Source organism: Symphalangus syndactylus, chromosome 13 (assembly GCF_028878055.3).
Source record: "Symphalangus syndactylus isolate Jambi chromosome 13, NHGRI_mSymSyn1-v2.1_pri, whole genome shotgun sequence".
Lineage (NCBI taxonomy): Eukaryota > Metazoa > Chordata > Mammalia > Primates > Hylobatidae > Symphalangus > Symphalangus syndactylus.
The window spans coordinates 99,706,111-99,982,223 of record NC_072435.2 but is presented as its reverse complement, the minus strand read 5'-3'; the positions used below and the strand labels follow the sequence as shown (position 1 = coordinate 99,982,223).

Genomic DNA, 276,113 nt, shown 5'->3' with positions numbered 1-276,113 from the left:
ATGCTCACTCTCACTTATCAAGAACAACTCACAACAAAGAAATGTCCCTTGAACACCAGAAAAGCCTTGTGAATCCAGGGCAGAGTTTCTGAAAACACGGTCTGAACATCATCCCATCATTGTCCTATGTCACAGTCATTTGCAGTGGAAAACTCCACATCCTCCTCAGCCAAGCCCTAGACTGACTGAAGTGGCATCTGTGGCAGCATAGCCCAGGAATCTGCAGCTTAACAAGTCACAGGTGGTTTTTAGAATGAACCTGAGAGCAGGAGAAAAGGCAGGAGGGGGTGACAGGGTGCAGGCACCAAATGCTTCTGAGGTAGGGGTGCAAAGGCGAATGTGAGTCCACACCCCTGAGCCACAGAAGCCCCCAACTCTGCTCTAGGCATAACGGAGATGGGTCTGGCTGGGCTCAGAAGAGTCTGGCTATTGGCTGCAGGACTAGAGAGGGAGGCAGAGGCTCACTTTTTCCTCTTCACTTGTGGGAACAAAGTGCCCAAAGACCAGAAAAGGGCAGATGTCACTCTACAATCAGGTTACTTTCATTATCCTGGGAACTTCTGACAGGGGTTGAATGTTAGATTGCTCAGTTATCTGTCGCTGGATAACCAACCATTCCAAAATGTAATGGCTAAAATGACAACCACTGTATTACATCTCACAATTCTGTGGGTTGACCAGCTGGCTCATTTCTGCTGCTTTTACCCAAAGCGTTTTGTATGGCTTCAGTGAGGTGGCAGCTGGGGCTGGAACATTCAGCATGGCTTTGCTCATATGTCTGGCACCATGGTGGGGATGGTTGGAAGGCTCTCTCCACGTGACCTCTCCACACAGCTGACCTGGGCTTGGCTCTCTCCACGTGACCTCTCCACACAGCTAACTTGGGCTTTGCATGGCAGCTGGGTCTCAAGAGTGAGCATTCCACAAGAAGTCCTACTTCCTCACCCCAGACACAAAAGGATACAGTCATGGGTCACTCAATGACAGGGATACATTCTAAGAAGTGCATAGTTAGGCAATTTCATTATTGTATGAACATCATAGAGTGTACTTACACAAACCAAGATGGTCTAGCCTGGGAACAATAGGCTGTATCACACAGCCTAGGTGTAGACCTAGGCTACATGATACAGCCTACTGCTCCCAGTCTACAAAACTGTACAGCACATGACTGTACTGAATACAGTAAGCAATGTTAACACAATGGTAAGTATTTGTGTATCTAAACATATCTAAACATACAAAAGGCACAGGAAAAATACAGTATTAAAATCTTATGGAACCACTGTCATATATATGCAGTCTATCATTGATCGAAATGTCATTATGTGATGCATGACTACACATACGATTGCATTATATTAAATTCTAGAAAATGCAAACTAATCTATAGTAGCAGAAAGCAGATCAACAACTGGGGACAAGGGTGGGGAGTAGAGAGAAATGGATTATACATACAAGGGCATGAGGAAGCTTTTGGAGGTGATAAGTATGTTCATTATCTTGACTGTGGTGATGGTTTTGCAGATGTACAATCATATCAAAACTCATCAAATTATGTAGTTTATTGTATATCAGTTATACTTCAATAAAGCTTTAATAGAAAAATAATAATATGCAAAAAATAGAAAATATATACTGAAAATATGTTTATGTTTTCTGCTGCAAAGAGCTGCCCAAAACAAGTATATATATATTTGTTTTGGGCAGCTCTTTGCAGCAGAAAACATATTCTTGAGTTTCATCATTTATAAGCCTTACAAATACTAAGACATGTATTGGCAAAATCTGTTGACACATCAACCTAGACAGAGAAGATACTGCTTTTCAGTTTACTGCACGAACCTCTTCAGCATCATGTGACATCCCATCAATACATTGATTGATATTGTATTCCCTGAGAGTGAAACCTTTCCAATCCCTCATACTGCATCTTGTCCTGGCAGTTTACTCACTGAAATTTTACAGGCATTATTAGGTTCTCACCACCTGTGTGGCCTTCCCTTTTCTGGCCAGTAAGTTCTGCTACTAGATCTTGCTTCCTGTGCCTGAGGGTGGATTTTTAACAAAAGCTTTCCACTCTTTGAGATTCCAATTGCCATTTAAAATAGCCTCTTACCTTACCAATAGCAGTGGCCTGTAGGTCAGTGTGTTTTCAGTGGGCCAGGCCACTGTTGCACTTGTGAGTCGTTTGCCACAGAGACACATGGTGGGGCGGGCAGAGGGCGGGTAGGACCACATGGATCAGCAGCCTGCACAAAGCTCATTGAAGAGTGGCTTTCATCACAAGGAGCAGCTTCTCTGTGTCCTGAAGATTGTCGTCTTAGTCACTTCTGGCTGCTATAACAAAAATACCATAGATCGGGTGGCTTAAACAGCATTTATTCCTCAAAGTTCTTGAGGCTGGAAGTCTGAGATCAGGATGCCAGCATGGATGGTAAGAACTCTTTTCCGAGTTTGCAAATGGCTGCCTTCTTGCTGTATTCGCATGTAACAGAGGGAGAGAGGTTATCTCTCTCAGTGTCTGTTTTTATAAGGGCACCAGTCTCATTCATGAGGGGTCCACCCTCATGACCTAATCACCTCCCAAAGCCCCCACCTCCAGATACTATTACACTGGGGTTAGGTAGGGCTTCATATGTGAATTTTGGCCAGAGATATAGGCATTCAGTCCATAGAAACTGTAATTCCTCATTGAGGACTTCAGTTTCAGGTCCTATGTGTGATTTTCCATCACTGATTTTACCAAGACTGTCTGTAGGTCTAGACCTGGAACTTTCCTCCATTACATCATACATCATCTTCACAACTCACCACGTGACCCTCAAAAGAAATTGTAAACACAAATGTTAATAAAATACAAAATAAAAAGCACAAGAAGTCCGAGTGCCATGGCTCACGCCTGTAATCGCAGCAGTTTGGGAGGCCAAGGTGGGTGGAACACCTGAGGCTGGGAGTTCGAGACCAGCCTGGCCAACATGGTGAAATCCCATCTCTACTAAAAATACAAAAATTAGCCGGGCATGGTGGCACACGCCTGTAATCCCAGCTACTCTCCTGGAGGCTGAGGCAAGAAAATCGCTTGAACCTGGGAGGCAGAGGTTGCAGTGAGTGAGCCAAGATCATGCCACTGCACTCCAGCCTGGGCAACAGAGCAAGACTCCATCTCAAAAAAAAAAAAAAAGAAAAGAAAAGAAAAGAAAAGAAAAGAAAAAAAGCACAAGAAAATGAAATACAAAACACAAAACTTCACAATACAAGTCTCTTATCCACTCAGTCTATTTTGCAGTGTTTTCAATGATAGCAAAGAGGCAAAGTGAGGCAGCTGGGTCACAGTGGGTGAAAATTTCAGTCTTAAAATTTCTGAGTTTCTATTATACCAGTAGAGCTAGTTTGCTCCTATAAGCCAGTCAGCAGCAAGTAAGGGGAGGCTGTGGGAGGTCATGTGGGAGGGAGAAGCTCATGCCATCATCCTACTCTCCTCACTTCTGGGCAATTCAGAATTCGCTTGTTATCCACAGCCGCCTTGTCTTGACTCAATGGACTCATCTGAGAATGGACTCAACAGAGTGGACATAGCTCTCCAGCACACTGTCACAGGGGCTGTGACGGCGAGTTTTAGGTGCCAGCTTGGCTAGGCTGTAGTCTTTAGCTACTCAATCAAACACTAACTACTTGTTGCTGTGAAGGTATTTTACAGATGTGGTTAAAGTCTATGTATTAGTCCTTTTTCACACAACTACAAAGATACTACAAAGACTGGGTAAATTTATAAAGGAAAGAGGTTTAATGGACTCACAGTTCCACATGGCTAGGGAGGCCTCAGATAACTTACAATCATGGCAGAAGGTAAAGGGGAAGCAAGGCACGTCTTACATGGCAGCAGGAGGGAGAGAGAGAAGGGGAAAGTGCCACTTATCAAATAACCAGATCTTATAAGAATTTACTGATCAACATAAGAAGAGCATGAGGGAAACCACCCCCATGATCCAATAACCTCCCACCAGGTCCCTCCCTCAACCCATGGGGATTACCATTTGGATTACAATTGAAGATGAGATTTTGGTGGGGATGCAGCCAAACCATATTAGTCTATATAATCAGTTTATTTTAAAGAAGGAAGATTGTATTACATCATCTGGATGGGTCTGATTTAATCAGTTGAAAGGCTTTAAGAGCAGAACTGAGGCTTCCCCAAGGAAGAGGAAATTCTGACTATAGGACTATAGTTCATCTCCTGCACCTGGGGTTCCAGGCTTCCTTCCTCATGGCCTGCCCTACAGATATCAAACTTGTCTAGGCAGTCCCCACAATGGCTTAAGCCAATTCCTTGCAATACATCTCTTAATATATAAAACTTACTTATTCTGTTTCCCTAGTGGAACCCTGATTGCCTGATTGATTCTGGGGCTAAAAGACCTTTAACAAAATTGCAAACAGAGTTGCTGTGTTGAAGTCCTTTACTGTAGACACAAGCATAACATGGCACACAAATTTAAGTTATGATGTGAGCTCCTTTTGCAATAACAAGTTTTCATGGAACTGGGTTCTGTGGAACTCTAGTCTAGAAACACTGGTTCAAAGTTGCAGTTCTGGGCCACTCATTGGCCCTCCTTCTCCATTCAGATTCAGTATTCTTTCTGACTTGGCTCATCCTCTGGTGTTTAGTTTATTATCTGAGCCCTGCTTTACAGGATATTTTAAATAAGCAACGCTCCCTGTTCTTCATAGTCCAGGGACTCTCTCCTACCCTATTACCCTGCTCCTCCCACCCCTGAAAACCAATCCCCAAAAAACTATCATTGGACCCAGATAGAAAATCCAGCTCTCCTTTCCTCATTTGGAAAACAAACATAATGATTCTTTTCCTGTCCAGCTTCTTAGGACTGCCATGAATCAAACGTGATAAAGGATTATTTTGAAAATGTAAAGTCATGAAGATAGATAGATCATCATCTTTATAATTATCATAATTATTATTATGGTACTAAACCTACCGATTATTCTCTTCCTGCCCACATCTCCTTTTTTTTTTTTTTTTGGAGACAGAGTCTCACTGTCTTACCCAAGCTGTAGTGCAGTGGCGTGATCTCGGCTCACTGCAAGCTCCGCCTCCCGGGTTGACTCCATTCTCCTGCCTCAGCCTCCCGAGTAGCTGGGACTACAGGCACCTGCCACCACGCCCAGCTAATTTTTTTGTATTTTTAGTAGAGATGGGGTTTCACTGTGGTCTCGATCTCCTGACCTCGTGATCTGTCCGCCTCGGCCTCCCAAAGTGCTGGGATTACATGCGTGAGCCACCGCGCCCGGCCTTCCACACCTCCTTTCTAAGAGAATTTGCCTTCATCAAAAACCAAGGTGGTGTTAAGCCACTACATTTATACCAGGTAGTGTAGAGAAGATAGATTACTAAAAACGTTGGGTTTCTTCAAGAATTGGCTATAGTTCTGCACTCAGGATCCATTGGTTAGGGCTCTTGAGTTGTAAATTTCAGACACCTCAACCACACTGACTAAAGAAAAATAACTTATCAATCCCATAAACTGAAAATTCATAGTTGACTCTCACCACTAATGATCACATGATACTAGAGGCCATAGCCAATGAGAGAGGGAGAGAATGTAAAAATTGGAAGGGAAGAGATAAAGGTATCATCATTTACCTAGGATAATCAACAGGATTAACAGGAAAATTATTAGAACTTAGAAATAGCATTGCCAGATACAAGATTAGCCCATAAAAATCAATAGTATTTCTTTACACTAGCAATAAATCAATAGAAAAAATAAGACACATTTTTTTAACATTTTAATGTTTCTAAAATTGAGATGCATCTTACATTGATAACATCTTAGATTTGAATAAATGCAGAATAGAAAATAAGACACCATTCACAACAGCCACAGACGTTTTAGCGTTTTGGAAATAATAAAGGCCCTCTATGGAGAAAACTTTAAAATTCTAGTAAAGGAAACAGAAGATGATCCCAATGAGTGAAGTGACTTTCTACGTTCTTGACAGGATGATTTAATATTATAAAGATGTTGATTCTCTCTAAATTAACCTATAAATTCAATGCAATCTCAATAAAAATTCCATACAAATTTTTTAGAGGAACTCAGTAAACTAAAATTCTATATAACTTAAAGACCTCAATATGAAAGATAGACTATAAAGTTAATAACACAAAATGTAGGCTATGTGCAGTGCCTCATGCCTGTAATCCCAGCACTTGAGAGGTTGAGGCAGGAGGATTGCCGGTGTCCAGGTGTTTGAGGCCAGCCTGGGCAACATAGTGAGACCCCATCTCTACAAAAAATCAAAAATTAGCTAGGCACAGTGGTGCATGCCTGTAGTTCCAGCTACTCAGGAGACTGAGGTAGGAGCATCACTTGAGCCTGAGAGTTCAAGGCTTCGATAAGCCGTGATTGTGCCACTGCACTCCAGCCTGGGCAACAGAGTAAGGTCCTCTCTCTAAATAAATAAATAAAATGTAGAAGAATGTCATCGTGAAATGGGGCCAGTGTTTTGCAACCTTCTTTTGATTATCACCTAAAACTCATAAAAACTCCTAAGAAGTTTTTTTTAAGACTTTTTTTCCTAAATGTAACCCTCCAGAGGGGATGTTAATGCCAGTTATGTTGGTTTCCTATTTATATATATATATATTGCACATATATAGATATAGATATATAGATATAGATATCTGTGCTTTAAACATAAAAGTTGGGTTTTTTTCACCTCCCAAGAACCAATTTTCACCCTCATGGCGGGGGCAATAACACCCTACAAGGCTGAAAATTCATGCATGCACAGGGGTAAGAAAAAACTTGAAAAAATATCCAAACACATAAACCATAAGGCAAAAGATTGACAAGTGTGATTTCTCTATTAGTTTCTTCTTGCTGCCATACAAATTACCACAAATTGATTGACTCTCATGTATTATCTCACAGTTTTGCAGGTCAAACCCAGTGAGCTCAGCTGGGCACTTAGTCTCTCACCAGGCTAATATCAAGGTGCCAGCTGGTATAGGCTCTTATCTGGAAGCTCTGGAAGAGAATCTGCTTCCGGGCTCCTTCCGGTTGTTGGCCAAATTCAGTTCCCGGCAACTGTGGGACTCAGGCCCCTGTTTCCTTGCTGGCTGCCAGCCCAGGAGCCCTTCCCAGCTTCTAGAGGCCATAGCCAATGCTTGGTTTGCGGCCTCCTTCCTCAGTCTTTCAAGCCAGCAACATTCAGGCAAGCCCTTCTCATGATTCACACCTCTGTTTGCTCCTTCTCAATCTGTCCTCCTACATCTCTCAGATGCCAGCTGGAGACATTTCACTGCTTTTAAGGACTCAAGTGATGAGATTGGGTTTACCCAAATTGTCCAGGATAATCTCCCTGTTTTAAAGTCCATAACCTTATATACATCAGCAAAGTTTCTTCTGTGCAGTACCTAGGTTAGTGTTTGGTTAGATAATCAGAGAAACAGAATATTGAGATGGCATCTTTAGAATTCTGCAGACCAAAAGAAAAAAAATAGAATTCTGCAGGCCAGAATGCCATTAAAATTAAGGATCTCTGATCCACAAAGGACACTGTGGACAAAGCTAATGGGTAGATGAAAGAAAAGGAGAAATATCTTCAATTTCTAAAACCAACAAGGAGTTCAATACCATACTACATATGGAACACTTGTGAACCAACAAGAAAGCAGCCCCAGTAGAAAAATGGGTGAGGAATATGAACAGGCAGTTTATAGAAGGGGTAACCCCAAATACTTTCAGGTATATGGAGAGATGTTGCAAGTTATTGGTAATTAATGAAATGCCAATTAAAAAAATATGAGACTAGGTGCAGTGGCCCACACCTCTAATCCCAGTACTTTGGGAGGCCTAGGCAGGAGGACTGCCTGAGTCCAGGAGCCTGGAGACCTGCCTGGGCAACATGTTGAGACCCCCATCTCTACCAAAATTTTAAAACTGAGCTGAATGTGGTGGTGCACAGGTGTGGTCCCAGCTACTGGGGAGGCTGTGGTGGGAGAATCACTTGAGCCCTGGGGGTCAAGGCTACAGTGAGCCATATTCATACTACTGTAGTCCGGAGTGTGACCCTGTCTCAAAAAAATGAAATAAATAAAAACATGACATATTACTTTGTTAAAATTTGACCAGCAAAAATTAGAAACCTGAATAATGCTAAGTGCTAGTGGCAAATAGAGATACAAGAACCCTTGGGTGGCAAATACAGATACAAGAACCCTCGCCATTGGAAATGTAGACTGACATCCATTACCCAGAGAAATTAGCCATTACTTAGTCAAATCAAGTGCCTCCTCGGACCCAGCAATCCCACTGCTAATGTTATGACCCAAGGAAATTGTTACATAGCTCCATAGGAGACACATACAGCATATTGATTGCTGTCACGGGATTTTGTGGTGGTGGTTGCGGGGTATGGATATGGAAAAACACAGTGAATACACACCATGGAGAAGTATGCAGTAATGAGAAGCAGCTGGAAAGCTGTTAACCACAGTAGCATCATGGAAAGACCTCAGAGACATGGTGCTCAGTGACAAAAGTAAAAGAAAGAAGATGTGATAAAATTATTTGAATAAATTAGAAATGCTTATAACCACTGCAGACAAAGTTCCATATTAACCATATTAGAGTGATTGCCCATAGGAAGAAATGGGGAAAGGGGAGAGGGGTAAGAGTTAATCAGAGATGAAGAGATTTTGCATACAGTGCCATGATCTAGGATGATGATGAACTCAGCCTTCTGCACAGATGTCTAGTTCTTTAAAAAGGTAGTAGGCAGAGATGGGTTCAGGCACAGCTTCACCCAGGCCTCGGGCAATGCCACCAGGCTCTGTCTCTCTGCTCTATGTCATCTGGAATTGGTTCTACCCTCAGTTTGGCTTGGACAGAAGTGGAATTTGATTAACTACAATTTTCAAGGCAAATATGTGCTCTGCTTAATTGAGTATTCCTACTCACTAGGCCATACCTAGACTTGTGGTTGAAGATATAACATTTATTAGTGGTCTTTCCTGCCTTAGTAATTTTAGCCAATTTGCATGTGACTAACTAAGGTGTCTGGCATGTCCTTTTGAATAGTTGTGGTCATCTTCTCAAAACTAACAGTACAAACATTAAACTGTGGGTAAAAACATCTATGCTGATAAGAGATCTCCCTTGCATGTGGTTATGTTCTAATTAAGGACTTGAGATAAGCTCATTTACCTATTTTCCAACAAGTGAGAAGAGAGGTATGAGTGAATGTTCATCCCATAGGGACTCTAGCTTAGTTAGAATTAAAGCTTTCATGAAAGCTTTCCTCTTCCAGTGTGATTTTTATTAGTGATAATATTGGGGGAAGGCCTGCTTCAAGTCTCCCCCTCAATGAGCTCCATGAAATTCCCACCCCAATCCCCTTCAAGAGTAATTTATCTTCCTGGTGAGTTTAGAGTGGACCAGGGCATCCCTGGCTCTGTCCTTCCCTTTATTTTTCAGTCTGTAGCCCCCAGCATCATCATTGTCCTTGACTGTTGCATTAGTGTCCTAGGATTGCCAAAACAAGTTACCACAAACTGGATGGCCTAAAACAAAGAAATGCATTCTCTCACAGTCCTGGAGGCTGTAAGTCCGAAATCAAGGTTGTCAGCAGAGTTGATTCCTTCTGGAAGATTCTGGGAGAATCTGTTCCATGCCTCTCCCCTGGCTTCTGGGGGCTCCCGGCAAGCTTTGGCCTTCCTTGGCTCATAGCTGCAACCTTCCAATCTTGTCTCATCTTGGCATGGCTTCTTCTCCATGAATGTCTCTCTGTGATCTCTTAAAGACACTAATCATTGAATCTGAGGCTCACCCTGATCCATAATGGCCCCATCTTAACTAATCACATCTACAAAGACCCTATTTCCAAATAAAGTCACATTCTGAGGCCCAGGTTGATGCGAATTTGGGGGGATACTATAATCCAAAACAATGGTCTAGACCTGCATTCACCCAGGCCTGGGTGGGTGAATTGGCCTAATGCAGAGTGAAGACAGGCATGTATGGATTAGTAAGCAGAGTGGGCACATATGGATTAGTAAGCTGTTGGGTCAGACGTAGGCCACCCATCTGCTATCGCTTCATCAATAATAAAGGTCAGAAGGGAGTTCTGACAAATCTCTGCCTTCTGCAGGCAGCAAAACACCTTGTGCTCCAGTGAGAAGTGAGAAAGAACAGTAGCTTGCTTTGAGTCCCCTTTAAGACCCTGCGGTCCTCCAGGTGCCCCCCAGGCATCCATCTGGGAGCAATCAACATTCTCCAGCTTCCCTGGGTGGTTCTGTGCCGTTCAATTATGCAGCTACCAACCCCAGCATGTGAGCAGAATTTCTAACCAAAACCCCTACCCTGCAACAGAGAGGCGTATCCAAGGAGACTGGCAGGTAAATGCGAACGTGATAAATCAGGATCATGATGCTGCATTCTTACTCCCTTTTTCCTCTGAAGGGACTTCTGTGCTCTCCTCTCGGCAGACTTGTTACAGATGTCATCAAACCTTGGGTGGCATCTGAATGAGAAATGTCACCCCATGTAGTTCCAGAACTGTTGGGATATAATCTTCTTATTCTGGAAACCCAATTCCAGCTCCCTGCTGAAGATTTGGCTTGGTTGGGAGGGAGGGGGGAATCAATACTACCGCAGAATGATCTCTCGAATCTTCCTTTCTGTGCAGCTTCAAAAAGACTATTTTAAAGATATTTGCATATGCCTTCATTTTCGGGTCACTGAAAAGATTCCACCTAACCAAGCATAAGAACTTAGTCTACTTATAAGCCCAGAAAACAAAGATGGTGGCAATATTTTTACAATGGTTAATATCAGAAAATTGGAGTTGAGTGTCTGGAGTTGAGCAGAGGAAATTCACAACTGAACTAACAGTAAAAGAAATAATAAATATCCTTGGCCCTCAGCTCATATTGTAAGTGTTGGATCATCCCTTCTCTGACTCTAACATCAAGTTTACAAGGGTTTTTCCTTATTTTAATTCCCCACCTGGCCGTGGTACTGAAGCTTTTAGTCTGGTGCAGGGAGTGTCTTCACCACCATATGTCACTGCTTTGTCATTGATAGTTTCTTCTACTGAATTTGGGTAAATGAAGAAGCAACTGGGAACTTCCAGTGTGTGTTCTGACCCTGCAAGTGGGCCACTAGTGGTGTCCTGAGCCCTGAAAACCTGTAACCTGGCAATATTGCTAGTTCTGGTGGAACATGTTACTGTATACTGTTGCTTAAATTAAAGCCACCCTCACTGGTATCTCATCAAAACCAGTCAGCCTACTGTGCATTCTAGAGGATTTCTTCTACAGAAAAAATGCAAGAGCATTGTCTCAGGGATATGACCCATCCTCACTCAATACAATTAACAGTCTCATTGGGAAAAATTTCAAAATGCAGGTGAACACATTGACAAGCCCTTGAACTGCATGGGAGTGGGAGCAGGTTGGCTCTGAAGTCTAAGCAAAGATGTGCAACATCTAAATTACCTGAGAAAATCCTTTAAATGCTCATCAGGTACACAGTCTTCCTCCTGCATCTCTACAAAGGGCTAGCATGATTAGTTTTCCCTCCAATATTGGGGCAGATTTCTGTTTCTTTGGTTGACCCCAAAGATGAAACAGCAGGCTTGTACTTGGAAGATATTTCATATAATGATGTATCTTTTAGGCACTTTAAGTGCAGAGGCAGGATGCTCACACCACACAAGGTGCATGGAAAGTAAGACTGGGGGAACAGTTGAATCTCTTCTCTCCCTCTGGGATGTAGACTCTGGCATTTTACTTGTCCTCCATAAACATGTGCAACCGCTGCTCTTTTTACCCTGCACACACCATGGTTTTCCACTTGCTAACTTGATCAAGAATGCCTTTCTCCACCTTCTCCACTGTCTCTCTCCTATTCAGCTCATGTGTCACCTCCTCCACGAAGCCTTTCGAATCAGCCTCCCTTGCAAAGCTGGGTTATATGACCCTCCTCTGTATCCCACAGGATCCTGTTCGTCTCTCTATCATTATGCACTATTTCATTAGAGAGTTTCTGTTTCTGCCTCATTACACGGTGAGTTCCTGAGGACTGTAGCTGTGTCTCACTCAACTCAATATTGCCACATATATTGGCATCTAGAAAGTGCTGGGTAAATGTTGAATAAGTAAACAAATGGTTGGCTTTAAAGGATGGTAGGGTTGAAATAGATTGATAGGGTATTCTGGGCAGGAACAAAACTGTGTGCCTGGCACAGAGTAAATTTTCAAAAAAAGGTAACTGCTACTATTGTTTGTAGTGCTTTCTGGAGAAATGGATAAGGCCCCACAGCACTTCTTGAGTAGAAAAATCAGATCCAGGCAGGGTTTTTTTTTTTGGGGGGGGGGCGGGGGAAGATCTGCTCGCTGTCATGATAGTGACATGGGGTCAGCTCTCTCAGTGAGGTTACTGAAGTCCTTGAAGGCTCACAGACGTGTATGTCAACAGAAGGTAGGCAGAACCAACTTGTAGGGACTCAGTTGCATTTCCCTAAGTCAGTGTACAAACAGAAATGCTGATTGGTTTTCCTATTCACCAAAGGAATCATAGCTCCTTTCTGCAAAGGAGACCCATTCGTTTCTCCCAGGCAGGCCTTCAAAGGAGGCTCTAAACTTGAGAGAAGTTCACTCAGTCATCAAATGATTGAAGTGGCAGGGATCTGTGGTTCTTGAGAAACATTCCTATTCTAAGGCCAGGTGCAGCGACTCACGCCTGTAAATCCCAGCACTTCGGGAAGCTGAGGTGGGAGGATCATTTGACCCCAGGAGTTCAAGACCAGCCTGGGCAACATAGTGAGACCCTCACCTCTACAAAAAAAAAATTAAACAATTAGCCATGTGTTTGTGGTGCACACTTACTGCAATCCCAGCTACTTGGAGGGCTGAGGTGGGAGGATCGCTTGAGCCCAGAAGTTCAACCAGCCTGGACAATGTAGTGAAACCTCATCTCTACGAATTAAAAAAGTAATAAGGTAGCTTGAGGTAGTCAGAAAGAACCTCTCCTCATCTGAGAGGGCCAACATTTTTTTGTGTGTTTTCTCTGTCTCTGCTTTCTGTGAATATCTATGCCCCTTATACCCTTTCCGGACTCTTCCTTTAGGCATATTAATGAGTTAGTCTTGTCTTAATTGTGCCTGGGAGCCATTTCCAGGTTAAAAGAAAAAAGACCATGTCTTTCAGGAGTTTACCCTTGTAGGAAACACAGACTTGTAAAAATAATTTCAAAATAAGGAAAGTGCTGTCTTTGGAACCAGAAAGAGGGGGAAAAGGGAAAAAGAGTAAAATCAAAAGAGCTGGGTGTGACTAATACTAACATAAACCAAAAATAAAATTCTAAGTCCACAACTGGCCAATGGACCCCACCCTCTTGGCCAAGGGCATTCCAAAGTTAACCTGAAAAGCTAGTTCAAGTCATGATGGGAAGTGAGGTTCAGACATGCCTCATTATACCCTCCTCCCATTGGAATTTAGGCACAGCTGACTAGCATTAATATAAAAAGAGAGACCTTAATACAGATAGAATAGACTTTTTTACATCTGATAAGAAATATTCCCTTCTGTTGATTTCATCTGCATAATGGGAAACTTGGTCACCACAATCCCTTAACCCAGACATTCCCTTCCATTGATTCTAGGTCTTTAGATAATAACACTTTCAACCAATTGCCAACTAGAAAATTCTTGAATCTGTCTATGACCTGGAAGCCCCACTCCCCTCAGAGTTGCCCCCCTTTTCCAGACTGATCTTATGCGTATTGATTGATTGATGTCTTATGTCTCTGTAAAATGCATAAAACCAAGCTGTAGACCGACCACCTTGGACACATGTTCTCAAGATCCCCTGGGACTGTGTGATGAGCCATTGGTCACTCATATTTGGCTCAGAATAAATCTCTTCAAATATTTTACAGAGTTTGACTTTTTTCATCGACACCAACTAGGCAGACTTGGGGGCCTTGGAAACCTGAAGCCTAATTAGGCAGATAAGAGTTCAAAGGAGAAGACAGATTCCAGGACATATTTTTGGACATAGAGTATGAACTGAGTGATAGACCAAATTGTGGATGGAGAAGAAATTGGAGAAAGACGATGATAATCCTTGGGCTGCCCCTGATAAATCCTGCTGCCTCCCAGGTGTGGAAGAATTGGTGATGAAGGTAGAATTTCCAGAAGATATATTTGGCTAAGGCTTCTGGGTACTAGAAATGCTTGAATCTAAAGCAACTATCTCATTCATGCTTCTATCATGGCCCATGAAATTATTTTCCCTGGTGACAATTGGGAGAGTAAACAAATACGTTGCCAGAAGCAGAGATGTAACAACTATTGGATCAGAATCAGACAAAGCCGGGCTTGAGTCCTCACCTAATGGCTTAGAGGCCATCATTTCTCTGAGCCTTAGGGGACAATAATAATATCCTAAAGGCTGGTGAAGATAAAATTAATAGTAGTTAACATTTGAGCACTTACCAGGCACATGCACCATCTCGAGTGGTTTACATGGACCAACTCATTTAATCCTCACAACCCCCTATGGTAAGTGCTGTTGTGATCACCCTTGCACTGATAAGGAAACTGAAGCACAGAGATGTTAAGTGAGTTCCCCAGGGTCACACAGCTGTGAATCTAACCTCTATCCTATAAACTGTAGATAACTTACAGAAACCAAAAAGTGACTGAGGCAGCTGTCTTAATCAATTAGAAGTTTATTTAGCCAAGGTTGAGGACACACCAGGGAAAAACACACAAGTCACCAAGGTACGTGTGACCTATGCTTTTCCCAAAAGAAGCTTTGGGAACTACAGTGTTTACAGGGGAGAGAACAAGCAGGAGGGGAAAAAAGGGAGGGAGGGTAGGCAGTGAGGCAGACGGCTACATTTTTGTAAGGCTCTGGTTAGCCTCCATAAATCTACATTTTACATGCTAAAAGAGAATAGAGGAAAAAATCAATTATGCATTGTCTTGTGCTCAGTAAATCTATATTTTACCTAAAGTAAAGTAAACATGTGAAAAGCGAGAGGACAGGAAATGTGGCTATGACAGGGGTTGTGAAATTACAGCTATCTGTTTGAGAGCAAAAGGAAGACAGCGTTGGTGACTCAGTTCCTAGGCTTAACTTTCCCTTTGACATGGTGAGTTTAGGGTCCTGAGAGTCTATTTTTCTTTCACATTTACAAATGTTAGTTAATGGTAATTATTTATCAAGGCCTGTTACACTGCAGGAAGTTTTTTTATTATTGTATTTATTTATTTATTTTATTTTTTGAGACAGTCTCACTCTGTCACCCAGGCTGGAGTGCAATGGCGTGATCTCAGCTCACTACAACCTCCACCTCCCAGGTTCAAGCAATTCTCCTTCCTCAGCCTCCTGAGTAGCTGGGATTACAGGCACGTGCCACCATGCCCAGCTAATTTTTGTATTTTTAGTAGAGATGGGGTTTCACCATTTTGGCTGATCTCGAACTCCTGACCTCATGATCCACCCACCTCGGCCTCTCAAAGTGCTGGGATTACAGGCCAGGAGGTTTATTTGTATTATTTCTAATTCTTAATACAATGCCAAGAGGTAGAAATCAAATCACTCCTTTTTACAGATGAGAGAACTGACTTCTAGAGAGCTAGGAGCTAGGTACAGAGCTTGGAGGCAACTGAAAAATTCAAGCCCAGTTCTGTCGCATCCCATACCTCTCCATTCCAAACAGGCCTTTCTGAGGAAAGATCCAGAAGCTGAATTGAAGACCTTAGATTCTGGATAAGAATTTACCTTCCATTGTTTAATGAGTATAGAGTTTCAGTTTTACGGGATGAAAATAGTTATGGAGCTAGATGGTGGTGATATTTTTACAACATTATGAATGTATTTAATACCACTGAAATGCACATTTAAAAATGGTTAAGATGGTAAACTTTATGTAACATGTATTTTAACACAATAAAAATAGAAAAAAATTACTTTCCATAATTCCCTCTACTACTCTGAGAGAAAAAAGAATTTTGGCTCCTTCTAAAATCTTGAAGAAAAGAGAGAAAAAGCACATATAAGTAATGAGAGAAATAGCTTGGCATTTTCAATATCCCCAAACCTTGGGTATGTCTATTCATGATAATGACGATAATAATTTTTAAGTAGCAAAACCCCTTCCATGGGATAAAACAATCAGTGTCCCAATAAGGTAGATGGATGTAGCCAGCTGCTCAATTATTTGACCTTTGTCTTCTTGGACAAAGAATTTGGCTGATGGCATTTTGCCCAACGCTTCTTGTCCAGCATTGAGCTCCCTCTAACCCAGGCCCTGCTGGTCACTTAGGGCAGCAGGTATCACACTCCAGCATGCACAAGTCTCTTGGAGATGCTGATTAAACACAGATTTCTGGAAATCATGTGTCCTTACCAAGACTTGTACATGAACATTTATAGTAGCTTTATTCATAATAGTCATAAACTGGAAACACCCATATGTCTAATAAATAGACCAACTGTGGTACATGCTAGAGTACTCCTGAGCGATAGAAAGAACTTGGAATCTACACAACAGTATGGATAAATCACAACATTAGGCCATGTCGAAAAACCCAGATACGAAAAGATGCATCCTATGTGATATCACTTATGTGAAATTCTACAACAGGTGAACTAATCTATGGTGATAGCAAGCAGATTAGTGTGTATCTTGGTCTGGGGTGGGGAGGTTAGAAGAGAGACTGACTGCAAAAGGATACAAGGGGATCTTGCGGGGTGATGCAAAAGTTTTATGTTTTGATTAGTGTAGTAATTACATGGTTGTATACATTTGTCAAAACTCACAGAACTGTAAGCTTAAAAAGGACACCTTTTATTGCATGTAAATTATACATGAATAAAATTGATTTTTAAAGCAAAAAAAGCTTTTAAAAAAACAGATCCTGGGCTGCATTTCCAAAGATCCTAATTCAATGGACCTGGGTGAGGCCCAGGAATCTTTATTTATTTATTTATTTTTGAGATGGAGTCTCGCACTGTTGCCTGGGCTAGAGTGCAGTGGTGCAATCTCGGCTCACTGCAACCCCTGCCTCCCAGGTTCATGTGATTCTCCTGCCTCAGCCTCCCGAGTAGCTGGGACTACAGGCACCCGCCACCACGCCTGGCTAATTTTTCGTATTTTTAGTAGAGACGGGGTTTCACCGTGTTAGTCAGGATGGTCCCGATCTCCCGACCTCATGATCCGCCTGCCTTGGCCTCCCAAAGTGCTTGGATTACAGGCATGAGCCACCATGCCCAGCCCAGGACTCTTTATTTTTAATAAAATACCTCATGTGATTCTAATGCAGGTAGTCAAAGGCCACACTTAGAGAATCATTACCCTGGAGGGTTTAAGGAAGACCAAATTCAGGGTCCCTGGAAAGGGTTATATCTAATTGTTAACCTTTCCCTTCTTGTACCTGCAAACCTCTGCCTTGTCAGTCAATAAATATTTATTGAACTGTTGAGGACTATGAACAACACTTGGCTTTGTGGTAGAAAGGCAACATACTATTTATTTCAGCAAACTAGATGAAGAGGTAGGACTGCTTCACTAAAAGAGGAATGAGTAGTCCAGTTACCTTCCTATTCCTTTTTGTCATTGTTGTTCTTAACCACAAGGGCACAGAGTCCTTGGTTTATGACACCTTCCCATCATTGATCCATGAAAGGCTCTCTTTTACTTAAATAATTTATTTTAGTATTAAGAATTTAAATGTAAGGCAAGGCGCAGTGGCTCATGCCTGTAATCCCCACACTTTGGGAGGCTGAGGTGGGTGGATCACGAGGTCAGGAGATGGAGACCATCCTGGCCAACATGGTAAAACCCTGTCTCTACTAAGAATACAAAAATTAGCTGGGCGTGGTGACGCGTGCCTGTAGTCCTAGCTACTCGGGAGGCTGAGGCAGGAGAATCGCTTGCACCTGGGAGGTGGAGGTTGCAGTGAGCCGAGACCTGGGCAACAAGAGCAAAACTCCATCTCAAAAAAAAAAAAAAAAAAAAAAAAAAAAAGAATTTAAATATAAAAAAACCAAACTTGGCCGGGTGCTGTGGCTCACACCTGTAACCCTAGCACTTTGGGAGGCTGAGGCAGGCAGATCACCTTAGGTCAGGAGTTTGAGACCAGCCTGGCCAACGTGATGAAACCCCATCTCTACTAAAAATACAAAAATCAGCCAGGCATAGTGGCACACACCTGTAGCCCCAGTTACTCTGGAGGCCGAGTCAGGAGAATAACTTGAACCCAGGGGGTGGAGCTTGCAGCGAGCCGAGATCACGCCACTGCACTCCAGCCTGGGCAACAGAGTGGGACTCTGTCCCAAAAAAGCAAAACAAACAAAACTTGAAAACTTTTAAGAAAAAAATAGGTTAACAACTTTTTAATTTCAAGGTAAGGAAAGATTTTTCTTAAACAAGACACATAAAGCATCAACTATAAATGAAAGGTTGATAAATATGATTACATTAAAATTGAGCTTCTATTAATTAAAGAACACCTTAAAGAAAATGAAAACACCATTTACAAACCAAGAGGAGAAATTTGCAACACATGTATCTGACAGGATTAGTATTAAGAATACATGAAGAACTCCTGTATATGGATGTTCAGTTTGTGTATCCAACTGTGTATTTGACATCTTCATATGACATATTCAAATTATAAAACTAAGCTATGAATACCAACCCACCCAAAACCTGTTCTCTCACCATCGTTCTCATTAGTTAACAGCAATCCCATCATTTTATTTGGACAGGCAAAAAACCTTGGCATCATCCTTGAGTCTTTTCTTGCTCTCACACTTCACATTTATCAGCAAGCCCTGTTGGTTCTGTCTTCAAAATATATTCAAGTCCTTCTCACCACCTCCACAGATACCACCCTGACTCAACCAACTATCATCCTTCCCCCAGATTATTGCAATAGATTCCCTGATGGCCTTCTGTGTTTGCCTTGTCCCTTCATAATCTGTTCTCAATGTAGCAGCCAAAATGGTTCTTTTAAAATGTAAGTCATATCTTACCTCTCCTCTGAACAAAACTCTCTGCAGCTTCCCAAGTTGCTCTACAGGAAACCCAGTCTTGCCACTGGTCAACAAGGTCTCCACGATCAGGCCCTCTCACCTCACTGACCTCACTTCTAACTATTCACTCTGTGTACCCTGCGCCAACCACACTGACCTTCTTGCTGTCTTGGACACTCTGGACATGTTCCCACCTTGGGGTCTTTGCACTTGCTGTTCCCAAATATCTGCATGCCTCTCTCCCTTACTCCTTCAGGTCTTTGCTCCAAGGTCCACTTCTCAGTGAGTCTTCCCTGACCATTCAGATATCAAATTGCAAGCCCTTCATACATGGCTGCACTTCTCTCCCCATTTCCAACTTTATTTATCTCAATAGAACTTCACTGCCACTTAGAATGCACATATTACGCTTTTGAAAAATCATGTTTATTGACTCTCTCCCCTGAATAGAATATAAGTTTTATGTGGTTAGCAAATTTTGTCTTTTTACTGTTGTGTTCCCAGTGCCTAGCATTCTCCAATTTGTTGGGTTGATGAATTAACTAATGAATACAATCTCCTGCAACCTTCCTCTGTCTCCCCTCATTTCTGGATATTTTCTGTACCATCCCCTAGGCTCCATTCACTCTGACTGCTACCCTGGCCTTCACATACGCTTTTCTCTCTTTCTTTTGGCTTAATAAACTCCTGTGCAATTGCTCAGACCCAGATCAAATACCACCTCCTCTCGGCAGACTTCCCTCACTCCTCCAGGCAGTATCAGCCACTTTGTTCTCTGAAGCTTCCCAGCTCCGTGGTAGATCTCTCTACCATGCTGTGCCTCACCCAGGTGCACAGTGATCTCTCACTTGATCATGAGCCTCAAAGACAGTGGCTGTGTCTAATTCATAGCTGTATTCTCAGCACAATCCCTGGCTCTTCTCCCGCCTGTCTGCCTTTATGACCCACGCTAGTCCTACTGCCTTCTTTCTACTTCTGAACTTGGCCAAACCATCCAACCTGAAGGCATTTGCATTAGCTCTACACAGAATGCTCTTCACACACACGCACACCATTCACCTGCTCAACGCCGTGTCTTTTTTTTGTTTTTTGTTTTTTTGAGATGGAGTCTCGCTCTGTTGCCCAGGCTGGAGTGCAGTGGCATGATCTTGGCTTACTGCAAACTTCACCTCCCAGGTTCAAGCGATTCTTGTGCCTCAGCCTCCTGAGTAGCTGGGATTACAGACGTGTGCCACCACGCCAGGCTGATTTTTGTATTTTTAGTAGAGATGAGGTTTCACCACATTGGCCAAGCTGATCTCAAACTCATGACCTCAAAGTAATCTGCCCGCCTCGGCCTCCCGAAGTGCTGGGATTACAGACGTGAGCTACCGCACCCAGCCACCATGCCTGTTAGATTCAATCTTCAGGCCTCAGCTTAATGTCACCTCCTCAGGGAGTTCTTCCCTAATCTCCCAGGCTAGGTTAGATACCATCCCTCCCCCCGTTTTATATTCTCAGGCTGTCCTCCATTTTCCTCCTTAACACTTATCACAATTAGAATTATATAATCATTTGTAGAATTATGTATTTGATGTCCATCTCTCCCACCAGTCTACGATCCAAGAGACCTTCATTCTCCTGTACTTTACTATCCCCCAGCACCTAGCACAGTGACTGACACACAGTAGGTGGTTGAAAATCATGTGTTGAATGAATGAGTGAGCAGATGCATGGATAGATAAACAGTTTGTCCTTCACTTACATTTTGGATAAATAAAGTATTTATCAGGATGGTGTGGGCTGGGTTCCTGCTCACCTCTCCCCACTTCCTTTCCTATAACTTGATGAATACATCAGAGTATTATTTTCTTTCACCCCAGTCTTATGATTGCTACTTGATTTTATATAAAAGGATTACCGGTAAAAAGGATTAGTTTGGACTATGATCCATTCCCGATAATACCCTACAGGGAACATTTTCTTGAGGATTAGAAAACAAAATTTCAGAGGCAAGATCCTGTTAAGCATAGGGTTGATATTAGGCAACCAGAGATCCTCCAGCCCCATGATTAGACACAGGGCAGATAGGAATTAAGACTCAGGCACTGTCCCTGTGGAAGAAGGACAAGCGTGTTGGATTCTTATACCCCAATCGTCCCAGCATGCGGTGTCCCAAAAATATTTCAGCCAATTCCCTAATTTTGAACACCACTAATTTTATGAACAAGAGCCCATTTCTTACATCTAGTAGGTTGTTAGCCACAAGTTTTACCAATAAAAACCTACTTCTGCTATTCTGTGCTAATTAGTAAGACACCTGGTGTTGGTCAGTGATTTGGAAAACAGAAGAGCTGGCAGCAGGTGTCCTGAGGTGTGACCCTTCTGAGTGAATGTTAATTAATCACCCCTGGTGTGTAGATTCCTAACTGGCTTAGTCAGTTGAGCTGCTGTAACAGATTACCATTCACTTGGTGGCTTAAACAACAAACATTGATCTCTCACAGTTCTGGAAGCTGGGAAGCCCAAGATCAAGGCGCTGGCAGATCTGAACACCTGGTAGGGACCAGCTTTCTGGCATGCAGATGGCTACCTTCTTGTTGTATCCTCACATGCCAGAAAGAGAGCGAGCTACCTCTCTGACTGACCTCTTCTCATCAGGGCACCAATTCCACTCATGAAGCCTCCACTTTCATGACCTAATCACCTCCCAAAGGCCCCACCTCCTGATATCACACTGGGGATTAAGCTTCAACACAGGAATTTTAGGGGGACATATATATTTAATTCACAGCACAAACACACACAGGTATATCACCCCACCCAGAACTATGTATCTTACAGTAGATTGCAGACCTTATAACACTAAGGTTTTTTGTTGTTGTTATTGTTTTGCTTTTGTTTTTTTATAACCTGAGGTCCACAGACTCCCAGGCAGTCCTTGTATATAATTCAAGGAATCCAGATTTTGGGTGGGGAAAAATTACTTCTTTATTTTCATTGACCTCAGTATTTGCAAAACCTGTGATTTTGTCATCAACGGAAGTCAGATATTTTCATATCCCAGTATAACTGCTGTGTATATCTTGAGATATCATTAATATTCATTACCTCTTCTAGATGATTCGTCCCACTGATGGATCTTTCATTAACTATATTACTGTATCATAGTAATTTCTATATTGCTGTCATATATTAATATGTAATAAATCTATTTCATAATGGTTTGATAACTATATTGCAATAGAGTGGGTTTCCTTTACAATCCTATGTCTTTTATTTTAGGCATTTATAAACATTAACTTAAAAAGGGGTCCATAATACAAAAAAAGAATTTCGGACACGTCTGAGAACACGTTTGCCTCACAGGCTAGTCCTCCAACACATTGCTTTCCTTCTCAGCTTCTGGACTGAAAATTTGCAGTACAGTCTTTAAGATTCTGGCCAACCAGAAATATCTGATATTCCAGTGGCTTAGAATCATTCTGCCAAGATACTACTATCCGCTGGGTTCACAGGAAAGTGGACTCTGAGATTGAGATTTGCATGCAGGACATTTATTGGGGACTACACAAAACCCGTCCTGTAAGGGGAGTCAAGGATACAGGATTGGAAAGAGGGAGAGGCGGGATGATGGTGCAATCACAGCAGAGGGCCTAGCCCATCCAAAGTGGCTGACCCCAGGGAAGGAGATGTCCTGGGGTGAGGCAAGGCCATGTGGGGATGCAGCTATTAGCCATCAGCTACCAACAAGCCCAACAACTGGGACAATAAGTGATTTGGTCCTGGAGGGGCCTGGGCAGCCCAACATGACATCCAGGACACCTACCCCACACCGCATCCTGCTATGAGTCACCCACCTGCACAATCTCTCTCTACTGCACAACCGTTCTACAAGGCCCACTTATCACCCCATTTTACATCTGAGAAACTGAAGTTCAGAGCCAGTAGGTGATGCCTCAGTGAAGCGCAGCTGGGAGGGGCTCACCTGGGCAGCTCCGAGGTCTGCGGGGCTTCCAGGTCCCCTCTGCGTATGGGGGGGGTCAGTGTCGCCAGCTGACCCTTCTCTTAAATCTGAGACTGCAGGTGATACAACTCGACCAGTTCTCCAAATGAGAATCAGTGAGCTGAAGAACTCTTCTGTTTTCACTCAAGTTTCCCCTCAGAACTTGCGTCTCCCTTACACCTCCTGTTTCTGGTCTGAAACCTCCCTATTTAAGTCCACAGCCCTGGTCTCTTCCCCACTCCACCACCAAATCGTGCCCCCACCCTTCGCATGCATTCCATCCTTCCATTTCCATGGCCACACCCACTTTCACCTCAGGAGCCTGAAGAGCTGTCTGGTGGCTACTGGCGCCCTGTTCCCAGCTGTATTAGCCTGTTCTGTTCTCGTGCTGCTGATAAAGACATACCCCAGGCTGGGTAATTTATAAAGGAAAGAGGTTTAATTGACTCATAGTTTCACAGGGCTGGGAAGGCCCCAGGAAACTTACAATCATGGCAGAAGGGGGAAGCAAACATGTTCTCCTTCACACGGTGACAGCAAGCAGAAAGGCAGAGCGAAGGTGGGAAAAGCCCCTTATAAAATCATCAGATCTCGTGAGAACTCACTCAGTGTCACGAGAACAGCACGGAGGTAACCGCCCCCATGGCTCAATTACCTCACACCCAATCCCTCCCACAACACGTGGGATTATGGGAACTACTATTCAAGATGAGATTTGGGTGGGGACACGGCCAAACCATATGACTGGCCTACTTTCTCCCTCTCCCTATCTCCACCAGCCAGACGGACACGCCTCAGTAGCCCTGATCACATCTGGTCATAGCTCCCCATCACCTCCCAGATTAAGCATCGGGTCTTCATCACTGCCTTCCTCACTGCCTATCACCTCCTACACATGCTGTGCTCAGGCTGCAGCTGATCTGTGTGACTCACTCCATTCCCCACTTTTGCTCATGATCTTCCTTTTGCTAGAAATTCACAGGAGGAGTGTCTGTTGAGTGCCTGCCATGCCAGACACCACTGACGAGAGAGCAATGGAACGGGGTTGTGTGTTACAGGGCTTTATTCTTTACTGGAAAAGGCAGGCAGTTAACAAGTCAATCAACACCATCATCACAGATCCCAGCAATTGCTATGAAAGCGGTAAAACAGGTTCAGCTGACCTTCCTGATCATGCACCGTGGGTGGATTACAGATGTGCAAAATGGGGAGCCCCTGGAAGTTTCCGCTACCACCTCTGGCTTATCCATTCAGTCCAGCAAGCCACACAGAGTACTGTTTCTGCCTCTGCCATAATGTGAAAAAGGCTTGAAAAGCATGAGTGCTGGGGAAGGCCCATGTGAAATGGGCGCTGCCAGTGGCCTGGCTGCTGCCTTGGCATTTGAGCTGAGATGGAAGAGAAGCTCCAGGTAAGAAGGTTCAGGGAAGAGCAATCCAGGCATGGAGGCCAGCAGGTGTGCAGAGCTGCAGGTGCTGCGAGAGCAGAAAGGAGTCCCTGGGGCTGAGCAGAAGGTGGGAGATGATGCAGGAGGAGCGAGGAAGGGCCAGATCCTCCCATTCATAGTGCAGCCTACAGACCCACCTCACCTGGGAACTTGCTAGAAATGCAGAATTTTGGCACCACCAGAGGACTACTGAATCAGAATTTGCATTTTATTTTATTTTATTTCATTATTATTATTATTTTTAGACAGAGTCTTGCTCTATCGCCCAGGCTGGAATGCACTGGTGCCATCTCGGCTCACTGCAACCTCCACCTCCCAGGTTCAAGCAATTCTTCTGCCTCAGCCTCCCGAGTAGCTGGGATTGCAGGCACCCGACACCAGACCCTGCTAATTTTTTATATTTTTAGTAGAGACGGGGTTTCACCATGTTGGCCAGGCTGGTTTTGAACTCCCGACCTCAAGTGATCCTCCCGCCTTGGCCTCCCAGAGTGCTAGGATTACAAGCGTGAGCCACCACACCCAGAATTTGCATTTTAGTAAGATCCCAGGCAATACATATGCACATTAAAACTGTGGCCAGGACAAGGCCACATAGGGCGTTACAGGCCATGAAAAGGAATTTTAAATGATCTCTCCCTCTTTTTGAGGTCAATGCCTAGTGCTTATTCCTCTAGGAAGCCTGTCTTGATCCTTATAAGCTGTTTAAATTTATAGTCTTTTAGGTGACTAAAATGTACTTGGCCCCAGTTACTGAGTCAAACTATTTGAGGTCCAAGAGTATGTCTTAGTCATCTTTACTTAGTTTTTTATTTTTTGTTTGTTTTGTTTTATTTGAGACAGGGTCTCACTCTGTGGCACAGGCTAGAGTATGGTGGCACGATCACAGCTCACTGTAGCCTTGACTTTGTGGGCTCAAGCAATCCTCCCACCTCAGCCTCCTAAGTAGCTGGGACTACAAGTGCATGCCTCCACAGCCAGCTAGTTTTTCTATTTTTTGTAGAGACAGGGTCTCACTATGTTGCCCAGGCTGGTCTCAAACTACTGGGCTCAAACAATCCTCCTGCCTCAGCCTCCCAAATTGTTGGGATTACAGGCATGAGCCACTATGCCTGGCCTCTTAGTCATTTTTATAATCTCCAAATCCCCTTGTAACATCTTGCTTGTAGTGGGTAAATTGCCAGGAAGAAAAAAACAAAAACAAAAAATAATACAGTCATGTACTGAGATATGTCAGGTAGAGTGATACCATATTCAAATAAGACTCTGAACTCTTTGCAGGGAAAGTGACAGAATCCAACTCTACTGGCTTAAGCAAAGAAAGGGAGAACTTATCTCCCATAATGGAAAAGTATAGGAGAACAGCTTCAGGCATGGCGGGACCCAAGTGTTCAAACTATAATATGTAATCAGGAATCTGTTTCTCTCCAGTTCTCTAATTTGCTTTCCTCCATTCTGGCTTCATCTTTAGGACCAAGTCCACGTATTGAGAAAAACGGCCTCCAGTAGTTCCAGACCTAGAGTGAACCAGCCTAACAACCTGGAAAAAAGAACTCTCTTTCTCAATTTTTTTTTTTTTTTGAGACAATCTTGCTCTGTCGCCCAGGCTGGAGTGCAGTGGCGTGATCTCGGCTCACCACAACCTCCGCCTCTCAGGTTCAAGTGATACTTGTGCCTCAGCCTCCTGAGTAGCTGGGATTACAGGCATGCGCCACCACGCCAGGCTGATTTTTGTGTTTTTAGTAGAGATGGGGTTTCACCACGTTGGTCAGGCTGGTCTCAAACTCCTGACCTCAGGTGATCCACCCACCTCAGCCTCCCAAAGTGCTGGGATTACAGGTGTAAGCCACTGTGCCCGGCCCTCTTTCTCAATATTGATGACTTTGGTCCTAGGCCAAAGAGCGGTCAGGAGGTAGGATTCAGCCCCACCTGAACCACATGGCCTGGGAGTTGGGGCAGGGGAGATCCCTAAAAGAAAATCTGATGCTGTTACCAGAAAAAGGAGGAAGGATGTTGAGCAGGGAGCAAAGCCATTCACTGCAGCTGGCATCAGACAGATGCTGTGATAGCATTAAAAATCAGGATGTGGAATAACATTTGTTAACCTGGGGAGAAATTCATAGAGTCTTTCTAGTGAAAAAAGTAAGCTACAAAACACTACTGTGAAATGATACCATTCCGAGGTATGAAAATATTATAGTTTAAGTATGCCTAGAATTAATTCTTAAGGCAATATCCCAATGCACCCTGGTGAAGTGGAAAGTTTTCTTTTTTATATTTGTTTGCAATTTTAAAATTTCTATACTGAATATCTATTGCATTTACTATTATTTAAAACACATTTTAAAATTAAGGTGTGTGTGAGGATTGATTTTATTTATCAACATGGCTGGGCTATGGTGCCCAAATATTTGGTCAATCATTCTGGATGTGTCTGTGAAGGTGGGTATTTTTTTTTATGAGATTAACATTAAAATTGGTGGACTTTGAGTAAAGCAGATTGCCACCTATAATGTGAGTGGCCCTCATCCAATCAGTTGAAGGCCTGAATAAAACAAAGACCAACCTTCAGAGCAAGAAGGAATTCTTCCAGCCGGCTGACCTTGGACTTGAACTGCAACTTTTCACGGAGTCTCCAGCCTGCTGGCCTATCCCATCAGATTTTGGACTCATCAAGCCTCCACAATTGTGAAAGCCAATTTCTTAGAGTCTCTCTCTACACACACACACACACACACACACACACACACACACACTCCCTGTTGGTTCTGTCTCTCTGGAGAACACTGACTAACACAATCCAGCTCCTGCCTTCTATCAACTCCCCGAAGAAGATAACAGCAGTCGGGAAGCTTGTGTCCCAGCCCGGGGCTGTCTCTTACCAGAAAGTTGGTCCCAGGCAACTCCATTCTTCCCTGAGCCTAGCTTCCTTATCTCTAACCCCGAGGGTTACTCACTATTCCAGCCTCGACTGACTGCCGAATGGCCCAGACAGGGCCAATGATATTCCCACAGTGCCCGTCCTTAGTACAATTTCTCAACACTGAGCTGCCAGTCACTTATTTCTGAAGATTAGGTGCTGACATGAGTTTCTTTACACGAGAAGTCAGTGTGGAAAAAAGTAGAATAAAACAACAAAATCTCCCAAGCCAAGAGACTTTTCTAGTCACTGATGAATAGATAAAAAGAAATGTCTGTTTCATCTTCACGCTTAAAACACCTGCAATATCAATACACTTCCCGATCTCATCATTAGCACTGAGCAGACTGATCCATGCTTAAACCCAACAAGACTTAGCTCCCAAAGTAAAGGGCCTTTGCTTCTTGGCTCACCTCTCCGGCTTTGTACTTTCTTTGTGCACTGAAGATCAAATGTGGCATGAAGTGAGAAACTCACTTCAAACCCCCACTCCGAATCATTGAACAGGTTCTAAAAGCACTGGAGCTGAAAGGCCCCTCTCCTGATTCCAGCCCGTGTGCACTGGACATGCCCAGAAAGGAAGCCCTGCCATTGTCCGGGATGTGTCTCATTGACGTCACCAGCAGTCTTCCTTGAGTTTCCCAATGTCCCCAATGCTTCCCTTGGTGGTCAACTACCCAAGTAGTTCTCTTGTGGCTTCAGGAAGGCTCAAGGTGACCCCCAGGGCCTGTTGAAACAGTCCATTAATGAAAATCATTCTGTCCAGCCTATCATTCTTATGCATCTCAGATATGGCAGCCCCTTTAGAGAACAAAAGATTTCCATGCTTCCTTCACTATGTGGAAATGAAATTTACAGATAATTTTACCTCCCTGCAAATACAATTTAAAAAAATCAATAGAACGTCCTATCTATACTATGAAGAAGGAATAAAAGTAATTTAGGATAAAAACAGACGTAATGTAGAATAAAACAATATCCAGGCTGTCAATCATTCCACAGTGTTTATGAGTGTCTCCCTCCAGGCAAGGGTGTCAGTGCAGAACAGCAAAGAAAACTGTCAGGAAGGGGGATACAGCATTGAGGGCGTGGGCTCCTAGCTCAGGCAAGACCTTACTGGAAGTCCTAATGAAATAATTAGATGCTTGCATCTCCTGTGTTAAAGAATTCAATGAATATTTACCAAGTATTGACTGTGGGGCAGGCACTGTTCTAGGGGACGGAAAGCCAGGAGTGAACAAACCCTTTCCCTCCCGGGTTGCCATTCCAGGCAGGGGCACAAGTTTCACTGTAAGAGGAATGAGGAGATCAGGAGCCCCTGTCTACAAAGAAATCAAATGAGCTGCAGGTATGCAAGGACATGAGAAGAAATGTGAGAATATTATATCCTGCAGGAAATGGAGGGAGGGAGAGTCATGTGTCACCCCCAGGTCTCAAGCCCTGCTGAAATTTAGAGCAAGAATGCTTCACTGGAGCAGGGTGAGAAAAGAAATATATCTGTGTCATCTTAGAAGATACCCCAGACTTCCCAGATCTTGAGACCTTCAGAAACAGAGATTAAAAGCAACCCCCAGGCATCCTTCTGCCTCCCACCTCATAGAATTGATGTTGGTTTTTCCTTCTCCCTAGAATGCTCTTTGCCCAGGAATCCTCACAAACTCTCTCCTTCACTTCATTCAAATTTATGCTCATGACACCCTTTAGGGAGGACATTCGTGTCCACTATATGCAAAAGAGCTCCCACCCTCACCCCACCCCAGCCTGCCCTCCTACTCCACTCCAATTGTCACTCACCACTCCTCAACATTGTGTTACGTATTTACCAGTTCCTTTGGTGGTTGTCTTGTCTCTCTTACTCAATCTAAATTTCATTAGAGCAGGGGCCACCTGTTTCATTCATTGCTGTCACATCAGCAATTAGGACACTGCCTGACACACAAGAGGCCCTCAATAAATATGTGTATGGACTGGGTACTGTGGCTCACATCTGTAATCCCAACACTTTGGGAGGCTGAGGTGGGCAGATTGCTTGAGGTCAGGAGTTCAAGACCAGCCTGGGCAACATGGTGAAACCCTATCTCTACAAAAATATAAACATGAGCCTGGTGTGGTGGTGTGCACTTATAATCTCAGCTACTCAGGAGGCTGAGATGGGAGGATCACTTGAGCCCAGGAGGTGGAAGTTACACTGAGCCAAGATCACGCCACTGCACTTCAGCCTGGGCAACAGAGCCAGACCCTGTCTCAAATAAATAAATAAATAAATAAATAAATAAATAAATAAATGTACCAAAGAATTAATATCCAGTGATGTGCTAGAGCTGGCTGACTCTAGCTTGAGAGAGTCAATTGCATGCCTCTGGTCCCAAATGTGTATTTCATGATGCAGGGTTGGTATCTTAAAATCTGCCATGATGGGAGTATTTACACCATGGTAATTGGCCAATGCTACATGTCAGAGCTCCTTCCCCCACTGGAAAGCTGGTTGTTATACATTTATCAGTACATTATTGGACATAAATAAACATATGCTACTGGACTATATCACCTTTGTTAAGAGACATGGTTCCCCTACAGCTCTGAAGACTAACCATTTCAACCCCAAGTTGCTGCTTCTGTCATAGGCCTAACAAACAGGTTGAATGGCAAGAAACCCAAACACCTTATATTTATTCTCTGCACACAACGTTACTGATATTAGTGTGCAAGTGCATTCTTCGTGACACTAGAGCCATCTCAGCTAAGAGGCAACCATTTTTTTGCCCTAGTAATTAAAAAATGGCAATTGCTAGTTATTAAAATAGAAAAGTAGATAAATAGCGATGATAATTACTGCATTTTTCTTTTCAGAGAAAACAGCAATACTGTATGTAGTCATTTTCGATAAATATAGAAAATAAGTAATTATTGCTGGAGCTATTCATTATGAATCTCTATTCGCAATCTCACTTCTGCAAACACCATTCATTGTTTAAAATAATGGTTCTAAAGGGCAAGGCAAACTTCTCATTACCGGCTGGCAGGCACCCGTGGATGGAGAGGTGGCAGGCACACGGGGCAGCTTGGCTAGTTGGTCATCTCAGCGCTGATTGTGAAAATAAGTTTGAAAAGATAATCTTATCCAACAGAAAAAAGCAAAAAGAGCAGAAAAGACTAGCACATCTGTCTGTGGGCCAGCCAAAGGCGGCTGCAGGTCAAGAGCTCTAATTAAGCAATGTGCAGTGGGTGGAGAGGAACTCAGTGTCCACTCAGCTACAGTGCTGTTTTCATGTCTAACCTTGATTGAACCAAGCTTCTCAGAAAGCCCAACCCTAATGGAAAATAAATTCTGCTGAATTCGAATGGAGCCATTAACGTCTCCCTTCTCAGGTGTTGAAACATTTATTTGCTTTGAAATACACGCACTCCTCTCAGTTCTATTGGGAGTCAGAGCCAGCTTTTGCCTGGGAGCAGATTTATCTCTGCCCACACCCTCCCACTCCCATTGCTGCTCTCCTCCCCAGGCAGGGCTGAGCCGCAGGGGAGAAGGGACAGGGACAGAGGGCAGAGCATCCCAGGGACTTCCCTCCTCATCAGCTCGTGGGAGTTGCCTTAGTACCACCCTGAGGTGCTGAGTCCTGATAAGCCTCAAGCCCCTGTCCCTCCAGCAGCTTCCTTTATGACCTGAACAAGTCCTACTTTCAATGATTGGAGAAAAAGTCTTTTTTTTCTTTATTTTTTATTTGAGACAAGGTCTCACTCTGTCGCCTAGGCTGGAGTCCAGTGGCCTGATCGTGACCTCCCTGGCTCAAGTGATCCTCCCACCTCAGCCTCCCAAGTGACTGGGACTACAGGCATATGCCACCATGTCTGGCTAATTTTTAAATTTTTTATAGAGACAGGGTCTTGCTCTATTGCCCAGGCTGGTCTTGAACTCCTAAGCTCAAGCGATCCTCCCAGCTCAGCCTCCCAAGATGCTGGGATTATAGGTATGAGCCACCTGCCTGGCCCTAGAGAAAGATTCTTAATCCAGTCTCAGGAATTTATTCCAAATGCTGGCTCCATCATTTGAGGAAGCCTGTCTTCCTCCATGGGTCTTAGTTTCTTCATCCATTTGGAAGGACAGGCTGGATCTGCAGTTCCCAGAGGGGTACTGTCCCTGTGAGGTGTTTTGGAGATCTTCCAGAGCATCTCTGATTATCACAATGATTAGAGACACCATTGGCTTTCACGGGCATTGGCAGGCAATGCCTGGGACAGTCTTCCACAGGAAAGAACTGCTTCACATCCCATGTGACTTTCAAAAACCCCACTGCACATTCCCATACCTGTGTGACCTTGTGAAGTCACTTTGCTTCTTTATGCTTTTACTTTCCTCTTTTTTTTTTTTTTTTGAGATGGAGTTTCGCTCTTGTTGCCCAGGCTGGAATGCAATGGCATGAACTCGTCTCACTCCAACGTCCGCCTCCCGAGTTCAAGCGATTTTCTTGCCTCAGCCTCCCAAGTAGCTGAGATTACAGGCATGCACCACCACGCCTGGCTAATTTTGTATTTTTAGTAGAGATAGGGTTTCTCCATGTTGGTCAGGCTGGTCTCGAACTCCCGACCTCAGGTGATCTGCCCGCCTTGGCCTCCCAAAGTCCTGGGATGAGCCACCACGCCCAGACTACTTTCCTCTTCTTTAGCTAAGAAGTATTGTTCTCAAGGCTCAGGCCAGGTTGGACAATGTAGGAGTCTATGAGAGGAATTCAAATAAGTACGTTCATTCATAACAAATATTTCTTGAGCACCAACTATGCACTGGGTTCTGGGTTGGATGCTGGGGATACAGCACTCAGTCAGACACATGTAGTTCTTGTCTGCACAGGGCTCATAGCCCAGTGTACTCAAATCTGTGATTCTGGAAAGGATGTTATGCCCCTTTAATAATTAACACTTGGCCGGGCGCGGTGGCTCACGCTTGTAATCCCAGCACTTTGGGAGGCCGAGGCGGGCGGATCACGAGGTCAGGAGATCGAGACTACAGTGAAACCTTGTCTCTACTAAGAATACAAAAAAAAATTAGCCGGGCGTAGTGGCGGGCGCCTGTAGTCCCAGCTACTTGGAGAGGCTGAGGCAGGAGAATGGCGTGAACCCGGGAGGCAGAGCTTGCAGTGAGCCGAGATTGCGCCACTGCACTCCAGCCTGGGCGACAGAGCGAGACTCCGTCTCAAAAAAAAAAAAAAAGAAAAGAAAAAAAAAATAATTAACACTCAGTCTCCATTTATGTGGCCCCATTAGGTGCTGGGCATGGAGCTACTATTAGAGATTCAGAGACAAAGGGCAGTAGGCAAGTAAACAGCAAACCAGAGGTGGTGGAATCCATCCTGTAATGCAGGTTGCATACTACAAGATGAGAGCTACTATTTTTCACATACTTACTATGCACCGGACCAGGAGAGGGACTTTTTTTGTTGTAGAGACAAGGTCTTACTCTATCATCCAGGCTGGAGTGCAACGGCACAATCATAGATCACTGCAGCCTCCACCTTCTGGGCTCAAGCAGTCCTCCCACCTCAGCCTCCTGGGTAGCTGGGACTACAGATGCACATCACCATGCCTGGCTAATTTTTTGTACTTTTTGTAGAGATGGGGTGTTGCCACGTTGCCAAGGCTGGTCTCAAACTCCTAGGCTCAATCGATCTGCCTGCCTTGGGCCAGCCCACAAGAGGGACTTCACATACACCATGTCATTTGAGCCTCACAATAACCACATGGAGTAAGCCAGCCTGTGTGTCACTGTCACAATTTTTGCTATTTCCACCTGCCACCTTTTGTTATTTACTTGATATTTTTCTTTAACCAACTCACATAATTAAACCAATCCTTGTCCTAAGTGATAATATCTCTGAAATCATAAGACTGATGAGGTTGTTGTGTGTGTGTATTTAATACTTTGTTGTGGTCTGAATGTGTGTGACCCCTCAAGTTCATATGTTAAAACCCTAACCCTCAATGGGATTGTATTAGGAGGTAGGGCCTTTAGGAGTTGATTAGGTCAGGACGGTGGAGCCCTCATGAATAGAATTGGCATCCTTATAAAACAAACCCCAGACACATATACATGATGGAATACTATACCATATTATACCATACTATACCAATAATATACCATACCATAAAAAAGAATGAGTTCATGTCCTTTGCAGGGACATGGGTGAAGCTGGAAGCCATCCTTCTCGGCAAACTAACACAGGAACAGAAAACCAAACACCACATCTTCTCACTCATAAGTGGGAGCTGAACAATGAGAACACGTGGACACAGGGAGGGGAACATCACACACCAGGGCCTGTTGGGGGAAGGGGACAAGGGGAGGGAGAGCATTAGGACAAATATCTAATGCATGCGGGGCTTAAAACCTAGATGACGGGTTGATAGATGCAGCAAACCACCATGGCACATGTATTCCTATGCAACAAACCTGCACGTTCTGCACATGTATCCCAGAACTTAAAGTAAAATAAAAATAAATAAACAAATAAAATTTTTTCAAAAAAAGAGACCCCAGAGAGCTCTCTAGCCATCTTTCCATCATGTGAGGATACAACAGGAAGTTGACAGTCTACAACCTGGGAGAGGGCCATCACCAGAACCCAACCCTGCTGGCACCCTGATCTTGGACTTCCAGCCTCCAGGACCGTGAGAAATAAATGTTGCTTAAGCCACCCAGTCTATGGTTCTTTGTTAATAAAGAAATACCTATAAAACAAATACGTAATACATCAAGAAAGCATACCTATAAAACAAATGTGTAAGAAGTGAACATTTTAAACTGTTTGGGTACACTTAAATCATCTTGTGTATCAGACACTGGGAAATGCTGGGTAGATGGGCCTGGGTAAGGAATGCTAGCTGCTGTAAAAGCTACATGCCCAATGTTTATTTTTCACTTGTGTCACATCCAGTGTACCTGATTAGGGGGTGGAAGTTCTCCACCAAGTCACTCAGGGACTCAGGCTCCTTCCATCTAAAAGCTCATCCTCCTGGAGCCTTAGAAGCTTCCCCCTGGATCCTCAGCTCCCAGCTGACAGGTGTAGGAAGAGAAGTCATCACATGCTATTGGTCAGAGTCCATCAATATGACCCCTCCCTAACAGCAGGGACACTGGCATATGTGGTTTGTCCATGGGCCCTGGAGGAAAGAAAAACAAGTTTTGGTGAAGATCTAGCCTGGTCTCTGCCACACACAGATAAGAATTTCTACTTTGGAAACACTAAGGCAAGAATTTCCATTTTACAAGGGAGGAAATAGAGGCTTTAAAAAGTGAAGTGCTGCTGAGTGTGGTAACTCATGCCTGTAATCCCAGCACTTTGGGAGGCCGAGGCGAGAGGATCACCTGAGGTCAGGAGTTTGAGAACAGTCTGGCCAACACGGTGAAACCCCGTCTGTACTGAAAATACAAAAATTAGCCTGGCGTGGTGGTGGGCGCCTGTAATCCCAGCTACTCAGGAGGCTGAGGCATGAGAATCACTTGAGCCCAGCAGGCAGAGGTTGCAGTGAGCCAAGATCATGCCACTGCACTCCAGCCTGGGTGACAGAGTGAGACTCTGTCTCAACAACAACAAAAACAACAACAACAAAAGTTAAAAAAAATTAAATTAGAAAAGGCTGGGCACAGTGGCTCACATGTAATCCCAGTACTTTGGGAGGCTGAGGTGGGCGGATCATCTGAGATTGGGAGTTTAAGACAAGCCTGACTATCACGGAGAAACTCTGTCTTGATTAAAAATACAAAATTAGCCGGGTGTGGTGGTGCATGCCTGTAATCCCAGCTACTCGGGAGGCTGAGGCAGGAGAATCACTTGAACCTGGGAGGCAGAGGTTGCGGTGAGCTGAGATTGTGCCATTGCACTCCAGCCTAGGCAACAAGGCGAAACTCCATCTCGGAAAAAAAAAAAAAAAAAAAGAAGTGCCTTTCCCCAGGTGAAACACGTATTAAGAAGTAAGGCTGGATCCAAGCCAAAGCCAAAGTCTATGTTTCAACCTTCCTCTCTCTGTGCAGCTCAAGGATTGCCATAGTGCTATCTCCTGTGAACTCACTCCTGACCTCCAGATCTGCACCTCAAACCTTCAGCAGATGTCCTCATCTGGTGTCCCTCCAGCACTGCTAAGCATGTCCTGAACCAAGGTCATCCTTTCTCCCCACTTCCCAAGGCATGTTGCCTTCTCCTTCTGAATGTCCTGTTATAGAAAATGGATCCACTGACAAAGCCAGAAAACTGGAGCTTCTTCTAGAATGTCCCTGTCTCAGAGTGTGTTTAGCTGCAAGTAACAGAAAACCCAACTCAAAATGACTTAAACCACTAGAAAATGCCCCACCTCCTATAAAAACAAGTCCCCACACGTGGGGCTTTCATGATTGGCACATGTGGTGGTTCAACCACACAATCTAAGGATCCAAGTCCCTCTGTCTTGCCACTTGACCACCCTCAGCCCTTGGCTTGATCTCTTCATGGAACTCCACCGTAGTCCCAAGATGGCTGCCTGGTTCCAGGCAGCACACACAGAAAGGAAAGTTTCTACTTAATAGTCTTCTGCCAGGATTGTGTCACATGCCCATTACTAAACAAGTCGTGGGCAGGGGCTTCCCGCTGAATGATCAGAATGGCTGAGATTAATAATGGTTGGACTTTGTGTGGAGACCTAGCAGCTGTTCTCCACAACAATCCTTTGGTTTTATAAAGGATGGGCACCTTTCCTGCCAAGAGAGGATGAGCACCATACAATATCTGTACACTACCCTCTTCCTTACTCCAACTTCTAGCCAATTGCCACAGCCTGCTAATTTCACCTCTTTCATTTCTCTTGGTTCCATATTTTACTTTTGATCTCCATTTAACCTATCATCATTCAAAACCTCAGGAAGTTGGGCAAACTTTTAACAGTGAATTACTTCATTAACATATAAGTCCTTAAATGCTAAAAAGCACATTCTGTTAAATGGTTTGTTCTGTCCAGTTGCTCCAGCAAATCTTCTTTTCCTCACAGATATACAAAGATAAATTTTATTCTGGTTTTTGTGCAAATGGAAAGAAAAGAATAAAGAAATTCTAAAAGTGAGACATCAGAATTCATGGGTTGGTACTGTATTTGAGGTTTTCCATTTCTAGAAATAATTATGAGTAAAATTATTATAACATCTGATTTTTTTTTTTTTTTAGACAGGGTTTCACTCCCATCACCCACACTGGAGTGCAGTGGCGTGATCACAGGTCACTGCAGCCTCAACTTCCTGGGCTCAAGTGATCCTCCCACCTCAGCCTCCCAAGTGGCTAGGACTACAGGCACACACCACCATGCACAGCTAATTTTTGTGTTTTTAATAGAGACGGGGTTTCTCTTTGTTGCCCAGGCTGGTCTTGAACTCCTGGGCTCAAGCCATCCACCTGCCTCGGCCTCTCAAAGTGCTGGGATTACAGGTGTGAGCCATCATACCCGGCCTAGAATCTGATTTTTGAAGATGCCTTTAATAACTTTGTTTTAAGGTGGCTCATGGAGAGTATTTAGATTATATATATTGGTAGCTAACTACCATTTGAAAAATTAGTGAGAAGTATTATCACAAAAATAGATACTTATGCTCACTGTACATATCCAAAACCTGCAATCAGCTGGGCGCAGTGGCTCACGCCTGTAATCTCAACACTTTGGGAGGCTGAGGCAGGCAGATCATCTGAGGTCAGGAGTTCGAGACAAGCCTGACCAACATGGTGAAACCCTGTCTCTATAAAAATTAGCCAGGCATGATGGCAGGTTCCTGTAATCTCAGCTACTCGGGAGGCTGAGGTGGGAGAATCACTTGAACCCGGGAGGTGGAGGTTGCAGTGAGCCGAGATTGCACCAATTCACTCCAGCCTGGGCAACAGAGTGAGACTCTATCACCGAAAAAAAAGAAACTCTGAAATCTCCCTGTAAAGAAACCCTCTACCTACACTCATCTTGTGATATCATAAATACTAATTTTATTCCTCCAGTTGCCAAAAACCTTGTGTATTAATTATATATTGTGGCACAACAAATTGTTCCAAAATTTAACAGTTTAAAAAGCACACATGTATTATCTCAGTTTTGTGGGTGAAAAATCTGGATATGGCTTAGCTGTCCCCTCTGCTTTTGTGTTTTTCTCAGAGGACAGTCACACTGTTGACTGGTGCTGTTCTCTCATCTCATGGCACAACTGGGAAGGATGCACTCCAAGCTCATGTGGTTCAAGATTCAGTTCATCAGGGTAGTTGGACCGACATCTTCAGTTCCTGGCTGGCTGTTGGTCAGGGGCTGCCCTCAGTTCCCTACCATGTGGGCCTCTCAACGAGGCAGATTGCTTCACTGAAGTGTACAAGCCAAGAAAGCAATGGAGAGAATCTGCCAGCAAGACAGAAGTCACAATCTTGGTGATATATCCACAGAAATGAGATCCCATCAACTTTGCCATAATCTATTCATGATTAAAAAAAAAAAAAAAGTCAGGTAGGGCACGGTGGCTCACGCCTGTAATCCCAGCATTTTGGGAGGCCAAGGCGGGTAGATCATGAGGTCAGGAGTTCAAGACCAGCCTGGCCAAGATGGTGAAACCCTGTCTCTACTAAAAATACAAAAAATTACCCGGGCATGGTGGCACACACCTGTAATCCCAGCTACTCGGGAGGCTGAGGCAGAAGAATCGCTTGAACTCAGAAGGCAGAGGTTGCAGTGAGCCAAGATTATGCCACTGCACTCCAGCCTGGGCAACAGAGTGAGACTCTGTCTCAAAAAAAAAAAAAAAGTCACTAGGTCCATCACAGACTCAAGAAGAAATAAGTTACATAAGAGCATGAATACCAGGAGGTGGGGATCACTGTGAGCTGTGTCATAAACTGCCTACCACGCATTGGAGTCATCTTCAATTTCTCACCTTCTCCCATATCCCCTATCCAATCCTTCAGGCAGCCCAGCAGGCTGCACCTTCAAAGCAACTGACTCAGCATCAGTTTGCTGATGGTTTGCTCAAATGTCACCTGTTCAGTGGCATTTAACCATCTTACTTAAAATTGCAACTCACCCACGGACACACATATTCCCACTCCTCTTCCCCCATTTTTCTTTATAGCACCAATCATCATCAGACATTCCAGATATTTAATTGTCTTTTAAATTTGCTTTCTCTCCACCTTAGCATGTAAGCTCTGTGAGGGCAGTGGTTTTTACCTGTTTTGTTTGCTGCTGTATTCCCCAGGCCTAGTGCAGCACACACAAAACAAATATTGTGGAATGAATAAATGTTAAAATACATAGAAACATGTTCTCTTTTTTAAAAAAACCTAAGGGAACACTTTATTCAAAGAATGTCAAAGATTCCATCATCTATACACACATAAGTTTAGATTCTGTTGGTTTCACTAGGCTCCTAAATGGAGACCATCACAGCTCTAGCCACCTACTACCCATTCCTAACCCCTGCTATACCAAAACCAGGTGAGATTGGCCAAAGGAACAGGCTCCATTTCAGCCTCAAAATTCTAGGGTGGTCTCTGACTTAGCCTTGAAAACCACACTCCATGGACCTCCTGGTCTAAAACTACAGGGGACATTCTGCCAAGGAAGCCCTCAACTCCAAAAGACCCTGCCTGCCAATGGGCAGACCATGGTCATGGGCAAACAGCAATGGGAGGCAGCCAAGGACAGAAGGAACCGGGTGTATTTTTCTGCTTAATGACCAATAGCCAAGAGGCTAAAGGGACTCTTTGTAACATAGAGAGCCTCAAACTTTTCCACACCAGTATCGTTTGGGACAGCAAAAATGATCACTGAATCCTGGGGGCTTGGAGGTCCAGACTGAAGCTGACCAGGAAGCTAGAAATGTATCTGCTCATCTTAGTTTTCACTTTAAGATTCACCTAGATTTCATATTTTCCCCAGTAATGTAGCTGCACTGAATTTAATGCAACAATAATGCTTTAAATTATCTACACATTTTTTCAAAAAATTCTACCTTTTTTTTTTCAGTCAATGAATGCAATGCTAAAGTACCAAGAAATTCTGGAAAATTTGTACTGAATTGAAGTGAGTGCATACTGCAAGCAGATTCAGGGCAATTTCTTTTCATGATAGCTGGAAAATTCAGATGCTCATAAACATTTGGGTGCAGCAGGCAGATGGCAGACAGCAAGGAAGTCTCGGGAGAAAGTGCTGTCAGGGAGGAAGTACCATTCCCCTCTTTGAGGCTCCTATCCATGGACATTCTGTATTAGTCCATTCTCACACTGCTAATAAAGACATATCCAAGACTGGCTTATTTATAAAGAAAAAGAGGTTTAATGGACTCACAGTTCCACATTCTTAGGGAAGCCTCACGATCATGGTGTAAGGTGAAGGAGGAGTAAAGGCACGTTTGACATGGTGGCAGGCAAGAGAGAGTGTGCAGGGGAACTCCCCTTTATAAAATCATCAGATCACGTGATACGTATTCACTATCACGAGAATAGCATGGGAAAGACCCGCTGCCATGATTCAATTACCTCCCACTGGGTCCCTCCCACAACATATAGAGATTATGGGAGCTACAATTCAAGATAAGATTGATTTGGGTGGGGACACAGCCAAACCATATTAATTCCATAAACATCCTCTTAGACAGCAAGAAGCTGGTATCAGATGGTGGAATTTCGCAGTCTCTGATCCCAGTTGCTCTTTCTCTCTTTTTTTCTGTCTCTCTCTCTTTCCCTCCTTAGAAAACAGTTTTCAAAAGACATTTCCATGAACTAAGATGAAAGTTATTTCCATGAACAAAGATGACTGATTTTTTGTGTGTTCTATTTTATCGCCAAGGCTGTAACTTTTGTCACCTGAAAATGAATTAAGCCTCAAAAGACTCAGTCTCCATAATCAATTATAGCCATTGATACCTCAAATTTCATTGTCATCCTATAAATCTTGTAAAATACAATAAAACCAAAAAATTAAATTAAATTTGCACTAAGTCAGCCTTTTTTAAAAATCTGCTAAATACAGTATTGAGAGCTAGGCTTTAGTATTAGGTCAGACACTAAATTCACAGGTTTACTCTTTGTCCTAATGTCTACTTAAAACTTGGCACACAATAATAACTCAGGCCTGAGTTCAGTCCTCGACAACTGAGATTGCTTCTTCCCTTGACAAAGGCTGCAAACATCTGTGTAGAAGTCATCAAAGCCACTCCCCATTTCAATATAAGTTAAGAGAAAAGATGAGTACCCAAACTACTTTTGTTTCTACTCTTTTCAACACTCCATTGAACACAATGAGAAACACTCTGAAGTGAGAGGCCACAGTTAAATGAAGCAGCACCTTCTGGAATGTTCTGGGTGATAAATAGCCTTGATGCAGGTTTCTTCTGCTGCTATTTTACCAATCACACAATTGGCCTCGTTTTCACAACGTATTTGCACTTTTTTTTTTCTTAATCAGTGGTATGCTTGTTAAAATACAAATCTGGTCAACAATTCACCAGTTATTATCTGACACATTGCAAAGTAGCACCTCTCTCAGTGAGATGCTATCATACAGACCCTAGGGCTGACTGCCTGGGTTGGAATCCCATCTAGCTCTACCAATCTCTGGCTGTTTGGCTGTATCTTCTAAGTACCTCAGTTTCCTTATCTATAAAATGGCTCTTGAATGAGTTAACATGAATGGAGCACTGACCCATGGCAGATCAGAAGTTCTATTATGTGTGAACTGTTACTGTATTTCATTGTATGTAATATGTTGTTAATTATAACATACACTATTATTTTATATATCACTGAGGAAGCAAACAGAAGATGCTACTAATTAAATTATGACATAATTCTTTCTTAGATCTCTTAAAAAATTTTAAGATTTATTGAGGGGGTGGAGCCAAGATGGCCTAATAGGAACAGCTCCAGTCTACAGCTCCCAGCTTGAGCGATGCAGAAGATGGGTGATTTCTGCATTTCCAACTGAGGTACTGGGTTCATCTCACTGGGGAGTGCCAGAAAGTGGGTGCAGGACAGTGGGTGCAGGACAGTGGGTGCAGCACACCGAGCGTGAGCCAAAGTAGGGCGAGGCATCCCCTCACCCAGGAAGTGCAAGGAGTCAGGGAATTCCCTTTCCTAGTCAAAGAAAGGGGTGACAGACGGCACCTGGAAAATCGGGTCACTCCCACCCTAATACTGCGCTTTTCCAACGGTCTTAGCAAACGGCACACCAGGAGATTATATCCCACGCCTGGCTTGGAGGGTCCTATGCCCACAGAGCCTTGCTCATTGCTAGTACAGCAGTCTGAGATCAAACTGCAAGGCAGCAGTGAGGCTGGGGGAGGGGCGCCTGCCATTGCCGAGGCTTAAGTAGGTAAACAAAGTGGCCAGGAAGCTCGAACTGGGTGGAGCCCACCACAGCTCAAGGAAGCCTGCCTGCCTCTGTAGACTCCACCTCTGGGGGCAGGGCATAGCCAAACAAAAGGCAGCAGAAACCTCTGCAGACTTAAATGTCCCTGTCTGACAGCTTGGAAGACAGTAGTGGTTCTTCCAGCATGCAGCTGGAGATCTGAGAAAGGACAGACTGCCTCCTCAAGTGGGTCCCTAACCCCCGAGTAGCCTAACTGGGAGGCATCCCCAGTAGGGGCAGACTGACACTTCACACGGCTGGGTACTCCTCTGGGATAAAACTTCCAGAGGAACGATCAGGCAGCAACATTTGCTGTTCACCAATATCCGCTGTTCTGCGGCCTCTGCTGCTGATACCCAGGCAAACAAGGTCTGGAGTGGACCTCCAGCAAACTCCAACAGACCTGCAGCTGAGGGTCCTGACTGTTAGAAGGGAAACTAACAAACAGAAAGGACATCCACACCAAAAACCCATCTGTACATCACCACCATCAAAGACCAAAGGTATATAAAACCACAAAGATGGGGGAAAAACAGAGCAGAAAAACTGGAAACTCTAAAAATCAGAGCGCCTCTCCTCCTTCAAAGGAACGCAGCTCCTCACCAGCAACGGAACAAAGCTGGATGGAGAATGACTTTGACAAGTTGAGAGAGGAAGGCTTCAGACGATCAAACTACTCCGAGCTAAAGGAGGAAGTTCGAACCCATGGCAAAGAAGTTAAAACCCTTGAAAAAAAATTAGACAAATGGCTAACTAGAATAACCAACGTAGAGAAGTCCTTAAAGGATCTGATGGAGCCGAAAACCATGGCATGAGAACTACGTGACGAATGCACAAGCCTCAGTAGCTGATTCGATCAACTGGAAGAAAGGGTATCAGTGATGGAAGATCAAATGAATGAAATGAAGCGAGAAGAGAAGTTTAGAGGAAAAAGAATAACAAGAAATGAATAAAGCCTCCAAGAAATATGGGACTATGTGAAAAGACCAAATCTACGTCTCATTGATGTACCTGAAAGTGATGGGGATAATGGAACCAAGTTGGAAAACACTTTGCAGGATATTATCCAGGAGAACTTCCCCAATCTAGCAAGGCAGGCCAATATTCAAATTCAGGAAATACAGAGAACGCCACAAAGATACTCCTCGAGAAGAGCAACTCCAAGACACATAATTGTCAGATTCACCAAAGTTGAAATGAAGGAAAAAATGTTAAGGGATGCCAGAGAGAAAGGTTGGGTTACCCACAAAGGGAAGCCCATCAGGCTAACAGCTGATCTCCCAGCAGAAACTCTACAAGCCAGAAGACAGTGGGGGCCAATATTCAACATTCTTAAAGAAAAGAATTTTCAACCCAGAATTTCATATCCAGCCAAACTAAGCTTCATAAGTGAAGGAGAAATAAAATCCTTTACAGACAAGCAAATGCTGAGAGATTTTGTCACCACCAGGCCTGCCCTAAAAGAGCTCCTGAAGGAAGCACTAAACATGGAAAGGAACAACTGGTACCAGCCACTGCAAAAAGATGCCAAATTGTAAAGACCATCAAGGCTAGGAAGAAACTGCATCAACTAACGAGCAAAATAACCAGCTAACATCATAATGACAGGATCAAATTCACACATAACAATATTAACCTTAAATGTAAATGGACTAAATTCTCCAATTAAAAGACACAGACTGGCAAATTGGATAAAGAGTCAAGACCCATCAGTGTGCTGTATTCAGGAAACCCATCTCACATGCAGAGACACACATAGGCTCAAAATAAAGGGATGGAGGAAGATCTACCAAGCAAATGGAAAACAAAAAAAGAAGGGGTTGCAGTCCTAGTCTCTGATAAAACAGACTTTAAACCAACAAAGATCAAAAGAGACAAAGAAGGCCATTACATAATGGTAAAGAGATCAATTCAACAAGAAGAGCTAACTATCCTAAATATATATGCACCCAATACAGGAGCACCCAGATTCATAAAGCAAGTCCTTAGAGACCTATAAAGAGTCTTAGACCCCCACACAATAATAATGGGAGATTTTAACACCCCACTGTCAACATTAGACAGATCAACGAGACAGAAAGTTAACAAGCATATCCAGGAATTGAACTCAGCTCTGCACAAAGTGGACCTAATAGACATCTACAGAACTCTCCACCCCAAATCAACAGAATATACATTGTTTTCAGCACCACATTGCACTTATTCCAAAATTGGCCACATAGTTGGAAGTAAAGCTCTCCTCAGCAAATGTAAAAGAATAGAAATTATAACAAACTCTCTCTCTGACTACAGTGCAATCAAACTAGAACACAGGATTAAGAAACTCACTCAAAACCGATCAACTACATGGAAACTGAACAACCTGCTCCTGAATGACTACTGGGTACATAACGAAATGAAGGCAGAAACAAAGATGTTCTTTGAAACCAAAGAGAACAAAGACACAACATACCAGAATCTCTGGGACACATTCAAAGCAGTGTGTAGAGGGAAATTGATAGCACTAAATGCCCACAAGAGAAAGCAGGAAAAATCTAAAACTGACACCCTAACATCACAGTTAAAAGAACTAGAGAAGCAAGAGCAAATGCATTCAAAAGCTAGCAGAAGGCAAGAAATAACTAAGATCAGAGCAGAACTGAAGGAAATAGAGACACGAAAAACCCTTCAAAAAATCAATGAATCCAGGAGCTGGTTTTTTGAAAAGATCAACAAAATTGATAGACCACTACCAAGACTAATAAAGAAGAAAAGGGAGAAGAATCAAATAGATGCAATAAAAAATGATAAAGGGGATATCAACACTGATCCCACAGAAATACACACTACCATCAGAGAATACTATAAACACCTCTGTGTAAATAAACTAGAAAATCTAGAATAAATGGATAAATTTCTCGACACATACACCCTCTCAAGACTAAACCAGGAAGAAGTTGAATCTCTGAATAGACCAATAACAGGCTCTGAAATTGAGGCAATAATTAATAGCTTACCAACCAAAAAAAGTCCAGGACCTGATGGATTCACAGTCGAATTCTACCAGAGGTACAAGGAGGAGCTGGTACCATTCCTTCTGAAACTATTCCAATCAATAGAAAAAGAGGGAATCCTCCCTAACTCATTTTATGAGGCCAGCATCATCCTGATACCAAAGCCTGGCAGAGACACAACAAAAAAAGAGAATTTTAGACCAATATCCCTGATGAACATCAATGCAAAAATCCTCAATAAAATACTGGCAAATCAAATCCAGCAGCACATCCAAAAGCTTATCCACCATGATCAAGTGGGCTTCATCCCTGGGATGCAAGGCTGGTTCAACATACGCAAATCAATAAACGTAATCCAGCATATAAACAGAACCAAAGACAAAAACCACATGATTATCTCAATAGATGCAGAAAAGGCCTTTGACAAAATTCAACAACGCTTCGTGCTAAAATCTCTCAATGAATTGGGTATTGATGGGATGTATCTCAAAATAATAGGAGCTATCTATGACAAACCCACAGCCAATATCATACTGAATGGGCAAAAACTGGAAGCATTCCCTTTGAAAACTGGCACAAAACAGGGATGCCCTCTCTCACCACTCCTATTCAACATAGTGTTGGAAGTTCTGGCCAGGGCAATCAGGCAGGAGAAGGAAATAAAGGGTATTCAATTAGGAAAAGAGGAAGTCAAATTGTCCCTGTTTGCCAATGACATGATTGTATATCTAGAAAACCTCATCGTCTCAGCCCCAAATCTCCTTAAGCTGATAGGAACTTCAGCAAAGTCTCAGGATACAAAATCAATGTGCAAAAATCACAAGCATTCTTATGCACCAATAACAGACAAACAGAGAGCCAAATCATGAGTGAACTCCCATTCACAATTGCTTCAAAGAGAATAAAATACCTAGGAATCCAACTTATAAGGGATGTGAAGGACCTCTTCAAGGAGAACTACAAAGCACTGCTCAATGAAATAAAAGAGGATACAAACAAATGGAAGAACATTCCATGCTCATGGGTAGGAAGAATCAATATCATGAAAATGGCCATACTGCCCAAGGTAATTTATAGATTCAATGCCATCCCCATCAAGCTACCAATGACTTTCTTCACAGAATTGGAAAAAATTACTTTAAAGTTCATATGGAACCAAAAAAGAGCCTGCATTGCCAAGTCAATCCTAAGCCAAAAGAACAAAGCTGGAGGCATCACGCTACCTGACTTCAAACTATATTACAAGGCCACAGTAACCAAAACAGCATGGTGCTGGTACCAAAACAGAGATATAGACCAATGGAACATAACAGAGCCCTCAGAAATAATGCCATACATCTACAACTATCTGATCTTTGACAAACCTGACAAAAGCAAGAAATGGGGAAAGGATTCCCTATTTAATAAATGGTGCTGGGAAAACTGGCTAGCCATATGTAGAAAGCTGAAACTGGACCCCTTCCTTACACCCTATACAAAAATTAATTCAAAATGGATTAAAGACTTAAATCTTGGACCTAAAACCATAAAAACCCTAGAAGAAAACCTAGGCAATACCATTCAGGACATAGGCATGGGCAAGGACTTCATATCTAAAACACCAAAAGCAATGGCAACAAAAGCCAAAATTGACAAATGGAATCTCACGAAACTAAAGAGCTTCTGCACAGCAAAAGAAACTACCATCAGAGTGAGCAGGCAACCTACAGAATGGGAGAAAATTTTTGCAATCTACTCATTTGACAAAGGGCTAATATCCAGAATCTACAACGAACTCCAACAAATTTACAAGAAAAATAAAACAACCCCATCAAAAAGTGGGCAAAGGATATGAACAGACACTGCTCAAAAGAAGACATTTATGCAGCCAAAAGACACATGCAAAAATGCTCATCATCACTGGCCATCAGAGAAATGCAAATCAAAACCACAATGAGATACCATCTCACACCAGTTAGAATGGCAATCATTAGAAAGTCAGGAAGCAACAGGTGCTGGAGAGGATGTGGAGAAGTAGGAACACTTTTACACTGTTGGTGGGACTGTAAACTAGTTCAACCATTGTGGAAGCCAGTGTGGTGATTCCTCAGGGATCTAGAACTAGAAATACCATTTGACCCAGCCATCCCATTACTTGGTATATACCCAAAGGATTATAAATCATGCTGCTATAAAGACACATGCACACGTATGTTTATTGCAGCACTATTCACAATAGCAAAGACTTGGAACCAACCCAAATGTCCAACAATGATAGACTGGATTAAGAAAATGTGGCACATATACACCATGGAATACTATGCAGCCATAAAAAATGATGAGTTCATGTCCTTTGTAGGGACATGGATGAAGCTGGAAACCATCATTCTCAGCAAACTGTAGCAAGGACAAAAAAACAAACACCGCATGTTCTCACTCACAGGTGGGAATTGAACAATGAGAACACATGGACACAGGAAGGGGAACATCACACACCGGGGACTGTTGTGGGGTGGGGGTAGCGGTGAGGGATAGCATTAGGAGATATACCTAATGTTAAATGATGAGTTAATGGGTGCAGCACACCAACATGGCACATTATACATATGTAACAAACCTGCACGTTGTGCACATGTACCCTAAAACTTAAAGTATAATAATAAAAAAAGACTTATTGAAAGTAATTTTTTAGACTTATTTAGACATCTCATGTGTCACACTCAAAATAGGAAAACAAGTGAAAAAGGTTGGTTAAGTTATTCCCAAACTTTTTCAGAGCGTCTAAATCTTGTTTGTGATTTTCAGCTCAGTCTTGTCATTGTGTGTATCTTTCAACACAAAGTCACCCTTTGCCATCAAGAGCGTTGATGAGGAAGCAGTTCTTACAAAGATGCTACGCTGAGGTCTCAGAGGTTTCTCCCAGGCTGCTGACACTCACGCATTCTGCAAATTTTGTTCCTGGGTCTTTCTGGATCTCACCAGAAGGTGTCGGCAATGACAAGCATGTTATCACCTTGTGTCAATGACTGTAAGACACTGATCTTAAGAACCATCCTAATTACACAGCTGCTAAAAATGTATGTGGGTTGGGGGTGGGGGGCGGTAGAATTGCAGCTTAGAACCAATGAAATGATACTATTATTACATTTTCATTACAAATAGAGCAAATAAAGCTTGCTAAAATGGTTGAATCATCAATGTCACCCCTTCATCAAATGGTAAGGTAAAGAACCACTAACCTGTATCAGGATCTCAACTAGTTCAAATGCAATTTCTGAACGCATTCAATTTGTCATTTCACAAGGGCATGATTTTCAGTGTGGTGCTTAATTTTGACCCAAATCAGGTTCATGCAAGTCCACCATGGTTTTTCTTGAGATGTTCAGGTCACTGTCCAAGCAGTTCTCAAAGGAAATGTCAATTTTTACTTACATACTTGATTATGCATCTGTAGGAATAAGAAACACGCACGATGTTGATTCCCTTCAATCAACTTCTTCTCTTTATCTGCACTGGGCTGCCTTGCCTGTGATTCCTGGGCACACTCTGAAATAGAGTTGCACCTGAGCAGTGGTTCTCAAATCTGGCAGCAGTACAGTGCCCTGGAGAGCTTAGTGACAAGAGCATAAGGAACGGTTGCTTCCACAGAACACCTTCTCCAAAAGTGGCTCTTTTTCAATAACTTTTGCAAGGTAATACATTGATTTTGTAGGGGTGTTAACATGTGATGAAAGAAGTGAAGGCAGCTGTGGGGAGTGTTTAGGTTACGATGCTTTCTGCCTCAATCACAAGTCCAACCCCAGCCAGACGAAATAATTTGACAGTTTGCCAGCTACCCAGGAAGAGTCCAGCAGCATGGTCAAGCAGCTCGCTGAGATCCTGAGGGAGCTGGTTCCTTTCCGTCCCTCCTCTCTGCCACACTCAGTGTTGGCTTCATCAGAAGGCTGGAACCCTCACGACTGTAGAGTGACTTCCAGGAAAATCAGAGTAATGTGCTCACTGAGGAGGCCCTAGGAAATGGAAACCAACTGATTCACCTGTTTAGAAATTACTGTGAGGGTTCTTTAGAAGAAATAAAATATAGAGACTACTGTAAAATAATTCAAATGATGTTTTTAAATATTCATAATCCCAGCAGTGTTACAAAGACATTACTTCCATTTGTTAATTATGACCTTCTCATTTTAATTCCTCAGAACATATCTATATAGTTTTGTGTATAATTTTTTCTCTTAGTATCTTTATGTAAACATTTCTTCATGTTTTATAGTCATTGTGTTATTTTAAATAACAGCATGGCATTGCTTTTTATTGAGATACCACAGCTTGCTTAATGAAACTCTATGATTTCTTCCAGTGATTCAGTGTTGCAGGCCATGCTGCAATGAAAATTTTTTGCGTATGGCACTTTTATGTACCTACTGCTTAAATAATTCTCATTTTCTTTCTTACCCTATGGAAAAGAGAGGAACTTTCTCAGGACCTCCAGCAAACAGTTCCTCAGCTGCACGGGTCACACGTCTATTCCTGAACCAATCACCAGAAGGGGGTGGGGAGTGTCCTAACACCCGCCAGTCCCACCCTAGAGCTGCCCAGAACAGTACCTGGCCCTCAGCAGTGCTCAACAAATATGTGGCGAATGAATGAATGATTTCTTAAATGGACAGTCCAGCTTTAGTGAGCAACTACATCAAAGCAGCTGAGAGTCCTAAAGTTGCCACCTGGGCTTCTAACACACTCCTTGCTTTCACTGGCTGAAACTATGACTGATAGCATGGCAGAGAAGCCAGTCTCTCTGGGAAATCATTGAACTATATTGATTATGTAGAAATTTATTTGTAAAGTCTCATTATAGGCTACCTTCCTCATTTCCCAGCTTCTCTTACTTTTCCAAGAAAGATTTCTAACTAGTCATAAGTCTATTAAGCAGTTGGAGGAGGAGGAGGATGAGAAACTTTGATGGTCTCAGAGGAAGAAACAAACGTGACAATGTGTAAGACTTTTTAAATTAATTTCTTTTCTTTTCTTTCTTTCTTTCTCTTTTTGAGACAAGATCTTGCTTTGGAGTGCAGTGGTACGATAACAGCTCACTGCAGCCTTGACCTCCTGGGAAGTTATCCTCCCACCTCAGCCTCCCAAGTAGCTGAGACTACAGAAACAGGCCACCATACTTGACTTTTTTTTGTAGAGACAGGGTCTTGTTATGTTGCCCAGGTTGGCCTCAAACTTCTGGGATGAAGCAATCCTTCCACCTTGGCCTCCCAAAGTGCTGGGATTATGAGCGTGAACCCCCAAGCCTAGCCTTAAAATTAATTTCTATTGGCTTCATTTGTTAAAGTTGACAAGGTGAGATTGCTATTACTAGCATTTATCTTTACTGAATCTCATCAAATTTATTCTCTCCTTTGCACACTGGAAGTGCGAGTAACATTTCTTCTTTCTCCTGCTCCTCCGCCTGATAACAATGGTGATGATGATGGTGATAATGATTGTGGGGATGATGGTGATGATGATGATAGTGATGATGGTGGTGATGATGATGGTGGTGATGGTGATGATGGTGGTGATGTTGGTGGTGATGATGGTGGTGGTGATGGGTGTGGTGATGGTGGTGGTGATAATGGTGGTGGTGATGGGGGGTGGTAATGATGGGGGTGGTGATGGTGATGATGATGGGGGTGGTGATGGGGGTGGTGATGGTGATGTTGAAGGTGGTGGTGATGGGGGTGGTGATGGTGATGATGATGGGGGTGGTGATGGGGGTGGTGATGGTGATGTTGATGATGGTGGTGGTGATGATGGTGGTGGTGATGGGGGGTGGTGATGGTGGTGATGGGTGTGGTGATGGTGGTGGTGGTGATGGGGGGTAGTAATGATGGTGGTGGTGATGGGGGTGGTGATTGTGATGTTGATGGTGGTGGTGGTGATGGTGGGGGTGATGATGGTGGTGGTGATGGGGGGTGGTGATGGTGGTGGTGATGGGTGTGGTGATGGTGGTGGTGATAATGGTGGTGATGATGGGGGTAGTAATGATGGTGGTGGTGATAATGGTGGTGATGATGGGGGTAGTAATGATGGTGGTGGTGATGGGGGTGGTGATGGTGATGTTGATGGTGGTGGTGATGGGAGTGGTGATGATGGTGATGTTGATGGTGGTGGTGATGATGGGGGTGATGGTGATGTTGATGATGGTGGTGGTGATGGGGGTGGTGATGGTGATGTTGATGGTGGTGGTGATGGGAGTGGTGATGATGGTGATGTTGATGGTGGTGGTGGTGATGATGAGGGTGGTGATGGTGATGTTGATGATGGTGGTGGTGATGGGGGTGGTGATGATGTTGATGATGGTGGTGGTGATGGTGGGGGTGATGATGGTGGTGGTGATGGGTTGGTGATGGTGGTGGTGATGGGGTTGGTGATGGTGGTGGTGATGGGGGGTGGTGATGGGGGGTGGTGATGATGGTGGTGGTGATGGGAGTGATGATGGGAGTGGTGATGGGGGTGGTGATGATGTAGGTGGTGATGATGGTGGTTATGATGGTGGTGATGACAATAACAAACATATATTAAGACTTACCATGGCCGGGCACGGTGGCTCATGCCTGTAATCCCAGCACTTTGGGAGGCTGAGGTGGGCAGATCACCTGAGGTCAGGAGTTCGAGGCCAGCCTGGCTAACATGGTGAAACTCTGTCTCTACTAAAAATACAAAATTAGCCGGGCTTGGTGGCAGGCGCCTGTAATCCCAGCTACTGGGGACGCTGAGGCAGGAGAATCACTTGAACCTGGGAGGCAGAGGTTGCAGTGAGCCATTGCACTTCAGTCTGGGCAACAAGGGCAAAAACTCCATCTCAAACAAACAAACAAACAACAACAACAACACATGCCAGGCACTGTTTAAAATGCTTTATATGCATTAAATCATATAATCTCTCAACAATTATCTCAAATAGGTACTATTATTCTCCTGATTTTACAGATGAGGAAATCAAAGCAGAGAGGTTATACAGTATTAGATACTGGGCAAAACATGGAAGCAGAGGGAACTGCCCACCCACCTGGGCATGCCAAAGACCACTAGTTAGGTATGTTGTGTGGCTGATTCTTCTACCTATAACATAGTTTTTATTTGGACCTTAAAGATTGGGCAGTTCCATTAACTCATTGCATTGGATAGACTCAGATAGGCTATGCTACAGTGACAAGCATTCCCCAAATTTCCTAAGTTTGTTTCTTGGTTATATAAGCAGGTAGGTGCAGGTAACAATCCAGGGTGCCTGTTCTCCATGTAGTGACATGCAATCCAGGCTGCTTCAGTCCATCTTGAGAGAAGGCCTCTATATTTATCATGGCAGGGAAGGACAGAGGCTGAAGTGTCACATGGAGGCTTCCACTGACTCAGCCTGAAAGTAACGCACTTCACTTGTGCTCACTTTCATTGGCCAAAGCTAGTCATTAGTCATGTGCCCCCACCCAAAGAAGGAGAGAAGAGCTGGGTATTGGTGAGCACCAGTAATGTTTACCATACTCACTCATTCAGTAAGTAAGTACCTTCCAGGCCAAACAGGCAATGTGCTAGACTCTGGGTGTTTTAATCCATTCAGGCTGCTATAACAAAATACCACAGACGAGGCGGCTTATACACAACAGAAATTTACTTCTCCCAGTTCTGGAGGCTGGATGTCCAAGATCAAGATGCCAACAGATTCAGGGTCTAGTGAGAGCCTACTTCCTGGCTTCTAGATGGCGCCTTCTCACTGTCCTCATGGAGTGGAAGTGGCAAAGATCTCTCTGTGGCTGCTTTTACAAGGGCACCAATCCCATCATAACAGCCCCATCCTCCTGACCTTGTCTAAACCTAATCACCTCCCAAAGGCCCCATCTCCTCATACCATCATCACCTTGGGGGTTAAGTTTTCAGCATATGAATTTCGAGGAGACACAAACATTCAAATCATAGCACTGGGGATATAAAGATAAAACCACACGAAGCCCTTTCCCAACCCTTGTTTATTTTGAACTGGATCTGTTTTCCCAGAGTGCTACACTGAATAATGGCCCCCAAAGACATCCATATCCTAATCTTTGAAACTGCGAATATGTTACTGCACATGGTAAAAGAAAATTTGCAGACAGGTTATTAAGGATCTTGAGATGAGAAAACTATCCTGGATTATCTGTATGGGTCCAAGGTACAAATCCTTAAAAGGACGCAAGAGGATCAAATTAGTAGCAGAAGATGGGGCGATGGAAGCAAGAGGTTGGAGAGATGTAAGGACGGGTCACAAGGCCAGCAGCGTGGATGGCCTCCGGAAGCTGGGTAAGGTAAGGGAATGGATTTTCCCCTGAGGTCTCCAGAGAGAACACAGCTCTGCCAACATCTTGATTATAGACTTCTGACCTCTAGAACTGTAAGAGAATAAATTTGTGCTGTTTTTAGCCATTCTATTAGCAGTAATGTGTTAGAGCAGCAATTGAAAACAAGTACACCTATGCTAGGGCTGGGATGGGAGAAGTACAAAAATTAGTGACAATAAGAATGGCAGGGCACAGTGGCTCACATCTGTAATCCCAGCACTTTGGGAGGCTGAAGTGGCGGATCACTTGAGCTTAGGAGTTTAAGACCCAGCCTGGGCAATACGGCGAAACCCTATCTCTACTAAAAATACCCCCCCCAAAAAAAAAAATTAGCCAGGTGTGGCAGTGCACACCTATAATCCCAGCTACTTAGGAAGTTGAGGTGAGAGGATCACTTGAGCCCCAGAGGCAGATGTTGCAGTGTGCTGTGATCACGCCACTGCACTCCAGCCTGGGTAACAGAGTGAGACTATGTCTCAAAAACAATAATAATAATAATGATAATAATAAGAATGGCCGGGCGCGGTGGCTCACGCCTGTAATCTCAGCACTTTGGGAGGCTGGGGCGGGTGGATCACGAGGTCAGGAGTTTGAGAGCAGCCTGGCCAATATGGTGAAACCCCGTCTCTACTAAAAGTATAAAATTAGCCAGACATGGTGGTGCGCACCTGTAGTCCCAGCTACTCAGGAGGCTGAGGCAGAAGAATCACTTGAACCCGGGAGGCGGAGTTTGCAGTGAGCCAAGATCGTGCCACTGCACTCCAGCCTGGGTGACACAATGAGACCCCGTCTCTAAATAAATAAATAAATAAATAAATAAATAAATAAATGTGATAAAATAATAACTGCCAATGTCCATCAAGCGCTTACTCAACGCTAGGGCTGGCATGGTGGCTCCCTGCCCATAATCTCAGTGCTTTGGGAGGCCAAGGTGGGAGGATCACCTGAGCCCAAAAGTTGAAGGTTACAGTGAGCTATGATCATACCACTGCACTCCAGCCTGGGCAACGAGCAAGATCCTGTCTCTAAAAAAATAAAAAATAAAACCTCACTACACGACGAGATGAGTGTCTTTATTATCTCCAGATGACAGATGTGAACCTGAGGCTCACGAAGGTTAAGTAACTTTCCTAAGAGGGCACCACAGCTGTGGGTGGTCAAGTCAGGATTTGGACTCAGTCCAGAATCTAGCAAAGATGTGTACAAGTCTTGCCCAAGGCACACTGCTAGCAGCAGAGGCAGGACAAAACCTTGAGCCTCCCAACTGACTGCAGAGGACTCTTTCCCTAAAGTATACTTACAGTGGTGGGGTAGATCAAGGTATCTGCAGGGGGCAGGATCTGGAAGGGATGTGAGCATTGAGCCAGCCTGGAAGGGACGTGGAGCCCAGAGTAGATTCTTTAGGATTCTTTCCAAGCCTGGCCGGGATGTTGACACTTCATAACCACACAGAGGCTCCGTGTGGGCATGCTTGTCTCAGCAGCTGCTGGTAGGTGCCTCTGACATCTCATAGGAGCCTCCAGCCAGCACCACCTCTCAAGCCTTCCCTCCTTTGTCAGTAGGGAAGTCAGAGAAAGTATTACCAAGCCCACCAACCCAGAGCTCGTGGGGTCCTTGAAGCTTCTAGACTCTAAAGTGCATCTCACTTAAAGAACAAATGCCCCACAGACCAAATCTTGCTAAACAGAGGTCCTTGGGTCCACTGTTGGCCTCCAAGAGCAACCGTATGTTCTGAGCGCCACCTAGTGGTACCCAGGGCCCCCAGCGTTTTTGACTTCTCAAACCTGCCCTTAAGGACGGAGCTCCTACCTCTCGCCTAGGAGGTCTCTCCAGGGAGGCTTAGGTGACTTAGAGGACCGCCAGCCCCTTCCGGTTCCAGAGCTCTTCAGAGAGGTCTAAGGCCAGCTGGTTCCTCGAAACTGTGGGTTTACATTGGGACTGCCCCATCCTGGACTCCACCTGTCAAGAATGCTGTCCTGGATTAGGGCACGTTTTGTCATTGATCTGGAGGGAGGGAAGGCATGTGGGGGAATCAGCATCTCATTTCAATGTGAGAGAAACTAATGGAGGGAAGAGAATTTTTTAAAGCTACTGAGAACACACATTCATTTGACAACTTAGTTAAAAAGGACCGATTCCTTGAAAAATACAAATGACTACAACTCACCCAATGTGAACTAGATAATTTGAATATGCCTACAACTGTTAAGGAAATTGAACTTGCAATTTTAAAACTCCCAAAAAAGAAGTCTCCAGATCCAGATGGTTTCACTGAAGAATTCTACCAAATGTTTAAAGAGGAATTCACACCATCTCTCTACATTCTCTTTCAGAAAATAGAAGAGGAGGGAACACTTTCCAATTCATTTTATGAAGATAGTATTTCCCTGATATTAAAACCAGAGATAGGACTGAGTATGGTGGCTCACACCTGTAATCCTAGCATTTTGGGAGGTCAAACTGGGAGGATGACTTGAGCCCAGGGGTTCAAGACTAGCCTGGGCAACAAAGTGAGACCCTGTCTCTATAAAAATTACAAAAATTAACCAGGCATGGTAGCATGTGCCTGTAGTTCCAGCTACTCGGGAAGCTGAGGCCAGAGGATTGCTTGAGCTTAAGAAGTTAAGGCTGCTGGCTGGGCACAGTGGCTCACGCCTGTAATTCCAGCACTTTGGGAGTCCGAGGTGGGCGGATCACTTGAGGTCAGCAGTTCGAGACCAGCCTGGCCAAGATGCCGAAATCCCATCTCTACTAAAAATACAAAAATTAGCCAGGCATGGCGGCACATGCCTGTAATCCCAGTTACTCAGGAGGCTGAGGCAGAAGCATCACTTGAACCTGGGAGGCAGAGGTTACACTGAGCCAAGATCGCGCCACTGAACTCCAGCCTGAGCAACAGAGAGAGACTCTGTCTCAAAAACAAACAAACAAACAAATAAAACCAAGGTTGTAAAAAAAAACCTACAGATCAATATCCCTCATGAATATATACATGAAAATCTTTAACAAAATATTAGCAAGTAGAATTCAGCAATATATCTCAAGGATTGTACACGATGACCAATTGGAATTTATTCCACAGATGAAAGGATAGTTGAATATTTGAAAATCAATCAATGCAATCCACCATATTAACAGGTGAAAGAAGAGAAATCATATGATCATATAAATTAATGCAGAAAAAGCATTTGACAAAATTCAGCACCCATTCATGTTAAAAAAAAAAAAAAACTTTCAGAAAAATGGGAATAGAGGCATTGCTTAACTTAATAAAGAGCATCTACCAACAAAACTATAGCTAACACACTGAATGCTTGAAAGACTAAATGCTTTCCCCCACAAAATTAGTGACAAAGCCAGGAGGTCCACTCTTTTTTTTTTTGAGACAGAGTCTCACTCTGTTACCCAGGCTGGAGTGCAGTGGCGTGATCTCGGCTCACTGCAAGCTCTGCCTCCTGAGTTCACACCGTTCTCCTGCCTCAGCCTCCAGAGTAGCTGAGACTACAGGTGCCCGCCACCACGCCCGGCTAATTTTTTTTTTTTTTGTATTTTTAGTAGAGACGGGATTTCACCATGTTAGCCAGGATGGTCTCGATTTCCTGACCTTGTGATCCACCCGCCTCTGCCTCCCAAAGTGCTGGGATTACAGGCGTGAGCCACCGTGCCCAGCCAGGAGGTCCACCATTATTCAGCATAGTGCTAGAAGTTCTAGCTAGTGAAGTCAGGCTAGAAAAAAGAAAAAGGCATACAGTTTTGCTTATGTTTGCAAATCAAGAAGATTAAGGTCACTTATGAAGCATAACGGGCTTTGTCTGCTCAGGGATTCTTCACACTGGTCTTCATTTTAATTTACTTTAACACTATAGAAATGAGGATATCACTTGGGAAATTTTGTAATGAACTAGCAAAGCCCAAGTTCCACTCCCCATGACTGGCTTCATCTGGTCCAGGGTAGGGCCTGAGCATCTGAATTTTGTAACACTCCCCAGGTGATTCTAAGGTGCACATTTAGCAAATGTGAGAACCACTTTACTAAAGGAAGAGCTTTCAAAAAACACCCAAATACAACGCCTCTCCAGGTTTGGTTCCTGACCAGTTGGCAGCCTCAGTGTCACCTGGGAGCTTGTTAGAAATGCCCAGCCCCAGGCCGGGCGCGTTGGCTCACGCCTATAACCCCAGCGCTTTGGGAAGCCGAGGTGGGAGGATCACCTGATTACAGGAGTTCAAGACCAGCCTGGTCAACATGGTGAAGCCCTGTCTCTACTAAAAATACAAAAATTAGCTGGGCATGGTGGCATGTGCCTGTAATCCCAGCTGCTTGGGAGGCTGAGGTGAGAGAATCACTTGGACCCAGGAGGTGGAAATTGCAGTGAGCCGAGATCACACCACTGCACTCCAGCCTGGGTAACAGAGTGAGACTATGTCTCGAAAAAAAAAAGAAAGAAAGAAATGCCCAACCCCAGACCCTACCCCAGACCTACTGAATCAGAAACTCTGAGGATATGACCCAGAGATCTGCTTTTTAAGAAGCCCTCCTCTGATTCTGATGCCCACTCAAGGCTGAGAACCTCTGCCTCAGCAGACGAATTCTAGGAGAAGCTGATTCACAAACTAGAAAATAAACCTGGTTAAAAAGCGTCGAGAACATTGTTCAGACTCCATGGTGATCAAAAGAAAGGCAATGTAAAAACAGCAGTGAAATCCCATGTGACACCTGTCAAATTAGTAAATTACAAAATCAGGCAAAGAAATAATAGTACTTTATGATTCCCTTTTCACACAACTAGGTTAATATAACCGTCTAGTTTGCCAAGGACTGAGGTTCCCAGAATCTGAGGCTTTCTGTGCTAAAGCCAGAAAGTCTCTGCAAGCCGGGACCAGTTGTTCCTTCCATACAAGACTCATCAGATTGGTATCACTATGGTTTACTCTCTGTTGTCCCCATCGCACTGTAATCCATAGGGACAGGACCCTGTGTGTCTTGTATTATAGCCTTGTCAAAGGCCTCAGAGTCTAGAGGGGAGGAGAATGAGTGCTGAGTTCAGTCTGTCTGGCTTCAAGTCCTAACTCCACAGATTATCAGCTGTAAGACCTTGAACAAGCTATTTCTACTTTCTGTACCTCAGTGTTCTCATCTGAAAAATGGGTATGACAAGAATGACACACGACTGATCTCGTGGGGATGTTGTGAGAATTGAACATGAGTTACTGCATGTGACCCACTTAGAATAGTGCTGGGCATATGGAAAGTGCTCGATGATGTTAGCTACAATTATGAAAGGAGGGGAGCCCGCAAACCCCATTTGAGAGATTGGAAGTAATCGCATGGTGGTTACAGAAGCTGTAGGTGGCTGGATTTTCTGGATGGTGGACAGATAGCAGTCTCTGTCTACCTCCAAAGGGTCAAGAGGGAACTTTTCAGGGTGAGGAAGATGATACAGGGGGGCTGCAGGCTGCCCCTGGCCTCCCCCTTTCTGGGTCCCCTACTCATTTTCCCTTAGACAGACTCCCCAGTGCCTGGGGTCCTCAGGGCTCCTGGCCTAAAACTACACTTTCCATTGCATTCTCACTTGAGGAGGCCCGGGGCTCTCACTGGAGAGGCCACCACAGGAGGGTGGGTGCTTCTGTTCATTGTTGAGGAACCAGGACTGAGCTTCTAGCACAGGGTAGGTACTTTGTAACTATTTGTTAAATGATTAATTTTAATGAGTCAATCTTTGTTTTCTTTGTTTTATTTATTTATTTATTTATTTTTTTTTGATAGGGTCTCTCTCTGTCACTAAGGCTGGAGTGCCGTGGCACAATCTCCACCCACTGCAACCTCAACCTCCTGGTTTCAAGCAATCCTCACACCTCAGCGTCCCAAGTAGCCAGGACTACAGGTGTGTACTACCATGTCCAGCTAATTATTGTATTTTTTTCTTTTTAGAGATGGGGTCTCGCTATGTTGCCCATGCTGGTCTTGAACTCCTTGGCTCAAGCAATCCTCCCTCCTCAGCCTCCCACAGTGCTGGAATGACAGGAGTGAACCACTGTGCCCGACCTATGTACCTTTTTAATTATCGTCATCTATCAGTGCCCAGATCTGCCTCATCTCCAGTCCTGCCCTTAAGCAAGACCCTCCCAGCTGTGTCCTTCCTGTTGGGTCATGAACCAGGAAGCAGAATGGCCATACACAAAATGGCTGCACCTGGGAATCCCCCAGGGGTCCTCTTCTCCCGATTCCCCACCTCAACTTGAGAGATAGCAAAGGGAAAGAGAACATACTGGATGCAATAGTCAGATGCCTAAATCGTCTTCTTTATCACCGTCATTAGGAACCTAACACAAGAGCCCTGTGTCCTGGCTCCTCAATGGCATTGCACATATTCTCTCGGCTCTGAGGCGCTAAATAGCCTGGTTGTTAGGCTTAATGGGAGCGTCCGTCCAGAAGAGAGTGCTTGTGAAAGCAATGAAGGCTGAATTCACTCCACTCTTCCCCTCACCCTGCCCTCTGGAATGGATTATCCTTCCTGTGTGTCCCTCCGGGACATGCCACTACCAACGCTTCAACAAACTTGCTCATCAGTTTCCCTTTCCTAGCCTGTGAGTTTTTGAAGGACAGGGACCCTGTTCATTCATCATTTGTTTAGGGAACCCCTACCTAGGAGGTGCCTGGTACTACCCTAAATAAAGCAAGCAGAGATGAATAAGACACAGCCGAGGAATTTATAACTAGCCACCTCCTGTCTTACTCATCTCTGCATCCTTGGCATTTAACACAGTGCCTGGTAAATAAGACACATGTTTGTTAAATAAGTGGATGAAAATCCCTAAATGACCCCAAATCAGGCTATAGAAGGTGCCGTAACTAAAATCCATTGTAGCACTGCTGTGGCAATCTAGGCCTCCTCCCCGCCCCTGCCCTCGAGGAGGGGCAGCGATGGGGACAGGAGGGCTCTGAGTTACGTAAGGACTGAAGGCACCCTTTATAGGGCAGATCAATAGCAGCGCAGCCAGCTACTGTTCTCAGCCCAGTCCTGCCTTTTGTGGAAGAGAGACTTGCAAAACCGAGACCTGTTTTTCAGGAGTGGAAGCGGATTCATGGTGTTACAGTGTTCTTTGTTGTCATTTTATTTTTTTCCCTTTTAACAAAAATTGGGTCACATAGTACATGCTATTTGGTAACTTTGTGTCTTCTCCTGCCCCGCAGCACTTACTAGCTATAATGAGTATTTTTTCCAGATTACTAAACTTACACATTAAGCACCTTTTTTATTTTTATTTTTTCTGAGACAGGGTCTTGTTCTCCCATCCAGGCAGGAGTACAGTGGTGCACTCACAGCTCACTGAATCCTTGCACTCCTAGGCTCAAGCAATCTTCCCACCTTGGCCTCCCAAAGCACTAGGATTATAGGCATGAGCCACCACGTCAGCCTTAAGCACCCTTTTTAATGGTTACATAATGTTCCATCTAAGGAATGTATATTACCCTTTGCTTAACTATTTCCCTGCTTTGAGATTTTAGGGCGGTACCAGATTTCTGCTATAATGAATATTATTATCCTCAAATCCTTAGGAAAAATTCCTAGAAGAGGAATTGCTGAGTCAAAGAGCAGGTGCATGCTAACCACTGCTGATAGTTATTGCCTTACAGAAAGATTTTCTATAAGGAACGCATGAGCAACCCCCCACCTGCTGTGAGCATTAGTGGACAATTTTATACAGATCCACAGCCCTTGTCTGAATCCCTTAGGACCAGATGCGTTTGAGAATTCAGGATGTCCTAGAGAAACACAATGTGATTTCTGTATACCCTGTCAGATTCCCAGCAAGGTCTAACAGACCCACAATCTAACTCATTCATATTTCTTCAGGAAATCATGTGAACGTCCACAATAAGTGAGATAAATCAAGACCACAACGAGCCTCGTGGCAGCTCAGGGCAAGTTTTCCCATGAAAAAACTTTCCATTTTCAGAGTTTTTGCAGGCAGGATTTCTGGAGGGGAACATGTGCACCAATGTCAAGTTGCTCTGCTGCTTTGCAAGGGAAATTGGCTTCGGGAAGACAGAAGAAGCTAGTTCAGGAGAAAGATTAAGTCATCTTCTTGGGAGGAAAATTAGATCTGGGTTTAAATCCTAGCTTCACCTACGATAAGCTGGGTGACCCTGGGCCAGTGACTCACCCTTTCTGGACCTCAGTTTTGTCATCTCTGAAGAATACACACACGCCAGAGCTGTGGAGATGACAAAGGATAAGGTGTATGTAGCACACACCTAAATGGCGTTGAATCGATGGCCTTCAACAATTTGCACTACTAAATGGCAGAGCTGGGAGGTGACAGCTTCTGCTTTTCCCGCAGTGCCAGGTGGGACCAGTTGAACACTAAGACCCTTCTCATATGGCAGCCCCCAAAGCCAAAGCCCAGAATTCCCACTATAACTCACCCAAGCAGAAGGTCCAAAACTTTGGGTGGAAGGAAGGCCCAACGGGAGCCGCAGTGGAATTTCTCTCAGTGGCCCCAGATAGCTCCTGCCCATCTTGGTGGCCCTGGGGCACTCTGTCTCCCTGGCGCCCTACTTGGGTGGGGCCAAGCCCAGGCCAGCCCCACCTGAACCTCCACCGGGACCTATTTTGGTGTCCCAGTGTGTGGCTGTTGCAAATGAAAGCCTGAACAGTTTGATGCTACAGTTCCAGGAGCAGGCCAGCCCACCACCACCCACCCTGCTCCCGGGGCAGGACACCAGCAGGTCCCACAAAACATCAAGCTGCCCCATTAAGGATAGGGGCTGTCCAGCGGGAGGGGGTGTGAGAATGGGCAAAGGTGTGGTGTCCTCTGTCAGACCGCAGGTGGGTGCTGGGGTGGGAGGGGAGTGTGAGGGCAGCAGGGGTGGCCGGAAGGGATACAGGTCTGCAGGGACAATGCGAGGCCTCTTTCCATCTCATCCGACCCCCCACAGACCTGGGGGAGTACAAAAACCATCCCTGGGATGTTTTTAAAACTTGGAAAAAAAAAAAAAAAAAAAGGGAGGAGAAGGAACAGAGTGGGAAATAAAGGCCTGAAAAGGCCTCTGTGGAATCCCTGCTGTTTACAAAGTTTCACTGACACAGATTCTAGCACCTCCGTTGCTAAAGGCTCTTTGCACTGAGAACTCTTTCTGAGATGAGCTTGCCTTTGCCAAGAATAATTTTGCCAGGTCTGAGTTGCTATCCACCAGGAGGTGGGGAGACGGAAATTTCCAGAAGCCCCCTATCCAATGGGGCCTTTCACAGCTCACTCAATAGACTCTGGAAAATAGCAAACCACCAGCTCATCTGTTTAGAAAATGCTGCAGGGGTTTCTTTAAAAGAGTTTAAAACATAGTCTAGAATCCACTGTAAAACATTACCAAAGGTGTTTCTTGATTGCTGCTAATTTTACACAGCAATGACTTTGTCTCTCAATGGGCCTTTCAATCTTCATCTATGTAGATACACATGTTTACATTCCTTAAGTCACAGTATTATTAAATTTCATTTGACAACATCCCATAAACCTGTTCTCCTGGTTTGATAGTCCTCTTGTTAATTCTAATAATAGCATGCCATTTCATTGCATTCATATACTAGAGATTTCTTAACCAGATTGTACAAAATAATTTTCTACCATTATAAACAATGCCACAATGAACATCTTTGTGTATATGCTCTTTTCACATATGAGCTGCTTAAATTAATTTTCAGTCATTTGCTAAGCATATGTTTATTGGGTACCTACTATGTATGTTAGGGCCTAGGGGTAAGTGAACAGAACAGATGCAGTCTCTGCCCCACAGTCTAAACGTTCTATATCTTAATAATTTTTGGATCTTCCTGTGTGGGGCTCAAATATATTTTTTTTAATTCTCTGAGTTTAAAATGGTAGCATTTGCAGCTGAGAAAGTGTACACTGAGGCCTGCCAGCTTCAGGAGCAGATGGAACACAGAGTTTCCCAACACTGTTGGAGGTGGGGCTAGTGAACCACACCCCTCTCTTGCCTACTCATGGAACCTGCCAGGGTCCCAGGGATGGACAGCAAAGTGGCAGCTCATTTTTACAAGAGGTAGGCTGGTGATGAGGCTGGGCACGGTGGCTCACGCCTGTAATCCCAGCACTTTGGGAGGCCAAGGCAGGCAGATCACGAGGTCAGGAGATCGAGACCATCCTGGCTAACACGGTGAAACCCCGTCTCTACTAAAAATACAAAAAAATTAGCCGGGCGTCGTGGCGGGTGCCTGTAGTCCCAGCTACTCGGGAGGCTGAGGCAGGAGAATGGCGTGAACCCGGGAGGCGGAGCTTGCAGTGAGCCGAGACAGCAGCTCCAGCCTGGGAGACAGAGTGAGACCCTGTCTCAAAAAAAAAAAAAAAAAAAAAAAAGAGGTAGGCTGGGGAACGGGAAGCTGGGGACAATGTGCAAGGCTGCCAAGACTGCAGTGCACAAACGAACTTGCCCACCCATCACAGGGGCTGCTGGGGGGCCTCTGCAGACCTCCATCCACCCCCAACCCCAGGGCCTGGCCCTCTTCACCCTTGGTGGGGGCTGGCTCCCACAGGGGAGGGATGAGCTGAGCACGCTCACTTTTTCTCCTGAGCTCCCTAAATCCGGTAACTCTCTCCTCTCCTGACAGAGGCCGGGATGCTGCTCTTCTCTGGGGGCCCTTCTGCATGGACACATAGATGGAGACCTAAAGCTCATGGGCAAGGTTGGCTAGTCTCTGCTGCTTACAGCTCCCTTCCCCCACCTGACATGCGCTCCTAACACTCACCTCCTCTCAAAGCCCAGCCTGGCCCTGCTGGGCTTCCAGGGCCTTGTCAGAGGTTCTTCCAGGCCAGGGAAGTCTTGGTACTGCCCGTGCAGCACCCAGGGGCTGGGAGATGGCTGGAAGTGGCTGGACTGGGGAAGGTCAGGATTCCTTCTTCAGCCAGCATCTGCTTCCACCCTGGTGCTCCTGGGACTGCCATTCAGGAAGGTGGTGGATTCCGGGGCACGTGATCAGGAGGCAAATACCCCTCCCTCAGCTGCAAGCTTATTTTCTATTGCATCATCGTGGCTTCAGCATGGCTGAATTAACTGATTGAATCCTTCCTCTGTGCCAGGCATGGCGCTGGCCTTTTGACATCTTTGTCCTATTGGATCCTCTGAGCAGCTCTAGGGTCCAGGAGCATTCGTTGTTTCTCCTTCACACATGAGGGTCGATGACTTCTCCAGGATCACTCTACTAATGGGCAGCGAGCTACTGAGTTCAACCCAAAACGTGCCTGACTCAGAGTTGTAGTTCCCAGCCTTTCTGCTTTGTTGTGTATACAGCAACTGGTAAGCCTTCCCCACCCCCTTCCCCAGTCTCTTTTGCCTTCTTTCCTGAAAATGCATGAATTGCTTTCAAAACCATTTCTTGCATTAACAAAGAGGAAAGAAAGAGGTTCTCAAGATGTCTCTGAGACAAGAAGTCCACAACCTCCGGGCTGTGGACCGGTACCCATCCAGTCTGTGGCCTGTTAGGAACTGGGCCCCACGGCAGGAAGTGGGGCGAGTCACTGCGGGCGAGTGAGCGAAGCTTCATCTGTATTTGCAGCCGCACCCTATCCCTGGCATCATCGTCTGAGCCCCGCCTCCTGTCAGATCAGTGGTGGCATTAGATTCTCATGGGACCATGAACCTTATCGTGAACTGGGCATTCGAGGGATCTAAGTTGTGTACTGCTTATGAGAATCCAACTAATGTCTGATGATCTGAGGTGGAACAGTTTCATCCCAAAACCATCCTCACCCCCCTCACCCGCCGACCGTGGAAAAAATTGTCCTCCGTGAAACTGGTCCCTGATGTCAAAAATGTTGGGGACTGCTGTCTTAGACCACACAAGATGTTGAGAGTCATCGTCAGGAAAAAAGTAGCATCCCTCAACGCCAAGACCTTCCATCTGCTGCTGGTTCATACATAAGAATCACCAACACTAACACAGCACGTTCTAGAGGCCAGCCCCTGTCCTCGGTACCTTACTCACCCAAAGTTAAGTTATTTACTAATTAACTTTCCTTACTTCCCTAAGTTAACTTACTTTGTCCTTCTGACAACCACACAAAGGAGGTGCTGCTATTGCCACCCCCATTTTCCACCTGAGGATGCTGAGGCACAGAGAGGTTAAACGATACGCCCAAGGTTACACAGTAAGTGATTCATCCAGGATGTGAACCCAGGCTAGCTGGTGTTAGAAGCTGCGGGTGTAGCCACATTCCTCTAATTCCTTGTGATAAAGGAAAACAAAGAAGCAGATCCGTTTAGGGAACCAGGATGCTGTGGTGGTTGGCAGTGGTGGTATTTCCGTCAGTCCTTTTGGCATAAACGCCTCTAGATTATTTCACAAAACAGCCCCTGGGAAGCATCCCTTATTTCCTAAAAAGGGGCGGCAAGGTGGCAGGTGGGGCTGGGTTATGGAAGCCTTATTCTCCTTCTTAACCAGTAGACTCGCCTTATTCTCAAACCCAAGTTCTTAACCCTTCTTAGCCCCTTTATTGACTCTCCCTGATTCTCACGTGTCTCCCTGCATAAAACATGCCATTTCCATAATGTGGCCTTTCTTACTTGTGGAGACGTCTCTTCCTTGCAAATATTGACAGAGCCTTTCCCTGCCGCTGAAGTAACACTCGCCCCCACCCAGGCGGCATTCTCTGCTCCCCTGTATACCTTGAAGTGTACCTACAGGGTTGTTCACTGATTTTATTTGCAGGAAGAACTGACAGGCCCCTCAGACTTGGAGCAAACAATGAACAGAACGAGGATTGAAAGAGGTGAGATTTTTAAAGTAAATGCTTTAAAAAGCAAAATGTGTGGTGGCTCATGCCTGTAATCCCAGCACTTTGGGAGGCTGAGGCAGGAGGATCACTTGAGCCCAGGAGTTCGAGACCAGCCTGGGCAACATGGTAAAACCCTGTCTCTACAAAAAAAATTACAAAAATTAGCCGGGTGTGGTGGTGTGCGCCTGCAGCCCCAGCTGCTTAGGAGACTGAGGTGAAAGGTCACTGGAGCTGAGAAGGTTGAGTCTGCAGTGAGCCTAGGTTGCACCACTGCATTTGAGCCTGGGTGGCAGAGTGAGATCCTGTCTTGATAAATAAATAAACGAACAAATAAATAAAGCAAATGCTTAGACTGTTTAATGACAATTTACTTCAAATCCACACCTTCCAAACAGGAAAAAAAAAGAAAAAGAAAAAAGAACAAGCAGGCTGCTTTAGGACAGTTCACTTTGTTTTCCCCTTTTGGCAGCTCTGATATTCTGCATGATGGCTAAATGATAATGAGCCTTTATGACAACTGCTGGGGAGAGACGGAGCCTGGAGGGGGTATGGGGGGCAGACATGAAACACACATCCATTTTGCCTGCCTCCCTTCACTGCCTAGTGGAGTCTCTGCTTTATATGCTGAGATAGACACTCTTCGTGTGCTCTATAGATTAGAAAAGCTAAAACTCACTTTCTCAGCTTCCCTTGCAGCTAGGGATGGCCCAGGACAGAGATCTGGCCAATGAGTTAAAAGCAAAAGTGTGTCAGGCAACACTGGGATGGCTGTGTAAAGGGTAGAGAGGCAGTCCTATCTTTCACCCCCTCTTCTTACTGCCTTACTAAATACAGACTTGATGGCTGGAACTACAGCAGCCATTTTGTGACCATGAGGGAAAGAATGAGAAAATTGCAAAGAAGCAGATCCAAAACCTCTGACGTTACTGAGTTGCTTCTCCAATGTACACATCCAACTGGCTGTGACTCCTTATGTCAGAAAAATGAATACATATTTGTTTAAGCCCCTGTTAGTGGGTGTTGGTTACTTAAAGCCAGGAACACACCTACTTAGGTGTTATTATCTCCATTATTCAGATGAAGAAAGTGAGGCCCAAGCCAGTGAGTGTCTTGTTGAAGTTCCCATTGTTAACCAACAAAACGTAACTGAAGTTTTTCCATGCTTTGTCCTGGCCTCTCCCCATTATTTCTCAGCTGCCTCCACCAGCCCGGCGGAAATTCCACGCAGCAGAAGAATCTATTGACCATGAATGACTGGTACTTCATTCAAGCAGTTAAGGAGTTTCCCTGGGTCAGTGGTCCAAGTGTCTGTGTGCAGTCGTATGGCTCCCTCAATGTTCAGATGTTACTCAGTTGGGCCTTTGTCATAGAAAGCGAAGAGGACATTGTCTTAGCTGTCAGAAGCTTTGGGACTGTTCTTTAAGTCTGGCTTAAGTAACATTCGGTGACCTTTCCCTTCTCAGCTTAGAGGTACGGTTGAGATCAGTCACTGGCACCCCCAGGTCCTGACCACCATCTTACTATACAATGGTAGGGAAAAGGACAACTGGACATTTACTGCGTCCAAAAGGGATGTAATGACCTTGCCCTCCTTCTGCCTGTGTAAATGCTTGTGTGGACTCATCCTTTGCAGGCCGACCCAGCAAGACTTCTCCATTAACTCCCTTCTGCATGCTGGGCAGTGTGGTTTCCTGGATTCTTATCCCCAATTCTCCAGTTCCCAACCTCCAGCCCTGGGCTATGGCGATTTTCCTGTTAAAATATTCTTAAGTCCTCTGTATTGTATGTTGCCTCACTCATCGCAATTGTAATGAAATCATGATTTATGCACCATTGTTTGTTTAAGCTTTGTTTCTCCTATTAGGCTGGAAGCTCAGGTGGGGCTTGGACATAGAAAACCTTCAGTGATGATCTTTGGATAAATAAATGCAGGGATAACTGGGTGGTTTCGGTGGCTCTTTCTTCTTCCTGCTAATCCCCCAATCTCTGCATCTCACTCCAGAAGCCGGCATGTTCTCTTGGCATCTGCCATTTTTTCCTCCTTTTCTGACTTAGCTTTTGTTTTAGGCCTTGAGATATGTATAGAGGTAAATAATAATAATAACAATTAGCATTTTCGAGTACTTAGTATGGCCAAGCACTGTACTAAGTGCTTTGTAAGTATGATCTCATCTTATCTACGTACCCACTCTCTAAAGCAGATGCTATTATTATTTTCATTTTATGGAGGATTCGGGGCACAGTGAAGCTCAGTCATTTTTTTCAAGGTCACACAGCTAGTAAGTGGCAGATCCAGGATTCAACCTGGACTCCGGGCTGCATGCTCCCCTAAATGCTCTCAGTGTCCAACAGATGTGGCCCTGATCATTTTGGATCATCCAGCCAGGTTGAGGAGAAAGTTGTTACTCAAATAATCCCACTGTATTAGGCAGGGTTCCCTGGAGAAACAGGAGATAGAGGATAGATAGATGACAGGTAGATAGATAGATAGATATAGATAGATAGATATATAATAGATAGATAGATATAGATAGATATATAATAGATAGATGATAGATAGATAGATGATAGATAGATAGATAGATAGATAGATAGATAGATAGATAGGAGATTTACTATGGGAATTGGCTCAGATGGTTATGGAAGCTGAGACGTCCCACCATCTTTCACCTGCCAGCTGGAGAGCCAGGAAAGCCGGTGGTGTAATTCAGGCCAAGTCTGAGAGCTTCAGAACCAGGGAAGCCCATGGCAAGTGGGCAGGGGAGGCCACTGGTGTAAGTCCAGAGCCTGAAGTTCTAAGAATCAGGAGCTCCAATGTCCAAGGTAGGACAAGATGATGGATATCCCAGGCCCCAAAGAGAGAGCAAATTCGCCCTTCCTCCACCTTTTTGTTCTATTCAGGCCCTCAACAGATGGGATGGTGCCTCCTGCAGTGGTGAGGGTGGATCTTCTTCACCCAGACTAATTCAAATGCTAATGTCTTGGTAAAGGAATTTAAGAGTTGAAAAAAGAAAAAATGCTAATCTCTTCCAGAAACACCCTCACAGACACACCCAGGCATCATGTTTTATCAGCTACCTCGGCATCCCTGAGCCCAGTCAGGCTGACACCTAAAATTAACCATCACACCCACCATGATCAGCACTGTGAAGAAAAATTCTGAGGGACACTGGCTTTGATCACCAAACCCTCTGTGACATGGGGAGAGCCTGCTGAGCACCAGGGTTGCTCCTTTGGTGCCCTCCTGGGGTGAAGCCACAGTGGACGCAGGGAACAGCTCTTCATGACTAGGTCCCTGGCTTAGGTTCACAATCCCTGGAACGCATGCCTGTAGGGCTGGAAGATGCTGCAATGCTCTGCCTGGCCTCCCTTCCCGGATGCTGCTTTCACCCAAGCCCTCATGCACTTGGATTCTCTGCAGGCCCTGCCCACTCGTCTTCATCCGGATTCCCAGGCTGCCTCTAGACAAGACGTAGACCAGCCAGAAGCCCTGTCCTCTGGAATGCACTTTAGAATCTTCCCACATAGTGCCGGGCACAGTGGCTCACGCCTGTAATCCCAGAACTTTGGGAGGCCGAGGCGGGTGGATCGCAAGGTCAGGAGTTTGAGACCAGCCTGGCCAACATAGTGAAACCCTATCTCTACTAAAAATACAAAAAATTAGTTGGGCATGGTGGCGAGTGCCTGTAATCTCAGCTACTTGGGAGGCTGAGGCAGGAGAATCGCTTGAACCTGGGAGGTGAAGGTTGCAGTGAGCCGAGATTGTGCCACTGCACTCCAGCCTGGGCAACAGCAGCAAAACTCTGTCTCAACAAAAAAAAAAAAAGAAGAAGAAGAAGAATCTTCCCACATAGCGAGATGTAAAGGTGACTTAGATCTAAGCTACCCTCAGGGTGGTCAGCTGTCCTAATCAGGAGCATACATTTCATCAAGGTCCACAACCTAGATGGGTGGCTACGTGCTTCAGCTGTCTTCCTCTCTGATCTACACTAGAGATTTCACTGTTTAGCAAGAATAAATGTTAGAAGTGGGTTTTGCTGATGAAACTAGTGCCTTTTTAATGACTAGGTTAGAATCTAGAAATGGGCTCTCTTTAGTAAAATTTGTGATTTTCAGGTATGCGGATAAGCTAAAATATTCTAGAGCCAGTCCCCATCCCTGTGGGAACAGGGTATAGATCTGGTGTTAAGGCTTGTGCCATATATCCGGTTCATAAAAGGGCCTGAGTCCAGCTGCCGGTTCAGAAGATGTGGGGACATTTGCCTCGGTGAGCCCTTTATCCAAGGTCCAGGTGGATCACCTAATAGGGCAAAGAATTGGGCCTCCTCTGGGTTTATCAAACAGGTTGAATGACTGCTTTGGGCCTTCTTGCTGGTATGTGTCAATCGAGTAGTGACATTTTAACCAAGTAGCAAGATGGGAGAATAACTTACCCTCACTACCTCTAACAGCTAGTAGCCTCTGCTACCTACCAAAAATCACCTAATTATTGTACACGCAACCCAATACCATAGGTGTGGGTCCTTTTAGAATTCCATGGGGGTTTTTGTGTATAGCTTTAGAAACAGCTTTGACAGATAGTCTAAGTTCTTAATACTTGACAGAGGCCAGGCGCGGTGGCTCATGCCTGTAATCCCAGCACTTTGGGAGCCCGAGGCGGGTGGATCACAAGGTCAGGAGTTTGAGACCAGCCTGACCAACATGGAGAAACCCCGTCTCTAGTAAAATTCAAAAATACGCCAGGCATGGTGGGGGACGCCTGTAATCTCAGCTACTTGGGAGGCTGAGGTAGGTAACTGCTTGAACCTGGGAGGTGGAGGTTGCAGTGAGCCGAGATCGCGCCACTACACTCCAGCCTGGGTGACAGGGCGAGACTCCGTCTCAAAAAAAAAAAACAAAAAACTTGACAGCAGCGTTTCTTAGCTTCAGCACTGCTTCTCATTTGAACTGGACAAGTCTTTTTTTGTGTTTGTTTTTGTTTTTTAGACAAGGTCTCACTCTGTCACCCAGGCTGGAGTGCAGTGGGATGATTATGGCTCACTGCAGCCTCAACCTCCTGGGCTCAAGCAATCCTCTCATCTCACCCTCCCAAGTAGCTGGGACTATTGGTGTACACCACCATGCCCAGTTAATTTTTAATTTTTTTGTAGAGACGGGGTCTCCATATGTTGCCTAGGCTCGTTGCAAACCCTTGGGCTCAAGCAATCCTCCTGCCTTGGCCGCCCAAAGTGGTGGGATCACAGGTATGAGCCACCATGCCGGGCCTGGACTGGAAAAGTCTTTGTTGCAGGAGCTGTCCTGTGCACTGCAGGATGTTTAGCAGCATCCTGGCCTCCATGCACTAGATGCTGGGAGAAACACCCAATTCCTGTGCCCAGTTGTGACAACCAAACATGCCTCCAGACATTGCTAAATGTCCCCTGCCAGGCAAAATTATCCTGGTTGAAGATCACTGCTCTGATACAGTAAGGTAAGAAATTCCAATATAGTTAATGTGTCAATTAATCAAAGAAGGGATCCTTCAACTTCCCACTTGAACTGAGGCTGTGGACAAACATGTTGGCCAAAACACAGTCCCAGATTTCCACTTTCTAGTGGAGAAACAATCTTAAAAATGATGGAGAAATTAGGTCTGGTGCACATTCTAATTTTTTTTTTTTTTTAAGATGGAGTCTTGCTCTGTTGCCCATGCTGGAGTGCAGTGGTGCGATCTTGGCTCACTGCAACCTCTGCCTCCCAGGTTCAAGCAATTATCCCACCTCAGCCTCCCAAGTAGTTGGGATTACAGATGCACATCACCATGCCTGGCTAATTTTTGTATTTTTTTAGTAGAGATGGGGTTTCACCATGTTGGCCAGGCTGGTCTCGAACTTCTGACCTTGTGATCCGCCCACCTCAGCCTCCCAAAGTGCTGGAATTACAGGCGTGAGCCACTGCACCTGGCTGAACATTCTAATCTTTAAGTCATCTGAACACTTGGGCAAGAGCACAATCCAAACACCCTCAATGGAACAGGGGCCCTGGAACATGAGCCACTATTGCCATCTTGGTTGTCCCCGAGCAGTTAGCAATGCCAGAAAGTCCCACATCCCCATGGTCAGGAGTGGGTCTTTCCACCTGAGATTGCTTTGTACAAGTGTGACATTTGATCACTGTATAAATACTGGAGCCTTAGCATCCTTGAAGTCACTTAGCTTCCCTGAGCCTCTATGCCTCCCTTTGGACATTAAGGCTGGGAAGGCTTCTCCTTTTGTGCTGGACAGAATGGGTCTTTGTGGCATCTTTCCTCCAGCTCAAAGATCCATCCTCCCCCTCATCATGAATGCACAAGTGCATCTAGAAACAATATGCTGAGCAATACCACGAGCCAGGCATCCTTGGAGATGTCACTCCTTTCTGAATCCCATAGGGACTTTTAGGCATCATGGCCCTCTTTGGAGCTCTGATAGAGACCAGCCACCATCTCCCTGGAAAATATACATGAGCACAGGATTTTGCATAAGGTTTCAGAGGCTTCACAGGGGACCCCTTTGGGAGTGAGTGAACCAGGTGAGGAATATTTGGCTGGAGGCCTCTAAGACTGCTTTCAGTTCCAACTTCTATTCCTGGAGCAGTGGTGGCCTTGTGGGGGAAACCCTGAGTCAGAGACCTGGGAGAGAGGGCGACTGAAAATGGAAAGTGAGACGGCATGAATAGCACCATCGCAGGGTGGGAAAGAATCCCTCACGAGCTGTCAGCTTTTCTGTTACCTCAACTGGATGCGAAAGCCCCTTTACCATCTCCCTCTGCTGGCGAATGCTCCGCAGCAGAGAGAAGCCTCAGGTTTAGCAACTTCAGCTGGCAACAGCGTCTGGCCAGAATCTAATGCCAATGTTTTGTTTTCACATCTTTTTTTCCCCAAATTCTTTGTTTTTATTGAATTCCAAAAGCCAAAAAAGTATAAATGGAAATATACAGGAATGTTCCTTAAAAGTGGGCCCCACCCCTGCCCCTAGCCGTGGGTTCTTCTCCCCACAGGTAATCACTATGCACCTCTTATATGTCCTTCCAGAAATACCTTATGCGTATGCAAGCTACAGAAATATGTGTTTTTGCATTTATTTTAAAAATAAATGGCAAATGAGACCGGTTTCCATTTATGGTTTCAATCTATGGGTGTCTTTTAAAATAAATCTGTTTTCATTTAAAAGAAGTAGGAATTGCTTTGATATGCAGTGTTAGTAAATACAGTGATGACAAAATGTACGACCGAGGCACACGATGACACAGACCGAGAGCTGCAAAGCCCACGGGGATCTGCTCCCAGCTCTGCTCTCCGCAGTGGGGGAGGCTGGAAGGTCTTCCGTTTAGATCCAGGCCCCCTGCTTAAGAGCAGCCCCTGACAAGTTCCCTTCTTCACCTAGGAAGGACAGAAAGACCCATTTGGGGGCACAGACCCTGACCAAAAGGCTCCTGGCCATTGAAGGCATCTGTAGATGGGACTTGGCCAGAATATCAGAAGCGTTTGGGGCCTGTCTCTATTGCTACATCCAAGGGAATGGCGGTTCAGGTCAGATCATACCTGATGTGTATTTGCATCCAGAAAGAACGTATCACCTGGATTCCGTCCCTCCCCATGCTGCATGGAGGGCTTGGGTGCAGGTGTGTACAACACACATACGTGTGTGCCTGTGAGCCCAGGGTGTGAGCCTCAGTAAAGGAGAGGAGAAGCTGCAGAAACAAAGCAGTGACTCAAAACTCCCTGTCTCAGCACAGCACTGATCTCTCCAGCAGCAGCATTTAATAGTTATGCATTAAACATGAATACTTACGCATGAATGAATTTCATTATAAATACAATTAATGATCTCATTCTCAGATACAACACCTCATGAATCTAATGAACAAAGTTTACAGAGGGTCACATGTCACTCTCCATAACTAAATTCAGATTTCAGGAGAGTGCGTGAGGCAGGACAGGCAAGCCCTGAAATTGAGGCTTAGCCCAGGAAGGTTCTTGGCTTCACTCAGGAAAGAATTCAAGAGCAAGCCAGTGGTAGAATAAAACAGCTTTATTGAGGCAGCAGTGTTACAGCTCCATGTCTGCTCCTACAGAGCAGGCTACCCCACAGGCAGTGTGCTCAGAGTAGCAGCTCAGAGGTCATTCTGCAGTCATATTTATACCCATTTTTTATTACATGCAAATTAAGAGGCAGGTTATTCAAATTTCTAGAAAAGGAATGGTAACTTCCAGGTGTTGCCATGGCAACGGTAAACTGCATGGCACTGGTGGGTGTGTCATATAGAGAGGTGCTTTTGCCCCTCCCCTGTTTCAGCCAGTCTCCAATCTGGTCCAGAGTTTGAGCCCTGCCTCTAGAATAGAGTCCCACCTCCTACCTCATATGCAGACTGTTGAAATCAGCCCACATAACTCAGAAGCACGTACAATTCTTATCAACAGCTTTAGGAGCTGTGTTGAATTCCAAAATGATGAGACATCTTTACCATGGCCCAGAACAATTCTGAGATTAATTTCAAAAGGGCAAAATAAAAACACACTCAGAAATGCATACAACTGCCATAAATAGTCACTGTATATACCACTGATAGTCACTTACATAATAACAGGTTTGATTTTCCTAAAGCCACTGGATTCCTGCTCATTCATTGGTTGGAAGGATCATGTGACTCTCCTACCCAGCTGAACTTTAGGGAAACCTACCCGAGCATCTGGCAGAGAGATGTTCACTGGGAGATAAAAGCTCCAAGTTCCAGGCACTACCTTCAAATAAATGTGTGCCTTGCTTCTCAGCAAGCCTTGAGAAGCCTGAGGCCACACCACAGAAAAATGTGAGTCTTACACCTTTGGTAGATACCTATGTAGTTTTTAAAATAGACTATTTTTTAGAGAAGTTTTAAGTCCACAGCAATACTGAGCCGAAGGTACAGAGATTTCTGTATGCTCCCTGCCCACATACATGCACAGCCTCCCCCACTATCAACTTCCCCCATCAAAGTGGTCTATTTGTTACAATTGACAAACCTGCACTGATACATCATTATCACCCAAAGTCCAGAGTTTACATTAGGGGCCACTCCTGGTGCTGCACATTCTATGGGTTTGCGCAAATGTGTAATGACATGGATCCCCCATTGGAGTATCACACAGAGTAGTTTCACTACCCTAAAAACAATCTAGTTTTTATATACCAATTTTTTTCCACTGAGGTATACGCTATAAGCTTTTTTCTCATATCATTAACTACTTTCTGAAAAACAAGATTTAAATGGCTATATTAGTTGGAATACAGACTAAGCAGCTATGTCAGAGACCCAAGATTCAGTGTCTTCAAAGAGTAGTCTACATAAGACATTTGTTCTTTCCCACCCAGCAGATGGAGGTGGGGATGGGGGATGCTACACGGTGTGGGTCATCAGGGCCCTGGTTCCTTCCAACTTGTTGCTCAGCATCTGCTTGCTTCTTGACTCATCTGCTTGCTCATGGCTGGCCTCCAGCCCTCCAGAGTGGGTGTCAGTCAGGTCATTCACAGATGCAGGGGAAAGAGAAAGTGGAGAGCAAGTGTCTTTCTTACACGGAACATAACACTTTCGCATCCATTCTATCCCAGAGCTTAGCCACAGAGCAACTTAGTATCATGGAGGCTGGGAAATTCAGTTTACAGCTGGGTACCCAAGCACATTGCTAAAATCTATGTATGTGTAGAGGTTGGGAGGGTGGGGGTAAGTTCTACTACCAAAAAGACAGGGAAGAAGGACAGAAGAACAATTAGATCTTTCCAATCATTTGGATAAACTTTCTCCCATAGTTGGATATTTCAATTATTTTTCATTTTTCACTAATACAAATAACACTGTGAACACCCTTATACACCTAGCACCCCCTTTGTGCCGGCCACACTATTCTAAGCACTTCGTGTGTGTTAACTTGATCCTCACAGCAACTCTGGGAGGTGAGCACAATTATTATCTCTATTTTATGCTAAGAAAACAGAGGTACTGGGGGCTAAGTTACCCTGCTGCAGGGGTTGGGCTTGTAACCACTGCCTGTAGGAAAGCCTGCCTGGGTCAGTGCTCTTTCTCTTCAACACCCCTGTATTTCCATTCACTTCCTATTTCCCTCTCCATAGATGGCCCCTCTGATGTGGTGCATGTGTACTATTCTGCTTGTAAAACATGTACCATGGTTTCATGGGCATGCATTTTTAGTACACAGAAGCAGTTATAGGGGGCTTGGTCTCTTTTTCTTTCCACTCGCCTCTACCCATGTCATGAGTACTCCCCAAGTACTGCTCCATCATCTTGCATCTGCTGCAGCCTACTCATCTATTCCCCAGTGAGGGTCATCAGGATGGAGTTCAATTTCCCCACCCTGCACATGGTGCCATAACGGGTGTCTTCGTGCACGTTCCCTTATGGATACACAGAATTTCTCTGGGGTTGAGAGCCAGGAGCCATATTGCTGGGTCATGGGCTACACAGTGCTTGAGGTCTAAACACTGAGCATCAAACAGTCTCTTCTCCAACCAGCAGGGCCTGACGGTCCCCTCACCTAGCTCATCATTTGGCATTAACCAGCTTTCTGATGTGTGCAAATCTGATAGCTGTAAAGCAATCTCTCATTATATTAATTTGCCTTTCTTAATGACTCACAAGTTTGTACAGCTCTCCTATCCTGGTTGACTTTCGGGTTTTATCTTTGGTGAATAAGCAGTTCAATGTCCTTTGCCCATTTTCTTTTGTGGCTCCTGTCTTCTTGTTGATTCGCCAGAGTTCCTTGAAGTCACCTGGGTCTAAATTCCTTATCAGTTTTAGACACTGAACTGTCCCCTCCCACATGGTCATCTCTCTATTAAACTTTTTCCATGATGGTCTTTGTGAATCATAACTTCTGGGCCAACTGGCACATCAGTGCTTTGCCTTTTGGTTTGTGCTTGAGACCATGGTTTAAGAAACCCTCACCCACCTGTAGGTCACAGAGGTATTTTCCTATATGTACCATATAAATTTTATGGCTGTAGCATATACATTTAGGTCTTCAATATGTTTCAAGTCTGTCTTTGTCATCCAGTATTAGGTAAGGATCCAGTTTTATAGCTACACATATAGCAAACAAGTTTTCCCAGAATTATCTGCTAAGCTGTTTGCCCATCCCCCTTGATTTGCAAGCCCTATAAAATTTTTTAGCTATGTGACCTTATTCATTCAAGCCCATAAACAAAGTGTGTTCCAGTAAAACTGAACACCAAAGTGGCAGCCTGCTGTTCACAGGGATGGACACTAGGAGGCAAACCTTCTCTTTTGCTTTGGAGTCACCCCATGCCACAGAAGCCACATAGTGTGAGCCTGGGCAAGTGACTGACTCTGAACTTCCCTTTTTTCATCTAAAAAGTGGGTGTAGGGCCGGACGCAGTGGCTCACGCCTATAATCCCAGCACTTTGGGAGGCCGAGGCGGGTGGATCACTTGAGGTCAGGAGTTCAAGACCAGCCTGACAAACATGGTGAAACCCTGTCTCTACTAAAAATACAGAATTAGCCGGGCATGATGGCATATGCCTGTGATCCCAGCTACTTGGGAGGCTGAGGCAGGAGAATCGCTTGAACCCGGGAGGCAGAGGTTGCAGTGAGCCAAGATTGTGCCATTGCTCTCCAGCCTGGGCAACAAAAGTGAAACTCCATCTCAAAAAAAAAAAAGTGAGTGTAACACTAGTTCTAAAGTTCTTACAAGATTCGTGGAGCCACTGACTGCACGGAAGGTGTTTTGGATGTGCAGTTCTTTCTCTGCCTGCAGCTCTCCTCAGTAACGCCTCTTTTCATTTATTCTCTGGGGCATTTTAAGGCCTTTATTCCTCTACACACTTGTACTTCCAGAGCCCACATCATTCCAGACATAATGAAATGCATCACTTTCCCACTTTCAATGTACTTCATTTACAGACATACAGGAATCAGATCTAATTGCATTTGATTGGCATAAGGCAAGTATGTAGGCATTTAAAGATTTGTCCATTGTAATTTTCTTCTGTTGAGTTTTTTCCTTCATATTCTGGAGCTTTTTCAAAATGGTTTCAAAGGCTTTTGTAAACACTGGGCCTTTTGCTCATGGCACTTAGTGGAGATGAAACAGCCTCGCCTTCTCTACCTTAGCAACACTAACAGATCTTGTGGTTGTCATTTGTTTTTTTGTGTGGATATTGACTCAGAGCCCTCCACCTCTCCTCCCTCCTGAGCCCCAGACCCACCTTCTTGTCTTCTCATTGGTGGACCCCACTGAGTGCCTGGCTAGGATTTCCAGTTGAGGATGAGTAGTGGCCATGAGGATTAAATGTTGCTATGTGCATAGCACTTACAACACAACCCTACTATGCAGGGAGTAAGCATTATGAGAAAAATGTGACTATTATTATTATTACACGATTTGGTCAGAATGGAGAGTGGAAAGGAAGGTTAAAGAGACAATTCAGTAGGTAATTGCAAATCAGAGCAAAAGATAAAGGAAGCCTTTAAAAAGGTGGTTGCCATGGAAAAGAAGAGACCAAAGAGAATGAAACCTGTGGGACTTCACAGTGTTCTTTCATTCCAATGATGAATGAAAGTACCGACAGTGTACTTGGAGCTGTTCTGAGAGCTGGGTTGATGGGAAAGCAAGGGAAAGTCTAGTCTTCCAAAGAAGAGTCCAGCGGGGCAAGAGGAGGTGGGAAGACGGCAGCCTCCACACAAGGTTTTGGTCTCCCCGCCCCCAAGCTCAGGACAGGCAGTTCAACAACAGAAGCCTAAAAAGTGGCTCATCTGTTGGCCTGAAGTGTACAATTACTGCTCCTATTTTACAGAAGAGGAAACTGAGGCCAAGTGAGGTTAAGCACAGATAACTTGGCAAAAACTGCGCTGCTGGGATTCAAACCTGTGTGGCTTGGGTCTGGAGTGAGTTGGGAATTCAATCTGCTCAGAGCCCAGCTGTTTGTTGGTTCTGCAGGGCCAGGCTTAGGGTGAGGGAATAGGAAACTGAACTCTCAGCGCTGTTAAAGGACCGATCTTGCTCTGGGAGAGCGTGTGCCTCCTTGGATTTTGCGGCCGGAAGCCTCAATCTCGTCCCAGCCCTGTCCCCATGTGGAACGGTGCCCAGAGTTGGCCTGCATTTGGGTGCTTCTGTCTCCATGCCCCTCCAAGCCCCGAACCTGGACTACATCCATGCTTTCACTTGCCGGGGGTCTGCCTGGAGCGTCCTTTCCTCGCCCTTGTGTTTCTTGATCTAAACCTCGCCGTCCCTCATCATGGACAGGGTCCCCAGGATCCCCAAGGAATCCTCAGGCAGCTCTGTTCCAGTGTGGGCCCCTCCTATAGCTGCAGGTTCCCAGCAGAGCTTATCTCTTTTCTATAAGCATTCATGCCCTGTGGTACTTCATCATTCTTGAGACCTTAAACACCCTTCTGGGCTGATGCTGTGACATTTGTCTAACTGTATCCTGGACTTCATTCTGGAACTCCGGACTCATGTCCAACTGCCCACTGACCATCTCTACTCAGATGTCTCATAAGCATCTCAAACTCAGTGCCCAAAACCCAAGCATCTGATAATTCCCACCCATCTTCCTATAGTTTTCCCACCTCGGTGAAGTGGCACTTCCATCTTCAATCCTTCCAATTCTTCAAGTCCAAAACTCTGGAGTCATCCTTGATGCCTCTCTCTCCCTCCACCCCACATCCAATTTAACAATAAATTCTACTCTCAAATTAGGTCAGAATGTCCATCCACTGATACTACCATGGCTTAGGCATCATCTTCTCTCCCTTAGATTACTACAGCAGCCTCCCTGCTGGGCTCCCACTGTCCACCCCTCCCTCAACCTCAGGCTGCCCTCAGCCCAGCCCCAGAGTGCTCCTGAGAACCTGTAAATTAGAAGCACACCCCTCCTCTGCTCAGAGCCCTCCAATGGCTTCCAATGGTGCCAGTGCAACAAGATCCTACACCATCTGTCCGTCTCTCCCTGTTCTGTCTCCAACCTTGACTCCTTTCCCCACTCAACTCCACCGTACTGGACATTGCTCCAACCTCCCAGGCATGTGCTGCCTCAGGGCCTTTGCACTTGCTGACCTCTGTGCCTGGAATGTGCTTTTCCCCAGATATCTCCTTGGCTTTCTCCCTCACTTCCCTTGAGTCTTCAGCCAAATGTCACCTTCTCACTGAGGTCTTCCCTGACCACCTTAATTAAAATTCCACTGACTATGCCCCATAGCCCTAACCCCGCCTCTGCTTAGATTTTTCTCCATGGCACTAACTTCTATATAGTTTACTTAGTTGTGTTAGTTTTGCCTGTTTACCTCCACTATAACATAAGCCTTTCAGGATGAGGATGTCTGATGTTTGTTCACTGCTCAGCTCTACTGCCTAGAAAGGTGCCTGGTGCATAGTATTTGTTGAAGAAACGAAGGAATAACAATTTTTTTACACTCACCCATCTTACCTGACCACACTCACCCTAGAGTGAATTGTGTTTCTTCATTTTGTGTCCACTGTGCTATGGACATAAAGGATAGTCCATAATTTTCTTCCTTGACTCTACTGATTTAGCAAACACTCACCCAGACTGTTCGCTTTTGCAATTATTAGGCAGGTTCTACGTCATTTTCCCGACATACAAGAGGGTGTCACCATCATACACAAAACGAAGCCAATGGCAAGGACTTCTGATGCCTCACTTGAGGTCAGTAGGATGTGTTTCCTGAATACCTACCATGTGTGGACTGTAGGGCCAAGGACCTGTCGGCTTTTTTTATAAGCAATGTATGCTTTCTTCACACTCTTCAATTTCACTGCAATCAAAAGTGTGCTTACATGGCTGGGTGTGTTTAAGAATGTAGGAGAATCTACAAAGATGATGATGGGCAGGATGGTGGCGTGGAAAAATAGATAACTGGAAGTTAAAACTGGCTCCTGTGTTTGGCTGTTTAACCTTGACCTTGATGTTGACTTGGTAGCTTTGCCTATTTAGCCCTCAATTTCTGCATCTGCAAACGGACTTGGAGGAGCTGACCTCCCTTTCCAATCTCAAATACTATGAAATAGTGCTGGATAGATGAACAAGTGTACTAAAGGACGTTTACTGGTAAGACTATGCTCACTTAGAGGGCCCCTTGGCAGAAGCATCCTAGTCTGCTCTGCTCAGCAGCTTGTGAGACCTTGTGGCACAAAAAAGTGCCCAGAGGCGCAGTGGCTCACGCTTGTAATCCCAGCACTTTGGGAGGCCGAGGTGGGCGGATCACGAGGTCAGGAGATCAAGACCACAGTAAAACCCTGTCTCTACTAAAAATACAAAAAATTAGCCAGGCGTGGTGGTGGGCGCCTGTAGTCCCAGCTACTCGGAGAGGCTGAGGCAGGAGAATGGCGTGAACCTGGGAGGCGGAGCTTGCAGTGAGCCGAGATTGCGCCACTGCACTCCAGCCTGGGCGACAGAGCAAGACTCCGTCTCAAAAAAAAAAAAAAGTGCCCAAAGGGCAATGTGTCAACGCATCAGTGAAGTGCATTAACAGGAAAGGTACTGCAGGGAAACCCTGCTTCCTTGCTATGGAACCTCATGTTTAAAAACTTTATGCATCCCTTTTCTTTTCCTAAATAAAATCTTGTAAAATGTTAAAAGTTGAGTGCTGTGATATAAAGGGGGTATAAGGCCTGGCCTACTTGTTCTGTAACCTCCCTCTCCAACTCCCACGTATTATCTATTGCTGTGTCAGAAATTACCCCCAAATTTAGTGCATGTTTAACCCATTCCTCGACTTCAGACTGATGTTGGAACCATGGTGGGTGATGGTCAGGAAGGGCCTTCTGCTGTAGCATCTTTCTTTCTAGTCTGGTCTATTTCTATGTATGAAAACTTGGAGATAGTCCTATTACCTAGTATTCTGCCAATACTCCAAGCTGCACCCTCCACCCCCACCTCTTCTAAGCTGCTTGTTTTAAAAAGTTTATTAAAAATATAGATATTATCCCTTAATAGTTTAAGGTAGAACCAAATAAAAAATAGATAGATAATACTGATAAACAAATGCACAAGTCCTGAGTGACCTTTCAGTCATGGTTACCCCTTGCTAATCCCATCTTCTATTGTTTGGCTGTGTCCCCACCCAAATCTCATCTTAATTGTAGCTCCCCTAATTCCCACGTGTTGCGGGAGGGACCTGGGGGTAGATAATTGAATTATGGGCAGCTTCCCTCATACTGTTCTTGTGGCAGTGAGTAAGTCTTACGAGGCCTGATGGTTTTATAAGGGTAGACCCCCTTCACTTGGTTCTCATTCTGTCTTGTCTGCTGCCACCTAAGACGTGCCTTTTGCCTTCCACCATGATTGTGAGGCCTCCTCAGCCACATGGAAATGTGAGTCCATTAAACCTTTTTTCTTTATAAATTACCCAGTCTCGGATATGTCTTTATCGGCAGCATGAAAACAGACTAATACACGACCCTCTGTTCTACCCCTTCATTGGTAACTACTAGCTTCTATTTTATAATCATCATTTTGAATTCTCTTGCTTTCTCTTAGGGTTTTACAATTTTATCTCTAAACACTGTATTTCTTAGCTTTGCCTGTCTGTGCACATAATGAAATCACATTGCACATACTCCTTTGACTTTTTCACTCAATACTATTTCTTTTTTTTTTTTTTTTTTTTTTCTGAGACGGAGTCTTGCTCTGTCGCCCAGGCTAGAGTGCAGTGGCGCGATCTCGGCTCACTGCAAGCTCCACCTCCCGAGTTCACGCCATTCTCCTGCCTCAGCCTCCCGAGTAGCTGGGACTACAGGCGCCCGCCAACACGCCCGGCTAATTTTTTTTGTATTTTTAGTAGAGACGGGGTTTCACCGTGTTAGCCAGGATGGTCTCCATCTCCTGACCTCGTGATCCGCCCGCCTCGGCCTCCCAAAGTGCTGGGATTACAGGCTTGAGCCACCGCACCCGGCCTAATACTATTTCTTAGATCTATTTTGTTACATATATTCTGCTGTTAGTTTTCTGTTACATGGACACACCACAACTCATTTGCCCATTCTCATGGTGATGGATATTTGGGCTGCTTCCAGGTTTTTGGGATTTATTTTGTTTTGCAATTAATAACAGTGTTATGAATACTCCTGTACATGTCTTTAGGTACGGAGACAGTGCATTTGTGCTGGGTATACACCTAAGCATGCAACAGCTGGGTCATGAGCTACCCACGCGTTTAATTCTACTGGGTAACGGCCAGTACCATTTTTTGGTTTGGAGGGTTTTTGCTTGCACCTAAATGATGAAAAACTTTATTTTGCATCAAGGTATCTGGAAAATGAAACTGCACTGGGGGCAAATGATAGATGAGGAACAATCCATGTGTTAAGTATAAAACTCAATTATACAATTATAGAATTACTATTACTAGTAACAGATACTCCAAATTATCAATGTTTAAGTAGAAGTAAAACATGATTTACCACACTAAAAGGCTAGACGTGACATATGACAGAATTTTAAGACAGCAGCTATAAATGTAGCATCTATGTGTATATTTTAAAAATAAAATATTGGGAAAAAAACAAATATTGAGGAAGAGCTCTGGCCTTAAACACATCTTACCTGAAATCCAACCAGAAAGCCAGTCCATGATCTTTTAGCAATTTAAATTCATTGTATGAAAAAAAATCATGAATGCTAAGTGAATCCAGTGACAAAAAGGACATCTTTTTTTTGGTTAAAACTACAAAATAAACTGGTTTTGTTAAAACATGTAAAAAAATTTCAAATCATTTTCAAAATGTTTGATATGCTGATCTTCACTGTTTTCCAAAATGATTGAATAATTTACATCCCCACCAGCAATAACAAATGTTCCAGTCGCTCCACATCTTTGCCAACACTGGATATTGGCACTCTTAAAATCTGCCATACAATGGGTGCATCAGGGCTCGCCACAGAAACAATGGATTTTATACATATGTGTGTACATAAAATACGGAAAGAGATTTTTAGGAGGGATTGGCTCATGTGATTATGGAGCCTGAAAAGTCTCACAGTTCCATCTGCAGGCTGGAGGCCCAGGAAAGTAAGTCATGGAGTTTCAGTCCAAACCTGAAGGCCTGAGGCCAGGGAGCCCAGGGTGCAAGTCCTAATCTGAGTCTAAAGTCCCAAGAACCAGAGCAGCAAGGTCTGAGGGCAGGAAAAGACGGATCTCCAAGCTCAAGGGCAAAGAGCAAATTCACCCTTCTGCCTTTTGATTTGGGCCTCAAGGATTGGACAATGCCTACCCACATTGGTGAGGGTGACCCTCTTTACTATCTCCTGATTCGAATCAATGTTAATCTCTTCCAGAAACACCCTCACAGACACACCAGCTCTCTGGGCATTCCTTAGCCCAGTCAAGTTGACACATAAAATTAACCATCCAGGCTGGGGACAGTGGCTCATGCCTGTAATCCCAGCACTTTGGGAAGCCAAGGCAGGGTGATCACTTGAGCCCAGGAGTTCAAGACCAGCCTGGGCAATAGAGCAAAAAACCCCAACTCCACAAAAACTTAAAAAATTAGCCGGGCATGGTGGTGCATGCCTGTAGTCCCAGCTACTTGGGAGGCTGAGGTAGGAGGATGGCTTGAGCCCAGGAGGTCAGAGGCTGCAGTGAGCTGTGTTCCCACCACTGCACTCCAGCCTGGGAGACAGAACAAGACCCTGTCTCAAAGAAAAAAAAAAATTAACCACTCACAGTGGGTATAAAATGGTATCTCACTTCAGCTTGATTTGCATTTCACTGCAGTTTAATTTGCATTGCACTCACTAGTGAGGCTGACCGTTTTTTCTGTTTAGGCCCTTTCTACTTTCATTAACATTTAAATCAATGGTTCCTAGGCCAGGTGCGGCTCACGCCTGTAATCCCAGCACTTTGGGAGGCTGAGGCGGGCAGATCACGAGGTCAGGAGATTGATCAGGAGATTGAGACCACGGTGAAACCCCGTCTCTACTAAAAATACAAAAAATTAGCCGGGCGCGGTGGCTGGTGCCTGTAGTCCCAGCTACTTGGGAGGCTGAGGCAGGAGAATGGCGTGAACCCGGGAGGCAGAGCTTGCAGTGAGCCGAGATCACGCCACTGCATGCCAGCCTGGGCGACAGAGTGAGACTCCGTCTCAAAAAAAAAAAAAAAGCTTCCTGACATAACAGGAAGAAATTAAAAGGCTTCCTATATGGCCATCTCTGATAGGTATGGTTCTACCTGTCAATCCAATTACACCAATGTTCTAAGTGCCTCTGCAGTGCCAGACCTTGTGCTAGAAGCTGTGGGGCACACAGCGGTAAAGAACCCTCATTATCTAGTGGCGGTGACAGATACACACACTACACTCCATGCAGAGTAATTCAAAGAGCTCTAGAGACAATACAGAGTACCCTGGGAGTACAGGTAGAGAACCAGCTGGAAGTTACCTACAGCAGGTGACCTTTGAGGGAGGCTAGTAGTTATATGGGGACACAGAGCAGGTGTAGCCAGAACAGGCAAGGGAAAGCGCAGGCTAGAGCTTAGGTAACAGGTCCAGGGTCTGGCAGGGGACTGTGGGTCTAGTTACAGGCCTTGGGAAAACCTCAAAGGCTTGAGACAGGGAAGTTCAGGCAATAAGAGCCTGGCTCTAGTGGGAAGTAAACTGGCAGTGGAAAGTCCAGTTAGGAAAGTGTTAGAACATCTCAAGACAAGGTATTTATTAAGCGTGCAGACAGCATTGCTTGATGGCATGTGAAAATGTGAAGTCCCAGAAATTGATGCAGCAGACCTAAAAGCTTCCATTTGTCAGAGATGAATGGGAGGCCGCACTGCGAGGTAACTAAGAGGTTGGGCCTTTGAAGTCACAGACCCAACTCTGGCCTCAAAAACGTGATGCATTATTAACTGGCTGTGTAATCCTAAGAAAGTGACTCACACTTCTGAGCCTGTTTCTCCATCTATAAATGGGTACAAAAGCACCTTCTCTAATAGGATTGTTGTAAGGATTACATCAGCCAGGGTGTGTCAAGCACAGTGCCTGCACGTGTTGCAGTAAACACTCATTTAGCTGTTATTAGCACCCTGCAACTACTTACCACAGAAAGGAAGTACAAACTGGGAAGGTTTTTGGGAAAGATTACATAAAAGAGGAGTTTCTGCCTAAAAAGTGATAACTAAGAATATTAAGTGCATGTGAATGTATAATCTGAACATGGTAATCAACATTTCTGTGAACATTTATTGACCATCTATGTGCCTGATACTGCCAGAAGATGGGAAATGGCAATGAACTCATCAGTCTATCTATATTTAAATCAGCATAGCATCACTGGAGACTACTCAGCAGCTAGCTTTTCAACACAATGTCACAGATCTACTCAATACTCTTGCAAAGACTCCCAAGACCATCATTCAGTAAGAAGGCACACATGTGGATATTATTAATGCTTTTTAATGTTTCATTGTTTCGTTTTTTTCAGAAGATTTGTAACAAAAATACATGGAACTTAGTATATGTTTCAATAAAATGGGTAAATACAGAATCTGAACAAGACAAGTCTATAAGATATAATCCTTCTTGTGGGGATAGAACATTCCACTCCACTAAGAAAAGAGAATCACAACATGATTAGGCCTGATTATCTCATACTACCTACTGTTCTAATTTCAGAGACTGGTGGACTTGGAGAAAAAAAACAAATTAAAGATAAATAAATAAAACTGAATATGGTCAACTGCCTCAATTGCCCTCTCCTCTTCCCATTTCTTTATACAGCCAGATGAGATGAGGACGTGAGGCAGAGCCCTGTGGGGGACGGTCAGGGGCTCTGCTGCCTAAATGCCAGGCAGATGCATGGGTTCCCTGAGGTGGCCCAGAAATGTACTTTGACCACTCAGTGCTGTAACTGAGAAATACAGGTAGAGGAGCAGGAATGAAAAAGGAACTTCAAGAACTGCTGGCAGGAGGCCTGACATCCACAAGCACGTGTTCAAAACTCAACTTACACAGTTAGAAAAGACAGCTGAGATAGAATCCTCAGCCAGTACATTGACAAACACATAACTGAGGCATTAATACCTCTTTATAATAATGCAAGTTGAAATGCTAACAAAGCATAAACACTTCTGCAAAAATTCCACAAGGCACAGGTGTTCATTCAACAGAAAAAGTCAAAACCACTTGGTTTTTAAATGAAAATCCTTCATATCCACCTGTGTTCAAAATAATAATAATAACTTATGACATTAATAACTTCCTTTAAAAAGCAATTACCACAAAACAGCTAAATCATAAGCATGAAAAGACTTATTTTCCTACTGATGCAGTCTTAGAAAGGAATAGATACCTAATGCCATTATATTTTGTGTTTTTAGCATAAAGCTAAAGCTACCAGAAAAACTTTTAAACAAGTTATGTGTTTTCCATTGCAAATAATCTCAGCTTGCTTAGACCAGCACACAATAAACTAAAGACAGAAAGATATGTACTGCTTTTCCCCCATTTCTGGTGTATGTCTGCCTCCATGACAAATAATGGTGAGAATCATAGGATACTACCAAATGCCAGGCAATGGCTGGCCAAGTAGCCATTTCCCTTCCTAAACAGACCTTAAAATAACAATCATCCGTGCTATAGCACACAGGGGCAAATTTGGCTACAGTTGATCGCAGATGTACTTGTTTTGGGAATATATGAGAGAAGAAACTGCTGAGCAGGTCAGTAAAGAACAGTCCATTTCAGCTGCAGGACAGTTCTCTTTGCTGGGACAAGCCTACATAGCCTCCAAGGGAGCCAAACTATCCCTTCCATGCAACAAGACACCTTGTATGGATACTCTAGCCATGACCTGCTTTTGGACAAAAATCAACTGCTAACGTTTTTCTTTCTTTCTTCTTTTTTTTTTTTTTTTTTTTTTTTGAGACGGGGTCTTGCTCTGTTGCCCAGGCTGGAGTGCAGTGGTGCGATCTCGGCTCACTGCAAGCTCCGCCTCCTGGGTTCACGCCATTCTCCTGCCTCAGCCTCCTGTAGCTGGGACTATAGGCGCCCGCCACCACGCCCGGCTAATTTTTTGTATTTTTTAGTAGAGACGGGGTTTCACCTTGGTCTCGATCTCCTGACCTTGTGATCCGCCCACCTCGGCCTCCCAAAGTGCTGGGATTACAAGCGTGAGCCACCGAGCCCGGCCCGTTTTTCATCTCTAATATCATTAACACCATGGAGAAAAAAGAAAAAACTTAGAAAACTTGACAACGAGAATAAGAAAATCCACAAGGAAAGGTCACGGTAAAACTAATTTGACAGTTGTTCCATCACCGCCTACCACATGGGCTTGAGACTGGTGACTTCATGGATGCATCCCATTGATGCCCTGCCAAATGTCAGCTTCAAGTCTGTCAGTGACCCCAGTGTGATGCTGCCTGCCTTCTATTCACCAACTCCTATCCAAGAGATCCAAGGGGGCGTTGGGCAATGGTAAGCACAGGACATGCAGGTGCCCAGAGCCCAAGAACCCTCTAGAAAACTTCGCCTTGGGGATTTGGGCATGGTTTGGAGTCTTGGCAACAGCATCCACACTGGGGCTTAACCTCAGCAGCCAGCCTGAAGGATGCTTGCCCCAGAGCGCTTGGTCACAGACAATGTTGTGAATACCTGCAGGGGAAAAGAAAGCACAACATCTTCAGATGCCTGAGCAAATGAGGTAACAGAGAACAGTTCAGATAATGCCATACACATTAAAACCATCTTAGGTGACTACCAAAATGAATAAAACAGAAGTAGTAAGATCAAGGATATCTTCTGTTTCTCCAGAGAATAAAAGGGGGAAGACATTTTAAAACCAAGATGAAAGAGAAAAAAAATTTAGGTTATATCTACTGAAGAATTTTGTTAGCATGAGGATGATTAAAACAAATCAGGTACCCACAGTTGCTTGTCAACCCCCTAAAAGAAATTCACCATAGCTTCCTTTCTTCCCTTCCCTTCCCTTCTTTTTCTTCTTTCCTTTCTTTCTTCTTTCTTTCCTTCCCTCTGTGGCTCCGGCTCCAATCTACTCGGCTCTCTGCTGCCCGTGCCGCGGACTACCTGGGACTGCCGGCGCACGCCACCGCTGCCTGCTTTTTCTCCTTTAGCTGCAGGCACGCGTTCGCCATCTTGGCCACGCTGGTCGCCAGCTCCTGACGCCGACTGCTCTGCCCGCCTCAGCCTCCCGAGGTACTGGGACTACAGACGGAGTCTCGCTCACCCGGTGCTCGGTGTTACCCGGGCTGGAGTGCGGTGGCGTGGTCTGGCCTCGCGGCAGCCTCCGCCTCCCAACCGCCTGCCTTGGCCTACCAGGGTGCTGGGATTGCAGCCCCTGCCCGGCCGCTGCCCCATCTGGGAGGTGGGGAGCGTCTCTGCCCGGCCACCCTGTCTGGGAAGTGAGGAACGCCTCTGCCCGGCCGCCCCGTCTGGGAAGTGAGGAGCGCCTCTGCCCGGCCACCCATCGTCTGGGAAGTGAGGAGCGCCTCTGCCCGGCCACCCCGTCCGGGAGGAAGCGAGGAGGGCCTCTGCCCGGCCGCCCCGTCCGGGAGGAAGTGAGGAGCGCCTCTGCCCGGCCGCCCCGTCCGGGAGGAAGTGAGGAGCGCCACTGCCCGGCCGCCCCGTCCGGGAGGAAGTGAGGAGCGCCTCTGCCCGGCCGCCCCGTCCGGGAGGAAGTGAGGAGCGCCTCTGCCCGGCCACCCATCGTCTGGGAAGTGAGGAGCGCCTCTGCCCGGCCACCCATCGTCTGGGAAGTGAGGAGCGCCTCGGCCCGGCCGCCCCGTCTGGGAAGTGAGGAGCCCCTCTGCCCGGCCACCCACCGTCTGGGAAGTGAGGAGCGCCTCTGCCCGACCACCCATCGTCTGGGAAGTGAGGAGCGCCTCTGCCCGGCCGCCCCGTCTGGGAAGTGAGGAGCGCCTCTGCCCGGCCGCCCCATCCGGGAAGAAGTGAGGAGCGCCTCTGCCCGGCCACCCACCGTCTGGGAGGTGAGGAGCGCCTCTGCCCGGCCACCCATCGTCTGGGAAGTGAGGAGCGCCTCTGCCCGGCCGCCCCGTCTGGGAAGTGAGGAGCGCCTCTGCCCGGCCGCCCCATCCGGGAAGAAGTGAGGAGCACCTCTGCCCGGCCACCCACCGTCTGGGAGGTGAGGAGCGCCTCTGCCCGGCCACCCATCGTCTGGGAGGTGAGGAGCGCCTCTGCCCGGCCGCCCCGTCTGGGAAGTGAGGAGCGCCTCTGCCCGGCCGCCCCGTCTGGGAAGTGAGGAGCGCCTCTGCCCGGCCACCCACCGTCTGGGAAGTGAGGAGCGCCTCTGCCCGGCCGCCCCGTCTGGGAAGTGAGGAGCGCCTCTGCCCGGCCACCCACCGTCTGGGAAGTGAGGAGCGCCTCTGCCCGGCCGCCCCGTCCGGGAAGAAGTGAGGAGCGCCTCTGCCTGGCCGCCCCGTCCGGGAAGAAGTGAGTAGCGCCTCTGCCCGGCCGCTCCGTCCGGGAGGAAGTGAGGAGCGCCTCTGCCCGGCCGCCCCGTCCGGGAGGAAGTGAGGAGCGCCTCTGCCCGGCCGCCCCGTCCGGGAGGAAGTGAGGAGCGCCTCTGCCCGGCCGCCCCATCTGGGAAGTGAGGAGCGCCTCTGCCCGGCCGCCCCGTCTGGGAAGTGAGGAGCGCCTCTGCCCGGCCACCCATCGTCTGGGAGGTGAGGAGCGCCTCTGCCCGGCCACCCATCCTCTGGGAGGTGAGGAGCGCCTCTGCCTGGCCACCCATCGTCTGGGAAGTGAGGAGCGCCTCTGCCCGGCCGCCCCGTCTGGGAAGTGAGGAGCGCCTCTGCCCGGCCGCCCCGTCTGGGAAGTGAGGAGCGCCTCTGCCCGGCCACCCACCGTCTGGGAAGTGAGGAGCGCCTCTGCCCGACCACCCACCGTCTGGGAAGTGAGGAGCGCCTCTGCCCGGCCGCCCCGTCCAGGAAGAAGTGAGGAGCACCTCTGCCCGGCTGCCCCGTCCGGGAAGAAGTGAGGAGCGCCTCTGCCCGGCCGCCCCGTCGGGGAAGAAGTGAGGAGCGCCTCTGCCCGGCCTCCCCGTCCGGGAAGAAGTGAGGAGCGCCTCTGCCTGGCTGCCCCATACGGGAAGAAGTGAGGAGCGCCTCTGCCCGGCCGCCCCGTCCGGGAAGAAGTGAGGAGCGCCTCTGCCCGGCCGCCCCATCTGGGAAGTGAGGAGCGCCTCTGCCCGGCCACCCATCGTCTGGGAAGTGAGGAGCGCCTCTGCCCGGCCACCTATCGTCTGGGAAGAAGTGAGGAGCATCTCTGCCTGGCCGCCCCGTCTGGGAGGTCTACCACGGAGACCAGAAGCAATGTGGGGGCTGGTTGTGGTGGCTCACGCCTGTGGTCCCGGCACTCTGGGGGGCGAGGTGGGTTGATCACTTCGGGCTAGGAGTTCGAGACCAGTCTGGCCAACTTGGCGAAACATGAAAAATACAACAGACAAACCAACCAACCAACTCAGTGACAACAAAACAGGTCTACCCTGGAGTCATACTCTAATTTTTTCTATTTTCCTCCCTTTCTGATCCTTTATCCCACTTTCTTTTTCTTCCTCTTCCTTCTCCCTCTTGTCAAATAGGGGATTGAGTTATTATCACTGATCCACATAAAGTCCCTCTCTCATTTATTTTAACTCCCACCCCCCATTTTTATTCCCCGACTTCCCATGTGCAACCTTCCTAATATATTTGATACGCATCAAAAAAAAAAAAATATTGCTTGTTTTGAAAAAATTAGAATACAATAAAATACGCTTGTCACAAAAAAAAAAAAAAAAAAAAAGAAATTCACCATAAAGTATTTTAGATATAAAGAAGGGTATAAAGTGCCCAGTTAGCCCCATGTGTGCCACCCTGTTGGCCCTTTCCTCCTTTCCCTCCACCAAGTTGGTCTTATCATTCCTAGGCATTTCTTCCTGCATTTCTCTTGGGTTTTTTAAAGAAGCTTTACCTGCAAATGGCAAGATGATGTAGATTCTTTTGTTACCCTGCTTTTTTGTATCCCATATGGATACAAATAGCTAATTCTTCCATTTTTTTCACTGAATGGAGTTCAAGTCAATCACTATAGTATAGAACAACACATACAGTCTAGTATATATAGTGTATATTGTAGTATTCAATTATTCAACTAGTTAATATGAATCACACATTTGGGCTCCTTCTGCTGGCCATCCAAGTTGTTGCCAATATGCTCTTTGCAATACGATGCTGTGATATTCCAGCACATATCCTTGCACACAGAGCTTAAGTACAACTGCTGAGTCAGAGGGCAGGTGAAACTTTGGCTTGACTAGATTTTCAAGGTAACTGAACCAACCTAAACTCCCATTTGCAGTGACTAACAAGTTCTCCTTGTTTTATATCCTTGCAAACATTTGATGGTTGTGGACTTGACAGTTTTAGACAATCTTTACTTGTTACTGCTCAAGATTGCCTGTACATAAAAATAAAAATACTTGTGAATAAAGGGGAAGACAGTTTTGTGTAAGGGAGGAACAATACTAAGTCTTTAGTCTGTTTTAGCCTCAGAGGGTGACAAAGCCTTTACTTCTCAAAAAAATCCAGACCAAATACGAATGGCCAGTATCTTAAAAAGTTTTAAAATATAAATGCATTAGAAAATATGGATAATTCATATCCAAAAAAACATTATAAGAAGAAAGAGGCTCATCATTGTTAGCGAAGATATGCTAAAATCCTTGAAATCATTATTTTTTATTTATTTTTTATTTTTATTATTATTATTTTTTTGAGACAGTCTCACTCTGTCACCCAGGCTGGAGTGCAGTGGCACAATCTTGGCTCACTGCAACCTCTGCCTCCTAGATTCAAGCGCTTCTCCTGCCTCAGCCTCCTGAGTAGCTGGGATTACAGGCGCCTGCCACCATGCCCGGATAATTTTTGGATTTTTAGTAGAGACAGGGTTTCACCATGTTGACCAGCCTGGTCTCAAACTCCTGACCTCAGGTGATCCACCTGCTTCGGCCTCCCAAAGAGCTGAGATTACAGGCATGAGCCACTGTGCCCGGCCAATAGTTATCCTTTTTATACTCATTATAGAAAAAACATTGACACTGAATTTTGCAACATTTTAATTAGCACTCTTATATGCAATGCTGGTGACATTGTAAACTAGTACAACTTTTTTGGAAAGGCAATAAAATTCCTTTGTTTAAAAAATGTATGAGTACAGATGAGGACGGGGAAACAATACATGATAATAAAAATAGCTGTGTTAGAAAGGGGTATTAAGGGCAATTCAAACATGCTTTCTTTTCTATTTTTATAATGAGGAAAAAAATAAAGAGCCAAAGAATACATTTAAACAAATTCCAGGCTTATTAATTTGCAAGCCTGGGTTCTACTTCTCAGAAACTGATTTAGAAATAGAACTTGTAGGAGATTTGGATACAAAACTAAATCCACCAAAATGAGCTCTTATCTGCTTTTTCTCATATTGATGTTGTTTTTATGTTAAAAAGTTGGCGGAAGCCAAACTGCCATCGTTGATCAGTCTAAATAAAAAACTGGCCAGGCACCATGGCTCAAGCTGGCAATCCCAGCACTTTGGGAGGCCAAGGTGGGAGGATTCCTTGGGCCCAGGAGTTTGAGACCAGCCTGGGCAACATAATGCGACCCTGTCTCAAATATATATATAAATATATATATTTATATATATATATATAAAAATTAGCTGGGAACAGTGGCATGTGCCTGTAGTCCCAGCTACTCAGGAGACCGAGGCAGGAACATCGCTTGAGCTTGAAAGGTCAAGGCTGCAGTGAGCTGAGATCACACCACTGCACTCCAGCCTGGGTGACAGGAACCCTATCTCAAGTAAATGAAAAAAACTGCTTGGTGGCCGGGCGCGGTGGCTCACGCTTGTAATCCCAGCACTTTGGGAGGCCGAGGTGGGTGGATCACGAGGTCAGGAGATCGAGACCACAGTGAAACCCCGTCTCTACTAAAAATACAAAAAATTAGCCGGGCGTGGTGGCGGGCGCCTGTAGTCCCAGCTACTCCGAGAGGCTGAGGCAGGAGAATGGCGTAAACCCGGGAGGCGGAGTTTGCAGTGAGCCGAGACTGCGCCACTGCACTCCAGCCTGGGTGACAGAGCAAGACTCCGACTCAAAAAAAAAAAAAAAAAAAAAAAAAAAAACTGCTTGGGTCAATTTTGACAGATTTCATTCGTACACAACTGTTTTAGAATTTTTATAAAAACATGTATTTTTAAAAAATGAGCAGAAGGGGCCGCCTCCATGCCCTTCCATCCCAACACACAGGACTCGTACAAGGGTCAGGAGCTGCTGGAGGCTTTCCACCTCACATACTCCTATCTGTCCCCACCACTTCCAGCCACAGAAGGCTCCCTCACTTTAGAGTGGGATTATATTGACTATTAAATTAAAAACAAAAAACACAAAAACTTTTAATATCTGACACTAAAATTCATTTTAAGACATTACAAAGAAGTATTTTCAAATGCTTTCCTCTTGAACTATTGTTTTTCTCTTCTACAAGTGAACTTGATTAGTTGAAATTATTATTCATAATTATGTGTAATCCGTTTCCTACTCAATGACTGTGGCTCAGGTGTTCAGAATAAATGATCACCAACCCCCATCTCACACTGAATAAGGCAAATGCACTGCTAATGCCCCAGGCGCTGAGAATCCCTCTCACACAGGACTTCAGTCAAAACAAGAGTAGCCTCTCCTCTTACAGCAATTCCAGAATTCTAGTAATTCCCTTTGGAAATTACTTTGCTAAAGAATTTGTCAACTTTTGTAAGTAATTACTCCTCAGAGTCAAAGACTGCTCTCAATTGCCCAGGATTTTTACCAAAGTGAGTCATTGTGCCAGACTACCACAGCTGGCTCTGGAGCTGCGGCTATTTTTGAGCACTCAGTTTAAAGCAGTACTCAGGACTGGTTTAAAAATTATTATTATTTCTAATTCATCCACTGGACTAACACTTGTGAAATTCACTGACAGTGCACTGAGGAAATGAAATTTTAAAAGGCATGTAAAATTAAAACACCATTGTTTATTATTAGATCAGTCACTGTCAAATTATTGTTAAAATTTCTAAACTTTCTTCTTCGTTCCTATCCTTCTTTCATTATGGACTAGTAACATTCTGTGGACCACATTTGAACAGCATTCCCCACAGGATATGTCTGGACAATAAAAACAGTGGGTCCAGTAGCAAATCCAAATACTATCCAAGTCAGAACCCAGCATTTGGCAGAGAAAAGAGTTCCCCCTATGAACCCCTAATACCAAGTTTCACTCGTCCTAGATCAAGAAGCTTTAAAAAAAAAAAAAAAAAAAGACTTCCTTGGGATAAATGTCCAGTAAGTAGTGGGATTGCTGGATCATATGGTAGCTCTATTTGTAGATTTTTGAGGAACCTCCATACTGTTGTCCACAGTGGCTGTGCTAGCTTACTCACAGAAGTAAAAAGTAGAACAGAGATTACTAGAGGCTGGTAAAGGTTGGGAGAAGGAGATAGGGAGAGATTTGTTAAAGGATATAAAATTACAGCTAGATAGGAGGAATATGTTCTCTAGCACCTTAGGATAACTACAGTTAAACAATAATGCATACTTTCAAATAGCTAGAAGGGTATGGAATGTTCTCAACACAAAGAAATGGTCAATGTTTGAGATGATTGATAGGCTAATTACCCTAATCTGATCACTATAAACTCTGTGTTTCAAAACATCACTATGCACCCCATAAATATGTACAATTACTGTTCAATTAAAAATAAATTTTTAAAATGTCCATAACTAGGAGTTTAAAGCCTTTGGTTTTTCAAAATCCAGTATCAACACAAGTAGTTCACAACCAGGGTTTAAAAAAAAAAAAAAAATCACTGGAGCTTTTTCATAATATGTATCTCTCTCCAACCCCCATTAAAACTACTGGCATGATGACCTTTCAGTCCAGCCACATCGTCTCCCCTCCCAAGCCACAGCCACATCTTCTATAATATCCTGGGAAAAAACAGCTAACAGGGACAGCTATTCAGCATCTATTAAATGCCAGGAACTCTCCTACACACTTACAGATTGCATTTTAATCAACCCTACAGTTAGATATTCTCTTACTTTATTTTACTTTTTTTTTTTGAGATAGAGTCTCGCTCCAGGCTGGACTGCAGTGTCATGATCTCGGCTCACTGAAACCTCCACCTCCCAGATTCAAGCAATTCTCATGCCTCGGCCTCCCGAGTAGCTGGGACTATAGGTACACACCACCACACCAGGCCATTTTTGTATTTTTAGTAGAGACAAGGTTTTGCCATGCTGGCCAGGCTGGTCTCGAACTGCTGACCTCAGATGATCTGCCCACCTTGGCCTCCTGAAGTGCTGGGATTACAGGCGTGAGCCACTGAGCCAGGCCATTTTGTTTCATTTTTATTTTTATTTTTGAGACAGGGTCTCGCTGTCGCCCAGGCTGGAGTGCAGTGGCGTAATCTTGGCTTAGTACAACCTCTGCCTCCTGGGTTCAAGTGATTCTTGTGCCTCGGTCTCCAACGTAGCTGGGATTACAGGCATATGCCACCATGCACAGTTAATTTTTTGTTATTTTTGGTAGAGATGGGGTTTTGCTATGTGGCCAGGCTGGTCTCAAACTCTGGGCTTCAAGTGATCCACTCGCCTTAGGCTCCCAAAGTGCTCGGATTATAGGAGTGAGCCACCACGCCTGGCCTCTTACTTTATTTAATGTGGAAACTAAGCTTCTGAAAACCTGGGTGGTATGGCCAGGTCTCACTAAGAGGAATTGGCTGAGTGAGATTACAACCCAGGTCTGTGTGTCTCCACTACATTCGTGCTGCCACCAAGAATCATTTCCATTTTTAAATTCTATGCCAAATATGGTAGGACAGTCTGTGCAGATGAAGTATCAGCTGCACAATGTGGTGCTTTGGGGTCTGGACTGCCTGGGTTTGAATCCCAGCTCGGCCATGACCAGGCTGGGTAACCATGGGCAAGTTACTCAACCTCTTCGTCCTTGGTTTCCTCATCTGTCAAATAGATATACTACCCCATCCACCGCATGGGGTGCTCACAAGGACTAAGTTACTCAACAGGCAGGGACACAGTACACAGCACACAGCAGGCCCTCATACACATCAGTGGTTTTGTCATCGCCGTCACCTCGAGTCTGCTCTTGCTATTGCTTCCTGCTGCAGGACACAAACCTGAGTGGTCTTCAGCTCTCCCTCTTCCCATTCCCAGCCAGTTGGCAAGTACTATCAACTCTGCCCTCAAATACAACCGTGTCACTCCATTTCCACTGCCACACCTCCGGCCACTATCATCTCCTCTCATCCACCTCACCAGCCACATAACTGGATCTGCCACTTCACTTGCTCACTTAGTCCAGCTTCCACAGTGCAGCTGGAGGAATGTTTCTGAACAATGTACCTGATCATATTACCCCCTGCTTTAGACCTTTTGGCTGAATCACAATGCCCCAAAGGAGGTCAAAATACCCTTCCTTAGTTTACAAGACCATCACTTACCCACCTGTTTCTCCAGCATATATATATAAAAAAATAAAAAAATATATATATTTTTTAACTCTCTAAGCTCTTTAAGCTATGGCAATATTGAGGGCCTTCTTCAGTTCCTTGAATGAGCCATCCTCTTTCCCACCCAGGCCTTTTGTACAGTGTTCTCTCACTAGCTAACACCCACACATTGTTCTAGTCTTAGGTAAGAACTCCCTCCAGAATCATCCTGCCCCAACATCCTACGATATTGTGAAATGATAAGAAATATGTATTTGGTCTTCCATCCTGTCCCTGGTTCCTGGCAAGGGAGCTTCTAAAACCCTTGGAATGTCCTGAGTGACACTAGTGAGATGAGCATCTTTTGCCACTCATAATGAGCCCCTTTCAACCACACCTGAGCTTATGCTAATGCTATGACTCTTGGTGGGGCCCTAGATAGCTTCAAGATGGCGGCTGGTTGCCAGAGGAACCAACCATGTCATCAGAGTAGAATTTTTAGCCCCAGTTCTGGTCCCCTACATCTGGGGAGGGAGCAGGAGATTGGGTAATTACCAATGGTCAATGATTAATCAATCATGCCTACATAATGAGACCTCTATAAACACCCCTAAATGAGGGGTTTGGAGAACTTCCAGGTTGGTGAGTATCAAGGTGCTGGGAAGGTGCCACACCTAGAGAGGACATGGAAGCTCTGTCGTCCCCCGCCTCCCCACAACCACCTTGCCCTGTGTATCTCTTCCATTTGGCTGTTCCTGAGTTGCAACCTTTATAACACACAAGTAAATACAAGTAAAGTTTATTCCTGAGTTCTGTGAGCCATGCTAGCAATTTTTTTTTTTTTTTTGAGACGGAGTCTCGCTCTGTCACCCAGGCTGGAGTGCAGTGGCGCAATCTCGGCTCACTGCAAGCTCCGCCTCCCGGGTTCACGCCATTCTCCTGCCTCAGCCTCTCAGAGTAGCTGGGACTACAGGCGCCCGCCACCACGCCCGGCTAATTTTTTTTTTTGTATTTTTAGTAGAGACGGGGTTTCACCGTGGTCTTGATCACCTGACCTCATGATCCACCCGCCTCAGCCTCCCAAAGTGCTGGGATTACAAGCGTGAGCCACCGCGCCCGGCCTAACCCCTTGACTTTATAGCTGGTAGGTCAGAAGTACAGGAGGCCTGGGCTTGACACTGGCCTCTGCAGTGGAGGCAGTCTTACGGGAATGAGCCCTTGTAGGATCTGATGCTAACTCCAGGCAGCTGGTATCAGAATTGAGTTACATTATAGGTCACACAGCTGGTGTCTAGAAAGCTGGAGAACTCGTTGTTCGTGTGAGCAAAACCCCCACACATCTGGGGTCAGAAGTGCTCTGTGAGTAAAAACAGATCACAAGAATCCCTGAGGCAAAAACCATAAAGGTGGCACTCCAGTGCCTCCAGCACTTTATATCTACCCTGATCCTAGGACCCATCAGACAGAATTGTTAACTGGCACATCTCCTAGGTGCCTCCTCTCCTCCTAAGCTTATCTCAAATCCCTGCTGTGTCCCCAGTGTCTAGCACAGCACTGTGCACACAGCTTGACAAGTGTGTTCACAGAGTGCGATTTCACCCAATTTTTTTTATCTTCTTAATTAGCCAACAGCTTGGGGAAAACAAAATATCAGAGTCCTATCAAAGCACCAGAACATTCAGCCTCTGAGCTTCAATATCATAAGAGGACCAACAGATGGAGATGCACAGCCTCAAATGTGCCAGGCATACCAAGGAGAATAGGCCTTTGGCTGACCTCCCCACAGCCATGGGCTTCAGGAGATGTCCTGCATCCTCACTGCATACTTCTGCTCAGCTGGCAATCACCCCGCCAGATGCTGCCGTGTATGCTGCTGCTGGATCACAGCACAATAGCCTCCTGAGGGGGTCAGAGGCCAGCACACAGCAGTCTTTCTTTCAACAAGCCCACTGAGAGCTGAATTCAGACAAAAAAATTAGACACTCATATACAAAAGACAATAAAATCGTCTTTTCCTTCGTTCCTATCAAAAATAGTTATTGAAGCTTGTGAGTATCTTGAAATGGCATCTACATTTTTAAATATACTCACTATCGTGGGTTGAATTGTGTCCCCATAACCCTAAAAGGCATGATCAAGTCCTAACCCCCAATATTTGTGAATTTGGAAATAGGGTCTTTGCAGATGTAATCAAGTGAAAATGAGATCATGTTGGATTAGAGTGGGTCCTAATCCAATGACTGGAGTTTCTTTATGAGAAAGAGGAAGGAAATTTGGACACAGACACACAAGAGATGAGGCCATGTGAAGAGGGGGGCAGAGATAAAAGTGATACATCTGCAAGCCAAGGAATGCCAAGGATTGCCATTGCTACCAGAAGACAGAAGAAGAGGCAAGGGAGGATTCTTCCCTAGTACCTTTGGAGGCAGCTTGGCCCTGCTGACATCATGAGTTTGGACTTCTTGCCTCCAGAACTGAGAGAGAGAAAATGTCTGCTATTTTTAAGCCACCCAGTTTGTGGTACTTTGTTACAGTAGCCCTGGGAAACTAACGTACTCTAGAAAGCAAAGTTAATTGGCTCCTTCCCAACACAGGCAGTTTGAGTCATTACACTGAATAAAAGATCTATCGCACATTAAAGGCATTGATCAAGACTTCAGTTTTTATATTTTTTTGAAGCTTAATTCTATTTCCATCACAAAAACAGCAGCTTTCTATAAATGAAAGAAATAAATGATGCCCTAATCTCTCAACATGTTAATATTTTAGGCTTATATCCCAGCCAGGTGCCTATTAATAGAAGAGGATTCTCGATCACAGAGAAGACAAAGCAAAAGAGAGCTAAAACGTTTTTCCAGGTCTTAAAGCTGACATTCCACATACTCAGCAATGAGTTCAGTTGTACAAAGGCAACCATGAACAGACAGAACAACCAGTCATGGGGCTGCTGGATGAAATCTGGCAAGAATGTGCATATGTGTGTGTGTGCATGTTTGTAAGTGCAATGTACACCTTGGAAGCCACTGGCTACAACAGATAATCACTGCAATTTTCAACTCCATATATAAGCTGGTATAGTATGACGTGCCTCCTCCCACACCTTCCCAAGTTCTCTAATATAAACACATTTTTGGCTTACCATTCCTATGCAGTTAGGTATTACAATATTCAACTCTTGGATGATCACTGGCAGCGAAGAAACACTGACACCCAGAGGCCTAGATTGGTCAATTTCTAGTTCTACTGTCATTTGATCTTTTGAAAGCATCATTTTCAAATCTCATTCACTGATACCATAAGCTGAAGAGGCAGACAGTATCAATTAGCCTCAAGATAGCTGTGGAATAACTAAGATTGAAGCTCTTCCATTATTAACTGATTGCCATGAAAATAATTTAGAAGATATGATAAATAAAATATTTAAGGCACAGCTCTATAAATCACTCTCATAATTTTTACCACTTGACATGACGGAAGCCTCCAGTTCATACCATAAGCAATCAATATTGAAAGACGAAAACTAATTTTTAGAGACAAGGCCCTCTTTTGAGGAATCATTATCAAACTCAGGGTCCTAGATCTGCCATGTATAAGCTGCGTGGTGTGCTTCTATGTGGTACATTTTAAACTGTAGAAGTGTAGATGACCCACCTCTGCACAGACAGGGTGGATTCCAATTGTGCTGTCCAGCTGGTTTTTGGTCAGTCCACATTTGAGTGCAGCTGCGAAGCCTTGTGTAACTTCTCCAGCATTTGGACCCAGTATGTGAAAGCCCACAACACGTTCCTAAGGTAAAAAAAAAAAAAAAAAAAAATACAATAATGCAATTAAGCTGATTTTTCTCCCCTTCTCTTCCTACACAGCTTAGAGCATTTCTCCAGTCTGTTTCTTAAAAATCCAACTCAAAAATGACCAGAGACTGGCCAGGTGCAGTGGCTCAGGCCTGTAATCCCAGCACTTTGGGAGGCCGAGGCAGGTGGATCACAAGGTCAGGAGATCGAGACCATCCCGGCTAACACGGTGAAACCCCATCTCTACTAAAAATACAAAAAGTTAGCCGGGCGTGGTGGCGGGTGCCTATAGTCCCAGCTACTTGAGAGGCTGAGGCAGGAGAATGGCGTGAACCCAGGAGGCAGAGCTTGCAGTGAGCCGAGATCATGCCACTGCACTCCAGCCTGGACGACAGAGCGAGACTCCATCTCAAAAAAAAAAGAAAATGACCAGAGACATTTTTTTTTTTTTTTGAGATGGAGTATTGCTCTTGTTGCCCAGGCTGAAGTGCAATGGCGCGATCTCTGCTCACTGCAACCTTTGCCTCCTGGATTGAAGCGATTCTCTTGCCTCAGCCTCCCGAGTAGCTGGGACTACAGGCAGGTGCTACCATGCCGGCTAATTCTTTTGTATTTTTAGTAGAGACGGGGTTTCGCCATGTTGGCCTGGCTGGTCTCGAATGCCTGATCTCAGGTGATCCATGTACCTCGGCCTCCCAAAGTGCTGGGATTACAGGTGTGAGCCACCGCACCTGGAAAACAGCCAGAGACTTTAATGACTGCTGCTAACAGCTATTTAGGCTAAAGACTCCCCAACATGAACCAAAACATAGAGTATGATGTTCACTTCAAACAGGAACAAAGAGACAAGGGACAGCTGCAAGTGTTTACTCATTTTATGAGAAAAAATACAAAAGGCAAAGATGCCTACAAGTCTTTAATCACCAAAATGTTCTGGAAAATATTATCAAAGTGCAGGGTGTCCTCACGTCCCATATTTGATTGTCTCAGCTCCACAGAGACTATCGGCAATAGCTGGGACCCTTAAGAGTAGTCATTCAAATTAAAAGGTCATTTTGACTGGGCATCATAGCTCAAGCCTGTAATCCCAGCACTTTGGGAGGCTGAGGCAGGAGAATCACCTGAGGCCAGGCATTCAAGACCAGCCTGGCAACATAGGGAGACTCTGTCTCTACAGAAAAAAAAAAAAAAAAAAGAAGAAGAATTAGCTGGGCACGGTGGCTCACGTTTGTAGTCCCAGCTACTTGGGAGGCTGAGGTGGGAGGAATGCGTGAGCCCAGGAGATCGAGGCTGCAGTGAGCTATGATCACACCACTGCACTCTATCCTGGGTGACAAAGTGTAAGACCCTGTCTCTGAAAAATAAAATAAAAATAAAATTTTAAACGTAATTTTAAATAAGGTTTTGAGGATAAATAGTGCAAGACCATTAAAGTCTGAAAACATTTTTGTTTTGTTTTGTTTTTAATAGACATGGGGTTTCGCCATGTTGCCTAGGCTGGTCCCGTTCACCCACCTCGGCCTCCCAAAGTGCTGGGATTACAGGCGTGAGCCACTGTGCCCAGCAAAGTCTGAAAACATTTTTGAAAGCAAAAGAAAAATGTCTGGCACTCTAAAATACCTGTGTAGAAATTATTTTGGATAAATTTGAAATCTCAAACTCTGGCTACCTCTGCCAAAAGCAGAGAAATCTGATGCACTCTACTGTTGAGTTGATAGATTTTCAGCGCAGACTCAGACTAGACTATCTAGTCCAATCTCGTCATAACATATGAGGCAACTTAGGCTGTGGGGTGCAGAGCTTGTCTAAGGTTCCATCGCTCCCTGGAAACAATCAGGAGGTTGTTCTGTTGACAAAGGACTGTAATATATTGCATATTGTACTCTTACACATATTCTCCCTGATGATTCCAGGTTTATGGTATGAAGAAAGTGTATCTGTAGGAGGAACTACTAAAAAGCACTTAAAATAGATTTCCATGTAATAATGTGGAAAGGGTCTCAAAAAATAATGAGATTATTAAAGAGTTGCAGAGCTCTACATAATGAGGATGCCACCTGTAATTAAACCACGAACACTGTATAATGTTTATGCATTCATAAATAGGTGGCAAACATAAGAACGTAAGTCGAAGACCCTTCGACTTCAAAGTTTTACCTTTTGAAGTGAGGGAAGATGGAAGACTGCATAGGCATAAGATAATAGTTAATAGCATGGTATCTACATTGTGTGAGAATAAATGTACAGATCTGCCCTTACCTAGGTAAATGATTTGAGCACAATTACTTAACTTCCATGTGCTTCAGTTTCCTCATCTATAAAAAGGAGTAAACAATAGCACATATACCTCACAGGACTGTGTAAGGATTAAATAAGTTAATATCTGTAGAGCTCTATAGTGCCTGGTACACAGTAGCTCAATAAATACAAGCTGTTATAAACTGCATATATGATGGTTTATCTCTTATAAGAAAAAAGCCCTGAAACAAATATAGCAAAAATGTTAACATTCCTTGACTTTGGATGGTGAGTACCTTCTTCATCTTTATTATAAATATTTTATGTAAAAAAAATAAAATAGCAGAGAACAAAAGCCAGCAGATAATAAACACCGTAAGTACAATTTAGAATCAAGGACATTTAGACACTGAAGTCAAGTGACTGACTCAAAATGAATAAAGCACGCCCCAGGGATAGTGAAGTTCTACAAGCTTTTACCTCAGATTGCTCATGACAAAAGAGAGGTAACAAATATTCATCTTCTCTATTACTATCTTTATCTATGAAAATAACCGAAAACACTGTCACCCTACATATGACCTCAACTACTGACAGGTTTATTGGTAGGAAAATTATTTTCCATATTATTCTAGCAATGCCATTTGAACAAATGTAACATTGAAAAAAGAGCAAAATACATATGGTTAAAATGGATTTGCTTGGTAGGAAGGAAACCTTCAAGGTTTCACTGACTGCTATGAGCAACTGAAGTCTCTCTCAGTGAGACAGGGGCAGTTAATATACTGCCAGTGAGAATGGCTGACATTTTCTCCTTTTGTCTCAGTAAAAGTGGTATCTAATGTATACTCATATAAACAAACTTTTGAGAAAATTTGCCTAAAAAGAAAAACTATATATACAATTGTTATTTATGTTAGCTGTGTAGCTTCATTATGGGTTATCCTAGTATATTCATTTGAATCTTTTTTTGCAGAGGATTCAGGAAAATGTTTTCTAAAACCCTTGGTTTTACCAAAAAAACCAACCTGTAACTGTCCTACTGCCTAAAGCAGTAGTTTCCAAATAGGATACATGGCTTAATTATATATAAATTTCGAGATTAAAAGATTATCAGAGTTTACTAGGCTTTTAACATACAGATTAACATCATTTATATTTTTACTGAGGTCGTTTCTTTAAAAAGTGTTCAGCTAAGTTAAAAAGATCAGTTTTCTTAAGAGTCAATACTAAATAGAGTGTGTGTATATGAATATACCCGTGTCCCGCAGTCAAAAAACTTTAAAAAATATGAATTATCCAATCCCTCATTTCATACATATGGAAAAAAACCCTGTGAGGTATAGAGTTTGCTCACAGGCTTTCATAGGTTTCTGCTAAAAAGTACTGTAATAGGCCGGGTGCGGTGGCTCACACCTGTAATCCCAGCACTTTGGGAGACCAAGGCAGATGGATCACCTGAGGTCAGGAGTTCGAGACCAGCCTGGCCAACATGGTGAAACCCCGTCTCTACTAAAAATACAGAATAGCTGGGCATGGTGGTGGGTGCCTGTAATCCCAGCTACTTGGGAGGCTGAGGCAGGAGAATCACTTGAACCTGGGAGGTGAAGGTTGCAGACAGCCAAGATCACGCCACTGCACTCCAGCCTGGGCAACAGAGCGAGACTCCGTCTCAGAAAAAAAAAAAAAAAAAAGTACTGTAATATATTGCATATTGTACTCTTACACATATTCACCTGGACAACTGGGGGTTTATGGTATGAATAAAGTATATGTGGGAGGACTACTAAAAAGCACTTAAAATACATTAGATTTACATGTAATAACACCAGGCTAGCGTTACATGTAGCATCAGGCAATGAAATCTTAGAACTCAATTAAGAGCTCTTTCTCAGTAGTGCCAGCTGCTGAGGATCAAACGTGCATTGCTCTTGTTCTTTTTTGTTATTCATTATATTTAGATAGTCGATGACTTTATTGTTCCTCTTCTATAAACACAAACACAGACAGTTCTCAAGTTGTGCCTTTGGTTCCTTCACTCAGTAAGTTTTGGCTGCCTGTTGACTAAGTGTAGGGCCCTGAGCCAGTGAAGATGAGGGGGCAGCAGGCAGTGCAGCCAAGGTCCTTGCCAGCTGTTGGTATCTATTAGCTGAGACAACTGGCAGGCGAAATACTGAAGGAATGCCATCTGCACCATGTGACCAACTAAGCTATATATTAAAAACTAAAGCCGGGTACGGTGGCTCACGCCTGTACATTCCAGCACCTTGGGAGGCCGAGACAGGCAGATTATGAGGTCAGGTGTTCAAGACCAGCCTGGCCAACATGGTGAAACCCCGTCTGCAAAAATTAGCCAGTGTGGTGGCACGAGTCTGTAATCCCAGTTAGTTGGGAGACTGAGGCAGGAGAATCACTTGAACCCGGGAGGCGGAGGCTGCAGTGAGCCGAGATAGCGTCACTGCACTCCAGCCTGGGCAACAGACCAAGACTCCATCTTAAAAAAAAAAAAAAAAAAAAAAAAAACTAAATAAAATTACTGGAAGGGATTGAGAATTGCACTTACATTGTCTTTAGTATTACAGATTATTTTTGCGTAACATTTGTTGTTATCTCTTGAAGGAATCGTCCATTCCAATGGCCAAAAGTAACTATGGTAAACCTAAGAAAATACAAAAGCAAAATTTAGACCCATTATTTTAAACAGTAAGTCTGTCAAACATATATGGTGAAAGACGGTGGAGACTCTTTAATAAGTAGACTTTCATTAAATAATAAAATTCATGGAATAAATAGGAATCTGGTCAAAAGGTAAATGACTTTAAACTCCTTGCTGTCAGGCACTTTTGCTATAAGCTCATCCCTTAATTATGTATATCTCTACCTCAAAATAGTACACCCTAACTAATAACAAAAAAGAGCAAGGGAATGAGAGAAATAAGCCATTTAATTACCTGTTGTCATACATTGAAAACATACACATACACAAACCTCAATACTATCTTGTTATCCACTGTGAATGACAACTTGGGCAAGAAACAAATAAGGTGCCAGGATCAATTAAGGTAAATATCTAGTTCTCTTGCTAAATGCTTCCAAAAGACATTTCCTCCTTTGGCATTATTCACTAAAAGCAATGAAGGAAGGAGACAGGGAAGGAATGAAGAAAGGAGGAAGGGAGGGTGGAAGGACAGCATCCTTACTAATATAATTCCTGGTTGACTAAATGTTTTTTTTTCTCCTCCAGCTGCTAGCCTCAGTTCAAAACATGATTCGCTACCTTTTATGAGCAAACTGATTATGAAGACATAAGAAGTGTTCTTCCATGTTGTGATATATAATATAATTTTAAAAATAAACATGGATTACAAAATTTAATGTATAGTATCATAGTATCACAATTATATAGGAAGAAAATTAAAGGAATCACCCCAAATTGCTAACAATTGCTGTTGCAGCTCTACTCCATAAGTAATTGTTTCCTCTTTCCCTTACATTTTTCAAAGTTTCTTGAATTCAAACACATTATACTTCTATAATAAAAAAGCAAATTTTAAAAAACTTAAATATTGTCTACCAAGAAATACGAAACATATATTAAAAATTTCAAATTTTAATTATATATATGTCATGTATATACAAACTCACACAGGAAATCTATTCAAAAAATAAACTGAGAAACAATGAATTATGAAGATGTTTGTCATTCTATTTATAATAATGAAAAACTGTAAACAACCTAATCAAAGAATGGCTTAACAGATTATAGTATAGCACCCCTTAAAAGAAGAATTACACATTTTTTTAAAATGGAGATTTTAGAGAATTAAAGACAGGAAATGTTCATGACATAACATTAATATTAAGCTTGGACCTAAAACTGTGAGTAACTTCATCAAACTTTGAAAAAAATTAAGACATACATACTCACACAAAATCACATACACATATATACATACATAAAATATAAAAATGCATCAAAATATTTATAGAAAAAGAAACTGGAAGGAAATACACAAAAATATTAATAGCAGTTATCTCTTCATGAATTAAAATTTCCTTTTTGATATTTTCCTAATTTTGAAACTTCCTATAATAAAGATATACTATTCTTCTTTTTTTTTCTTTTTTTTTTTTTTTTGAGATGGAGTTTTGCTCTTGTTGCCCAGGCTGGAGTGCAATGGCGCAATCTTGGCTCACCGCAACCTCCGCCTCCCGGGTTCAAGCGATTCTCCTGCCTCAGCTTCCCAAGTAGCTGGGATTACAGGCATGTACCATCACTCCTGGCTAATTTTGTATTTTTAGTAGAGATGGGGTTTCTCCACGTTGGTCAGGCTGGTCTCGAACTCCTGGCCTCAGGTGATCCGCCCACCTTGGCCTCCCAAAGTGCTGGGATTACAGGCATGAGCCACCATGCCCAGCCAGATATACTATTCTTATAATCAGAAAAAAAGGTTAATAATGTGTTACTAATAGACCAACATATTACATGCTACTATCAATGCATATGATAAAGAAAAAGATTATTAAGAGATTTAAAATAGGCTTTTTATTTTAAAAAATCGACTTATTCACAAATTTGGTCTTTCAAAAGGTTTTATTGGAAATTTTCCCTAAAATGATTTAAAACAGCAGTCCTTTTGGGTGGCATTATTTGTGTATACAGAAATAGTGTATTTCATGTGCATTTTCCTTAACTCCATGATAAAATGTGAGCAGAAAAGTTAGTACAAATTAGAGAGGAGTGCTAGAAACAAGTAGTACTAATGGCATGAGCAGTGAAAATGTTAATTTTTATTTTTTCTTTTCATTTTCCTATAATTAATCAAGAGAAATCAATAAATGTGATTTTAAATAGTAAAAGGAAATATGATTGGGTCAACTGACAGAATTAGAAAATGAAAATTAAATCAGATAAAAATATTACACCAATACTAAATTTCCTGAAAGTGGTAACTACACTACGGTTATATAAGAAAATGCCCTCGTTCATAGAAATACACAAGAAAGTATTTAGGGGTAAAGGAGAATTCAACTTACTCTCAAATGATTCACAGAAACACACTCACACACAGAGAATGAGAGACTACTAAAAGTGTATAAAATAAATTGGCAGAATGTTAGTAATATATGAATCTGGATAATGGGTATATGAAAATTCTCTGTACTATTTTTTAAGTCTTCTACATATTTTAAATTCTGAAGAAAAAAAGTAGTAATATAACATAGGAGAAAAGAGGAAAAGAACTTACCTCAATATTTTCTTCCCCAAACTTCTCCACAGCTTTCTCCTCAGAAAGGCCACAAGCACCATATTCCAAAGGAGTAAATACAGTGGTTGGAACATTTTCATAGTCACACTGTTTAAAAATGGAGGTAAGGAGTTATAATAGGCAAAGTTATAACTTAAAAAAACAAAGGTATTCAAAAAAGTCAAAATTGACAAAGGAAATAAGAGTAATAAATTTCTACCCAAAGTATGCAAAGTCTCAATCCCAGATATCAATTAATTAATCTACTACATTGAGAACCATTAACTTATTTGAAAAGTTTAGTAGATAGAAGTGTGAAGTCTGGTAAGACTATGAGAAAAAGATTCATGCAGCTTCTCCATCCATCAACCAACTGATGTTATCAACAATGACACACTTTTTTCCCCTTAATAAAGCAGCCAAAAATAATACTGGTGTACCCAAATCTGATAGTCTTGTATTATCAGTGATAAAAAATTAAAAGATTTCTTTAAAACATCAATTAGGTAATACATATTAACAGCCATAAAACATTTTATCCTTTTGGCCTAATAATCCCACCTTTAGAAATCTATAATAAGATTATAGATATTATAATTTAACATATAGATATATTACTATATTTTACTATAATATACAATACTAACATAGTAATAGTTTGATATACAGAAAAGGCTGCATGTATTAACTGAACATTGCTGTAGTACTCAATAGTGGCAATAATAGGGTTTATAATGCCATCTGGTAAAAGCCTAGCGGTTATATTTATACACAGAGGTGATCCAAAGTAACACTCTGTATTTAAAATAAGAGAAGTACAATTCTCACTCTCTAAACAGGGAGATAAAATCTTTAAAATATGCTCCCCTCTACAAACAATAAATACAATCCATTTTCTCTAAAAAAAAAAAAAAATACATAGACCCTTGGAATTCTAATTTAAAAGTAAAGGCAGACAACGACTTATGCCACAGTGGTGTATCAGGGACCATATTTACCCTCCTGCTTTAAACAACTAGAAAACCAGACAAGGATGAAGCAACACTTTTTAAGACATCGACCAAGAGGCAGTGCAAGTCTGTGATCCCTGCGGGAAGGGAAACAAATGAGATGAGTCCTGTGACTGCTCCAGCTTACTGCTCACAGGCAGTTTCTAAGCCTCAGTGCAGAGAAGCAGAGCTCAAACAGAGTCCAGGGTCTTTCCTGGAAGCCAAGGTGGTTTCAAGTTGCAAGGCAGAAAACAAAAGAGGATGGAATTGCATGCATAAAGAGAGTTCTTGAGGTCTGTAGAGGTCTTCTTAGATTACAGCTGAGACAGAGAAGAGTATGTCCAAAGGAAACAAAAAGATCCATGAATTTTTTTTTTTTTTTTTTTTTTTTTTGAGACGGAGTTTCGCTCTGTCGCCCAGGCTGGAGTGCAGTGGCGCAATCTCGGCTCACTGCAAGCTCCGCCTCCCTGAAATTTTTTTTTTCTTTTTTTGGAGACAGGGTCTTACTCTGATACCCAGGCTGGACTGCAGTGGTGTGATCACAGCTCACTGCAGCCTTCACCTCCCAAGTTCGGGTGATTCTTCCACCTCAGCTCTCTGTGTAGCTGGGACTAAGAGGCACACACCACCTCACCCATCTCATTTTTTGTATATTTTGTAGAGATAGGGTTTCGCCATGTTGCCCAGGCTGGTTTTGAATTCCTGGGCAAGTGATCCTCCTGCCTCAGCCTCCCAATGTGCTGGTTACAGGTGTGAGCCACTGTGCCCAGCCGTACCTTACTTTAGTGTACAACTCCATTCAATGTTTTAGCCTTTTTTTTTTTTAAGGAAACCACTGAGATATGAATTTAAGAATAAATTAAGTGCATCCAATCTCAAGCTATATTGAGGTACCAGATACTCAACAACTGCAACAATGCATACAAGATGTAATTCAAAGAGGTAGTCTTGTTAAATTTATTCTAAATAGTAATACGAACCAACTGCTATTCCCTCGATAATCAGTCAATCTGGCATTCAAAACCTTTTTTAACCCTCAATCCGTTAATTCAAAATGTGAGATTTTATTATGCTACATCCCAAATAACCCCAGGTCACAAATTTTGCTAGCATCACTCTTTGAGATTCCCATTATTGTAACCAACTGAAACCAATGTAAGGAAAATGGGTAATGCCAAAATTCTTTACAACTAATGTTTCTGGAATCCTTTTTAAAAAACAGCCATCTTTATTCTTTTCTGGCCATCTAGTCCCATGAAACATACTGAAGAGTTTTAACATCCTATACTGACTTTAAAAAAATCATTTTAAAATTTAGTATAACATTTAACATATTCAACATTCTAAAACAGGTATTTTCTTTTTTTTTTTTTTTTTTTTTCTTGAGACAGAGTCTCACTCTGTCGCCCAGGCTGGAGTGCAGTGGCACGATCTCAGCTCACTGCAAGCTCCGCCTGCCGGGTTCAGGCCATTCTCCTGCCTCAGCCTCCAGAGTAGCTGGGACTACAGGCACCCGCCGCCACCACGCCCGGCTAATTTTTTGTATTTTTAGTAGACACAGGGTTTCACCATGTTAGCCAGGATGGTCTCGATCTCCTGACCGCATGATCCACCCGCACCAGCCTCCCAAAGTGCTGGGATTACAGGCATGAGCCACCCCACCCGGCCTCTAAGACAGATATTTTCCAAGGACTAGGTAATAAGGCCTGAATAGTGGTTTAAGCTACTTTGTACACTGACACCATTACCTAAATCCTCAAGTCCTTTTATAGCCTAGATAAGTGTCATAAAAAGACTTAGAACATTTTACTTATATTGGTAATGATGAAATTGACATAAAATACAACTGTTTAGAGTATATGGATATAAAGTACACTATTCAACAATAGTGCTGAAACCTGATTAATCAAGCTCTTTTTATTCATAGTGTGAATCCAAGATGTCAATTTTTTTTTTTTTTTTTAATTTTTTTTCTTTAGACGGAGTCTCGCTCTGTAGCCATGGCAAGAGTAGAGTGGCACGATCTTGGCTCACTGCAACCTCTGCCTCCCGGTTCCCCATTCGAGCAATTCTCCTGCCTCAGCCTCCTGAGCAGCTGGGATTACAGGCGTGCGCCACCATGCCCAGCTAATTTTTACATTTTTAGTAGAGACGGGGTTTCGCCATGTTGGCCAGGCTGGTCTTGAACTCCTGACCTGGTGATCTGCCTGCCTCAGCCTCCCAAAGTGTTGAGATTACAGGCATGAGCCACTGTGCCCGGCGGAGTGTCAATCTTCATAATAAAGTCACAATGTACAGCAGCCATAATAATATCTTGTATGGAATACAACTAATAAAGGACATCTAGGATGCCATCACCAAAATAACTAAATTACTCAAGATCTGCAAAACTTCCCAACTGCCCCCTAAATAAGGAACTGGGAGTATTACTGACAACAGTATCTAATGAGCAACAAGCACAACACTCACCTTGACAGTGGAACCTGCATAGAGCCTCTGAGCCAGCAATCTTCCTGCCTGGATTGCAACTGGGGTGAGCTCTACCTTATCCTCCAGTATATCGCCAATGGCATAAATGTAAGGCACATTGGTCTGTTCTTCATCTGTGACAGGTATTTTTCCAGTCCTGCAATTTTATTCAGTTAAAAATCATCATTAATTACCATTATTAATTAAGGAGAACAAAATCTTCCGTTTTTCCAGGGAAGCCCAAAATTGTGACTCTAGCTGGGGGCAATGTTCTAATATATTAAAAATAAAACAAAACAGCTCAAAGAAACAAAAAAACTTATCATGACAATTCTGGCCACTGTTCTGAAAATCAAAGAAATAAGAAAACTCTAAGAAATCTTAGAATGGAAGAACTCCAACACAGTGGTTAAGAGTGAGGATTCTAAATTATAACTCCCCTCAAAATGGATAAAAGAAAACAAACAGGAAACACTAATGTGCCAACAGCACTGGAAGAAAAGTTTCATTTCTTCATAGTTGAAGAGCTCAACTATGGTAAAAATTAGGTTTAAAAAATCTAAAATTCGGCCAGGCACAGTGGCTCACACCTGTAATCCCAACACTTTGGGAGGCTGATGTGGGTAGATCACTAGAGGCCAAAAGATGGAGACCAGCCTGGCCAGCATGATTATAGGTGTGATGGCAGGCGCCTATAATCCAGCTACCAGGGAGGCTGAGGCACAAGAATCGCTTGAACCCAGGAAGTGGAGGTGGCAGTGACATGAGACTGCACTACTGCACTCCAGCCTGGGTGACAGAGCGAGACTCTGTCTCAAAAAAACAAACATACCAACAAAAAACTAAAATTCCATAATTGACCAATGCTGTAAATAACTGAAATAGTATTAAATATGACATAATGGGCCAGGCACAGTGGCTCACACGTGTAATCCCAGCACTTTGGGAGGCCAAAAGGTCAGGAGTTCAAAACCAGCCTGACCAACATGGCGAAACCCCATCTCTACTAAAAATACAAAAATTAGCCAGGTGTGGGGATGCACGCCTGTAATCCCAGCTACATGGGAGGCTGAGGCAGGAGAATGGCTTGATCCCAGGGACGGAGGTTGCAGTGAGCCGAGATCATACCATTGTACTCCAGCCTGGGAGATGAGAGAAACTCCGTCTCAAAAAAAACAAACAAAAAACAAACAAACAAACAAACAAAAAACAAAAAAAACCCCACAAATATGACATAATAAAGATTTTTTTCTTACTTTTCATTTATCTTCACCCCTACGGTTTCTAAGCCAATTTTTCTTGTGCAAGCATCTCTTCCTATTGCCAGCAACACCTGAAAAATTATTATTAGTGACTAATAACAAAAAGGCTTTGCATTTATTACCTAATCATATTTTTCTCTGCTTATCAAGCTAATCTGATTTCATTTTCCAAACTTGGAAATAAATATTTCAGTAAGAAAGTAATGCAAGAGTTTAAATAAAGTCTTCAGAAAAAAATCCTTTGAACATATATGATATAGTAGAAATTATTTTCCACTTCTTATTAGGAAAAAGAGAATTCATAATGTCTTAATAAACTTATCCAAGTTTAAAGACAATGACATCATAGTCTATAACTAAATTATTTTTTAAGTGGTTGCCTGGGGAGATGAAAGGAAAGAACACAGGGCAGAAATTCTGGCTCATTTAAAAATTCTGTAGACTTTGTATAGCCATTTGACTAATAATACTTTAAGTTACAGTGGAAAAAATCTGAAGCCATCCCTTTACCAAAACAATTTTTTTTTTTTTTTTTTTAGGTGGAGTCTCGCTCTGTCACCCAGGCTGGAGTGCAGTGGCACAATCTCGGCTCACTGCAACCTACGCCTCCTGGGTTCAAGCGATTCTCCTGCCTCAACCTCCCAAATAGCTGGGACTACAGGCGCACGCTACCACGCCCAGCTAATTTTTGTATTTTTAGTAGAGTCGGGGTTTCACCACATTGGCCAGGATGGTCCCGATCTCTTGACCTCGTGATCTGCCCACCTTGGCCTCCCAAAGTGCTGGGATTACAGGCGTGAGCTAACACACCCGGCCACCAAAACAAATTTTATATCGTAAGTTATTGAGATTCTAAGAATGGGCACAGAACCAGTACATTTGGAAATCACTAAGAGTCATTTTAAGTTCCTATAAGATACTCAATAAGCATGTTATTTGCTTTCTGATAAAGTATTAACCTGGGCCCATTCCTTACCGTATTATATTCTCCTTCAATGATTTCCTCACTATTGGTGGACTGAGCTACTACTCTGAGTCGGCCTGGTGTCCCCGCTTCAATTTGTTCAACCTGTAAGAGTGATAAAGTTTTACTGTGAAATAAAGACATTTATCAAGTTGGATTCTCTACCTTCCCCTTCCATCTGGTTAACCCAAAGTTAAAATATAAAATCGTGCTTGAAAGGTCTTTTATGTCCCATCTCCCTCACTTAACATTAGGATGATAAATGATTATCTCCTTTTTCGCTGCTCAATGTTGTCTGCTAGAGGGGCTTTCTTTGAAAGAGTTCTCAAACAATAAAATTCAGAGAAAAATGGGGGAAAAAAGCAAGCTACAGAAAGCACACTACCATCCCTAAAATCAAACCAATGACTTACTGCTTTTCCCAGGTTTCTATATTGTGATTCACCCAGAATCATTAATCCCATGAAGGGCAACTGTTGCCCAAATTCAGAGATTCTCTTTTGATTACAGATGCTCAGCTTTCATTGACAACAAAGGATAGATTAAATTAGAGCAGGTCCATAGTGATATAGGTAACAGTTAGAAAGTCTTTTAAAAATCGGAGTGGGCAAGGAAATGTGGGTATTTATCAGAACCAGGGGGTGTTTTCAGTTGTTAAGGATGCAGAAAGAAATGAGCAAGCACTGATACTTGAGAGATGGCAGAGGAGAATAAATATACCAACCCACTACAAATAGATGTCAACAACAACCTACGGAATAGGTATAATGACTTAGAAACCCACCTGGGGTCGGGCGTGGTGGCTCACGCCTGTAATCCCAGCACTTTGGGAGGCCGAGGCGGGAGGATCACAAGGTCAGGAGATCGAGACCAGCCTAACCAACATAGTGAAACCCCGTCTCTACTAAAAATACAAAAATTATCCGGGCGTGGTGGCGGGTGCCTGTAGTCCCAGCTACTCGGGAGGCTGAGGCAGGAGAATGGCGTGAACCCGGTAGGCGGAGTTTGCAGTGAGCCGAGATCACGCCACTGCACTCCAGCCTAGGTGACAGAGCAAGACTCCGTCTCAAAAAAAAAAAAAAAAGAAACCCACCTGGAAAACTATCCAGGGTTATTTTATTTGACATCAATGAATAATAAAAATTTCCTTCCTGAATTCCCTTTCCTTCTTATATAGTTAAATAAGCCTCTCTGAACGTACTGGAAAAGTCTTTCTTGTTTAATTTTAATTAAAATGTTCTAATCCTTGGAAAAGAGCTTAATTGGTCCATTGCTTAAGATTTGTTTGGAAATGATAAGGGCCTCATCCCACCTCCACCCTTATTCACTTTTGCACTTCAATCAGGCCTTTTTGGTATCTAGAAAAATATTTCTCCCCACAGAGGCTTTGTAAACATACTACATTCTCTGTCCAAAATGTACCCTCTCCCCACTCTCCACAGAAGGTTCCTTCCATTCGGTCACTTTATAATACAAAGAGTTTAATACCCAGCTGTGGGAATCAGATACTCTGGTAACCCTATTTTACTAGGAATAGTCCACCAGGTTTTCAAAAGGGTCCACAACACCCCAAATGTTAAAAAAAAGTATATAGGAAGATGTTACTTTCTATCAGTACAGCATATACATACAGCTGTTGTTTACAAATCATAGCTCTAATGCAAATATAGCATATATACCTCTACTCTAAAAAAACAGCTACAGGCTAGGTGCGGTGGTTCAAGCCTGTAATCTCAGCACTTTGGGACGCTGCAATGGGAGGACCACTTGAGGTCAGGAGTTCGAGTTCAAGATCAGCCTGGCCAACATGGTGAAAGCCCTCTCTACTAAAAATATAAAAATTAGCCGGGTGTGGTGGCACGCACCTGTGGCCCCAGTTACTCAGGAGGCTAAGGCACCAGAATCGCTTGAACTTGGGAGACAGAGGTTGCAGTCAGCCGAGATTGGGCTACTGCACTCCAGCCTGGGTGACAGAGCGAAACTCCGTTTCAAAAAAAAAAAAGGTAAAAATAAAAAACAGCTACAGTAATCAAGCACTGACAGTTTCCAGGAAATCTGTGCCTTAATTTTCATAACAATATTATGAGATAGATTCACTTTAGACTTACTCTCTACCAGGTACTTTATAAGTGTTGGCTAATGCAATCCTCACAAGAATTGTTAGATGCTATTTTCAACCTCATTTTACAGAAGAAACAGGTTCAGAGAGGTAACTCTTCCAAAGTCATAGAGTAAGAAATTGGCAGAATATTATTTGAATTCAGGTTGTTCTGATCCCAAAGTTCATATTCTTATCTATCAGCATTAGGAGATCCACAGTCACACACACAACTCAAGTCAACCCACTGAGAGATGAAAAAAAAAAAACAACAAACTATTAATTCCTTAACTTTAACAAAATAGTCCCACCATTTTCCCTGCACTAGAGAAAATTATCTATTAGTCTGAGACACACACTAAGTGTTCAGTTTTGTCACTCTTATGTATCAAAACATTTGTGATAATGGTAACAAATCCCAGGTGTGACTTGGCATAGTATTAGCTCTTTTCAAAAGATTAAAAGAGTGAAAAAGGTTAGCACACATAAATAAATGAGATAATCACTTTCAGGGATGCCAGAAGTATGTAGTGTTTATGTTATTATATACCAAGAGGGAAATGTCCTGTGGGGAGCCAGGGAGTGCAGGTGGGGCCTAGTGTTGAACTCTTATTTAAATCTCTGGTGCATATGAAGAAACAAAGTATTAACAGACCAAAGATGACAAAGGAATACATAAAGGAAAGCGTTAAACAGAAGAGAACAGAAGAAAACCAAAATTGAGAAAGTTGACAAAGGAAGAGATTATTAATCTATAAATAAGAATAAAGCTATATAGGTGTTTAGATGGTAGGGAGGTACAAGTTTATATACCAGTATACAACAGTAGGGGAATCAGCATTCCTGATGGTTTATAATGCTGAAAGGATGCTTCTACCACCAACTCAACTCTCTTTTTGCCTTTTACCATGAATGTAGAATCAACAAACCTACAGGCAAACCCACTTACTTTAATTGGTACAAACTGTCTTATAAACTTGATGCCATGTTCTTCCATGTGTTCACCAATTTTGTTGGCCATGTCCTGGTCAAATCCTCTAAGAAGAATGGACCTAACCATAACAGTGACGTCTAAACCAATACCAGCAAGAAATCCAGCACACTCCAAGGCGACATAGGATGCTCCAACAACCAGAGTCTTACCCGGGCAGTAAGGCAAGGAGAAAAGATCATCACTGGGAAAAAAAAAAGGAAGAAAGAAGAAAAAAAAAGTTCCTATATGAATAATTACTAAACCATGTACACATTTTTACTTTGACAAGAACATACTTTCAAGATGATAAACATTCTACTAGCTACACACATAATACATGGGAAGTTTTTATAATTCTTAGATACCCTTTCTTGCCATTCAGTTGCTGGGAGTAGCTCAAGCTACCTATAGCTAAACACAGCAAACTGTGTAACTTCTGATATTAGTCAGTTAGTCCAATTCATCTTCACACTAAATGATTTTGAACTGTTTGGCCAACTATAAGGAGTAGAACCTGACAAAAGTCTTCTAGTTGAGCTAGGGACACAGAGATCATAAAAGCACGTTAGAGAATGAGTTTTTAAAAAATATCGGAAGGGAGCCTGCTATTGTCTGAATGTTTATGTATCCCCAAAATGCACACATTAACATCCTAAACCCCAAGGCAATGATATTAGGGGTAAGGCTTTTGAGAGGTGATTAGGCCATGAGGGCAGAGCACTCATCAATGGGGCTGACGTCCTCATAAAAAAGGCCCCAGAGACCTGCCTCTCCCTCTTCCACCATGTGAGAAACGATAAAAGCATATATCAAAAAGAGCCTGAAGGAGAAGAGTAATTTATAATACAATCAGAAACTCCCGAGCAAAAAGCATCCAAGAAGACACATTTACCAACACTGTCTTAATGACTTCATAATTGAAAGCTCCTGAACAATGTCGGCAGTGTTACCATTTGACGGGCAAAAATAAACCACACCGCAAAACATCTCCTTGCTTGACTTGTTTCAGGAGGTCCTTCTACACGGACACCGCAACCATTCAAACAGTATTGAGTAGGGTTTAGATTCTGATAAATCTAAATGGCCTGACAGCCTCTAATTCTTTTAGCAGCCACTCTGCAAGTGTTAACGGGTAACACATGATCCTCATTTTACAAAATCTAAATGTATATATGTATCATACCTATTTTACAAAATGTTTGTGAATATCCATTTGGTTTTATTACATACTTTCATACTCATACATGCATAAGTAAATTTCAAATACAAATATAAATCTATACTAGTATGTTAGTGATACTAACTCTGTGTAGCAAGATGACCAATGTTTGAAGTTTTCAATATTTAAAATGTTGTCCTTTAAAATCATTTTTCCTTTTTCTCTTTCTCCCAAACCCCTGCCCCCAGAGAGGGCACAATGTGGCAAAGAAATATGTCTGAAGCCCAAGAAATTGACGCAGTGGGTTCGAAGAAAAATGCAAAAGCAATATCCACAATGGGTTTTTCTTTTCCACCCTGCTTTTTTTCTTTACCTGCTGACGCAGTATTCTTTGTCACCAGGGATGCCCAAGTAACGTGGTCTTTCACCAGTGGCAATGAGAAATCTCTCTGCTGAATAAATTTTTTCTTTGCCTTTATTATTAGTTGCCTACAAAGGAACCAATATAAAAACCTTATTAAGTAATCATTTCTCAGAATTGTAAACTTCATAGTTAACAAAGGCCATTCACTACATTGTCTCATTTCATCCTCATGAGGAGGACAATAATATAGTAAAAAGGATAAATTAAGACTGAGTAGTTAACAGACTTACTCAAAGTCACAATGCTAGTAAGTGCTGGAGCCAAGCCTCAAAACCAGGTGGTCTGGTCCAGTATGCTTACATTTTACCATACCTCCACACAAGGCCCCGTAGGATGATATGATAGCAAAATCACCAAACTGGATAGTCTGGGTCACAGTGGCTATTACTTTTATTATAAAACTTTAACATTTTCTAACTAAAGTTTTAAAAAAAGAGAAAAAAGAAAAAAAAAAAGCTAGTCAGGATGTCACACAATTACCTTAATCCTATGAGGACCAATAAATTGCCCGTAAGCATTCTCATAGACGACTTTTTTCTCCCGCAGAGCTACTCGGTAGCCCCAATTCAAAGAGCCAATGTGATTCTGTACAGCTTCTATCATTCTGTCCCAATCATGCTTAACTGTGTAAGAAAATAAGACAAAATCTTGTTTGGCTTTTCAACTTCTGGCAAAGATCATTTCTCAATAACCACTCAAGTGAAACACAGGGAGCAGAGCTCTAAAAGGCAATCTGAAAGGACAAATCCTCCATTTTGAGCACATATGCCACTTTTTCATCTTCAAATATTCTTATAAGACTAATACAATTAAATAATACAAGACAGATCTCTTGACAATTTTAAACTAAAATAACAATACACAAACTTTTTCCTTCTTTATCTAGAAACGAGCTTGAATTTTACTGATTTCTGGGATATATTAAGGCTTAGGATTCTCTGTTTGTAAGAAAATCCAAGAGATTCTGATGTAGCCAAGTATGGAGTTACTACACTAGTAACAGTGTTTATGCCAGGGGCTGGCAAACTGCACCATGGGCCAATCCAGCCCATCACCTTTTTGTAAATAAAGCTTTATTAAAATAGTCATGCTTATTTATTTCAATATTTTCTAGTGCTACTTTCACACTACATGAGCAGAGTTAAGTAGCTACTAGAGACCCTATGCCCCAAGAATCCTAAAATATTTACCATCTGGCCTTTTACGGAAAAAATTCACTGACCGTTTAGACAGAATTTTTTTTTTTTTTTTTTTTTTTTTTTTTGAGACGGAGTCTTGCTCTGTCGCCCAGGCTGGAGTGCAGTGGCGCAGTCTCGGCTCACTGCAAGCTCCGCCTCCCGGGTTCACGCCATTCTCCTGCCTCAGCCTCTCCGAGTAGCTGGGACTACAGGCGCCCGCCACCGCGCCCGGCTTATTTTTTTTTTTTATACATTTAGTAGAGACAGGGTTTCACCATGGTCTCGATCTCCTGACCTCGTGATCCGCCCGCCTCGGCCTCCCAAAGTGCTGGGATTACAAGCGTGAGCCACCGCGCCCGGCCTAGACAGAATTTTAAGAGTCTATCACATTTCCCTCCAAACTCCCATATCTTGTCAAAGAGAAAACTTTTTTATTCTTTTTGATTCTGTCATAATTAAATTAATCCTTTAAGTCAGGACACTAAAGTAATATTAAATTTCAAAGGATAAAAATCAACCCTTTGGTATTCAATAATCTCTCCTTTTTTTTTTTTTTCCAGACAGAGTCTCACCCTGTTGCCCAGACTGGAATGCAGTGGCTCAATCTGGGCTCACTGCAACCTCCGCAGCCCCCAACCCAGGGTTCAAGCTATTCTCGTGCCTCAGCCTCCCGAGTAGCTGGGACTACAAGTGTGGGCCATCATCCTGACCTCAAGTGCTCTGCCCACTTCAGCCTCCCAAAGTGCTGGGATTACAGGCATGAGTCATTGCACCCAGCCTCAGTAATCTCTTCTTTAGAGACAGGGTCTCACTCTGTTGCCCAGGCTGGAGTGCAGTGGTGCAATCAATCATAGCTTACTGCAGCCTTGAACTCCTGGGCTCAAATTATCCCCCTGCTTCAGCCTCCTGAGAAGCTGGGACTATAGGAGAGGGCTTCCATGCCTGACTAATTATTTTTTGTAGAGACAGGGCCTTGCTTTGTTGTCCAAGGTAGTCTCTAACTTCTGGTCTCAAACTGATCCTTTCCCCTTAGCCTCCTAAACTGTTGGGATTACAGGCATGATCCTGGCTGGCTATACAGTAAGTGTTGAAAATAGGCTTAGAACACTTACTGGCCAGCCTCTGGAAGTGGGAATGACAGCACAAAAAATTGATTTATAGCCTCCAAGAGAACAGATAGATCATGGATATTGAATTCATATGATCATAATGTTAGAATTAGAGCAAACCTTAAGAAATAGGTTCAACTGAAAAAAAAAAAAAAAAAGTAACTGCAGATGCCACTGTGGTTATGGTTCTAGAGGACCAGGTAGCTTGTGGGTGGAGAAGGCTGCAGGAAGCTTGGACTAACCTGCCTGCCCTGCCTCTGTCTACCACCACTACAAAAGGCTCAGGACTTGCTGTTTCTTTACTAGAAGTGGAATAGAATAGTATATAACTCACCCACATGTGCTAATCATCTAAGCTGCAGTAATTATCAATGTTTTACAAAATTTCCTCTTATATCCCTCTGTCTCAAGGGTCTGAGCAAACAATGTGACCCCAACATTACGAAACTTTAAAAGTTACTGATTTTCTAAGATTCCAGACTTGGAAAAGGTACTATTATTTTAAGTAGGAAGTAAAAGCATCAACAAAAGAAGCATAACTAGTTTGAGTGAGAGCGAAATTTTTCCAAGTATATATTTATGCCTTATCTTTACATTTAATAAACAATTAAAACCTCAAAAAAGCCATTAAAATGTTTATCCTGGTTACTGGCTGGAATATTTTCCCTCAAATGCTCCATAATGCATAGGTCTCAAACCTCAATCACAGAGGGGTTGGAGTTTCACTCTTCACAACAGAGTGACATATGTCATAAATTAGCCAGGAAGCTATGCCAGATCTCACTTTATTCTTCTACTAAATAATGCAATCTACTTTCTAAAATTAACAATTCCACCAGGCGCGGTGGCTCACGCCTGTAATCCCAGCACTTTGGGAGGCTGAGGCGGGCGGATCACGAGGTCAGGAGATTGAGACCATCCTGGCTAACATGGTAAAACCCCGTCTCTACTAAAATTACAAAAAATTAGCCGGGCGTGGTTGCAGGCGCCTGTAATCCCAGCTGCTCGGGAGGCTGAGGCAGGAGATGCTCGGGAGGCTGAGGCAGGAGAATGGCGTGAACCCGGGAGGTGGAGCTAGCAGTGAGCCGAGATCGTGCCACTGCACTCCAGCCTGGGTGACAGATCAAGACTCCGTCTCAAATAAATAAATAAATAAATAAAATTAACAATTCCAATATCTTAAACTCATCTTGGGTTTCTAGGGTACTCTAAATATTTTTAATCCAACAAAGTCTAACCACCCCCTCCTGAACAAACAACCCCCACCCCCCACAAACATCAGCTCATGAAACAGACTTTTTTGGAGGGAGAAAAATGCAACAGCTTCAAAAGAAAGCAAATGCAATTAGTACTTCCTTACAAATTATAAACATTGTATGATTTCTCACAAATACTACATGACAATATATTCAAAAGAACTCTAATTTTATATTATAGAAATACCATAGTCCAAATGCAGCATCTGTTGTTACCATAACAACTATGTAAATACTTGACAAAGGATAACGCCAGTGATTATATCCATCAAAAATGTAAACAATAAAAACAACTAGGCTATTTGCTATCTTCATGAAAATGGATGATGCATTACAAAGATTGCAGCTCAAACCCCCAAAAGCACAAACAGAAGAGCAGCTTTTCCCTCTCATACCTGTCTCCTCGACTTTCCATCCATAGTTTCGAGAGTCTTGCAGGGCTTGTCCTAACAAAGCTGCTTGATGCATCAGTTTTTTAGGTATGCAACCCACATTCACACATGTTCCTCCAAGACCTACAACAACATTGAGAAATCAGTTTATAACCTGCTTTCCAAGCCTTACAAACATTCAAAGAACAAAGTCAACAATTATTACAACTCTAAGAAATATTGCATTATATTTACTTAATGTGGCCAATAATAAAGTTTATTCCTAAATCTTACAACATTCACAAGTTCAGAGACCCTTACATACCAAATATGGTAACATCATCCTAAAACAAAACAAAGAGGGGCAGATTTCCACAATTTCCGTATACTTCAAAGATACAAAATTGACTGCTGATAAAGATGCCAGAAATTGAAATTTTACAACATACACAACCCTTTACAGATGATCCGACTTACGATTTTTCTCTTTATGTTGATACCCATACACCCATACTGTGTTTCATTTTCAGTTCAGTATTCAATAAATTATATGAGATATTCAACACTTTATTGTAAAATAGGCTTAGATGTGTTAGATGATTTTGCCCAACTGTAGGTTAATGTAAGTGTTCAGAGCATGTTTAAGGTAGACTAGGCTAAGCTATGATGTTCAGGAGGTTAGGTGTATTAAATGCATTTTCAACTTGTTTTCAACTTACAAAGGATTTTATCAGGATGTAGTCCCCCACTGTAATTCAAGCAGCATCTGCACTTGCCATTGAATCTATGCAGAGGTAACTGATAAAGGGGTTGCTATGCTGGAGATGATTAGAGTGCAGTGGGTCTTAAACTGCATATAAAATTTGGTGTATATTGGCTGGGCGTGGTGGCTCACGCCTGTAATCCCAGCACTTTGGGAGGCTGAGGCGGGTAGATCATTTGAGGTCAGGAGTTCGAGATCAGCCTGGTCAACATGGTGAAACCCTGTCTCTACTAAAAGTACAAAAAATTAGCTGAGCATGGTGTTACGTGTCTGTAATCCCAGCTACTCAGGAGGCTGAGACAGGAGAACTGCTCGTACCAGGAAGAGGAGGTTGCAGTGAGCCGAGATAGCGCCACTGCATTCCAGCCTGGGCGATACAGCGAGACTCCATCTCAAAAAAAAAAAAAAAAAAAAAAAGGAAAAAAAAAAGAAAAAAATTTTGGTGTATATGTGCATTTTTTTAAGGAGGTGGCCTACAGCATTCACTTGGTTTTTTTTTTTTTTTTTTTTTATTAATTTTTTTTGCATACAAAAACAATAATCACTTTCTAAAAATACATACAAACAAAAAGATGCGTATCAAACATATTAGGAAGGTTGCACATGGGAAGTCGGGGAATAGAAATGGGGGTGGGAGTTAAAATAAATGAGAGAGGAACTTCATATGGATCAGTGATAATAACTCAATCCTCTATTTGACAAAGAAGAGGGAGAAGGAAGAGGAAGAAAAAGAAAGTGGGATAAAGGATCAGAAAGGGAGGAAAATAGAAAAAATTAGAGTATGACTCCAGGGTAGACCTGTTTTGTTGTCATTGAGTTGGTTGCTTGGTTTGTCTGTTGTATTCTTCATGTTTCGCCAAGTTGGCCAGACTGATCTCGAACTCCTAGCCCGAAGTGATCAACCCGCCTCGCCCCCCAGAGTGCCGGGACCACAGGCGTGAGCCACCACGTCCAGCCCCCACATTGCTTCTGGCCTCCGTGGTAGACCTCCCAGACGGAGCGGCCAGGCAGAGGAGCTCCTCACTTCTACCCAGACACGGGGCGGCCGGGCAGAGGGGCTCCTCACTTCCCAGACGGGGCGGCCAGGCAGAGACGCTCCTCACTTCTTCCCAGACGATAGGTGACCGGGCAGAGGCGCTCCTCACTTCCCAGACGATGGGTGGTCGGGCAGAGGCGCTCCCCACTTCCCGGACAATGGGTGGCCAGGCAGAGGCGCTCCTCACCTCCCAGACGATGGGTGGCCGGGCAGAGGCACTCCTCACTTCCCAGATGGGGCAGCCGGGCAGAGGCGCTCCTCACTTTCCAGACGATGGGTGGCCGGGCAGAGGCGCTCCTCACCTCCCAGACGACGGGTGGCCGGGAAGAGGCGCTCCTCACCTCCCAGACGATGGGTGGCCGGGCAGAGGCGCTCCTCACCTCCCAGACGGGGCGGCCGGGCAAAGGCGCTCCTCACTTCTTCCCGGACGGGGCAGCCGGGCAGAGGCGCTCCTCACTTCTTCCCAACGGGGCGGCCGGGCAGAGGCGCTCCTCACTTCTTCCCGGACGGGGCGGCCGGGCAGAGGCGCTCCTCACTTCTTCCCGGACGGGGCGGCCGGGCAGAGGCACTCCTCACTTATTCACTTGGTTTTTTAAAGGATGCATGACTTCCCTTGCTCCCTAAAAATAGGTTTAGTATCCCTAAGCTTAAAGAATATGGTGACAGCTTGTTTCCATTAGAACAAAACACAGGCAGGTGACCAAAATGACATGAGTAAGAGCGAAAGATGGCAACAGACTTCACAGCTCAAAGTAAGTCCTCTGAGTAGAATGCTATCAGTTATCATTCTGGAGTATATGCTCCACAGGTCAGAAGGGATATACCTAGCACCAAGAGCAGTGTCTGACACAGATTGACACATTAAATATCTGCTGAATGGATGAATCAGAAATTGTGACATCGCCTTATCTGGACTTCCTGCTTCTTGGTTCCTTCTAATGCAAGCAGCCAAGTAATCTTTAAAAAAATTTATATTATCACATGGCTCCCCTGCCTTAGAGTCTTCAAAGGCTCATTTATATGCTCTGATTAGTCCAATTTAGTCCAAATTATATGCTTTGATTAGTCCAAATTCCTCATCTTGGCCTATAAAGCCCTCAACAGTGACACCTGCCTTCCTCTCTGGTCTCATCTCACACTACCACCTCCAGCTCCCATTATCCATGCCACAACCATGAAGGACTTTTAGCTACCTCAGGGCCTTTGTATGTGCTATCCTCGAAGAAAGAGAAGCTACCTGGAAGGTTCTGCGTCACCTTTTGACAGCTGGCTCATTCTCATTCTTTGGCCTCTTCTAAATGTCACCTCTTCAGATGTCTTCCTTGATAATCTTCTCGAAGTTAAACTCTCCTTTATCCACTTCTTCTCTATGCCATTATATAATTTTTTCAATACCACTTACCACAACTCCTAAAGTTCTTAGGTATCTTTTGTCTCCCCACTTAGAATATAAGCTCCACAAGGGCATGAACTTTGAATATGCCAAGTTCACTGCTATATTGTCACTGCCTTGGTTCATAATAAATGTTCAGTAAATATTATGAACATATAATTCATCAAGACTCAGAAGCAGCAAGGGCTATACAGTAAGGTATCTGATTCCAACTCTTGTTGAATGTAGGAGGTAGTTTTAAAACAAATCCACATACGAAAAGTTTAAATTTTCAGTTATTAAGCCCCTATATGTGCTAGATTACTCAAATATTTACCTTTAAATCATAGCTTGTAGACAAGGTTTTTACTTCTGGACTCTGTGCCAAAGAACCTAAATTTTTAGCATTTAACCTGATCCATTTTAACTTGGCTCAAATAAAAGATATATATGTTTTGGGGCTGGTTTTTCTTTAACTTAGTTTTTGATTTTTTAAATTAGGCTTTAGGAACCAGTTAGGTTATTGCCAGGGGAAAACTACTTCGGCAACATCAAAGTATTTTAAAAGCTTACCCCATCTAGTTCCAAGAGGGGTGGGAGTGACAAAGTCCAGGACCATCACCTTCTTGCCATATCGGGCTGCCTCCTAGAAAATAAAATTATTAAAGTGAGTTGAAAAGGTTAACATGACAGATTGGAATTGGGCTGTTAAAAATCCATGGTTTTTTTGTAAGCTATGGAGCTTAAAGCATAATGAGTAATTAATACCTGGGTACTTCATACACCATGATGATTAGTTCAACTCCAGGATAAAAATTAACAGATATTCAGATAGTTGTGAGAGTAGATTTTAAAATTATGCAGAATAGAGTAGTAAAATTGTTAGAATCGTCTGTAAACCTTAGACTTCTCTCACATAATTCCACTCAAACAATAACAGATTAAGCAATAACCTGAAAAAAGAAAGTGGCCATTTCCAAGCAAGTTGCCAAGTAGCTGAAAAACCAGGTTTACTGACAGCCTATAGCCCTTAATGCAACCTGTATCCTATAAGGTGATATTTTAAAAATCATTTTAAAGTTTAATCTAATTTGGTTTCTAAGGCAGAACACTGAAGAAGTTTTTCTTCTGTATTACAAGATTTCCTAAAATTTTCACATGAGGCACTCATGAAAAAGTTGACAATATCTATGATGTTTCCAAACATATTTTTAGGGAGGGAAACAAGACTTAGAAGTTTGTTTTGCAGAATATCTTTTATCGTTCTCAGAGAATAAGCTTTGTATACTGGCAACTAGACCTCAAAAGGTTATTTGAAAGGACTGAGTCTACACGTCTTTCAAACACACCATCACTGGAGTAAAATATATCAGGTATTATTCCTCAATTACTTTCAGCAAAGCATTGCTTCATGCTACATACTGGTCTGCAGTATTTGGGCAGCTTCTACCCATTACTGATTCAGCACAAGCTACACCTTAGGGAAGTATAACCACTCCATCTTTTAAAGGAACATGTTGGGTAAGGATGACAGGCCCAAGGGGTCCTCACATGGGAAATTTATCTTGATTCAGAACCAGGAACCAGGAGCCTCACTCCTAACCTTCTTTATTTATACATCCTCTTCCCAGTCACCCTCAGACCACAGAGTTAGTGGTTATTAGATAACCTCACATACACAAAAAGCAAATCATTTTTATTTTTTTTTATTTTTTATTTATTTATTTTTTTTTTTGAGACGGAGTCTCGCTCTGTCGCCCAGACTGGAGTGCAGTGGCGCAATCTCGGCTCACTGCAAGCTCCGCCTCCCAGGTTCACGCCATTCTCCTGCCTCAGCCTCTCCGAGTAGCTGGGACTACAGGCGCCCGCCACCACGCCCGGCTAATTTTTTTGTATTTTTAGTAGAGACGGGGTTTCACCGTGGTCTCGATCTCCTGACCTCGTGATCCGCCCGCCTCGGCCTCCCAAAGTGCTGGGATTACAAGCGTGAGCCACCACGCCCGGCCTTGCAAATCATTTTTAATAAATGAGTTTAAGAAGCCCAATTGCTCCCCATCTTTTTTTATATTGGAGAGAAGGGGTTATGAACAGGGAAATCATTCAAGTGAACAAGACAAATATTAACTAAGAAATATTAACTAAGAAATATATTTGCTTAATTTCAGACCATTTCCACACAACACCCATATATATGTATACACATATAAATATATATATATATATATATATACACTCACACACACACACATATATATATATTTTTTTAAAGACAGAGTTTTGCTCCTGTTGCCCAGGCTGGAGTGCAATGGCGCGATCTCAGCTCACTGCAAACTCGGCCTCCAAGGTTCAAGCCATTCTCCTGCCTCAGCCTCCCAAGTAACTGGGATTACAGATGCCCACCACCACGCCCAGCTAATTTTTGTATTTTTAGTAGAGATGGGGTTTCACCACACTGGCCAGGCTGGTCTTGAACTCCTGACCTCAGGTGATCTGCCCGCCTCGGACTCCCAAAGTGCTGAGATTACAGGCGTGAGCCACCACACCAGGCACAACACCCTTATTATCTCTGAAAAATCAATTAAACTTAAAGTGAATGGAAACATGTTCCAAAATACTGGGCCCTATACTTTTATATAAGGAATGTATATTTTAATCTGGAAAAATGATTTATAAAGTGGTCCCTTATGATGTCCATGTCCTGCCCAAGTCAATGTGCAAAATGTCACAGGAGTGGATCAAATAAATTCCACAGAGAGCAGAGAGAACCCTGTCAGGGATGTTAATATTCTAACTACCACCGAGACAACACACAACACAAGGAGCCTTGCCTTAGCAGCTGCCAGGCCTCCTGAGCCACCTCCAATGATGATAAGGTCATAGTCATAGGACTCGGGAAGATCTTCAGGGCCGTCCATTTTTAGTAGCTTTTGAAGTCTGCCCTCCTGATAAGCCTAAAGAAAAGTAACAGAAGAGAAAATAATTTAACTTAAAATCAGCAATGTCCAAAAAGCTTTGTAAGAAAATCTTTTCTTAAAGAAAAACAAAAGGAATTTTCAAAGGGAAGATGTTGTTTGATTTAATTACAGCATACAGATGGAAATATTCAACCTTCCTTAAAGTTGTGAGCTGCTTGCTTTATCTTAGTTTATTAACCACAAAGACTGTCACTGCTAACTACTTTGAAGTATTCGTATAGTACCTCTACATAAGTAAACCAACTTAGGTCTAAATCAGGTTTAATCATTAGCCTTTTTTTCCTAGAATTTTTAAACTAGGTTTTAAAGATAGGGGCTTGGTAAATACGGGCATAGCTTAATCTCAATATAACAATTTTAAAAGACCAGCCAAATATTTATTTAACACATTTCTATACTGTTTGGCTGGGGCATAACATCTAAAAATTCAGAACAAAACTGTCAATTAATACCGACCTGCATAAAAAGTTAAACGTGAAAGTTGCTGCTTTTGTAGGATATTTTAAATAGGCACAACTCTGCAAAGCTCATTCCTTTAATTTGCATATGCATGAAGTCTCTCATATTTAATATTTAGTTTCCATATACTTAGCCAGTAACAGACTTTTATAATTTAGGTGTTAGACTCTTAATTTTTTTTTTTTTTTTTTTTTGAGACGGAGTCTTGCTCTGTCGCCCAGGCTGGAGTGCAGTGGCGCCATCTCGGCTCACTGCAAGCTCTGCCTCCCGGGTTCACGCCATTCTCCCGCCTCAGCCCCCCAAGTAGCTGGGACTACAGGCGCCCGCCACCACGCCTGGCTAATTTTTTGTTTTTAGTAGAGACGGGGTTTCACCGTGTTCGCCAGGATGGTCTCGATCTCCTGACCTCGTGATCCGCCCACCTCGGCATCCCAAAGTGCTGGGATTACAGGCATCAGCCACCGCGCCCGGCCCGACTCTTAATTTTTAAAAAATCATTTCATTCCACTAATATAATTCTGATACACATTAATTATATTTCATATTCGTTTAATACAATATTTTGATGATATATTTAATATTATCGCTTACTAAAATAAAAATCTACGTTAACAAGAGATAATGACTGAGAAAGTTGTTAACAAGCACAATAAAATGTTCTCAAAAAATCAAGTAGGCCAGGAGCAGTGGCTCACGCCTGTAACCACAGCACTTTGGGAGGCCGAGGTGGGAGGATCACTTGAAGTCAGGAGTTTGAGATCAGCCTGGCCAACGGGGTGAAAACCTGTCTCTACTAAAAATACAAAAATTAGCCAGGGTAGTGGCGGGTGCCTGTAATCTCAGCTACTCTGGAGGCTGAGGCAGGAGAAGTGCTTGAACCCGGGAGGCAGACGTTGCAGTGAGCCAAGATTGCGCCACTGCACTCCAGCCTGGGAGTCTCACAGAGTGAGACTCCATCTCACTTAAAAAAACAAACAAAAAGTCTTAACTTTAATAATAAAAAAAGCCCCCAAACTTACCAGCCCAAACTGCACATTTCTCTCTTGCCTACCATCAGATGTAGGGGGTGAAAGGCAGAGCTTGGGGTCAGCAGAAGAACAAGGTTCTTGGGATGTGGAAGGGGGTGCGGTGGAGCAATGTGAAGGAGGAAGCACAGCACTGTGGCTACCTGTTGGCAGCATGGCCGGCATATGTAGTGGCTCAGGAACTGAAGGGAGAACACCTGGAAACCAGCAACAGTGGGGGCAAGACTGCACCACCCTGACAGTCTGCACAAAAGGTCTAGCATGAGAGGCTGGTAAACACAGCCAGTAATCATCAACTGGCATTATGGCCAAGGTTCCTCCTTCAATACAAAGCACTGTGGGGGAAAAACAATTTGGTAATAATAGCCATTCGATCAAAGGATCAATTAAGCTTCAAGTAACTAGTGTGACTCCCTACTCGGTCTCAAAGAGCATGACTTACTGGTTTAAGAGTTAACTAATAAATCCAGGTAGATGTTCTGCTGGAAAAATAACATACAATCATTTTTAATCTCAACCTGATTTTATCTGCATGAAATTAGCAAAGATGGTGACAGAACACAATAACTGGTTGTCTAAATGAAAACCATGGTTCTGGGAATCCCCCTCCTCCAACAAACCTACTAGAACAAATACCAGAAAATGTATCCTCATGCTGAAAAGCCACATACTCCCTCCACCAATGTTTACAATCTGTTCCTTACTGAAATTCTGTATCTAACCTGGCTTCTCCTGGTTGAAGCTTAAAGTCAAATTGTATCAACCAGTGCACAGATTTTACCAAAAAAGCTCTGAATGAACCTCACCATTTTTAAGCACTGTAGGTAAAATTTACCAATTGGTAAGACACAGGCAATTGAAGCATTCAGTTAACCTTAGAATGAAACATTATGAGGCTGAGTACGGTGGCTCATGCCTGTAATCCCAGCACTTTGGGAGGCCGAAGCAGGCGGGCTGCTTGAGCTCAGGAGTTCACGACCAGCTTGGGAAACACGGTGAAACCCCGTCTTCACTAAAATACAAAAAAAATTAGCCAGGCGTGGAGGTGTGCACCTGTAGTCCCAGCTATTCGGGAGGCTGAGGCAGGAGAACTGCTTGAACCCAGGAGGTGGAGATTGCAGTGAGCCAATATCATGCCACTGCACTCCAGCCTGGGCGATGGAGCGAGACTCCGTCTCAAAAAAAAAAAAATAAATAAAGAAACATTATGTTTTTAAATTTTAACCAAACTTAAAATTGAAGTGCTATCATTCAGTTCCATGTAAGTGGTACTTCACCTGAAATATAAATAAGATAGACAGTAGAAAACAGCTCCCCCAAACAGTAGAAGGTAGCACAGTGATGGGACAAGGAAAGGAGAAAAATGCCCCCATACTCCTCCAATTACAATTGCTAGAAATTATGTCCGCTGACTGTGGTGGCTGCTACAGAGGTTCTCAAACTTTCTCGTCTCAGGACTTCTTTATAATCTTAAACAGAGCTTTAAAATTGAGACTCCAAAGAGCTTGTTAATGTGGGTTTTACCTATTTACTATATTAGAAATTAAAACTAAGAAGAAACTTAAAATATTCATTAACAAATTTAAGAATAATATATTTATTAAATGTTAACATGAGTATTTTTATTTAAAATTTTTTTTAATTAGAAGAATGGCACTGTTCTGTATCTTTGCGATTCTCTTTAATGTCTGACAACAAAAGACAGCTCATATCTGTTTCTCCATTCAATCTGTTGCCACATCACCTGTCATATAATCTCTGGAAAACTTCACAGTTTACATGCAAGAGAATTAGAGTGAAAAGGGCAGCCAGGCGCGGTGGCTCATGCCTGTAATCCCAGCACTTTGGGAGGCTGAGGCGGGTGGATCACAAGGTCAGGAGATTGAGAACATCCTGGCTAACACGGTGAAACCCTGTCTCTACTAAAAATACAAAAAAAATTAGCATGCTGGTGGACGCCTGTAGTTCCAGCTACTCGAGAGGCTGAGGCAGGAGAACGGCATGAACCCGGGAGGCGGAGCTCACAGTGAGCCAAGATCATGCCACTGCACTCCAGCCTGGGCAACAGAGTGAGACTCCATCTCAAAAAAAAAAAACAAAAAAGAAAAAAAAAGGGCCTCATACACTTTGAGAACCACTGCTATAGAATATGAGATGATCTGCAGGCAAGTGTCACTTGTTGGCAAGGCTTACATATTGGATAGTCTTCCTTTTCTTCCACCTGCCTGTCATAGTAATCCCTTTCCCCAGTCCCACTCCTAGTAAAACACTGCTCCAAGCTCCCCCAAAAAGGGCACAAAATAGAAAGCAATTCAACTGTGGCAGTCTTTTAAAATCGGAATAAGCAATCCTGACTTTTCCCCAAAACATAGTTTCTATCCTTTGCCAGATTTGTACTTTTTTTCCCCCTACCATTATACATGGCTCTGGTGCAGAAATAATGTGCGTTAAAATACTTGCTCTACCACTCACAAGGCCAGGTGACTTGGACCAATCACCTAATCCTTAACGAAGCTAACAGGTTCCTGACCTCATCAAATGGCTGAGTTTAAGAAAGATAATGCATGTTAGCATAGTGGCTGGTAGGAATTAATCCCTTTAAGTTACTAATTCTCCACCTCCTGAAGAATGGAAATTGCCTGGAACTAAGTCAAGAAGTGCTGGAATGTATTTTACACCGGTGTCCTCTGCTGAGCTTCCCTGTGTCAATCTCCACTATTTTGAAATGCCCTATTCCTAACAAATCTTGATCCAGTATATAGACAGACTAGCATGATGTTATATTATTTCTATTCAGTATACAAACATATTAGCAAGAAACAAGCAGATTTGCAGTTTGATTCTTAACCTCTATAAATTTTTAATCTCCTTTTTTCTTCAAGCTAAGCAGTCACTTTAATTTCAAAATTTCAAAAATTATGAGGCAATCCATCATGCCTCATCATTTTACTGGTTGGTGTCATGCCAACCAGTAAAACTAGAAACAGAAGTGGTCAACTCTATATTTTAACAGCTATTAAGTTTAGAGAAGACCAAAAAAATTACCTCTTCTAAGCCTCCAGATTCTCTATTAATGCTTTTAAATCATCACTGTCAAATACTCCTAGTAAAGACATGAGACATTCAACAGAGTAACTGATTGTCAGTAAAGTACTGGGGCGGGATCTTTTTGCTGTCATTAAGAGTACTTTTTCTTCCAACAGCAGATCTCTGCAAAACCCAAGGAACTTGGTTGGTAGAGACATGCTGGAAATGAGGATGAGTGAGATCAAATGGTGCTTCCACGACTGCTACTATAAATCAAAGGATACTAGACACTAGCAAGGGTCAGCGCTCTTTCATATGTGAAAGGAGTAACTAATTTAGAAAATAATTTGCCAAGTTTCATGAGAAAGTTCTATTTTTGCTAAAACCTCTACTATATTATTGGTGAAGAACCTCATCCCCATACATGAAAAATCCTTCCTCTCAGCGCCTCTGCCCGGCCGCCCTGTCTGGGATGTGAGGAGTGCCTCTGCCCTGCCACCCCGTCTGGACGTGCGGAACGCCTCTGCCTGGCCGCCCTGTCTGGGAAGTGAGGAGCGCCTCTGCCAGCCACCCCATCTGGGAAGCGAGGAGCGTCTCTGCCCGGCCGCCCTGTCTGGGAAGTGAGCAGCGCCTGCCCGGCCGCCCCGTCTGGGAAGTGAGCAGCGCCTCTGCCTGGCCGCTGTGCAACCTTCCAAGTGTGAAGTGACAGCCTTCGTTGTAGAATGAATGAAGACACTGGCACTGATTATATAACACCTTGGCAGCTATCTCAAGTCGTTGATGGTGGAGGTATTAGAATTATAGAAGAAAGCAAACATACAAATTTGACTAAAGGTGATTTTGTGACTTCTATTGGCCCTGGCAAACCAAGGTTATTCTGGATTGAAATAGCCTTGAAAAGGTGATGTATATATGAACGTATCTGATTTTTTTTCCTCGTATAATTCTTGTGTATTTGATATTCAGTTGTGTTTGTAATCATGGAAAAATAAAAGCATATAAAAAAAAAAGAAAAATTCTCCCTTTCAGTCTTGGTGTCATTTGTTGAGTCTTTGGATTTCCCTTTCCTTTACCACTAGACTTACTAGGAAAGTTTGCCACTGCTATGCGTAACAGATACCTAAACATTTGCCAAAGTATTGTTTAATGGCAAAATTCCACGACTACCAAAAATTAAGCTCCTATAGCGATCAAGGGGAAGAAAGCTTATGGGCATGCTTACTGCACCTTCTCGAGTTGTTTTCTTAATGACCCAAACTTTTGGCAATAATCTCCAAATAAGGTTGTAATTTATATTCTTAAAACAACTGCAAGCAACGGAAAGAAAAAAGCCTTTACGGCTTTACACGAAGTGAAGAACATCCAGATAAACTAACATGTTTTGGTTTCAGCAGGGTCAGTTTCCTGGCATTTAAAGCCCTATTAAGAAATGCAAAATTTGGCTCATGCTTGTAATCCCAGCACTTTGGGAGGCCGAGGCGGGTGGATCACTTGAGGCCAGGTGTTCGAGACCAGCCTGGCTACCATGGCGAAACTCTGTTCCTACTAAAAATACAAGTATTTCCAAGAACCAAGAATGGACTGCCCTTGGGGAAAGAGGATCTAGGATCCAGTTGATGCAGCTTATGGCTTGTCCCTGTGTGTACAGTTGTTAAATTATTCTTTTATTTTTATTTTTAAGAAGTTATTCTTTAGATAATATAGGCATGTAGCTTAAAAGGAAACCTCAAAAGGCACAAAGGATTCGTCTCATTTTAAATTAAAAAAATACTGTATCAGCATCAAGTAATTAAACATTTGTTTGAATATCATTAAAAAATTTTAAAAAATAATAAAAAAATAAATTAAAATACAAGTATTTGCTGGGTGTGATGGCATGCACCTGTAACGCACAAGAATCGCCTGAACCCCGAAGGCAGAGGTTGCAGTGGGCCAAGATTGCACCACTGCACCCCAGCCTGGGCAACAAGAGTGATACTGTGTCTCGAGGAAAAAAAAAAGATAGAAATACAAAATTAAAGTGAGACAAATATTCAAAGTTGTTACATGATGAAAAAGCGTAGATTCTGAAGGACATTCTATGTACTAGCAAAAACCACAAAGGGACACTAGGGTCCAGAGAAGAAATTCAGTAGATAAAAACTACAACTGGATAGCAAGATTTTGTGTTCAACGTATAATAGTTTGACAAAAACATCTTCTGAGGATACTAATAGATGAAGTTATTCAATTGTTGCCCAGCTTATCAAATATAATAGTTTTTCCATAAATCTAATGGTCCTCTCGTGCCTAACTTCTAACAATTCCATGCATTTGACCTTGCTGTTCTCTTGCCTAGAATGCCTTTTCCCTCTTCGTGTTTCTACTCACCTTTCAGCCCTTGGCTGATACCTCAACTACTACAGCAAAGACATTACTTTTGCCGAGTCCAATAACAGAAATGGTTTAGAATATGGATACTCACTCATAAATCCTAAGTCTTCTTTGCAATGACTTCTTTAGTCTTAATGTTGCATATTCACTGCCTTACAGGCAGGTTTTTTTTTTTTTTTTTAACTTTTGTTTTTTACCCACTCTTTCCCCAACCTGGTTAGGAACCCTTTCTGGGATTCCCTTGGTTCCCTATGACAGAGAAAGCAATGCATCACAGAGCATCATCACTGATTTTCGTAAATTATTATATTTTGCAAATTATCAAATATCTCTTAATTTGGTATCCAAAACTTGTTTTTATTAATAGTCTTAAAGGGCATTCAATAAAACGCTCCCATAAATATGCCAGTGAATGTTTTAATAACAGAAGATCATGACCTTATAAATTACTAAGAAAAATACGCTGCACAGTAAAACAATGTCGGATGTTCTTGAAAATACTTTTTCCCTTTACAAGAGATACAACATGTGCTTCAGTTTACATTTTGCTCTACATCTGAGATAACTTCAGAAAAAAACACAAAAAGGATCCTATACTAAGAAATCTTTACTATGAGGAATATGTAATCACAGCCTCAGAAATTTCAAAAGCTGCCACAATGTTTTTCCACTCCTGTAAAGTCAAAGATATAACTCCCTGTTTCCTGCCATGGCAACTGGAATCATTTCCCTCACCCATTTGGTTAACATTCATCGGCTCTAATATTGGCAGCCTGTCTTCATCAAGCCTTATTCTTGCAAAACCATCTCTTACAATAAAAGAAACATAAAATATATTCTCCACAGTACGAGAAAAAGAGTTTGGATCAATCACAAACTCAAAATAGGACACAGGAGTATCAGGATACTTTCGAAAGTAGGTTTGCAACAATCCCAAAATCCTTTCTACGTTTTTTTCTGTCGCTTCTGGATAACTACTCAGGTCCAACTGCCGCAACTTCGTAGGCATGTTCCCATTTTCTTCTATCTTGCGAACTTTTCTCTGGTGTTCAAGTCGGGGCTTTGGTGCAGAAGGTTCTAGCTTGAATGAACAAAAAACAAAATGGAATGTCTCAGCTTTTACCATCCAGGATGTTGCTTCCTTTTCTATTGCCTTCCAGAAGGAAAGAGCTATGCTATCATCACAATCACTCAACTTGTCAGGATCGCCTTCCATCCAATTCAGACCCACGAACAGAAACAGAAAGTCACAAAATGCTAACTGATTAAAGAAGTTCATATCTGAGTTTAACTGCTTTGCCTTTTCTTTACCCAAATCAGAAGCCATAACAAGAAACTGGGCGTCGAGGGCTGCTTCTCTGGTTCGGCTCACGCCATCAAACAGGACGTTGGCTTCCTCCAGAGCCTCGGTTAAGGAGTTGTTCGCCGAGTTCACGATGTCCTCCCGGTTCTGCCGCACGCAGTACATGAGCTGCCGGTACCGCCTGCGGATGCTGCGGCACTTCTCCTCGTCAGCGGTGAGCTCCAGGAGCTTTGGGTCTATGTCGGCCTCCCCAGAGCTGAGGTCGTCAGAGCAGCCCGCGGCCCTCACTGTCACATCCATCTTCATCGGCGCTCCCTCCGCCGCCGCCTGCTTCGCCGCGTACTCGCTACCGGGGATGATCACGAGCTGCTCCTCTCCTTTCTCTTCGTCTCCCTTCCGGGAAGCTTTTTCAACCGACATGCCGGCCACGGGTATCTCTGAGGTAACGGCCCCTCCCAGCGTGTGGAAACTGGCGGCAGTTAGAGCCGAGGACGCCCGCCCATGCGCACTAGCGGCCCGGCCCGGCGCGACCCGCCCCCAGCACGTTCCGCGCGAAGACAGCCCCGCCCCGGCCCGACCCAGCCACAACCCGAGGCGCTCGCTCATAGACCAGCGCGGCGCTCCGAACACGCGCAATAATGGGCCCTGACCTCACACGCGACTAATGCCCGCTCAGGGGACAGCTATTCTTTTTCAAAGCATTTACAGACTGGATCACCTCACTTTAAAAAAAAATACTTGGACAACTTTAGACAAAACTATTGAGGAGACTAAGGATCCTGCGCTTTAAAACGCTCGCTGCCATCATGCAGTGAGGTCGACCTGGTTTTGTTTGTTAACTAAATCTGGCTGGACTGTAAACCGTCGGTAAGGCCAAGGACCGTGAAAAGCAGAAACTCCATTAAGCAGGCTGAATTCTCAATTCTTTTGCAAGGTGGTGTTTGGACTCATTATACAAATGTAAATCGGGTTAATTACTTTCACATGTCCTCTTAAAAACCAAGCCCCCGGGCCGGGCGCGGTGGCTCACGCTTGTAATCCCAGCACTTTGGGAGGCCGAGGCGGGCGGATCACGAGGTCAGGAGATCGAGACCACGGTGAAACCCCGTCTCTACTAAAAATACAAAAAAATTAGCCGGGCGTGGTGGCGGGCGCCTGTAGTCCCAGCTACTCGGAGAGGCTGAGGCAGGAGAATGGCGTGAACCCGGGAGGCGGAGCTTGCAGTGAGCCGAGATCGCGCCACTGCACTCCAGCCTGGGCGACAGAGCGAGACTCCGTCTCAAAAAAAAAAAAAAAAAAAACCAAGCCCCCTCCAATACCCCATCCCGAATATCTGTGGGGTCGGGGGAGCCTCCAATATCCGTGCTAACCCCTGCAGGAAATTGGGTGCTGGGCATGCGCATTACTCAAGTGAACTTTGGTTCTCCACCATCCAGGAGTGGAAGAATAGAATGGGTAGAGATCTCTGCAAAAGAGCTATTTACTTGGAAGCTTGCCAACAGCTAAAGGCCATCGACACTGAATGGGTAGTAACTCTGAATCCTAAAAGGTGGGCAAAGCTATGAAGATTTCAGATACAATCTAAGGATATGAAAGCTTAATCTGTAAATTGGGTGAGTAATCTTCATTGGAAAATTTACCCATTGGATTTAATGGGGTCATTGGAAACTCAAGTGCAGTTAAAGACGTGACTCGTCATCTGTCTCACCAGCAGCAAATAGCAAAGTATACTTAACAATGGGAATGGCCAGGCGCGGTGGCTCACGCCTGTATCCCAGCACTTTGGGAGGCCGAGGCGGGCGGATCACGAGGTCAGGAGATCGAGACCATCTTGGCTAACACGGTGAAACCCTGTCTCTACTAAAAATACAAAAAATTAGCCAGGCGCGGTGGCGGGCGCCTGTGGTCCCAGCTACTCGGGGGGCTGAGGCAGGAGAATGGCGTGAACCCTGGAGGCGGAGCTTGCAGTGAGTTGAGATCGCGCCACTGCACTCCAGCCTGGGCTACAGAGCAAGACTCCGTCTCAAAAAAAAAAAAAAAAAAAAGGGAATGAATACACATCTGGTTTTTAAAGAGAACATGCACACAAACAACCCATGAGCATCAACAGCTTTTCAAACCTGCAACAGGTACACCTTAAAAAAAAAAAAAGACACCCACAATTGCACGTGTCCAATTGCCAGTTTCATAGCACCAGGAAGTAAATTAGCCCTACCTTCCTTTATGCATATAGACTTGTTCGTATTTCTTTAGCATTAGCAGAAAGTTTTTTGTAAATGTATAAACAGCAAAATCTAGTGGTATTAAGTTACTCCAAAATCCTTATATTACCATTTGCTCCCAATTATTTTATTAACTAGTGGTAATTCAGGGAGATACGTGCATTTTTCAAAACACCATGCATTACGGTTAGTTGTACATATATGTGATCCTACCCTTTAGATTGTTGGCTTCTCAAAAACAAAAGCTGGGTTTTAGATCTTCCAAACATAGCTGTTTTTACATGGATGCACTTATGTACTGAATGTATAAGTTAAAATAGATTTAAAACTATCCTAGCATCTACTGCAAGTTATTTGGCAGCAAAGATTAAGTTCACAGATTCGTGGAAGTAATCCTATACACTGAAAGGAAAAGTTGACTGCTCTTCAGAAAAAGTTCTTATCCCTCTTCTGAAATAAAGGAAAAATGAAAGAAAGGTAAGTTGAGACCCAGGATCATTAAAGGATCGTATCTTTCCCAAGTCTTGCCAATTACAAACTAGTATTTAAACTTGTTTTAAATCTTAGGTGAAAATACAGTTAAGAATTCCAAGACTCAAATCCAAAAAAGTCTGCTTTTACAGTGAACGATATTCTTAGGAGCGTCTCACATCCACTTTAAATTCAACAAAAGCAGCCGGGCACGGTGGCTCACGCCTGTAATCCCAGCACTTTGGGAGGCCGAGGCGGGTGGATCACGAGGTCAGGAGTTCGAGACTGTCCTGGCTCACATGGTGAAACCCCGTCTCTACTAAAAATACAAAAAAATTTGCCAGGCGTGGTTGCAGGCACCTGTAGTCCCAGCTACTCTGGAGGCTGAGGCAGGAGAATGGCCTGAACCCGGGAGGCAGAGCTTGCAGTGAGCCGAGATCGCATCCATGTAGATCCATAAGTGCATCTATGTAAAAACTGCACTCCAGCCTGGGTGACAGAGTGAGACTCCATCTCAAAAAAAAAAATTTTTTTTTTTTAAATTTAAAAAAAAATTCAACAAAAGCTACTTACAAAAGATAAGCCAACCCTTCCCACCCTATGGTGCCTATTTTCTTCTGGCTCAGAGGAAGGAAAATAGGCTGACACCAATTTGCTACATAAAGACCCTTTCATCTAAGAATTTCAAAATGCCTTAGAAAACTATATTCTCCCAACCTGCTTATAAAGTATTACTCATACCATTTACAGGGATTTCTCAGGAGATAACAGCCCACACAACTTGCTCAGAGCCACAGAGCATATCAAGGCAAGCATTATTAAGTTGTGATTTACAGTGCTGAATGCATTCTATGCTAGATCTCCAAGAACTTTATTAACATGTAACTTAGATCATCCTAAGAAAGGCAGACTTGCATTATGTTCCACCTTTAAAAATCTGCCTTTAGGCCGCGTGCAGTGGCTCACACCTGTAATCCCAGCACTTTGGGAGGCCAAGGTGGGTGGATCACCTGAGGTCAGGAGTTTGAGACCAGCCTCATCAATATGGAGAAATCACGTCTCTACTAAAAATAGAAAATTAGCTGGGCGTAGTGGCACATGCCTGTAATCCCTGCTACTTCAACCTGGGAGGCAGAGGTTGCCGGTGAGCCAAGATTGCACCATTGCACTCCAGCCTGGGCAACAAGAGCGAAACCCCACCTCAAAAACAAACAAACAAAAAAAATTTGCCTTTAGACATTGCTACAAAGTAAAACAATCTCAAGTTCAATAATTTTCCCCAATCATATAAAGAATGGGATTTCCATGCTGGTTAATCTTTAAGTCATTAAACAGTGATTTCCTAACCTAAGGTCCAAGTGCTACTAATAATTATTTAAATGAAGCTTAAAAAGAAGAAACTGCACTACTGATAAATTTATCTGTGACTAGGAATAGAAAGCAAGAAGCGCACTGGTACTTCAAAGAAACCAGTGGAGTCTACCTTATTCCCGCAGTATAGACTAGTTCAGGCAACCATGAGACTGAGTTGCCTCAGAGATAACTTAGCTCCCCTCTTCCCCCTTTTTCCTCTTTCTTCGCTCAAGAGTTGCTACCCAGGGTTTAATACAGTCCTCCATTTCCTTTCCTCTTTTCTTCAGCCTTTTCTCCTATATTTTCAGTTCCTTTTCTAGGAGTTTAGGTTAATTCCAAGCATTCTTGAGCTCTTTCCCACAACCCATACTGCTCAACACAAACGTGATAGGGTGGATGATAAAGGTCACATGTCTCCCCATACCCAAATAAAGGAAGAAGTCACATGAGTCCACTATTTTTCTCCAGTGAGGTTTTGCTGTTAAGACTTATCTATAACAAATGGATTTTTAAGAGACTTTTTGGAGCCAAAGCCAGGAATCAGTCAGGTTTGAGTCCCACACTCTAACATATACACTTATCCTAACAGCTACCTCCCTAAACTTTTCTGTTCCTTCTTTCATAGCAGCTTTTCTCCCTTCATACCACCATGGCATCTGTTTAATAGAGTTGTGAAGAAATGTGGTAAAAGTCCTAGTTTGATTTGCCAGAATTAGCAGGACATTAGGTATAGTTTCTCTTTCATCTTAACTTTTTTTTTTTTTTGAGACAGAGTCTTGCTCTTGTCGCCCAGGCTGAAGTGCAATGGCACGATCTCGGCTCGCTGCAACCTACACCTCCCGGACTCAAATGATTCTCCTGACTCAGCCTCCCAAGTAGCTGCGACTACAGGCGCGAGCCACCACGCTTGGCTAATTTTTTTATTTTTAGTAGAGACAGGGTTTCAGCATGTTGACCAGGCTGGTCTTGAACTCCTGACCTCGTGATCCGCCCGCCTCAGCCTCCCAAAATGCTGGGATTACATGCATGAGCCACTGTGCCTGGCAGTTTCTCTTTCATCTTAATTTTCTTTAAAGTTATGTTTGTGTGTATATATTTTGTGTTTTGTTTTTTATTATTAAAGGTGAACTTTGCTATGATGACAGATATCTGTATTTTTTTTTAATGAAAATTAGTTTCTGAAAAGACCACAGACTGTGGGAGGGGACGATCTGGGTTCCAATCTTGACCTATTAGCTATTAGTATTATCTTAGCCAGCTTACTTAACCTGTCAGCCTCCAGTGTCTTTATTTATAAAGACAGGAATACTACTACAGTTGACCCTTGAAGGAAACAGCTTTGAACTGCACAGATCCACTTATACCAAAAGCGATAAAAAATACAGGTCTGCCTGCTCCTTAAAGAGGAAAAAGCTTGTGAGAAATAAAGAAATAAATACTGTATTTGTAAGATGTGATGTTTCACATCCGGTGAATACGGAGAGCTGACTTTCCATATACGCTGGTTCCACAGGGTAGACTTTGGGACCTGATTATGTATGAATTTGGGTATACACAAGGGTCCTGGAACCAATCCCCTGAAGATACCGAGGGACAACTCTATTTATACCATATATTTACTATAGTGAATGAAAATTATGTAATATATCTGACAGTGTTTTCAACTACTGAGTAGGTACTTAATAAATCAAACAATCCCAAAGATAGCAAATGTAAAAAAAAAAACTGTAATCAAACCAGTAGTTTCACTTCTGAATGTTGCTTTAGGAACAGAAAAAAATTTAATTTTTTTTTATTTTTTATTTTTATTTTAGATAAGAGTCTCACTCTGTCGCCCAAGCTAGAGTGCAATGGTGTGATCTCGGCTCACTACAACCTCCGCCTCCCGGGTTCAAGTGATTCTCCTGCCTCAGCCTCCTGAGTACCTGGGATTACAGGCACGCGCCACTGTGCCCGGCTAAGTTTTGTATTTTTAGTAGAAATGGGGTTTCTCCATGTTGGCCAGGCTAGTCTCAAACTCCTGATCTCGTGATCCACCCGCCTCAGCCTCCCAAAGTGCTGGGATTACAGGCATGAGCCACTGCGCCTGGCCCCAGAAAAATATTTTTAAAGGTTAAATCAGTAAGGAGGAACACAGGAATATATTCCACTATAACAAATACCAGTGAAAAGAAATTTGCCATATAACAAAATTTAAAAAACCTACGAAGGCTTCAACTATTCAAAGCGTGTACAGTAACACTTTGAAAGGTAATCCTCTGTACCAGATATTCTGAAGCAGATCCACAAATAGTCTGAGTTTATATACAAAATTATTTATGTGCATTTTTCTCAGGAATAGCTCCTTAGATTTCAGCAGATTCTTTTAAGTCTAGTATCCAAAAGAGGCTTTGAATAACTGCTTTATTCAAATAAGATGGCATTATTATTGGAGAAGTAAAAGAGTCTCACTAAATAATCTGGACTTACTCATTTGAAATACTTTGGAGTAGATAAAATCTCCACCCTTGCTCTGTGGTCAAATCATATACTTAATGACACTTTAAAAACCCAGTGCTGGCTGACTTGCCAAGCCTCAAGAATATAAACAAGGGCGTGAGATGAAAAGAACAACCTTTCAGGTTACAAGAGCCTCCACAACACCTCAAAAGACAGCAATGACTAGGAGTGTTATTTTGATAGACAGGGAGGGTAAGAAGCACTGGGTATGTGGCTACTAAAGGATGCAGCATTCTAGGAACTCCACTCAGGGATCAAATGAAAAATATCTGCATTATTAGTTTCCACTTACTTTCTTCAGCAATTGTAACGTAAGTCTATCAGATGTCTCAGTCTGCCATATAGAGTGGTTGTCATCATTAAAAACAAAATCAGGCCGGGCGTGGTAGCTTACACCTGTAATCTCAGCACTTTTGGAGGCTGAGGCAGGCGGATCACCTGAGGTTGGGAGTTCGAGACCAGCCTGACCAACATAGAGAAACCCTGTCTCTACTAAAAATACAAAATTAGCCAGACATGGTGGCACATGCCTGCAATCCCAGCTACTCAGGAGACTGAGGCAGGAGAATCACTTGAACCCAGGAGGCGGAGGTTGCGGTGAACTGAGATCGCACAGTGCACTCCAGCCTGGGCGACAGAGCAAGACTCCATTTCAATAAATAAATAAATAAATAAATAAATAAATAAATATAAATTTATTTGTCATCAAGTGTTTGTATATTACTTTTTTTTTTTTTTGAGATGGAGTTTCACTCTTGTTGCCCAGGCTGGAGTGCAATGGCAGGATGTCTGCTCACTGCAACCTCCACCTCCCAGGTTCAAGCGATTCTCCTGCCTCAGCCTCCTGAGTAGCTGGGATTACAGGTGCCCTCCACCACACCGGGCTAATTTTTTGTATTTTTAGTACAGAAGCGGTTTCACCATGTTGGCCAGGTTGGTCTCAAACTCTTGACCTCGAGTGATCCACCCGCCTCGGCCTCTCAAAGTGCTGGGATTACAGGCATGAGCCACCACACCCAGCCTGACAAATTAATTTTTAAATAAGTACATTGCTCTACAGACTTGCGTTAGAGATTACAAAGATAGTGCCTAGCCCGATGTCAACACAAGTGCTCAGTAAATACTAGCTAAATAGATGTGAAGTGACTTTGTTCCCAACTGACCTGGACACACCTGCATAGAGTGCTGAAGGCAGTCAATGTTGCTGTCATACAGCTTTTAATTCTGAACTGCTTTCCAATATGCTGCCTAGAATCTCTTCTGAACAACCTAGAGCTTGGTTCCTGATAGCCCATCTTCAATAAAACCAGATACCTTACAGCTAAATCCTTTAAGTGAGTCTCTTCTGGCCCTACCACCATCTATTCACTCAATACATATTTACTGAATGCACACTAGGTATTAAAAAATAAGCCTAAGCCAACAAAAAGCCTTTTGTAAAGACCTTATCTTACAAAAAATTTAAAAATTGGCCAGGTGTGGTGGTACATGCCTGTATTCCCAGATACTCAGGCGGCTGAGGCAAGAGGATTGCTTGAGCCCAGGGGTGTTGAGGCTGCAGTGAGCCGTGATAGTGCCACCGCACTCCAGCCTGGGTGAGAGCGAGACCTTGCCTCTAAAGAAATTTTTTTCAATATATGGAAGATATTAAAATGTATCATTGTTCTTTTTTTTCTGTAGAAGCCCAGCCTCATTGTTCTCTTAAAGAAGGGTACAAGTAGGCACAGAAGACTGAAGTTCCATTCAGCAAGCATGTAATGAATGAACACCTACCATATGCCAGCACTATGCTAGGAATACCAAGATTTGCATGGGCCTGACCTCGAATCATGAGCACACCACAGCATCTCATCAAGGACATAAGCATGTATCTCAATAGCAATAACATAAGGCCAAGTGCCAGAAGTATGAGCACACGAGAGTGAGCTTTGCAGGCATGCAGGCCTGGGTTCCAGTCCTGACTCTGCCACTTAACTAGCTTGTAATCTGGGCATGCTCCTTAAATTCAAGGCTTTTATTTTCTCTTCTGTAAACCTGGATAATACCACCTCCTTCACAGGACTGCTGTGGGGATTTAATCACTAAGTATTAACAACATTTAGAGTCTAGCACATAATAGGTATTCAACAAATAAATGTTATAATTATTAACAGGCATATTTGCTTAGGTATCTGCCGGGCTCTAACATATGCCTGGGACCACAGGCATAAAGAATAAGACTAGCTCTCTGACCTCGATATGTAAGCCAAAAAATTATCATTGGCAGGATTCCTCTTTTTCCAAAAATAAAGATTTATGGGATTGTCGTGGGAACAGAGGAGGAAAGGAATGGAAAACTTTGGCCTTGTATTCTGAACAGGTAGGCAGTTGGAAAAGTGGGTTAGGGTAGGAAGAGAAGACAGGTGTTGAAATAAAGAATAGAAGCGAGGAGGAAAACTGTAGGGAGAAATATTTTAGCTGCAATGATATTCCCGGGAGCCTCCAGTAAGTGAGGGAGCAGAGCAGGAGATAACCAGAAAAGCAGGTTGGGGCTAGACCCTGGAGGGCATTGAATACCAAGCTAAGGAGCTCCCACTTCATTCTGGATGCAGATCTGGGGCCAGCGAGTAGCAATCAGGAAGATGACTGGCAATAGGAGCTGGAAGAGGAGGGAGATCAGAAGCGGGAGGCCAGTTAAAGACTGATGAAATGGTCCAGGCAAAAGTAAATAGGGGCAAGAAGCTGATGCCTAGAATAGTCAGGCGCTGGTGAGTAAACAGGAGGAGTGACAGGAAATCTGAAGCCTATACCACCAGAATTTTGATGCTACTGTTAAAGAACAGATACACAGCAAAAAGAGATTTGTGTTTACACCTGGTAGAAGTAGGAGGAGCTCAACACGACTCTACAACCAGTAAATTTCTACATTTATTTGCAGTTCTAACAGTCTAAGACTCTTCTAAATCTTGGTAGTCCTCACCCCTTCCTTTTAATGTACGCCAGAGAATCTGTCACTTCCCTCATCTTCAAAGCAATCCTCCAGTCCTCCTCAGGCCTCAACTTTAATCAAGCCAAAAGCAGATACATTACTAATGCCTCCAAAAAGAAGGGATTATTTCAGAGGAAAGAAACAAAATAAATTGTGTTTTCTGTCAAGTTCTGGTAGCCTCTGCAGTTAAGAATAGTTAAGAAAGGGGATGGTTGGAGAGTTATTCAATTACCACTCATGTCCTGATGTCTATTCAGTTAAGATTCTGGTTTCTGGTAACTTTAGAAGTTAGACTTGAAAGGAGACCTGGCAGGGTGCAGTGGCTCACACCTGTAATCTCAGCACTTTGGGAGGCCAAGGTAGGCAGATGGCTTAAGCTCACGAGTTTTGAGACCAGCCTGGACAACATGGTGAAACCCCCAATACACAAAAAATACAAAAATAAGCTGGGTGAGATGGTGTGCGCCTGTAGTCCCAGCTATTCGGGAGGCTGAGGTGGGAGGATGGGTTAAGCCCAGGAGGCGGAGGTTGCAATGAGCCGATATCGCACCATTGCACTGGGCAATAGAGCCAGACCTTGTCTCAAAACATGAAAGGAGACCTGCCTTTGTCTCAGCATCTACCCCCTAAGACTGGAACATGGGGCCACCGCAACTGTCTGCAAAATTCACCTGGATATTAATCCCCCATTGCTTTGTGCCTGTCATCTCTCCTAATATTGCCCTGAATAAATTATTTAAGCCCCGAGTTGCCAGTTTTAGTCTCATCTCCCAGGATTACCTCAAACTACTAAAGTCTTAACTATGTCTGACACTCTATGTCTGACACTTGGTATTATTCCAGTAAATACTTTTTCACTCACTCTGCTTCTCCTCTCAGTACCACCAATAGGCCTTTCTACAAGTGATTTCGAAACCCTGGAATCCTGAGGGAGATGCTGACTTACATACAAAACAGGTTCCCTACAAGAATACTGGAACTTTGCTTTAAAAACCAAGTTGTTTATGAAAGCCATGTCTTTGAGCAGTAGGAACTCTATTCATAGTTCTTAACCATCTTGGAGCTCCCTAGTTCCAACTTTATACATGGACATACAAAAGCCCTGGCCACAAACAGCTTGGTTCCCTATTTTTCTATTCATTGTTAAAGTGTTCAATAAAAAGTGTTACTCCCCCATTGGGTTCCTATTTGCTGTTTTCTAACAAATATGTTTTGGGTATTAAAGACTAGTCCTTTGTTTTCCGCAATTCTAATTATCTCATCAAATGATCTTGATCAAACTACCCTATGTACAATAATATTAAAGCGTCTCAAACTTGATATTTATCCTAAAAATTATTGGAGGGAGCTTATTTAAAACAAAACAAAAACAAAAAGGCAGGCTGGGCGTGGTGGCTCACACTGTAATCCCAGCACTTTGGGAGGCCGAGGTGGGTGGGTCACCTGTGGTCAGGAGTTCGAGACCAGCCCCACCAACATGACAAACCCCATCTCTACTAAAAAAATACAAAATTAGCCGGGCGTGGTGGCGCATGCCTGTAATCCCAGCTACTTGAGAGGCTGAGGCAGGAGAACCACTTGAACCCAGGACGTGGAGGTTGCAGTGAGCTGAGATCATGCCACTGCACTCCAGCCCAGGCAAAAAGAGCAAAACTCCATCTCAAAAAAAAAATGGGGGGTAGATTCCTAGCTCTTTCCTGAGTCTACTTCAAAAGAACTCGGGTAAAGCCTGGGCATGTATGCTTAACGAGTACTCAAGGGGATTCTGAGCAGGTGGTCTGGAGACTACACTTTTTTGGAACACTCTTCTGGAAAGCTTTCATCCTTTATCAAGGGAGTCACCCAGGCTCACCAACTTCTTCCAGCAGGATTCTTTCTCCCTTGTCTTCTATAGTACACTCACTGTGAAAGCAGGGTAGGTTTTGCTGCCGTTGTTTATTCAGGGTAAAGGGGATGAGGAAGAAACAATATTAAAAGGAGTAAGGAAAAGTGGACATTTTGAAGAGCTCCCTCCATTATTTATGTTGCAATTAAAGTATGAAATCTTAACCTTCTTTTTAAAGGTGTGGACTTTAGGACTATAAGCACTCAATTCTCCACGAATAAATGCCTTTCTCCACTGAAACCCAAAGCTCCCTTAAGGGTTTCAAAACCTACCATTTAGCCCCAAATGTAGGCAATAATTGGCTGAAAAGTTCACAGATCTTTCAAACCAATAGTCCTTACCTTGCTGTTTCTCTTCTTTCATTTCTTAGCACTCATTAGAAAATAAAAATAGGGCTGGGCCAGGTGGCTCACGCCCGTAATCCCAGCACTTTGGAAGGCCGAGGTGGGTGGATCACGGCATCAAAAGTTCAAGACCAGCCTGGCCAACATGGTGAAACCTTGTCTCTAGTAAAAATACAAAAATTAGCTAGGCACGGTGGCAGGCCCATGTAATCCCAGCTACTCGGGAGGCTGAGGCAGGAGAATCACTTGAACCCGAGGGGCAGAGGTTGCAGTGAGATCGCACCACTGAACTCCAGCCTAGGCAACAGAGTGAGACTCCTTCTCAAAAAAAAAAAAAAAAAAAAAAAAAAAAAAAAAAAAAAAAAAAGGCTGGGTGTGGCGGGTCACACCTGTAATCCTTGCACTTTGGACCACGAGGTCAGGAGTTCGAGACCAGCCTGACCAACATGGTGAAACCCCATCTCTATTAAAAATACAAAAATTAGCCAGGTGTGGTGGCATGTGCCTGTAATCCCAGCTACTCGGGAGGCTGAGGCAGGAAAATCGCTTGAATCCGGGAGGTGGAGGTTTTGGTGAGCCAAGATCATGCCACTGCACTCCAGCTTGAGAAACAAGAGCGACTTTGTCTCAAAAAAAAGAAAAAAAAGACACAAAGTAGAATAAGTTTACTTAAGAAATATGCTAAATGATTTCTTTTAAGTGTTCTTGGTGGTATGGTTTTCATTCATGGCACTATACCTCACTAAATGTCGTGACCTGCAGTCCCAGCACTTTAGGAGGCCGAGGCCGGATGATCGCTTGAGTCCAGGAGTTCAAGACCAGCCTGGACAACATAATGAGACCTCCATCTCTAAAGAAAAAAAAGTTTTCAATGAAAAAAAAAAGAAAAAACATCAGAACATCAGACCAAATCAATTAAGTGAGTTCCAAAGCTTATAAAAAGAGTGACTCTTTTTACTCCCATTGCCATTAAAACCAGGAGTATCAGTAGGATTACATAGAGATCAAATTACTACATAACTTTGTAAATGTAAACTTATGACACAGGTGAAAATAATAGAATAATCACACAGGAAGAAATATACATATATATATATATTTTTTGAGACAGGGTCTCACTGTCACCTAGGCCAGGGTGCAGTGGCGCAATCTCAGCTCATTGCAACCTCCACCTCCAGGTTCAAGCAATTCTCCAGCCTCAGCCTCAGTCCCAGAGTAGCTGGGACCACAGGCATGCGCCACCAAGCCCTGGCTAATTTTTGTATTTCTAGTAGAGACGGGGTTTCACCATGTTGCCAGGCTGGTCTGGAACTCCTGAGCTCAAAGCAATCCGCCTGCCTCGGCCTCCCAAGGTGCTGGGATTACAAGTGTGAGCCACCGCGCCGGGCAGGAAGGAATATTAATATAATAGACCATTGTCTCTTTTTACCTGCAAACTAAAGGTCTGAGTAACACAATATATTTTAACTAAAGCTAAAAGCCTCTGTATTTCCATTAATTTTCCATTCATTTGCTGTTTGAAGTCTAGATCCATTCCCTATAACCATTTGTCAAAAACAAATAAAATACTTTTAGAAGAAAAGGTAATAAATAAAAATTCAAATTATTAGTATTTTTCCTAAGGCCGCAACACATCTAAATATATTTTTACATTTAACGCAGGCCTCAGGTTTACTTCTAAGAAGGCAATGTTTTCATTTCTTAAAAATTACAGAGATATAAATGGATAAGGACAAAAATCACATGGATCATGGTGATGGGACTACGGGAGGTTTTCTAACCTGGTAATCTACCACAGGTGAGATAGAACATCACCCAGGTGTCCTCTTCCCTTAAACATGCACGCAGCAGTGGATCATCTGAGGTCAGGAGTTTGAGACCAGCCTGGCCAACATGGTGAAACCCCATCTCTACTAAAAACACAAAAAATTAGCTGGGCGTAGTGGCGGGCACCTGTAATCCTCAGCTACTCAGGAGCTGAGGCAGAATTGCTTGAACCCAGGAGGTGGAGGTTGCAGTGATACAAGATCACGCCACTGCACTCCAGCCTGGGTGACAGAACAAGACTGTTTTTTTTTTTTAAATAAGTAAATAAAACATACACCCAGCCTCCAAGCATTTTTCTAACACTGTAGGCTATAAATCCCTCAGTGGCTATAACTCCTCAGTAGCATAGGTCTAAGGAAGGATTTCTACTGTGTTTGCTACCAGCCAAAGGGAAGACTTCTTCCTTTCCCTTCACCCAACTATTAACTCTGGGCTAAAAAGACACACCTGAAGGAAAACGAAGTCACCCCAAGAGCTTCCTGGTTGCTCTCCTCCAGACCCTGTGGTTTCCGGGTCCCCTACCCCTGAGAGAATTAAGAGGAAGATTACAGGGCCACCTTGATGACAAAGATAAGCATTTCCTGATCTCCTTTTCTCAGGACTTCCCTAAACAACTAACATTTAGCAGATTACATTGCTGCTAAAAAATTTTATTTACAACTAGGAGGGAAAGAGGAAGGGGAAATAGGATAAAAATGACATTTTTAAAAAGCTATTTTAAAAGATGAAAAGCGTTAGATATTTCAAGTTTCCCGGGATGTGAAGTTTGTCCAACGTCTGATCAACTTCGATTAACACATGGGCTAGCCCACGAGCGTTTTTCGTCATTTCCCAGCGCTGCGTCCCGTTTGCAGGGTCACATCCACGCTGGCTTTAAAAGGCAGGCTGTGACCACGCTGAGCTCAACGAGCTCATCCCCCGTTTAAAAAGATACGTTACTCTCTCCTACCTTCAAGGTTGGACCATGGCCGCCTATCTTTCTCTGTTTCACAAACACAACGGGCAGATCGGTTTCCGCGGCCAATTCCGAGAGCGTTCCTTCCAGAGCCCGACCGTCCTCTGTGTGGCACAAAAGCAGAGCGGAGCGTGTAAGGTGCTTCTCCCCCGCCGCCAGGAGGGAACTGCGCCGGGGGCGGGGCTTCCGTCCCGGCCCCGCAGGCACCGCGTGCTCTCGGTTGACTCCCTTGCAAGTTAGCATGACTTGCTGCATTTCTGACAAAGGCTAGAACTCACAATCAAGCTTGGAGTCTGACCCCGGCAAATCCGCACACTGGCTGAAAACATGGCCTCAAGGCTAGCTATAAACGTCAGAGTTCTAGTCAGGGTTAAATCATTGCACTGCTCCGCTAAAATTAAACGTCCTACTTTCCCGGTAAATCCCGAATTCAGAAAAGCTTCAAAAAAGAAGCTTAAACACGTTTACCTCAACTTTCACAAAACACCTCCCAATTTGATCTTGCTTTGAACTCTGCATCTATACTGAATGCCAAAATCCAACTTCCAATGTTTTCCTTGACATTTGAAACCGTGGAGCAAAATTAAGAACACTCTGCCTACCTGGTGCATTCTTAAAAAGAATCCTGAAGCAATACACAACGCTACAGGTGAAACTAGGCATTAATGGTAAAATTTCACAAAGGGGTGAACTCAGTGCAACATAGAGATTCCACAATTACACTGACATGAGGCCTATTCATGAGACGTAAATCACACCAACATTCGAAAGTATAGCTGCTTATTTGGGAGGCCGAGGCGGGTGGATCATCAGGTCAGGAGTTCAAGACCAGCCTGGCTAAGATGGTGAAACCCTGTCTCTACTAAAAATACAAAAATTAGCCAGGCGCGGTGGCAGGTGCCTGTAATCCCAGCTACTCGGGAGGCTGAGGTAGGAGAATCGCTTGATCCCGGGGGGCGAAGGTTGCAGTAAGCCAAGATCGTGCCACTGCACTCCAGCCTGGGCGACAGAATGAGACCCCGTCTCAAAACAAAACAAAAAACAAAGTATAGCTGCTTAATGGTAATAATGGTAGCTAACATGTCTACACTGCTTCACATATATTTACATTTCAACTTCACAACCACTCTGCAAGCAGGTATTACCAGGCCCAACTTACAGACAGGGAAACAGGTACAGAAAAGCTAAGAAACTTGTCCAAGCTCCAGGAGCTACTCAACAGCAGCGGCAGGATTCAAACCCAGGCAATGTGGGCGACGCGTTTAATCACTATCCTGTACTGCCTGAGAGAGTGAGGAAGCCTTGGGGTCGTCGTCGCCGCCCCATTTAATAGTCTGTGTCCAGCTGGGCACGCCACTTGATCTTTCTGAGCCTTGCTTTCCCCACTTGTAAAAACAGGGAGACCCCATGTGTTTTGCCAACGTCTCAGGATTTCTGAGGATTAAATGGTGTGAAAATTCCTAGAGAAGCATTCTTACATAGTTATACTTTCTTAATGCTCTCGATGATCTGTCAGTCCACTCAACACATTGTCATCTACATTTCAAGACCCGGACTCTGTAAGAAACGATACAATACCCATTTTCTCCGCTGTTCTGCAAACTGTCTCTACAAAGACCAAGAGGAAGGAAACCGCCAGCCTAAAGGCGCCGGTGTCAGCTACCACATGCTGACGCTTTGTGTGAAAGGGTCGAAACCGCACACGCCACGAAGCTGCCTGGGTTTGGAAAAGCCTCCCCGTCTGCTCAGACACGCCTTGAAATATATCCCCTTCCCCGAGACACACACTGCGGCACCCAGGCGCAATGGTGTCGTCCCCGCTGGCAGGCCGTCCCCCGCGTGCTCCCATCCCTGGGCTCGCGGCTTTGTCTGGTTTCACCCGACACAGAGCTTACAAGAATTCGAGAATGATGAAGACATCAGGCCCTCCTTCAGGACTCGACCAACTTTCGCTCTGCTGCAAATGCCAGACTGAAGAAAACTGAGGTAAAAGGGTTGCTGTTTCCTAATGGCTACGAGAAGCCACGCCCTGCGCCGAGCGGGCGGGCTAACTGCCAGAGTCAGAATGACAAAGCAGAAATCCACTCCTCGTGCAGCCCTGGCAACCTATGCTAATTGGCTTAGCAAGCTGAGAGCTCCTAACTGGGTGACACCACATCCTCTGCCTGCTCATAGCCACCCCCAACCTAAGAACAGAGCAAAAACAATTTAAGGCAATTCTGGAACCAAATTTGGAATAAGTGTGTTTTTACTGAAGAAATTAGACTATGCCCTAAGGCAGTAGCTACACAACTTTGCTAGCTGTTGTCATCACGTGAGGGTCTTTAGAATCCTGGTGCCTGGCTCCCACCCCTAGACATTCTGATGTCATTGGTGTGGAGTGTGACCTGGGCCTCTGCGTTTAAAAAAATAAAAAACAAACTCCAAAGGTGATTCGAGTTGGCAGCAAAGTTTGGGACCCACTGCCCTAACGTCATGGATTAGTCAGTTTGGCAATTCCCTAAAGGAAGTTATTAGGCTTTTGAAAAGAAACGTCTAGTTCATCCTGACTAATCCTGAAAAGAAATGACAAATTCTTAGGAACACACCTAACTTCCCCTGAGAGCACCTTTTCCTTATCAGACTCTGAGTTTGGTTTTTATTGTTTGTTTTAAGAAAAACTCAGAGTGTCTTTTAACTCCAGCCGCACCCAGCCACCTGCAGCTACTAAGGTGAGCCACGCTCTCTCATGCTTCCGTGCTCTTACTCATGTTCTTATTCAGCACTGCGCATTAGCAGGCTATGAATATTTGCTGAATAAATACATAATAACGGAAGGAAGGAAGGAAGGAAGGAAGGAAGGAAGGAAGGAAGGAAGGAAGGAAGGAAGGAAGGAAGGAAGGAAGGAAGGAAGCAAGCTAGGTAGGTACGTAGGTAGGTAGGTCGGTCGGTCGGTCAGTCTTTCCCACTTCTTTGGATAATGCCAGATTGAAGCACTCTCAGGTGAGAGCGCTGCGGGCTCCTAACGGCTAGCAGAAGCCACACTCCCTCTAAACAAACAGGCAACCACTGCCAGGTCCTGCCAGGCCCTTCCAAGGTGAAACTCAGAGCCTTCTCTTTGTTCTTCAGACATACTGAAGACCACCCTGTCTGCATATATGCCCCAAATTGCTATTCTTTCTTTCCAAATAAAAAATTTTAATTTAGAGACTTGTCTCTACATTTTTATTCTGGCTTCAACATACTAAAGCCCTAAGCTAGGAGTCTGCTTGACTTTTCCAAGAATCCACAAAGTAACCAGTATGTCTAAAGCCTAATGAGTGAGAAAAAACGTGGTAGGAAGTGAGGTCAGAGGAATAGCCAGGGGTCACATCCATCAACAGGCCATAGTCAGGATTTTGGATTTCTTTTTAAATGTGGTAAGATGCCAGAGTGTGAAGAGAAGAGAAGGAAATGATTGTTGTATGATAAAATAATTGCTCAGTTGTATGGAAAATAGGCTAAGGAGGGCAGGGACTTAAAAGTGGAGATATGGCCAGGCACGGTGGCTCATGTCTGTAATCCCAGCACTTTAGGAGGCTGAGGCGGGCGGATCACAAGGTCAGGAGATCGAGATGAGCCTGGCTAACACAGTGAAACCCCATCTCTACTAAAAATACAAAAAATTAACCGGGCGTGGTGGCAGGTGCCTGTAGTCCCAGCTGCTGGGGAGGCTGAGGCAGGAGAATGGCGTGAACCCAGGAAGTGAGCTTGCAGTGAGCTGAGATCCAGCCACTGCACTCCAGCCCGGGCGACAGAGTAAGACTCCATCTTAAAAAAAAAAAAAAGTGGAGATATACAGACCTGCTAGGAAGTTACTGTTCTGGTCCAAGCTAGAGATGATAAAGGCTGATTAGTAAGGTTAAAAAATACATTTGAAGGTAAAGCTAATTGCACAGATATATGTTGTACAGTTGTACAGATGGATGGAATAAGAGATGTAAGAGAAAGAGAATCAATGATAACGCTAGATTTCTGGCTTTAGCAATGGGGTAAATAATAGCACTCTTCAATGAAAAGCAGGAACACCCAGAGAGGAGGAAGAAAGACGGGAGGTGGGGGAAAACAATAGTTTGGGTCAAATCCATAGTATGGGTTAAGAGATCTATTATTATCCAAATGGAGAGGTTGACTAAGCAGTTGGATATGTAAGTATGGAGTTCAAGGGAGAAGTCAAGGCTAGAAATAAACATTTGGTGTCAAACATAAAAGATATTTAATACCATGTGTATTAGTCACAGCTCTTCAGAGAAACAGAACCAATAGGATACATGTATATATAGAGAGATTTTTTTCTTTTTTTTTTTAAAGAATTGACTCACACAGTTGTGAGGGCTGATAAGTCTGAAAACTCCAAGGCTGGCCAATAGGCTGGAAATTCAAGCAGGAGTTGATGTGGCAATCTTGAGACTAAAGGTGGTCTGGGTGCAGAATTGCTTCCTCTTTGGGAAACCTCCGTCTTTTCTCTAAGGTCTTCAACTAATTGGATGAAGCCCATCCACATTATGGAGGGTCATTAGCTTTACTCAAAGCCTACTGATTTCATTGTAAGTCACATCTAAAAAATACCTTCACAGCAACATCTATGCTTTTATCTGCCAAACAACTGATATGCTAGCCAAGTTGACACATAAAATTAACTGTCACTCCATGGGACTAGATGAAATTACCCTGGAGTTAATGTATTTAGAGAAATAAAGACAGCCCAGGACAGAGCCCAGGCATGTTCAAACTGCAAAAGGGGAAAAGAATCTAGCAATGGAGCCTAAGAAGGAGCTGGAGGGAGGTAGGAGGAAAACCAAGACTGTGGTGTCTCAGAAGCCAATGAGGAAGTGCTCCAAAAAGGAAGATCAACTATCTCAAGTGCTGCCAAGAAATCCTATAAGGTAAGGGCTGAGTCATGGAGGTCACTTATGAAAATGATGGTAGGTAAGACATCCTAATTAGAAGAAGTTCAGCAAGAAACAGAAAATAAGGAAATGGAGGGAATAAGTATAGCCAACTCTTAAAGGGGTTTTGCTATAAAAACAAAACAAAAAAACGATAGGAAAGGAGCTAAAGAGGGATGTAGGATAGAGAAATTTTTTTTTTTTTTTTTGAGACAGAGTCTCACTCTATCACCCAGGCTGGAGTGCAGAGGCACAATCTCAGCTCATAGCGACCTCTGCTTCCCGGGTTCAAGCAATTCTCCTGCCTCAGCCTCTCGAGTAGCTGGGACTACAGGTGCATGCCATGACGCCCAGCTAATTTTTGTATTTTCAGTAGAGACAGGGTTTCACCACGTTGGCCAGGCTGGTCTTGAACTCCTGACTTCGTGATCCACCCGCCTTGACCTCCCAAAGTGCTGGGATTACGGGTGTGAGCCACCGTGCCTGGCCAGACTTTTTGGTTTTTTTGGTTTGTCTAAGAAGGAAATTATTACAACATGTTTTTATGCTAGAGGAATAATCCAGTAGAGGGAACTCTGGCAATTTCCAAAGAAGGAGCAAAAAGAGATAATTGCAGAACCACAGTCGGTTGAATATACCTTTATTATGCAGTGTAGGCTTTGAAGTCAAATCCAGGTTCTATTACTAACTACACAGCCAAGTTACTCAGCCTCTCTGCTTCTTCATCTTCTTTCTACAAGGCCCTTTGTGGTCCTTCCACCCCTTCATCTCACCCAAACTTCTCCTCAATCCCCATGATCCAGTCATTAGCTTGCTTTCAGTCCCTGTAATTACTGTGCTCCCTCCCACCACAGGGCTTTGCTAACTTCCAAGCATTGAGCAAATCTAGTTTGAACAGGTTTTCCTTGGGAAAACCAACAGAGAAGTCAAATCCCCCTATGAAATGTTCTCATGTTACCATCTATTCTTTCTGCCTAGTACTTACTACAATTGCAATCATACTTTTATGAGTATTTTATCAATGTCCGCCTCCCTCACTCTAGAATAGCACAGTCCAAGAGGACTTTCTGTGGTGATGAAAATATTCTAGCCAGGCGCGGTGGCTCACGCCTGTAATCCCAGCACTTTGGGAGGCCAAGGTGGGTGGATCACGAGGTCAGGAGATCGAGACCATCCTGGCTAACACGGTGAAAACCCGTCTCTACTAAAAATACAAAAAATTAGCCGGCCGTGGTGGCGGGCGCCTGTAATCCCAGCTACTCGGGAGGCTGAGGCAGGAGAACGGTGTGAACCCGGGAGGCAGAGCTTGCAGTGAGCCGAGATTGTGCCACTGCACTCCCGCCTGGGCGACAGAGCGAAACTCCGTCTCAAAAAAAAAAAATTCTAAATCTACTCTGTCCAACCCAATAGCCACTCCCCATATGTGACTATTAAGTACATAAAAGATGGCTAGTACAGGTGTGGATGTGAAGTTCTAATGTTATTTAAGTTTAATTAATATAGATGTACATAGTAGCCACATGTGAGCAGGGACCAGGATTAGTTATGCTCACCATCATGTTCCCAGCACTTAATATAGTATGCACACATAGTAATCAATCAATAAATAATTGTTGAGAGAGTAAATCTGTAAAAATGCAGATATTACTTAGTTAATTTGTACATTCCATCTTTTTCACAGAGAAAAGGAGAAGCTTTTACATGGTAAATGTTAGGGGGTCCTCAGTTTTATAAAGGTAATTTGGCCTTTAAGAATTTGATCAGAGGCCGGGCATGGTGGCTCACACCTGTAATCCCGGCCGGGCGCGGTGGCTCACGCCTGTAATCCCAGCACTTTGGGAGGCTGTTTTTTTTTTTTTGAGACAGAGTCTGGCTCTATCGCCCAGGCTCCAGGCTGGAGTGCAGTGGCGTGATCTCAGCTCACTGCAAGCTCCGCCTCCCAAGTTCATGCCATTCTGCCCCACCCTCCCGAGTAGCTGGGACCACAGGCGCCTGCCACCACGCCCTGCTAATTTTTTTGTATTTTGTTTAGTAGAGACAGGGTTTCACCATGTTAGCCAGGCTAACATGTTAGGCCAGGTGCAGTGGCTCACGTCTATAATCCCAGCACTTTGGGAGGCTGAGGTGGGTGGATCACAAGATCAGGAGATCGAGACCATCCTGGCTAACACGGTGAAACCCCGTCTCTACTAAAAATACAAAAAATTAGCCAGGCATGGGGGTGGGCACCTGTAGTCCCAGCTACTCGGGAGGCTGAGGCAGGAGAAGGGCGTGGACCCGGGAGGTGGAGCTTGCAGTGAGCCGAGATCATGCCACTGCACTCCAGCCTGGGCTACAGAGTGAGACTCCCTCTCAAAAAAAAAAAAAAAAAAAAAGAATTTGATCGGAGGCTGGGCGTGGTGGCTCACACCTGTAATCCCAGCACTTTGGGAGGCTGAGGCGGGCAGATCACAAGGTCAGGAGATCAAGACCGTCCTGGCTAACAGGATGAAACCCCGTCTCTACTAAAAATACAAAAAAATTAGCCAGGCATGGTTGCAGGCGCCTGTAGTCCCAGCTACTCGGAAGGGCGAGGCAGGAGAATGGTGTGAACCCGGGAGGCGGAGGTTGCAGTGAGCCAAGATCATGCCACTGCACTCCAGCCTGGGTGACAGAGTGAGACTTCGTCTCAAAAAAAAAAAAAAGAATCTTGCCAAAGGTCACAAAGCAGGTAAGTGTTGGAGCTGGCATATAAATCCAACTGTGCCTATCTCCAAATCCATTGTTTGTCTTATAATTAAATAATATATAGTGAGGAACAGGCTAAAAACAGGTAAAAGCAACAAGTAAATCCGGTAAACTTGATTTGTAGGGACAAAAAAAAAAAAACCCAGTAACCTTCTGATAACAAACAAGGAAAAATCATCCATGAAACATCCACCCTGTAAACTTTGGAATCTACTCAGGGGACTATGACCTGTAGTCATTCTGTCTTTATTTCTTTTGTTTGTTTTTTGGAGACAGAATCTTGCTCTGTTATCCAGGCTAGAGTTCAGTGGCACAATCATAGCTCACCACAGCCTCAAACTCCTGGGTTTAAATGATCCTCACACCTCAGCTTCCCAAGTAGCTGGCCAGAGGCACACACTACCATGCCTGACTAATTTTTTTTTTTTTTTTTTTTTTTTTTGAGACAGAGTCTTGCTTTGTTGCCCAGGCTGGAGTGCAGTGGCGCAATCTCAGCTCACTGCAAGCTCCGCCTCCTGGCTTCACGTCATTCTCCTGCCTCAGCCTCCCTAGTAGCTGGGACTATAGGCGCCCGCCACCACACCCAGCTAATTTTTTTTTTTTTTTGGTATTTTTAATAGAAATGGGGTTTCACCGTGTTAGCCAGGATGGTCTCGATCTCCCGACCTTCTGATCCACCCGCCTTGGCCTCCCAAAGTGCTGGGATTACAGTCATGAGCCACCGTGCCTGGCCTATGCTTCATTTAAAAAAATTTTTTGTAGAGACAGGGTCTCACTTTGTTGCGCAGGCTGGTATCAAACTCCTGGGCTCAAGCAATCCTCTCGCCTCAGCCTCCCAAAGTGCTGGGATTATAGGCATGAGCCACTGTGCTCGGCTCCCATCTTTATTTTTTATATCAAGCTATATGAAAGACATCTGTTTACATGTCCTCACTCTTAGAACCATCACTTATTGAACACCTCTGTGCCAGGAACTTTACACGTTCTCATTAGTCATCTCAATAACCCTTTGGTATATATATTATTTTCTCCATTTACAGATGAGTAACCCAAGTTTAAGTGACCGTCCCAAGAGCTGACAGCTAGTCCAGGATTTACGCCTGCATGCTCTTCACTCTCCACCACAGTATTATTTACTTGAGGGGTTGGTCTTTTTTACCCTGGCATCTGGCACGGTGCCTTTCCCACAATGGGCACTCAAGGTTCGAATTCAACTGGCACTTCAGCAGGCTTTTGACTGTTAGTGAAGTGGAAAAGAGAAGAAAGGGAGTATAAGGTGTTCTGGTAAACCAGTTCTGAGTGGTGGTGGGGAGGCCCTGATTTGTAGTATTTGCTAATTTCTGGAGTTGAATACTCCTACTTCGGCTAATTTCAAGCTACCAACCTACTTGCAAAATTCCTTGATATTTAACAAGGGAGGCCGGGCGCGGTGGCTCACGCTTGTAATCCCAGCACTTTGTGAGGCCGAGGCGGGCGGATCACGAGGTCAGGTGATCAAGACCACAGTGAAACCCCGTCTCTACTAAAAATACAAAAAAAAAAAAATTAGCCGGGCGTGGTGGCGGGCGCCTGTAGTCCCAGCTACTCGGAGAGGCTGAGGCAGGAGAATGGCGTGAACCCGGGAGGCGGAGCTTGCAGTGAGCCGAGATCGCGCCACTGCACTCCAGCCTGGGTGACAGAGCGAGACTCCGTCTCAAAAAAAAAAAAAAAAAAAAAAATATTTAACAAGGGATCTCTTGAGCTGGTACGAGCCAGCTCCAGCACACTGCCCAAAAGCTCAAGTCGTCAGGTACAAGTCACTTTCACTTCTCTGTCTTCTCTTCCCAGCAGCTCTCTATACTTACAAGTCACTGCAACCTCAGAAGAATAAGGATTGTTCTACCCCCGCTAAAGCTCGCCTTTACCAGAGCACTATAACCTATAACCTATCCCAATTCCAAGTGGTCTTAGGGGACCCCACCTTTCTTCAACATCCTCTTCCTATCTTGTATTCAGGGCCGTTCAAGCCATTCTGCCTTCAAATGTGCCCAGGTCTCCTCTTTTGTAAATCTCTGGGCTAATCCCATACCATCATCTGGCTTTCTACTAACAAGCAGTATAGCTCAATAGTTATAAGAGCCTGCAATGAAATCACGTAACCTGGCTTTTCTGCTGGCAAGCTGTGTGCCCCTAGGCAAGTTCTGTTACCTCTCTGTGCCTTCGTTTACTCATCTATAAAATGGTGATAAATACAGTGTCTACACCTCATGTGGTGATTGTGGAAAATGAGATGAGTAAATAGATGTAAAGGATGTAAATAGATGTAAAAGACTCAATAGCTTAGTTATTATAATCATTATGTCCTCATGCATGATATAAATCCACGATGACCTCAGTGTGGTTAGAAGTTTGGATTTTCCCCTTTTACAAGTTAGTCATTCACAGTAACTGTCAACAAAGCATTACAGTGGACACTGATCAAAACTTAACTCAAGGCCGGGTGCTGTGGCTCATGCCTGTAATCCCAGCACTTTGGGAGGCTGAGGCAGGTGGATTACCTGAGGTCGGGAGTTCGAGACCAGCCTGACCAACACGGAGAAAACCCTTCTCTACTAAAAATACAAAATTAGCCAGGCATGGTGGTGCATGCCTGTAATCCCAGCTACTCAGGACGCTGAGGCAGGAGAATCGCTTGAACCTGGGAGGCAGAGGTTGCAGTGAGCCAAGATTCCACCATTGCACTCCAGCCTGGAGTAGCAGATTCATTTTTTCATTTTACTTTTAGTTAGCAAGCAATCTGTGGCTAAACATGCCATTTTCCACAGTGCGTATATTCTCATTACTCAGAGCTTGTCTTTTCTTGTCAGAAGAAGAAAAATATAATTTTCTTTTTTTTGAGATGGAGTTTGGCTCTTGTTGCCCAGGCTGGAGTACAATGGTGCGATCTCAGCTCACTGCAACCTCTGCCTCCCGGATTCAAGTGTTTCTCCTGCCTCAGCCACCCGAGTAGCTGGGATTACAGGCATGTGCCACCACACCCGGCTAGAAAAACATAATTTTCTTAAACAATTTGCTAAAAGGAGTGAAAGGAACATGAAAAACTTCTTTAAAAATTAGTGTCTGCATTCTGCATTACATGTACACAAATGCATAATATGCACGTGCTAGTACATGCAGAATATCCCCCTTCTGCAATCCACTTGCTTTTGGTCGCTCAGTGTCCCATTTCAATCTTAGAGGAAAGAAAAAAGTTTTCATGTAGAAAACCACTGACCAGAAGTACCTCAGGAGGTACAGGCTCCATTCCAGTCAACTCTCCGATGTTTCATCTCATAAAAGTGCATATCAACCACCCTCACCACCAGCCAAGGAGTTACATACTAATTAGTAGTGGTAAACAGCTATTAGATCCTAAGATGAAAGAAGTGCCATATAGCTTATTATTATTAACCTCTAAATTCTTAAACACTATTAGATAGTTGATCTTGAGAGGAACATCCCCCTCTAATTTCTCTGAGTGCCAAAATCCCAGAATCCCAAGACAGTTGATGGCTACCAGTCGTTAATGGAAAGCTATGGTCACTTCATGGAGCTGGGCCTGAAGGAGCCTTGGATCTTCCTAATGCTCTAGGCCCTGGTTTAAATTGAGAGTGACCTATGTTTCATTAAGAGGCATTCAGACCAATTTCTCCACCCCAAAGACAGATGAGAACCTTATAGTTCTCCACCAGTATATATCTGAATTCCTTTATCTATAGATTTTTTGTTTTTTGTTTGTTTTGTTTTGTTTTTGAGACGGAGTCTCGCTCTGTCGCCCAGGCTGGAGTGCAGTGTCACTATCTCGGCTCACTGCAACTCCACCTCCCGGAGAACTCACGCCATTCTCCTGTCTCAGCCTCTCAAGTAGCTGGGCCTACAGGCGCCTACCACCACGCCCGGCTAATTTTTTGTATTTTTAGTAGAGACAGGGTTGCATCGTGTTAGCCAGGATGGTCTGGATCTCCTGACCTCTTGATTCATGTTTTTGTTTTTGAGAATGCCAGCTGACTATTGCTTTGGGGGCAGGTTTTCTAATCCGCTTCCTCTTTCTTCACCATCACAGGCTTCTGGCTGTGCAGGATGACGCTGGCCTGCAGAAGGCTGCCACGCACAGGTTGGGGCGGTACTTGTTCTTGAGGATCCTGTGTCTGATCCTGTGTCTGAGGGTGGCAAGAGCATTCTTGGTTTTTTTTGTTTGTTTGTTTTTTTGAGATGGATTCTCACTCTGTTGCCCAGGCTGGAGTGCAGTGACGCAATCTCGGCTCACCACAACTTCTGCCTCCCGGGTTCAAGCGATTCTCCTGCCTCAGCCTCCTGAGTAGCTGGGACTATAGGTGTGCGCCACCATGCCCAGCTAATTTTTATATTTTTATTAGAGATGGGGTTTCACTATGTTGGCCAGGCTGGTCTCGAACTCCTGATGTCATAATCTGCCCGCCTCTGCCTCCCATTAGTGCTGGGATTACAGGCCTGAGCCACTGCGCCCGGCCTGAGCATTCTTGTTGATGGTGGTCTGCACGTAGGAGGTGGCAGGCTTCCGCTGGCTGGATCTCTGCTTCACAACTAGGACACTTTTGCCATGGGCTGCCGGCTCCACGCCGACAGTCTTGTGGTGAATAAGCCCAGTGTAGTGGAAGCAGTTGCAGGCCTTCAAGTTATTGCGCACGGTGCTGTAGGTCTGCTTATTCCTCTTGATCAGGAAACTAGAGCAGTGCCAACCACCCGTTGCAGATGTGCAGACATGACAGCTTCTCTCGCAGCTGCAGCCAGAGACTGAAAATTATCTACAGATTTTAAATCCTTTTTTTTTGAGATGGAGTCTCGCTCTTGTCGCCCAGGCTAGAGTGCAATGGCGTGATCTCGGCTCACTGCAACCTCTGCCTCCCAGGTTCAAGCAATTCTCCTGCCTCAGTGTTAGATATGAGTTCTAAATTTCTTTTCAAAGAATCAATATGTCAGTATGTTTAATTCTTTGCCTTCTACTTTTTTTCTTTTTCTTTTTTTTTTTTTTTTTAGGCGGAGTCTCGCTCTGTCGCCCAGGCTCGAGTGCAGTGGTGCGATCTCGGCTCACTGCAAGCTCCGCCTCCCAGGTTCGTGCCATTCTCCTGCCTCAGCCTCCCGAGTAGCTGGGACTACAGGCGCCCGCCACCACGCCCGGCTAATTTTTTTGTATTTTTAGTAGAGACTGGGTTTCACCGTAGCCAGGATGGTCTTGATCTCCTGACCTCGTGGTCTGCCCGCCTCAGCCTCCCAAAGTACTGGGATTACAGGCCTGAGCCACAGCGCAGGGACTTTTGCCTTCTACTTTTAAACTTAACTTCCTCGTAAAGCAACCTTTTCGATTACCTACTCCACTCTGACTCATTCTGATTACCTGCTCCACCCTTAAGTCATTCCGATTACCTACCCCACCCTGACTCATTCCGATTACCTGCTCTGTCATAACGATTTTTCCCGCCAAACCACTCACCCTGTCACTCTCTTTAAATTAGTGAATTGGAACGTTTAGCCTGTGCGGTCTAACCCTAGCCAACAGGGGAACGACACAGCAGCAGGGGCCATGTGTGTCAGGGATAAGAACCCCTTCCCCTCCCTTATCGAAGTGTGTGCTCACCATTGCTCCATCTGTAAGGGCACACCCTTCTATAGAAGTAACTTGCCTTGCTGAGAATTAAAAAGAAAACTTTATATTCCAGTGCTATTTCTTTTGCGGCACCGAAACTTTACTTATAACATCAGCCTCCCGAGTAGCTGGGATTACAGGCACTCGCCACCATGCCCGGCTAATTTTTGTATTTTTAGTAGAGACAGGGATTCACCATGTTGGCCGCTGGGATTACAGGCGTGAGTCACTGTGCCTGGCCCTAAATGCTTATTTGCTCTTTCTTAAAGTGAATTCAAATACATCTTTCTTTCTTCTTCTTCTTTTTTTTTTTTTTTGAGACAGATCCTGGCTCTGTTGCTCAGGCTGGAGTGCATTGATGCGATCTTGGCTTACTGCAACCTCTGCCTCCTGAGTGTCAGGCCTCTGAGCCCAAGCTAAGCCATCATATCCCCTGTGACCTGCACCTATACATCCAGATGGCCTGAAGCAACTGAAGATCCACAAAAGAAGTGAAAATAGCCTTAACTGATGACATTCCACCATTGTGATTTGTTTCTGCCCCATCCTGACTGATCAATGTACTTTGTAATCTCCCCCACCCCTAAGAAGGTTCTTTGTAATTCTCCCCACCCTTGAGAATGTACTTTGTGAGATCCACCCCCTGCCCACAAAACATTGCTCCTAACTCCACCACCTATCCCAAAACCTATAAGAACATTTAATGATATGGCCTGGCATGGTGGCTCATGCCTGTAATCCCAGCATTTTGGGAGGCCGAGGCGGGCAGATCATGAGGTCAGGAGATCGAGACCATCCTGGCTAACACGGTGAAATCCCCGTCTCTACTAAAAAAATACAAAAAAATTAGTGGTGGGTGCCTGTAGTCCCAGCTACTCAGGAGGCTGAGGCAGAAGAATGGCATGAACCTGGGAGGCGGAGCTTGCAGTGAGCCGAGATCGCACCACTACATTCCAGCCTGGGTGACAGAGCAAGACTCCATCTCAAAAAAAAAAAAAAAAAAAAGAACTAATGATAATCCCACCACACTTTGCTGACTCTCTTTTCAGACTCAGCCTGCCTGCCCCCAGGTGAAATAAACAGCCTTGTTGCTCACACAAAGCCTGTTTGGTGGTCTCTTCACGAGGATGCGCATGAAACTGAGTAGCTGAGATTACAGGCTTGCACCACCACACCCGGCTAATTTTTTTTGTATTTTTAGCAGAGACAGGGTTTCACCATGTTGGCCAGGCTGGTCTCAAACTCTTGACCTCAGGTGATCTGCCTGCCTTGGCCTCCCAAAGTGCTGGGATTATAGGCGTGAGCCACCACGCCCAGCTATTTAATCTTTCAATGATTTCAGGAATATCCTGAGGCTGTATTGCTATAAAGGAGGCTATATTACCTCCTACTCTGCTTGGCAGGATTCAGTGTTGACCATTAAGTGACTTTCCTCCTTCTCGGAGGAAAAACATACATTAGGCCAGTATCTAGTCATTGCCCTTTCTAAGATGGCAAAGTATTTTCCATCTCACTACTATCAAATAATGGCCATATTAAGGTGTTTCTATACTTACGATTTAAACAGGAAACAAATGGACTTACAATGAAAATCCTAGGGCCCTTAAGAATTATGATAAATCTACTCTGCCTTTGCTCTAGAAATGGAATAACAAAGCCTGAATGACAGCGCATCTGTTTACAACATGGTTTATTTTAAGCCCACTGTTGAGACCTATTGCTCAGAAAAAAAGACTTTTGAAAATATTACTGTTCATTGACAGTGCATGTGGTCACTCAAGAGATCTGATGGAGATGTACAAGGAGATGAATGTTGTTTTCATGACTACTAACACAAAATCCATTCTGCAGCTCAGGGATAAAGGAGTAATTTTGACTTTCGAGTCTTATTATTTAAGAAATGTATTTTATAAGGCTATAGCTGCCATAGACAGTGATTCCTCTGACAGATCTGGGCAAAGTAAGCTGAAAACCTTCTGGAAAAGATTCACTATTCTAGATGCCATTCAGAACATTCATGATTCATGGGAAGAAGTCAATATATCAACATTAACAAGAGTTTGGAAGAAGGTGATTCCAACCCTTATGAGTAACTTTGATGAATTCAAGACTTCAGTGGAGGAAGTAACTGAAGATATGGTGGAAATAACAAGAGAACTAGAATTAGAAGAGAAGGCCAGGCATGGTGGTGCACATCTATAATCCTAGCACTTTGGGAGGCCAATGTAGGAGGATCACTTGAGCTCAGGAATTCAAGACTAGCCTGGGCAACATAGTGGGACCCTGTCTCTACAAAAAAAATTAAAAATTAGCTGGGTGGGCCAGGCACAGTGGCTCACACCTGTCATCCCAGCATTTTGGGAAGATAAGGTGGGCGGATCATGAGGTCAGGAGATCGAGACCATCCTGGCCAACATGATGAAACCCTGTCTCTACTAAAAATACAAAAAAAATTAGCTGGGCATGGTGGCGCATGCCTGTAGTCCCAGCTACTCGGGAGGCTGAGGCAGGAGAATTGCTTGAACCCGGGAGGCAGAGGTTGCTATGAGCCGAGATCGCGCCACTGCACTCCAGCCTAGGGACAGAGCGAGACTCCATCTCAACAACAACAAAAAAAAATTAGCTAGGTGTGGTAGCATGTGCCTGTAGTCCCAAGTACTTGAGAGGCTGAGGCAGGAGGATCATTTGAGCCTGGGAGGTTGAGGCCACAGTGAGCCATGACTGCATCACTGCAGCTCAGCCTGGGTGACGGAAGAAACCCTGTCTTGAAAAAAAAAAAAAGAAACACAGAAAAAGAAGTAAAAAAGAACCCACAAAAAGTAGTCTGATGACATGACTGAATTAATGTAATCTCATGTAAAATTTGAATGGATGAGGAGTTGCTTTTTATGGATGAGCAAATAATGTTTTTCTAGAGATAGAATCTACTCCTGATAAAGATGCTGTGAACATTGTTGAAATGACAACAAGGGCTGGGCACAGTCATTCGCGCCTATAATCCCTGCACTTTGGGAGGCCAAGGCAGGCCAGATTACCTGAGGTCAGGAGTTTGAGACCAGCCTGGCCAACATGGAGAAACCCCATCTCTACTAAAAATACAAAAATTAGCCAGGCATGGTGGCAGGCGCCTGTAATCCCAGCTACTCAGGAGGCTGTGGCAGGAGAATCACTTTAACCCGAGAGGCAGAGGTTGCAGTGAGTCGAGATAGTGCCTGGGAAAAAAGAGTGAGACTCCGTCTCAAAAAAAAAAAAAAAAAGAAATGACAACAACGGATTTATAATATGACATAAATTTAACTCATAAGCAGTGGCAGGGTTTGAGAGGATTGGTTCCAGTTTTGACAGAAGTTCTACGGTAGGCCAGGTGCAGTGGCTCACGACTGTAATCCCAGCACTTTGAGAGGCCAAGGCGGGTGGATCACATGAGGTCAGGAGTTCGAGACCAGCCTGGCCAACATGAGGAAACTCCGTCTCTACTAAAAATACAAAATTAGGCAGGCGTGGTAGTGCAGCCTATAGTCCCAGCTACTCAGGAGGCTGAGGCAGGATAATTGCTTGAACCTAGGAGGCAGAGTTTGCAGTGAGCCAAGATCGTGCCACTGTACTCCAGCCTGGGGACAGAGTGATACTCCATTTCTTTTTTTTTTTTTTTGAGACAGAGTCTCGCTCTGTCACCCAGGCTAGAGGGCAATGGCGCGATCTCAGCTCTCTGCAAACTCTGCCTTTCAGGTTCATGCCATTCTCCTGCCTCAGCCTCCGGAGTAGCTGGGACTACAGGCGCCCGCTACCACACCCGGCTAATTTTTTTTTTTTTGTATTTTTAGTAGAGACGGGGTTTCACTGCGTTAGCCAGGATGGTCTCCAACTCCTGACCTCGTGATCCGCCCACCTCAGCCTCCCAAAGTGCTGGGATTACAGGCGTGAGCCACCGCGCCCAGCCAGTGATACTCCATTTCAAAAAATAAAAATATAAAAGAAAGAGAGAGAGAGACAGAGAGGAAGGGCCTGGGTCCAGTGGCTCATGCCTGTAATCCCAGCACTTTGGGAGGCCAAGGTAGGTAGGTGGATTACCTGAGGTCAGGAGTTTGAGACCAGCCTAGACAACATGATGAAACCCTGTCTCTACTAAAAATATAAAAAATTAGCCAGGTGTGGTGGCAGGTGCCTGTAATCCCAGCTACTCAGGAGGCTGAGGCAGGAGAATTGCTTGAACCTGGGATATGGAGGTTGCAGTGAGCCCAGATTACGCCACTGCACTCCAGCCAGGGCAACAAGAGCAAAACTCGGTCTCAAAAAAAAAAAAGAGAGAGAGGAAGGAAGGAGGGAAGGAGGGAGGGAGGGAAGGAAGGACGGAAGGAAGGGAAGAGGGAAGGAAGGGAAGAGGGAAGGAAGGGAAGAGGGAAGGAAGGGAAGGGAAGGGGAAAGAAAGAAAGAGAGAGAGAAAGAAAAAGAAAGAAAGAAAGAAAGAGAAAGAAAGAAAGGAAGAAGGAAAGGAAGGACACCATCACACCTAGGAACACCTATCATGATACCAACACCATGAACATTATACATAAGACAGGTGGGGCAGGTCATGGAAGGTTCTACGGGATAGTCTCAGAAAAAAGAAAGAAAGAAAGAGAAAAAGAAAGAAAAAGAAGAAACGAAAGAAAGAAAGAGAAAGAAAGAAAGGAAAAGAAAAGAAAGAAGGAAAGAAAGTAAGGCAGGCTGGGCATGGTGGCTCATGAGACTCCAGCTCTACAGAAAATACAAAAACTAGCTGGGTATGGTGGCACATACCTGTACTGCCATCTACTTGGGAGGCTGAGGTGGGAGGATTGCATGAGGCCAGGAGTTGAAGGCTGCAGTGAGCCAAGATCATACCACTGCACTCTAGCCTGGGCAATAGAGCAAGAAAGAAAAGAAAGCAAGAAAGAAAAAGAAAAAGAAGAAAGAAAGAAAGAAAGAGAGAGAGAGAAAGAAAGAAAGAAAGGGAAAGAAAGAAAGAGAAAGAAAAGAAAAAGAAAAGAAAGAAAGAAAGAAAGTGCTATATATAAAGGTTTCTTCCTTTTTTTTTTTTTTTTTTTTTTTTTGAGACGGAATCTTGCTCTGTCGCCCAGGCTGGAGGGCAGTGGCGCAATCTCGGCTTACTGCAAGCTCTGCCTCCCGGGTTCACGCCATTCTCCTGCCTCAGCCTCCCGAGTAGCTGGGACCATAGGCGCCCGCCAACATGCCCGGCTAATTTTTTGTGTTTTTAGTAAAGACGGGGTTTCACCCTGTTAGCCAGATGGTCTTGATCTCCCGACCTCGTGATCTGCCTGCCTCGGCCTCCCAAAGTGCTGGGATTACAGGCGTGAGCCGCAGCGCCCAGCCAACTAGGTTTTATTTTTTGAGCTGAAGCCTTGTTCTGTCACCAGACTGGAGTGCAGTGGCATGATCTCAACTCACTGCAACCTCCACCTCTCAGGTTCAAGCGATTCTCCTGCCTCAGCCTCCCGAGTAGCTAGGACTACAGGCACGCATTACCATGCCCAGCTAATTTTTGTATTCTTAGTAGAGACGGGGTTTTACCATGTTGGCCAGGATGGTCTCCATCTCCTGACCTCATGATCCACCCACCTTAGCCTCCCAAAGTGCTGGGATTACAGGCGTGAGCCACCGCACAGGGGCTCTTCCTATTATTATTACCCCATGAGGAAAATGAACAGGCAATTCAGATAATGAAATACAACACAGTGAATACAATTTAGATAGTCCCAGCTACTTGGAAGGCTGAGGTGGGAGGACCACCTGAGCCCAGCAAGGTACACATAGGAAATACAACATACACGAAAAAATATTGTGCCTCATTAATAATCAAAGTGATACAAATTAAGATAAAGAAATCTGTTTTTACCTCTCCAATAGGCAAATAATGATTTTTAAAAACCTATTATTATTTCTTTTCTTTTTTTTTTTTTTAAAGATTTTGTGTGGGACTGGCTCAGTTTGTCCAGCCAGATCACTTTTTTTTTTTTTTTTAAGACGGAGTCTGGCTCTGTCACCAGGCTGGAGTGCAGTGGTACGACCTCAGCTCACTGCAACCTCCACCTCCCGGGTTCAAGCGATTCTCCTGCCTCAGCCTCCCAAGTACTTGGGACTACAGGCACGCGCCACCATGCCCAGCTAATTTTTGTATTTTTAGTAGAGACGAGGTTTCACCATGTTGGCCAGGCTGGTCTTGATCTCTTGACCTCGTGACCTGCCTGCCTCAGCCTCCCAAAACACTGGAATTACAGGCATGAGCCACTGTACCTGGCCCAAAACCTATTATTATTTCTTACTACTAAGTACAGGGAACTCTTTGAGCTTATGAAGTTATTAATTAGCACACACCATTTAAAGGGCTCTAGAACCTTAGAATTGTTCATACTCTGACCCATAAATCCATTGCAGTAATCTATCCTAAGAAAATAATTCTAAAAACAGCAAAAACTTCACGTACAAAGAAAAATATTTCTAACCTATTATTCCACAATAGCAAAAAATTGGCAATAGACTATTTGTCCAAATATAGTAGAATGGCTAAGTAAACACATGGACTATTTTGTAGTCATTGAGAAAATTAAGAACTTATATAACATGTAAAATATTAAATAATAAAACAGAACAGAGTTTACAAAAAAGACATAAAATATTAATAGTGGCAATCTCTGGATGCAATTATATGTGATTTTTTGTATTTTATTATACTGTGGTCTCCAAATTTTAAAAAAATAAACATTTTTATAGACAAAACCAAAATGCTTAGAGAATATTTTGAGCCTCATTCATAAAATAAATAGAACAACGTCCCATATCTCCTCATTCTCTATGGGAGAAAGCCTCTTTACTTTTCAACTCTTAACCTCTCATCGTTCTCTGCCCCAGGCCTTGCCAGATTTGCTCTAAATGAACACACCATGATGTTTTCTAAGTTGTTTTTGTTTACAGCTTTAAATGTCTTACCCACTACCTTTGTCCACCCGTGATCCTACAGCCTTTAGAGATACCAGATTACACTGAAATTGGAAGTGAGGCAGAGGCAAACAAGTAAAATGATATTAAAGAATGAGGTTGTGCTTTACTCATCTTTTCTCTCCTGCCAGTGCTTGGCATATAAATAGGTGCCCAAAACAAATCTGTTGAATGAGTAAGTATCAATACCAAAGTGGTGAGAACTGAGCTAGCTAGGGTACCTCTGCTCGCGAGGGGTTTTTATTTGTTCAAGGAAAACAATGCCCAAAGAGGCAACTGGGGAAGCAGACAGGCCTGGGCTTGACACAGCAACACTGAGCAAGTTATTCAAATGCTGAGCATCTGCTTCCTCACAACAACAGAATTAATTCCAACAACCACACAAAGCTGTTGTGAGGATTAAGTAAGAGAGATATGAGACACTGCCATAAAAAGAAACTGAAATATTAGTCCCTCTCCCTCTTGCTGAAGGCATTAAAGCCATGTCCTCCATAAGCAGCCAGGAGACATGAATGATACACATCAGAACCCCCAAGCTAGTGACATATGGCATCCAGACGCACACTTTTGGCAAACTGCTGAAATCTTATGTCTGTTTTCCACATTTATAGCTACAGAATGTCAGCAGCTGCCAGACCAAATTAAGATGATTACACTGATGTTGTCTGTTCCTTAGATCAAAGCTCCTAGGAAGACACCTGAAGTATAGATACAAGTCTTTGTAAATCAGCAGGCCCTGTGAGTGGCAGCTCATCCACAGGGATAGCCAAGGTGTGTGTAGCTGGCATGGTGGCAGATTGTACAACCTCTGCCACCAAACACACCACCACATGTGTGTGCAACAGACACCATCACATCTAGGAACACCTATCATGATATCGACACCATGAACATTATACATAAGACACAGGGGGCAAGTCATGGAAGGTTCTACCAGATAGTCTCAGGAAGTAGTGGGAGGGACCACAAATTGCCAGTAGGTTCACTAGAAAGCCAGCCACCCTGTATACTAATACTTTACTATGTTTTTATTTCCTCATCATAAGAAGGTGATATCACCGCCTACCTGATTGGTGGTATTCTGAAGATTAAATAGGAGAACATGCATAAGCCTCTGACACAGGGAAGATAGCATGTATGACTACTACCACTGCCTACACACAGGACATGAATGCCAGGCCTCCCGGTTCTGAGTTTCTCTCTCCAACACCAATCTCAGTAGAACTCAGTGGACCTTGATGGTTTTCAAATAATAACCTTATGTAGACTGGCCAAAATACAGCCAAAAGAAGGAAGAAGAAAATGTTAGGGTGAAGAGAGAGGATCCCCTGGTAGCACAACTTCTCCTCTTGATTTTCTGTGAGAGGTGATACTACTGCAAACACAGGAATTCACGGGGCACTCACTCCATTACCAATCCAGTTAGGCAGTACACAGACCCTCAACTCTAAAGGAAAATAAGAGGAATTTGCTAGAAAAAAAAAAGAAAAAAACACACAAGCAAGTCTAATTCCTTTAGACAGGAAGCACACCTGCCTAGTATACTACTGTATTCCCAGTGCTTAGTATACAGAGCCTAGACCACAGCAGGCACTCAATAAATATGCTGAATGAATAAATGCACCCATGTGATTCTATGCCAAATACTCCTGTCTACCAATTGATCTTCTGACTCTTTAAATACCCACTATGATCCAGGCCCTGGGAAGATTACGTAGCCAACACTGGTGTGAAAATCATGCCTATGGAGGGTTCTTTTGGAACCCAGAAGAAACAGATAAAGGAGGTGTTTTATTCATGAAACCAGCACTTAGAAGACTGCATCAGCAGTTCCAGCTCCATGATTACAAGCTCCTCGAAGACATGAACCAGATCACATCTCTCCTGCATGGCTAAGGCCAACTGCACATGTAGAATAGTGTTCCTCCTATGCTTGGGACAAATAAATCTCACAAAATCAAAACTGTGTTAATATTCATTCTTCCTACTTGCCTTAGAACAGGGTGTCAAACTTGGTCTTTTTTTTTTTTTGATACAGAGTCTTGCTTTTGTTGCCCAGGCTGGAGTGCAATGGCGCAATCTCAGCGCACTGCAACCTCCGCCTCCTGCGTTCAAGCAATTCCCCTGCCTCAGCCTCCTGAGTCGCTGGGATAATAGGCGCCTGCCACCATGCCTGGCTAATTTCTGTATTTTTAGTAGAGACAGGATTTTGCCATGTTGGCCAAGCTGGTCTCGCGCCTGTAATCCCAAATGTCTGTGAGGCCGAGGCAGGTGGATCACCTGACATCAGGAGTTTGAGACCAGCCTGACCAACACGGTGAAACCCCATCTCTACTAAAAACACAAAATTAGCCAGGCGTGGTGGCACATGCCTGTAATCCCATCTACTTGGGAGGCTGAGGCAGGAGAATTGCTTGAACCCAGGAGGCAGAGGTTGCAATGAGCTGAGATTGCACCTTTGCTCAGTGAGCTGAGAATGCACTTTCTTAGCGAGCTCAGTGCATCTTTGCTCAGTGAGCTGAGAATGCACTTAATTCGTCTCAAAATAAATAAATAAACATAGTGAGAAGATTGGCATTGTTTCACATCTTTTAAATTTTTTTAGCATGGGTCCTAATAAAAAACAACTAGATTCCCATATTTGCTTCTGGATTAATTTGTTGCAACATATGTTTTGGTAGAAGTAAATGAAAAATCCAGTCTCACACAGAAAAGTAGTTGGAAAAGGAGAAATTTAATAGATTTTTCAGTCACCACACCTCCCTACTGGCAATACACATTTAAAAAAGATAAGAATAGTCTGAAAAATGATAGAGAAAGTAAAGAAGACATTTAAGAAAGAACAAGGGAGCCGGGCGTGGTGGCTCATGCCTGTAATCCCAGAACTTTGGGAGGCCGAGGTGGATGGATCACCTGAGGTCAGCAGTTCGAGACCAGCCTGACCAACATGGAGAAACTCTGTCTCTACTAAAAATACAAAATAAGCTGGCTGTGGTGGCGCATGCCTGTAATCCCAGCTACTCTGGGGGCTGAGGCAGGAGAATTGCTCAAACCCAAGAGGTGGAGGTTGTGGTGAGCCCAGATCGTGCCATCGCACTCCAACCTGGGCAACAAGAGCAAAACTCCATCTCAATAAAAAAAAAAAAAAAGAAAGAAAGAGCAAGGGAAGTATAACTGGGGAACCACCGGGACAAAAGTCAATTCATAATCCAGTGCTTATTTTCTGGGACTGAAAATAAAGTTCATACATGTATTAAATCACAGACTCTTAAAACTTCCTTAACCATTTACTAACAGATTTAGAAATAAAACATCAGCCATTTGTTACCAAAAAACACAAGTTTCCCAGATTCATAAAGAAAATCCTTACAAATCATGCTCCCCAAGCACTTAGTGCGTTCATCCTGCCCATCTGTTCCGATGTTATCTCCTTTACCTTTCCCATCCTTGAAGGACATGTTCATTTGCTTTACCTTATATTAGTTTAATTTGCTTGTTTGGTTATTGTTCTGTTTGGTTATTTTTCCCTAATTCACAGCAAGTTGCAAGTGACTTAAGTTTCCCAGGAAAATTTATATTTTTATAAAAGGCTACTTTTGGACCCAGAAGAAATTTTATTTATTGAGATTTCCTTTCATACTATGGAGTATTTAGGGGCAAGAGCCTTCCTTGATGAAGGAATAGAAGGGTCACTGTAGAGGAGCCAGATAACATGGTATTATGGAAATAACATAGGCTTCAGAATTACATAGGCCTGTGTCCAAATTATAGATCCAGTATTTATATGAAGTTACGGAAGTTTTCTGTTGTTGTTGTTTTTCTTGTTTGTTTGTTTGTTCGTTTTTTGAGAAGGAGTTTTGCTCTTGTTGCCGAGGCTGGAGTGCAATGGCACGATCTTGGCTCACCGCAACCTCTGCCTCCCGGGTCCAAGCGATTCTCCTGCCTCAGCCTCCCGAGTACCTGGGATTACAGGCATGCACCACCATGCCCAGCTAATTTTGTATTTTTAGTACAGATGGGGTTTCTCCATATTGGTCAGGCTGGTCTTGAACTCCCGACCTCGGGTAATCCTCCCGCCTCAGCCTCCCAAAGTGCTGGGATTACAGGCGTGAGCCACCACACTGGGTCAATGTTAAGGAAGTTAATTGACTTCTCTGGGATTCAATTTCCTCATTTATAAAATATAGAGAATATCTTCCTTGCTGAGTTCATGTGAGGATAGGTGACTATACTTAACCCAGCATAGTCCATGTAAAACAGGGACTAACACTCTATATATGGTAGTTATTATGTGATGCTCTCTGTGTTAGAGAACCTATCTTTAGAAACACCAAGTAATATGTCTTGCCACACAACTACCTCCTTCCTCCTGACCCTAGAAATGAAACTTATGGCCAGGCGCGGTGGCTCACACCTGTAATCTCAGCACTTTGGGAGGCTGAGGCGGGCGGATCACCTGAGGTCCGGAGTTCGAGACCAGCCTCAACATGGAGAAACACCATCTCTACTAAAAATACAAAATTAGCCGGGCGTAGTGGTGCATGCCTGTAATCTCAGCTACTCGGGAGGCTGAGGCAGGAGAATTGCTTGAACCTGGGAGGCAGAGGTTGCAGTGAGCTGAGATCGTGCCATTGTACTCCAGCCTGGGCAACAAGAGGGAAACTCCATCTCAAAAAAAAAAAAAAAAAAGAAATGAAACTTACATGCCAATTGTTCATATCTCCCAATTGCCATATATCTTTCTCTGTCTAGTTGAATCCTTTTTTTGTTGTTGTTGTTGTTGTTGTGGTTCTGAGACAGAGTCTCACTCTGTCACCCAGGCTGGAATGCAGTGGTGCGATCTTGGCTCAGTGTAACCTCTGCCTCCTGGGTTCCAGCGATTCTCCTGCCTCAGCCTCTCAGGTAGCTGGGACTACAGGCGCACACCACCACACCCAGCTAATTTTTTTTTATTATTTAGTAGAGACGGGGTTTCACCATATTGGCCAGGCTGGTCTCAAACTCCTGACCTCAGGGAATCCAGCCACCACAGCCTCCCCAAGTGCTGGGATTACAGAAGTGAGCCACCATGCCAGGCCCTTTCTTTGTATTCCTTTGGAGACTGAGCAGAGGCTGTCAATGCCCAGGACTCTGCTTCCTTTAAGCTACTAGGCATGAAGTTTACCTCCTCTTCCTAATCTGGAAGGGCCCACTTTTCCTAATAGAAATGACGGTGCTGGCCACTAGCAGATCCTTTTTTGTTTTTCTTTTTTTTTTTTTTGAGACGGAGTCTCGCTCTGTCGCCCAGGCTGGAGTGCAGTGGCGCGATCTCGGCTCACTGCAAGCTCTGCCTCCCAGGTTCACGCCATTCTCCTGCCTCAGCCTCTCTGAGTAGCTGGGACTGCAGGCGCCCGCCACCACGCCCAGCTAATTTTTTGTATTTTTAGTAGAGACGGAGTTTCACCACCGTCTGGATCTCCTGACCTCGTGATCCGCCCGCCTCGGCCTCCCCAAGTGCTGGGATTACAAGCGTGAGCCACCGCGCCCGGCCCCTTTTTTGTTTTTCGAAACAAGGTCTCACTCAGTAATCCAGGCTAGAATGCAATGGTGCAACCATAGCTCACTGTAACCTTGAACTCCTTGGCTCAAGCAAACCTCCTGCCTCAGCCTCCTGAGTAGTTAGAACTATGGGCTCATGCCACTGTGCCTGGCTAATTTTTTAATTCTTTATTTTTGTAGAGACAAGCTCTCACTCTGTTGCCCAGGCTGGACTCAAACTCCTGGCCTCAAGCGATCCTACTACCTTGGCCTCCCAGTGTGTTGGGATTAGAGGCGTGAGTCACCAACAGGCCTAGATTAGATTTTTAATAATGTTTGCCTGTGAGCCCTTGGGCCCTCTGACCCACAAAAAAGGAGCACCATGGTCCTAGAAAGAAGCTTTCCATTTTACTCCACCAACCTTTCTCTCCCTGGGATTTCCCAGTAGCACTTTTCATGGATCTTTCACCTTTACTGATCTTTGTATGTCCCTGCCAAAATTTCTGAATGCATCTCAATTTATATTTAATTCAAATACTATTTGTATTACTTATCAGAAAGGAGACAAATTTGCAAAAGTAAAGTTACCATAAAACCAGCAAATACTGTATCTGTAACTAGATTCATGAGTAATAAGAAGAATAATTTCAATAAGAAGAAACTCTGGGTAATACCAAGGCTATAAACTAGGTAAAGGCTAAAGGTAAATATGATTAGCTCCAGGAGAGTACCCTGTCTAAATGACCAAAAAGAGGAATCAACTAGCAAATGCTCACTAAACAATAAAAACCTCAAGGAAGACAAATTAAAGCCAGATAGAATAAATGAAACAAAATGTACAGTCAGCAGCTGTGATTTACATATTAAACAGAAACTTACCTGTTTGATCAAGTTCAAGGACAAAATAAGGAGCACACAGAGATTTAAATAACTTCTTTACCTGGAAGAAGTTGAAAAACAAGGAGGAAAATGAAAAATGAGGTTATAACCAACAGGAGAATCTCTTATCCAGCTTTGTTACTTCCTTCCTCAACCAGCCTTCACCTTTGAAAACTTTCCAATTCACTTTTATGTAACCCATAAGATTCTCCCTGTTGACAGAAATGATATTTACAAGAGTATCTGAAGTCTGTTGATTCTATTCAATTGTCAATGATTCATCTGTATCGCTTCATAAGATATATTTTATATGTTTAGTGACTCAGTCTACCTCATTATAAAATAGGTTTAATACAATGTTTAAAAAAGCATTGGAACACTTAATGTTTCCAAAGCATTATGTGGCAAACCTGGGAAAAATATATTCTACAATAGTCAAAGTATTATTTCTTTTTTTGGCTGAGTAACCCTCAACCAATAAATCAGTTACAAAAAACCTATTATGCTCTGAGACTGTTAAATAAAACAAACAAACAAAAAATCTTATGCTCATGGTTATACAAATTATACTGGTAAAAAACAAAATTTTGCCAGGCGCGGTGGCTCACGCTTGTAATCCCAGCACTTTGGGAGGCCGAGGCGGACGGATCACGAGGTCAGGAGATCGAGACCACGGTGAAACTCCGTCTCTACTAAAAATACAAAAAAATTAGCCGGGCGTGGTGGCGGGCGCCTGTAGTCCCAGCTGCTCGGAGGGGCTGAGGCGGGAGAATGGCGTGAACCCGGGAGGCGGAGCTTGCAGTGAGCCGAGATTGCGCCACTGCACTCCAGCCTGGGCCACAGAGCGAGACTCTGTCTCAAAAAAAAAAAAAAAAAAAAAAAAAAAACAAAATTTTATTTAAAAGTTACTTATACCACTAGATAACATTTAAACTACTGACACAAGAGACTTTTATGTACAAGACACAAACAGCCTGTCAATAATTTAGGAAAGTTTAGAACCATATTCCTCCAGTTATACAATAAAATTTTTTTTTTTTTTTTTTTGAGACGGAGTCTCTGTCGCCCAGGCTGGAGTGCAGTGGCGCAATCTCGGCTCACTGCAAGCTCCGCCTCCCGGGTTCACGCCATTCTCCTGCCTCAGCCTTTCCGAGTAGCTGGGACTACAGGCGCCCGCCACCACGCCCGGCTAATTTTTTTTTTTTTGTATTTTTAGTAGAGACGGGGTTTCACCATGGTCTCGATCTCCTGACCTCGTGATCCGCCCGCCTCGGCCTCCCAAAGTGCTGGGATTACAAGCGTAAGCCACCGCGCCCGGCCTATACAATAAAATTTAAAAGGCCAGAGTAGCCTGAAGTTCACAGAGATGATCAATGAGGAAAATGATTCTTGAAAAAAAAAACAAAAAAAGAAAATATATTCTTGTCTCATTCTAAACTTAACTACTAAAACAGTAGACTTCCTATTGTATAGAAGTACACTGGGAGATTTCTATCATTTTTATAGGACCAAATTCAACATTTTGATAAAATGGGAAAATAAGTTCACTCATACAACCTCATTAGTCTTCTTTTTCTTTTTTCTTTTTTTTGAGACAGAGTCTCACTTTGTCACCAGTGGAGTGCAGTGGCGCTATCTCGGCTCACTGCAATCTCTGCCTCCCAGGTTCAGGTGATTCTTCTGCCTCAGCCACCCAATTAGGCGGGGTTACAGGCATGCGCCACCACACCCAGCCAATTTTTGTATTTTTAGTAGAGACAGGGTTTCACCATGTTGGCCAGGATGGTCTCTATCTCCTGACCTCGTGATCTGCCCACCTCAGCCTCCCAAAGTGCTGAGATTACAGGCGTGAGCCACCATATACCCAGCCAGTAGTCTTTTTCTTAAACTCTTTTAGATGTCACCTAAGCCCCAGTCTGAATCTGAATTCAGTTCCCCCCACCACTCTGAAATAGCTATAAGAAACAAATATTGCATTTCTGAAAAGGTGGAGAGGGATTATCTTTGCACTTTAAAACCTCTTCACAGCAAGATGCATGCAAAACACATATGGTAACTAATGTGTTATGCAAGAGTGGAAAGCTACCTTTATGTAGACGTTAGTTTCCTTATGGGCACTTCCCAACTTGAATTAATGCAAATGACATTACTCATCCCATAGAGAAATACACATTCATCAGACCAAATACAAATATAAAAACAAAGTTTCTCTATTCTGATTTACTCACATCCCAGTTGTTAAATGAGATGATTAAATAAAAACTAAAGAAAATAACCTGGGAAAATTCTACTTCAAGGTAATTTAAATAAATAAATAAATGTGAACAGCTAAGTATATGAGTTGTACACCCTCAGAAGAAATTCACCACTTTACCAAGAAAAGCACCTAATCATCTTTCATGGCCAAAGACATCGAAAATTAATTTCCAAATTAACTGGCACCAATCTGAAATCAACAAGGTAAAACCAGGGAATGTTTATCTAGAAGACTTGACATACCCAGGGATTGTTTGGATAATGATATTAAATAAATTTGCCAGGATGACTATATGTTGTTGTTGTTGTTGAGACAGTTTCACTTTTGTTGCCCAGGCTGGAGTGCAATGGTGCGATCTCGGCTCACTGCAACCTCTGCCTCCCGGGTTCAAGCAATTCTCCTGCCTCAGCCTCCCTAGTAGCTGGGATTACAGGCATGCATCACCAAGCCCAGCTAATTTTTGTATTTTTAGTAGAGTCAGGGTTTCTCCATGTTGGTCAGGCTGGTCTCCTGACCTCAGGTGATCTGCCCGCCTCGGCCTCCCAAAGTGCTGGGATTACAGGTGTGAGTCACTGCGCTTGGGCAACTGTATGTTTAAATAAGCATGCAAATAACTAACCAACAAATGTTATAGGAAAAGTTCTTCATTCCCAGGCTAGTTTTAATTAAGTAAAACTGGGGGAAATATAGGCAAGGCTTTACATTTTCAGGGATAGGCAGCAGAGCTGGGAAGTGAGGGAGTTAGTAGATTTCAGAGATAACAGTAAGAATAAGAACATTCTGGGGCATAATGGGGACTAAAAAAAGAAAAGAGAAAAAGAACAATGACAGGTCAAAGAGATCTGGGATTGCAAGGAGCACACTGACTATCTACCACTAGTAGCAATCCTGACCGCTAGCCCAACTCTTCATTCCAGAACTAGAGCAGAGTTAAAATTGGAATTTTCTGTTTATTTATTTATTTCTTAATTTTTATTTTATTTATTTATTTATTTATTTATTTAGATAGAGTCTTGCTCTGTCACCCAGGCTGTAGCTTAGAGGCACGATCTTGGCTCACTGCCACCTCAGCTTCCTGAGTTTTAAGTGATTCTCACGCCTGTGCCTCCTGAGTAGCTGGGATTATAGGCGTTCACCACCACGCCTGGCTAATTTTTGTAGTTTTAGAAGAGATAGGATTTCACCGTGTTGCCTAGGCTGGTCTCGAACTCCTGGCCTCAACTGATCTGCCTGTCTTAGCCTCCCAAAGCGCTGGGATTACAGGTGTGAGCCACTGCGCCCATATGTATTTATTTTAGAGACAGGGTCTCACTCTGTCACCCAGGCTGGCGTGCAGTGGTATAATCATAGCTCACTGTAACCTTTAACTCCTGGGCTCAAGTGTCAAGTGATCCTCTCACCTCAGCCTCCTGAGAAGCTAGGACTACAGGCACATGCAAACCATGCCGATATATATATATATATTTTTTTTTTTTCCCATAGACATAGAGTCTTGTTATGTTGCCCAGACTGGTCTCAAACTCCTGGCTTCAGGTGAACCTCTTGCCTTGGCCTCCCAAAGCATTGTGATTACAGGCATAAGCCACTGTGCCCAGCTCCCAATTCTTTAATAATGTTTGAAAATATAAGTAGAGTGACCGAATGCCTGGCACATAGTTGGCACTCAAATGGTAGCTATTTACCCACTGATAGGATTCATTGTACTTAGCATTAAGTCAGGTATTTGTTGATTACCATTTAATCTAGCCTCAGTACTGACAGAAGGAAGATTAACCACCCAAGGTTTTAAGTCCTGATAGGAAAAGGAAAAATGCAAGTAGTTCTTTTATTTAACAAACACTGATATAGTGTTTACTATGTGTCAGGTATGTTCTATGGCTTTTATAAATATTAATTAATCCTCATAACAAACTTATGATATAGGTACTATTATCATCCACATTTTACAGATGGGGAAACTGTGGCACCACAGGTAAATAACTAAAGTCACATGGCTGATAAATCACAGAGCCAAGATCCACACTCTGACTTTAGAGTCCAGGCTCTTAACCTGTTTGGTAACGAAAAAGACTAGACAAGCACATAATTTCAGAACTAAGAAAACCCTCGGGCTGGGCGCAGTGGCTCACGCCTATAATCCCAGCACTTTTGGAGGCTGGGGTGGGAGGATCATGACGAGGCCAGGAGTTCGAGACTAGCCTGGCCAACATAGTGAAACCCCATCTCTACTAAAAATACAAAAATTAGCCAGGCATGGTGGCGTGCACCTGTAGTCCCAGCTACTTGGGAGGCTGAGGCAGGAGAATCACTTGAACCAGGAGGCAGAGGTTGCAGCGAGCTGAGATCACACCACTGCACTCCAGCCTGGGCAACAGAGCGAGACTCTGTCTCAAAAACAAAATCAAAACCAAAAAAACCCTCAATAAGCAACTAGTTCAAGCCCTTCATTTTAAAGATTAAAAAAAAGGAAGTAGCGGGTGGTGGCGGGGAGGGGCAGTAGGTCCCAAAAGCAGATAAGAATTGCAGAGCTAGATAATTAAGCCCCCAGAGGCCAATAATTACATAGCAGATTTCTAATGCCCAGCCCTTTTCTAAATTCTCTAGCACTTACTCCCTGTCCAATCATGTAGAATTTAGCATGGGTTATCTGAGATCATTTTTCTTCTTAAGCCTATGTTCTGCCCTCTCAGTTGAGCTAAACCCCCAGGGATGGGACTTGTGTCTTCTGCCTCTTTGCAATCCTACTCCCAATATGATGTCCTACAGGAAAGGCATCACTATCTTGATAGGGATGAAGCCTAAGGTGGCATCGATGCAGAATGTGTTCAGGAGAGAGACAAGGATGAAAGGGTCTCCCTACTTCAGTGTTTTCGCCGCCCACCTTCCTTTTTCTTTACTTGGGAAAAAAGTGCGCATGTGCACAGACACACACACACACACACACACACACACACACACACGCAGAACGAGAGAGAGAGAGAGAGAGAGTCCAAAAAGCCCATAAGCCCATTTATTTCTATGTAAGGCTTCCAGAATAAAAAGGCTTCTGAATTCAAACTCTTTGAGATCTGGAAAGTAAGTCATGGGGCAGACAAGTTGAGAGAAAATTAAACTTAATAATAAAATCAGCCGGGCGCGGTGGCTCATGCCTGTAATCCCAGCACTTTGGGAGGTCAAGGCGGGCGGATCACAAGGTCAGGAGATCGAGGCCACCTTGGCTAACACAGTGAAACCCCGTCTCTACTAAAAATACAAAAAATTAGCCAGGCATGGTGGCGGGTGCCTGTAGTCCCAGCTACTTGGGAAGCTGAGGCAGGAGAATGGCGTGAACCCGGGAGGTGGAGCTTGCAGTGAGCCCAGATCGCACCACTGCACTCCAGCCTCGGCAACAGAGCGAGACTCTGTCTCAAAAAAAAAAAATATATATATATATATATATAAAATAAATTAACCTCCCAGTGAACCTGGACAGATGGCCAGTTATATTTACCTAAGACTCCATTGTGTAGGCCTAGAGCTAAACTTCAGTGACATTTAAATGTCCTCAGCCTTCCTATGAAGCACCAGACAGATCAGGTTTGCCTTTCAATTCTCACCTTCGTTAATGGTTAAGTCCACCCTGGATTATTCAGGGTGGACTAAACTAATCCTCCCCTTGGCTGTAACCACTGACCTTTTCTCTCTGATAATCTAAGATTAAGAACCAAGTAGGAAACAGTTTATTCTTTGTGAAGTTATTTTCCCCATAATAAACCACAGCATGAAGAGATATTTATCAAAATTTGGTAGTACCCTAAGTAACCATTCCTCATGAAATATTCCCTACAGACATATCTGAAAGGGCCGCAAATCAACCGGTTTGGTAACTCCCCCATCCTAACCTTCCCTGAATTTGACTACCTGAAAATGTCTCATACTTCCCAAAAGCTCAGAAAGAGATTATTCAAACAATATTTTATTATCAGATCCACATTTTATAATTACTCTGAAGCAAGTTACACCCACGTACACTTTTCCTTTTTTTTTTTTTTTTTTTTTTTTTTGAGACGGAGTCTCACTCTGTCCCCCAAGCTGGAGTGCAGTGGCACTATCTCGGCTCACTGCAACCTCCACCTCCTGGGTTCGAGTGATTCTCCTGTCTCAGCCTCCCGAGTAGCTGCGACTACAGGCATATGCCACTACGTTGGGCTAATTTTTGTATTTTTAGTAGAGATGGGGTTTCATCATGTTGGCCAGGATGGTCTTGATCTCTTGACCTTATGATCCGCTCGCTTTGGCCTCCCAAAGTGCTGGGATTACAGGTGTGAGCCACCGCACCCAGCCTACATACACTCTTCCTAAAGGTAAAATCCAATTGTTTACATTTGAGCTCAAAAGTCTGTCAAATTCCTACAATTCCATTTAAACCCCTTGAGTTTAAAGCCTTACCTCCGTACAGCGTGTGCATGTGGACCTACTGAAGATGACCACAGAGTGACCGTCTATATAGGCCTGAAGCAGGGCTCTGGAGTCTGCAGTGGCCGTGCTGGTGAATCCTGCTGGGTTCTCTGGCAAAGTTTTACCAGGGTGATCATCTTTAGCTAGAAGTAATGGAAGTAAGGATGGTAATTATCACAAAGGAAAACATGATGATGCATTTTCTAATATTAGGTTCACTCTAAAAGCATTACCATTTAAGTCCCACAGGCCAAAATAAGGAATCTGAGGAAGGAAGAACTCTAATGAAGATTATAGATTTAGTTCTTTCATCTGACTGGAACCTCTGACAAATTATTCAGTATTCCTGACTCAGATCACACTCAAGATGTGTTCTCAGGGGATCCTGCCAAGAAACAAGCCATAATCAGAACCTTCCCTGGACACAGGAAAATAAGTAACAGGTTGAAAATACTGAGGCCGCATTTTATGCCATCTCTGTTCCCAACCATGGTTTAAATGCAGAGAGACCAAATATCAGACAGATGTCCCCTTCCAACACAACCCTGCTTACAGACATAGGGGCAGACCACTGAAACCAAGGCTTACATGTTTTCTCCCAGGCTAACTCCTGGATAAGCAGACACAGGATCTTCAGGCAAGATACAGCAAGACTGCAATAAAAATACTTTCTGCGGATTATTTTCTCCTCAGGATTTTGTGCTGGCCCAATCAGGCATCAAAACAAACATGATCCAGCTTAGTGGTATGTTATCCCCACATGACAGCACTGTCATCCTGGGCATCATCACCAGTCAAAACCACCAAGAGATTGCTACCTCCAACTTGTAAAAATGTTTAAACTATCCATCTTCTTCAGGGCCCACGAATAAACCAAGCTCAAGCCCACCCTTACTACTTGTTCCTTAGGTGATGTCTTCTCATTTCTGCTGATCTAAGTAAGCCATTCATCCTTCTTCAATCTCCTTATCATCTTCATAGTTGATATTTGTATTTATCCAGAACTAGACAGAGGGTTAATGTTTGTATGCCTCCTTTCATTTAATCCTTCCAGCAATATCGCTAGGTGGGCACTGCTACCATCATTCCCATTTTACAAACAAGGACACAGACTCAGAGAGGTTATGCAACTTCCTCAGGGTTGCACAGCTTACAATAAGTAATGGAGCTAAAATTCAAACTTAGGTTATCATTCTCTAGAACCTACACTTTAAAAAAAAAAGCTTTAAAATATAGAAGTCTTTTTGAAATATAGTTTTTAATTTTGATCAAGTCAAATTTATCTTTTTCTTTTTTGCTTATACTTTTGGTGTCATATCTAAGAAACTATTGCCTATTCCAAAGTCACAAGGATTTTATTTTTTTTTCTAAGAGTCTTATAGTTTTAGTTCTTACTTTAGGACTATGATCCATTTTAAATTAATTTGCATGTATTGTATGAGACAGGCATCCAACTTTCTTCTTTTGCATGTGGATAACCTGCTGTCTCAGCACCATTTGTTTTTTTTGTTTGTTTGTTTTAATTTTTTGAGACGGAGTCTCGCTCTGCCGCCCAGGCTGGAGTGCAGTGGCGCAATCTCGGCTCACTGCAAGCTCTGCCTCCCAGGTTCACGCCATTCTCCTGCCTCAGCCTCTCCGAGTAGCTGGGACTACAGGCGCCCGCCACCACGCCCGGCTAATTTTTTGTATTTTTAGTAGAGACGGGGTTTCACCGTGGTCTCGATCTCCTGACCTCGTGATCTGCCCACCTCGGCCTCCCAAAGTGCTGGGATTACAAGCGTGAGCCACCGCACCCGGCCTAGCACCATTTGTTGAAAAGACTAATCTTTCCCTATTGATATGTCTTGCCAACCTTGTCAAAAATCAATTGACCATAAATGTAAAGGTAGAGCCCATGCTTTTAACCAGTATGTTATACTGTCACTACACCTAGACTGATATTTAAATGGTGTTAATAAAATCAGCTAAATCCCCAAAATGTTTATTATTAATCATTATGTCTAGCAAGCTTTCCCTTTTTTTTTTTTTTTTGAGACAGAGTCTTGCTCTGTCACCCAGGCTGGAGTGCGGTGGCGAGATCTCAGCTCACTGCAAGCTTCGCCTCCCGGGTTCACGCCATTCTCCTGCCTCAGCCTCTCGAGTAGCTAGGACTATAGGCACCCGCCACCACGCCTGGCTAATTTTTTGTATTTTTAGTAGAGACGGGGTTTCACCGTGTTAGCCAGGATGGTCTCGATCTCCTGACCTCGTGATCCGCCCGCCTCGGCCTCCCAAAGTGCTGGGATTACAGGCGTGAACCACCGCGCCCAGCAAGCTTTCACTTTCATCATACTTTTGGCACTATGTGTTTTTAAACCATGAACATGTATTATTTTATATAAAGTTTTTAGAAAGATAGTTAATTTAAGAAATTTTTAAATAACCCCTATCATACAATGTCAAGACAGGGTCAACAACCAAGAGACTGTTTCATTATATACTAGACAATCAAATGTTTCTAATACTTAACATATGGATAGAAAAGTGAAAAGGAACATAGAAATCTCCTTATCTTTGAGATATAAGTGCTATGATCTGAATGCTTCTATACCTCTAAAATTTCTCTGTCAAAATCTTAATTCTCAAAGTGACAGCATTAGAAGGAGGGGCCTTTGGGAGGTGATTAGGAGCCCTCAAGAATGGGATTAGCATAGTTATGAAAGAAACTCCAGAGAGCCCATCTCCCCTTCCACTATGTGAGGACACAGCAAGAAGGTACCTACTGAGAATCAGGAAGTGGGCCCTCAGCAGACATGGAATCTACTGGCACCTTGATCTTGGACTTCCCAGGCCACAGAACTGTAAGAAACTGTTTTCTCTTGTTGATAAGCCTCCTAGTTTATGTTATTTTGTTTTACCAGCCTGAACAGATAAGAAAATGAGAAGTGGGTTCTTCTTAAAGAAAAACTAGCTTGTTGTAATTTCTCGCTTGTTGTAATTTCTCTGGGTAGGGGGCGGTGGCTCATGCCTGTAATCCCAGCACTGGGAGGCTGAGGCACGAGAATCACTTGAACCTGCGAGGTGGAGGTTGCAGTGAGCCGAGATCGCACCACTGCACTCCAGCCCAGGTGACAGTGCGAGAGACTATCTCATAAAAACAAAAACAAAAACAAATAAACAAAAAAAACTAACATCTGTGCCAATTAATTATAGGATCCCAGAAGAGCAATGGGACTTATTTGTTGCAGGGTATACCAGACCAATCTATACCTACAGTATCTGCCTTCCATAAGTGGAAGGGAAGCCTCTCAACCCTTATTTGCATCTGAATAACCAAGACTTCCTAGGTCTCATCCTTATCCCTAACCTACTGAATCAGACTTGCAAGGCATGGGCCTGAGCATGCCTATTTGTGTGTGTGGCCAAGCGCGGTGGCTCACGCCCGTAATTCCTGCACTTTGGGAGGCCAATGCAGTTGGATCACCTGAGGTTAGGAGTTTGAGACAAGCCCGACCAACATGGTGAAACCCCATCTCTACTTAAAATATGAAAATTAGCTGGGTGTTGTGGCACACGCCTGTAATCCCAGCTACTTGGGAGGTTGAGGCAGGAGAATTGCTTGAACCCAGGAGGTGGAGGTTGCAGTGAGCCAAGATCGCACCACTGCACTCCAGCCTGGGCAAGAGAGTGAGGCTCTGTCTCCAATAAATAAATAAGTAAATAAACAAACAAACATTTATGTGTGTATATATTCATATATGTTCACACACATATATGCATATATTTTAAATGTTCACTGGTAGTTCTAATGCATACTGTTAATTAAGAACTATTGGACTAAAGCAACATGACACATGACGATAGCCTCATCAATGACACTTCAAAATTTTAAAATTAAACTCTAGTTCTCATTTTCTGTTCTCCATTTTTCTTATTTTAAAAAGTAACGTATGGCCGGGCGCGGTGGCTCACGCTTGTAATCCCAGCACTTTGGGAGGCCGAGGCGGGCGGATCACGAGGTCAGGAGATCGAGACCACAGTGAAACCCTGTCTCTACTAAAAATACAAAAAAAAAAAAAAAAAAAAAAAAAAATACAAAAAATTAGCCGGGCATGGTGGCGGGCGCCTGTAGTCCCAGCTACTTGGAGAGGCTGAGGCAGGAGAATGACGTGAACCCGGGAGGCGGAGCTTGCAGTGAGCCGAGATTGCACCACTGCACTCCAGCCTGGGCAACAGAGCCAGACTCCGTCTCAAAAAAAAAAAAAAAAAAAAAAAAAGTAACGTATAAGTAAACATTCCTCGTGGTAATATTTCAGAGAATGAGAATCACAGAATGTTAGCTTGGGAGAGACATTTGGGGTCACTAGGCCAACTGTGTTCATTCCATTGATGAGGAAACTGAGGTCCAGACAGGTAATTAATTGGTATCAGCGTCAGAGCTGTCACACAAGCCTCCTGATTCCATAATGCCTTACTGACTCCTTCAATTTCATGGGATGACTGACTCTAAAAGCAGGTGACAATTCCTTATATAACATCTATGCCAAGGGCACCACCCAACTATTAGGCTCAGATATTTGCCAAGACACAGAACAGAGAAGGCCATCACAAGGGAAGGAATAACTTCTGTGATTAAGAAGAACTGCATTCTTACTGGGGAGAGACTGTTTACCAAAACAAAACAAAACAAAATGAAAATGTACAAATAGATGGAAAGATAAATAGATAGGTAAATAAATCATAAGAGGTTAGCCACTACCTGTAATCAAAATCATCAGAATTTTTCCTTAAATTCTGCCTCTAACAAAAAAGAAAAATAAAATTTTGTTTATGTTTATCATTTGCTTATTTTTCCCCCTCAATTTTGAAATAAAATTTGAAGCAGCATTCAAAGAAATATGTTAAGTAAATGTTGCAAGAACAGCACAGAACCAAGTAGTCAGAAAAACGCAGATAAAACTGTAATGGGCCAGGCGTGGTGGCTCACAGCTGTAATCCCAGCACTTTGGGAGGCTGAGGCGGGCAGACTGCCTGAGGTCACGAGTTCGAGACCAGCCTGGCCAACATGGTGAAACCCTGTCATAATGAAAAATACAAAAATTAGCCAGGCATAATGGCGGGTGCCTGTATTCCCAGCTACCTGGGAGGTTGAGGAGAGAGAATCACTTGAACCCGGGAGGCATAGTTTGCAGTGAGCCGAGGTTGCGCCATTGCACTGCAGCCTGGGCGACAGTGAGACTCTGTCTCAAAAACAAACAAACAAACAAACAAACAAAAACTGTAATGATAAGTTGCTTCCATTTTGCCCCAACTTTTTTGCCTCAGATCAATTCCTAATATTTGGATCCATGAAGTACTTACTATCCACTTGTAAAAACTGAAACTAAAGAGTAATAATAAAATAGGCTCCCTATTTGTATTTATAAAAGTAAACAGAGATCAGTAAAAGAGATTAGACAGACCAGAAAGAGACAAATACAGAATCATTTATGACTTTTAAAAAGCCATCACGTGGCCAGGTACAGTGGCTCACACCTGTAATCCCAGCACTTTGGGAGACCGAGGCGGGCGGATCACAAGGTCAGGAGATCGAGACCATCCTGGTCAACATGGTGAAACCCAGTCTCTACTAAAAATACAAAAATTAGCTGGGTATGGTGGTGCACGCCTGTAATCCCAGCTACTCAGGAGGCTGAGGCAGGAGAATAGCTTGAACCCGGGAGGCAGAGGTCGCAGTGAGCCGAGATCGCACCACTGCACTCCAGCCTGGTGACAGGGCGAGACTCCATCTCAAAAAAATAACCATCACAAAGCAATAAAATGTACTTTCAAAATAGTATGGCAATGATGACTTGATAATTCGGGGAAAAGTTTTGTTTTCGTTTTTTTGAGACGGAGTCTCGCACTGTCACAAAGGCTGGAGTGCAGTGCCGGCATCTCGGCTCACTGCAAGATCCGCCTCCCAGGTTCACGCCATTCTCCTGCCTCAGCCTCCCGAGTAGCTGGAACTACAGACGCCCGCCACCATGTCCGGCTAATTTTTTTGTATTTTTAGTAGAGACGGGGTTTCACCGCGTTAGCCAGGATGGTCTTGATCTCCTGACCTCATGATCCACCTGCCTTGGCCTCCCAAAGTGCTGGGATTACAGGCGTGAGCCACCGCGCCCGGCCGGGAAAAGTTTTTTTTTTTTTTTTTTTTGAGACAGAGTCTGGCTCTATCGCCCAGGCTCCAGGCTGGAGTGCAGTGGTGCGATCTCAGCTCACTGCAAGCTCCGCCTCCCAAGTTCACACCATTCTCCTGCCTCACCCTCCCGAGTAGCTGGGACTACAGGCGCCTGCCACCACGCCCTGCTAATTTTTTTGTATTTTGTTTAGTAGAGATGGGGTTTCACCATGTTAGCCAGGCTGGTCTCGAACTCCTGACCTCGTGATATGCCCGCCTCAGCCTCCCAAAGTGCTGGGATTACAGGCGTGAGCCACCGCGCCTGGCCAGGAAAAGTTTTTTCATTTTATTATTGTATAACACAGCATATTAAATGGAACCTTTTCTATATCTCTAGTGAGTAATAACTTCCAAACTTAGAAGAAAATACAAACAAAAAGAGCAACAGAGTATACTGTAAAATAACAATAGTTTTTTGGGTTTTTTCCCCAAAATCAATAGGTCTTTTATTGTATCATTTAAATATCACGAATAGCTCTTAGGAATCATCCGGCATCTTGTTTCTATAGCTGGGCAACTCTTAGATCTTATTTATTAGCCTGCTGAATAGTTCCTTTTTCAGAGACATAGATACCATCCCAAAATTTCCTGATATCCTTGTTTTTAACTGTTTGTGGCTTGCTGAATCAAAGCCACTGAATATGAAACAAGGTCAATTTCATTTCCTTCAAGGATTAATTCATCTTTCTGGGCTTGAGATACTGAACAAGCAACACCTGGCCTCATCCAAACCCTGCAGATGTATTTTTCAGCCAAGAAATTTCGGATTTCAACAAGAGACCCATTCTCCTGGATAAGGACGTTGATGGGGAAGTGAGCATACACAGACCTCATCTTGTAACGGAAGCCCATTGTAACACCCTTGTTATACCCTTCTATGCATGACTACAAATAGTCTGAATGCTAGCCAGCTCCTTTCTGTTTCCCCAGCATTTGTCAATCTGGTGCCTCTTTTTTTTCTGAGTTCTTTCTACATTGATGTAATTGAAGTTCCTCTACAGGATTCCTCTGGGGCCCTTCACAATCACTGTGTGTCCCTTCAGAGTAATGTCAACAGTCCGATTGCTGAGAATGATCTTCATTCTTGCAGTAGATGCAGCAAAGAAAGATAATAGTTTTGTATAAGGTGAAAGAGCAGCATAGGGAAAATACTTGTAGGAAAAAAAAAGAATAAAACAACAAAAAGAACTCCAGCAAATTGGTAAGAAAACAACAGGACCACAAATGATAAAATGAATAAAGAACAAAAATAGCCAATTCATTAGAAAGAAAATAGAATAAAAGATCTATTTATTTTATTTTTATATCATAATGAGAAATGCAGATTCAAGTGATGAAATGTCTTTTTTTTTTTCTTTTTTCTTTTTTTGAGATGGAGTCTCGCTCTGTCGCGCAGGCTGGAGCACAGTGGTGCAATCTCTGCTCACTGCAACCTCCACCTCCCAGGTTCACGCCATTCTCCTGCCTCATCCTCCCAAGTAGCTGGGACTACAGGCTCCTGCCACCATGCCTGGCTAATTTTTTTGTATTTTTTTAGTAGAGACGGGGTTTCGCCGTGTTAGCCAGTATGGTCTCGATCTCATGTAGAAATTACATGTAGAATTACATCAATGTAGAAAGAACTCAGAAAAAAAAGAGGCACCGGATTGACAAATGCTGGGGAAACAGAAAGGAGATGGCTAGCATTCAGACTATTTGTAGTCATGCATAGAAGGGTATAACAAGGGTGTTACAATGGGCTTCCGTTACAAGATGAGGTCTGTGTATGCTCACTTCCCCATCAACGTCCTTATCCAGGAGAATGGGTCTCTTGTTGAAATCTGAAATTTCTTGGCTGAAAAATCTCATGACCTCATGATCCACCTGCCTCAGCCTCCCAAAGTGCTGGGATTACAGGCGTGAGCCACTGCGCCCGGCCCCAAGATGTCATTTCTTACATACAAAAAAAATGAAAACTCCCAGTGCTGATAAATGTACACTGAAATGAGTCCACAGGGCTGTGTAACACAAGCTAATACTATTCTTTTGGAAAACAATTTGACAGTGTGGGTCAAAAACTACTCAAATGGCCATACTTTTTTTTCTTTTTTTTTTGAGACAGGGTCTTGCTCCAATACCCAGGCTGGAGTGCAGTGGCTCAATCTCGGATCTCGGCTCACTGCAACCTCCTGAGATGGCCATACCTTTTAACTCAGTATTTTTTTTTTTTTTTTTTGAGACGGAGTCTCGCTCTGTCACCCAGGCTGGAGTGCAGTGGCGCCATCTCGGCTCACTGCAAGCTCCGCCTCCCGGGTTCACGCCATTCTCCTGCCTCAGCCTCTCCAAGTAGCTGGGACTACAGGCGCCCGCCACCACGCCCGGCTAATTTTTTTTTGTATTTTTACTAGAGACAGGGTTTCACCGTGGTCTCGATCTCCTGAACTCTCGTGATCCGCCCACCTCAGCCTCCCAAAGTGCTGGGATTACAAGCGTGAGCCACCGCGCCCGGCCAGTATTCTTTTTTTTTTTTTTTTTTTGAGATGGAGTTTCACTCTTGTTGCCCAGGCTGGAGTGCAATGGCGCGATCTTGGCTCTGCAATGTCTGCCTCCCAGGTTCAAGTGATTCTCCTGCCTCAGCCTCCCAAGTAGCTGGGATTACAGACATGTGCCACCACGCCCGGCTAATTTTGTATTTTTTAGTAGAGACGGGGTTTCACCATGTTGGTCAGGCTGGTCTGGAACTCCCAACCTCAGGTGACCTGCCTGCCTCAGCTTCCCAAAGTGCTGGGATTGCAGGCGTGAGCCACCACGCCCAGCCTTAACTCACTATTCTTATTTGTGACGACTAGCTTTCAAAAAAAAAAAATCTAAAATAATGAAAACATTGAAAGACCCCTACCTCCTAGCCTTCTCTTAGGAAAAGCTTTCAGTAGTTTTTATTAACATAGCTACTATCACCTAGTTAAATGGAGATAGTCCCAAATTCCCTTTCAATAAAAGTGCTATAGCTTTAGGATCAATCATGTTAACTTCCTGTAAAACCCAGTGGAACAAAACAGGCCACAGGCCTATCAATACTCACCATTCCCGACCTCCTGAACATATCCATAACCTTTCTAGATACAGGGACAAAGTTATACCTTCCCTCAGCCTTTCTCTCTCCCAAGGCTAAGCTGTAAAGAGGTTCTCTCCCTGCTCTACAGCCTACACCCCTTTCTTTTCCCTGTCTTCAATCCTTTCTTTTTATCTAATTATTACCAACAATTTCATTATAACATCATTAGCTATTGCAAAAAATTAGAAACAACAAATGTCTAACATTAGAGGAATGGCTAAATTACAGTAGCTTTCTTGTTCTAACCTTATTTAGTGGCTGCATACTATTCAAGATTCAAAATAATGTGGAAATGGTTTGACACAATTGTTAGTTTTTTAAGAACCTAGAATACCAAGTCCTATGTACCATAGTTTTACAATTCTGTGAAACTCGACATATAGGAATCCTGAAAAAGAATGTGCAAAATGGTCATATTAGTTATATTGGCGTGACAGAATTATCCATGACTTTTCTTTCCTGTATTTCCCAAACTTAAAAAAAAAAATTAAAGTTGCATACCAGCCTATTGCATTTGTTCCTGTCTCTGACTTCACTAAACAGAGAAATTCATTGAAATCTTTGTACTCTTAGGGATATAAAGCAAGATATTTGAACTGTGGGATTACCAAAGGAAAACACTTCCACTCCAGGACACTCCTCCTCAAGAAACATCTTCATACAATTCATATGTGTTTGTACCTGCCAAAACCACTGACTCTCACCCATAACTACTGCCACCTGAAAGCCTGCAGAGAGCCAGGTTTTGAGTGGCTCTCAGTCTACACATTGCTTAGAGAGCTATATAACTGATACTTATCTCTTTGGAGAAACCTTGATCAGCCACTTAGCTGTGGGAAGAAGCTCTAGTTTGACAACAGAGGAACATCACGGTACATAAGGAATGCAACTTAATTGGGCGAAACTGGAAAACAGAAAGGTAGTATGAAATATGAAAAGCACAGGTAATAAAGCCACTCTATTTTGAGTTATCCCCAAGTGGCATTTCACAGTAAACCAGGATAATGAATGAACTTCAAAGCAGGGAACCAAACGGGAAAGCAAAGAGGAGCCTGGCAGATGAAAGCACATGGCAAGGCTAAACACAGACTAAAACTGCCATGTGTTAGAACTTGAGTTTTCGCCATTAATGAGCAACACATTTCGCCATTAATGAGCAACACACATCAAGTGTGATGATAAAAATTTTACAGCACGCCACTCTGCCTGCTGTCATCACTTTCTGGTTTACAGGTTTGTCATGCACATATTTTTACTCGTTGCCTATGGTTAAAAGCATCTGGACTGCAAGTCAGAAGAAATCAAGGATTTCCACAGAACCCCAGACCTCTTAACAAAACTTATTCAGTTCAAGCGCAAAGAATATGGCAAACACACCACCACTCTCAGAAGATTCCTTTTTTTTTTTTTTTTGAGATGGAGTCTCACTGTCGCCCAGGCTGGAGTGCATGGCGCGATCTCAGCTCACTGCAGGCTCCGCCCCACGGGGTTCATGCCATTCTCCTGCCTCAGCCTCCTGCGTAGCTGGGACTACAGGCGCCTGCCACCTCGCCCGGCTAATTTTTTGTATTTTTAGTAGAGACGGGGTTTCACCATGTTAGGCAGGATGGTCTTGATCTCCTGACCTCGTGATCCACCCGCCTCGGCCTCCCAAAGTGCTGGGATTACAGGCGTGAGCCACCAGCCAGGCAGAAGATTCCTTTTAACAAAGTAAGAATTATTACAATATTTTATTCAACCCACAAGACACACAAATATTACCCTTGGGTCTGACAAGACCCCATCAAGTAAAGAAGTTACTCCATAAAAGACCTAAGAGTGGGGAAGCTTAAATGGGTAAGCTATACCCATTACAGTGTCTATAAATCAAGTGAAGAAAAGAAGGTAGTTATATGTGTTTCTGAAAGTCTGTAGGATATGAGACAAGCTGGAAAAATAAAACAGAAGTCTTTATGGAAACACAAGGAAGGAAGACTAAAGACTCCCTAAAAGGACACGATAATGAATTTCTAGTGTTGAAATTAATAATAAGTACATCGTAGTTATTAGTATTATTTATTTACCAAATTGAAATAAAACCCTAGGTAGGTTTTTTAGCCTTAAAAGGATTTTTAGTTTTTACAAATAACTGTCATAAGAAGAACTTAAGTGCTATAAAAAGGACTACAATATTCTGGTTATAGCTCTTGTGCTTGTACCTCCTTCAAAGGAGTCTTATTTAAGGTTAAGATTAAACCTTAGTTATGTTGGGGTCCTAGCCAAGAATTCCCACTTGCCTCACTCCACAGCTGTATTCTAATATGATTACATGCCAGGTCCAGGATTCAGTGGCTCCCTGAGCCTGAGAATACACATTTGAAAGGAACTCTCTCTTCCACAGAGGACTGGTTTATGGAATGGTTCATGATAAGAGAAATTATGCCAGAAATCCACGTAGGCTACCACTGTAACTAGACACTGTGTGTTTGAGGTAGGAGGGGGTGGAGGTTAGTCTCGGTTTACTGGATCACTCAGCCCCAAGAGTCTCCTGTCAGGGTTGGGCTCTACCACAGGGAACATGGAAGAGGTACTGAAGGACCAAATGGAAGAAGAAAAATATATCCTTTCTTTCACCTAGCTGTAAATTTAATATTGATGCTGTTAATAAGATAAGAAAATCATTTTAAAAGCAATACTACAGAAATTTTTTTTTTTAGACGGAGTTTCGCTCTTGTCGCCCAGGCTGGAGTGCAATGGCACGATCTCGGCTCACTGCAACTTCCACCTCCCAGGTTCAAGTGATTCTCTTGCCTCAGCCTCCCAAGTAGCTGGGACTACAGGCGTGCGCCACCATGCCTGGCTAATTGTTGTATTTTTAGTACAGACGGGGTTTCACCTTCTTGGCCAGGCTGGTCTCGAACTCCTGACCTCATGATCCACCCGCCTCGGCCTCCCAAAGTTCTGGGATTACAGGTGTGAGCCGCCGCACCCAGCCACTACAGAGCTTTTAAAAAATCATTAGTAGGCCGGACACAGTGGCTCATGCCTGTAATCCCAGGACTTTGGGAGGCCAAGGTGGGTGGATCACCTGAGGTCAGGAGTTCAAGACCATTCTGGCCAACTTGGTGAAACCCCATCTCTACTAAAAATACAAAAAAATAGCCAGGTGTGGTGGTGTGCACCTGTAATCCCAGCTACTCAGGAGGCTGAGGCAGGGGAATTGCTTGAACCAGGGAGGTGGAGGTTGCAGTGAGCTGAGATCATGCCCTGCACTCTAGTCTGGGTGACAGTGAGACTCCATCTCAAAAAAAAAAAAAAAAAAAAGAAAATCATTAGTATAAAAATAAAAGATGTTAAATGAAAAAATAAAATGTTAAAGTTTTTCTTAGCATATCACCTTTTAAAACTGACTTAAGAAATCAGACTTTTTGCTGAGCATGGTGGCTTATGCCTGTAATCCCAACAGGGAGGCTGAGGAAGAAACATCACTTGAGCCTAGGAGTTCAAGACTAGCCTGGGCAGCATAGTGAGAACCCATCTCTACAAAATAATAAATAAATAAAAGTAAAATTTAAAAAGAAATCAGACTGGCTGGGTGTGGTGGTTCACGCCTGTAAACCCAGCACTTTGGGAGGCTGAGGCGGGCAAATCACCTGAGGTCAGGAGTTCGAGACCAGCCTGACCAACATGGAGAGCCCGTCTCTACTAAAAATACAAAATTAGCTGGTCGTGGTGGCGCATGCCTGTAATCCCAGCTACTTGGGAGGCTGAAGCAGGAGAATTGCTTCAATCTGGGAGGCCGAGTTTGCGGTGAGCCGAGATTTGCCATTGCTCTCCAGCCTGGGCAACAACAGCAAAACTCCGTCTCAAAAAAAAAAAAGAAATCAGACTTTTCTCATCTGTGAGAGAAATACCATTGGTGGCCAGGCACAGTGGCTCACGTCTGTAATTTCAGCACTTCAGGATGCTGAGGCGGGCGGATCACCAGGTCAGGAGTTCGACACCAGCCTGGCCAACATGGTGAAACCCCATTTCTACTGAAAAAATACAAAAATTAGCTGGGCATGTTGGCGTGAGCCTGTAGTCCCAGCTACTTGGGAGGCTGAGGCAGGAGAATCACTTGAACCTGGGAGGCAGAGGTTGGAGTGAGCCGAGACCATGCCACTGCACTCCAGCCTGGGTGACAGAGCGAGACTCCGTCTCAAAAAAAGAAAAAAATAACTGGGTGCGGTGGCTCTCGCCTATAATCCCAGCACTTTGAGAGGCCAAGGCGGGCGGATCACGAGGTCAGGAGATCGAGACCATCCTGGCTAACACGGTGAAACCCTGTCTCTACTAAAAATACAAAAATTAGCCAGGCATGGTGGCGGGCACCTGTAGTCCCAGCTACTCAGGAGGCTGAGGCAAGAGAATCGCTCGAACCCAGGAGGCAGAAGTTGCACTGAGTCGAGATAGTGCCATTGCACTCCAGCCTGGGTGACAGAGCAACACTCCAAAAAAAAAAAAAGTTCTACAAAGATATATTTTCTGGACAAAAAACATACACAGAAGACAATGTAGGTGCTTTTTCTGATTGTAAAACCTGAACTACAGTCATTAAAATATAAAAGGAATCTGTGGACAATTACTAAACTGATCCTTCATATAAACACATACTATATACCAGTTGAGAACTAAATTAAGCTAAAAAGTTCTCTTGCCTATACTGGACCAATAACTCTCACAATTTCACTAAATATGCTTTATACATATATACAGAAAATATGTTCTTTTTTCATATTGTTACCTTAGTATTAAGAATATCCAGTAAGTGGAGTAATCCTAGTTCACTAAAATGTTCAGTCAATGTGACCAACAACAGGGCTTAAAAGAAACTACCTCAATCAATCTTCCCAGTTGAGATCTCTCACAAAAAGTTGAGAAATAAGACATGTGGTTACACTGTATTTCAACAGATTTCTTTTAACCCCAAGGTTTAAGAGAAGACTGTAGAAAACGATGGTACTTAGACTCTCTCTGATTCAGTAACATTTTCTGTTTCTCACACACACCTACAAACAGGATATCTGGAGGAAAATAAAACTTAATAAAAGATACCCTACCAATCTATACAATCTTGTCCAGAAAATACAAGGGGAGGGGCCATTTTCAAACTTATTTTATGAGGTCAGTAGTATCCTGATACTCAAACTAGACAGAGACAGTACAAGAAAAGGAAACCGTAAATCAATATCCCTCATAAGCAAAGATGCAAAATTCTTCAACAAAATAATGGCAAATTGAATCCAGCAATATATAAAAGGAATAATAATATTCCACGAGCTAGTGGGGTTTGTCTTGGGAATGCAAGGCTGGTTTAGACCGCTCATATTAACAGTATAAAAAATTCAATTATATGCCAACGAATTAGATACCCTACATGAAATGAACAAATTCCTAGAAAGACATGATTACCCAAACTGAGTCAAGAAGAAATGAGGCTGGGTTCGGTGGCTCACGCCTGTAATCCTAGCACTTTGGGAGGCCAAGGTGGGTAGATCACCTGAGGCTAGGAGTTGGAGACCAGCATGGCCAACAAGGCAAAACCCCTGACTCTACTAAAAATACAAAATTTAGCCAGGCATGGTGGCATGTACCTATAATCCCAGTTACTTGGGAGGCTGAGGCGTGAGAATCACTTGAGCCTAGGGGAAAAAAAGGAATGAGAAGCTAAACAGACTTATAATCTTGAATAGACAAGAGATTGAATTAGTAATAAAAACTCTTGGCCAGGTGCGGTGGCTCACACCTGTAATCCCAGCACTTCGGGAGGCAGAGGCAGGAGGATCATCTGAGGTCAGGAGTTCAAGACCAGCCTGACCAACATGGTGAAATCTGTCTCTACTAAAAAGACAAAAAATTAGCCAGTTGTAGTGGCACATGCCTGTAATCCCAGCTACCCGGGAGGCTGAGACAGAAGAATCACTTGAACCCAGGAGGCAGAGGTTGCAGTGAGCCGAGATCGCGCCATTGCACTCCAGCCTGTGGAACAAGAGCGAAACTCCGTCTCAAAAAAAAAAAAAAATTCCCACAAAGAAAAGCCCAGACTCAGATGATTTGCTGATAAATTCTCCAAACGTCTAACACAGAATTATCACCAATTTTTCACTCTTTCCAAAAACAGAAGAGGAGGGGATACTTTCCAATTCATTCTATGAGATTGGTATTACCCTAATTCCAAAACCAGATAAGGGCATCACATGAAAAGGGTATGGTGGTGGGCACCTGTAATCCCAGCTACTTGGGAGGCTGAGACAGGAGGGTCGCTTGAACCCGGGAGGCAAAGGTTGCAGTGAGCTGAGATCACACCATTGCACTCCAGCCTGGGCAACAGTGCAAGACTCCGTTGCAAAAAAAAGAAAAGAAAAGAGAAACCACAGACCAATGCCTTGTAAATATAGACAAAAAAAATTATCCACAAAACATTAACAAACCAAATCCAGCAATATATAAAAATTTTATACACCATGACTGAGTGAAATTTATCAGAGGATAAACCTTGCACAGGTTGATTAAACATATGAGAATCAATCAATGCAATACATCATATTAATAGAATAAAGAACGAAAACCACATGGTTATTTCGACAGATGCAAACATTTGATAGAGTCTAACACCCTTTCATGATAAAAACACTCAACAAACTAGGAATAAAAGGAAACTTTTCTATCTGATAAAGGCCATCTATGAAAAACCCACAACATCTTTTTTTTAAGGCTGTAAATAGTTCAAAATAAGTTTCCTTGACTCTGAAAAACAAAACAAGGATCAGCAATATTTCAAGCAAAAGTCAAAAAGGTTGCTTTAACTTTCTGAGTGCAATCCATTTAGTTAACTTGTGTTTTGCTTGATATTTGTGAACATGTCAGTTCTTTATGAGTCCCATACATTCTTTCTCTATGTCAATGTTACAATCTTAAAAGCTATTAAAAACCTGCATTTGAGAACACCTGTTAATGTCCTTAACATAGCTTGATTATAAACCGTCTTTTGAGAAAGAACAAAGCAAGACAACAATTGTCTGCGAATGACAAAATTTGCAGGATAGTTACAGTTAAAAACATGACTGTAGGCTGGGCGCGGTGGCTCACGCCTGTAGTCCCAGCACTTTGGAAGGCCGAGGCGGGCGGATCACGAGGTCAGGAGATCGAAACCATCCTGGCTAACACGGTGAAACCCCGTCTCTACTAAAAATACAAAAAATTAGCCTGGCGAGGTGGCAGGCGCCTGTAGTCCCAGCTATGCGGGAGGCTGAGGCAGGAGAATGGCGTGAACGCCGGGGGGGCGGAGCCTGCAGTGAGCCAAGATTGCACCACTGCACTCCAGCCTGTGTGAAAGAGCGAGACTCCGTCTCAAAAAAAAAAAAAAAAAAAAAATGACTGTAGACCACCTATTTGCATTTTGATGACACTTGCATTTTACCAATAATCCTTGAGACTATTTTTATTTCTTAAAGTCATGTGAACTAGAAAATATTTAAGCGTTTATTTTTTTTTCTCTTTTTCTTTTTTTTTTGAGATGAAGTCTCGCTCTGTCACCCAGGCTGGAGTGCAGTGGCGTGATCTCAGCTCACTGCAACCTCAGCCTCGTGGGTTCAAGCGATTTTTCTGCCTCAGCCTCCCGAGTAGCTGGGACTACAGGTATGCGCCACCACACCCAGCTGATTTTTGTATTATTAGTAGAGATGGTTTTACCATATTGGCCAGGCTGGTCTGGAACTTCTGATCTCATGATCCGCCTGCCTCAGCCTCCCAAAGTGCTGGGATTACAGGCGTGAGACACCATGTCTGGCCTAGCGCTTATTTTTCTTTAAGCCAATCAATTAGAGCTCTTTTTATAGACATTACACACAACACATATATAACAATACAGAATATTCAGCACTTCTTAAGATTTTTCATTTGCCAGTTTCTTAATTGTATTACTGGCTTTAGGGTAAAACCCTTGGAGGAACAGGGCCGGGTAGTATGGATTTTTTAGGGCCTAATAAGCAGGCACAACTGAAGGCAAAGACAGATCCCTAAAATTAACGGTGCCACTTTATACTGGATTTTGGTTCCCCAAAAGGAGGAAGATACTATGGGAGAAGACAGTGTAGTGCTTCTACCATGCATTTCATTGCAAGGCAACCCCAAGCTAATTGGCTTATTTTGTAATTAGCCCATCCCTCAAGGGAGTCTCATCTCTTATTGGGGGGTGGGGATGTTTCCATATCTTTCAGATGGCCGAGCATGCTTCTCTGATTTATAACTACTATTAGCCACCCCTTACAGTGTATTTTCTACACTGTAAGTTATTACACCCCAAAGCTCCCCCACAATGTGAAGTAATTTGATACCCCCAAAACTCAAAAGCGGAAGATAACACAATACATAACAGTACAGAGCCTTTGATTTTGAGGGAACTATCTGCTTTTAATTTGGAGAGTTTCATGAGGAAAACAGAGGTTTTTTTGATTTGTTTCTTGTTCCCCCCCAACCCCCCCAGAACAGAGTCTGTGGTGCCTCCTCTGTTTTTCTCCAGGAGTCCCATGTTACCAGAAGTTATCTTAGGGCCTCTCATGCATGCATTAAGAATGGTAAGACAAAAAATGGAGAAAAATAATTCAGTCAACTGAGAAGAAAAGAGCCTTTTTCCAGAAAAACAAGATCCAAGACAAGAAAAACATAAAGGCCTTAAATGTACCTATAACCCTGTAACTTGAATATCCACTTTTTTTTTTTTTTTTTTGAGACAGAGTTTTCACTCTTGTTGCCCAGGCTGGCATGCAGTGGCACAATCTCAGCTCACCGCAACTCCGCCTCCTTGGTTCAAGAGATTCTCCTGCCTCAGCCTCCCAAGTAGCTGGGATTACAGGCATACACCACCACACCCGGCTAATTTTGTATTTTTAGTAGAGACAGGGTTTCTCCATGTTGGTCAGGTTGATCTCAAACTCCTGACCTCAGGTGATCCTCCCGTCTCAGCCTCCCAAAGTGCTGGGATTACAGGTGTGAGCCACCATGCCTGAACTTTTAATTAAGCTCAGTGCTCTTTAAGAAAATCCTTTGCTGGGCTCGGTGGCTCATGCTTGTAATCCCAGCACTTTGGGAGGCCAAGGCAGGCGGATCACGAGGTCAGGAGATCGAGACCACGGTGAAACCTCGTCTCTACTAAAAATACAAAAAAACCAGCCGGGCGTGGTGGCGGGCACCTGTAGTCCCAGCTACTCGGAGACACTGAAGCAGGAGAATGGCGTGAACCCGGGAGGCAGAGCTTGCAATGAGCCAAGATTGCGCCACTGCACTCCAGCCTGGGCAACAGAGTGAGACTCTGTCTCAAAAAAAAAAAAAAAAAGAAAAAAAAGAAAATCCTTTAAAATCCCTTGTTACTCGACTTTAGCCATGCCAAGCAGTTAAGATTTTTGGCTTTTGAACTTTACAAACAGTAACCTCACAGGTGAAATCAATGAGCCTTAATTAGGTTATGACTTAATGCAAGTGTACAAGGTATTTTCAAAGGAGTGATAGGAAGCTTTTGAAACTGTCGTTGCAAAATTGTGACTGAGACAGTGAAAGAGATCTGACCCAAACAACTCCATTTTGTTTTCAGCCCCCAAGCTGTCCTTGCCCATCCCTGGTGCAGGCCGAACCAACTTTGGGAGGAGTCGGGTTTACAGTCTATAGTCTAAAACAAAGATGATAACAGCCATTTCCCAAGATATACTTCCCTCTTGCCTGGGAGCAGACCAAGAAACTAGCCACAAGATTAGAAACCACGGCCCAAGAGCCTGCAGCTGTAGGATACAAGATTTTGACCCTCCCTAAACCGCTCTTAAGGTTAGCGCCTAAGATGTTTTGTAAACCCTGCCCTTGATGGATCAGCTGGCACCACCCAGATTAACAAACTGGTTTACTTGATTTTGTGGCCCTCACCCAGGAACTGACTTAGCACAAGAAGACAGCCACCATTGTAAAATGGCAGGGACTAAAATAAAGTGTTGCCACGTGGTTACAGGTTATGTTCCCAAGGACGTGAAACAACATGGAGGCCTGTAGCCAAGTTTGTTACTGACCATTTTGTTGGGGTGGCTCGAACAGCAGGCTTATGGGTTTCTGGGCCTGCATTCTAACCTAAGATACCCTTTCCTTAACAGAACCACACAGAAAGACATGTAAAGCACACCAGATTGTCTACAGCTTAAGACTAACCTCACAAATCCTTTTTCATTAACTATAAATTTACAGAGAATATAAACAATGATCTTTATTATCCCTTTTACTGGTTTGCAGAAGGAGAGAGAAGCCAAAAGCCCGACTGGTAAACCTTTTTACCCTCTTGCCGGCATATCAGGCTTCTGGGTTCCCTTTGTTGGAAACAGTGAATTCTTCTTTAAAGGTTCCGCTTGTCCTCTATTTTCAAAGCCTAACTTCCTTGCCTCCTTGACCCTAAGTACGGTAAACAACCTTCCAGCCATTCCCAATCTGTAACCCACATCCTTTCCCAATCTGTAACAACCCACATCTGTTCCTTATTAGGCACCCTTACTTCTGTAGCCCCCACCCCTGCTCCATTTGAAGTAGGAAATCAGGATCAGCTTAGATTGTGTGGTCCGACCCCAACCAATGGGGATTGGACACAGTAGAAAGGACTGACTGCATTAGGGATAAAAACCCTTCCATCCTTTGTTCAGTGTGCTCTCACAGTGACCAGAAGAACAAGCAGCACCTTTCTGCAGAAGTAAATTTGCCTTGCTGAGAAATTCTTTGAGTGCTCATTTGCTTTGCGACTCCGAGCTCTTATTTCCAACACCTTCCCCCAGCTCAACTCTAAGCCAAGCATTTTAAGATTTGGAAAATTAACTTTTCCCAGGTTGGAAGAACATTATATAAGAGATAGAAGCCATTTTAAACTGGAAAAGAAGGAAAAACACCATAGAAAGGAGTTCCAATTGAGGGTCATCAAGAAGTATTGCCTCTTTTCCTATTGGGAATGGTGTTTCTCCTATTTCTTTGCCTTCCCTATTTTTTCTTTTCCCTTCTGGCCTACTATAGGAGGTATATTGCTCATCTCCAAAATTTTCTTCTGCCTGCAGAGCTGCCTGTTCTAGCTGCAGTTAAGAGTTTGGCTCAGAAGCAGCATAACATTCCTCCATGAGAGGTCAAATACCTGAGTTAAATTTTGGAAGGCTTCTTTTTTTTTTTTTTTTCCCTGACTTTAAAATGTTTATTCTTTAAAAAATTAGTTGCTTTTGGCCGGGCGCGGTGGCTCACGCTTGTAATCCCAGCACTTTGGGAGGCCGAGGCGGGCAGATCACGAGGTCAGGAGATCGAGACCATGGTGAAACCCCGTCTCTACTAAGAATACAAAAAAATTAGCCGGGCGTGGTGGCGGGCGCCTGTAGTCCCAGCTACTCGGAGAGGCTGAGGCAGGAGAATGGCGTGAACCCGGGAGGCGGAGCTTGCAGTGAGCCGAGATTGCGCCACTGCACTCCAGCCTGGGCGACAGAGCGAGACTCCGTCTCAAAAAAAAAAAAAAAAAAAAATTAGTTGCTTTTTGGCCAGGCACAGTGGCTCACACCTGTAATCCCAGCACTTTTGGGAGGCTGAGGTGGATGGATCATGAGGTCAGGAGTTCAAGACCAGCCTGGCCAATATGGTGAAATCCCTTCTCCACTAATAATAGAAAAATTCATCAGGCATGGTGGTGCATGCTTGTAGTCTCAGCTACTTGGGAGGCTGAGGCAGAAGAATCACTTGAACCCAGGAGGCAGAGGTTGCAGTGAGCTGAGATCATGCCACTGCACTCCAGCCTGGGTGACAGAGCGAGACTTTGTCTCAAAAAAAGAAAAAGATGTGCTTAAATCAAACTTTTTTTAGTTCATGTGACTTTAAGAAATAAAAACAGTCTCAAGGATTATTGGCAAAATGCAAGTGTCATCAAAATGCAAATAGGTAGTCTACAGCCATGTTTTTAACTGTAACTCCTGCAAATTTTGTCATTCGCAAACAAATTGTCTTGCTTTGTTCCTTCTCAAAAACAGTTTATAATCAAGCTATGTTAAGGACTTTAACAGGTATTCTCAAACATAGGTTTTTAATAGCTTTGAAGATTGTAATATTGAAATAGAAGAATGTATGGGACTCATACAGAACTGACATATTCACAAATATCAAGCAAAATAAGAGTTAACTAAATGGACTGCACTCAGAAAGTTAAAGCAACCCTTTTGACTTTTGCTTGAAATATTGCTGATCCTTATTTTGATTTTCAGAGTTAAGGAAACTTATTTTGAAATATTTACAGCCCTAAATAATTGAGTAAGGGGGCCAGGTGTGGTGGCTCACGCCTGTAATCCCAGCACTTTGGGAGGCCGAGGCAGGCAGATCACCTGAGGTCAGGAGTCCGAGACCAGCCTGGCCAACATGGTGAAACCCCATCTCTACTAAAAATACAAAAATTAGCCAGGCGTAGTGGCTGGCACCTGTAATCCCAGCTACTTGGGAGGCTGAGGCAGGAGAATCACTTGATCCTGGGAGGCGGAGGTTGCAGTGAGCTGAGATTGCGCCATTGCTCTCCAGCCTGGGCAACAAGAGCGAAACTCCATCCAGAAAAAAATGAGTAAGGTATACTCCTGTGAACAAAATTTGGAGCATTTTTATTTTTCTCTGTCTGGTTCTTCTAGAATTTGGAAACTTTCTGTGAGTACTCTTAACTTATGGCAATATAATTGTTTGCATTAGTGCAATAAAAATCAATTTTTCTTTGTCAACAGGACACAATTGGAAAAACTGGTTATTTTACCATGAAAAGTAAGAAGTTCCTCTTCAAAGTTTCCCTTTTTGTTAAAGAAAAAATAATAAATGTTAGAAATAATAGTTTCTTTTTATTTTTGAGACGGAGTCTCGCTCTGTCGCTCGGCTCACTGCAAGCTCCGCCTCCCGGGTTCACGCCATTCTCCTGCCTCAGCCTCTCCGAGTAGCTGGGACTACAGGCGCCCGCCACCACACCCGGCTAATTTTTTGTATTTTTAGTAGAGACGGGGTTTCACCGTGGTCTCGATCTCCTGACCTCGTGATCCGCCCGCCTCGGCCTCCCAAAGTGCTGGATTACAAGGGTGAGCCACCGCGCCCGGCAATAGTTTCTTTTAAAAACTAACTTCCTTCAAGCTTCCTTGCTTTTTGCTAGTAACTCTTTGTTAAGCCCTATGTAGCTGTTAAATACAGTAAGGGAATAAGTACACTCTATGTCCTTGTACTTTAACCAAGTTATTTGTTCTGGCTTTTTTTTTTTTTTTTTTTTTTTTTTTTTTAATTTGAGACGGAGTCTCACTCTTCACCCAGGCTGGAATGCAGTGGCACCATCTCAGCTCACTGCAAGCTCCACCTCCCAGGTTCACGCCATTCTCCTGCCTCAGCCTCCCAAGTACCTGGGCCTACAGGCGCCCGCCACCACGCCTGGCTAATTTTTTTGTGTTTTTAGTGGAGACGGGGTTTCACCGTGTTAGCCAGGATGGTCTCGATCTCCTGACCTCGTGATTCGCCCGCCTCGGCCTCCCAAAGTGCTGGGATTACAGGCGTGAGCCACCGCGCCCGGCCTGTTCTGGCTTATAACCTGCTCAGACATGTCTGAAAATGCCCAGGCATTCCCGGCTTACAGCATACATCTCTTCCTTATTTGGAAATGTTATTATTCTCCTAGTTTGTAAACAACCCCCTTCCTTCCTTTGTTCTCCATTGTGCATTTACTTATTTAGGAAAGTTTTAAGTTTTTAGCCAATCAGGATCAGTCTAGATTGTGCAGTCCAGCTCAAGCCAATGGAGATAGGACACTGCAGTAAGGACCCAATGTGTCAGGGATAAAAACCTCTGCTTTTCTTTGTTTGGTATGCTCTCGTGACAATCAGACTTTTTTTTTTTTTTTTTTTTTTTTTTTGAGACGGAGTCTTACTCTGTCACCCAGGCTGTAGTGCAGTGGCGCAATCTCAGCTCACTGCAAGCTCCGGCTCCCGGGTTCATGCCATTCTCCTGCCTCAGCCTCTCCGAGTAGCTGGGACTACAGGGCCCACCACCATGCCCGGCTAATTTTTTGTATTTTTAGTAGAGACGGGGTTTCACCATGGTCTCGAGCTCCTGACCTCGTGATCCACCCGCCTCGGCCTCCCAAAGTGCTGGGATTACAAGCGTGAGCCACCGCGCCCGGCCAATCAGACTTCTTAGAAGCATCTTTTCTGCAGAAAAGTAAAGTTGCCTTGCTGAGAAAATTCATATTCGAGTGCTATTTCCTTTGCAGCCCGAAAATTTATGTCTAACACAATCAAGGCTTTGACTGAAAGGGTGTGTTTCTCTTTAAGGAATCAAGCTTGACATGCAGAGCCAATAAAAGCCCTTGGGGAGAACTGGCCTCATGTCTTGTCTACCCAGTCCCCGCACAGGGTTCCTAACCTGTGGTCAGTAAAGAACGTTACTTTGTTTTTTTTTTTCAGGTAGCGTCTTGCTCTGTCACCCATGCTGGAGTGCAGTGGCTCCATCAGCTCACTGCAATCTCCACCTCCCAGGTTCAAGCAATTCTCCTGCCTCAGCCTCCCAAGTAGCTGGGATTACAGTTGTGTACCACCACACCCAGCTAATTTTTGTATTTTTAGTAGAGATGAGGGGTTTCACCATGTTGGCCAGGATAGTCTTGATCTCTTCACCTCGTGATCTGCCCACCTCGGCCTCCCAAAGTGTTGGGATTATAGGTGTGAGCCACTGTGCCAGCCTAAGAATGTCACTTTCTAATAGGCCAGGAGCTCGGGACCTCAAAGAGAAGAGGATTACCCAACTTACAGATATTTGAGGATACAATCCCATGGCTGGGCTTGGCTTTAAAGGTCTTATCTGAAATTCCTTGTGGAATAGTGTTTCATCAAAGCCAATCCAAAAGTCCTAAGCAGGAATAACCATTCTTGCTGCACTTTATGCAAATAATCAGGCCAAGTATAAGACTAAAGTTTATTTGGCCGGGCGCGGTGGCTCACGCCTGTAATCCCAGCACTTTGGGAGGCCGAGGTGGGCGGATCACCTGAGGTCAAGAGTTCGAGACCAGCCTCAACATGGAGAAACCCCGTCTCTACTAAAAATACAAAATTAGCTGGGTGTGGTGGTGCATGCCTGTAATCCCAGCTATTCGGGAGGCTGAGGTAGGAGAATTGCTTGAACCTGGGAGGCGGAGGTTGCAGTGAGCCGAGATCGCGCCATTGCACTCCAGCCTGGGCAACAAGAGCAAAACTCCAGCTCCATAAAAAAAAAAAAAAAAAAAAAAAAAAAAAAGACTAAAGTTTATTCTATGAACACCACACACAGTCCTATAATAATTTGTTTTTACCAAAAATAAGGACTGGAGAGAGAAATTGTTCTCCAAAGCCTATCATACATTTGTCATTAAATCCTAGTCTCGTTGTTTTTAAGCTTTTTGCCTTTATTTTAATTTTTATTTTATTTATTTTTATTTTTATTTATTTATTTATTTGAGACGGAGTTTCACTCTTGTTGCCCAGGCTGGAGTGCAAAGACGCGATCTCGGCTCACTGCAACCTCCGCCTCTTGGGTTCAAGCAATTCTCCTGTATCAGGCTCCTGAGTAGCTGGGATTACAGGCACCTGCAACCACGCCTGGCTATTTTTGTATTTTTAGTAGAGATGGGGTTTCATCATATTGGTCAGGCTAGTCTCAAACTCCTGACCTCAGGTGATCCGCCCACCTCGGCCTCCCAAAGTGCTGGGATTACAGGCTTGAGCCACCACACCCGGCCACTTCTTGCCTACATTTTAAACTAACCCTGCTTATTCCTGTGGATCAAGTGGTGATCTCCTGCAGCTTGGAAGAAACAAAAAGGGATGGGTAACGTAAAAATCTGGATCAACATGCTAGTTCTGGGCAATTATCCTGCAAATTCTGCCAGGTAATGAAAGTGAGTAGGGTGCCCATAACCCAGAGGTTTCTTTGTCTGGGAAAATAAAACCAAGGAACTTCATAGACCCCCAGAGGGAAATTCTGTATCTTGGCAAGTAAAATTTTAGATGAAAATTATTTACTACACCACACTGATGGGAATTGCTACACTCACTCGACTATTTGCAATAGGGTTACAGGTACTTAAAGATCAAATCAAAATTATTGACAGGCTGAGGGAAAAATGGAGACTTCAGCCCCAGGTGGCTACAATCCCTCTTTAATGCATTCCAGTCTTTTTTTTTTTTTTTTTTTGAGACGGAGTCTCGCTCTGTCGCCCAGGCTGGAGTGCAGTGGCGCAATCTCGGCTCACTGCAAGCTCTGCCTCCTGGGTTCACGCCATTCTCCTGCCTCAGCCTCTCCGAGTAGCTGGGACTACAGGCGCCCGCCACCACGCCCGGCTAATTTTTTGTATTTTTAGTAGAGACGGGGTTTCACTGTGTTAGCCAGGATGGTCTCGATCTCCTGACCTCGTGATCCGCCCGCCTCGGCCTCCCAGAGTGCTGGGATTACAGGCGTGAGCCACCGCGCCCGGCTAATTTTATATTTTTAGTAGAGATTTTTATATTTTAGTAGAGATGGGGTTTCTCCATGTTGGTCAGGTTGGTCTCTAACTCCTGACCTCAGGTGATCTGCCCCCCTCGGCTTCCCAAAGTGCTGGGATTACAGGCGTGAGCCACTGCACTCAGCCTTATATATCAATTTTTAAAAAACGTATATACCAATGCTTATAGCAACTCTATAATCACTAAAAAATGGAAAAAATCTAAATATCCTTCAATGAATGAAAGGACAAAAAAATTATGGTACATTTGTATAATGTAACACCACTCAGTAATAAAATGAAGTAAACTATAGATACACATGACAAATTAGATGACTCTCAAAAGTATTATGCTGTGTGAAAAAATCAATCTCAAAATATTATTTTGTGATTCCATTTACATGGCATTCCTGAAAAGACAAAACTATATTGACGGAGAACAGGTCAGTGGTTCCAGAGATTGGAATACAGGTGTATCCTAATCAGCTGGGGAGGCTGTAACCACAAAGGGATAGCATGGGTGAAATTTTGTGGGGTAATGGAACTGTTATGTATTCCGATTGTGTACACATGTGTTAAAATTCATAAAATGAACACCAAAGGCCAGACACGGTGGCTCACACCTGTAATCACAGCACTTTGGGAGGCCCAGGAGGGAGGACGGCTTGATGCCAGGAGTTTGAGACCAGCCTGGCCATCATAAGAAGACTTCATTTCCACAAAAATAAAAATAAAAAAGTTAGCCAAGCATGGTACCACTCACCTGTGGTCATAGCTACTCAGGAGGCTCAAGCAGGAGGATCACCTGAGCCCAGGAGTTTGAAGCTGCTGTGAGCTATAATCACACCATTGCACTCCAGCCTGGGTGACAGAGCAAGACCCTTTCTCCAAAAAGAAATAAATTAAAATAAATAATAAAAAATTAAAAGGACGGCCGGGCGCGGTGGCTCACGCTTGTAATCCCAGCACTTTGGGAGGCCGAGGCGGGCGGATCACGAGGTCAGGAGATCGAGACCACGGTGAAACCCCATCTCTACTAAAAATACCAAAAAAAAAAAATTAGCCGGGCGTGGTGGCAGGCGCCTGTAGTCCCAGCTACTCGGAGAGGCTGAGGCAGGAGAATGGCGTGAACCCAGGAGGCGGAGCTTGCAGTGAGCCGAGATTGCGCCACTGCACTCCAGCCTGGGCGACAGAGCGAGACTCCGTCTCAAAAAAAATAAATAAATAAAAATAAAAATAAAAATAAAAAAATAAAAGGACACCAAAAAGTCTATTTTATTTGTATACCAATTTTAAAAATAAAATTAAAAAGATATCCTACTAGATATATTCATTACTCAGCAGTTGTTATAAAAGACAAGACTGCACTAGAGATCTTAGGAGGAGGACATGAATTTAAGGATCACTACTTTCAGACAACTGGTTCCAGAAATGTACTTGAATGTAGCAAATTCCTCTACCCAAATCTGTTCCAAATACAATTGACAGTCTTTTGGGTCTTAATATATTTATTACTTTAAAGCAAGTTATTCCTTACTATCTTGAGCTACTGACTTACCATATAAAATAAAGTGAATGAGTTAAAACCTTAGTAGTCATTCAGGCATGCATTCCAGGAGCCAAGACTGGAAAAAAAAGACATGTCTTAGATAATACATGGGAAATTACCTTGCGTATTGTGGAATCCAAAAATGCTAGGTATTTTTATTTGGAATTATTACATTTTCTATGCATTTACGGGCCTAATTTTAGTTTTATGGGAGACAGACCTACAGAATTTTACAGCTTGAGAGGACTTAATATTCATCCATTCACTTCATTTTGCAAATTGAGGGAACTAAGGCGCATAGGTGCTTTGGAACTTGTCTAAAATCACACAGCTATTTAAGGATATAATAGAAACTAGAATTCCGTTCTCTTCACTCTAATTCTCTTTCCACTTTGCCTCAAATGACTTGTGGAGCCATAATCTAAATAAGTAGCCTGAAATATAACAGGAGATCTCTGTAAAGATAATCTTATATTGGGGATCAACCTTAGAGGCTACATTATTATTATATCAGACTCTTCTGCTTCAAGATTATATTCCAGGGACATAACTGAACTTATGGAAATGAAGTGATAAAGGTATTCTACAGTGCTTCATAGAAAAGGGTCAGTGAGCCCACAGCATTCAGCATCTACAACATAAGCTGGACATTTTTGGCTGTCTTCAGCATCCGTATAACTGTCTACCTGTCCCTAAATATAAGGTTAAACTTTTTTAAATAAGCTCCTTTTTCTTTTTCTTTCTTTCTTTCTTTCTTTTTTTTTTTTTGAGACAGAGTTTCACTCTTGTTGCCCAGGCTAGAGTGTAACGGTGTGATCTTGGCTCACTGCAACTTCCACCTCCAGGGTTCAAGTGATTCTCCTGCCTCAGCCTCCCAAGTAGCTGGGATTACAGGTGCCCACCACACGCCCTGCTAGTTTTTTGTATTTTTAGTTGAGATGGGGTTTCTCCATGTTGGCCAGGCTGGTCTCGAACTCCTGACCTCAGGTGATCCACCCGCCTTGGCCTCCCAAAGTGCTGGGATTACAGGCGTGAGACATCGTGCCCGGCATAAGCTCCTTTTTCTATTATTTCCAGATACTGGTAATCCACTAAAAAGTTTGATTTTATTCCAACTGCTTATTTTCATGGGAAACAGTGCTTTATGTTCAGGTCTTATGAGGGGATGGAGGAATCCAGGTGTATTAGTCCATTCTCACGCTGCTATAAGGACATATCTCAGACTAGGTAATTTATAAAAAAAAAAAAAAGAGGTTTAATTGATCATAGTTCTGCATGGCTGGGGAGGCCTCAGGAAACTTTTAGTCATGGTGGAAGGCACCTCTTCACATGGTGGCAGGAGAGAGAATGAGTGCCAAGCGAAGGGGGAAGCCCCTTATAAAACCATCAAATCTCATGAGAACTCACTATCATGAGAACAGGCATGGCAGAAACCGCCCCCAGGATTCAGTTATCTCCATCTGGTACTGCCCTTGACACATGCGGATTATTACAATTCAAGGTGAGATTTGGGTGGAGACACAGAGCCAAACCACATCACCAAGGTTTCATTAGACGTGCCCAATCACTCCATTAAGCAAGGCAGTAGAGCACAGTGGTTAAGTACACTAGCTTCCGGCATAAGAATCCTCGCTCTACTACTTAATAGTTGTATGCTTGTTACCTCTCTGGGCCTCACTTTCCTCATTTGCCTGTTGCAGTGATTAAATGTGTTAATATATATAAAGCACTCAGCACAGTACCAGGATCATAATAAGCATTCAATAAATGTTACTCCTTTTCCTTAACGCTCTCAGAAGTTCTACATTACTCTAGAAAACAACTCCATATGGGCATATTTACTCACAGATCCCCAGCACCTACAACAATGCCTAACATATGGAAGATGGTTAGTAAGTATTATATGAATAAATATTATCTAATTAACAAGACTGCTTTGGTGTTATCCGCTCTTTCAAAAAAACGGTATTACTGGGAAATACAATGTTCCATATGGGACATTGGAAATACCCTGTAAAAAATCTGCATTCTCTCACCCTCATAACAATGGCAATTTCACCTGCCTGAGATGTCCCATTTGCAGGATTCCAGTGAGTCAGGGGCAAGAGAGGTAGATAAAATAAGTTTTCAAGGGGGAAAGAGATTCCTGGGTTGATCAAACAGTGGGGGAGAAAATCAGGAGGGAATAACTTGACACAACCATATTTGAACATTTACTGAGCATCTACTATGTGCCATGAACTATCTCAAACAGGAAATTCAACTCTAAACAAGACAGCTACCAGGCGCAGTGGCTCATGCCTATAATCCCAGCACTTTGGGAGTCCAAGGCAGGCAGATCATGAGGTCAGGAGTTTGAGACCAGCCTGGCCAACATGGTGAAACCCCGTCTTTACTAAAAAAACAAAAATTAGCTGGGTGTGGTGGTCACCTGTAATCCCAGCTACTCGGGAGGCTGAGGCAGGAGAATTGCTTGAACCTGGGAGGTGGAGGTTGCAGTGAGCCAAGATTGTGCCACTGCACTCCAGCCTGGGGACAGAGCAACACTCTGTCTCAAAAAAACATAAATAAAAAATAAACAAGACATCGTTACCCCCAGGAGCTCAGTCTAGTAGAATGCTACACAATACACTATATGTCCTACAAAAAAAATGAGAAGAGCCACAGATGTCCAGAAAGGGCAAAACTATCTCTACTTGGGGAATTACAAAACTGTCATTTGGGCTGGGTCTTGATGTATGAGGAGAGTTTCCCCAGCAAAGAGAAGGAAGGATATTTTAGGTAAAAGAGAACAAGCATTCATGAACAGATGAGTGAGGGAGTCTGGCAAGGTCAGGGGACAGGAAAAAAAAACTTGTGCCACAAGCTTAAAAGGAGACCTAACTTGTCAAACGTCCTTCATCCTTAAAGGAAATTTTATCAAGAGTTACAGCTTTGACTAATCCAGTGCGAATGATTATGCATCAGTGCCTGTGCAAAAAGAAACAATCTCACATATATTTCCTTTGCAATCTGCCCTCTCCCCTTCCCACAGTACTCTGCCCACACCCAGGGCCAGAGTAACTAAGTTGCCTTTGTTGTTGTTTTAATAAACACCATTAGCACTCCTTAGCAAGTCTGCACCAGCCACTGGTCCCCAAAGCCAGCTGCCAGATGCAGCAGTTCATGCTCCCTCCTCACCAGTCCCCACCTTCAGCTGCCTCTCAGTGAGTGATTCAAGAGCTTTTACCACTTTTCCCCAGTGCTTGATCAAGGGTCACCTCCGGGTTTAGCTTTCCTTTTATTCTGCTTCAACTGGACACACCCTCCCTACCCACAGGTAGGATTTTTACCAGTCCAGCACATCTAGAAAGATCCCATGGAATGCCGTGAAAGGAATGGTACAGCGAAACCATGCTCCTTGCTCTCCCAACAATGGTAGTCCAGTGCTACATTTCTAACAAACTTGACTTGGGAGTGGGGAGCTGTTTGCTAAGTTCTATTCCTTCTATTCCCCTTCTTCCTTGATCTCATTCTATACATAAAAGAGTGAAATCTAGCTCTTGCTCCAAGAGGTAAGATTACTTCTCTAAACCTAAAACGAATTTGATGACCAAGCGCCTTGTGCCCACTTCTAAACAAATCTTTGTGATAAAGCACTTAATGAAACATTGACCCCTTATAGGGTGCAGCAAGCCTTCAATTTGCTCACAGTTGTTTTAAACATTTTTAAAAGTTTAAATGCACATACTTGAGAAAAGCTGCTGCACATACTTGAAAAAGTAGAATTTTGGCAGCACATTTGAGGGGATTAAGCAGCTTAAAATACTACTATATAAGTGAGCAATAATCTCAAGGCAGCCATAGCTACACTGTAATATCCACAATCTTAAGAAAAATGTCCAAACTTGGAAGTAAAGGAAGAAGCTGACTAAATGTCCTTTCAATGTCATACTGGACCATGTTTAACAAGCCCACCCAAGGATCATGGAGTTTGCAGTGAGCCAAGATCATGCCAATGTTGGCCGGGCGCGGTGGCTCACGCTTGTAATCCCAGCACTTTGGGAGGCCGAGGCGGGCGGATCACGAGGTCAGGAGATCGAGACCACGGTGAAACCCCGTCTCTACTAAAAATACAAAAAATTAGCCGGGCGTGGTGGCGGGCGCCTGTAGTCCCAGCTACTTGGAGAGGCTGAGGCAAGAGAATGGAGTGAACCCAGGAGGCGGAGCTTGCAGTGAGCCGAGATCGCACCACTGCACTCCAGCCTGGGTGACAGAGCGAGACTCCGTCTCAAAAAAAAAAAAAAAAAAGATCACGCCAATGCAATCCAGCCTGGGCAACAAGAGTGAAACTCCGTCTCAAAATAAAAAATAACATAACATAACATAACATAACAATCCAAAAAATGAAAAACCCAACAGGTAGTTTTGTTGCTGTTTTTCTGAGACAGAGTCTCCCTCTGTCACCCAGACTGGAGTGCAGTAGCCTGATCATGGTTCACTGCAGCCTCGACCTCCCATGCTCATACGATCCTCCCACCTTAACCTCCTGAGTAGGTGTGACTAACAGGCACACGCCACCATGCCCAGCTATTTGTTTTTGCAGAGACTGAGGCTCACTTTGTTGCCCAGGCTGGTCTTGAACTCCTGGTGTCAAGCAATCCTCCCACCTGGGCCTCCCAAAGTGCCAGGAATACAGAAATGAGCCACCACACCCAGCCAGATAGTTTAACACCAAACAGTGATTTGTGATAGTCATTGATAGTTATATACATGTAGACTAGTTTCTACCAGCAAAGTAATGCTCAGAGCTAGAAAGTAGGATATAAGGAATATTCATGAAATATTCCCTGATGTTTTACGAAGGTAAAGAAAAGGCATTAACAGATTAATTCCTTCTTTCAAGTTCTTTCAAGGATTTAATCCAACTGTAAATCTAAAATACCCCCTCCCTTTTTTTTTTTTTTTGGAGACGGAGTTTCGTTCTCATCACCCAGGCTGGAGTGCAATGGCACGATCTCAGCTCACTGCAACCTCTGCCTCCTGGATTAAAGCAATTCTCCTGCCTCAGCCTCCTGAGTAGCTGGGATTACAGGTGTGTGCCACCACGCCCAGCTAACTTTGTATTTGGGGTTTCACCATGTTGGCCAGACTGGTCTCGAACTCCTGACCTCAGATGATCCACCCGCCTTGGCCTCCCAAAGTGCTAGGATTATAGGCATGATCTACCGCACCTGGCCTAAAATACACTTTTAAAAAAAGCTAATTTAAAAGCTTTAAATACTCAGTACACATTAATACAAAGAAGTAAACATTCAAATGTGAAAATCCAAATAATGAGTAATGACTTTAAATTACCTGGTTAAAATCAACAAAAAGCAAGATTACTCTACAATTATCTAGCACATCGTGTAATACTAACTTCTGATTGCAGATTGCATGACTGCATGTCAGTCACAATCTTTGGTTCCATTCCAAAGCTTTCAATTTCCTCTTGGGGCATCTGACTCACCCTTATCAGTCTCAATGATCTGCAGTAGCAACCTCTACCCCAGCCTCAGCCCCATTGCTAAGGATAGGCACCTCTGCCCAGAAATAGGTGATTTGATGCTGGCCTAGACACCTCACTGCAGTGTTCTTAGGCCTTGGTTCAAATAGAATCACTTGAGACACTGAAAATGAAGCTTCCTTCACTCTGAGGCTGAGTTAGTAGGTCTGAAATGGAGAACAGGAAAATGAGTTTTTAATCTACACATCCCCAGCATGTAATTAATTCTCTTGCAGGTGGTTTTAGGACCGCACTTTGAAAAAATACTGTCTCCTCTCCTTACTAGAAGAAGCTGGTCAATGTTAATAGCATTGGCTTTTGGAAGATTCCTCACTTATAAGAAAAAAAAATTGCCCTTTGCCATATAAATCATATAAACACATTTACTGATTTGTAGGGCAGTACGCCAAGGACTGTGGGAGATAAGATAGTGAACAAGACACATTCCTGATCCTCAAAAATCCAGCAGGGAAAATGTTTGCAAGCTCATTAAAATAGAATGGAATGTGTGTTACAGAAGAAATACTAAATGCTAAGTGCCAAGATGTTAACTCCCTCTGCCATTCTCCTGAAGTGGTGTGCACCCATCTACTTTTATGATTACACATTATGACACTGCATTTTCTATGCCATTCTTCTCCAGGAGACTCTATGTTCAAGGACTGAGATCATGCCTTGTTTATCCCTGAGTTCCCAGTGCCTGATAACTAATAGATGCTCGGTTGAAGAGTCATTCAAGCAAAACCTTCTGCATCATTAAGAAATTAGTTTCTTGAAACCTAACCACATAATTTTACTTTGAGAAGGAACTTAGAGATCATATGGTACTTAAGGAAGGTGGCTTCTAGAGTGTTTATAGGTGACACACAAAAGAACATTTTTAATGTCAATAGTTATGTGTAATATGGGCCTGGTGCAGTATACTTTGGGAGGCTGAGGCAGGAGGATCACTTGAGGCCAGGTGTTCGAGATCAGACAGGGCTGTTTTTTAGTGAGACCCATCTCTAAAAAAATTTAAAAATTTGAGGCTAGGCATGGTGGTGTGTCCCTGTAATCTTAGCTACTCAGGAAGCTGAGGCAGGAGCATTACTTGAGCCCAGCGGTTCAGTTTCAGTGAGCTATGATTCATGCCACTGCACTCTAGCCTAGGCAACAGAGTGAGACCCCATCTCTAGAAAAATAATCATCATCATTATGTATATATGTATGTGTATAGAAAAATATCTAGGCTGGGCACAGTGGCTCACATCTGTAATCCCAGCACTCTGGGAGGCCAAGGTGGGAAGACTGCTTGAGCCCAGAAGTTTGAGACCAGCCTGGGCAACATGGCAAGATCTCATCTCTACAAAAAATAAAAAAATTAGCTGGGCTTGGTGGCACACTTTACCACACAGGAGGCTGAGGTGGGAGGATTGTTTAAGCCCAGGAGGTTGAGGCTGAAATGAGCTGTGATTGGGCCACTGCACTCCAGCCTGGGCAACAGAGCAAGACCCTATTTCAAAAGAAAAAAGAAAAAGAAAAATACCTAGTATAAAGCAGTGCTTTAATAAATTAATGCTTAAAATATGCCTAAATTTGGGCCAGGCGCGGTGGCTCACGCTTGTAATCCCAGTACTTTGGGAGGCCGAGGCGGGCGGATCACGAGGTCAGGAGATCGAGACCACGATGAAACCCCGTCTCTACTAAAAATACAAAAAATTAGCCGGGCGTGGTGGCGGGCGCCTGTAGTCCCAGCTACTCGGAGAGGCTGAGGCAGGAGAATGGCGTGAACCCAGGAGGCGGAGCTTGCAGTGAGCCAAGATTGCGCCACTGCACTCCAGCCTGGGCAACAGAGCGAGACTCTGTCTCAAAAAAAAAAAAAATGCCTAAATTTAAGTTTCAAAAAGTAAATGTAAATAGGTGAAATTCTTCTATGCTGTTAGAAATCAGACTAGTGTTTGCCCTTGGTATGGGGGTAAGAGACATTAGAGGAGCTCCTGGGGTATTGGATACGTCTATTTCCTCAGCTGAGTATGGGCTGCATGCATATATTTCGTTTGTAAAAATTTAGCAAGTTGTATTATAATGAGTGAGCTTTTCTGTATTATAAAATAGTTCAGGCCGGACGTGGTGGCTCAAGCCTGTAATCCCAGCACTTTGGGAGGCTGAGGTGGGCAGATCAAGAGTTCAAGACCAGCCTGGCCAACATGGTGAAACCCCGTCACTACTAAAAATACAAAGATTAGCTGGGCATGGTGGCGGGCGCCTGTAATCCCAGCTATTCGGGAGGCTGAGTGAGGAGAATTGCTTGAACCCAGGAGGCAGAGACTGTGGTGAGCCAAGATTATGCCACGGCACTCCAGCCTGGCGACAGAGCAAGACTCCATCTCGGGAAAAAAAAAAATGTGGTGTGTGTATATATATATTCCATTTTGTGTGTATATGTATATATATATAAGTGTATATGTATACATATACACACGTATATGTGTATATACACACACACAATGGAATATCATTCAGCCTTAAAAAGTAAGGAAATTCTGTCGCATGCTACATCACAGATGAAACTCGAAGACAGTATGCTAAGTGAAATAAGCCAGTCACAAAAAGACAGACACTGTATGATACCAACTTATATAAGCAATCTAAAGTAGCCAGATTTCACAGAAACAGAAAGTAGAATGGTGGATACCAGGGGCTGGGGGAAACAGCAAATGAAAAGTTAACGAGTTGGCATGGAGTTTCAGATTTGCAAGATGAAAAAGTTCAGGGGATCTGCTTCACAACAATGTGAATATACTTAATACTGCTGAAAACTGTACACTAAAAACGGTTAGGATCAGCCAGGCGCAGTGGCTCATGCCTGTAATCCCAGCACTTTGGGGGCCTGAGGCGGGCAGATCACCTGAGGTCGGGAGTTCGAGACCAGCCTGACCAACATGGTGAAAATCTGTCTCTATTAAAAATACAAAATTAGCCAGGCGTGGTGGCGCATGCCTGTAATCCCAGCTACTTGGGAGGCTGAGGCAGGAGAATAGCTTAAACCTGGGAGGTGGAGGTTGCGGTGAGCCAAGATGGCGCCATTGCACTCCAGCCTGGGCAACAAGAATGAAACTAAAAAAAAAAAAAAAATTGTTAAGATGGTAAATTTTGTGTGTGTGCGTGTTTTTTTTTTTGCTTTTTTTTGTTTTTTTTTTTTACCACACACAAAAAGAATATAGCTAAAGAAAAACAGTAAATAAACGGCAGGACATAGATACCAAGAAGATCCTGAGGATGGTACACGAAAGGTCAATTTGGGATGCACCTGCTCAAACTCCTTCATTGTACTAATGGCCACAAATTAGCTGCCTGACCTTGACCTTGCCTGACCTTGCTCCTGCCCTGTTCCTTTATTCTTCCCTTCCCCTAATCCAAGTCCTCAACTCCAGCAGGATATACAGGCCTCCCTATCTCTAGCATGGTCTCACCGGCTGCTTCCCCTAACAAGAATGTTCTCCCTTCAGACACCTCTGCCAAATCCTACCTCATCTATGGGAGCTGCCATCCCCACTTGGCTGTTTTTACCACTACTCTTAGCCCTTCACCATATGCTGCCTTGTAACTAAATTGTAAGCCCTTGAAAGAGGCAGATCCTACAGCATTTAATAATTCTAGCCATTGGGCAAGACACTTTTTGGAGCCTTACTTTCTCAAGCCTATAAAAAAGGTGGAGGCGGCCATATGGCTATGACCAGGGCTTTTGAGTCAGATGGCCTCAACTGGTATCCCAGCTCTTCCACTTACTACTTGTGTGCTTTGGGTAAGTTTCATAACCTCTTTGCTTCTCAGTTTCTTCATCTGTATAATGGGGTTTATGATAAATCTCTCAGTATGGCTGGAAAGATGAACCAAGATATTACCCATGTCTAGTGCCTCCAAAGGCCCCTCTCAGGTCAGTGCTTAGTAACCACTAGCCATTATTGACATTACCCGGACAATGGAGAAGAGACTGGGAGCTTTCTCGTCTGGAAGAACAAGTGAAAGGATAATGCGGGATGATGGTGGGAGAAATGCGCCCAAAATTCAAGGGGATGGAGAAAAGGGGCCGGGAAGGCCTGTCGGACAAGATTCTCGATGGAGGAGGATGCTGGGAGTGGGCCGAGGGCTTCTGGAGAGGTGAAAGGGCACCCCCGGACTCGGCTGGCGGTTTGGTCGCTTCCGTCGTAACGTTTCTTTGGAAACACGGTGCTTTGAGGAAGAGGACGCCCTAACCGGCCCTGAGCGAAATCAGGCGGGTCGCTGCCTCTCGGTTCGGTTTCCGACAGGTTTCCGGGCAGGCCCTCGCGGCGGGCCCGCTCCTCCTTCCACCTCCCACCTCTCTCACAGCCAGCGGGCGGGGCAGCCCTCGGCCGGCCCCCGGGGTGACCTGGGGGAGCGTTTCTGGGGTCTCCAGCGTGGCACGCGGTCAGTCACTGACTCCAGTGGGCGGCTTCAAGGCCAGGGCTCCGGGGCACTTTATCCCCAACCCCGGCCGGAAGGCCCGCTTCGGCCCGTCGACCTGGGGACCAGGCCTTCGCCCTCGGTCGTACCTGACCTACGGCGGCCACCGCCGTTCTTGCCTTTGGTCTGCAGCTCCGTTGGGGCGGCCACCGCCGCCGCCGCCTTGCCCTCGGCGCAGCCCATGTCGCACAAAGCCCTGTGGGAATTGACGGAGCCAAAGGACGCCTGGCGGAGGCCGCGAGCCCCCTGCCGGCCGCGGGTCGGAGAACGCGGTGGGCGGGGCGCGCGGTGGGCGGGGCGCGCGGTGACAACCGCGAAGTCATATCCCGTGTATCTTCTTCAAGGTCCTGAATTTTTTTTAAACAGGAAAGAACGGTCGCTAAAGGTAAATTGGAAAATGCAGAAATGGAAAGGAGAAAAGAGCGCACCACCCCAAATCTTATCCTTCGGCCGGGCGCGGTGGCTTACACCTGTGCACTTTGGGAGGCCAAGGTGGGAGGATTGATCGCTTGAGCCCAGGAGTTCGAGACCATCTTGGGCAATGTAGGGAAATCCTGTTTCTACAAAAAATAATTTTTAAAAATTTATCCTTCACACAAACTACTTTTGCAGTGTTTACTATTTCTTTCCAGTTTTTCCCCTCTATGCATAGTTTTGCATCCAGCATTTCACTTAATACTAGTATTTTCCATGCTATCACATAGTCTTGTAAGCCTCCCAGATAACTACCTGGCTTCCACTCTCACTTCAGTCTTTGCCTCTTTGACCATAGATGAAGCATACACTGAACATCGTAGTTTTTTTTTAATACACTTTATTTTTTAGAGCAGTCTTAAGTTCACAGCAAAAAGACCATCCTATTTGAACAGAAATCTGGTCACGCCACCCTCAACTCTACCCCCACCCTTTACTTTATTTTGTTTTTACCAACACTGAGAGCCTTCTAACTTACCCTATATTCTCTGTCACCTGCTCCCACTCCCTCCGCCAGCCTCCCCACAACGCCCTGCCCATGTAAACGCTGCCAAAATAGCACCTTTGCATTTTTTTCTTGTATCTTGGCCTTCAGCTCGGGCCAGGTGGCCTCCCCCACCTCTTGAAGGAAAGCAAGGAAGAATCGGGGAAATATTAATTTGAATAATTATGATAATGTAATAGTCCACCCAATAGAGCTACTGGACGATTACATAGCCTATTATTAGATGTTTAGTTTGTTTTTTATTTTTAAAAATTATGAATAAGGCTGCAAGGAACATCTTTGTGTTTATAGTTTTAAGGCTCTCATTACACGTTGCCAAAATTGCTTTTTTGGAACTGTGGTTCCCATTTGAACTCCTACTAGTAATGAATGAGAGTGATTTTTTAACACCAAACCACATTGCGGCACATCAGGTGCACAGTCACTGTTCTCTATCAGTGCAGTGCTCTGTTTTTCCTTCTTTCAATTAACTAACATATGGTAAGCATCCAACTTATGCCTGGCTTTGTTCTAGGGTTACAAGGTGACTCAAATTCCCTGGTCTCAAGGAACTTCCACCCCAGCTGAGATTTAGTGTACTTGTCTGGTCACCAGATGCATGGCAATTGTGTGGGCCCTTTGTTTTCATTTGGGTTTGTGGACAAGCTTATATCCTGCTTCTCTGGAGAGCAGTCCAGAGTCAAAATGCTCTTGGAAAACACTGGGTGTTTATTTGCTTAAACACAGAAAACAAATAAAACTGAACCAAAGGCTTTTTGTTTTTTTTGGAGATGGAGTCTCACTCTGTCGCCCAGACTGGAGTGCAGTGGCACGATCTCGGCTCACTGCAAGCTCTGTCTCCCAGGTTCACGCTATTCTTCTGCCTCAGCCTCCCTAGTAGCTGGGACTACAGGCATCCACCATCACGCTAATTTTTTTTTGTATTTTTAGTAGAGACGGGGTTTCACTGTGTTAGCCAGGGTGTTCTCAATCTCCTGACCTTGTGATCCACCTGCCTCGGCCTCCCAAAGTGCTGGGATTACAGGCATGAGCCACCGCGCCCGGCCACCAAAGGCTTTTAATAACAGACATTGCACAAAGCTAAAGTAAATCTCTCTCTCTTTTTTTTTTTTTTTTTTTTTTTTTTGAGATGGAGTTTTGCTCTTGTTGCCCGAGCTAGAGTGCAATGGCAAGATCTTGGCTCACTGCAACCTCCGCCTCCCAGGTTCAAGTGATTCTCCTGCCTCAGCCTCCCAAGTAGCTGGGATTACAGGCATCAGCCACCATGCCCGCCTAATTTTTTGTATTTAGTAGAAAAAGGGTTTCACCATGTTGATCAGTCTGGTCTCAAACTCCTGACCTCAGTTGATCCACCTGCCTCAGTCTCCCAAAGTGCTCGGATTACAGGTGTGAGCCACCGTGCCCGGCCCTAAAGTAAATCCTAATAACAACTTCATCCAAGTGTTTGGTGTCTGTAGTAACTAATGCAACTAAGCCAGGACCCTTTAAAAGCAAAGTTTCCTCCCTCTGCGAGCCAGGTCTACAATTCCTTGGTTCCATTGGAATGACTGTTTCAGAGACTTTTTTTTAAATATGCTATTCAATTTATGTTAAAATTACCATTTTATCATCAAAATTCCAGCTGTGGCTGTCATGTCTTTTTCTCTATTTAGTACATATATTTAACTAAAATGATGGCTTTCCTGTTGTTTTAAACACCTAGGCAAAAGTATCTGAGAGTCATGTGCCTACCTCTGTCATCCTATCATATGTATAATAGCCAACAATTTGTTGGGTACTTACGGTGAGCCAGGCATCCTGCTAAGTCCTTTACTGGCATAAAAGTATGCTCATCTCATGTTATTCCTACAAGATCCACATTTAGAAGGGTCTCTTATTATTCCTATTTTACAGAGGAGAATCCTGATGCTCAGGGGATTAATTGCACAGGATCACACAGCTTGATACTGAAATCCAGGTTCCCTAATTTCCAAGCCTCTGCTCTTAACCACTAACCTCTCTTATTACTATGACATCGCACTCCACTAATTCCTATAAATGAAAAGAATGTTTCCCTGGGAACTTTGTTATCAGTTTTAATTTTTATTTATTTATTTTTTTTTTGAGACGGAGTCTCACTATGTCACCCAGGCTGGAGTGCAGTGGCGAGATCTTGGCTCACTGCAAGCTCCACCTCCCGGGTTCACACCATTCTCCTGCCTCAGCCTCCTGAGTAGCTGGGACTACAGGTGCTCGCCACCACACCCAGATAATTTTTTTGTATTTTTAGTAGAGACGGGTTTCACCGTGTTAGCCAGGATGGTCTCCATCTCCTGACCTCGTGATCCGCCCGCCTTGCCCTCCCAAAGTGCTGGGATTACAGGCTTGAGCCATTGAGCTCGGCCTATTTTTTTTTTGAGATGGAGTCTCACTCCGTCACCCAGGCTGGAGTGCAGTGGTGCCGTCTTGGCTCACTGCAACCTCCACCTCCTGGATTCAAGCAGTTCTCCTGCCTCAGCCTCCTGAGTAGCTGGGACTATAGGTGCACGCCACCACACCTGGCTACTTTTTTGTATTTTTAGTAGAGACAGGGTTTCACCACGTTGGCCAGGCTAGTCTTGAACTCCTGACCTTAGGTGATCCACACGCCTTGGCCTCCCAAAGTGCTGGGATTACAGGCATGAGCCACTGCGCCTGGCCATTGAGTTTTAATTTAATTATACATGATTTGTTTAAAGAGCATCAAAAGGGAGGGCATCTCTTTTCTTTTTTTGAGACAGAGTCTCACTCTGTCGCCCAGGCTGGAGTGCAGAGGCACACTTTCAGCTCACTGCAACCTCCGTCTCCCGGGTTCAAGCAATTCTCCTGCCTCAGCCTCCCTAGTAGCTGGGATTACAGGTGCATGCCACCACACCCAGCTAATTTTTTTTATTTTTGGTAGAGACGGGGTTTCACCATGTTGGCCAGGCTGGTCTCAAACTCCTGACCTCAGGTGATCCACCCACCTCGGCCTCCCAAAGTGCTGGGATTACAGGCATGAGCCACCATGCCTGGGGGGCGGGCATCTCTTTTCTACCCAATAATAATTAATTCCCAGTCCTCATCTTACTTGGCCTATCCATAACATATGACCCATGTTTCATAATCTCCTCCTTAGAATGATTGGCTTCCAGGGTACCACACTAACCTAGATTTTCTCCTATTGTGCTGGATGCCCCTCCTCAGTCTCCTTTGCTGGTTCCTCCTCAATTTTCCTGGCACTTAATATTGAAGTGCTGGCTGGGTGCAGTGGCTCATGCCTGTAATCCCAGCACTTTGGGAGGCCAAGGCGGGTGGATCACGAGGTCAGGAGTTCGAGACCATCCTGGCCAAGATGGTGAAACCTGTCTCTACTAAAAATACAAAAAAATTAGCCGGGCGTGGTGGTGGGCGCCTGTAATCCCAGCTACTCAGAAGGCTGAGGCAGGGAATTGCTTGAACCTGGGAGGCAGAGGTTGCAGTGAGCTGAGGTCGTGCCACTGCACTCCAGCCTGGGCGACAGAGCGAGACTCCGTCTCAAAAAAAAAAAAAAATATATATATATATATATATAGAAGTGCTAAAGCTCAGTCCTCAAACTTCTTCCCTCCTCTCTCCCTTATAACCTGCATTTGCTTCTCTGGTGATCTCCTTTAGTCTCAAAGGTTTAAATGTCATCTATCTGCTGACAACTCCCAAACTTATATCTCCTGCTGCAGCCACTTTCATTCACTCCAGGCTCACATATTCACCTGGCACCTGGCATTCCACTTGAGTGTCTAATAAACATCTCAAGCCTAAAATGTCCAAGCAGATTGTCCCCTCCCAAACCTACTCCCACGGTCTTCCCCATCTCAGAAAATGGCAACTCCATTCTTCCAGTTGCTCAGGCCAAAAACCTTGGCATCATCCTTGATTCTTCTCTCTCATACTCCACCTTCAATTGGCCAGCAAGTCCTGTCCACTCTACCTTCAAATGATATTTAAAAATGAATAAATTGGCCGGGAGTGGTGGCTCACACCTGTAATCCCAGCACTTTGGGAGGCTGAGGCAGGCGGATCACGAAGTCAGATGGAGACCATCCTGGCTAACATGGTGAAATCCCGTCTCTACTAAAAAAATACAAAAAAATTAGCCAGGCGTGGTGGCAGGTGCCTATAGTCCCAGCTACCAGGGAGGCTGAGGCAGGAGAATGGCGTGAACCCGGGGGGCGGAGCTTGCAGTGAGCCAAGATCGCGCTACTGCACTCCAGCCTGGGCGGCAGAGAAAGACTCCGTCTCAAAAAATAAAAAAAAAATAAAAAAAAAAAGAATAAATTCCCTACATCCAGCTTATAGGAAAAAGAAGATAAAGGAACAAGTTAAACAACACTATGGGGATGTAAATGGCAAAATCCAGAATCTGCCAGTTTCATCCACAAATACAGTAATTGCAAGGGAAGAAAAAGAGGAAGTGGGAACTTATTGATGAAAAGAGACTTAGGATATACGAAGTACCCAGAGTTGTCAAATTCACAAAGACAGAGGGTAGAATCGTGGTTGCCAGGGATTTGGGGGAGGGGGAAATTAGGAGTTTAATTTAATGGGTACAGAGTTTTAATTTGGTAAGATAGAAGAAGTTCTGGAGACGGATGGTGTGATGGTTCCACACAGTGTAAATGCGCTTAATGCCACTAAACTGTATACTAATGCTTAAAATTGTCAATTTCTCATGTATATTTTACTATAATATAAAGAGAGAGAGAGAGAGAGAGAGAGAGACAGGAGACACATCAACCAAATGCATTGGACTTTGGGTTCTGATGTCAAAAAAAATCAACAAATTAATTTTTTAAAAAATTGTGGCCGGGCGTGGTGGCTCACACCTATAATCCCAGCACTTCGGGAGGCCAAGGCAGGTGGATCCCCTGAGGTCAGGAGTTCGACAGCAGCCTGGCCAACATGTTGAAACCCCATCTGTACTAAAAATACAAAAATTAGCTAGGCATGGTGATGCGTGCCTGTAATCCCAGCTACTTGGGAGGCTGAGGCAGAAGAATTGCTTGAACCCAGAAGGCAGAGCTTGCAGTGAGCCGAAATCACACCATTGCACTCCAGCCTGGGTGACAAGAGCAAGACTCTGTCTTTAAAAAAAAAAATTGTTTATTTATGTATGAAAACATTTTGAATATGGACTGGATACTTAACGATTGTTAATGTTTTATTTGTGATTCTATTTTTGTAGTAAGGTTTTTTAAAAGTACTTTTCTTTTAGAGATACATCCTGAAATAGTCCCAGCTGAAATTATTATGTATCTGGGATTAAAAAAAAAAATCTAATAGGCCAGGTGTGGTGGCTCAAAACTGTAATCCCAGCACTTTGGGAGCCCAAGGCAGGTGGATCACTTAAGGTCAGGAGTTCGAGACCAGCCTATCCAACATGGTGAAACCCCGTCTCTACTAAAAATACAAAAAAAATTTAGCTGAGCGTGGTGGTGCATGCCTCTAATCCTAGCTACTAGGGAGGCTGAGGGAGGAGAATCATTTGAATCCAGAAGGCGGAGGTTGTGGTGAGCCGGCATCGCGCCATTGCATTCCAGCCTAGGCAACAAGAGCAAAACTATATCAAGAAAGAAAGAAAGAAAGAAAGAAAGAAAGAAAGAAAGAAAGAAAGAAAGAAAGAAAGAAAAGAATCACCTTCTATACAATGCAAAATGGTAATAATAATAAAACAACATAAGGTAACCTATAATATAGCATAATAATTTGATATGCTATGCTGTAGACATTTTACATAACTATCTTGGTTATTGTCTGCCCTCCCCAAAATAATGGACACTCATCAGGGCAGGAACTTCTGTCTTTATGTTTACTACTGTATCCTCAGCACCAAGAACAGCATTGCTGAAGGAGGCAAGAAGAAACATCAATACAATTTACAAGCTGATGATCTTGGGACAGCATTCATTCACTCAAAAATTACTTGTGGGCTGGGAGCATTGGCTCATGACTGTAATCCAGTACTTTGGGAGGCTGAGGTGGGAGGGTCGCTTGAGCCCAGGCATTCAAGACCAGCCTAGGCAACATAATAAGACTCTATCTCTACAAAAAAACTTAAAAAAAAACTTAGGTGGGCATGGTGGCGCCCTCCCGTAGTCCCAGCTACTACTTGGGAGGCTGAGGTGTAAGGATCACTTGAGCCCGGGATTTAAAAGCTGCAGTGAACCGTGATCACACCCCTACACTCCAGCCTGGGTGACAAAGTGAGACCCTGTCTCTCAGAAAAAAAAAAAATTACTTACGGAGCCCTTGCTGTGTGCAGGCCACTATTCTAGTTGCCACAGGATAATAATTTATAGAACTCACCACCCTCCTTCCACCTCTACCATAATTTTCAGTGTGAGATGATTGATGGAAAAGCCACCATCAAACCATATTCAGAACATCCCATTTAAAATAAACCATCAGTCCACCTCAGAGGACCTCTCCACAGTTGGAGTTTATCAACAAAACCCTGAAAGTCTCAACAAGATTAGGTTCCATGATTACGTGGTTAATCTTTAAATGCTGGCAATTCAGATACAGTGCATTTCTGGAATGGGTTTGAGGAATGCTCTGTTCTAGTTAAATCTGTTGGCCTTACATGGACTTTCCTCCCCCTGCCTGCTCCTTGTACCATCATTCACGGTTACAGTTATCCTTAGCCAGCCAAGTTCTGCTCACTCTACCTCCTAAATATCTTTCTAATCCTTCTGCTGCTCCCCAGCCCTACATCCAGTGTCTTGGTCTCCCCACCCCTCATTCCTCACACCCCACCTTGATGATAGTCCTAGCCACAATGTCTTCTCCACCTTCAGTCTTGTCCCCATCATATCCTTCCTCTGCGTGGCTGCCCGCAAGTCCTTCTGTGACATTTCTGCCTCATGCGGCTCCCAAAATCTGCATCCATTCAGAACACACACTCGACACCTGTTCCAGGCCAATAAGTCACGGTGGGAGGAGCCAGGACTCCAAAGGAGAATAAAACAAAACAAGCTTCCTGCCATCTCAGTGTGCTTGGAAGAGAGGAGAGACACACAAATCAACATGCAAATTCCTGAGCATGGCACAGGAGTTGGCCCTTCATTAGTCTGCGTCTCCCGCTGCTTTCCCCAAAGCGAAGTGCACCGTGAAGCCACATCACCTGTGGGCCGCCCTTCCTGGGCTGACTTATCTCTACCTCTCTTTCAGCAATGGGCTTGCTGGGCCAGGTGCTTCCAGAACATTCTGTCCTCCTATCATTGCACTTGGGCTGCATGGTATTTATTTCTCAGAGCAGCTGGAGAATGTCTCTTACAGAGGACTTCAAAGGGCAGAGACTGGATAGAGAAAGAATTTGAAGCTGGGTTGACCAAGTACTTCACATGAGATCATGAAAACTCTGACTATATCAAGAAATAGCTGTGGCTGGGAGGCTGGGAGGAGGGAATAACTAAAGTTCCCCCAAGCTACCCTGTGATACCACCACTGTTTTACCTACAAGATTGTGAACTTGTTAAGGGCAGCCTGTGTCTAATTCACCTTGTGTCCCTGGGACCCAGCTAAGTGCCTAGGAGAATTATGTAAACAGCCTACAGCAAAACATCAATCACCAATCATATACTGAAAATAATTCTAGGCCGGGCATGGTGGCACATGCCTGCTATCCCAGCACTTTGGGTGGCCAAGGCAGGTGGATCTCCTGAGGTCAGGGGTTCAAAACCAGCCTGGCCAACACGGAGAAACCCTGTCTCTACTAAAAATACAAAATTAGCCGGGCGTGGTGGTGCATGCCTGTAATCCCAGACACTCGGGAGGCTGAGGCAGGAGAATCGCTTGAATCTGGGAGGCAGAGGTTGCATTGAGCCAAGATCACGCCATTGCACTCCAGCCTGGGCAACAAGAGTGAAACTCCATCTCAAAAACAAAACAAACAAACTAAAAATAAAATTAGCTGGGTGTAGCTGTGTGCACCTGTAATCCCATCTACTCGGGAGGCTGAGGCAGGCGAATCGCTTGAACCTAGGAGGTGGAGACTGAAGTGAGCCAAGATCACACCACTGCACCCAATCCTGGGGGACAGAGCAAGGCTCTGTCTGAAAAGAAAAGAAAAGAAAAAAAAGAAAAGGAAAGGGAAAGAAAATGAAAGAAAAGGAAAACGTTCTAGTTATTTTAACTTTCTGGTTGTTTGAATTTTGCACTGAAATTTAGACTTTAGGGCCATTTCCCTAGATCTAATTTCCCTAATATTCAAACTTTTTGCTTGAGTCACACACAAACTGTGTTACATTTTAAAAGTGATTGTAATACTCAGTCACCTATTTGTAAGACCATCTGTGGTCTAGTCACTCAAAACAACCAAATATGCAGACAACATAAAGATGAAATGAATGTTGATTTCTTTTATTGTAGTTGTGATGGATGGGAAGGTGGCCTCCAAACCACCTGTGGTGGGTCACTGGAAGACAAACCTGAAGGGTTCGTTGCACCTAATGCAGTCCAGTCAGGATCAGTCTGTGCCTCAAAAGGTGCCTGACCGGGCACCACTGAAATCCTAGGCAAGCAGAGTGCAAAGCCAGGCTCTTTTTTTCTCCTTTTTTTTGAGACGAAGTCTCACTCTGTTGCCCAGGCTGGAGTATAGTGGCATGATCTTGGCTCACTGCAACCTCCACCTCCTGGGTTCAAGTGATTCTCTTGCCTCAGCCTTCTGAGTACCTGGGATTACAGGCATGCGCCACCATTCCTGGCTAATTTTTGTATTTTTATTAGAGACAGTGTTTCATCATGTTGTCCAGGCTGGTCTCAAACTCCTGGCCTCAAGCGATCTACCCACCTCTGCCTCTGAAAGTGCTGGAATTTCAGACGTTAGCCACCACGCCCAGCCCTGGGAAGCCAGGATTTTGCCAGGCTTTTTTTTTAATCATACAGACCTAAATTGGAGTCTTACTTCTTGCATTCATTAGCTTGTGATTTTGAGTAAGTTACTGAACTTCTTTGAGGTTCCATCTTCTTTATAAAATGAGAACTACAGGCTAGGCATAGTAGCTCACACCTGTAATCTGAACACTTTGGGAGGCCAAAGCAAAAGGATTGCTTGAGCCCAGGAGTTTGAGACCAGTTTGGGCAACATAGGAAGACCCTGTCCTTACAAAAAAACAAAAAAAGCAATTCACCAGGCATGGTGGCACATACCTGTAGTCCCAGCTACTCTGGAGGTGATTAAAAGCCAACCAGTTTGAGCCCAGGAGTTCAAGGCTGGAGTGAGCTATGATGGCACCACTGTATTCCAGCCTGCATGACAGAGCCAGACCCTGCCTCTAAAATAAAATCGGAACTATTATAATACCTATGTGGCATGATAGCTCTGAAGATATAAAATAAAAGCAAACAATCAGCATGGTAAGTGGCACACAGTAGACACTCAAGAAATGAATGTTTTCTGCCTTTCCCTGTTGGCTGTGTTCTACAAACGTCTCCTGTGAAAAACTCCAAAAACTCTTACAGGATTTGGCATTATTGCTGATACCGTAGGAGGGCAGGGAAATGCTGGGTAGAAAAGGCAGTGTCCCTGGCGAGGGCTCCACCCTCAGACCTGTGCCCACAGGCCTAGATGAGGACAGGCATTCTGTTTTCACGCCCAAAAGGTTGCCTTTTGGCCCACCATGCCTCCCAATCCTCTGCCCATAAAAACCCAGGACCATAGTGGGCACACACACAGGTAGCTGGACGTCAAGAGGAACAGAGGAGCACACCAACAGACACCAGCAGACACCAGCAGGCCAGTGACAGCAGAACGACATGGACACCAAGGGGAATTCTGCCAGGGGCAGTCGGAGGAGAGTCTGCTGGGTGGCCTGGCTTCAGGGGAAGACAACCTTCACACTCTGGCTTCCCATCCATCTTCCCCCTTCTTCCCATCCATCTTCCCCCTTCTGGCTTCCCATCCATCTTGCTGGGAGCTACCTCCACCACCCAATAAAATCTTGCACTCATCCTCCAAGACCCCATGTGATCCGATTTTTCCAGTACATTAGACCAAGGACCTGGGATACAGAAAGCCCTCTGTCCTTGGGATAAGGAAAGGGTCTAACTGAGCTGATGAACACAAGCCATCTACAGACAGCAAAGCTGAAAGAGCGCACTGTAACACGCGTCAACTGGGGCTTGAGGAGCTGTAAACACTCAACCCTGGATGCTGCCGTAGGGTTGAGCCCAAAAAACATTCCCCATGATCTGCCCATTTGCATGCTCCCCCTAGGGCTTTGAGCAGTGGGACACCAAAGAAGCGAGCCACATCCCTGTCCCACGCCCTGAGAGGGGGATAAGGGAGCTTCTCCTACTTCATTACCCCCATTTTGGCAAGTGAGGAAATTGAGACTTCAAGTCTAAACAGTGACAAAACGTTTTGCTCCTAAAAAAAAGGGTTCCACAATTACTTGGTTGATTTAATCTCTAAACATTAACAACCGAGATACCATATGTTTTCCTTTATACAAAATGAGGCCAGGTGCGGTGGCTGACACTGGTAATCCTGGCACTTTGGGAGGCTAAGGCAGGTGGATCACCTGAGTCCAGGAGTTCAAGACCAGCCTGGCCAACATGGTGAAACCCAGTTTCTACTAAAAATACAAAAATTAGTCAGGAATGGTGGTGGGCACCTGTAGTCCCAACTACTCAGGAGGCTGAGACAGGAGAATCGCTTGAACCCGGGAGGCAGAGGTTGCAGTGAGCCGAGATCGCACCATTTTACACACCAGCCTGGGCACCAGAGCGAGACTCTGTCTCAAAAAAAAAAAAAGCAAAACTATAAATTGCTTGCAATTTTTTCTGAGTCGCACAGTGTTGAGAAATCCTACACACTACTCCCTGTAAGGAAACTTCATCTAGTTTATATTTTTCTTAGGGCCTGGCTTTGTCTTCCAATACAAGAACAATTTTCTCTGCCATTTTAATTTTTTCCCCCCAGTGACTAAGAGTTGGTTAAACACATGGTTACTACTGATTCTTGCCTCAAGAGTAGTGGGTTTTTAAAAAAAGTAATACATACATAATTTTTTTCCCCCAAAATATACAAAAGAGGCCAAGCGTGGTGGCTCACGCCTGTAATCCCAACACTTTGGGAAGCCGAGGCATGCAGATCACTTCGAGACCAGCTTGGCCAACATGGTGAAACCCCGTCTCTACTAAAAATACAAAAATTAGCTGGGCATGGTGGCACATGCCTGTAATCCCAGCTACTTGGGAGGCTGGGGCATGAGTATCACTTGAACCCCAGAGGCGGAGGCTGCAGTGAGCCGAGATCGTGCCACTGCACTCCAGCCTGGGCGACAGAGCAAGACTCTGTCAAACACACACACACACACACACACACACACGAGTTTACACTAAAAAATATCTCTCTTCCACCTTACCCCATGCCCCAAATTCCTCTACCTGGAGGCAACTACTGTTAGCATGTTCTTATGGATCTTTCTAGAGATAATCTTTGCATTTACAATCAGAAGACAGCTTTAAGATGAAAATTAGGATGCTTTTCTTGTGTCAAGCAAATGAGGATTTAGTTTCAATGATATAACAAATCAGTCAGCTTCTAGGGGTGAAAATCAGATTAGCCTAAAAAAACACTGAGGATTAAGAATGACTAAAGGACAACCAGCTTGGGGACAAATTTGATTTTTATTTTATTGAAATGGGCTTTCCACTCTGAGTTTCTGGAGCTAGGTATCCTATGGAAAGATACTCCTGTGACTGGATTCTATATTAAAAACAATATTGTTTGCTATCTGAAAAATAGTCCTGAGAAATCTTTATCTACACAGCAATAAAAGGAAAAAGATGGGACATAAGAGTGTTCACAATTTAATGATGCTCTTACAAAGAAAGCAATTTAAGAAATGAATCAACTCAATCGAGGAATAAGTTGACTCTAGAATTTTCAATGTAGTATTTAAATTTGATTCATCTAATGAAGAACATGGTGTGCACTGTGTAAGAACAAATCTAATTCCATACAATAGCATGTATTTTACCTTTGGTTGACTCTAGAATTCATTCATTTAGCAGATATTTATCGAGCATTTACGATGTTCCAGGCCTCCGTCATGCCAGGGACGGGGAAAAGGAGTCAAGCAACTATACAATTATTATTCCTGCTTCACTCTTTATCTGTTTCTCCAGCCATTTTGTATTTATTATTTCACATGTGTCTCCCAGAAACCCTGTGAGGTCCAGAGAAGTGAAATGACTTGCCTAAAGACATGCAGAGGACACATGGCAGAGTGGGACCCTTTTTTTTTTTCAGTCAGAGTCCCACTCTTGCCCAGGCTGGAGTGCAATGGCGAGATCTCAGCTCACTCCAACCTCTGCCTTCTGGGTTCAAGTGATTCTTCTGCCTCAGTCTCCTGATTAGCTGGGATTACAGGCATGCGCCACCATCCCTGGCTAATTTTTGTATTTTTAGTAGAGACAGCGTTTCACCATGTTGGTCAGGCTGGTCTTGAACTCCTGACCTCGTGATCCACCCCCCTCAGCCTCCCGAGGTGCTGGGATTACAGGCGTGAGCCACCACACCCTGGCCCTGGCCCATGCATGTTTATAGCAGCATAATTTGCAATTGCAAAAATATTGCAACCAGCCCAAATGCCCATCAATCAATGAGTGGATAAAGAAAATTACACACACACACACACACACACACACACACACACCATGGAATACTACTCAGTCATAAAAAGGAATGAAATAATGACATTCACCTGGATGGAGTTGGAGACCATTATTCTAAGTGAAGTCACTCAGGAATGGAAAACCAAACATCGTATGTTCTCACTTATAAGTGGGAGCTAAGCTATGAGGACACAAAAGAAATCGACTTTGGAGACTTGGGGAAAGGGTGGGAGTGGGGTGAGGGATAAAAGACTACATATTGGCTACAGTGCACACTGGTCAACTGTTGGGTGCACCAAAATCTCAGAAATCACCACTAAAGAACTTATCCATGTAACCAAACACTACCCGTTTCCCAAAAACGTATTAAAAAAAAGAAAAGATTATCACCACTGATATCCCAGAACTCAAAACTAAAGCTGTGATAATCCCCAGAGCCACAGAGACATGAAAAACTGTGAGTAGAAGGTAAGAGAAACATTTCTTTCTCTGTGATGCCTATTTCTGCAAACAGCCAGGCACCATGCAGAAAAGTTATCCTGGACTCAAGGCTTCTACACTGGGAAAACTGAGATTGCAGTGGACACTCTGTTTCCCCATCATCTTGGGTTCCTATGCACAAAAGCCATTCCTGCCCCAATCCAGGGGAAGCATTGCAAGTGCCTATAGAGAGAGGGACCCTTGAGGGCAGCTGGGGACACAGTGAAAGTGGGGCTAGCAGTCCCAGTGTGTGAAACGGGAGCTGGTCTCCGTTCAGACAAAGCAGATACTGAATCAGAGACGTATTACAGGAGTACCATGCTGTAGGAGGTGTGAGCCATAGGTCCTCTGGGCATGAACCCCTAGCCAGCCTCCCCAAACAGCTGGGGCATTCTCTTTGGGACCCTTTCCCTGAATTCAGGACAGAGAGCACCTCAAACTTTTATTAGAACTGCAGCAAATCTAGGCTTATGGTGCCATCTAGTGCCAAAAAGGAGGCAGTGATCTAGGGCTAAGGGAATCAACAGGCAGACACAAAACCTCTAAAAACACATACGATAGAAACACCAACCCAGACGGCAAAATAAACAATCCATCATTGGAAAGACATAGACATATGTCCATAAAAACAACAGCAAACAGGGAACCATGACCTCCCAAATGGATGAAGCAAGAAGTAACCAGTGATTAACCCCGATAAGATGGCAGTATGTGAACTTTCAGATCAGGAATTCAAAACAGCAATCCTGAGAAAACTCAGCAAACTCCAAGATAACACAGAGAAACAATTTGAATTTGTTTTTGTTTTTGTTTTTTTTGAGACAGAGTCTCACTCTGTTGCCCAGGCTGGAGTGCAGCGGCACTGTCTCAGCTCACTGCAACCCCTGCCTCCTGGGTTCAATTGATTCTCTTGCCTCAGCTACCTGACTAGCTGGAACTACAGGCGCGTGCCCCCGTGCCCAGCTAATTTTTTGTATTTTTAGTAGAGACGGGGTTTTGCCATGTTGATCAGGCTGGTCTCGATCTCCTGACCTCGTGATCCACCCTCCTTCGCCTCCCAAAGTGCTGTGATTACAGACGTGAGCCACTGTGCCTAGCCCACAATTTAGAAATGTATCAGAGAAATTTAACAAAGAGATTTAAATAATAAAAACAAATCAAACAGAAATCCTGGAACTGAGACATACATTTGCTGAACTGAAAAATGCACTAGAGTCTCAACGGCAGAATTGATCATAAAGAAGAAAAAAATAAATGAGCTTTAAAAATACACAATCAGAGGAGAAAAAAATTAAAAAGATAAAGAACAACTACAGGATCTAGAAAATAACCTCAAAAGAGCAAATCTAAGTGTCATTGGTTTTCAAGAGGGAGTTGAGAAAGAGCAAGACATAGAAAGCTCCCACAAAATAATAGCAGAAAACTTTCCAAACTTAGAGAAAAATATAAATACCCATATACAGGAAGGTCAAAGATCAACAAACATATTTAACCCCAAAAAGACTGCTCCAAGGCATATAATAATCAAACTCTCAAAAGTCATGGAAAAAAGTGGATCCAAAAGGTAGCAAAAGAAAGAAGCAAATAACATACATATAAAGGAGCTTCCACTTGTCTGGCAACAGACTTCTCAGCAAAAACCATACCAGCCAGGAGAGAGTGAGATGACATATACAAAGTGCTGAAGGAGGAATAAAACAAAACAACCAAAAAAAAAAAACCCTGCCAACTGAAAATGTGATACCCAGCAAAACTATCCTTCAAACATGAAGGAAAGATAAAGTTTTTTTTAGGCAAACAGAAGCTGAGGAAATTTATCACCACCAGACCTGTCTTATAAGAAATGCTAAAAGGAGTCCTTCCATCTGAGAGAAAAGGATCTTAACATGCAACAAGAAAATCATCTGAAGGTATTATGTGGGTGCAAAAGTAATCACAGTTTTTGCCATTATTTATTTATTTTTTTTAGACAGAGTCTCGCTCTGTCACCCAGGCTGGAGAGCAATCTCAGCTCACTGCAACCTCCACCTCCTGGGTTCAAGCAATTATCCTGCCTCAGCCTCCCGAGTAGTTTGGATTACAGGTGCCTGCCACTATGCCTGGTTAATTTTTGTATTTTTAGTAAAGATGGGGTTTCACCATGTTAGTCAGACTGGTCTTGAACTCCTGACCTCAGGAGATCTGCCTGCCTCGGCCTCCCAAATTGCTGGGATTACAGGTGTGAGCCACCGTGCCCAGCCATTACTTTCAATGGCCAAAACTGCAATTAATTTTGCACAAAGCTAATATAAAACTCACTGGTAAAATTCAGTATGCAGACAAATTTAGAATATTGTAATACTGTAATTGTGGTATATAAATCACTCATATCGCTAGTATGAAGACTAAAAGACAAATATTACACAAATAACTATAATAATTTATTAGGAGATAGGAAATATAAAAAGACATAAATTGAGACAACAAAAAGTCAGAATGTGGAGGGGAGAATTGGAGTTAGAGTTTAAAACTTTTTAAGTTTTTTTTTTTGTGTGTGTGTGTGTGTGACAGGGTCTCAGTTTATCACCTAGGCTGGAGTGTAGTGGCTTGATCTTGGCTCACTGCAGCCTCGACCCCCTGGGCTAAGCAATCCTCCCACCTTAGCCCCCCAAGTAGTTGGGACTACAGGCATACACTACCACACCCGGCTAATTTTTTTTATATTTTTTGTGGAGATGCCATGTTACCCAGGCTGGTCTTGAACTCCTGAGCTTAAGTGATCTGCCCACCTTGGCCTCCCAAAGTACTGGGATTAAAGATGTGAGCCACCACACCTGGTCTTAAAGTACTTTTGTTTATTTCTTTTCTTTTCTTTTTTCTTTAAACTTTTTCTTTTTTATTTTATTTTATTTATTTATGTATTTGATGGAGTCTTGCTGTGTTGCCAGGCTGGAGTGCAGTGGCGCGATCTCGGCTCACTGCAACCTCCAACTCCTGGGTTCAAGCGATTCTCCTGCCTCAGCCTCCCGAAAAGCTGGGACTACTGGCACATGCCACCACACCCAGCTAATTTTTGTATTTTTAGTAGAGACGGGGTTTCATAGTGTTGGCCAGGATGGTCTCGATCTCTTGACCTCGTGATCCGCCCTCCTCGGCCTCCCAAAGTGCTGGGATTACAGGTGTGAGCCACCGTGCCCGGCCTTCTTTTTGATTTTTATAAGTACATAGTAGGTATGTATATTTATGAACATACATTAGATGTTCTGATATAGGCATGCAATGTATAATATCTCAGCATGGAAAATGGGGTATCCATACCTTCAAGCATTTATCCTTTATGTTACAAACAATCCAATTATACTCTTAGTTATTTTAAAATATACAATTAAGTTATTATCGACTATAGTCATCCTATTGTACTACCAAATAGTAGGTCTTATTTACTCTATTTTTTTAAACCCATTAACAATCCCCACCTCCCCTTCTTTTCTTTTTGATCAAAGTTAAGTTGTCATCTGTTCAAAATAACTTGTTATATGTATTAGATGTTTTGGTAAGCCTCATGGTAACCCAACGTATAAATCTATAATAAATATACTAAAAATAAAAAGCAAGGAATTAAAACATATTACTAGAGAAAATCACCTCACCACAAAGAAGACAGTAAGAAAGAAAGTCGGGAGTTACAAAACAACCAGAAAACAAGTAATAAAATGGCAGCAGCAAGTTCTTACCTATCAATAGTCACATTGAATGCAAATGGACTAAATTCTTCAATTAAACGGCATAGAGTGGCTGAATAAATTTTTTTTTAAAAACAAGACTATCTGCTACCTACAATAAACTAATTTTGTCAGGCATGGTGTGGCGAACCTGTAGTATCATCCACTTGTGACGCTGAGGTGGGAGGATTGCTTGAGTCCAGGAGTTTGAGACCTGGGAAACATAGCCAGACCTCATTTCAAATAAAAAGAAAGAAAGAAAAAAAAGAGAGAGAAATGGAAAGAAGGAAGGAAGGGAGGGAGAGAGGGAGGGAGGAAGGAAGGAAGGAAGGAAGGAAGGAAGGAAGGAAGGAAGGAAGACTTTATCTATAAAGACAAAATAGACTGGAAGTGAAGGCATGGAAACAGATATTACATGCAAATGAAAATCAAAAAGGAGCAAGAGTCAATCTACTTATATCTGATAAAATAGACTTCAAGACTAAAACTATTTAAAAAGACAAAAAAGTCGTTATATAATGATAAAGGGGTCACTTTAGCAGGAGGATGTAATAACTGTAAATACATATGTACCCAACATTGGAGGAGCAAAATATATAAAGCAAATATTAATAGAACTAAAGGGAGAGATAGACGGCAATACAATGAGTAAGGGATTTCAACATCCCAGTTCCAGTAGTTAACAGATTATCAAGGCAGAAAATGAGCCAAGAAACATTGGAGTAAAACTAAACTCTAGGCCGGGCGCAGTGGCTCATGCTTGTAATCCCAGCACTTTGGGAGGCCGAGATGGGTGGATCACGAGGTCAGGAGATCGAGACCACTGTGAAACCCCGTCTCTATTAAAAATACAAAAAATTAGCCAGGCGTGGTGGTGGGCACCTGTAGTCCCAGCTACTCAGAGAGGCTGAGGCAGGAGAATGGCGTGAACCCGGGAGGCGGAGCTTGCAGTGAGCCGAGATTGCGCCACTGCACTCCAGCCTGGGCGACAGAGGGAGACTCCGTCTCGAAAAAAAAAGAAAAAAAAAAAACCAAAAACTAAACTCTAGACCAAATGTCCCTAACTGATGTTTAGAGAACACTGTATCCAACTGCTGCAGAATACACTTTTTTTTTCATTAACACATGGAACATTCTGCAGGGCAGATCATATGTTGGATCACAAAACAAGTCTCAACAAATTCAAAAATATAAAAATCATATCAAGGATCTTTTCTGACCAAAATAGAATAAAACTAGAACTCAATAACAAGAGGCATTTTGGAAACTGCAAAAGTGCATGGAAATTAAACAATATGCTCCTAAACAACCAATAGGTCAATGAAGAAATTAAGAATGACATTTTAAAATTTATTGAAAATAATGAAAATGGAAACACAACATACCAAAACCTATGGGATACAGCCAAAACAGTGCTAAGAGGAAAGTTTATAGCAATAAATGCTTTGTCAAAAAAAATAAAAAGACTTCAAATAAATAACCTAATGTTGAAACTCAAAGAACTGGAAAAGCAAGGACCAACCAAACCCAAAATAAGTAGAAGCAAAAAAAAAAAAGACTGGAGCCAAAATAAATGAAATTGAGACTAAAAAACTATTTGAAAGATTAAATAAACAAAAGATTGTTTATTAAAAAACATAAACACAATTGACAAACCTTTAACTAGACTGTGAAAAAGAGAGAAGGCCCAAATAAATAAAATCAGAAATGAAAAAAAGACATTACAACAGATATCACAGAAATACAAAGGATTATTAGAGACTATGATGAACAACTATACACCAACAAATTGGAAAATCTAGAAGAAATGAATAAATTATTGGACACATACAACTCAGCCAGATTGAACCATGAAGAATTAGAAAGCCTGAACAGACCAATAACAAGCAATAATACCAAAGCAGAAACCGCTCAGGACTGGATGGCTTTATTGCTGAATTATACCAAACATTTAAAGAAAAACTAGTATCCATTCTCTCAAACTATTTCAAAAAACGTAAGAGGAGGAAATACTTCCAAACTCATTCTATAAGGCTAGTGTTACCCTGATACCAAAACCAGACAAGAACACAACAATAAAATAAAACTACAAGCCAATATCCCTAATGAACATACATGCAAAAATTCTCAATAAAATACACCAAATTCAATAACACATTATAAAGATCATTCACCATGATTAAGTGGGATTCATCCCTGACATGTAAGGGTGGTTCAACATATGAATTGACCACAAATCAATAAATGTCATATATCACATTTATGACATAACAGAACCAAGGACGAAAACCATATGATCATTTTAGTAGATTCTGGAAAAGTATTTAACAAAATCCAACGTGCCTCCATGATAAAACTCTCAACAAATTTGGTATAGAAGGAACATACTGCAAAACAACAAAGGCCATAAAACACAAACCCACAGCTAATGTCATACTGAACAGGGAAACATTGAAAGCCTTTCCTCTAAGATCTGGAACAACACAAGGATGCCCACTTTCATCATTTTTATTCAGAGCAATTAGGCAAGAGAAAGAAATAAAGGGCATCCAAATTGGAAACGAAGAAGTGAAATTATCCTTGTTGGCAGACAACATGATCTAATATTTAGAAAAACCTGAAGATGCCACCAAAAAACTGTTAGAATTGATAAATGAATTCAGAAAAGTTTCAGGACACAAAATCAACATAGAAAAATCAGTAACACTTTTATACACTGATGGCAAATAATCAGAAAAATAAATCAAGAAAGCAATCCCATTTACAATACCTACAAAATAAATAAAATACCTAGGAATAAATTTAACGAAAGAGGTGAAAGATCTCTACAAAGAAATCTGTGTAACACTCATAAAAGAAATTGAAGAGTTATTTCAAAAACATTAAAAAATCCCATGCTCATGGATTGAAAGAAATAATATTGTTAAAATGTCCGTGTTGGCCAGGCACGGTGGCTCACGCCTGTAATCCCAGAACTTTTGAAGGGGTGGCCTGCCCTCCACACCTGTGGGTATTTCTAGTCGGGTGGGACGAGAGACTGAGAAAAGAAATAAGACACAAAGACAAAGTATAGAGAAACAACAGTGGGCCCAGGGGACCGGTGCTCAGCATACCAAGGACCTGCATCGGCACCGGTCTCTGAGTTCCCTCAGTTTTTATTGATTATTATTTTCATTATTTCAGCAAAAAGGAATGTAGTAGGAGGGCATGGTGATAATAAGGACAAAAACATGTGAGCAATAGAATCTACGTCATAATTAAGTTCAAGGGAAGGTACTATGACTGGATGTACACGTAAGCCAGATTTATGATTCTCTCCACCCAAACATCTCAGCAGAGTAAAGAATAACAAGGCAGCATTGCTGCAAACATGTCTCACCTCCCACCATAGGGCGGTTTTTCTCCTATCACAGAATTGAACAAATGTACAATCGGGTTTTATACCGAGACATTCAGTTCCCAGGGGCAGGCAGGAGACAGTGGCCTTCCTCTATCTCAACTGCAAGAGGCTTTCCTCTTTTACTAATCCACGTCAGCACAGACCATTTATGGCTGTCGGGCTGGGGGACGGTCAGGTCTTTCTCATCCCACGAGGCCATATTTCACACTATCACATGGGGAGAAACCTTGGACAATACCCCGCTTTTAAGGGCAGAGGTCCCTGCGGCTTTCCGCAGTGCACTGTGCCCCTGGTTTATTGAGACTAGAGAATAGCGATGACTTCTACCAAGTATACTGCTTGTAAACATTTTGTTGACAAGGCACGTCCTGCACAGCCCTAGATCCCTTAAACCTTGATTTCATACAACACATGTTTTTGTGAGCTTCAGGTTGGGTCAGAGTGGCTGGGGCAAAGTGGTTGGGGCAAAGCTACAAATTAACAACATCTCAGCAAAGCAATTATTTAAAGTACAGGTCTTTTTCAAAATGGAGTCTCTGATGTCTTCCCTTTCTACATAGACACAGTAACAGTCTGATCTCTCTTTCTTTTCCCTACAGCTTTGGGAGGCTGAGGTGGGCGGATCTTGAGGTCAGGAGATCGAGACTATCCTGGCTAACATGGTGAAACCCCATCTCTACTAACAAAAATACAAAAAATTAGCTGGGCGTGGTGGTGAGCGCCTGTAGTCCCAGCTACTCAGGAGGCTGAGGCAGGAGAATGGTGAGAACCCAGAAGGCAGAGCTTGCAGTGAACTGAGATCACACCACTGCACTCCAGCCTGGGTGACAGAGCGAGACTCTGTCTCAAAAAAAAAAAAAAAAAAGTCCATGTTACCTAAAGTAATCTAAAGATTCAGTGCAATCCTTATCAAAATACCAATGACATTCTTCACAGAAATATTTAAAAAATCCTAAAATTTGTATAGAACCACGAAAGACCCCATATAGCCAAAGGAATTCTGAACAAGAAACAGAACTGGAGGCATCACACTACCTGACTTTAAAATATACTACAAAGCCATAGTAACCAAAACAACATAGTACTGGCATAAAAGCAGACACATAGACCAGTGGAACAGAAAAGAGAATCGAGAAATAAATCCACACATCTAGAGCAAACTTATTTTTGATAAAGGCACCAAGAACTTATTTGGAGAAAGAACAGTATCTTCAATAAATGGTGCTGGGAAAACTGGATAATCATATGCAGAACAATGAAGCTAGACCCCTATTTCTCACCATATACAAGAATCAAATCAAAATGGATTAAATACTTAAATGCAAAACCTGAAAGTACCAGAAAAAACTTGAGAAAATGCTTTAGGACATTGGTCTGGGCAAAGATTTTGGGGTAAGACCTCAAAAACACAGGCAACAAAGCAAAAATGACAAACAGGATTATATCAAACTAAAATGCTTCTGCATAGCAAGAGGAACATCAACAGAGTGAAGAGACAACCTACAGAATGGGAGAAAATAACTGTAAACTATTCATCGTACAAGGGGTTAATAACTAAAATATATAAGGAACTCAAACAACTCATAAACAAAAAACCCAAATAATCAAATTTTAAAAAGGGCAAATGATCTGAGTAGACATTTCTCAAAAGAAGATATACAAATGGCCAATAGGTATATGAGAAAATATTCAACATTACTAATCAGGAAAATGTCAATCAAAACCACAATGAGATATCATCTCACCCCAGTTAGAATGACTATTGTCAAAAAGACAAAAGATAAGTGTTGATGAGGATGTGGAGAAAGGGGGAATCTTATACATTGTTGCTGGGAATGTAAATTAGTGCAGTCATTATGGAAAAGAGTATGGAGGCTCTAAAAACTAAAAATAGAGCTACCATATGATCCAACAATCCAACTGCTGGGTAAATATCCAAAAGAAAGGAGATCAATATATTGAGGAGATATCTGCACTTCCATGTTTGTTGCAGCACTATTCACAATAACCAAGATATGGGATCAACCAAAGTGTCCATCAGTGGATGAATGGACTTAAAATGTGGTATATATGTACAGTGGAATACTATTCAGCCATAAAAAGAATGAAATTCTCTGATTTGCAGTAACAGGGATGGACTGAAGGACATTAAGTGCAATAAGCCAGGCACAGAAAGACAAATATTGCATGTTCTCACTCACATGTGGGAGCTTTAAAAAGTTGATCTCATGGAGGTAGAGAGTAGAATGGTGGTTACCAGAGGCTGAGAAGGGTAGAAGGTAGAGGAGGATGAAAAGAGCCTGGTTAATAGGTACAAAAATAGAAGAGCCAGGCGCGGTGGTTCACACCTGTAATCCCATCACTTTGGGGGACCAAGGCGGGTGGATCACTTGCGATCAGGAGTTGGAGACCAGCCTGGCCAACATGGTGAAACCCTGTCTCTACAAAAAATACAAAAATATTAGCCGGGTGTGGTGGTGGGTGCCTGTAATCCCAGCTACTCGGGAGGATGAGGCAAGAAAATCGCTTGTACTTGGGAGGCAGAGGTTTGCAGTGAGCCAAGATTGTACCATTGCACTGTAGCCTGGGCAACAAAAGTGAGACGCCATCTTAAAAAAAAAAAAGTTAGAAGAAATAACTTCTAATATTCGGTAATACAATAGGGTGACTACAGATGACAATAATTTATTGTATATTTCAAAATAGTCAGAAGAAAAGATTTGGAATGTTCCCAGTACAAAGAAATAATAAATATTTGAGGTGATAGATATCCCAATTACCCTTATTTGATCATTACATGTTGTATGCATATATCAAAATACCATGTGCTCCAGAAATGTGTACAATCATTATATATCAATTTTTAAACATTATGTTCCTAGAAATAAGCTCTAGTTTCTTATAAAATTAAAAAAAGTTTTGTGGAATATGATACAAATTTAATATTGAATACCTTCTTTTTATATTTTATTTTTTCATCTAATTAATTAATGTAAAGAAAATACAAAAAATTTTTTTCACCCATTTAGACACTCTCAACTCCCATTTGGTTTATCCTATAGAAAATACAATCTTTTCTATGAAAGCATGTCCTCAATAAGTTTGGGAGTGAATGGATCTATCCCACTCCACTTGTTCCTCCTCCAGACATCTGTGTTCTTCAGCCCCTGTACCTTATCCCACTGTAGCTCCTTAAAGCCTCAGCAACCTTCAAGGCCCTGCTGAAATCTGTTAGTCCTTCAGATTTATCAGCCAGAGTCATCTTCTCTCCAACTTTCTTTTTAATATTATTAACCATTTATTGGCTGGGCCTGGTGGCTCACGCCTGTAATCCCAGCACTTTGGGAGGCCAAGGCGGGTGGATCACCTGAGGTCAGGAGTTCAAGACCAGCCTGACCAACATGGTAAAACCCCGTCTCTACTGCAAACACAAAAATTAGCTGGGCATGGTGGCACGTGCCTGTAATCCCAGCTACTGGGGAGGCGGAGGCAGGAGAATTGCTTGATCCCAGGAGGTGGAGGTTGCAGTGAGCTGAGATCGCACCATTGCACTCTAGCCTGAGCAACAAGAGCAAAACTCTGTCTCAAAAAAAAAAAAAAAAAAATAACTATTTATTTATTTACTTACTTACTTAGACAAAGTCTCTCCCTGTCGCCCAGGCTGGAGTGCAGTGGTGCAATCTCAGCTCACTGTGACTTCCACCTCCCAGGTTCAAGCGATTCTGTGCCTCAGCTTCCCAAGTAGCTGGGATCATAGGTGCACGCCACCAAACCCAGCTAATTTTTGTATTTTTAGTACAGATGGGTTTTCGTCATGTTGGCCAGGTTGGTCTCAAACTCCTGGCCTCAAGTGATCTGTCTGCCTCAGCCTCCCAAAGTGCTGGGATTACAGGCATGAGCTAAGGCGCCTGGCCTCCAACATTTTTTCTAGCCTCCCCTGAGCCTTTGCTGTAGCCCTGAGCCCAGCCCTAATCTGTATTGTAGCAGCAACACTTGAGTATGTGTCCGTCTCCTCAAAGGGATTATGAACCTTTGGAAGAAAGGGGCCTTTATATCTCTCTAGAGAATTGTATAGAGGCTCAGGATGTGTTTACTGAAATAGAATTAGAATATAAGGTGGCTCTGTGGCACAAACTTTAAGAACAGTGGGGAAGACAAGTTTCAGATCAGAATCATATGTCTTTTGTTTTTCCTGCTGGTGAAATTTTTGCTAAGGCAACGTTGATAAGAATAATATATTTTTTTTAAAGAATGGTAATAAAGAAAAGTCTCAATAAATACTTCCTTTCTAAGATATATAAGGTGAGGCAAGGCTAGGTGTGGTGGCTCACACCTATAATCCCAGCATTTTGGAAGGCTGAGGTGGGCATATGACTTGAGCCCAGACATTCAAGACAAGCCTGGGCAACATGGCAGAACCCCATCTCTACAAAAAATACAAAAATTAGCCAGGCATGGTGGCATGCATCTGTAGTCTCAGCTACTCAGGAGGGTGAGGTGGGAGGATCACCTGAGCCTGGGAGGGTGAGGCTGTAGTCAGACATTATTGTTCTGCTACACTCCAGCCTGGGCAATAGAGTGAGACTTTGTCTCAAAAAAAAAAAAGAAGTGGGTATAAAAAAAGAGAACACTTCAAAAATGTATTACTTTGGATCCATATGTCATATTTGTGTTAATTTAATGGGTCAACATGGAGGGTGTTTTTAGATGAGATTAACATTTAAGCCAGGCTCAGTGGCTCACGCCTGTAATCCCAGCACTTTGGGAGTCCAAGGCGAGTGGATCATTTGTGGTCAGGAGTTCGAGACCAGCCTGGTCAACATGGTGAAACCCTGTCTCTACAAAAATACAAAAAAATTAGCTGGGTGTGGTGGCACATTCCTATTATCCCAGCTACTCAGGAGGCTGGGACAGGAGAATCACTTGAACCTAGGAGGCAGTGGTTGCAGTGAGCCAAGATTGTGCCATTGCATTTCAGCCTGGGTGACAGAGTGAGACTTCATCTCAAAAAACAAAAACAAAAACAGAAACAAAACAAAACAACAACAACAACATTTAAATTGGTGTATTTTGACTGAAGCAGATTGACCTCCAAAATGTGGGTGGGCCTCACCCAACAGGTTGAAGGCCTGAATAGAACAAAAAGATAAGCCTCCTCAAGCAAGAGGGGGTTTTCCTGCAGACTACTTTTGCTTTTTTGTTTGTTTGTTTGTTTATTTATTTATTTTGTGAGACAGGGTCTTGCTCTGTTGCCCAGGCTGGAGTGCAGTGGGATAATTATAGCTCACTGCAGCCTCAATCTCCCAGGCTTAAGTGATCCTCTCACCTCAGCCCCCCAAGTAGCTGGGACTGCAGGTGTGCACCACCACACTTGGCTAATTTTTAAATTATTGGTAGAGGCAGGGTCTCCCTGTGTTACTCAGGCTGGTCTTCAACTTCTGGGCTGAAGCAAACCTCCCACCCCAGCCTCCAAAAGTACTAGGATTACAGGTGTGAGCTACTGTGCCCAGCCTAGACTGCCTTTGGACTTCATCTGCCAAAGGCTCTCCTCGGTCTCCACCTGCCAACTCACACTGCAAATTTTGGACTTGTCAGACCCCATGATCATGTAAGCCAATTCCTCATACATTCTTTAAATCTCCTTCTATATCTATTTATCTACATAGCCTATTGGTTCTGTTTCTCTGTAGAACTCTGACTAATACAACATTATGTATGAATGTGCATTCAAAACCAATCTGGAAGATTGGTTGTAATTTTAGAAATGCTTAGTATGCCACCCTAGCATGCCACCCACCACCTATAAATCCTGTAGTCTAATTTATCCCAGCCCCTTTGTGGCACGACAGAATGAAGGCTGAAATGGCAGGATGGTGTGTTACTTCATTTCCACAAGGCAAAAAGAAACAAAATAAACACAAGATTATTGATGTGTCCTCATGTGCATACTAAGTGTTCATACATAATCAAGTTACTGAATAATACATTCTTGAAAGCATTCAGTTCTTCTTTGATCACCCTGTATTGCTGAATTTTTTTTTAAAGCCACATATGGCTGGGCACAATGGCTCACGCCTGTAATTCCAACGCTTTGGGAGGCCGAGGTGGGCAGATCACCTGAGGTCAGGAGTTCAAGACCAGCCTAGCCAATATGATGAAACCCCATCTCTACTAAAAATACAAAAATTAGCTGGGTGGTGCATGCCAGTAATCCCAGCTACTCGGGAGGTAGAGGCAGGAGAATTGCTTGAATCTGGGTGGCAGAGGTTGCAGTGAGCCAGGATCGCACCACTGCACTCCAGCCTGGGTGACAGAGCAAGATTCTGTCTTAAAAAAAAAAAAAAGACATGCACTGCAGTATGGACATATGAATATGGTATAATATTTGCATAAAAAAAGATAGAGGAGGCTGGGCATGGTGGTTCATGCCTGTAATCCCAGCACTTTGGGAGGCGGAGGTGGGCAGATTACCTGAGGTCAGGTGTCTGAGACCAGCCTGGCTAACATGGTGAAACCCCGTCTCTACTGAAAGAAAAAAAAAAAGAAAGAAATACAAAAAATTAGCCAGGAATGGTGGTGAGTTCCTGTAATCCCAGCTACTCAGGAGACTGAGGCAGGAGAATCGCTTGAACTCAGGAGGTGGAGGTTGCAGTGAGCCGAGATCGTACCATTGCACTCCAACCCGGGTGACAAGAGTGAAACTCCATCTCAAAAAAAAAAAAAAAAAAGAAAAAGAAAAAAGATAGGGGAAAATATATTGATATTTGCTTGCATATCTGTGAAATTTCTCTGGAAATTTACAAAAGAAACTGATGACATTGGTCGTCTCCAGTGAGGGGGACACTTGAATGGTAGGGGAAACAGGGTGGATATTCTGTTTTTTTTCCATCTATCCTTGTGTAACTTTTGCATTTTGAACCATTTTTATATTTTGAACCACAGTATAGTATCTATTCAAAAAGAAATTTCAAAGGAAAACAAATAATTTTTGCCTTTATTTCCTCTAAACTTTTTGGGGGCTGGGCATTTTAACTTAGGATACAACAAATAAATCCCTCAAGAAAAATATTCAAGAAGTATTACTTAGAGCCTACTGGGTACTGGGTTCTGTACACAGAACAAAACAAAGAAAATCCCTGCTCACATGAAACTTAAATTCTAGCATGGGAAGACAGTAAAGAAAAAACAAGTAATAGTAAACAGGTAAAATATATTGTAAGTTAGACAGTGTTAAAAGCTATAAATGAAAAGAATTGAGTGAGATTTAATAATTAATTTAATGTGTCAATATGGAAGGTGTTTTTAGATGGGATTAACATTTAAATTTGTGAATTTTGAGTAGATTGACCTCCAAAATGTGAGTGGGCCTTATCCAATCAGTTGAAGGCCTGAATAAAACAAAAAGATTTGAACAAAGATGGAACAAAAAGGGGGTTTGAGATTGCTAATGGGGATTTGGGAGTGGTAGGATTGGGTGTGATAAAAGAGTAAAATTTTTTTCTTTTTTTGAGACGGAGTCTTGCTCTGTTGCCCAGGCTGGAGTGCAGTGGTGCGATCTCGGCTCACTGCAAGCTCTGCCTCCTGGGTTCACGCCATTCTCCTGCCTCAGCCTCCTGAGTAGCTGGGAATACAGGTGCCCGCCACTACGCCTGGCTAAGTTTTTGTATATTTAGTAGAGATGGGGTTTCACCGTGTTAGCCAGGATGGTCTCCATTTCCTGACCTCATGATCCACCCACCTCGGCCTCCCAAAGTGCTGGGATTACAGGCATGAGCCACGGCGCCCAGCCAGGAATAAAATTTTAACTAGATCATTAGAGCAGGCCTCAGTGAGAAGGTGACATCTGAACCAACACTTGTGAAATTGAAGGTGAGTCTACGCTTTTTTCTATGATAATGTTTCACCATTTTGCTTCATTATATGAAATTATTGGATCTTAATGATACAGAACGGCGGGGCTCCTGCCTAAACCTCACCCTTAGGCCGGAACCGTGGCCCTAAGTGAAAACAGCTGACCCAGTTTTTCCAACCAAATATTGATTTTTTGGCCTACCACTCCACCTATCTTGTGCCCATAAAAAGACTTCAGCTGGCAGAGCATTGTAAGTGGTGAGCAGCCGAGTGACTGAGCGTCAGGGATACAAGTGGCTGAGCACTGGGGACTGCGGATAGACACTGCTAACTTCAGACAGTGCAGCTTCAGGGAAAGATCACCTCTTTCCTGCACCATCCCCTTTCCAACTCCCCACTCCAATGAGAGCCACATCCATCACCCAGTAAAATCCTCTGCATACACTACCCTTCAATACATTCGTGTGACCTAATTCTTCCTGGATGCTGGACAAGAACCCGGGTGCCAAGAGGGCAAGAGCTCGAATGCTGCTGGTGGGGCCTGCACAGAGCCTGCTCCCGCCAGAGAGGAGCCACCGCTCAGTTCCAACGTTCATTCCCTCCTGTTCGCACACTCGCTTGCACACTCCCTCTTGTGAGGAGTGGCCAGCCGCAGGCTGAGTGAAATGAGCTACTCCAGTTCCCACCCACGAAGGGGGTCAAGGTCAAGGGAACAATCCCGTCTCACTATTTACTCCACATTGTTTTTCTAAACTATTTGTGGAAATACCAGGAATATCAAATAGGTTGTAAAAGAGGCCGGGCGCGGTGGCTCACGCTTGTAATCCCAGCACTTTGGGAGGCCGAGGCGGACGGATCACGAGGTCAGGAGATCGAGACCACGGTGAAACCCCGTCTCTACTAAAAATACAAAAAAAATTAGCCAGGCGTGGTGGCAGGGGCCTGTAGTCCCAGCTACTCGGAGAGGCTGAGGCAGGAGAATGGCGTGAACCCGGGAGGCGGAGCTTGCAGTGAGCCGAGATCGCGCCACTGCACTCCAGCCTGGGTGACAGAGCAAGACTCCGTCTGAAAAAAAAAAAAAAAAAAAAAAAAAAAGAGTTTATAGGTAATTGTTGAGTGCAGTGTTTTAAAATTAAATGTAGCAAGGAAGTTCCCAGAATCATCAATTTCTTTGTGGTGGGCCTTTACTTTCAGTGGAACTGGTATCATTAAAGGGCATACCAGAACATTGGAAATTCCTCAGTCTCTCTTTCTAATCTACTTTCAGTGGCCCAAATTTCTTTAACAGAGGTTAATGCCTTTCAATCCACCATAAGAGACAAGACAAAATGTAAAAACTCTTTTTGAATTTACTTCCTGTATAAGAGGGTAGCTCTGGCCAAGCATGGTGGCTCATGCCTGCAGTCCCAGTCCTTTAGGAGGCTGAAGTGGGAGGATTGCTTGAGGCCAAGGGTTCAAGACCAGCCTGGGCAACATAGTGAGACCTTGTCTCTACGGAAAAAAAAAAAAAATCAAAAAAGATAGCTGGGTCTGATGGCACATGCCTGTAGTCATAGCTACTCAGGAGGCAGAGGAGGGAGGACTGCTTGAGCCCAGGAGGTTGAGGCTGCAGTGAGCTGTGATCGAGCCACTGTACTCCAGCCTGGGTGACAGAGTGAGGTCCTGTCTTCAAAAAAAAAAAAAAAAAAGAGAGAGAGAGAGAGGTGGGGAGTGGCTCTAGCGTCAAATTGTCTGAAACCAGATTCATTCTTCCTAGCTATGTCAACTTGGTCATTTTCTTCTTTTTTCTTTGCTTTTCTTTTTTTTTTTTTTTTTTTTTGAAATGGAGCCTCGCTCTTGTCGCCTGGGCTGGAGTGCAGTGGTGCAATCTCAGCTCACTGCAACCTCCACCTCCCGAGTTCAAGTGATTCTCCTGCCTCTGCCTCCCGAGTAGCTGGGATCACAGGCCTGCACCACCACGCCTGGCTAATTTTTGTGTATTTAGTAGGGTCAAAGTTTCACCATGTTGGCTAGGCTGCTCTCGAACTCCTGGCCTCAGGTGATTGGCCCGCTTCAGCCTCCCAAAGTGCTGGGATTACAGGTGTGAGCCAGCACACCTGACCTCTTTTTCTTTTCTTTCTTTAGAGATGAGGTCTCATTCTGTCATGAGACCAGCCTCCAGACTCCCAGGCTAGAGTGCAGTGGCGTGATCATAACTCATTGCAGCCTCGAACTCCTGGGTTCAAGTGATCCTCCTGCCTTAACCTCCCAAATAGCTGGGACTACAGGTGGGCATCGCCATACCCAGTGAAAGTGTATTTCTTTTTTTATAACAACAGAAGATTGGAAATAATCTAAAAGTCCAGTGAGAGAGGACTGGTGAGATAAATTATGACACATTCATAAAATGGATGCTGAGCCTCTGTAAAAGGAATGAGCAAGCTCTTATGCACTGATATGCACAATCTCCAAAATAATTTTTAAATAAAATAAACCAGAACAAGTTACATAGTTGTGAGAATAGCATACTACCATTTGTTTAAAATAAAAAAGAAGAAAAGAGAAGGATATATATACGTACTTGCTTATAAGTACAGTAATATCTCTGGAAGGATTTAGAAAAAAATTAGTAACATTCACTGCCTCCAGTGAGGTTTTTAGGGAACTAGAAATAGAGGTGGAAGTGACTTTTGCTGCATATATCCTTTTGAACCTTTTAAATTTTGAACCATACGAATGCATTACCTATTTAAAAATAGGACAAAACTTTAGAAAAGTGTAGCCAGGGTAAAGTCATGATGAAAGGAGGCAGAGATAGGAGAAAGGAAACAGAAAATCAACTGTTGTATAAATTTGGCATTATTGTTGATATCTTGGGAGAAATATGAGCCAAAAAAGTGCATATATGAATATGTGGGTGTGTAGGTCTGAAAAGGTTTGCAAATACAAGAGAATCACCTTTCGTTTACCATTATGGGCCTTATACTAGAGATGTGTTTGGACTGGCAGGTGAGTGTGGCCTGGAGTCAGGAAGAAGAAGCCACCCCTCTGTGTTTCAGGCATCACAGAGGACATGAAACTCCTAGAGGGCTTTAGGAAAGGGAGAGACTGTAAGAACTAATCTTGGCAGACCAGGTGGAAGAAGGTTTATTTCTAAAGGATGTGTGTAAAAAGGTTGGAGTCAGGAGTAGGGAGGGAAAACAAATCAGAAAAGGAACAGAAAGAAGAAATATTAAAACTCTAGAAAACTGATTCTGTGCCAGGTAAAGTACTTGCAGTGGGATCTGTGGGTTTTGCCAACATCCAGGTCCCCTTCTGATAACAGCACTCTAATTTTCCTTAAGCATCCCCTTTCTTCATCTGCATCAGGGTTTTACAACCTTGACACTGTTAACATTTGGAATCAGGCAATTCTTTGTTGTGGGGGACTGTCATATACTTTGTAGGATAAATGGCATCACCCCTGGCCTCTACCAATGAAATGCTGGTAACATCCCTATCCCCCAGTTTTATGACAACTAAGAATTACTCTAGATATTGCCAAATGTCTCCTAAGGTTCAAAATCACCCCCCTTCCCCTTGAAAACTACTGGTCTATATGGTTTATGCCAAACCAATACAAGTCTCCGGGTTTAAGAAAGGGCACATAACTCAGACCTGGTCAACCAGAGCATTTGCACCCTCTGACTACAGTGTGGTTCAAAGATGGGCATCAGGTCAACTTGGCCCACAGTCAATCCTGTAATGGTAATCAGGAAAGAGACGCCTTTCTAACAGGGTTGCTGAGAGAATAAGCACTGTGCCTCAAGTGCACCCAAGTAGGCAAGATGAAACTGCTGGAATAATGCCCCTCTGCCACCAATTCTAAGCCCCTGGATCCAGCCATGCCTGAAGTCAGCCTGTGGTGGGAAGAATTCTAAGATGGCCCTGTCAAGATTCTCAGTTTCTGGTTAACACACACCTTCTAGCAGTTATTCAAACACTAAAACTCTAAGTGCTGCTGTGGAGAGATTTCACTGATGCTGTTGATACGAACAGGAGGCAGGGAAATACTAGGTAGAAAAGGGTGGGGTCCCTGGTGAGGGTTCCACCCTCAAGCCTGGCCCTGCGGCCCTAAATGAGAACTTCATATCCCTGTTTTCCTGCCCAAATGTTGCCCCCCACACCCCCATCATATGCCCATAAAAACTCCAAGCTCCACTGGCAGAGGAGCAGAGCAGCACGGCAGAGAAGGACAGAAGACAGAAGCATCTGAACATGGAGAGGAGAGGAAGCAGTTGGACATTGGAGACTCTGGTTGGAGAGGAGTTTGGCTGGGATGGTGGAGAGAAGTTCGGGTGGGATGGTGGAGAGGAGTTCCGCCATTAGGGAAGACCACCTTCCCACTCCATCCCCTTCCCAGCTCCCCATCCTGCTGAGAGCTACTTCCACTGCTCAGTAAAATCTCTACATTTGCCATCCTTCAAGTCTGTGTGATCTCATTCCTCTTGGGCATGGGACAAGAATTCGGGATGCACTGGGTGCAGGATCCCAAAAAGGCTGTCACACTGGCCCTTTGCCCTCGCTGGCAGAGGGCAGCCACTCCACACAATGAGACAAAAGGCCCACTGAGCTGCCAACATGCCTTCTGGGGCTCAGGGGTGTTAACAGGCACCCCCCTCACCAGGACAGCAGAGCTAAAAGAGCATTGTAACACTCTCGGGATGCTGCCGCAGGGCCCACACAGGGCTTGCTCCCATGGGAGAGAAGCGGCTGGAGGTTCCAACATTCTTTTGCTCTGGTTCCCGTACCCATCCTGCTCATGTGCTCCCTTCCATAAAGGGTTGAGCGTGACAGCCGAGTAAACTAGCCACCCCTGTTGCAAGTCCTGGGAAGGGGTCAAGGAAACTCTCCAGTTTCATTGCGAAGGCCTAAAATCAGTTGTGGGTAGGATTGGGAGATGATCTGGGTGCCTCATCATCTGAGGTGAGAAGAGGAAGTCAGAGAGAGACACTCTAATTAATCTGGAAGAAAACAAACATTCATGCTGTGAACTGCCTGTGGCAGGGACATGGGAAGGAACCATAGGTAACCTCTAGGAGCTGAGAGCAGCACAGCCAGGGAGGAAATGGGACTTCAGTCCTACAACTGTGAGCAACAGAATGCTGCCAACAAGAAGAATGGGGTTGAAAGCAGATTATCCACAGAGCCTCCAGATGAGAACTCAGCCCAGCTGACCCCATGATTTCAGTCTTGAACTGTGAGACAATACATGGGTGGTGATGTGAGCTGCTAAATTGGTGCTATGGCAATTTGGTATGCAGCAATAGAGAACAAACACACAGACCTACCTCTAGGTTTTCCAGTTCTGTGAGCCTGTGCATTCCATTTTTTACTTAACCCGGATTGTTTTGTGTTTAGGTCACTTGTTTCCAAAATATTCCTGACTAACACAGCATTGTGCAAGCATTATCTCATGTCTGCCTTCTGGCAACCCCATGGGGTAATTTTTCTCCTGTGTTTTTTTTTAGAGAAAATTTACAGTGAGATGCACAAATCAATACAATGATCCAATTCAATAAGCCTATGAGGTAATGTTTTGCTTAGGACATTTCCAGTTGCAAACAACAGGAACCTATTTGAAGTGGCTTAATGGGGGGACAAGTGGGAAAATTATTGTAAAGATATAGATATGTCTCATGGAATTTGCAGTGGAGAGTGCAGCTGGGCCTGAGGAGGACCTGCCATGAGCAGCCAGCTGGTGTTCATGCCACCTTTGACCTGCATGGCATCTACCTGCATACATTTCGCTAGAAAGCAATTCACTAGAATCATCTACTTATTGAATGCCTTATGTCTGCAGGGAACTGCGATAGATAACTAGGAATCAGAAATAAAAGATATTGTTCCCTCCAATCAAACTTGTGGCTGGAGTTGCCCCCAAAGCAGTGGCAGGGAAGTTCCCACAAGAGAGAGCCCCAAATGGTCTTGAGATGGGGCTGGTTGGGATTCTAAAGAAACAAGCACTAAACACCAGGATGATCAGTCCGAAGTGTTTATTAGTGGGACAGACTTACAGAGTGGGCTGCCATGTATCCTCCAGTGATCAAGAGAGAAAGCAATGTTCTACCTAGGTGTGTCCACCATGACGGGGTCAGAGTGTGGAGTTTAGATGAGGGTTTAAAGAATTTGGCTCAGGTCAGTGTCTTGAGCAACAACCTAAACCAAACTAGGCAACTTCATCAGTGCCTGGGAATGTTGAAGGCCTTGGCTTGGGTTCAAGCCTGCAGGGAAAACATGCAGCTGGCTGGGTCACAGAGAAGCCAAAGGCACTCTCAGTCAGGCTGAGAAAGAAAGGGGGTAGGGAGACGCTGGAGGATCCTACATATCCTGTCCTCAACAAGCCACTAATCTATGGAGAAAGTGGATAACTAAAACAATTATAGACAAGAGTGATCAGCCTGGCGCGGTGGCTCATGCCTATAATCCCAGCACTTTGGGAGGCCAAGGCGGGCGATTGCCTGAGGTCAGGAGTTCAAGACCAGCCTGGCCAACACGGTGAAACCCCGTCTCTACTAAAAATACAAAAATTAGCTAGGCATGGTGGCAGGCACCTGTAATCCCAGCTACTTGGAAGGCTGAGGCAGAAGAATCGCTTGAACCCAGGAGGAGGAGGTTTCAGTGAGCCAAGATCGTGCCATTGCACTCCAGCCTGTGTGACAAGAGCAAGACTTCCTCTCAAAAAAAAAAAAAAAACCAAAAAAAAAAAAACAACAACAACAACAAAAAACTGATCATAAAGTACTAAAGTAGACCTATAGTAGACTGGGTACCAGAGAGGACTTCCTGGAGGTGATACCCATGCTGAGTCGGAGTTGGCCAGGCAATGAAAGGAAAGCCAAGGGCACTTCAAAAGTGTAGAAAGTGCTGGGAAGGGTTGCTTCTCAATGCAGACTGCACTGAAGAGCCTGTGTTGGGAAGAAACTAAATTTGTAAAGGGAGTCAGGGGACAGATGCTAACTGGCTTTGCACATTGCATCCAGGAATATAGATTTAATCCAGAGGGAATGAGGAGCCATTGAAGATTTTTAAGCAGGAGAGTGACATCATCTGATTGAGTTGTGTTGTTTTTGTCGTTGGTGGATGCAGTGTGGAGAACGGTTTGGAGAGGTTCCAGGATTAACTCCTGTAGGCCTGGAATTGGCCTGAGATGAGCCACTGAAGTGAAACATGTACCTGCCAGCACTAATCCGTGGTCAAGACCTGAAACCTTCTGACTAATAATGTTACTTTGTAATCATGGATTTAAGGCAAATTTCAGGACAGTTTGCTGAAAATTGTGAGACTTTAATGAAAACTGTGAGATTGGTAATTTGCACTTGGTCTCAGTGAGACCTCTTGGGAGCTCTGCCACTGGGGTAGTTACGTAGCAAGAATACGCCTATGTGACTAGCAGGGGATGAGAAACTCAGCATGTCCTCCCTTTTGGACACCCTGGTTGCAAGGTGTTCAGTGCACACGTTAGTGATTCCTGATCTAAAAGAGAAAGTGCATCCATTCAGCCTTGCAGAAAGAGTAGGATTGGAGCCTGCATCTGGCTTCTCCAGATCCTTTGCTGTGATGCAGTCTTTGGCTAATTCCTATATATTGCCTTACTTTATGCTGTTGTGTGATTGTATCCTTTCCCTGCAACATTGTCATTTTGGGTCCTATGAGTCTTCTTTAAGAATCAAACCCTGTTTAACTGCCGCCATTACTGCAGGGCAGGGATGACTGATTCAGTGGTATCCCAGTGCCTAATATAGGGCTTAGCACAAAATATGCATTATTGGGAATATTTGTTGAATGGTTCATCCCAGCAATGGTGAAGAGTAGAGAGCTGAGGCAGGCATCTTGCAATCTAGCTTCACTGATGCCCTTCAATGTGTAACCCTTGATAGCTGCTCAGTAACTGTGTCTCAAAGGCATAAGTAAATGAAAGAAGGAATGCATGTTCTATTTACCCAGACTTGGCAGTGATCTCAAGGAGCCACAGGGCAAAAGAAAGGAAGGCCAACGAGACAGCCACATACAGCTCATCTTTCGTCAGGCCTCCCGGACACCCCCATTTAAGGACAACTTCTCGTGGATGCTTTAGAGAAATTGTTCTGAAGTGAGAGGATCCAGCTGATTTTATTTTTGCAGATATTTTACCCACGCTCCTCTCTCTACATCACCCCAGGAGCTCATCAACTTTTTTAAACTGCCAATGATGATTTAAAAGCAGATTTTTTTGGTACTCTTTTGTTCTTGTCAAGTCTGCCTCTTTTACAATTTCCCTTTCCAAAAATGGCCTCTAATTTTGCTTTGCCCCAAAAACTTCTAAATAGAGGAATTACCCTCTTAAAAAAAAAAGTTGTTAGAAGTCCTGTATATAGAGAGATCTTAAAGTCCTATCACGTATTGGGCTTCTCTCTTTTCATCTTCTTAAGCACAAAGTGGCCCCCCAAAATGTGCGAGGCCTTTCTCGAGTTCCATATTATTTCTATTCAGTAGCCGTGAAACTACTTTTGTGCTTGAGATGGGCTTTGACAGAGGGTCTAGGAGTAAGTATTCTATTTCAGGTTCTTCTGAGCATTAATGAGAATGAACTCAATGGTTCATTGAAATCACTGGAGGAAAAAAAAGTGGATTTGCTGCTGACTTTAGTACCCAGAAAATGAGCCCTGGGTTCACTAACTGATATAGTTTGGATATTTGTCCCCAACCAAATCTCATGTCGAAAGGTAATCCTCAATGTTGTAGGTGGACCTGGGGCGAGGTATTTGGAACATGGGGGCAGATCCCTCATGAATGGCTTCGGCCATCCCCTTGGTGATGAGTGACCGCTCGCTCTGAGTTCACACGCGATCTGGTGGTTTAAAAGCGTGTGGCACCTCCCCACCCCTTGCTTCTGCTTTCGCCATGGGACGTGCCTGCTCCCACTTTGCCTTCCATCTTGAGTAAAAGCTCCTTAGGGCATCCTGAGAAGCAGATGCCACTATGCTTCCTGTACAGCCTGAGGAACTCTGAGCCAATTAACCCTCTTTTCTTATAAATTGCCCTGTCTCAGGTATTTATAGCAATGCAAGAATGACCTAACACATTTTTATATCTAACCCACACCCTCTCTGAGTAAAGTGGAGATCATAATGAAGTATTTTTGTTTGAAAAGTATAGGCCAGGCATGGTGGCTCACGTCTGTAATCCCAGCACTTTGGGAAGCTGAGACAGGTGGATCACTTGAGGTCAGGAGTTCAAAACCAGCCTGGCCAACATGGTGAAACCCTGTCTCTACTAAAAATATAAAAATTAGCCAGGCATGGTGGCGTGAACCTGTAATCCCAGCCACTTGGGAGGCTGAGGCAGGAGAATCGCTTGAACCCAGGAGGCGGAGATTGCAGTGAACCAAGATGGCACCACTGCACTCCAGCTTGGGTGACAGAGCAAGACTCTGTCTCAAAAAAAAAATAAGTATAGTAGCTGGAGACTCTGACGTACAACTATCAGCAACTAACTAGAATAAATGAAAAGAGAATTTATTGGCTCACATAAAGGAAAGTCAGTTGCCTTCAGGCACAGCTTGATCTAGGAGCTCAAATGATGTTGTCAAATCACATTCCCTTTCTCTTAAGCAGGTTTTCTCTACTAGGGATTATGACGATCACTAGCAGCCCAAATTCACTAGTTAAGCATCTTCAAGGGAAGGAGAGTATCTTCCCAAATCCCCCTGGCAAGAAAATCTAAGGAGGATTTTAAATGGCCTTATTCAGGTCATGTATCCAGTCCTCAATCATTTATTATGTTCAAGGGCATGGGGTCCTTTTGTAGAGGCAGTCTGGGTCTATGGCAGGGTGGATATAACCAAACCCACTCAAAATACATGGGGCAAGTTTTCCCATAGGAAAGAAGAGTTCTGTTTCCAGAAAAGGGAAGGACTGTCAGGCAGACAAGCACAACAGATATTCCCCATAAAAGGCCTTTCAAAGTAACTAGTCAATGGAAGAGAGAAGCAGAAGAAAATAAGTTGGGGTAGGGTGGCATAGACTTCATTTTTTTTTTTTTCACTTTCAATTTCTTCTTTTCTTCCTTCATCTCTTCCAGTAAGTCTCCTTGGTGCTGGAAACCATAGCAGCAGAGGCTGGGACTTATGGCATGAAGTGATGAGAGCTTTAATAGAGATATGAATAACCAGGCTGGGCAGGCCTCCCTTCCTGAGAGCGTAATTTCAAGTCAGGTCAGATGAGGAGGAGAATTTCAAGGTGAAGGAGGGGAGGCAAAGCCAGGCCAGGCAAAAGGCATAGCTGGCACCAAATGCTGGCATTCTGGCTGTCAGACGCATTCACTCAATGCCAGAAGGTTCTCTGTGGCTGGAACCCAGGCTGAGAGGAAGTGGGCTGGGTAATTAGAGAGGAGCTGGGAGAGGGACCTCCATTCAGATTGTGAAATGCCTTGAACCTCACGCCAAAATGTTTGGACTTGATCTTATCTCTGGGTTTTGAGGAGCAGGGGAGTCTTTAAACTCTAGAGTCAATTTTTCAAATATCTTAACGATACTATCTGTGTCAGTTGAGGGGAACATGGGGGTGGAATTGGGCAAGACTGCTGGCAAGCAGCCCAGTGAGGAGGTCAGGGCGGGAATCCTGGCAGGAAACTTCGAAGGCCACCAGGGCAGTGACAGGAGGGTGGGATTCTGGAGGCAAAACCCAGGGATAATCCATGGGGTTTGGCCACTGCCAACAGATCGGGGCAGAACTGATAAACAGAAGAGGCACAGGGAGGCAAGGAGCTTGAAACAAGGAGCTACTGCCCTCCCCCGGCCAATTGGCCACAGAATGAATCATCCATTAAGATACAGGAAAGTTCACCACATTCTCAGAACAGAAGATGCTGGCTGCTGGAAAACAATGTCAGGAGGTCTTGTTGCAAAAGTGTAGCTTTTATTTCATTTACTTTTCAACAGATATTTATTAGGCTCCTGTGATGTGCCAAGTCCTGAGTTAGATGCTGGGTATAAACTGTGGGGTGGAACAGACACCATTCCTTTCACCATGCAGCTTTCTATATACTGTATAGGAGACAGACAACAAACAAATGTATCTCTAAGTAAAATGAATGAATTGTATTAAGTGTATGAAGGCAATTGATTCTGGGTGCAATGAAAAGAAGTGATGGGATAGGGGGCAGGGAACTTCCTAAAATGAGTGGTCAAGATAAGGTTGGGTTCTGAGGGGGACTTCACATCACTTTTCACCTGGGGAGGGCACTGAGGGCACTTGCCAGTCAAGTATATATTACTTGACACTGAAGACCACCTCTTTCTGCAACTACCTGTATCTCTTGGAAAATACCCAAACTTAAATCCACTAATTAATGATAGTTGCCTAAGTTTACAGTTTTGTTACCAAGAATCTTTTTTCAGCTTTTAAAGTGAAATTAAGATATTGGGCTTTGATTCATATTTAAGTAGTTAAGACCCAAGATTACATATAATTGTATGAATAAGGAGAACTAAACTGTTCATTTTCAAAATAACTGCATAATCTCATAATCCAACCTCATAACTTGCTGGGAAATATGTTGTTCTATCAATTCAACTAACAGAGTTGAAAGAAACTAAAAGAACAATTTACTCGACCTGTTAAAAATAAATTATTGTGACTTTCTGTAACATGCTTACAGAAAAGTAACAGAAAAAACCATATTTTTTTCCAGTTCTTCAAAATATGAACACAATAAACCTAAAGTTGTGTAATCTAACACATTTCAGACTTTTTATAGATAGAAAATAATTTTTCCCCAGGACGCAAGAGAAAGCCACATCTCTTTAATGCTTTTTGTATTTTCCTTTTTCCAGCCTGAGAATCACTTTAAACTTCTTAATAATAAAGACTTGAAGATGTTGCGTTATGGGCCCACGACTACAGATTATAAATCTTAGTGATGGAATTGAATACTGTTCTGCCAAGTCCCACTCTGTTAACATCCCTAACTGGAAAAACTACTATTATACAAGTGATATATGCTCATAAAAATCCAAACTATGGCCGGGCGCAGTGGCTCATGCCTGTAATCCCAGCACTTTGGGAGACCAAGGCGGGTGGATCAGCTGAGGTCAGGAGTTCAAGACCAGTCTGACCAACATGGGGAAACCCCAACTCTACTGAAAATACAAAAATTAGCCGGGCGTGGTGGCATGTGCCTGTAATCCCAGCTACTCAGCAGGCTGAGGTGGGAGAATCACTTGAACCAGGGTGGCAGGGGTTGCGGTGAGCCAAGATTGTGCCATTGCACTCCAGCCTGGGCAACAGAGCAAGACTCTGCCTCAAAAAAAAAAAATCCAAATTATACAGACATATATAGGTTCAAAAGGTCCCTCCATCACTGTAGTAGGCCCTGTTGCTTACTTACCTGACATTCATCCACCACTTCCTTCTTCCTAACAGAACCCAGGTTTTTTGCAGTTTCCCACCTTCCCCCCAACAGCCACATGCTTCTGGGGAGGTGAGCACTAGCTGAGACTGAAAGTGTGGTCCTGTGGTCCTGATTGGTCTCACTTCCCCTTGCTAGTAATTGGTTTAAATCAGGATATGTGACACATAGGGGACATTAGCTAGGGCACTTGTTCTTAAAAAACAAGAATGCAATGGCCGGGCGCAGGGGCTCACACCTGTAATCCCGGCACTTTGGGAGGCCGAGGCAGGTGGATCACGAGGTCAGGAATTCAAGACCAGCCTGGCCAATATGACGAAACCCCATCTCTACTAAAAATACAAAAAAATTAGCCAGGCGTGGTGTTGTGTGCCTGTAATCCCAGCTACTTGGGAGGCTGAGGCAGAGAATTGCTTGAACCTGGGAGGCAGAGGTTGCTGTGAGCTGAGATCGCACCAGTGCACTCCCTCAGTCCCGGCGACAGAGTAAGATTACGTCTCAAAAAAAAAAAAAAAAAAAGAATGCCCATGAACGCCATGAGAATGTCCTCTCAGATCTCCAGCTGTTGGGAGCACTGCTGATGGATGGCTGCTGTAGTGTCTGAACATCTGAGGCCACACTTCTCAGGGGCTGCTTCCAGCCAGTGACAGAGTGTGACAGGGATAGTAAGAAAGCTTGTTTCTGAGAGATGTGGGACTCCTCTGACAGGCGACTTTGGCTAGAGAACTCAGCAACAGCATTGTTGAATTTTCCTTAGCAGTACATGGCTAAGACACTTTCCTCCAACCTTCCACCCTAACTTCCTCCTCTCCTCTTGTGTTCAGACCTTCGTCAATCTCTGATGGCTCTCCCAGCCTCCATCACCTCCCTTCTCAATTTCTCTTAAAGGCATTTCCCCTAATAAATTTCTAGCACATTTAATCCTGTTTTGGTGTCTGCTTTTCACAGGACCTAGATTAGCACAATGCTTTCTCTGCTATGAATGCTGTTAAGTTTGGATGTGACTCCTGAAACCTCTGCACCTACCCCTCACAAGAGGAGCCACCTGAGAACAAAGCCTCATTACTGAGCAGATACGGGACTCCTTTGACAGGTGACTTTGGCTAGGGGACTCCACATCCGCATTGCTGAACTTCGCTTAGAAGTACATGGAAAGCAGAGAGATGGAAAGAAGAGCTGCTGTGTTCACCACCCCCAGGGTCCCTGTTTCCATGGACTTCTCATTTTGCAAGATAAGACACTTTCTTATTGTATATTAAACCCTGGCTGAGTGGTTTTTTTCTTTTACTGGCAACAGAAAGCTTTGTCACTGATATAGTTACTCTCCAACCCCACTTCCCAGAAGAAATCTCTGATAACATTTACTATGAAGTTTTCCAACACATTTACAAACATTCACACTTTGCGACTTCATTTACTTTGTAGTCATCAATATATTATGTATTAATACATTTTTCCATATCAGTACATATAGATCTACCTCAGTCTTTTTCGTGGCCACATAGCATTCTATAGAGGGATGTGCCCTAATCTTTGTGCCTCTATCAATGATCATTTACTTATTATTATTTTTGGTACAGAACAGTTGGTACATATCAATGACCACTTATGTTGTGCCCTTTGTCTACCTTAAGAGACATGAGGAGAGTACCACTGAAAAAGGCTTCCCTCAAGGGAAAATTGCTATGTTCTTCCTTTCTCCATCCCTAAAATGGGGCCTCCCTTAGTATATATATATATATATATATTTTTTTTTTTTTTTTTGAGACAGAGTCTTGCTTTGTTGCCCAGGCTGGAGTGCAATGGTGCAATCTCGGCTCACTGCAACCTCCACCTCCCGGGTTCAAGCGATACTCCTGCCTCAGCCTCCCTAGTAGCTGGGACTACAGGCACGTGCCACCACATCTGACTAATTTTTTTGTATTTTTAGTAGAGATGGGGTTTCCCTGCGTTAGCCAGGATGGTCTCGATCTCCTGACCTCGTGATCTGTCCACCTCAGCCTCCCAAAGTGCTGGGATTACAGGCGTGAGTCACTGCTCCCAGCCTGGGGCAATATACTTTTAAATGAACATCAAAAGCAAATAAAAAAAAATTTTATATAATTTGGCTTACAGTCATCCACTGTCACTCTCCAAGACCCATCTGTCTTTTGTGCGATCAAACAGGAGTTTAATGGGAGTGTGGTGGGAATCACCACTTCTGCATCTTTCAAGTCCTTGATGGGGACACTAATATCTGCAATCTCTCCAGGAATTGTCTTTGCTTTTGGTTTAAAATTTTCCTAGGTAGAGGCAGTTCTAATGGCTTCCACTTGGCCTTTCCCACCATAGTAGCCCTCTCCACAGGTGGGGTAAGCAATGTGAGGACTCTGCCAGCTGCTGCTTAGTATGTCTATTCCAATTATGTATTCTTATTTATTTATTTACTTATTTTTGCGACAGAGTGTTGCTCTGTCTCCGAGGCTTGAGTGCAATGGTGCAATCTCGGCTCACTGCAACCTCCACTTCCCGGGTTCAAGTGATTCTCCTGCCTCAGCCTCCTGAGCAGCTAGGATTACAGGTGCCTGCCACTGCACCCAGCTAATTTTTGTATTTTTTAGGAGAGACGGGGGTTCGCCACATTGGCAAGGCTAGTCTTGAACTCCTGACCTCAGGCGATCCACCCGCCTCGGCCTCCCAAAGTGCTGGGATTACAGGTGTGAGCCACCGTGCCTGGCCCCAATTATGTATTCTTAAACTGGGGAAATAACTGCAGATGGTTTTGGAGACCCACTGGGCCCACTGTGAGTTAAAACTTCACTGAGCACCTGACGTCCATAAGCCCCTACTCTGGTGGACCACAGTGATGTTTTAGGTCTCCTGAAGCCAACATCAGTTTAGAGCAAGTGTCAAGAAGTCCCGAAAGGAATTGTAGAGTTATCTCTTCCCCAATGTACAGTTATACTGGTAAAAGGCTGTAGGTCCCTCCCCTAGGGTGGGAGAAAGATTAACAGTATACGTATTTTCAGTAGTGTACCCAGGTCCTTCCTAAAGGGGATCTGACCTTTCCTTTATTCAAGGGGTTCAAGGTCTGTACACAGGCTCAAGTCTGAAAATTGGTTGAGCACCATGATTCTATTTTTTATGATTCAGCTTAGGCTTTTGTTCACTTGACCTAGAAGTTTTCCGCTTATGCAGATCCAGGAAGAATTTAGTAGGCTTTCCATCTATTTCACTTGTAGGAACACCATCAGCAATCAGCCAACGCCCTAGGTTTGCATCTGTCAAGCTATTCTGATTGCAGCTTTGACTCTGCTGTTCTGTATGATAACCACGCCTACCTTGCCTTGTTGCGGGGAGGGGTTGAGTGCTGCCACCCCGGGTCCAATTACCCCCAAAGCATCTAGGCTTCCTAAGTTAATTTAATTCCCAATTACAGCAAATTAATCAGACTTAGTAACAAGGCACGGCACACATTTTGTAGAAGACAAGATCTCCCAGAGAGGTCTGGTTGCAGAGGAGCAGCCTAAGAGTAGGTGTGGAAGAAGCCCGAGTATTCCAGCCTATTCCACCCACTGGCGCCTCCTCTGGCCCTTCCCTTCCGCCTTCCTTACTCTTCCACTCCAATGGCCTCGCCTCCTGCTTGGCTGGGATTATGGAGACCGTGAGGGAAGGAAGAACAAGTTGACTTGGCTGGAGGGATCTTTCTCCTGCAGAGTCTCTGCTGCGCTGGTTGGGCTCAGGGGATTAGGGAGACCTGCAGGTCCACCGCCGCACCCCAGCATGCCAGCCTCCAGCCCTTGGGCCCCGCCCCCGTTCCACCGGCCCCGCCCCTCCCCTAGCTCCGCCCTCCGCCCGCCCTGTCTCCGCCCCCTGCTCCCCTCCGGGAGCACTGATCTCTGGCTCTTGCAGGCACCCTGCCTCCAGGACTAGAAGTCATCCGCCTTCCTTACTCTGCAAGGGGTTATTATGAGTCTGTAAAGAGACAAAACGAGCCTGAAGTGTTCATTCTAAGGCGCCGTTATTGTTAGAGCCAAACGACCAATGTGGTTCACCTGACGCGAGCCTTACCTTCTGAGAAGGGACGGGGCCTCGAATCCTGAAGCCCATCGCAGAGGTCTAGTGTTGAAGACTCAACTCTGAACCCTGATGCTCACAGCAACGACTTCTGGCAAAACTGCATAGCTTCGCCATTCCAGGAAGCGCCCACTTGAGCCAGCTGATTGCAATCACTTATTGACCTCAAACTGGCCCAGTTTGGAGATGGATTTTGTCTGGGTCGGAAGATAAAAGCAGCTTGCTTGGCTTTTTCAGAGCTTTTTGAGGCTTGCCTACCTATTGTAGCAAACATTAAAATAGCACCGGCTATATCACACATCAACTGTAACTGCTGGGATTACAGGCATGAGCCACTGCGCCCGGCCTCTCTTTGCATCTTTATTTTTACATCTGTATTTGCTTGAAATTTTCATTGATAAAATGTTGTAAGAAATTCTTTGGAAAGAGTATAATTTTGCTTTTAAAATTACTTATGTATGAATAACTCATTTAATTTGGTTATGATTTCTTACATATCAGTTCATGTTTTGGAATCTTTCCAAGTGAGAAAATAATAACAACAATTAGTACACATCTACTATAGAGAACGTGCCATGCACTGTTCCAAGTCTTTTGCCCATTTAATCCTCTTAAAAATCTATGAGGTTGGTGGCTGGGTGTGGTGGCTCATGCCTGTAATCCCAGCACTTTGGGAGGCCAAGGCGGGTGGATCACCTGAGGTCAGGAGTTGGGAGACCAGCCTGACCAATATGGTGAAACCCCGTCACTACTAAAAATACAAAAATTAGCTGGTGTGGTGGTGGGCGCCTGCAGTCCCAGCTACTTGGGAGGCTAAGACAGGAGAATCACTTGAACCCAGCAGGCAGAGGTTGCAGTGATCTGAGATCATGCCATTGCACTCTAGTCTGGGTGATGGAGCGAGACTCTGTCTCAAAAAAAAAACAAAAAAAAAACTATGAGGTTAGTGACATAATTATCCACAATTTATTTATGGGATTAGAAAGAATGAGGACACTGAAGCTCAGAGATGTTGAGTAACTTGCTGCAAGTTACATAGTAAAAAGTGGAGCCAGAATTTGGACACAGGCAATTTGGTTTCACAGTCCATGCCCTTCACCACTATGCTAATTTGCAATTTATTTCCCAATATAAGGAAATTTTTATGAATGCAATATTGAACAATTAATGAAATTGACAAGAATGAAGTGCTTTATACACACTTATTTCACATTTATTAACTTATATTTTGAAATTTTCTCTTTATATTTTATTAATTTTTTTTTTTGAGACAGCTCTGTCACCCAGGCTGGAGGGCCGTGGTGTGATCTCAGCTCACTGCAACCTCTGCCTCCCAGGCACAAGCGATCCTCCCACCTCAGCCTCCTGAATAGCTGGGACAAGTGCAAGCTACCATGCCCAGCTAACTTTTGTAATTTTTGTAGAGATGGTGATTTTTGCCATGGTGCCCAGGCTGGTCTCGACTGTATTTTAGAGCAATACTGTTTTTCAAGGTCTCAGATATTTTTACAGGCTCCAAATATTTCACAAGCCCTGGGCCTTTCCTGCCCTGAGATCTTTTTTTTTTTTTTTTTTTTGAGACAGTGTCTCGCTCCGCCACCCAGGCTGGAGTGCAGTGGCGCGATCTCGGCTCACTGCAAGCTCCGCCTCCCAGGTTCACGCCATTCTCCTGCCTCAGTCTCCCGAGTAGCTGGGACTACAGGCGCCCGCCACCACGCCCGGCTAATTTTGTATTTTTAGTAGAGACGGGGTTTCACCATGTTAGCCAGGATGGTCTCGATCTCCTGACCTTGTGATCCACCCACCTCGGCCTCCCAAAGTGCTGGGATTACAGGCGTGAGCCACTGCGCCCAGCCACTGCCCTGAGATCTAAAGCAGAAAATTGATGAGCTCTCCGGCAATACTTAAGTCTGATTCTCTTTGCCTCTGCCCTTTTTTACCAACCTTGCTGAGGTTTTGGATTCTGACATATCCTGCAGATCTCCAGGGTCTGCTACTTTCCATGTCTGTGATGGTTAATTTTAGGTGTCAACTTGACTGGGCTAAGGGATACCCAGGTAGCTGGTAAACGTTATTCCTGGGTGTGTTTGTGAGGGCGTTTCTGGAAGAGATTGGCATTTGACTCAGTAGACTGAGTAAAGCAGATCCACTCTCCCCAGTGTGGGTGGCATCATCCAATGTGTTGAGGGCCAAATAGAACAAGAAAAGTGGAGGAAGGGCAAATTCTCTCTCTCTCTCTCCCTCACTTTCTTTCTCCCTCTCTCTTCTTCAGCTGGGATATCCATCTTCTCCTGCCTTCAGATATCAGAACTCCTGGTTCTCAGGCCTTCATACCAGGACTGAATTACATCATCAGCTTTGCTGTTTCTCCAGCTTGCAGATGGCATATTGTAGGACTTCTTCTTCTTTCTTCTTCTCTTCTCTTCTCTTCTCTTCTCTTCTTTTTTTTTTTTTTTTTTTTGAGATAGAGTCTTCCTCTGTCACCCAAGCTGGAGTGCAGTGGTATGATCTTGGCTCACTGCAACCTCTGCCTCCTGGGTTCAAGCAATTCTCCTTGAATTGCTCAGCCTCCCTGAGTAACTGGGACTACAGGCACGTGCTACCACACCCAGCTAATTTTTATTTTTATTTTTTTTGTATTTTTAGTAGAGACGAGGTTTCACCATGTTGGCCAGGCTGGTCTGGAACTCTTGAACTCATGTGATCCGCCCGCCTTGGCCTCCCAAAGTGCTGGGATTACAGGTGTGAGCCACCGCACCCGGCCGATATTGTGGGACTTCTTGAAGGCCTCCATAATTGTGTGAGCCAATTTTCATAATAAATCTCCTCATTTCGAACACTTGGACATAGAGTGGGGAACATCACACACCAGGGCCTGTTGTGCGGTGGGGGGAGGGGGGAGGGAGAGCATTAGGAGATATACCTAATGTAAGTGATGAGTTGATGGGTGCAGTACACCAACATGGCACATGTATACATACGTAACAAACCTGCACGTTGTGCACATGTACCCTAGAACTTAAAGTATAAAATAAATAAATCCAATATATGGAAAAATAAAAATAAAAAATGATTTTAATACATAAGTTCAAGAAGGTATAGGAAGCATTTAAAATGTTTCAGTAGCAATATAGAAGTGGAAAAGATTGAAATAAAACTTATAAAAAATAAAAATTTAAAAATTTAAAAAAATCTCCTCATTTCTCTCTATCTCCTATTGGTTCTGCTTCTCAGGAAAACGCTAATACCATACCCCCACTGACTGTTTCTGTCCGCCTTCTTCAGTACATCCACAGCCCATCTTCTTGAGTGGACCCTGGTCCATTTTGACCCTTAGTTCTACCTTGAGCAACTGGTATCTGCCCTAGGGAATGTCTCAGCTATCCCAGTTTCCCCCAGCTCCAAGTATGGTTGGCCACCCTTTGGTCAGAATCGACAGGATCTGGCCTACAGAAATTCCATGAGATGGGCAGGGCAAGTCTCACCTCAAATTTTTTTTCTCAACCTCCACTTCATCAGTTCAGCCTGTCCTGAGGACTTGGAAACACTCTCTCCAATGGTATTTCTGGTGTTTGTTTGTTTGTTTGTTTGTTTTTTGAGACCAAGTGTCAATCTGTTGCCCAGGCTGGAGTGCAGTGGCGTGATCTCAGCTCACTGCAACCTCTGCCTCTGGGTTTGAGTGATTCTCATGCCTCAGGCTCCTGAGTAGCTGGGACTACAGGCGTGAGTAACTATGCTTGACTAATTTTTGTGTTTTTAGTAGAGATGGGGTTTCACCATGTACTTAGATTTATCATGCCTTGAAAAGGGACCATTTAAAATGTTTTCTCACATGGCTCTACAACTTACTTGTCTTGGGCCATTTTTTAATTCCCTAAACTAGAGGTTCCCAGCCTTTTTGCACCAGTGATCAGTTCTGTGGAAGATAATTCTTCCACAGATGGGAGCAGGATGGGGGGATGGTTTCATCAGTCATTAGATTCTCCTAAGGAGCACGCAATTAGATGCAGCCTAGATCCCTCACATGCACAGTTCACAATAAAGTTCATATTCCTATGAGAATCTAATGCCACTGCTGATCTGACAGGAGGCAGAGCTCAGGTGGTAATGTGTGCGTTAGGGAGCAGCTGTAAATACAGGTGAGCTTTGCTCGCTTTCCCGCTGTACGCCTCCTGCTGTGCTGCTCGGCTCCTGCTGTGCTTCTCGGTTCCTAACAGGCCATGAACCAGTACTGGTCCGTGGCCCAGTGGTTGCGGTCCCCTGCCCTAAGCTGTATTGGACTGAACAGACTCTTGAATTCCAGAGGTCTCCAAGAACTCAGAGGCACTCCAGGAACCAACAGAGGCAATTCAACAAGTGGTACTTTATTTTTTTATTTTTTATTTTTTTTTGAGACGGAGTCTCGCTCTGTCGCCCAGGCTGGAGTGCAGTGCAGTGGCGCAATCTCGGCTCACTGCAAGCTCCGCCTCCCGGGTTCACGCCATTCTCCTGCCTCAGCCTCTCCGAGTAGCTGGGACTACAGGCACCCGCCACCACGCCCGGCTAATTTTTTGTATTTTTAGTAGAGACGGGGTTTCACCGTGGTCTCGATCTCCTGACCTCATGATCCGCCCGCCTCGGCCTCCCAAAGTGCTGGGATTACAAGCGTGAGCCACTGCGCCCGGCCTAACAAGTGGTACTTTATTCACTAAAGAAGGGTGGAACCCATGCCAGCAGACCTAAGCCTTCAGAGTTGGCGATAAGCTTATATATGAGATCACAAAATCAAAATGCTTCAGGCTTGTTACTAGTAAAGATTTTTTAAACATATGTTTTGGAGGAAAAACTGATTTGGAAGTTTACAGTTCATCTGCCCTTTTGATCTTTGTGTTAGTCTATGCTTATCTTTTTATTTCTTGGTACATTACAGAGTTCTCATTAAGTCACACTTGGAATGCATGCTTACCCCGTGCTCACAGTTATCTTTAGGGAGGGTTTGGGGCTAGTAGTCCTCCCCAGCAGGTGAGGGCCCAGGGCAAAATACATTTTGTCCCTTTCTTCCAACTCTAAATGTTTAAGGCAAGATAAGTCATATTAAAATTACCACAAAGAACAGCCTCAAGTGGAAAATAGGACACACGATAAGATGACTTAGGAACATAAGGGAACCCAGTGTCCTATAACCTGTCTGCCTCCGGTGTTGTAGGAATCTGTGGGCTGACTGTGTGTGAGTCTTTTCATTATTTTCTATTGCTCACTAACTAAGCTATTGTCACACCCAGTTGGTCACCACACAGAAGCTAGATCCAGAAATACCACTGGAGGCCGGGCATGGTGGCTCACGCCTGTAATCCCAGCACTTTGGGAAGTCAAGGCAGGTGGATCACCTGAGGTCAGGAGTTCGAGACCAGCCTGGCCAACGTGGTGAAACCCTCGTTTCTACTAAAAATACAAAAATTAGCTGGGCATGGTGACAGGTGCCTGTAATCACAGCTACTCGGGTGGGTGAGGCAGGAGAATTGCTTGAACAGGGAAGCAGAGGTTGCAGTGAGCCGAGATTGTGCCACTGCACTCACTCCAGCCTGGGCGACAAGAGTGAAACTCCATCTCAAAAAAAAAAAAAAAAAAAAAAAAGAAGTCTCACTTTTGCTGTTCTTCGTGCCTCTAAGTCCCTTCTTTGGGAGTGGATGGGTGAGTGTCTTTCTCACAGCCAGAAACACAACTTGATATCACAGAGAAAGGAAACAAGAAGAAAATGAAGCCATGCTGTATTTTAGCTTGTGGATATTAATGTTGCTATTTGCATCATTTCCCACAGTTGTTATGACATGAACAGTCCAGGAGCGTGCTAGGCAAGGGTTTTCTGAGCATGGTGGTGGTCATACAGGGTGGTGGTGGGGATAAAGTGGAGAGAGAGAATATGACAGGTGTATAAAGTGGCCTGAGCCACCATGTTGCACAGCTGCAGGGGGTGCTATTTGCTATAGTCTAAGTGAATGGTGCTCCCTGGAGTCATGCACTGCATCATCTGAGCCTTGGAGGTTTAAGAGAATAAAGTAATCATCTCACTAGTCCAGCTGAGAAATGTCCTGGCCGACAGACAAGCAGTCCTTTCCCAGCAGCCTAAACCACTTGGTCTACTCAGTGGTTTTTCTCTCTACTCATACCACTCAATACTTCACTTCTGACACCAGATGTGTGTGGGTTTTTCTCCATACACCAAGGAATTATCATCAGGCGCCAGCTTTGCATCCTATAATTCCATTCGATTCTGACACTATCTACCTAGAGATAGCGTCAGATCCCATGGGTTGAGGACCCAGTCCCATAAGACTGCTTTAGATGCCAGTTGCAAGCCCAGGGTTGTGACTAGTGCTTCCGGCCAATCAGCTATTGAGAAGGAACAGAGGTCCCTGCTAGGCACCCTCAAGCATGGAAATTAACAGCAACTCTTGAGTTCATTTAAGGGAAATCCCGGGAACCTAGCTAGCCCTGAGAAGTAAATGAGCAACTTAATAAGCAAAAAGGTAATAGTAGCTTAAAACAAGAGCCAAGGAAGTTAGAGTCACGAGATGTTTGGTTCCCTATAGAAACTAAAGATAACATGTTAACAAATAGCCCTGAGTTATTCTTTAGAAATCCAGATCCCTGCCAAATGGATCCACTGGCACAGACCTCAGATAAGGGGAGAACACCGAGGACTGAACTCTGGCTGCCATTCTTTGTTCTAAATTTCTTCCTCAGGGGCCAGGAGGAAGTCACACCCATGGACCAGACCTAACATTGTTTTCTGATGACCCCAAGTCTTTAGATGAAGCTTTCCTTCCCTAACCAATTGCAAATCAGAAAATCTTTTAATTGACCCGTGACCTGTAAGCCCTTGGTTGAGGATATCCTGCCTTTTTAGGCCAAACTGATGTTTAACCTCCAAGTATTGATTTACAATTTTGCCTGTAACTTCTGCTTTCCTGAAATTTACCTGTACCTTTAAAAACTCTTGGCTTGTAGAGGTCAGATCTTAAGCATGAACTGCCAGATTCTCCCTGCATGACACCCTGCAAATAAATGCCCTCCTTTCTTTCACTGCAAAATCTCAGCATGGATGTTTGGCCTTACTGTGCCAGGCAAGCAGGCCCCAGCTCAGTTTGGTAACACTATAAACTGGAGTTACCATGACCTCCTCCTTGGGTTCAACTAAATTCCTAGGACAGCTCATAGAACTCAGGGAAACACTTTACTTATGTTTATCCATTTATTATAAAAGATATAATGAACAGATAGATGGAAGAGATGCATCAGAAGGCATATGAGAAAGGGCACGGAGCTTCCATGCCCTCTCTGGGTGCTCTACCCTCCAGGTACCTCCATGTGCTCAGCTATCAAGAAGCTCTTCAGGCCAGGTGCGGTGGCTCACCCCTGTAATCCCAGCACTTTGGGAGGCTGAGGCGGGCGGATCGCTTGAGCCCAGGAGTTTGAGACCAGTCTGGGCAACATGGCAAAACCCTGTCTCTACAAAACATACAAAATTAGCCGGGCCTGGTAGTGGGCACCTGTAGTCCCAGCTACTCAGGAGGCTAAGGTGGGAGAATCACTTGAGCCCAGGAGGTAGAGGCTGTAGTGAGACATGATTGTATCACTGCAATCCAGCCTGGGTGACAGTGAGACCCCGTCTTAAAAAAAATATTTTCAAACCCAGTCCTTTGGTGTTTTTATGGAGGCTTCATTACATAGGCACAATTGATTAAATCATTGGCCACTGATGATCAACTCAACATTTGGCTTCTTTCTTCTCCCTGGAGGTTGGCGGGGTGGGACTAAAAGTTCCAACCTCTACTCACATGATTACTTCCCCTGGCAACCAGCCTTGGTCCTGAGACTGCTTAGGAAGCCCTAGCCTTCAGTCATCTCATTAGCATATAAATAGACATTTATCCCTTCAGAGATTCCAAGGCTCCAAGAGCTATGTGCCAGGAACAAGGGGCAAAGACCAAATATATGTTTCTTATTATATCACGACATCTCC

At 43.8% G+C, this 276,113-nt stretch overlaps 2 protein-coding genes and 2 pseudogenes across 11 annotated transcripts; all 4 read right to left on the bottom strand.

Annotated features, from left to right (window-relative positions):
* Positions 1-35,502: 35,502 nt before the first annotated feature.
* On the bottom strand, positions 35,503-222,841 carry TXNRD1 (thioredoxin reductase 1). 10 transcript variants are annotated; one of them, XM_055235464.2, is made up of 17 exons: positions 222,666-222,841; positions 185,198-185,349; positions 178,513-178,573; positions 151,861-151,970; positions 129,009-129,131; positions 126,754-126,826; positions 123,034-123,153; positions 119,576-119,718; positions 119,045-119,160; positions 117,489-117,714; positions 114,454-114,546; positions 113,472-113,548; positions 112,216-112,372; positions 108,758-108,865; positions 106,072-106,167; positions 101,131-101,265; positions 35,503-35,628 (listed from the first exon to the last, which is right to left on the bottom strand). In XM_055235464.2, exons 1-17 carry the CDS (start codon positions 222,757-222,759, stop codon positions 35,518-35,520), a joined length of 1,995 nt encoding a protein of 664 aa, XP_055091439.1. In that variant the 5' UTR covers positions 222,760-222,841; the 3' UTR covers positions 35,503-35,517. The 10 variants fall into 10 exon arrangements, with proteins under 10 accessions (XP_055091439.1, XP_055091442.1, XP_063471259.1 ...); XM_055235465.2 differs by lacking the exon at positions 35,503-35,628 and adding an exon at positions 86,352-88,566; XM_055235467.2 differs by lacking the exons at positions 178,513-178,573; positions 185,198-185,349; positions 222,666-222,841 and adding exons at positions 149,823-149,934; positions 153,762-153,888.
* Positions 136,376-140,517, bottom strand: EID3 (EP300 interacting inhibitor of differentiation 3). Its single transcript, XM_055235475.2, has one exon. The coding sequence runs from the start codon at positions 137,946-137,948 to the stop codon at positions 136,650-136,652; it is 1,299 nt and encodes a 432-aa protein (XP_055091450.2). The 5' UTR covers positions 137,949-140,517; the 3' UTR covers positions 136,376-136,649.
* On the bottom strand, positions 162,500-165,556 carry LOC129459150 (large ribosomal subunit protein eL28-like; annotated as a pseudogene).
* LOC129459149 (large ribosomal subunit protein uL6-like) lies at positions 191,599-192,490 on the bottom strand (annotated as a pseudogene).
* Positions 222,842-276,113: the final 53,272 nt, after the last annotated feature.

Excerpts from the sequence above, each read along its gene's own strand:
- EID3 (XM_055235475.2), bottom strand. The coding sequence starts at position 137,948 with ATGAGCGAGCGCCTCGGGTTGTGGCTGGGTCGGGCCGGGGCGGGGCTG.
- TXNRD1 (XM_055235464.2), bottom strand. The coding sequence starts at position 222,759 with ATGGGCTGCGCCGAGGGCAAGGCGGCGGCGGCGGTGGCCGCCCCAACG. Across the intron at positions 151,971-178,512 it reads CCTTGAACTTGATCAAACAG|AGGACGGTCGGGCTCTGGAA; the intron begins GTAAGTTTCTGT and ends TGTGCCACACAG. Across the intron at positions 119,161-119,575 it reads TTGGTCCTCATAGGATTAAG|GCAACTAATAATAAAGGCAA; the intron begins GTAATTGTGTGA and ends GTTCCTTTGTAG.